The 277447-nt window shown below is 38.8% G+C and overlaps 14 protein-coding genes across 30 annotated transcripts; 5 read left to right on the forward strand and 9 right to left on the reverse strand.

Moving 5' to 3' along the window:
- The first annotated feature begins 23319 nt into the window (after positions 1-23319).
- LOC109043174 (nucleolus and neural progenitor protein) lies at positions 23320-27945 on the forward strand. Its single transcript, XM_019060284.2, has 6 exons — positions 23320-23565; positions 24110-24264; positions 25035-25294; positions 25715-25867; positions 26633-26748; positions 27397-27945. The coding sequence occupies exons 1-6, from the start codon at positions 23493-23495 to the stop codon at positions 27729-27731; spliced, it is 1092 nt and encodes a 363-aa protein (XP_018915829.2). The 5' UTR covers positions 23320-23492; the 3' UTR covers positions 27732-27945.
- Positions 27946-29336: 1391 nt separating this feature from the next.
- Positions 29337-45330, forward strand: LOC109043173 (centriole duplication and spindle assembly protein centrobin). 2 transcript variants are annotated; one of them, XM_072303483.1, is made up of 10 exons: positions 29337-29421; positions 31392-31479; positions 31968-32201; positions 32795-33049; positions 34592-34774; positions 35063-35289; positions 35884-36070; positions 41319-41459; positions 42065-42184; positions 43820-45330. In XM_072303483.1, the coding sequence occupies exons 1-10, from the start codon at positions 29390-29392 to the stop codon at positions 43871-43873; spliced, it is 1521 nt and encodes a 506-aa protein (XP_072159584.1). In that variant the 5' UTR covers positions 29337-29389; the 3' UTR covers positions 43874-45330. The 2 variants fall into 2 exon arrangements, with proteins under 2 accessions (XP_072159584.1, XP_018915828.2); XM_019060283.2 differs by lacking the exon at positions 29337-29421 and adding an exon at positions 29428-30962.
- Positions 45331-47927: 2597 nt separating this feature from the next.
- On the reverse strand, positions 47928-57440 carry LOC109043198 (transmembrane protein 181). Of its 2 annotated transcripts, none has more exons than XM_019060327.2 (13): positions 57005-57440; positions 56280-56439; positions 55894-55997; positions 55093-55263; positions 54195-54288; positions 53865-54018; positions 53211-53291; positions 52806-52905; positions 52172-52299; positions 51295-51444; positions 50602-50704; positions 49568-49792; positions 47928-49137 (listed from the first exon to the last, which is right to left on the reverse strand). In XM_019060327.2, the coding sequence occupies exons 2-13, from the start codon at positions 56426-56428 to the stop codon at positions 49007-49009; spliced, it is 1590 nt and encodes a 529-aa protein (XP_018915872.2). In that variant the 5' UTR covers positions 56429-56439; positions 57005-57440; the 3' UTR covers positions 47928-49006. The 2 variants fall into 2 exon arrangements, with proteins under 2 accessions (XP_018915872.2, XP_072159597.1); XM_072303496.1 differs by lacking the exon at positions 57005-57440 and adding an exon at positions 56816-56984.
- Positions 57441-59037: 1597 nt separating this feature from the next.
- LOC109043103 (pre-mRNA-processing factor 17) lies at positions 59038-67759 on the reverse strand. The gene is made up of 10 exons (XM_019060163.2): positions 67510-67759; positions 66383-66599; positions 65691-65917; positions 64559-64655; positions 63617-63831; positions 62635-62743; positions 61712-61866; positions 61036-61169; positions 60094-60315; positions 59038-59588 (listed from the first exon to the last, which is right to left on the reverse strand). Exons 1-10 carry the CDS (start codon positions 67666-67668, stop codon positions 59411-59413), a joined length of 1713 nt encoding a protein of 570 aa, XP_018915708.2. The 5' UTR covers positions 67669-67759; the 3' UTR covers positions 59038-59410.
- A 68-nt stretch (positions 67760-67827) lies between these two features.
- eIF4EHP (eukaryotic translation initiation factor 4E homologous protein) lies at positions 67828-78686 on the forward strand. Of its 2 annotated transcripts, XR_002010149.2 has the most exons (7): positions 67830-68020; positions 68878-68950; positions 69808-70050; positions 70563-70715; positions 71631-71767; positions 74764-74989; positions 76924-78686. XR_002010149.2 is itself a non-coding variant. In XM_019060164.2 (6 exons), exons 1-6 carry the CDS (start codon positions 68001-68003, stop codon positions 76976-76978), a joined length of 681 nt encoding a protein of 226 aa, XP_018915709.1. In that variant the 5' UTR covers positions 67828-68000; the 3' UTR covers positions 76979-78686. The 2 variants fall into 2 exon arrangements, 1 of the variants encoding a protein (XP_018915709.1); XM_019060164.2 differs by lacking the exon at positions 74764-74989 and having other exon boundaries at positions 67828-68020.
- A 112-nt stretch (positions 78687-78798) lies between these two features.
- LOC109043105 (motile sperm domain-containing protein 1) lies at positions 78799-87431 on the reverse strand. Of its 2 annotated transcripts, XR_002010150.2 has the most exons (7): positions 87183-87431; positions 85512-85670; positions 84438-84601; positions 83431-83569; positions 82583-82747; positions 80958-81075; positions 78799-79501 (listed from the first exon to the last, which is right to left on the reverse strand). XR_002010150.2 is itself a non-coding variant. In XM_019060165.2 (6 exons), exons 2-6 carry the CDS (start codon positions 85642-85644, stop codon positions 81041-81043), a joined length of 636 nt encoding a protein of 211 aa, XP_018915710.2. In that variant the 5' UTR covers positions 85645-85670; positions 87183-87431; the 3' UTR covers positions 78799-81040. The 2 variants fall into 2 exon arrangements, 1 of the variants encoding a protein (XP_018915710.2); XM_019060165.2 differs by having other exon boundaries at positions 78799-81075.
- Positions 87432-88997: 1566 nt separating this feature from the next.
- Ltn1 (E3 ubiquitin-protein ligase listerin) lies at positions 88998-103948 on the reverse strand. The gene is made up of 14 exons (XM_019060249.2): positions 103688-103948; positions 102079-102306; positions 101378-101644; positions 100672-100787; positions 99723-99909; positions 98750-98923; positions 97621-97814; positions 97286-97421; positions 96517-96795; positions 92547-95646; positions 91460-91680; positions 90419-90610; positions 89624-89791; positions 88998-89184 (listed from the first exon to the last, which is right to left on the reverse strand). Exons 1-14 carry the CDS (start codon positions 103733-103735, stop codon positions 89125-89127), a joined length of 5370 nt encoding a protein of 1789 aa, XP_018915794.2. The 5' UTR covers positions 103736-103948; the 3' UTR covers positions 88998-89124.
- A 3233-nt stretch (positions 103949-107181) lies between these two features.
- Positions 107182-115911, reverse strand: LOC109043180 (zinc transporter ZIP3). The gene is made up of 2 exons (XM_019060297.2): positions 114048-115911; positions 107182-108325 (listed from the first exon to the last, which is right to left on the reverse strand). Exons 1-2 carry the CDS (start codon positions 114485-114487, stop codon positions 107626-107628), a joined length of 1140 nt encoding a protein of 379 aa, XP_018915842.2. The 5' UTR covers positions 114488-115911; the 3' UTR covers positions 107182-107625.
- A 4614-nt stretch (positions 115912-120525) lies between these two features.
- LOC109043191 (trehalose transporter 1-like protein) lies at positions 120526-135073 on the reverse strand. Its single transcript, XM_019060312.2, has 8 exons — positions 134980-135073; positions 130516-130633; positions 129760-129901; positions 128278-128457; positions 125921-126126; positions 123475-123945; positions 122299-122576; positions 120526-120795 (listed from the first exon to the last, which is right to left on the reverse strand). Exons 2-8 carry the CDS (start codon positions 130594-130596, stop codon positions 120534-120536), a joined length of 1620 nt encoding a protein of 539 aa, XP_018915857.2. The 5' UTR covers positions 130597-130633; positions 134980-135073; the 3' UTR covers positions 120526-120533.
- A 3497-nt stretch (positions 135074-138570) lies between these two features.
- LOC109043187 (trehalose transporter 1-like protein) lies at positions 138571-153477 on the reverse strand. Of its 4 annotated transcripts, XM_019060306.2 has the most exons (8): positions 152507-153477; positions 151845-151953; positions 150103-150241; positions 145314-145493; positions 143949-144154; positions 142276-142746; positions 141395-141669; positions 138571-140384 (listed from the first exon to the last, which is right to left on the reverse strand). In XM_019060306.2, exons 2-8 carry the CDS (start codon positions 151926-151928, stop codon positions 140135-140137), a joined length of 1605 nt encoding a protein of 534 aa, XP_018915851.2. In that variant the 5' UTR covers positions 151929-151953; positions 152507-153477; the 3' UTR covers positions 138571-140134. The 4 variants fall into 4 exon arrangements, with proteins under 4 accessions (XP_018915851.2, XP_072159646.1, XP_072159634.1 ...); XM_072303545.1 differs by lacking the exons at positions 150103-150241; positions 151845-151953; positions 152507-153477 and adding an exon at positions 149355-150026; XM_072303533.1 differs by lacking the exons at positions 150103-150241; positions 151845-151953; positions 152507-153477 and adding an exon at positions 148131-148377.
- A 3889-nt stretch (positions 153478-157366) lies between these two features.
- On the reverse strand, positions 157367-168861 carry LOC109043164 (facilitated trehalose transporter Tret1). Of its 2 annotated transcripts, none has more exons than XM_072303576.1 (7): positions 168237-168861; positions 167475-167616; positions 166836-167015; positions 163224-163429; positions 160890-161243; positions 160283-160557; positions 157367-158481 (listed from the first exon to the last, which is right to left on the reverse strand). In XM_072303576.1, exons 1-7 carry the CDS (start codon positions 168312-168314, stop codon positions 158466-158468), a joined length of 1251 nt encoding a protein of 416 aa, XP_072159677.1. In that variant the 5' UTR covers positions 168315-168861; the 3' UTR covers positions 157367-158465. The 2 variants fall into 2 exon arrangements, with proteins under 2 accessions (XP_072159677.1, XP_018915815.2); XM_019060270.2 differs by having other exon boundaries at positions 157367-159659; positions 168237-168853.
- A 5698-nt stretch (positions 168862-174559) lies between these two features.
- LOC109043165 (facilitated trehalose transporter Tret1) lies at positions 174560-187080 on the reverse strand. Of its 5 annotated transcripts, none has more exons than XM_019060272.2 (9): positions 186889-187079; positions 185755-185896; positions 184506-184685; positions 184165-184370; positions 182820-183251; positions 181041-181315; positions 177483-180398; positions 175470-175682; positions 174560-175121 (listed from the first exon to the last, which is right to left on the reverse strand). In XM_019060272.2, the coding sequence occupies exons 1-7, from the start codon at positions 186976-186978 to the stop codon at positions 180131-180133; spliced, it is 1593 nt and encodes a 530-aa protein (XP_018915817.2). In that variant the 5' UTR covers positions 186979-187079; the 3' UTR covers positions 174560-175121; positions 175470-175682; positions 177483-180130. The 5 variants fall into 5 exon arrangements, with proteins under 5 accessions (XP_018915817.2, XP_072159658.1, XP_072159664.1 ...); XM_072303557.1 differs by lacking the exon at positions 186889-187079 and adding an exon at positions 186244-186442; XM_072303563.1 differs by lacking the exon at positions 184506-184685 and having other exon boundaries at positions 186889-187080.
- A 2515-nt stretch (positions 187081-189595) lies between these two features.
- Positions 189596-193723, forward strand: LOC109043167 (uncharacterized). Of its 4 annotated transcripts, none has more exons than XM_019060276.2 (3): positions 189596-190101; positions 192407-192523; positions 193436-193723. In XM_019060276.2, exons 1-3 carry the CDS (start codon positions 189972-189974, stop codon positions 193543-193545), a joined length of 357 nt encoding a protein of 118 aa, XP_018915821.2. In that variant the 5' UTR covers positions 189596-189971; the 3' UTR covers positions 193546-193723. The 4 variants fall into 4 exon arrangements, with proteins under 4 accessions (XP_018915821.2, XP_018915820.2, XP_072159706.1 ...); XM_019060275.2 differs by having other exon boundaries at positions 189645-190101; positions 192398-192523; XM_072303605.1 differs by lacking the exon at positions 189596-190101 and adding an exon at positions 191514-191766.
- Positions 193724-205309: 11586 nt separating this feature from the next.
- On the forward strand, positions 205310-241594 carry LOC109043199 (protein gooseberry). Of its 2 annotated transcripts, none has more exons than XM_019060329.2 (7): positions 205310-205664; positions 212528-212841; positions 214593-214716; positions 229195-229369; positions 229974-230158; positions 237252-237471; positions 240927-241594. In XM_019060329.2, the coding sequence occupies exons 1-7, from the start codon at positions 205607-205609 to the stop codon at positions 241078-241080; spliced, it is 1230 nt and encodes a 409-aa protein (XP_018915874.1). In that variant the 5' UTR covers positions 205310-205606; the 3' UTR covers positions 241081-241594. The 2 variants fall into 2 exon arrangements, with proteins under 2 accessions (XP_018915874.1, XP_018915875.1); XM_019060330.2 differs by having other exon boundaries at positions 214596-214716.
- The last annotated feature ends 35853 nt before the right edge of the window (positions 241595-277447 follow it).

Raw genomic sequence — 277447 nt, forward strand, 5'->3', positions numbered from 1 at the left:
AACATGCCAGCGGGGAAGGGGTGCATAAGACGCGTTTACTCGTGTTGAACACATTTTTTGGGAAAGCCCTGTCAACACTACTAGCAAAAGGTCACGGAACTTTGCGCGAAAGTTAAGTTCCGTAAACCTATCCCTGTGTGGATAAGGTCCTTGACATAACATAAATGTGGTTTAATAATTTTAACTTCCGCCGCTGCGCCGCGCCGCGCTGATCGCACTGTGTTTGGCGCAATGCGTGAAGTATTCCGACAGTCTTGTAGGCGCTATGCGTTTCACGCCAACCGCTCCTGACCGCACTGTCTTTGGCGCAATGCGTGAAGTATTCATGCGTTCTTGTAGGCGCTATCCGTTGCACGCTGACCACAATAACCGCACTGTGTTTGATGCAATGCGTGAAGTATTCGTGCAGTCTTGTAGGCGCTAATATGTGTTACATGCCGATTGCCGCGCCGATAGGGCTTCTGCTTTTCATTTAAGTCCTCGTCATCATTTCTCCCTAAGTCGCGCCGTTCCAGGCCAAATTGTGTGTTTGGTTTCTCTCTTAACTCGACTAATTAAAGGTGCTGTCTCTTGTATCACAGAAAGACGACAAAATTAGAAATTACTATACTCTCAGGAAATCAGAGATTTTGTAGCCTTTTCTCGTTTGTAATTTTTTTTTCTAAATCCGATTTTGTTTTTTATATCTACATTTAAAAAAATTACAAAATTTGCCGGCCCCTAGATTTGCCGCCATGGGCCGCGGCCCATATGGCCACCCCCTTAATCCGGCCCTGGTTGGAAGATTTCAAAATCCGATTTTCAGAGTTTCGTATTTTATGCAAACTAGCCCAAAATAAACTTGGATTTTAACATTAGCACCCTGTGTTTTTAGATGGTTCCCTCCGATGGTGATGCCCTCCACTCTGCAACACAGTATGGTGGTATTTTTGCTCGAGGATGTTCCAGGGTCCCTATAAGTTGATTTAATTCGATTTATTTATTCTTTTGCTTTTTGCACATTTGGCTTCACAAAAACGTCATTTTCAGAACAAAGATACTTATATAAACATATTTACATACAATTCGTCTTAGGGTAATTATTCAATGTTATTAATATTATTACAACTATATTCGCATACAATTCCTCTCATAATGAGAATTCACAATTTTTTACCTAAAAATTCATTGATTGAATAAGGGCATTTAAATGTCTTGTGGCCACCTTACAGAATGTTGGATTATATATGCTCTACGATATTTGGCAATCTATCCCGCCCGGCAAGCAGGGAGCAATGTGTACGTTGCCGCAACGTTGCAAGGCAACATTTTTGATGATATTGCTTTGTAAAGGTAAAGCAGCAACGTTTAAGCAATGTTTCAGCAATGTTGCCTGACATTATATTTTAGACAATATTTTCAAAACGTTTTTAGAAATGTTTCTGGAACATTATTAAAAAACGTTTCAATAAATAATTCTTAGATATATTGTGACAACGTTGTTAAACATTATTAGTCAGGGAGAAACACGATTTGACCCGGAACAAATTGCTTAACAAACTTTTCCTATGTAAACGTCATCAGTAGGTCCTCCTGAACAACATACTAAAAGTTTACCACGGTCCGACCCCGGAACACCCCCCAAAATGCCTAAATTTCAAAATGGCGGCCATAATAAGGCCTCTGGGATTTCGGTTTTTTAAAATGCGCATATAGTGTCATGTGAGATATCAATCCCTGTGTAGTAGGGCGGATAAGCATAACAATCGTGCATTTCTGGAAGAAAGCATGAAACTTTCAGGATATCATCTTTACCTATAGAAGGTTCAATTTCGCAAGTGAGCCCAAAATTCTGAGGCCATGGGGGCCGGGGGGGCAGGGGGCCCTGATTTCGCTATGTTTTGCCGAATTTTCGCGTTGGATCATCGTGAGAACGCCGTTAACAATGTAAAATGTGATCAAAACCTGTGTGAACGTCATTAATAGGTTTTCTCAAACAGTATCCTAAAATGCTAGCACTGTCCGATCCCGGAGCACCCCTCAAAATGCCTAAAATTCAAAATGGCGCCCATAATAAGGCCTCTGGAATATCGGTATTTTCACTTGTGCATATCCTGTCATGTGAGGTATCGTTTTCCATGTAATTTTGGTCGCAGATTTCATATTTGAAGTCAAAACAACCCCCCGGTCAAAATTGGTGCCCCCAATCCAAGATGGCGTCCAGATTTGAAAGGCAGGAGGGTGCATTTTTTAAACTTTTACGCGATAAGGCAAGTGATATGTCATTTCCTATGTAATTTTGGTCGTAGATTTCATTACTGAAGTCAAAACAGTCCTCCGGTCAAAATTGGTGCCTCAAATCCAAGATGGTGGCCAAATTTTAAAGGCAGGAGGGTGCATTTTTTCAAATTTTTACGTGATAAGGCAAGTGATATGTCATTTCCTATGTAATTTTGGTCGTACATTTCATTATTGAAGTCAAAAAAGCCCCCCCGGTCAAAATTGGTGCCCGAAGTCTAAGATGTCGGCCAAGTTTGAAAGGCAGGAGTGTGAATTTTTATGAGAAAAATAATCACGTGAGATGACAAGAGAGGTAGGTATCAATTCATACGCATTTTTAGTCAACAAAACGAATCTAAATGACATGTAAAAAAAATCTTTTACACAAAAATGATACGAGATAATTAAGAGGGTGATCAGTTTGGCTGACAAGTGAAAAATGATGAGCCACTAATAGTGAGGTGTCTTGCTGGTTACTGCACAAACACTCTGAACTCAATTTTCAGATGCCCTAGACTCAGAGGATGAACAATTAATAAGTACCGAAAATAATTTAGAAAACTTTCAGTCGGTTTCAGTTGGTGAGTCTCTACTCCATTGAGTGCGATTGAAGCATAGGCATACTTACGAATCCATTGCACAAACCTATGTTCCATCAAATTGATGAGCAGACACCAATGTTTCTTTGCGTTTTCAAAGTGATGTTAAACGCGCAAAATCCGAGATGATAACTGTTCTTGCATGCGTTTACTGGTTGCCATTCAACCCCTCACATCCATAAAATAGGAACAGCAACTTTATTCTGTACGCTTTTATGTGATCCTTACCTGCAAGAATCTAAAGAAAGGTTCTTGGAACCTAATCAAAACGAACGGATATAAAGAGCTGGAAAAGAGTAAATCGATGGTGAAACTGCTTACATACTATTTCGGTTTGCGGTGTTGCAGACTTCTTGTCATACGTCCGTTCCTTCATTAAAAAATACTGGAGTCATTTCTTGAAAACTTTGCTTGTTTTCACTCTCTATGTGAGAAATATTCTGTAAAAATGTCAAACCATGATGTTGGTTTGGTCCCCTTTCAAAAAATAAAATAGGAGCGAATATTTTGAAATCCTGCAACCAAGATACGCACTTTTGCTGTTTCACCGTCGAAATATTACTCCTCAATGGTAGCCAAAAAAATGTGACTTTCGAAGACCTCCGTCATCATATATCGAAGGAAAAATTTCCAGTTTTCAAAGTCTTCATTCAATTAGAGAAATTACCCTCGATATCATCAGCAATGAAGTAGGTAACATTAATTTAGGAGCTACTTTTATACTCAACTGTGGATGGGATGAAGTGATCTGGATGCTTGTCTTTGGAGATGGATGAATAAAAACAAGGAGCTTCATCCTATTTTAAGTGACTTGCCTCCAGCTTCCGGAATCCCCGCTTAAAATTATCCGGTGTAATTGTAAGAAAGGGAGTGACACCATGCTGTACCACCAAGAAAATAATATTTTCGTTCTTAGACTCATGCAGAAGTTCCGAAGACTCCAACTGTAAAAACTTACAGAACCGTAGGAGGAAGGTCCTGAAGAGCCTCACTGGGAATGTGAATCAGCATGTGTTGATTAGGATTTTCTCCCATACTGACTGGAGAGGGTACGGCAGGTGCGTCGCGTGAAATGTCCTTATCCTTATTGAGAAATTATATGGGCTTAAAAATAAATACAATAGCTCATTATAAATGCTCCTGTTAACATCATTCCTACCGTGGACGGCCAAACTGATCACCCTCTTAATTATCTCGTCTCATTTTTGTGTAAAATATTTTTTTTACATGTCATTTAGATTCGTTTTGTTGACTAAAAATGCGTATGAATTGATACCTACCTCTCTTGTCATCTCACGTGATTATTTTTCTCATAAAAATTCACACTCCTGCCTTTCAAACTTGGCCGACATCTTAGACTTCGGGCACCAATTTTGACCGGGGGGGCTTTTTTTGACTTCAATAATGAAATGTACGACCAAAATTACATAGGAAATGACATATCACTTGCCTTATCACGTAAAAATTTGAAAAAATGCACCCTCCTGCCTTTAAAATTTGGCCACCATCTTGGATTTGAGGCACCAATTTTGACCGGAGGACTGTTTTGACTTCAGTAATGAAATCTACGACCAAAATTACATAGGAAATGACATATCACTTGCCTTATCGCGTAAAAGTTTAAAAAATGCACCCTCCTGCCTTTCAAATCTGGACGCCATCTTGGATTGGGGGCACCAATTTTGACCGGGGGGTTGTTTTGACTTCAAATATGAAATCTGCGACCAAAATTACATGGAAAACGATACCTCACATGACAGGATATGCACAAGTGAAAATACCGATATTCCAGAGGCCTTATTATGGGCGCCATTTTGAATTTTAGGCATTTTGAGGGGTGCTCCGGGATCGGACAGTGCTAGCATTTTAGGATACTGTTTGAGAAAACCTATTAATGACGTTCACACAGGTTTTGATCACATTTTACATTGTTAACGGCGTTCTCACGATGATCCAACGCGAAAATTCGGCAAAACATAGCGAAATCAGGGCCCCCTGCCCCCCCGGCCCCCATGGCCTCAGAATTTTGGGCTCACTTGCGAAATTGAACCTTCTATAGGTAAAGATGATATCCTGAAAGTTTCATGCTTTCTTCCAGAAATGCACGATTCTGGGAACTTTTTCCCCTTATCCGCCCTACTAGTGTAATTTTGGTCGTAGAACTCAGATATGAGGTCAGGCAGATGCTGTGCTGCAAATCGGAGGGGACACTTTTACACTGTTTCAGGTGTTCTCCTTTCTGTTGTTTCTCAACAGATGATTTTCTCCAATCAATATAAGGGAATGCGCCCTCATACGATGTCGCAAAAATATGTATATGTATTTACAAAAATAAACAAAAATTAATTGATAGATAATTAAAAAAATAAAAAAATTAACAATAAAAATATACAAATGAAGATAAAATTAAAAAAAAATAAAAAAATAATTTAAAAATAAAAAATAAAATAATAAAAATAAATATAAATAATTAGAAAATAATTTAATACAAAATAAAAATACCAAATAATTATAATAATAAAAAATAATTATAATATAATACAATAAATAATTAAAATAATAATAATTTTATTTATATAAAATGACTATATTTATTCAATTCTTTTTTAATTTTTTTTTCATACTCCTTTTTTTTAAAAAACTTGATCTTCCTAATATTATGTTCAGTATCCTTCGTTGTAGAATTATGCACAGAAATGCAAGAATATCATTGCTTTCTATCATTGAACCAGATCTAGGGATATTTATTAATGCTAAATAACCAATCTCCCTCACGCGAGCGTCCGTAGCTGAGTGGCAGCGTCACACGGGCGACCACTGAAGTCCAGCAACGCTGGGCGTAGTTAGTACTTCGATGGGAGCCCGCTTGGGAACCCGGGCGGAGCGCGGCTACTGTCGGACTTATTGTTAGTGTGAATCTAGGGTGCCTATGAAACACTTCTTTGCGGTCCACATTGAATTCTAGGAGTAAAAATGCTGAGTACTCCTTAAATAAATCACCGAAATTTTTTCACCGTATTTTTGCAACATTCCCATTATGTTGCTAAAACGTATTTTTGCAACATTACCATTATGTTGCTAAAACACATTGCAGACACATTGCCAATTACGTTCATGCAAGCTGACAAAATTACACGTTGTGGTAACGTTACCACAACGTTGCCCGAATACGTAAACGGCGAAATTGCAACGTTTTGGCAACGTTGCCACAACGTAATTTTGCCGGGCGGGACAGAATTTCCATGCCTTTGTGAGGTATGCGTCGTTCTTTGATAAAATGCTTAATCGGTGATACCTTGTACCATACCTTGTTTTGATGGCGTATTACTTCCGTCGGTAGTTTCGTTATAAAGACAGGTTTTGGCGAATGGTTTTAGAGTTGGGTCACCCAGAGACCGCGGGTCCGCTCGACATTCGATTCCAGCCTGGCGAAGGAGGTCGGAGAAGCCAGTGATCAAACGCGTGAAAAACTGGCGATTGAAGTGTCTCATTTTGAGCTAAGGATAGAGGAGGGGGATGGGGTGTAAGGGCCTACGCGTAAAAAGTGAAGTAATTTGTGAGCAGGTATCGAACGGAGCGAGTTCAAGTCCTGACCTGAGTTGCCAACGAGAGCGTCAAAGTCTAAGGTAATGCCCCTAAATACCTAGGCAGAATGCGGAAGGCTCATACAAGAATTGGCAACACTGGTCGTGAACCGAGTGATATATGGCGTCGAAAGGGCCGCGCGCCCCGTCGTCCACAGCCTTTGCGGCCGTAAACTACAGACTCGGAGCCGCCAAATTCGCGTCCATCCCGCCTCACGCCAAGATTTTATGAAATTACGCTCACCTTATGGAGACAGAGTATGGCCACTGAGGGGCCCACGCTTGATTGGCTCAGCCATCTTGGGCTTTATGGAGCTCATAGGACCCCACCCCCCAAAATGCCGGATGTTGCATGCAGATGGTTTAATAGTGCAGTCACTGAGGTTTCATTATCCAAGTGTCACCATGAACTCTACTCAAACCACATTTTTTTACGTATTCGCTCAGGTTTGAAAAACAAGCATTACGATCTTGAAAAACAATTTTCAATTTGAACCTCTACAATACCAAAGTTGGTAACGGGTGCAGCAAGGCGATACACGTCAGAGTTTGGCAACAACCTCTTTTTACCTGCTTCCTGAAGAAGAGGAACAAGAAGAAGGAGAAGCAGGAGAAAGAGGAGAAGGAGTAGAAGGAGGAGAAGAAGTAGTAGGAGGAGAAGAAGTAGAAGGAGGAGAAGAAGTAGAAGGAGGAGAAAGAGGAGAAGGAGGAGAAGAAGGAGAAGGAGGAGAAGGAGGAGGAGGAGGAGATGGAGGAGGAGATGGAGGAGGAGATGGAGGAAAAAGAAGAACAAGGGAGAAGAGCTTAGTTTTCGATCATCTGAACTAACTGTTGAGTGAACTTGACCCAATTAACTTCCCCTCTGCGTTGAAAAAACTCACGAAAAATTGCCCGAATTAGCGTGAGTGTTACGTTGAGAGTTTGAAAGCTGTCTCTGATCAGACCAGAGAGGTTGAAACTCTGTTTCAGACTTAGCAGGTTTTTCAATTAAGTTTTCTTGCGGCAATGACTAAGACAAGAGAAGTTACGAAGGCAAATTGGGAAAGTTATTCAACTCTGCCTCTGCCCTTTTGATCTCCAACGCTGACAAAAACAGAGGGACGGAAAATAGCTTGACTTCATCTCTGGTGCCGTGCCGGTAATAATGAAAAACCTAGAAAGTAGTCAAATTTGAAATGCGATTTGAGCGTCTTTGGAACAGTAATAGTTGTTTGTACTAGTTTGAACATGTTCATTCAACTCCAATAAGCAAAGGACCTCACTTCATTCTTTTTGCATTATATATAGCGTATACATTATACTCTGACCAGTTCATTTCTTAAAATTTGATAGGCAATGTTCCCGTTTTGGGAATAGTAATAGTTGTTTGTGCCGGTTCGAGCTTGTTCATTCGGTTCTAGCAGGAGGATGACATGAAGTTACTTTATGCATAGTGCTTCCATACTGCCGTATTTACATGTTTAGCGTCCTGGTTGAAGCTTTGCTAGCTCTCTAAATATGGACCCTCTCGCGGGGGGGGGGGGGGGGGTGTCCAGGACCTGCACCTTCTTCTCCGCCCGAAAAAGGCGAATGTTAGTCAGGTAAGATGGCGGGGAAAACGTTTCAAGTCCACCTTCCCTGGTAAAAATTGGCAGTAGAATCTGTGTTCCAAAATACCATAGACCTACAACCGACTGTAAGATTTTCAATAGCTTCTATAGCCGGCAACACAATTTCTTATAGCCCTTTATAGCCGATGGCGATTAAGCAACTTCGTGAATTGGGGTTCCTCTGAGCAAGGGCAGTCGAATATTGATTCATCGACCATTATTTTTGTGCGGAGTATCGCACTGTCTCGGTTTGTGACGTTGCAGACTTCCTGTCATAATTTCCTTTTTAAATGCAGAAAACTACCCAAAGGCAAATTTTGAAAACTGCCGTAAAGTTTCTTCCCTGGGAGTGGGAAATTCGGGGAAACCTCAAGAAACGATGTCAATTTGTTCTCCTCATTTAAAAAAATAAAGAAGGAGCGAAGATTTTCAAACACCGCAAACGATACCCTGGTAAAACTTGGAAGTAGAATCTGTGTTCCAAAATACCATATACCTAAAGCCGGCTGTAAGATTTTCAATAGCTTCTACAGCCGGCTGCACAATTTCTTATAGCCTTTTATAGCCGATGGCGATTGAGCAACAGCCAGGCTATTAAGTGTATGCTAAACGTTACTAATTACGGATGCTAGGACTTGGTGAGTTTTTGGACTACCGCTCTCTTTTTGAGCCGTAGTATCTTGGTTTATTTTGCGAGGAAAACTCCGTACTTTTGAAGGATGCCTGTCATTCCTAATATGTTGGAGCGCCTTCAATTTTGTATGATACTCTGCAATACCTCTGGTGTGAAATAGTTGCTTCAAGCGCCGTGGTACGCTGCGGCGCGGCGCGGCGGGCGGGCAGCCAGCGCGTAACGCACATTGGCGCCTACAAACCTAACAGGGATACTTCACGCATTGCGCAATGCGTGAAGTATCCCTGTTAGGTTTGTAGGCGCCAGTGCGTCGCCGCTCCGCTTTGTGTTAGGCTCTAATGTTTAATCTCGTGGAGTCAGCGTTTTTCAACTCATGACTTTGAAATGTTTGCACACTCTATATGGATTATTCTCATTTTAATTGATGAAAAAAAAATATGTAGTAGAGGAGAATATAATGTGCGTTTTGTGAATATGAAGGTGATTCCGTGCAAACTTAAGGATTTACAAAGCACACGAATTGTTACACAATTTCTTATAGCCTTTTATAGCCGATGGCAAAAAAGCAACAGCCATGCAGGCGATGAGGTGTAAAGCCCGGCGATAGGAACTATAGCCCGGCTGTATAATTGCTTATCGCTTCGTGTAGCCCGGCCGTATGATTTTTTCCACTTTCTACAGCCAGCTTTATGATTTTCTATCGCCTTCTTCAGTCGGTCATAAGAACTCCCATGGTATTTTGAAACGCAGCTCCTATAGTCAATTTTTACTAGGGTTTAAAGAAACATGATTTTAAAGATTTGTGAGATACCAACTGTGAAAACACTGAGGCCGGAGTAAAGCTGGATTTGGAAAATAAAATGGGACAAAAAATACGAGGAGGAAATTTTTAATACACAGGCACTGACTTTTGGAATAACGTCTCAAAAGTTTGCGCCCATCATAATGTTGCGCCCTTTGGCTATAGCCTATGTAGCGTTGTAGCCTGATGGCAAATCCAGCACTGATTTTATCATGTGCTTTTGCCGAGTTTATAAGACATGTATGGTTGTGGCCAGTCCTAAAAACCAAAATGGTATGCTATCAGACATATTCAGGTTTAAAATTTAATCAGCCCTGCAATACAATACACGGCGAAAAAACACAAAAACGGGGTACAATCTGAAAAAATAACGATGACTGTACGGGACGTTTTGGGCTTTTCTTTTTTTCGGGATATACTCATATCGTGTATATACCATATTTAATACTTATTTTATACAGTATTAAATACTTGCATTTAAGTACAGCGGGTATTTGATATCTACCTGAAAAACAAATATACCTAATACTTGTAAGAAGTTCGTATTTTTTGTCTCTGAGGTGGGGTTTCTGTGTGTTCCACCAGGATTCTCTGCTGTGTCTCTTATTGTAGAAAATGAAAGTTAATGATTTTAACTCCTACAAGTGTATTAAGAAGACGTTTAAAAGGAATTTGCACATCTAAATAAAAGAGAGCATCGCGTTACCTCAGCGTTAAACATAGTTTTAAACGGAAACATTAAAACTACTATGGCAAAGCGGGATTCCGGAACAGTGCGAACCTCATTTAAGGAAAGCTTTTTGTAGAACCAAGCGATTGCTTAATGGCAAAGTTATGTTACCATCTGCTCAACCTTTTCTGAGGTGCCACTAAGATATGCAAGATTAAAAAGAACCTGCTGAACTAATACGAGGAGACTGAACCTTGAAAATTTCATGGTGAATGTCAGTGGTATACAAGTCAGCAATTGCGGGCATGATGGCGATGAAAGGTTAATTAATGAGATTTCCTTATTTCAGAAAATATACTAATAGGGTTCGAATAAAAAGTCATTTGGCGGTGAATGTGGGGTTGTATATATACCTGCTCAAGCTCATGCAGATTCATACTTGGTAGGTATACGCTATCTAAATACTATTAAATACGTACCCAGATACGCACCTGATACATAGTAAAAATATCAAGTTTATACAGTATTTAGACATGTATTTATGCGTAATTTTCAGTATTTTATACGTATTTTGGATACGCCTTTAGACACGTATTTTATTCGTACATTGATTCGTAGTATATATATGGTATGGTATTTTGGCTACTAGAAAGAAGGCAGAGTCAACGGAAGCTGAGAGGATTCAGTACGGAAAGTTGCAAAGCTTTTAAAAAAGGCTCATGAAAAATATCAGAAAGCGCAAAAAGTGGGTTGACCTAGAAAACACGGGAATGCAGGTTGAAGCGGCGACCTTGAGCCGCGACCGGCTCTCGGCTGAGCGGAGTTTACACAGGCGGCGGCGCGACCCGCTGCGCCCTCCCCCCCCCCCCCCCCCCGCACACCACCTCCCCCGAAACTCATGCACAATAAAACAACCTAAGAGATGTGTGCACTCGTGCCGCCGAAAAAGAGCTAAGGCCCGGTTTCTGGATCATTCCAAACACAAAATTCAAATTTCGGTCAAGACTCAAGATCGCCTTCATTTAGCAGGGTAGGCAAAACGAGTTCCCTCGAGTTCGAATAGTGGTATCAAGAAATGAATGCAACGAGGTGAAGGGGACTTGTGGGTCGTTTTGTTCCCTCTGAGCGGGAGCAGCCATTTCGAAAATTGCATGGGGGCTTCCATTCTTTAAAAACGTTTTCCTTCCATTTCCTTTTTGAGATTGCATATTATTTTACTCGTTTAATCTTCTACCGGAAAAGTTATTCGAGACTTTAAAAACTCTTCCTCGAGAAAAATAGAATTTAGAATGACCTATGTCCTAAGACACAGCCATGGAGGGATTTTATGGACAATTTTTTTACCAAAATGACTGCACGAGAGAAAAGAATGGAAGAGGAAGTGTGCTAGTTTGGGCGTTCCGCTGGAAGCTGGTGGTGTTGGTATATTTTGTACTCAATGCTTTTCTGATGATCGGGTGGTTGTAGCACAGGGTGAGAAGGATGCAAGATACATGACACGAAAATTAGTGGAAGAATATCGAGACTGAGGCCTGGGCATCAGGATCTCAAAAGCTAATTTTTTTTCTCTTTTTTTTTGTTATTTGTCACAAAGAATGACACAGTGTTCATCACTCCTTACGAAGAAAAGAGGTTAAGAATTAAATGTTAAAGACAATGAAAAAAAAAGGATGAGACAATCGTGATAAGACATGTACACTACCAATTCGGCCACCCTTTACACCAGCCCTATGTGACGTTTGCCTGAGACCACTAAACTCAAGTAACCTGCCCGGGAATCGAACCCGCGGTCTCCTGATCATAATACTAGCGCTACATCCACTGCAGCACAGTAGAACGACCGTTCCGTAGCGTTTTCTCCGTTTTATTTTATTCTGAACACCTGCAGCCGTTGTGTAAGATCTGATGCCTTCAGCTGTGTGATTTTATACCTATCCAAGATTTGGATGGATTTTACACCGGTGAGTTTTGAACAGCTCCATTCAGTGAAGCCTTTGATTTAACGTTTCAGCATTTTTGAATCAGTGCAATAGGCGAATTATCTGGTGAACTTTTCCACTCTTTTTTGTATAACTAGTTAAATTTCATTCTAAGTGATGCCTTTGCAAAGGGTCAGCTGCACGGATCGCAGAATCGTGTTTTGGTGCTTGATTTTTGTTGATCAGCTAAAAATAATAAGATCTGTTGAAACAACAACTTTCTACACTCAGTACTAACTGAGATATAGCCTTTTAAAAAATTCGGTCTATGACGTCATCCGCCGCGGGAGTGACACCCTTGGTTTCCTCCACCATGCTTTCATCGGAGTTTTACACTGAGTAACCGGTGCAAATGTGTGTCTCGCTGACCGATGAAAATAAGGTGGAAGAAACCAAGTGTGTCCCTACCGCGGTGGATGACGTCATAAACCGAATTTTCCAAACAGGGATATGTCCGTCTACGTTCAATATTAACCGAGATTTTCGCTCTTTGAAAAGTCGGGTTTTTGACGTCATCCACATCGATACTGACACCCTCGATTTCTTCCCTTTTGCTTTCACCTGAGTTTCACGTCGAGTGACCGACGCAAAGTGTCTTTCTGACTGATGAAAGCAAGGTGGAAGAAACCGAGGGTGTCACTATTGCGGTGGAAGACGTCAAAAACCCGACTTTCCACAGGGCGATATCACGGTTGATATTGAACGTAGAAAGTTGCTGTTTTAGCAGATCTTACTATTTTAGCTGAACTACAAGAACCAAGCATCAAAACACAATTCTGAGACCAGCGCGACTGACCCCTTGAGAAAGTGTGCTACCATATGTTGAAGCAGAGTGGCACCAAGTCCCGGAAGTGAACGACCGTAAAAAAGGGAAGCTAACAGTGGAGACACACGGATTTTGGGGGTAAAGCGATCCGTGGTAATGCGAGGCGGTGCGGGGAAAGGCTCAAGTGATGTTTGTACACAAGCTGAGGCTGGTACTGAGACATCGGGGGCTTCACCTCACTCCGTCAAGTGCAATCGATAAACCGTTTGGCACCGGACGGCGGGAGAGGGGTGGGGGCCGGGGGGCGGGTGCAAGGGGTGGGGGTGCGGCGGCTTGAGGGGGGTCTTAAATTGAAAATAAATAAGTAAAAGACTGCCGATACTCGATACCACCCCGCTGCACCCAGAATGCACCCCCTCCCCCTCCCCACTCCCCCCCACCTCACCCCCCACCGGGCATGTAATATTTGCTCGGCTCGGCTCCAACATGGAACGAGCCCACTATTTAGGGCAAACGACGGGGCTAGGTCAGGGGCAGGGAAATGAGAGACGACGCCTCTACGCAACTTGCGAGGGGGGGGGGCGAGGGAGCGCAAAGGGGGAGGGGGAAAAGGGGGCGCGGTCGAGTTGTAATGCCTTTTGAATCGATGCGCTTAGCAACCGAATGCCCGCGGATTATATTTTTCTGCATCGGGAGCGATTTGCCCCTAGTAAACCCTCGCTCCCGCTTTTGAGAACGTTAGACAATCTTAACGCAGAGACCATTTATGTCTGACTTTTTTAGAGTATTTTACTCCTCTGATGTCAGGCCCATAGACCATCATGTAATAAGCATTGACCATGGGTCGCAGATTACGAATATGCATGTTTCATGCTGTTCGGATTCATATTTATGTATGTCGGTTTATTCGTGTATGTATTTCTGACTCATCGTGGTCTCTCGATTCTTGCTGGGTTACATCTCCATTATTTTTAAAGTTTTCCGGGTGAAACATTTTGGGATGGGAAGAAAAAAAATGGGACGTCTTTTTTGCACCAAGTGCACAAAGCAACAAAAAAATATACGAAATATTAAAAATATTGAAATAATTTTGCACGTTTTTATCATAAAATGGCAATATTTTAAATCATTTGGTCAGTACATATCGACTTCAAGAGATAAAAAAGATGAGTTTTGAACGTGAAGAAGGTAGGTAGGCAATGGGCAATTTACAGTGCAGGAGCCCCTTCAATTAGTGAATAGACAACACACACAACACTTTCATACATGAGCAATAATTTTACCACCACGTGACCGCAATTTATTATACTTGTTGGAAACCGGCCAGAACATGTGTTAAAATCATCCTTTGAGAAGATTATTCACATTCCTTCATAACTTTAAAGGCCTATAGATACACACGGCGATTAATTGCCGCGAGTAAAAGACGGAAGCCAATGAAGAGCCTTGATTTCGATCCATTGACGTCGATATATCGAAATCAAGGCTCTCCATTGTCTTTCGTCTTTCACTCGCGGCGAATAATCGCCGTGTGTATCTAGGTCTTAAGTGCTACTCATTAATTGAGAAAAATTGAGGAAAACCCGGCCGACTTTGAGATAGGTACGCGTCATATCCTATTTTAGCGTCACATTTCATTTGATAATTAGGCACTTACGTGCAAGCACTGCAAGTTCGCGAACTATCGTTTTTTCCATTATTATTATTAAATGTATTTCAATGTACGTGGGCTTAAACTTTTTAACTCGCCGCTTAACGCTCGTGGTGTGAGCGCAAGTTTTGTACGCATTTTCAGAAAATAAAAAAAGAAAAGCTCTCGCCGACGTTATGTGGGTCATAGCGAATGAAATGTTAATGGACATTAGGTGTTTTGACGGTGTATAAAGGGAAATAAGCTGGACCGCCGGCGCCGAGGTCATCGGGAGCGCAAGCTACGGCTACCTTCATATGAACGTATTTATGCTAAAAGGAACTATGTGCATTAAGACATGAGCCCTGAGATCCATAAGAATATATGCATAACAGGGCTCACGTCATGATGCACATAGTTCCGTTTGGCAGAAATACGTCCATATGAACATATTTATGCTAAAAGGAACTATGTGCATAGGGTTTGTGTGCAACATAGGTCCTTTCAGCATAAATACGTCCATGTGCGTACAACTCTCTCTCCTCTCACTAGCTCCTGCGCTCACAGTGTCCCTCCAACGTAACCAATAAGTAATTTTATCACATTTTTTTGGGAAAAATCTTCTGATTTCCCTTCAAAGTCGCTATTCTAATACTGCCGTGCTAAGGAAAAACGCCGTAAGAGCCTTCAGACGTTGCCAAGTTTCTTCCGATAAAACCCGAACTTACTGGGAAAATTGTGAATATTAGTTTCCAAAATTTGCAGACAATTTTGTGCGCAATTTAATCTAAAATATCTGAAGATGTCAAGGAAAAATATGCATACATTTCGTCAAAAATACATGTTTCATTCGGAGAAATTTGGCAACTCTCCAATGTTCATACGGGGCGTTCTTCCTTAGCACGGCAGTATAGCCCGCCGTTGGCACCGCGTCACGCCGCTCAGCGGGAGATGGTGAGTGCCTGGAAGTCAAAACGCCTTCCTTTCCGTGCGTATGCAACACGGACATCCATCAAGCCCGAATAGTTGCATCAAGGCGCTATGATGGGATTCGGTCAGAATCCGTCGCATGCACTACTAACTGAAGCTATGATTGTCTCTTTTATGACGTGACTTTTTTCCAGCGTTGTCTATTGTGCCGATGAAGGAAATTATCACTAATTTTTATTGCGAAATTGTCAGTTTTCCGAACAATAATTTGATTGTTTCAATATATAACAACGTTGCCGTCCTGAAATGTGAGGCACGGCACCTACTCTTCCTAATCTATAAGAACGACGAAAGCGCCAGAGTCGTTTATTTATGGTCTTTTCAGTACATGAGAATTTACAATACAGCAGAATAAGACAGGTAACCGCCCCAGCAAGCATGAACAGCGGTTTCTCGGATTCCTCGTTCTTCCTCATCAAACTTTGAATTTTGCTGTTAGCTGATCAATTTTTAGAATTTCTTGCGTCGAATAATGCAGAATGTTAATTCTCTGTTGTTCTTTCATCTGCATGACCTATGAATAAGTAATCTCATTTCTCCTGCTCACTCTATGGCATATGCGTATTAATTTCTCCGCTGTTGACATTGAGTATTATTCCATTTAGGTCATAAATTATGACGGTGTGTCTGGAGCATCGCCAACTGAGACACAAGTTTTTGAAATTTCACCGCCGATTTCTGACCAGTGCCCTATCAAATTTTAAATATGTGTCCCGATTTAAATATCTTCCTTGCTCAATTCCAAAGATTTGTGATTAGAAAAGTCATAAAACACAGTAGCGTCGATGAAGTCTATGGACTGAAAGACAATTTCGCGAATACCAAGAGATGGTGAATGAAGAAGGAGGCAAGTACTGGGATATAGTCTGTTTTGCAAATGCATACTGTGTCCGGGTACAATGAAGAGTTCATGTCATCAGCCCTCTCCCCTTTTCGAAAATTTAACGTTTCACACTCTAAGAATTTCGTTCCATTTTTTTACCATTTTGTTCCAAAAGAAAAAAATACTCAGCTCCCTCTAAGGAACAGACTGTTAAAACGGGTGGAACGGAGAGAATGGTGGAGCCGCATGCTAACCTTCAAATGTTGGTAATCCATTTTATGCCATCATTTTACTCTTATTCTGCACAGTTTTGTTCCGGAAATAAAGAAAATTCACACCGGCCTGCATTTAAATATGTAAAACAATCCTTAGACTCTCTTCAGGGAGAGGGTTAAGGAAGGCAATTGAAACAATTAAGAACGATTACTAGGTATTGAATTGCCGTTGTTTCATACTTCGTCATGTGTAACCTCTTCCTCTCACCCGTGGGGCATTGGACTATCCGGAATATACTTTAATTTTGGTCGTACTATCGACGGCCGAAGTGCAAAATCACGTATCTCCGCCTGCATCTTTGCAGACTTCCTTTTCATAAGTTCTTTTTTCTTAGGAAAACTAGTCAACGTAATTTCTTGGAAAACTTCTTTCATTTTTCTTCTCTGCCCGCAGAATATTCTATATAAATTTCAAGCTATTGAGCTGGCTTGTTTCTTTTCGTAACAATGAAACAAGAGCGGAAATTTTGAAACGCCGCAATGGAGGTACGCGATTTTGCATTGTATCCATCGCTAATGTTTCGACAATTTTGCAACAACTGTTTCACGTCATGTGCATCATGCCCTGATTTTTGTACTAACGTTCCAAAGATAGGCAACGTTCCGGCCTGTATTAAAGAGGAGCATAAAATTTTAAGCTCACTATTACTTTGCAATAATAATTATCATACCGTCTACCATAGATAGGGGCGTTGGAGGACACGGAAGACACAGCTAGGCAAAAATACTGCCGGGCTAAGCAAGGACGTCGTATGGCCCTGGTAAAAATTGGCAGTAGAATCTGTGTTCCAAAATACCATAGACCTACGGCCGGCTGTAAGATTTCCAATAGCTTCAATAGCCGGCTAAAAAATTTCTTATAGCCTTTTATAGCCGATGGTGACTAAGCAACAGCCAGGCGATAAAGTGTATGCTAAACGCTACTAATTACGGATGCTAGGACTTAGTGAGTTTTTGGACTACTGCTCTCTTTTTGGACCATAGTATCTTGATTTATTTTACGAGGAAAGCTCCGTACTTTTGATGGATGCCTGCCATTCCTAATATATTAGAGAGCCTTCAGTTTCGTATGATACTATGCAATACCTCTGGTGTGAAATAGTTGCTTCAAGCGCCGTGGCACGCTGCGGCGCAGCAGGCGGGCAGCCAGCGCGAAACGCGCTTTGGCGCCTACAAACCTAACAGGAATACTTCACGCGTTGCGCAATGCGTGAAGTATCCCTGTTAGGTTTGTAGGCGCCAGTGCGTCGCCGCTCTGCTTTGTGTTAGGCTCTAATGTTTAATCTGGCGGAGTCAGCGTTATTCAACTCATGATTTTGAAATGTTTGCACATCCTGTATGGATTATTCTCATTTTAATTGATGAAAAAAAAATATGTACTAAGGGAAAATATAATGTGTGTTTTGTAAATATTAAGGTGGTTCCGTATCAAACTTAATGATTTCCAAGTACACGAATTTCTACACAATTTCTTATAGCCTTTTATAATCGATGGCGAAAAAGCAAAAGCCAGGCGATAAAGTGTGAAGCAAGGCGATAGGAACTATAGCCCGGCTGCATAATTTTGTATAGCTTCGTATAGCCCGGCCGTATGATCTTCACCGCATTCTACAGCCAGTTATATGATTTTCTGTAGCCTTCTTTAGCCGGCTATAAGAATTCCTATGGTATTTTGAAACGCAGCCCTAATCGCTAATTTTTACTAGGGGGGCCTTCAGATGTTTCCAAATTTCCTTTGACAACATACGAATTTTCAAAGAAATATTTAATATATATAATATATTTAATATATATAATATATTTAATATATATATAATATATTTAATATATTAAAATATTTAATATATTAATATATATTATATAAATATTTAAATATTCTCCCTCCAATTATTTCAGAGAATTTCACTCGCCATCAGATCTAAATAATCTGAAAATTTCAAGGGAAAATATTCGTTACTCCCCTGAAAATAATCATTTTGTAGGAGTAAATTTGGCAACTCTCAAATGTTCATACGGCGTTTTTCCTTAGCCCGGCAGAGTGAGGCGCAGGGCCGGAGAGAAATCATCATTTCAGGTAAATAATGTAAGATGTTGCAACGGAGGAAAAACTTATGAATTTTTCCGATATAATTGCTCAATCTCCGTTGGTTTCTCGACATAGATTGTGTTCACATCGGAGGAGAAACAGAATGTTATTCTTAAAAGTTGGGGTGGGATTCCCTCGAATTTCCGGAGAGACTAAAGTCCGTCCGTGTGAGTGACAGAGCGTCTAATTAACTGTGGATCAATAAGGATTTTGGCAGGAACTCGGGAGTCGGGGCGGAGGTTGAGAGGAGCCGGGAGCCCGTGGGAATTTTTCAATTACCCGAGGAATCCGTTGCCGCCCTGCGAGGGAGCGCTGCGCTGACTGCTCCCTTGCCGGGAGTGTCGGGACTTCGGGGGTGGATCGTTGTAATACGGGAGCAGCGCGAGGGAGGGGCGACTCGGGGGAGGGCGACGCGCGGCGGGCGGACGGGTGGACGGGTAAACGCTGGCGGAGGGAGGTTGGAGTACGGTGAGGGGCTGACATGAGTAGTACAATAGACAACTGCTCTACTTTGCAAACTGGGACGATGACCGTGGAAGGGTTGCGAGGGGTGAGGCGATGAAGGGAGGGGCGCGGGGATAATGGGAGGGGCGCGAGTCACCTGAGCGCGCGCACCTGCCCCGGTTCACTGCCCTTCCTCACTGTTTTTCCTTTCTGCTGAGAGACGAACCCCGCGGCCGGAGCCCGGGAGAAACCGCGTATCGACCCCACGGTTCCCGCCGGAGTTAGGGTGTTCCTGCGCGCCGCGCCCGCGCCGCAAGGTGGAGCCGAGGTCTAAGCAGCCGTCCCGTCAGTCACCTCCCGCTCGCCGCGCCCCAATCAATCAATTGAACGTATTCCTGTCAAATGGAACTATGTGCATTATGACGAGAGCCCTGTTATGCATATATTCTTATGGGTCTCAGGGCTCATGTCTTAAGGCACACAGTTCCGTTTGACAGAAATACGTCCAATTGAACAGGGTTCGAGCCGAATCAGTCTAGCTCCGTTTTGACATGGCCTTCGGCAATCATAATTCTCATCAAAATCAGAGCTCGTCTTCAAATTGAGATATATTTTCCTGGCTCCTTATCGTTGTTGTCGCATATAGATAGCTAAAGTAGGACACCAAATTCTCAAACAGATCAAAATAGGCCCTCAAAAAATAATCATGGTGGTACCATGTGAAGAATTTAAGATCATGTTGTTAGATTTGAACATCATCCTGGGAAACAATGGTAGCGCGATCTAATATATGATTCGGAGGGAGTAAACCGTTGTGAGTTAAGGTTTCTTTATAAAAATTTCGCAATGGACACCCGAAAAACGTTGGGGAAAAACTCGAAGTTCCGGGCTTCAGAAAACAACACGAAGAAAGGTAATAAAACGAGGAAATAACAAGAGAACATGGATTTTCCGACCAATTTCTACCGGCTGCATAGTTCCATTGTTGTTAACACGCTTTTAACTTTCTGGACCGAAAGGAGGGAAAAATCGATAGGCATCAAAATATCGTTAACAATAAACGCCGGCCGTGAGCGCAAGGAAGTGCAAAACGCCTTCAGTTTTTACGTAGGCAACATTGGTAGCTCCAAAACACGATTAGTTGTATGAAGGCGTTAAAGTCAAAGTGGTGATTGATATTGGAGCCTCACCTTGCGTAGCACTGTTTTTGTTCGTGAGTGGCGCGTTGTAAAAGCAAGAAGCGGGTTCAAATGCCTTTAGTTTATGCGTAAACAACATGGTCAGTGCCCCCTTAAGATTCTTGGGACGAAATGAATTAAAATTTGTAGGCACCAGAAAATCGTTGGAATAAAACTCAACCTCCCGGGCTCCAGAAAGTCACTCAAAGAAAATGGAAATTTGTCGCCTTCCCCAACCAATCGTAGCCTACGACACGTTTATAGCGCGTTTTTAATTCGCTTGGATTGACAAGAAAAAATCTGCATAGGGCGAAAAATTTAGTTTGATAAAAGAGAAAGAAAAAAAACCTAAAAATTCTGGGCTGCAGATGGTCACGGACATCAACATCGCGCCCTTTTTTTGAACGAATCCATAGGCTCTATTCTTGATATAGGTACAGTTAGTTCAAAGTTCTCAGATCCCGAGGAAAATAAATTTCATAGGCACCAAAACATCGTTGGAAAATAAACTCAAAGTCTCGCACTCCAGATGGTCAGCTATAGGGTGTTTAAAAAAAAAATCTGTTTTGGAAAACGTTCCCTCCGCTCTTAATTCCTACTGCTAACAGGCCTAGGTAATATGAATATACCTAGCAGTCCAAGTCAAATTAGCTCTAAAAAGGGCAATCTGGGAAAATCAATTTATAGAAGGTTTCTTTGCTCGAAAAGAGGCGGGCTGGGGGGGCCAAAATATGCCACCAGCGACCGGTTTTTCGCTTATATTTACCTCAAAAATAATCAATCCTAAGGAGAAAAAGTCAGTGGACCTTTCATGAGAAACACAGAATTTCACATGAAAAATGCTTTACCTTTATTAATTTGTGACTTCCAGTTTGTTAGATCGTGGTAGTTCTCTGCGGCTGGGAAAGTCGAATTTTGCGTGAAATCACGCTTTTCCGACGGAATCTACAATTAGCTTAAAAAAGGCGAATCTGAGGAAAAAATTGTTCCTGCTGAAATCGAAGAGCATAATTATACAATTTCCAATAGAACAGTGCTTATTATTTCACTTAGGGGTCCGCCCCTAGATCGCTATGCGGTCCAACCCAATGACGGCTGTTGTATACGAAGAGTCTCAGCTTGGCCGCGCTGCATCGCACCTCACCATGATTTTTGTTGATTCTTCGAGTAAGTTGAAGATTTAGGAAAATGAAATAATTTTCTTAGAGTATGCTTCGAATTAATTGTACTCTATAAATGATCAACAGGAAATCATGTAAAAAAGTACTAATGACGCATGACGTTGCCACGAATTTTATACATTTTTCAAGTATAATAGCAAATCTGAAATGTTTGCGGTTGATGAAAAATACAATTTAGAATTTGTTAGATAAATGATCTCGTTTTTCTTAAGCCTCTCCCCCTCCCCTCCTACTTACGGCGTTACTCGAGCTAATGACCACTGAGCAAAAAGGAAAGAGCGAAATAGGTTGACGCCATCTCCTTTTACGTCAAAGCACTGCTGATTTACATATTTAACTGAACTCCATAAAACAGTAACTCGCATTATTTGATTGCTTCTCGTACATTACTGACAGGTAAGGGGAAGATAATAATAATTCAGTGATCTCTCTCTGAACGATAGTCTATCAGAAAAACATGGCTTGAGAGCTTCGACATCGATGACTCAAAGATACCTTTCACGGGTGCAAAATCTCTACAATCCCTCGATCCTAGGATTGAGGGCTCGGGTGGGGTGCACACTGGTCGGAAAGGGTGTAGACCGCAGTAGGTCCAGCATCGCGATATTACGAATTTTCATCGATTTTAGCGCGCAGTGTAGTGAACAAGCAATGCGTGAGGTATTCCTGCAGTCTTGTAGGCGCTACGCGAACCGGCATCCGCACTGTGCGTTAGGCGCAATGCTTGAAGTATTCAGGCAATCTTGTAGGCGCTACGCGAACCGGCATCCGCACTGTGCGTTAGGCGCAATGCGTGAAGTATTCATGCAGTCTTGTAGGCGCTCATATGCGTTCCCCGCCGACCGACCGGCGCGCGCGACCGTGCTTGGTGTAGGAAACGATGATACAGCATTAGAATCGAAAGAAATAGTAGAAACAGAAGAACGACAAAAGAATTAAAAATCCGAAGTGGAAGGAAAAACTGGAAGTGGACAATGAAAATTATAACCGGAAATATGAGGTGAAGAACGGATAAGGGGAGTGAAAACTGGAACTGAAATTTTATAGGTATTACTTTTCTATGACTTCGCCGTATGAATATTTCACAAGTAACGAGAATTTAATAGAAATAGTACTGCATTAAATTACTCACTGTAAACAATAGGTCCAAGTTGCATCAAGACCAATAAAGGTGATACGTCAGTGAGCTCAAGTGACTTGGTCAAACTGGCATGCGATACATCTCGTCGATTAGGTAAAAAATCTCGGCAGCAGATTTCGAATTTTGAGCCCAAAAAAGGACGACAGCCCCTGCAAATGAGTCTACAGAATCATTTTAAACCAAAATATAAATGATTATAAAATATGTATGGATACAAATTCAGAGAAATGAAAGCAGAATAGGATTAGGGAAAAAACCTCGCATTCGATACATTTATCGATTTTGGTATCTAAAGTGAGGTTTTTCCCGAATACTAATCTGCTTTCATTTCTCTGAATTTTGCCTATTTTTTGGTTTAAAATAATTTTACAGACTCATGCGCAGGGGCTATAGTCCTTTTTTGGACTAAAATTCGAAATCTGCTGCCGAGATTTTTTACCTAATCGATACGATATATCGTATGCCAGTTCGACCGCGTGCCAGGGAGCTGGACGAATCACCGTAATATGGTGTGATTTGACTATCATGATTGTTTTACAAATTAACAACATGAATTTAAAAGGAAAAACACTGAAATGAGTGAAATGTCACTAATAGGTATTTGAGGTATTTGCGGAAACACAGCTTAGAATGCAACACAAGGTTTAGTTCAGCTCTGTGCCGACAGAGCTCGCACCGTCCCAGGTAAACAAACCGAGCACAAGGAAGTTTTAAGGTTATGAAATAAACTGTGGTAAACTGTGTGTAATGCCGTTAACTAATTCGAATTAATAATTTGAATCCAATCAAGTACTAACAATATGGAGCAGACATTACCTTCATAAGTAAGCCTTTTCCCATTTAAGTCAGTGCCTTCATAGAAATGGATGAATACCTCTGGAATCAGCTAGACGTTGAACCTCCTCCATCTATGTGTGTGCAACTGGAATGTTCAGGTGAGTGTTCAATTATCGATGTAAGTATCTTGGAAATGTTAAGCTTTCTCAGTTGTTCTTTGTATAGTCATGAACAATATTGTCTTACTTAAACCCTCCACAAAATATTTATGATGCTTCGTACTTTTCTGCGACACCTGAAGCTTATATTATTTTACTGCAGAAAGGAAAAAAGGTAACGTTTAGACTCTTGCCTCTTATCGCCTACTGGTGTCCATTAGATGTTGAAAGTCTTGAAGTATAGGCTGTCACTCATTGGCAAATGGTAACAGAAGAGAAGGAGACTTTTATCAGAAATTTCATACTGTTTAGCTATTATATAAATCTTCCAAACTTCTCAATCATAGTCTCATTAAGCAGAAATACAAATCGTCAGCATATTATCAAAGGGATCAAATGTCCAAAGCACCCATTGTGGGGGGTGTGTGCGTGTCCCAATGTGGGGAAGGGAGGAACCCTAATGTAAAATATTTATCTTTTTTCTCTCCTTCAATTTCTCATTAGGGTGCAAGCATAAGCTTTGTTCTCATCTTCTCTGTTCTAGGCAAACTGAGATCCAGTTTAGACAGTATGTGTAATGAAGCTAAGGAGCTTCTGCTTGGTAAATCATTCAGAATAGAGGCAACTTTCATATCAAGAATTCTACACCGTTACAAGAACCAATTCAGATTAATAAAAGCCTTCAAGTTTCTAAGAAAGGTAATATACTCTTTCAGTTAATATTTATTGATCCCATGGTAGCATCACATACAAAAATTCAGTGACAGTGAAATTACCAGACCACATATCTTGGTTTGCGACACCGTAGACTTTCTGTCATACTTTATTTTTCAGTGGAAAACCACTCAACGTCAATTCCTGAAAACTTCCGGTTTTTTTTTTTCTCAGTGCGAAGAAAAGACTGAAAATTTCAAGAAATGATATCGATTTGTTCTCCTTAAAAAAAATAAAATGAGAGCAGAGATTTAGAGATTTATAAACACCACAAACGAGATGCGTTGTCTGGTAGTTTCATTGATGACAGGTACTTTAGTATACAGCTGATCTTGGTCATGTTAGGAATTCAACTAGGTCCGGGTAAGAATCTGTTAGGTGGCACAGCCCCCCAGTATCAGTTAACATGATCCTCAGAAATTTTGACAATCAAACTAAATGAACGAGACAGATATTTTTTGTTCGCTTTTCATATTGGCTTTGAGTCAGTAAGTAGGTACCCCTTGAAATATTTGGATTCTTCGAAACCTTCTAAGTATCTCTCCAACGGCCTGTAGTTGCAAGTAAATGCATTATCAGACTTTTTATTGTTATTGAACTTTTTTTGTCCTTATTAATTTGTAGAACGAATTGGTCCTCAAAGTTTGTCATCACTTAGGTGGAACACTCTAAGTACATATTTTAAGCATTCTGTCTCGCAAAGGAGGAAACAGTCAAAACAAACTTCAATGTTGCATTTTTTGTTTCTTCCATAGATTAATCAAACTTTGTTGAGAGTACCAAAATTGAATCTGAAGGAAGTTTTTAGCGAGCTAGCATCCTGCATCTCTAGTGAATTCATGCCAAGCAATCAAATGGTGGAGTTCTCCATGCTTCGTCTTCAAAGCCTCAGTTTTCTCCTGGCCCGACTGATTTGCACATGTGAAGAGGTTTTTCTAATTCTTAAGTCCTACTTGGAAGCACCAGGACCATGGGACGTTTGGCTAACTTTCCAAGCCTCTATCAGTAGAATATGGTAAGTTAAAAAATTTCAGTTGTAGTTCAACAGTAACCTTGGCCCATCGATTCAAGTTAAAAATCTTTCACTCAGCTCAATACTTGGTGCTGCTCTGCCGTTCAATTTACAGAGAGGTGACAGTCTCATAGTAAATATGGAGTCATATTAATTGGACCTATCAAACTGAACTAAACAGGATTTTCAAAGCCCAACCTGTTTTGGGGAAGGCACCTTGATCCCTTGAACTTCCTTGAGGCTATCCTCTTATGTATTCGTATCAATTAAAATGTATTCTGTGTTTAAGACTTCTCCAAAGGCTTCAAAGTGGAATTCCTAACAAAAAATCAAACTCAATTTTCCTGTGGGCTTTGCATCTTTTAAAGAAAACCTTCCCTCTCTGTCAGTGTCCTTTAATTTATTTTTGCTTGATCTTTATAGGGTTTTATCTCACCATTTACTGCAAAAAACTGACAACTGGTACGAAGTTCTGAATCGTTACCGATCTAAATTGGATGTAACAGATCACTGGCTTCCAGAGTCTTATTCTTTACCTGAAAATCTTTTGTCTTGGGTAAATCAACAACTTATCAAGTAAGTTTCATGAAAATAAAACCAACCAAAAGATTTAGAATTGCTTAGGGACAGATAAATCTGAATGAGGTTGATGATAATCATTGCTGGGTAAAAAACCTTTTCAGCCCAGGAAAGCTTAATGGATCCGAGGACAAATTCTTCAGCTTTTATCTATTACTATAAACGTTGATGATAAAATAGTGAGTCTGTGAGAAGGAAAAAATTCGAAAAAAAAATTCAGCCCCAAGAGGAGAAACATTCTTAGAAAATTGAGCTGTGAATGCGGCTACTCAAGTCAGTTTCCATGGTGAAAATGGGCAGAGCGTGCAGATGTTTGGCAGTTGGGAGGTCTGCACTCATGCAATCCCAAGAGAAGCAACAGATTTCTCTTTTTGATGGTTATTTTTGGTGAGAGCAATCCGACGCACCAACTCAAGTCATCCTTATCCTATCAGATGCTTTGCTTGATCGATCAAACAGCGTTCATGTTTCCTTTTGTGTTTCAAAAATTAAATAATTGCTCACGAAAGCTTGAAAAGCGGGTGACAAGAGAAAACCCACTGCCCAGCTGTGAGGGGACACGTTATTTAGTCACAAGTTTTTTATCCCAAGACATTCCATGTGTTGAAGTATCCGCATTGCTCCCAAGGTATTAATGAATTTCATTTTTCTTTAAAATCTCACATTATTTTCCGATCCCATCTTTGTAGGTTGTCATTAAGAAAATTGAACTATGCCCCCAAAAAAGCTTTCAACCGAGAATTTTTATTATTATTTTTCCAGAAATGGACTTTCACCACTTGTCGTCGAAAACATTTACAAGGCAAAAACTCCAAATACAGTTAGTGCAGAATTCGATTCAAACAGAGAGCTTTCCCCCACGAAATCAAACACGAATGGTAAGTCAGTGCATGATCTATACAGAACCAATTCTTTACGGTCTTTCAGAAGCATCGTTTTAGTTGTTGGCAAAGAAAATACCCTCTCAATTTGACCGAATTTTAAGAATAATTATAACTGACAAGGGGAACTTCCCAAGCTGCTGCTACTGGAAACACTGCCTCCGTCAACGCGTGCTCAAACCGGACTTCTCGGAATTTTTTGGTGGTGTTTCTAGGGTGCATTGGAAAAAACAAAAAAACATGGTCCTGTTGGATTCATAAAAAGTGTTTGTGCGAATTTTTTCAGCCTGATGGGAGGAGGTAGCTTTAGAAGTACCCTTGTGAATCAGAAATATAAGTTACTGAACTTTTAATCCAGGAAAAAAAAACTAAAAAATGTGGTCTGAACTGTATGAAACATGGCGGTAAAATAGTGCTGGGGCCTCACTATTCTGAAGGTAAAGCAGGGCTAAAAAGTTCTACAAATTTTTTCAATTAGAGTAAAAAATTTGTGAACTTTTTGGCCTTGCCATTCCTGCAAAACAGTGTGGACCCTGCACTATTTTACCACCTTGTTGAACGTTTAATTAAAACACAATCGTGTAAGTCATTCAGGACATCTTTGTTTCATGCAAATAATATTTTTGTTCCCTCTCTCTTTTTCAGAGATGGATATAAAAGAGTTCGCAATGCCAAAAGCAATAAAAGGCAAAAGAAGAGGAAATAGAGGGCTGAAAGCAATCAAGAAGAAAAAGAAAACCAGTGAGACAACGGATATTCACTCTCTAGATCAGTTAAAGAAATTCCTGAATACTGAAGTAGACCTGCGAAGTAGATCAGATTCTAGGCAAAACTGTATTACGAAAAGTCTGGATCCTGTTGAATGGGATATTTTAAGAACTATCTTGTTAAAGTCCATCGAAAAAATTACAAAAAAACCGGAATCATCAGATAAAATTCTGGGAAAAGTCAGACAAACACTCCAAGTGGCAATTTCTTAGCCATTTAACTTTCTGATTTCCATTCAAATTTTTAATCTAGATTCTAGATCTAAGATTTCATAGAAGATACTCAGGTACATAATAAGAATATCTACAAATGAAGAACTCATCAGAGTATGACCTTGACCAACCACGAAGTATATCAAAAGAAAGTACCCTGCTTATTAATTCCATGGTACCTGTTTAGCTGAATAAATATGATTTTAATATTTTACTCTTTTGAAAATCATTAACTTATTTCTATTTTTATTTTTTAAGACATATCTTCTCCTTTTCACATCATTGATTTAGTTTAATCTGAAGACACAGCTAAAAAGTTCTGTTCATTTCCCAGACTTGCACATCTTGCAGTGCTTTATGAAATGAAGGGGAAAAGCACTGAATTGATAAAAAACCCAAAAGGATCATCCGATGAAAAAAGAGAGAACTGTACAGCAATTATGGAGATTAAGGTAAAGAACAAAACTATGTAACAACTCTGTGAAAGGACTGTGCTGTTAACTTAAGACTCTTGTTCAGGGTGTAATTTAATTTTTAAAATGCATATAAAGTCCTGACATCAAAGCACTCAAGTTTTTATTAGAGAAGAAACAGTCACTCTAATAAAAGGTGGGGTATAATCAATGGAGAACTAGGTGTAAAGTCAAGTCCAGCTGTAAAGTCATCAATTCCAAAATTTTCAGCAAAGTTTTGAAAAACTACTAAAACGTTGAGAACTACATTTTTTAGTTTTAGTGGATTACAAAAATTTGTGGCAATCCATAGGAAAAGGACCAAATCCCTCGTTGTTGGAACCAAAAGTTTTCAGTGCTTACAGAGCGGTTTTTTTGGGTCGGAAAAATTCCGAAATTTTGATAGAAATTCTGAAATTTGGATAGAAAAATCTCTGTCGTGTCCCAAAAGACAAATCGAGAGTTGTTTAGTTTATATTAATGTGCCAATTAAGAGCATGAATATTTCAGAGATTTTGTAGATACTCTGAAGTTTTGAGCACGGCAGATTAGAATTTTAAATGGCATTTTCTCAAAACTACCTTTCTTTAACTGCAAACTTTAAAGTGCCCCACCTCTGATTAGCTTAAAAATTTTTGCGCGTTTTTATCTGGAAATTTTGGTCATCTTGTACTCTACTTAGTATCAATGACTCGATTAAAGAATTTTTGTGGACTGACATTAAGATCCCTTATTTATCAGTGGCTGGTCACATTTTTTAAGTAAAATAACTTTGATCCAAAGTGCAAATGAATAGTTTTTAAATGTCTTTACTTGACAGAAATTCAATCCAGTGTAGCAAAAAAAGGGCGGTATTTCACTGAAACCTTAAGGTTGATTGAAATTAGCTTTGACTCAACTCTGAATAGTACCTATACATAAAAATTGTTCTCGTGTTTAAATCAAGTTCTAAATGTTTCTTCCCTTCTAAATTTATTTCTTTCTTTCTTTTTGTATCAATGTGGGAAAATCAAATAATTTCATCGCTCTTTTTTACTTAATAATAATTTTGGACGGACGTGGTATACATCGAAGATTTCATCAATCGGCAATCATTTAAACATGGCGCCAAACTATGGTTTTCTAGTTGGCCGCCAGAGCGTAGTAGTTACATATCAACAAAACTGTGTTTGTTTACTGTTGAAGTTTTAAATTTGAAACTTTCCAATGGCTCCAAAAGTTTCGTTTGAAGTTCCCAAGTATGTACGCATCCCTTTTTAATTTTTTTTTTATATTTCATATACTCAGTTCAACAGTACAAGTGCAATGTATTTGTCAATCGGACTAGTTACATACTCATTCTAATCGGTTGGATGTTCACATGACATAACCGTAACATGCCCATTCCCAAATTTTAAATCCTCCCTGCAACTGAAAGTTTTGCTGAAACTTTGCCGATTTCCAGATTTTGAGTGGGTGCCTCCTAAACGTTAGTTTTGCCATGTATCCATCGCTCTGTTTGCTTTTCGTAAGTAATGAGCAACTCCGATGACACCGATTTACTACTCGATATTCCACCAAATTTTTTCTCAGTCCCTTCTGATGATTCTGAGACCTCTGATCGTGAACTTTCCTTAAGTAAAAGTTTTAGATTCAAACCTAAACGTCAAGATAAGAAGAAGCTTGTCTCAGACTTGATGTGTAATGTCAGTGAGTTAGCAAATCGAATCTCAGTACTAGAAGACATCGAAGGATCAAGGTACTCCAGCTGTGGCGAAAGTCACTTGCCCCTCGGTAATTCCTCATTCCAAAATATGCATGTTTTCAAAGGCAGCACTGACAGTTTGTCACAACATTCATTCAAATCTAGCAGTCACCATCTTGGTGGATCGCCTCCTAAGTCAACACGACCACAGTCCTTACCTCCAACTCCGATTCTGAATCGATATTCTCATATTCTAGAAGAGTTTCCAAAAAGCCACTCGTTGAATACATCACCAGAAAAGAGCAAGTATTTGTCCAAGACAATTGATAGTCCTCTCTCCAGGATCAAGACTTCCTCAAATAATCAGAACAATCAGAATAATGTGTCCGAATCCTCTTGCAAGCGGAGGTTGTTTAGTGAGAGTGATTCCCATTCGATTACTTCAGCAGGGAATGTTTTGCCGAAAGTAGACTTTAAATCCTGTTTTACACAATCATACCTTGAGTCAAAGAATGCACCACATAAGAATTCCTTATGGTTTGATGCCAATCCAGTGAAACACCTAGATCTGCCAGAAGTTGACCGGTTATTAAAAGAAATGGAATTGACCGAAGAAGAAATGGAAAATAAATCAAATTCCAAAGATTGTCTCAGCAGTTTACCTGCCAGAGCAGAGACCAGCTGCTTTCTAAGAAGGAGTCATAATAATCCACTTTCAGACTTGAACAACGAAACCAGCCCGTCCAAGAATAAAACTCATCCAGAAATGTTGAACATGAAGCAGATCAGTAATGAGTTTGAAGGGAACCTATGTTCAAGAGAGACTAACTGTGATTTTAAAAAAACAGTCGTGCCACAAAATATGGCTGCAGACAATGACTTTTCTGATGACAGCATAAGAAAAAGTACCAGGCACTTTCTCAGTGGCACGAACTCTAATGATTACTCACATAGTACTGCTGGTGGCTTAACTCGTGGTCTTTACAATGTAGATAGTCAAAACTCTATCATTGAAGAGCTTAAAGAACTCGATAAGAAGACTCAAGAGATTGTAGCAAACTCCATGCCTCACAGTCAGATGAATGCAGGTCTTTGGTAAGCCCCTTTTTGTAGTACATTTTTGTCTTTCAAAGGGTTTTTTAATCTGTTATGATTGTGCTCTCTATGTAGCCAAAGCAGTTCTTTTGGATAGTTCTACCTATCATTCTTTTCTCATTAATTCTTCTAGATTTTAATTAATCAAGCCCAAAGACCCTATGAAAAACTTCCAAACTCTATCTATCAACTTAACTTCTAAATCTCAATGTATATGAGTATTTCCTTCGTTTTGCTGAAGTGGAGATTTTAATTATGAAGAGCAAAGTTTTGGCTGATTTTAATCAATTGACCTCCTCAAAAGCTCAAACAACATTATCTTACTCTCTTGTTGTAGGATTCCAAGGAATTTCCTCCTCTTTTCTGCAACACCCATCCTTTCATCACTTTCCTCATCACCTTTCTCATCTTTTTTCAATTTAATTTCAGTGAGCCTCATCTTTCCCGGACACTGCATAGCAGCGATTCACTAGAATTATTGAAACAGAAATTAGGAGAGGAATATCGACGCAGACAGGTAGCCACATACACTTTTTTAATTAGATTTAGCTTGAAGTGTTTCCTCTAACTTATTTATAACATAATGTAATCATAATTGAATTTTGATGATGAGACTACCAAGCCTTTTCAGAGAGTTTTCTTCTCATTGAGAGGAAAAATTACAGAAGTTTCAAGGGTTGATGTTGAGTAGTTTTCGTTCAAAAATGAAGTGTGAAAGGAAGTCTAATACATTGCAAACCGAGATATGTGGTCTGATAGTTTCACCGTTGACTTGTTTTTATCCAGGTTAGGCCTGCTTTCATAAATTTTATGTATCGAGAATCTGTATTAGCATCTTTGGTACGTATCTGAAGGTTTTTTGGATCGTAAGACTTCTTTCTCATTGATAACATAATATAAGGAGTAGTAAGTACTCCTATTTTTGTTTTTTTCTCCCTTTTTTGTAATTATTTTAGCATAATGTTTATCAAAAATTAATATGAAGAGTATATTCTGTAATTTCAGCACTGTGAGAATTTAATCATTGATCTTCAGCAAGAGGTGCTAGAATGGCGAGAAAGGCTTGCTGTAGCTGTTGCCATTGATGCAGAGAAAAACCGCGCTATTGGGAAACTTGAAACAACATGGAGGCGCACTGTAGAGCATTGGCGGCAGTTAGAAGATCAGCGTCATAATTTGGCTGTTGCCCTACAAACCTCAAAAGAGGAAAGAAGAGAAGAAATCTCTGAACTTAACAAGGTAAGATGAATTCATTTTTAAGTAATTTGTATTTTTCTCTATGTAAGATGTATCATTGTATTTCAGATTTGTGAAGATCCAATGTGCAATAATATAAACACACAGCTCTAATCCTACATTACCTGCCGGTTTAAATTTAGTTCCAAGTAAGTTGGGAGATGATATGTTCTTCAAGAACTCAATCTTTTTTTTTCTTTACACAATGTAAAAATCACAAAAGGTTTTGGGTGTGTGCCCATTTGATCACAGGTAGCTGATTAAAATGTTTCTGGCAATTTTGATACAAAGCCATGTAACTTACTTCACCAAGGAATCAATGTATCATGGAATTGAAAATAATTTTTCTGTTAAGCTCAACAGCTTTTTTGAAGATGAAGGAATTCTTTACAGACTTGGCCAGCTAAAAATTATATCTAGAAAAGCTGGAGGGAATTTTTCTAACATTCTTCCCTTTCATAAAAATCACTTTCATGTATATTACTTATTTACATTTTAATCACTCTCATATGTTGAATAATTTTTTGATGTATCCACTCGGTCAATAGTTTTCAATTTTGTGTAATTCAGAAATCCTGCCCTATTCTCTCTTCCAGAAAGTAAGGCGATATGAGCTAGAACTTTCTCAAGCTTTAGATTTAGCGGCAGGCTACAAACTGAAAGCTGATGTGGCAGAGAAAGAGCGAGCTTCAGTAATGGCTGTTGCAGATAAGAAAAATTTTGAATTAAGTGCCAAACTGAAGGACATAGAAGAGTCCAACAGGAATACTCAATCAAAATTGTTGGAAAGTGAGGACAAGATTCAACTGCTCCAAGACAAACTGTCATGGATGGAGCAAAACTTCTCTGAGGTAATTATTCAAAACCCATTTTCTCCAGAGCATTGCACTCTTTTTCTTTGAAAGCAGTTTCAAATAGCGGTATTTTATAATAGTGCATATTTTGCAGTCAAACATTGTAAAATGCTGCAAAACAACAAAAAATGAAATGGTGAATGGAAGAATCATGCCTCGGTTTTTGGTCATGAAATTACATTTCCTGATTTGACAAATGCTTTTTACTTAATGAGAGGATCAGGGTTTCAGCTTCCCATTGATGATGTTTCCCAGCAGGAGAAGCATTCATAGTTTGTTAGTTCAATATACCTTAGATGATTTATATCTAGAGATCTTATCAGTAACTTATTAGCGGAACTTGCTGCTTTTAAAGAATGGAAATTTTTTCTTGATCAACTTTTTCTTGAGCACTTCTGAAATTCACGTTTTGTGCAATTCTGAATGGTTTTCTGTGGAAGATTCATCCCATTGCGATTTTGTATTTTATTTAATGCATTTTGAGACTGATCGTTCATATTTTTGACAGCACCAAAGTTTTATCAATTTCATCATTGACAAAGAATCTGTACCCCATGGCTGCTTTGCACTTTATTTGTGTGATTTTGTGTCATGATTTGTTCGTGGTACTTTCATGTTTTGTTTAAAATATGAATGAAAAAAATATTGAAATTATGATGGGCCGTGAAGGGGGAATGAGCAAAAGTGAGGAAAATATCGACAGTTCCGAAATGAAGTCGGTGTATGAGTTCTTTAGGATGAGAAAAAGGTGTGCTGATAAAGTGCCTATGATGGGTAAAGAGGAGAATCGGTGACTTCAAGTAAGTGCCAGGAGGGGTGGCTGGAGGATGGCGTAAGGGCTGCGAAGTAGATAAGGTACCATAATCAGTCATGCTTAACAGAAGAAGCTCATGATTTTTTATCATAAAGTTAGGTATCTTTTTTCATTCCTTCTTATCTCAAGCTGTTTTCTGTATCATCAATTCCCTTTATTCATCTCTGAACCCTTCCTTTCCTTTCTCTCCATTTCAGGATTCCATTGAAGAACGTTTAGAATACTATTTAAAGTTCATGAAACAAGTTGTAAGTTTTGTGTTTCAAAAGTAATTTTTATGTAAGCTGTAGAAAGTCTCCGTAAAATCTGTGGGAGATGTTAAATTTCGAGTTGAGAAATAGAGTATTTTTACTCTATTAACTGATTGTGCAGTTACCTTGTATTTAGTAATACTATTATTGAATTCATTAGTTTCCAGACAGCATAATCCTGTAAACCTGCCAGTATTCACCCATAATTTTTATAAAGTGTCTCCTTCATTTGGGTTTTTTGTCTTCTGATGATTCGATTGATGTTTGTCATTCTGAAGAGAAAGAAATCGTGAGGAAATTCTTAGGGCCAAATATGGTTTTATTACCATATAAACTATGACTGTCAATCGATTAAGCTTAGCCAACAGTTCAAACAGTCCCTAGTCACATACCCTTATATTATGAATAAAGGTACTTTGCTTCTTTAACGTTTGTGATGTAAAAATAATCTAAATTAATCCCTCAATTTTTTAGGAGAATAAATTATTACAAGACAGTCAAGAACGGTTAGGCCAACTTGAAGCAGAATTGTCTTTGGCTGTTGCCGAAAAAGCCAAACTGCTCTCTAAGCTGAAGGAAGAAAATCAGTTGGTTGCAAATTTGAAGAACCAAATGGAGGATTTGACGGCAACTATTGAAGAAAAAAACAAAAAGGAGGTAAGTTGAAGACATAAGACATAGGACGTCTTGTTGATCCTCTGTTAAAAATATGGCACAAGAGAAGTGCACCAAATTAAATAATGCCCTATAATAAAATTTATATCCAGAAGTGATCATTATATTTACTTCATTTTTTGTTCAGTGCTAGCCTAAAGTCCTTTTTAAGCACAAGTAAATGAGGAAAAACCGTTGAAAAGAATGCTTGCTCCCTGTCTTTTCTTTTGTAGGTATTGTTAATAGTTTTTTTTTTTTTCCTCCCCTAATTTGTTTTTCTTTCATCTTCAGAAAAAAGCTCTGGAGGATTTGAAGACGTTGCAACAAAACCAGGACAAACTGAAGAAAGAGCTTCGAGTATTTTATCAAAAGCAGCTGGAAAGTGTTGTGCGGGACAAACTCAAAGAATTCCAGTCACAACTTGACGCAGCTGAAGCTGCTCTCAAGGTGGAGCTTCATACTCGAGAGAGAGCTCTTGCAGAACTGGCAGCTCGTCAAATGCAAATATTGACTGAAAAGTAAGGTTCCATTGCATTGTACCATCCGAGCTGGAATTCAAGCAAACCCAGAAAAATTTAGGAAATAATCATGATCATGTCAGGAAATTCATAAAATAGACTGGAATTGCTCAGTCCTTCTCTGCTCATGTGTTTTCACTACTGTCAAAACAAAGATTTTTGAAAAGCAGGTCCAGAACTTTGGGCTTAATTATTCAGCCAGAAGTTTTTGGTTAGATTTCAACCAACAAGTCTTCGGTCAATTATTTACTAAAACATCTCAATTTTTTCAAAATAAACAGTAGATTTTTATATCTTTCCTGATATCCTATTGGATGCAAGAACTCTAAAAATGCGGTTGACATTGAATCTCCAGGTAATATTATATCAGACGGAAAATAATTAGTATTTTATTCAGAAGATCAGTTGTAAAAACTTACGTATAAAAAAAAGGAGACAAATTGTGATTGTTGAAATGATTTTTCATACCATCTTTGTTGTTTTTGTCCCTTTGTATGCCTGACAACTTTTGTAAGAGTCACTTATTTGTTTGAAAACCCTAAAATTTCCATTATAATATCAGTGATGTGATATTGGTTGTTTCATCTTCTTTAGACATAAATCGGAGCTTGACAAATTAAAAGAAGAAACCAAGGAGCAGCAAAAAAGCTCTGAGGACACAATCTTAGAGCTGAAAGAATCATTAGAACTGGAGCGATCTCGGCGAGCCGAAATGGCCAGAGAACTTCATTCTGTCATGGAAACTCAGTGGAGACAGGCTATAAACATTATCACTTCACAGGTAAGGTTACTTCATAGGTGCTTAAGGTAAAAGTCTCTTGATGGTTTAATGAGCACATGGCCTAAGTGACCATACCAAATGTTCGACTATGATGAGAAAGATGAATTTAAATAATAGCAAAAATGTGAGTGGAATTTTTGTACAATTTTGAAAGTGAAGGACCAGGCCACCTGGAGGCGGTCGCTAAACAAGACTACATCGCTTACCAAATTTGAAACATTAAAGGAGATTTTGGAAAAAAACCCAGACCTTGTGAAGCCACATGCAGTGCGAGTCCGAATTTTGAAAAAAAAAGGGAAGAGCAATATATTTTCAATCTTGAATACTGAGTAGAAAAATTGAAATGAAATCGAATGAATAATTAATATTATGGAAATTAAAGGAAGAAGAAGCTTTATTTCTTTAACAAATAAATAGAAACAAACTCTTCGAAGAACTGCTTGCTCACCATTTTTGGCGTTTTCAAGGCACAACATTACTCAGCACTTGAACATCTTAAAGATTAATCTCATATCACATTATTCTCCATTGTGAAAGAACTGAATATTTACTGTTCACTTCAAACTGACCAGGGAGCCAATATCTAATGAGTTACTTATCCATTTGAAAATAAGATGATATAGCCCAGGCAATAGAGGATAGAATAGGGGTTTACCTTGCAAAATTTAGGTGAAATCAGGTTATGATCAATTCCTATGTAATTTTTTACGCTGAATCCGAATTTTTGGTTTCCCAACAAATTTTTCTTGTGCTAACTCCGGAAAATCGGAAAAACCGCGAAAAATCACGTTTTTCCGCGGTTTTCCCGAGATATCTCTTTTCCCGTGCGATATATCGAGAAAATGGTTATTTCCAAAAATAAAGCTGATAAAATTTCCTATAAAAATGATCTGAACGTTTTTCTCATACGTCCACTAGGGAGAGAGCTGGAGCCGTGGAAAGCTCTAAAAACTCGTAAAATCGCGATTTTCCACGGTTTTTCGCCATTTGTGCGCAATAAATTTGTTCTATCGCAAAATTTCAGGATAGTCTTAACTTAAAAATTAATGCTGCTTACTTCTAAGACAAAAATGACGCCAATTTTTTCTTTATAGGTCCATTTGAAGCGGTATTAAAGCCGTGGAAAGCCATGAAAAGCTCGAAAATCGCGATTTTCCTGCATATTTTCGTAACAAATCCGTTCCTGTCCAAAAAACTCATTTAAAGTGACTTCAAAATTCAATCTTATAAAATTGTCAACATACATACGTAGAATTTGCTCCCATGGCGCGCCCTCCGTGCTCCCCGCCCAACACGGAAATATTTTAAAAATATTGCTGAAATATTGTCAAAAACATTTTAACAATATTTTAACAATATCGAAATAATATTGCTGCAATAGTTTGTTGTCCGCCCCCCTGACAATATTGCAGCAATATTGTCAAGGTAATATTGATAATATATTTTAAAAATATTTACTTGCGATGAGGTTATCAGATTCCATATCCATGTGCGCGCACTCTAGGAGACGTCTTTGGTACTAATTTTCTTTCTAATGTACACATGCGTCCAGGTTGTGGATCGTAGAGTTGTTACTGACCTTAAAATCCGCGCCGTCCTAGTCGGGATTAGAACCCACGCCTCGGGGTGGAGTTGATATCCGAAGTCCAGTACTTTACCACCAGACCAGCCAGGCTTGATGTAGATGGGCCCGTAAATTCAATCTCTTAACTATCGCAGGCCTCTGAGTCCGTAATATGTTTGTTTATTGACGGATTCTTATAATATTTTACCAGAATTTATTATTTATTATTTATTTATTATTTTTTATTTCATCCTGTAATTTGTGTTTCAAATTCTTTATTAATTGTACTCAACATATTCCTATTCATGTATTACAAATTTTCGTTTTTTTTAACTCTCTCTCATTTTTTTCTTTACCAAATTACTGTTTTTTATAATTGCGTCTTTTTCCAGTTTTAATTATTTGAGCTTTTTCCTAGTTTGAATTTATGTCGATGTATTTATGTTATGTTTTTTATTTTTTTCCCTTCTTTTTGTCTTTTCTTCCCCCCCCCCCCTTTCTTTTTTCTAGCGATTGATTTTAGTAAGTTCCGCAAAATAATTGGTAAACAGAGCAAAACCATACGCTAATTTGGCAAACATTTTGAAAATCTAGCAAAAATTTTAGCCATAATAGCATAAACCAGTAATGTTAATTTCGCAAAAGTATAAAATATTACAAAAATATTTATAAAATATTTTTAACATAATATTAAACAAATATTTTTAAACTAATATTTCTAAAATAATTTTAAAATATTTTGTAAATATATTTTACAAACTGTTTTAAAAGTAATTACATAAATATATTTTGTAAATATATTTAAAACATTTTTATAAATATATTGTTACAATATTGTCATGAAATATTTTAGCAATATTGTCAACATATTTCTGCAGTGTATTTAAGGAAATATTTACATGACAATATTGTTTCAATATTGACAATATTGCTGCAATATTGCTGCAATATTTCGTGTTGGGCGGGTCTGCGACATCCAAACGCCAGGTGTGCTTATCTACGTAAGGGTTAGTAGACAACGAACGACGTAATAAAATAGTGCAATTTTCAACATACTTAAATTATGTTGAAATTTCCTTTTATATCTGAAGAAACAACGGATATGGATTTGTTAAAAGCGTAAATAATGCAAAAAGTTGAAAAGTTTGAAATTTAAAGAATGTATTGATACAATTTTTCAATTATGCGAAAACAACTATAATAGTATCGTAATAATTAGATAAGAACTATGATAGTAAATATGTTCAATGTCAAGACGTATAATTCAGATGCATGGTCAGGCACTCTGCTGACTGAATGTCCTGAGGATCTGAAATCAAAATGAAAAGCACGGGTATAATGGCATAACCTAACATATGATTTTCTATCGGTGAAAGAGCTACTAAGTTATAAAATTGGGTCATGGTTTAAAATGGCAAGAGGAACGTAATTGTTGAATTGTTATAGGTGTTATCGGTGTTTTTTTCTTTCTTTTCTGCTATTTGAGAATGTTAATTTGTGCCTACTATAATGTAAATTTTCTCTGCTCAATCAACTCATGGAAAATTTATTGTAAACTTGATGGGAAAATTCTCACCTGCGTTGTCATCATTGCCGTCTTTGCAGTATTTTACGACTTCAGCATGACATCGTCTAAATCGGAGAACAGGAACTTCTGGTATGGATTTATCTTAATTTGAATTGCTCGTTTGAGCTTTTGCAACATCGTTTACTAGAATAAGAGAAACGTATGCCTAGGAAAATCTTTTGGTATTAATCTGAGAGGAGAACAATGAGTAAAGCAACCTGCATTGATACGGTTCGCAGATACAATCGCGATTTTTCGCTTCCTTGGCATTTCAGGATCTTATTTTTGTTGTCAATGAGTATATTTATCCATTGATTGTTGGTTCATAATGACGCTACAATTATTTGGAAATAATGTGACATTTGTGCAATTAATAGAGTAATGTCATGATTGCTGAAATCAAGGATATTAATGTGATCTGCCATAAGGCTAAAATTCTACATCTATCGTACAAGCCTCCCAAAATTATGAGTAGTTCACGGGTGCGTGCCGTGATTACTCTCACTCTCGTTTTCTCAATTACCTAGAGTCGCTTCATTTACATCACTGATGAAACCGAAGTGGAAGAAACCGTGATTTGAATTTCTGCGGTACATGAAGTCAATGAGTACATTTTTTTAAGCATCACTGGCCATTTCTATCAATTCAAATAAAAAAAAAAAAAAAATTTGAGTGAAATTAATACCTACCTGCAAACGTCTCCGAACTTCTTTCATCTCTTCGGTCGTCTGCTGTTCTTTCTGTGAACGATTCAGGAGTATATTCCATAAATCATCAGGATCATCTACGATAAGTTCCGCGGATAAGTCCTCATCGAGTGCATTCTCACATGTACCATTAAAATTTCGACACATAATTGTGCAATTTAATCCACCGAAAACATCATCACATTGAATTTTAAATTTTTGAGGTATATTTTTAGCCCCATATTTTTACACAAGATGATTCATTTGTGGCTTAAAAGTGGAAAATCACAATTTGTCGCATTTTTTGAGCTACACATAATTCTCTATGCGGCACTTTTTGACACATGCTAAAAGCTTTTCACGTCATAAATGTGTTGACAATTTTATAAGATTAAATCTTGAAGTCTCCATTAGCTGAGTTTTTGGCACAAGAACGGATGTGTAACAGAAATATCCACAAATTTAGAAAAATCATTTCAGAAATTGTAGTAGTACATTCTTCAAATTTCAACTTTTTGCATTATTTACGATATGGATTTGTCGAAAGCGTAAATAATGCAGGATTGCACTATTACAACATCATTCCATCCATCCATATCCGTTGTTTCTTCAGATATAAAAGGAAATTTCAACATAATTTAAGTATGTTGAAAATTGCACTATTTTATTACGTCGTTCGTTGTCTACTAACCCTTACGTAGATAAGCACACCTGGCGTTTGGATGTCGCAGAGCACGAGGGCGCGCCATGGGAGCAAATTCTACGTATGTATGTTGACAATTTTATAAGATTGAATTTTGAAGTCACTTTAAATGAGTTTTTTGGACAGGAACGGATTTGTTACGAAAATATGCCGGAAAATCGCGATTTTCGAGCTTTTCATGGCTTTCCACGGCTTTAATACCGCTTCCAATGGACCTATAAAGAAAAAATTGGCGTCATTTTTGTCTTAGAAGTAAGCAGCATTAATTTTTAAGGTAAGACTATCCTGAAATTTTGCGAAAGAACAAATTTATTGCGCACAAATGGCGAAAAACCGTGGAAAATCGCGATTTTACGAGTTTTTAGAGCTTTCCACGGCTCCAGCTCTCTCCCTAGTGGACGTATGAGAAAAACGTTCAGATCATTTTTATAGGAAATTTTATCAGCTTTATTTTTGGAAATAACCATTTTCTCGATATATCGCACGGGAAAAGAGATATCTCGGGAAAACCGCGGAAAAACGTGATTTTTCGCGGTTTTTCCGATTTTCCGGAGTTAGCACAAGGAAAATTTGTTGGGAAACCAAAAATTCGGATTCAGCGTAAAAAATTACATAGGAATCGATCATAACCTGATTTCACCTAAATTTTGCAAGGTAAAATCCTTTATTGCCTGGACTAATAAGTTTTATGAGTTTTAAAATTTGACAAGATGTTTTTTCTTTTGTAGACAAACTTTCCAAGCAAGCAAGAACCAACTAATGAAAAAGGAGAAACAACTTCATCTGTTCACGCTCTTGAGCATGGTTATATGAATCAAAAAACTGAGAGCAAATCAATGCCTGATCAGCTTCAGAAATACTTTCAAATGGTAACTTATTCTTTTTCCTCTCCAGACAATAATGTTTCCTTGTTCTTTTCTACTGTTGAGAAAATGGAACTTCAAATATAAGCATTGTCATTTTTTTTTTATGACGTTATAAACATCAACTTATTTCTGCATTTAAAAAAGCTGACAAAAGTTGATTCAAAGAGGATTGGTATAGTTGGCCCATATCTTTGTATCTCTTTTGACTGTCGCATTTTTTTCTCTCTTTTATTTTTCATGTTACAACATGCATGGACTGAGATTATTTTATGCTCATTTACAGCATCAACATTAGATTTGAAAAACGCAAAGTGATAATTGATGTCATAACTTTGAAGAGACTAATTTTTTTTTGTCAAAAATAAGCAATAGCTCACTTTTTTTAGATGGAAAGTAGTTGTTTCCTGTTGTATTTACTGAAGTAAAAAATAAAAAATTAAAATACACCTCTGTTTGAATACATGCTTCAGACATTCAAAATTCCACCAATACCAAAGATGATGCTTGTTCATAAAAACATGACGCATTGATGGAAAATGAGGAACTTTGGTTGCTCTTAGGTCTTGTGAAATAATTACATTTATTTAAACTAACTTTATCTTTTTCAGTTATTAGAAAAAATGCCAGCCAATAAGGAGGATCTCAATAATTCCTGGCTCTACTCTTCATTTTTAAGCGACGATATTGCAACCTCTGCACACCAAGGTGAAGAGTTAAACCTAAATTCGGTGAGTGAGCTCAGGCGCCTGCATATGTACAAGATGAACACTTAAACTGTGAAAATGGCTCATTATTTACAATGGATATTTTACTCTCAAAAAAGTATTTTCATCATTTTAAAAGGGCATATTATTTTCACAAGTTTTTATCCAATGAATACGTTAAAATATTCTTTGTCTTAAAAGCATTCAGAAGGATAATTGGAAGTTTTATGGAATGGAATCTTTTAGAAATAATGTAGTGCCCAGCCAAGATGATATCACTACTTTCTTTGGGTACGAACTGTTTCCAATATCATCAACTCTGTGGCATATTTTTACATATTGACAAAGAAACTACCAGACGACGTCTCTCGGTTTGCAGCGTTGCAGACTTCCTATCATCAATTTTTTTTAATGGAAAACTACTAGGTGTCAATTCTTGATATCTTATGTGATTTTTCTTCTTTGTGCAAAGAAAATTCTTGTGAAAATATCAAGAAATGATATTGATTTGTTCTCCTTTTTAAAAATAAAAGAAAAACTCGCAAATGCGATGCGTGGTTTGGGAATTTCATCGTTGATATTAGTGTCCTCATGAGTATGGTCCCAACAAGTACGCGATATGAAAAGCTGCTGCGCTAAAAATTAACCCCTGTCAGCCTCAAAATTCATTTTTGAGAGGTTATCTCTGGAACCCTCCAGGATGTGAGGAGAGGAAACTTCTGGAAATTCAAATGGGTCAGTTGCGCTGGTCACAGAATTGTGTTTTGATGCTTGATTCTTGTAGATTGGCTAAAAAAATTTACCGCAACTTTCTACGCTCAATATTAACTGAGATATCGCCCTTTGAAGTGTCAGGTTTTTGACGTCATCCACCGCAGCAGTGACATCCTTGATTTCTTCCTCTTTTGTTCAATCAGTGATGCAGAGGGTGCAACGCGAAACTTCAACAACGTTAAACATTAACAAACTGAGGTGAACTGACTGACTACCTAATCTCTTCGCGGCTAATGCGTCATCTCCTGATAAGAAGATCTTTAAAGTGGGAATCTGTCAGTTTCTTGAGTTGGTTTACACCCAATGTCATTGAAGTCTCGTGTTGCACCCTTTGCATGACTGATTGAACAGAAGAGGAAGAAACCAAGGGTGTCCCTGCCGCGGTGGATAAGGTCAAAAACCTGACTTTTCATAGAGCGATATCTCTGTTAACGTAGAAAGTTGCGATTTGGACAGTTCTTATTATTTTTTGCTAATCTACAAGTATCAAGCACAAAACCATGATTCTGTGACCAGCGCAACAGACCCATTGCATGTATTGATTTTTATTTTGATCCTTAAAATTTTGGGCAAGTTTTGATACACAGTTAATAACCATTGAACAAACCATAACTCATTATTCTCATGGATAAATTTTCGGGGAAGGGCAAGAAACTTATTTTTCATGGGTTGAAAATTGAAGCTGAAAATGAGGCCATTGATGCATTTTCCAACTCTCTCTTTTAATAGAAGAGCAAATTCAAATCATTAATGACCTTAATTCCAGCTCCAATTTGCAGCATGTGAAATTAGCTAACATTTAGCAAAGTGCTTGCAGCTGCTCTCTAGTAAGTCAATGACTTTTTTTTTTCATATTGTCTCTTACAGTTCCATTTTTTCTTTCAGAATGCCAAGAGTGAGGGTAACCGCAATGCCAAATCAAAACCTCCATGGAAATGACATAATGCCAAAAGGAAACTGCCAAACATTGACTTTGGAAGAGATGCCAAAGGATAAAATGTAGCAGAGATTTAAGATTTTTCCTTGAATAGATATTACAATGTCTGCAGAGCTGTAAAAAAGGAAGAATCAAGAAAAATATTTAAAGTGAAAGTGAAAAGAAAGACAAAAAACTGTTAAAGATTTTTATCAAACGAATCAGCATTTTTCCCCTTTGACATGATTCTTCCCTATCTGCCAAATTTTCAAAACCATCACCAGGAATATTGTAGAAAATGGTAATTTTGTGAGAGAGAACTTACATTTTCTCGGTTACATAAGCAAAAGAAATTGCTTCTCTTTCATGCATGTTGAAATATTATCAATTGGAGCACATTTTGCAATCAATATATATTGCACTATTTTTGGCTCTTTCGCAAAAAAACTAATTTGCATATGGAAAGGAATGAAACATATGTTGTCTCTCAAATGAGTCAAGAATATTAGTTCCCTAGTAAAAATGTAATTCAATACAAAAAGTTATACAATTCGTGGGATCTCAGTCAGACAAAACCCAGGGGAGTCGGAGTTTTATTTTCATCACTTCCTCGAGGCTGCAGGCACCCTTGTCAGCCAAAATGAGCCTAGCAGAATAAAGTCTCACTGAGATGAATTGTTAGTAGATCGAAAAAAGTTTGACCCGAGCGGGATTTCGTTTGAGCTGCTTTTCCGCCTAACAGGAAATAAAGCATAATATTAAGCAAAGGGGGAACTTGACATACAGGGTGAGCGAAAAGTCCCCGACCCCCCCTCTAACTTTTGAACGAATTGAGCTAAGGAAATGAAACTTTGGGAATGTTCCTATCTCAAAGGGGACCATCTTTTGAGGGGGTCAAAATTTTGGTCCCCCCCTCAGGGGGGACAGGGGCCCCCCAACTTTTTTTTTTCAAATAGCAACCCCTATCTTGTGATACCTCATTCGAAAGAGCATAAAAAACTAAGAATTTTGGCGCAAACCGCAGATCAATATCTCAATTTTTGACCGAGTTATGATAGGTCAAATTTGACCTATTTTCAAAAAATCATAACTCCGGTTCAAATTATCGTAAAGAAAAAAATAAAACGGGAAAATTTACCAAATTGTGTTCGCTTTTACGTAAAAATTGCAGAAATCACTTCGATTTAATTTTAAGGGGGGGCTCGGACCCCCAAATACGTCAATTCAAAGGTCATTCAATTTTCCTGCGAAATAAGCCAATTTCCTCTGGATTTGCCTCCACATTATCTCAGTAAGGTCAAAATCAGTTCAACATTACGTTGGCAAGTCCCCAAATTTCGGGAAAAGTTAAAAAAACGAAATTTAAGGTGATTAAATTTGACCGTTTTGACCGTTTGACCTATCATAACTCGGTCAAAAATTGAGATATTGATCTGCGGTTTGCGCCAAAATTCTTAGTTTTTTATGCTCTTTCAAATGAGGTATCCCAAGATAGGGGTTGCTATTTGAAAAAAAAAGTTGGGGGCCCCTGTCCCCCCTGAGGGGGGACCAAAATTTTGACCCCCTCAAAAGATGGTCCCCTTTGAGATAGGAACATTCCCAAAGTTTCATTTCCTTAGCTCAATTCGTTCAAAAGTTAGAGGGGGGGTCGGGGACTTTTCGCTCACCCTGTATGTAATAAAGCAGAATGTCCAGAAATCTAAAAACCAGGAAAGTCCTGGAGAGACAACATGTAACTAAGAGTCGCAAATTCTTGTGCAAGATTGTGACTTATGCACAATTTTACAGCGTCTTGATTCTAAGCCCCACAACGCTTCCTCGTGGTCTGTTAGACTTAAGGTCAGTCGTGAGTTTTTCTTTATGGAATTAAAGCCCTCATTGATATGTACTGGTAATTTGCGCTGAGCCATGTTTATTTTTGCCATTCATAGATTTGGAGACATACGTATTTTAAACTGTTACCTAGTTTACTCGTTGACTTACCTATTTTAGAGATTGATTACTTACTGATCTGCATTCCACTATTTTTTATTTACTCTATCAGTATTAATACCTATTACTTGTTACCTTTTTTTTACTTTTTTTCAGTCTGTAGGTTGATTGTTTCAGTATTATTTTATTTGTATTTGTATAAACTCACATTTAATTGACGGATGAGCAATTTGGCTCCACCATTATTTTGACAATGCCAATGGTTTTTTAAAGGTAATTTGCAATGAAGTTACTATGATGAAGACTTTCTTACATATTACTCAAGCAAATATTGCGCAACAGCTCCTCCATTAAAAGCAGGTCAATCTGATTAGACTGACTCTGTTTTGTAAAACAGTTTATATCACTTTGAGCGCTTTGACATCACACCAACCATAATCACATAAGTCTGATATCAGAGTCACAATAGACTTACATCAAACTGATTCAGGCTGACTTCAAAAAGATTCATGTTCAAATCAGAGCAGTCTGTTTAGCCTGGCCTATTATTACCAAGGCTTCACTGAAAAACACATCTCGTATATACCTATTCTAAATCAATACAAAAGAAAAGAAAAACGGATTTGTTCATACAATCCACTGTATGGTCTCAATGTAAAGCAATTTAAAGTATGTTTGAGGAACAAAGTTAGAAAATTTTTAAAAAATCATTTCCTTATTTTAAAACCAATGTATCAGTACATTCCATTGATCGAGTCATTTTTATTTTGTAGCTGTAGATTTTTGTAAAAATGTTAGCTCCTACAAGATGCTGTTATCTCTTTTGAAATTGTTTTGTATAAAGTGTTTCGCCAACCCAAGTAGCGTTTCTCAACGCAAAAATCGCTATATACTGCAATTTTATCATCGCCGGGATCATCAACATCTGAGCGATGATCCTCGATCTTATCGCGATAAAATCGCTCTTTCATCGCCCGACAATTTATCGCGATATTTTCGAAATAAAAATCGCGATAAATGGCGATTTATTCTCGATTTTATCGACAAAAATTGATCACGATTTTATCAAACCAAAAATTGCGATTTAATCGCAATATATCGCGATTTGGGATAATATCTTGATATATTGCCACCGATATAATTGCGATAACCAACCGATAAAATCGTTATTTATCGCGATCACTGCTACTTGGGAAATATTAGTTTGCTGTGAATTCAAAGTATCAATCTTTTTCTCCAATCGCACCATTTCTTTTTCCAAGCTGATTCCTATACCATATGTACCTGAAAAGTGAACGAGGATTCTCTGAAAATTATCCATCATTTGTTTCTGGCACATGAGAATTCTCTGTGATAATGTGCTCCAGACTCTTTTGCCTACTCTCCTTTCCGTCCTAATCTTCCCTGAAGCGAGACTGTTTCTTTTCCACTAGAGCAATTTTTTACTGAATTTTTACTAAATTATTTTCATGTGTACATATAGTTAGCACTGTTTTGAATTCCAATATATTTTCTTGTCTCATAGATTTTTTAATCTTTTTCTTTCTCACCACCACATTTTTAATATGTTTATTGTAATAAGAGTAATTTTGCCTTACATTTTCTCCTCTTCTTTTTGTGAGTATCCGGTTCAGATTTTTTCAAGAGAATTGTCTTTAAACCTATAACCCAGTGTTACTTTGGTTGGAATGTGTTGAAGACATTACAAAAATAAAAAATTACAAGTATTACCAAACTTGAAAAAAGTATGGACATTTTGCATTTTAACGGTGAAACTTTCAAATCACGTACCTCGGTTAGGGACGTCACAGACTTCCTGACCTACTTCTTCTTTTAAATGACTGAAAAACTTTGAAATGAACTGAGTGACTTTTAAACAACTGAGTGTCAATTCTTTGAAACTTCCGTGATTTCTCTTCTCTGTACGGAGAAAATTCAGAGAAAATTTCAAGGAATAATGCTAATTTATTCTCCATAAAAAAATTCAAAGAGAGTGGAGATTTTCAAACTCCACAAAGAAGATACGCGGTTTGGGAGTTTCACACCATTGATTTTTAGTCTTAAAAGCCTCATTGAATTACGTTTTTCTTTCCATTTATGCATTAAGAAAATTTTGTATTGAGATCACTTAAAAACGAAGACAAGTTTGGCATAACAAAAATAATTTGATTTATTTAACAGAAAGATATTTTCATAAAAGACAAAGCTCATGACTTCGATGGACTGATATGAAGATTAGTCAGTGCATTTGTCGAAATCATGGCATGAGAAACAAGTATAATTGTAAGTATTCGACAGCTTCGTCAAATTTACAATATTTGCGATTTTCGGGTCATTTGTTATCAAAGTTGTATTTATAAGTAGGATCATAAGCTCCCTCTTGATTTGCATCTTGTTCTACACACAATCTGGCGTGTTTTCACCAACCCTTGAGGGTCAATAGACCACATTAGAGAAACACTAGTTATGACCAATCGAGAATGCAAATGCACTAGTAATGATAAAATACTATAAAAGTATGGCACGTAGAATAGTGCTGGGTCTACACTATTCCATGGGGAAACAGAGAACAATGGACCATGGAAAAGGACTTTTCGGACAATCTTTTTGTCGCTCAGTGGGTCATAGGAAGGATCCTGTTCGTAGTAGTTTGAACAAACTGTACCACACACAACAAGTCACGGCAAAGAAGCTTTTTGATAAACTGTACAGTCGGTTACAGGTGTAAAATTCAATGACACTCCCACTTTGGGAAATACATCGGTTTCCTGCACTGGATGTGCAGCTCACTTAAAAAAAAAAAAAAACAACTGAATCCTCATAGACCCTGAAGATACGTGCGCATCTAAGAGGGGGGGGATGGCCTTGGGAGGGTGAGACCCTCCCAAAAACCAGTGTTGAATACCATTCTTTCCTGCTCAGTTCAATCACTTTTGAACACAAAATAATGGGATGAAATTCCATTTAATGATACATTTTTACATATGTATCAACCTCAATTTTAGGATAAAAAAATTCAGAGGAGGAAAGATTTCTCAAACAAAAATTTTCAAGAAAATGAGCCCATTCTCTCTTGCGTCTTGAGGCATTAAGAGAATACTGCACATGTTCAACATTATTTTGTACCATGCGATGTTGCTCTCCCTTGTCTATCTAATCAGTCTATTGTTTGAGAAGATAAGCCTCTGAAGGTTTTGAGTTTTGGGAACGTTACGGTTGTTCACTTAGTCACTATCATCATCATTATGACTTTGGTTGAGGGGCTGCCGGCTTTCAAGATCAGATCCGTAAATCACATCTTCGTCTGAGTCATTTATCATGGAAAATGCAGGATTGTCCTTTGTGATGGCTGTTTCTGGAATCAAGATACAAACATTTCCCTTGCTATTAAGGCGTACATATCTCTTATAAGTATTTATGATGGATCAGGAAAAGAATAGGTTAGTCAAGGAAAATTTTTATCCTGCATACTAATTATTAGATCTTGTCTTTTGGCAATAGCTTGCCTTAATCCTTAAATAACAATCATCTAAATGAAAGCTACATGCTTGCTCAAAAATACCATTCCAGAAATTTCCCTGATGCGCACCCTATCAAGCAGAGGCGTTTAGAGCACCTGGAACGGCTCGTACATAAAGAGCTTTATTTTAAAGCAGAAAAAATCAATACTTTAAAATACAAATACAGCATCTGCAAATAAATATACTGCAAAGGGTGTGTTACGAGAAGAAAGCTGTCAGTTTAACTTGCTTCTCTTTTCCTTCAATGAATGATATTCAACTTACCAAAAATAGTATTTTCTGAAGGCGAATATACGAATGCCATCGTGAAGAGGTAAAAATTTAAGAGTCCGTAGAGTGCCATAAATTCTACGGAGCTTTCATATGTTGTAGATAAATCAGAAATAAAATTATCTTCGACAATATCCACACCAAACCTTGAGAAGGTTATTGAAATTCCAATCGCAATAACAATCAACATGAGCATGGTCAAGAACTTTAGCCGCATATCTGAAATTTATAAAAATAAATTTAGAGATTGATTTGAATATACAAGAGGACAAAAAAATTTAAATAAAATAACAGAAAAAGCAGATGCATCTAGACTTGGGATTAACAGAATGGATTGTGACACAAAAAAAAGGTCATGCTATGGCCAGACTGAAGAATATGTTGTGAGGGGGCATGAGCTCATGCAGGATGTTGAAAACTAAGATTGTTTGCTCAGCAAAGGATCATCATTTCTGGGTCGTGGGACATACTATGACTATCAGCCCTTATGCTGAGTACCTACTTTGGTGAAAGACCAAATTAAATGTCTTTACACTTGACATTTGAAAAATATATTTTTTCAGAGGAGAAGAAAGTGTAATTTGAATTTCAACATGTCTAACACCTTCGACATTTAATTAAAATTCATGCACTCAAAACAGGTTAACACCATGTAAAAGTGGAGTTAGGCTCAGTGATGCTCAGTTTTCTGCTTAAAAAATAAAACATTAAAGTAAATCTGGCAACATCTGATGTAGTTCGGCTGATTTGTGTTAAATCCGTCCAATCGAACTACATTTTGAAAATAGGAACTAGAATTTCTCCCTGATCCGTAAAAACACTCATACGCATCCGAAAACTAATGGTACATACATCGTTTCTAAACTGTGCAAGATATTGTGGTTCCAAATTGCAAAATACAGCCTGATTGTTTTTTGGACTAAGTACTTCTAAAATTCAAGCAAAGGAATGACATGTTGAAAACAAAGCTGGTTTAGTGAAAAATTCAAAACCTAAAGAAAATTATTTTCGAGAAACAGGTTTCTTACCAAAAAATGGCATTGATCTTAGCTCACTATAAGCAGTGAGGATAAGGCAAAGTAGGTAAAAAATGTAGAGACCCATGAAAATGTAGAAAAATGACTTTAAACTCTGAAAAAGAAACCACATACTTATTAAAAATCAAAATAAAAAAAAAGCTTATACAAGAAAAACTGAATTTTGCTAAAACAGAAAGAAATAAAGACTGAGATAATTTGTTCAGGATAGATTTTGTAAAATTGAATTTTTGTAATTTTGAGATGATTAAAAATGAAACTCCTGTTCTGGATAAATTACATACCTACTTATTTCTATTGATGCTTAACTTATCTGGGGGCTAAAAAGAGAACTGGATCCTATTGTCTAATAGAATGTGCGCTTACACGCTTTTTTCCCTTTTTACAGAGGTCACTTTGGAATCATGGAGTAATGCATACTGATTTATAATTTTTGCTACTGTGAATGAAATCAAATTTGAAGTTCCATCTTTAACCATTTAAACTAGATATTAAAAGCCATTACTTTTTGACTCATTATTTTATGAAAGTAACCTTTACAATTTGCTTGCATACACATTGATCAAAATAAAACTCCTGTTCTGGATGAATTATATACCTACTTTTTTCAACTGATGCTTAATTTATCTGGGGGCTAAAAATGAGAAGTAGTATAAATAGGCCAAACTTCACAAAAAAACAAACCTCAAAATTCTGAGTGTCAAATTTATGATCATATGTAGGATCTTTCATTGCATTGACTTTTTCCCATGTAGCAAGAATGACAGCAGAGGTCCAAATTGGAGCGACAATCAGTATTTTAGGGAGATAAAAAGTGAGTAGTTTCCTTTCATTCTGGAATAAAGGAAAGTAGCAGTATGTAAGTACACAAGAGTATGGTCTTCTATTTTCTTTGGCTAAAGCCAATATGAGACCATAATCATTACAGCATAATCAATTTTGAGTTTTACATTTACCTACTGATTTCTGTACGAAGAAAAACGTATTTCCAGTTAGAAAAATAAAAATGGCTGATGATAGCTCCATAGAATCAAAATCAAAGACTCAGATAGAATATGGCATCTTTAGTTAGTGAAATAAAGAATTCCCAAGTTTTATTAAGGCCTTAAATAATACATGTGAGAAAGGATTTTATTTTTTTGTTTATATTATTCTATGCTGCCTTTCACTCACAAACTACTCCAGAGTGTGGCTGATGCATCGGCGCCAAGATGCTAAATAATCAGTATGTCTACTCATTTAATCCATGCAAAATATCCCAACTTAACACCCAACCTGGAAACAATACGCTGATGCTTTTCAAAATTTTAACACATCTTAACAATCTACCACAAAAAAAGGACTGCTCCTTAAAATAGAAATTAGTGAACTACCAGAATTGTTAAAATTCAAGAATATTTTTGGTTTAATGGGGATTGTCTTCATATTAAAAGACATTAATCGAAGACTTGAAGATTATTATAAAAACAACAAGGATATTCAGAGATTTTTGAATAGGGAACAGATCCTAGATGAGATGGACTCAAGAATTTAGTCTGATCAAAATGCACACCTGCCTTACCTGTCTTAAACCATGGTAGACGCACAACCAAAATAAGAGGAGAGCACAAAGGAACGATGCCTGATAAAGTGCGTCAAACATTCCTGGCAACCATGAATGGAATAATAGCAGCATAGGGAAAAATGGATCTAGAAAACCAGAAAGATGTTTATAATTATGCAAGCATAATTGAAGATGTCATTGCTTGGCACTTACACTTTTAAAAAATTAAAGTAGGTATGAATTAAAAAAATTAGGCAGGAAAATTGTGGAGCTGGGGTCATTTTACTTTATGGATGCAAGCATACACAACATTTTCACATAAAAATTTTCTGGTGTGTAGTGTCATTAAAGAGGACTTTATTCTAAGTGGATTGATGCAAATGAATCAAGTTTTTTTTCTTTCTTTATTTTCATTTATCTCTACGTTCTTATGGGTATCTGAGACCATGTCAAGACTTATTGGTCATGTTATGTTGGTAGAGTCAGGGGCTTGAGTGTGTAGGCGAATCTGAAATTAGAGATTTTTGGGCTCTTTGGCCTAATTTCTTACACAACCCCCCAATCTCCAAATTCGAACATAAATGACCGGAAAAAATCTTTACACAATTGGTCAATGGCATCCTGTATTACTTAACATTTGATAAGTACTTACTGTTGTACAATAGTAGAAGCGGCAAAAGCACAGAAATCCATTTTTGTTCAAAAGACCAGTCATGAATGGTGAATTTCCGTAATGTATGCGCAAACCAAACCTAAATTTAAAAAAAAAAAAAAATGAAAACAAGAAATTAAACATTTTTAACAGGCAATACTTTCTATCAATGTATTAATCCTCAAGAACAGTGAAGCATTCGATTCATTGTAGCAGGGTTACCTGCACCGCAGTGTTAATTGAGATCATTTACGGCCATTCTCAAAGAAAAAAGGGAATTTTTCATATTTGGCCAGACCAGATTGACTAATGAGTGAGCAAATACCGTCTTTAACTGAAATATGGGCAGTATCTCATTGAGGGATTTAAATTTCAATGTGAAAAGAGAGTAAAGTAATTACTTACAGCACAACAAAAAGTTCCCAACAAGTAAAACAGTCGAAACCAGAGCTCAAGTTGAGTGAAACCAGGATTATACGTTTTGAACTGGAAAATAACAATAAGAAAAAAAAGGTATGTTTAGATAACCAATCTTTTTGTTTTGACAAAATAAAATTCATAGACATTTGAAAAACTTTTTGACCTGTCTATGAGATTTTTTGCAGATTCAACTTCACGATTTCATAACACTGAGTTCATCATTCTCTCTTTTGAGTGCTGTTTAAAATTGAGGCTTCTCAAGTACAGTTCAATGTATCTTTCTTTAATTTTGAGTCCAAAGTAACAAACTAAAGAATAATGTAAAAAAATTGCGCAAACTTTTGCTTGGGGGATAATATAATACAATGATTCCATTGATTCAGTCCTGTCAACAGCCCTGATTTCTTTTCCCACACCAAACCCTCCTCAACGGAGACACTCGAAAGAAAAGCAGCGCTTCACCAAAAAATCGTGAGATGGCTGCAAAAGTTAAGAATATTGATTCCTTTCTATGAATTTGGGTGTTTCCTTGGAAATTTTAAAACCACCTAGTGCGATGTACACAAAAAAAATAATAATGAATGTTTCGAATGAAGCAAAGAAAGTATTAATTTGTGATAACGTTGGTTTACTACTTACATAAAAAACAACATCTTTGATATTGTAGCGCTGGTGAAAGTTCTCCAGATCATAAAAGAAAACAGTGACCACATACGCAGCATAATCAATAAAACCAAGATGCAGAATCGTGACTTGCTCGCAGGTTTGTTTAGAGCATTTTAAATGCCTAGTCCTGTAGGAAGAGATAAAAATTGAATCTTACTTTTAATTGGCTTTGTATGAAAATCACTACTAAATTGCTTGACAAAACTTCTATTACTGTGTCAAAATGTGTTTCCACTTTAATAATTCATTATGGTAAAATTGGTGCAATAAAAGTAGCCTATATCAGCTGCATTAAACACATACCTGTTGTGAACTGAGTGCAGCATTGCAATTTCATGTTTGTTCTCTATGCCACTCAGCAAGACACCAACTTGGAAGACTTTGTCAAAACTTTCATCTGAAAAAATGAAGAGGAGCTGAATATAATTAGTTTAAAAATACAGGGAGATCCAAAAATACTAAATATTTTCAGGACATGATTTTTGGATCAAGTCATAAATGGATGTCTGAATTAAATACATACTGGTGTCAAAGCATCTTGAATAGTAGCCGCCTCTTTGTATTAATGCAATCAAATGTTAAAACAGCACTCTAATATTTTCAATATTTACGCCAGTTTCAACAAAAACTGTCTTAAAGATAATTGAATAGCTTACTAAAAAAGGTGCTCAACTTTGAAAGGGAAGGGGGTATGCCAAAAAAGTAGAAAAAACTGAATTCAGTCAATAAATTTTCGATGAATGAAAAATGTTTTAAAAGCATTATATTCAATTCCCAAAAAGAGTCCTTTACCCAAAAATTTGAAACTTTCTAGTCCTTCAACGGTTAAAAATGAATGTTTTCAAACCTTTCGGTTGGGCACTTTCTGAAACGAACAGAGTTGGCTTCTATCTTTTTGATGTAAAATCAGGAGGGAGGGGGAAACTGAAAAGAAATGCAGCAAGGAAAACTTTATAATGAAATATCCTTTTTCCATCTCAACTTTTGACTGAAAATCAATCTGGTAAGTAAAACATAAGATACATGAAAATGAAACATGGTAAGAAACAAACAACCTAAAGGGAAGTTTTTAATAAACTTGGTAATTAACCTACTTGTATTTTTGGTTTTGAAATCTCAATAATTCTGTCACCAACTACGTAGATCTGAAATGATTTTTTAGCTGCTGCTGAAAAATGAGAGTGTGAAGAGATAATCTTACCATCTGTATTATCCGTTTGAACAACTGCAATTACCCATAACTGCTGATGGTAGGTAGACAACGTAGGGGTATGAAGCGTAAATGGACCAGTTGCAAGCAAACTGCTACTTAAATTTTGTTGCTGTAAAATCTCAGATGCTTTTTGTTCTGTTGTGGATGTTATAGGCGGTCCTGAGAGCAAAAATAAATTGAAATTGAAACTTTAATGAAAGTGGAAAAGTAATTCTTAAAAATAAACCCACTCATCAAAGTGTGCTCTAGCTTACATAATCCTTCATGAAGCTTGTCCTAGAAAATTAATTCCAAAGAGTAGGTCCTGAATTTTGTCTAAAAATTTAGAGGCACCATGAATCACAGAAGGTAGGACATTTTAATACAACCTGCCACCGTTAGCCACCGTCAATTATTCGCCAAACAACATGTTTGTTTTTAGTGAGAAATAATGCAGATTTCGATTTCCACATCGTAAGTGATGAAGGAGACCAGATTTGAAATATTCTGTGACAGATCCGTCTCTGCCCAAAAGCGACCATTTTTAATGGGTTCATTCCAAAATAAGGTTTTTGCAAGTCTGTGAGGTGACTTCAAGATGTTTCAGTAATGTCATCGTTCTTTCCATTAAATTTGCCATTGTGATCAATTACCGAGTTGCGAATCCTCGCACTTTGCAGCAGACCCATTAAATTAAAAAAAAGAGAATTTGATTCTTACCAAACTTACATCGTTTGGCAAACTTTATATATCTGATCATTCCGACTGATTGTTAATTTTTATTGACAGAGATAAAACAAATTTTCTTACCTGCCAAACCGATGAAAATAGCAAGCCCAAGACTGATGAAAAAAGCAAGGAAAACCATGCAAAACTCCCTCTTGTGCATGGAATACAGGCGCATTTGAACAGACCTATAGATACAGATTAAACATATAAAATAAGTATTAATTTTATGATACTATTAAGTGTATATAGATTATATATGTGTTGATTATATATATGTTGATTATATTTGTTGTTTTACTAGAATTGTTTCGAAATTTTTACCAGTATTCATGCCTGAGGATAAAATAAAAATAATTTTCTGGTGAGGTTCTCTTTCCTGGCATGACCCATAATTAACTCATTTAAAGAAAACGTTAAGTCTTTATGGTAGCTTCACAATTAAAATAAAAAAAAAAGCATATGCAAACCTTTCACATCTATCATGGTGATAAGCAGGGGCGATGTATCGGTTGAATTCACTGAACAAATCACTAAATTGTGACAGGACGTTCCGGATTTTCATCATGCACCCACCTGTGGGCAACTGATACGCATAGCCAAGATTTGAGGAGTCCATGTTTTAAAAATCTATAAAAGTAACAAGACATGTGATCAGTGAATATGTTAATAGAAAAGTTTCCGGGCTAAGGATGGGCAAAACACTATAAAAATTTTGCTTAGTGATATCTTACAACAACAAAATTTTTATGCCAGGATCATAAAATCAAAAGAAACAATAGTAGAGAGGAAATGTAAATGAGTAAGAAATTATTAGACTCAAAAGTCAATTTCCAGTTTAATCGAACATCAAACCAATAAATGAAAACAGACAAGAGAGGGTAGATCACTGACAAGTCATTAGTAAAACATTGGATATTATTTTCAAGCATTTTATTTACTCAGATCTCAGAAGTTCGGGGAAAAGATAAAATAATGAACATCAAAATCGGGTGATAACACCTACTGAGGATTTGAAGGGTTTTATGAATTTTTTTTGGAGAACTGAGCATCAACATGTGTTGTCCAAGAAAGCTAAATAAAGAAAATTTAAAAAGAGAGGACTCATTGCGTTTACAGCTAAACTGATTCAGACATAAAATGAGCGACAAATCTCTGGTAAAAAATCACGAAATTGAATAACAGCACAATATACCTTGATTGTTTATAATCGTCCGACTCAAAAAGCCGTCCTCAAACGCTTAGATGGTTGATTGCAGTTAGGTGAGATGTTGGTTGCGTTGTCGGTGATTGCAGGCGCCGGGATACTGATGCGCTCTCGTTCTCTCGCGCGCGAATTATTGATTTTCCGCGGCCCGTGCGCAAGAGCGCGACGTGCCTCGACGCTTCACGAATCGATAAGCGATATTTCGATAGTTGCTTGTTGGACGTTGCTGCTAGTGATATCACACATCGATATGATATCGTGATGTGATATCGCTCATCGCGAAGTATGAGTATCACAGCGCGGCATCGCGCGCCGCAACCGGTGACGTTGTAAAGGAGGCCGCATGAGGTACGTTTACATCTCGGAACGCCAAATTGTGGCCAAAAACGGGAAAAGAGCAGAATGGCAAAGATTCTTGACACTACCCCCCCCCCCCCCGGTAATTCCAAGCAAGACATCAAATTTTATTTTATTTTTTATTTCTTTATTTTTTTTTTGGAGAAAAATGAGTTTATACATGTTCCTTCCAGTGAACTCAATTAAGTTCAAAAATAGATATTAAAAATAGGTGAACTTTATTTAATTTTTAATTTTTTATCTTTTTCTTCTGATAGGTTTTCATTTTTCCGTATTTATTATTTATTTATTTATTTTTTATGTTTATTTTCTTATTTAATTCCTATAATTTTACCTATGTTTATTTATTATTTATAAAATCATTAAAAAATGTAGAGGTCCTTTACAAATAAAAATTTTAATGTATAACATTAATTAAAAAAAAAAAAAAAGCTATAATATATTTCCATATTACCTAGAACTTCTAAAATGTACTTGTACTCATTTAACTTATTTTTAAGGGGTGCCTGATAGCCTTTGATGAAATTGTAAGAAATAATCAAATACAGAGTGTCGCAGAAGACCGTACCCCCCCCCCCCCTTCCCTTTAAAATACTTCCTAATTCAGCTTGTGAAACGAAACTTGGAAAATGTTTCTAGGTCAAAAAAGACAAATTTTGACGTATTTATACTTTTTGGGGGACTACACCCCTTAAGGGGGGGGGGGGGCACATAAACTTTTTTTTCTTAAATGGCAACTCCCCTCTCTCACTTGAAAGCAGATGAAAACAGACAATTTTTCGCGGAAGTTGCCATCTTCATTTTTTTAAAATGGCAGTCAAAAAACGGCGGGAAATTGACATGCCGTAGTCTATTTCCCGATGGATTTACTTGAAACTCGTAAGTTCCAAGGTTTCTGGAGGTTCCAGTGTTTCTTGGGGTGAGAAAAATGAATCTGGAAAATTTTTTTTCAAAACAGCCACTTTTTCTCAAAATAGCTGCTTTCACAATGAAGAAAAATAGGCATTTTGGATGTTTATCAGAGGCATTGCATCAAATTGGGTATACGATGGGATTTTGGCGTGAGAAAACGAATCTATTATTAAATACAGTTATAAAACACTTGGGCTTCTTCAAAATGGCAACAAAGAGTCTAAATACCCATTTTGAGTTAAAGCACTGATGAGTTTCTCATAGGATAAATAATTATTATACTTTGTCTCAGAGTAGTCTTTGACTTTATGTTAGTCTAAAACTATCAATAAAAACTTAGGAGGGACCAGAACTTTACTACTGTCTCAGTAAAAACATGAACAATCAAAAACATGAAATAAAAAGGTAATTCTTGTTTATGTACACTTTTATACACATTTACAAGAAAATAAGTATTCTGATATAAAATGACAAGTAAAATACAAAAGGAGGCTTGAGATCCAAATTGCTAGTTTTGATGAAGGGTAGAGGACAATTTGCACTTCTGAAAGAGTTTTCGACTTTGATATTGGTGATGAGAAAATAATTACTGAAAGTTTAAGCAAGATGAATATCAAGCAGCATCAAGCTCTACTCTTTCTTTTTCCCTATATTTTACAATGTTGATAGAACATTATAAAGGAGGAAGAAATAATTTTTCCATCATTTATCCCTAGGATGTGCCTGGAAATTAGATTTGAAGAAAACATCAATTTCTTGTTTTTTTTTTTTTTTTTTTTTTTTTTTTTTTTGTAGTCAGAGGGTGGCGAGAGGTTAAAGGGCATCAAGTTGAGATACAATCGCTGCATTCACAGACGAGAGAAAAAAAGCTGTAATCTAATTTTTTAGGCTCTTCGTAAGACCCTGCAAAGTAACGAAGAAACAATTTTACGGTCCTCCAAAACACATTTTGTAAGGCTAAAGTTCATCAGCTGAATAAACCTAAATTTAAAGAAAACTTATGTAATTTGTTTAAAAAAACTTTACGTTGTTTTTGAGTCTCACTTTGACTTTTCCTTGAGTCTTACGTTCTCTTACAGTTTAAATGAAGAAAACAAGAATAAAATAATTTAACAATACGACAGATTAGTCCCAGTATTTGAGAAGACCATCCCAGCCAGCCGTCACCACTTTGCTTGGCTCGTGTGGATGCCATAGAGCGGCAATACAGACAGCATCATGAGCCTTCCATTTTTTGAATAGTTTTGTTGTTTTCCAGTCCCAAACATAGCACTTTCCATCAGCATCTCCAGATACAATGTAACTGCAACAATAACAACATAAACTTAGATTAAAAGCAATGTTCAATACTGAATGGATTTAATTTTTCGCTCAGCAGGCCTTGGCAAGGCACATGCTGCTGGCATGTTGCACGATTTGTTGAATTTTTGTTGAACTGAACAGGGCTGGTTCCCTAATAATTCCGATGATTGAGCTTTCATTCGACTTACAAAGTCCTAGGATTTTAAAATTGATTATCTCAGTCTTGTGTTAACATTTCTACAAAACTTTTTTTTTGTTTTTTTTTTTGAATAGCAGCCTTTACATAAATGTATGTTTTAACTATAAATCCTTTTACTTAATGCTCTTTTCAGTGCCTGTCTGAGCATAGAAGCAAGTAAAAGTCTGTTTTTTTTCCTTCACAGGTTAGAAAAAAGGGGGAAAAAGAGCTGAGCCATTTCTGATCAAATTAATGGGTTCATTTTCCAACTGTACCCTTTGAAAACTGTTTCAAGAAAATTCTATGGTCACGATGAAAGAAAACAAACCTCATATCTGGTGAAAAGTCAAGGTTACAGGCATATCCAGCAACCATATGCCCGGTGAATGTTTTTTTCCGATTCAGCTTGAAGCGATTCAGAGCAGAGAAAATGACTATTTTGTTGTCCATACTTTGACACGCTAACCATTTTTGATTTGGAGATAAAGTCACAGCTGGCATAGAGTGCATACTGGGATCAGCAATGTATTTCATATCAACAGGAATGTCCCTGAAATCAAATAAAAGTTTATACGGTTGGTAAGGCAGAAACGCAGGAAGCTAATGACAATGCTGTTAAATTACAGAAGCTAATAAAATGGGGGGAAAAGTTGCTCTTTTAAAGATTGGATACATTAGAGGTGTCTTGAGGGGCATGCTAAGTTCAATCCACATTTTGGATGGAGGTCTCAGCCATTTGTTTTTCTTATTATTAACTGCATAGCATAATATTTAAATCAAATATCAAAGCTTCAATGCACAACATGAGGATGTAGCTATTTAAAATGAATGGTTAAAGCCTTCACTTCCCTTCAATGGTTAAACCCTTAATCTTCAAACATTTTGTGTGCAAAAAGAAATTATAATTTCTTAAGGGTGCCGAAATAAAAAAATAAAACAGGCTTTCTCTTTTACTGGCTGACTGAAAAGTAAAAATGAGCGGTTTTGGCATCAAATCTCCACAATTTAAAGTTGCTATCTAATATTGACTTGGGAAAAATTGAGTTCATATTTTAAGGCAAAAGTTCAGAGATATAATACTGAAGTGGAGTAAGTTGTGAAAAATCTGAATACAACAGAGAAGTTTACTTAGTTCGTCATTAACCTTCATCAAACATTGAACATTTTGACAAGTGTGTATTAGATTGCAAATTAAGTTGATTGACTTTTGCAATAAAGGATAAAACATTCTATTCAAGAAAGGTTGTGATGAGAGAAAATGAATCATTACCATTCCCAAACTCGCAAACTCTTGTCATCGGAGGTTGTTACAAATCTGCGATTTTCGTCAACAAAAGTGATGGAATTTACAGCTCCAAGGTGCCGGTCGTATTCTTGGACAATTTCACCACTACGAGTGTCCCACTGAATAGGATTGAAACACATTTTACAAATTAAAAGGGAAGAGAAAATTACAATAAAAAAATTGACATCAAATAACAATCTGCCCAAGTATAATATGTACTTAACAAGTAGACCGCTAAAAATATATATAGATGGTAGGGCTGTGCAAATGGTAAATTTGTCAAAGGAAGCAAATAGTGAATAATTTTGCCAATTATTCACGGATAATGAATAATTAAAGTCAATTATTTACAACTATGAATAGTAAAACAAATAATTTAAAATGACTTTTTTAAAAGCCAATAGATGGTGAAAAAATTTCAACTCTGTTGATACTTCATTGGAATTTTTTCACCAATTGTTTAAGTTGGTAATTGTTGGTAATATGTCGGATTTATTCTTGTGATTAATTTTGTAATTTTTAAACTATAATTTCGCAGTATATCTTTTTTGGAAGTTTTTCTTTTTTATATCACTACATAAATAAATGATGAAAAATTTAAAAAAAATTAATAAAAAAAATAAATTAATAAATTAATAAAAACAAAATAAATCTGACTTACACAAATAATCTTTTTATCTGATGTTCCTGCCACAAAAAGATCTTGCTTATCATCATCTGGGTTGAACTTCACACAGTAAGCAATCTTTCTACTTGTGAATCTGGATATACACTCTCCAGTTTCAGTGTCCCATAGTTTTATGTACCTATCATATCCTGAAATTAGAGCAAATTTTTCTACAGTGAGAGAGTACATTCATTACAAAGAGGTAGCGGCCAAGAAAAAGATATGCACATTCAGTACAAGCAAAATTATCAGTGGAACAGAATGAACATACTAGAAGGAACATACAAAGAACAATTTTCTGTCCGCAAAACTACCTGACATCTCACCAGTGGGCATAACGGGCACACTTGCAGAGTCTGCAATGGGCTGGAGACCTAGACCTGGGAGGCCCTCGACCACCAGGAAACCCTATCAAAAAAAACTCCATTCTTGAGTAATGATTGATTCACACCTACATATTTTTAATTCAGTTCTCTGCAGAGTTTTAAGGGAGTTTCCTAAGTACCTATTGAAAACAATTTAATAACAAATAATAAATGAACAATAATAAACAGTAGATATAGATGATCAGATAGATTATCAGATCATCTCTATCACCCATCATACACTACTTCTTGAGTAAGCCTACACTATAGTTTGATTGGGTACTTTTCCCCCACTTTTTTGTAATTTGTCTGTAATATTTACTTTTTCAATTTCCTGAAAATATTAGATGTTTTACAAAATTCCTTAGCAAATAAAATTAAATTTTCTCAATGGTTTGCAACATTAATATTATGGCCATTATTAAAGGCATGTTCACAAATATTTGAGCCATTCCTAAAACCTGAAACTTTCATAACAAATAATCTTCATAATTCAAATCCATTTCTTTGAGTTGATCTTTCCTGAATGTGCAATGAAGGATATGGACTTACCTGCAGATAAAAATTGTGTTCCTGGATTGTTGAAACATATATCTCGAACTGCTTGCCGATGCCCATAGTATGTTCGCACACAGCGACGTTCATTGTATACCTCCCATAACTAAAACCAAAGAAAAAGTACAAGATTAGATGCCAGTCATGGACATAAATTGGTCAGTTAAACTAATTCTTTTCCAGCATCATTTAAAAGGAGTGGGTGGAATAAGCTGATAGTATTTTCTTTTCAGCGATTGCGCTTTGGAGAATACCTCACTCAGAAGTGCAAAAAATTCAAGTGCGGTTAATTCTGTGCATGGAAACAGAAAATTCAAGTTGAATTAGATACATCTCAAAATCTGCAGGTCATTCCGAGATAAGTATAGTTTGGCAACAAAATTTGTGTCGGAATAATGTACAGAAGAGCATTGTTCATTGATACGAGATTTGAGGAAAGGTACCTTTAGCTCAGCATGAGCTCAATTAATCCATAGATTTACCTTGGTATTTGATAATATTTTTTATTCAAAGAGCTTTTTCTATCGTTTGTACGTTACTTATGTGCAGAACTTAGGCACAATTCATAGGATCACAAGGGCACAGTGCTAACTTAATTTACAATGTGATAACAGCAATCCAAATGGTAAAGAGGTAGTAGTATGAAGGTAGTCACTCTGTCATCCTGCTTACAGGCATGCCAGTCATGCAGGTGGATCTATTGATTTTGTTAAAGTGCCTTTCTGATGTTCCCCCAGTGAAGCAAACAGAATTCCTCTAGGGCAACTCATTATTAAGAGATTTGAACAAGCGCTTTGTTTCCTCATGGCAAAATAATGAGAAACAACTATATCAGGCTACTCTTTACTCGGCATAAGTGATTTATAAAATCAGCTAGGAGTACTGATTGATTTTTCGAAGTTATCAACAATGGAAGGATTTATTATCTTAATTCTCATGTTCTACTGCCTAAATACTTTTTGATAGAATTCAGAGTTACCTTGACTCTACAATCCATGCTACAAGAGAGCAGTAAGTGCGCAGATTTAGGAAACCATCGAATCGCAGAAATTCCTTTAGTATGACCCTGCCACGTGTGAATGTGAGCCTTCGGCAGAAAGCATCTGTCAGGCGGAGCATCTGATCTAAGGTTAACACCGACATCTTGCGGTGGGTGCAGAAATGACCTTCCTTGATAATCCGTTGAATCTTTGACTGAAAAAATACACAGGCAACGTTACAATTTTGAAACATAGAGATACAAATTAAAGATAGAATTCAACTTGAAACTTAGTCTTGAAGTGATTTGAGCTCCTCTGATGAGTAGTGTGAAAATGTTGTATCTTAGCTTTCCAGGAATTGGTCTTAGCTTCGTTTCAAGATATTTTCCCAAGATCACATCTATGGGGGAATTACAGCTAGAGTTGAGTGGTGTAACCTGGAATTTCAAACTAAGTTTCTGAGGTCATTACCAAATGTTTTTCAAGAAGTGGGGAATTGTAAGTGAATTTTTCTGTGAGGACTTTTTAATTGTGAGCATCTGAGACGAGGAAAAATCCGTTTTTGTGATGGCTCACAATGAAGTGATCAGCGTCAGTTTTTTAGTTCCAACTACGGCTGACCCAACAGAGGAAAGTTGCCTTGAGTAGGGGCTCAAAAAGTTAGCCCTTTCAGTGCATGAGATGTGTGAAAACCAGTCTAAGTCACAAATCTAGGTGCATGGGAATGAATCTCAGGCACTGATCTAGGCACATGAGAATACTTTTCTATATGTATAAATCTAGCATTAAGGGCATAAATCTCAGACTTTTCCTTTTTGAAGAATCTTCATTCCGTTTTATTTAAGTTTCTAATAATACCACTTATGATACTGTTTACTCCACAGTTAGAGTTAAAATCAAAATTTTAACTGGCAAATTATCCTTTGAAAGAAAAACCTTACTGTGCAAAATAGTTTTTTCTTCGATGGGTTTGTCATCCGTTTGTTTCCCTCTTTTCTGTTTTTTAGCCAAGTATTCTTCTAGCTCTTCTGCTTCCTCCTGCAATTAAAAAATTAGGTGATAATAAGACTTAAAATAGACTCAAAACTAAGAATAAGAGTATAGCCTTGCTGCAATGTTGATTGTAAAAATTTCTCTTGCACTGGTACATTCATTCCCCCCCCCCCCCCTCCTTAAATAAGAAGAGTGAAGATTCAATCAAAAAACGAGTCTTTGAAATCTTCAAAATAGTAATTGAGAGTCTCATTAAATGTTAAAAAGGGTCTTGTACCTCAGTTTGTGATGCTGTGAACCTTTTGTCAGGTTTCATGATAATAATAATAAAAAAAAACCAACTGGCTACTCACGAATCCTTAAATTTTGCAAATTTTTTTGTCTCTGTAACTAGGACGCTTTTTCTCAAAGATGCATTTCAGACTTTGCCAATGCGCTCATCATGATTTTTGAGACACTTTCGACGAGTAACAACTCTAATTTTTGCTATAAAAAAAGTGTGTAACAGGCCCATTACAGGAGATTTCTTTCTTATTTTTTCCTCCATTGATTGAGTCAGTTAAAATCAGACATTTTACAACACCACAAAGGAGATACAATATCGCTTTGTTTTAATATTGATGATAAATTGCTGTTGATGATAAATCTTAATATACTACATCAAACTTAGGTGATATAAATTGAGATTGCTTGACAAAAATATGAGAGAAAAAATTGGGTTTAGTCATTGGAATAAGTGTAGCAAATACGAAATTTCATGCTGAGCACATGTGAAGTTACCTTTGCGACCGAGTTTAATAAATAAGTTTTTTTAGTTTTTGCAACAAAAATTCTGGTTCCTTACGTTTTACATTACTTCTTCTTTCTTTTAGACTTAGACCACAGCCCTGATATAGCTCCTTAAGGAGTGTTGATCATACATAACCATTCTGTGAAAAACACGTGATAACAAGCTCTAATTTGGTAAACAAATCCTTAACTACAGAGAAAAATTATTGCTTCCCCTCGACACATTCTTTCCAATTTTACCACTGACACCTCACAATGAATCAAGAATGAATAATTAAAACTTAGGCATACCTCGTTGGGCTTCATAACTCGCTTTTCATCTTTAAAGCAAGCCCAAGGGCCTAAAAATCCATCAATGTCTGAGGGATCGTCATTCTTCTCTTTTTTCCTTTTGTCTAATGGTCTCTTTTTAGTATTTTCAAACACAGTCTTCGGCTCTGTCAGGATTGCTGTATTTTGTACCATTTGTTTCCCATCATCGTTGTCTCCAGCATCAACTGTGGGATTCAATGCAAATCCTGAAGGAAAGGAAAAAAAAAAGGAATAAGAAAAACAGTCTCTAGTCATAATTATCCCTAGGAATATGAGATAACTGGTCAAGGAAAGAAAACCGAAGAAAACCTGAAAAATATGCCTACATTAATTTTATTCTTGGGCAAAACAAGACCAAAAAAACTTATTATTAAAATATTTTTCAACAAACACTAGTTTATCAGGCCTGTAAAAAGTACAAAATCATGTTACCATGGAAGGTCGTGAATACAGTAAAAATTTGTGGACATCCTTCTTGTCTTTTTTCTACATTATCAAGTCTATTTTACAAAATTTGTGTCACTTGTAAAGCCCCTCTGGTAAAAAGATCATTGAATTTGAACACATCTTTGTAAAATGATTACAAATTGCAGAGACTATTTCTCAAAATAGGAGATTAGAAAATCTATTTTTCTCTCTGGTTATAAAGTAAATTGTGCATTTTAACTTACCATAACTTGTAAAAGTCCTTCTTTGATTTTCAAACTGAAAATCACTGATATGAGCTTGTTCAACATAACCTGACAGCATGTTCTTGGGGGCTCTTTGTTGCTGGGTCAGGAATGGGTTTTCTGGCCCAACTTCAGGCGCAAATAACTCTTCATACTTTAAGTTATAGGTCATCTCTTTAGTAGTGGGATCAATGTATCTGTAAGGCTCAATTGCTTTCTGAAAAAGAAGATTGGAATGATCGAGAGATTACCTATGTCATATTATCATTATGAGAATACACGCTGACTTTAAAAGAAACCCAAAGGAATAATTAAAGGTCAATACATAACTCAAAATGGAATCTGTTTTAAACTAATAAATATTACAGAAAATCCACTGTACCTTAAGGAAGCTGTTTCAAAATTTCAGACGGGGCCAAAGATGGCATCAAAAGTTACGGTGCAAAAAATGACAAAACTTTCAGTTTTGCGGAAGAAAGTGACAGTAAAATGTGGCTGCTCTAGACGTTTGATTCTTAGAGCCAACCGCCCAAGGCGGAACATAGGCAGCAAACAGTTGGCTGTCGCGTATCAGACTACATGTAGCACACTTGCGGATAATGGGGGGGGGGGGTTCCACATTTGTAAGTAAACAATGCTTCATAATCTTTAGAGGTTGTTTGGACTGAAGAGTTGTGTTCAGAGAACAAAATAACCAATGACATTGAATCACGTAGACCGTGCATCCTGTGTTACAGAAGGCTAAACAACTTTTAAAGATTCGCATGCCGATGAGTGGTGGCACTGACCCGCGTCGTTGAGTTCGCGTGTCCCAGCTGCGCACATCTGCTCAAGCGCAGAGGCGGCTCCAGTGAATTTTTGTCGGATTGTGATTGAAAATGAAACATTGCTGTTCGGTTGTAGTATTATATGTTCTAAAACTTTTCTTCACGGAATTTTGTCTGAAAATGGACTCTAAACAAGATATTCGTGAAAAACCGAGCGCAGGAAAGAGAACTGTGTTCGGTAGAGCCTGCTGTAGGTAACGGTGTACCAAAATGAAGTCCAAGAAGAGCAAATAGTGAAATGAATGTTGTGCGTAATAGATGAGAGAATTTAAATTTACAGGTAAAAATACTGTAACTAACCGTGGGTACAACTTCAGGAGCTGCACATAGCTGCATCGATGTTGATACTGGTTCTTTGAGATGAAGAGTGGCCTCCTCAAAAATGGTTTTCGCTTTTTCCTCGACCTTTTCGGTCGACTCCTCGTCACTGTCACTTCCATACTGCAAAATATTTAACATGTTTCATTAAACAATTCTTTGATGAGAAAAGAAAAAATTAGACACAAGTTATGTCTGAACGGTCACTGCTCAAACATAACCTAAACTTTCAACACAACAATTCAACGGTTTACTCTCAAAACCTAAACAATGTTGACAGGTGCAACTTGGAGGTAAAAGAACAAAAGCTTCCTTTGTCGATGTAAATAAAAGGATGAAATGAAAATAGATCCATCTGCGTTTGTCCATGAGTTTTAATTAATTTTGTTGACTGTGTTAATCGAGACTTTAACTTACGTTCGTTTTGCCTTTCATTTCTTTTCGCTAGGTCGTAGAAATTAATTTTGCTCATTATGTCCAACAAATTCGAAAAGTAAGTATCCTAACACCTCTGGTTCCTATCTCATTCTCCAGGTTCATCGCTGTTGAATTTCCTCATTTTCCTGTCTTTATTTGTTATCAAGTTTTTAATATTTCACCGATAATGGAAGATTAACTTGTTTCATGCTGGTAAAATTGTGCAATGAATTCTCGAGCGAAAGATTTCTGTCTACTCTACCTTTTCATTACTTGTTGGCAAGCAGGTCTCTGAATCGGATCAATGGGCCAAATCCTCTAATTCATCCTTTTTAACTAATCATTGGAGTATCTCACATTATTAACTGTGCCATTTGGACATTTGGAGACTTGTATCTTTTATCGGAAGTTCAAATGTTCCTCCTCAATTATTCCTTCTTGTATGCCACAATTCAGAACTTCATTACTTACGCTATTGTCCGACTGGCTGAGGGAGCAGAATCATTGTAAAAATTATGAGGAGCTCAATTTAGGATGAAAGCAAAAACTCGCTGTGGTTCAAAAAAATGTTCTATGTTTGGTTAGCATCCTAGTCTAGCGCAATTTTTTTTTAGAGCTCAATAGTTATAATTACTTGAGTACTCAGGTAGTTTACGTATAGTTACTACAAATCAGTTCTGCATGCAATGTCCATGAGTTTATCACCTTGATCTCTCATAGCTACAAATTTTCATTGCAATCTGAGACTAACGAGCAAAATCATTGCAATGGATACCATGCTAGTTTACTCGAATAATGCCAAGTAGTTCTGTAATGTTTTTGTGATCTCAAGACAAATTCAATTGTGTTACAAAGTTAATCCCGAGCCAAATTTTTCCCTCGCATTAAGATTTCAATTTCTCAAGGAACACTGTATTTTTCTTTACTTTTCAGCTCAAAGAATAACGATGATTCAAATGATGACCTGACTTGCACAGATTTGTTAAGTGCTGATAAGGTGTTGCTGGTGAGTATTTATTGGAGAAAATAGGAAATGTCTTGTTAAATGTCTTCTTTTTCATTTTTAATCTGTTTTGGAAAAGGTGCTAAAAGTGTTGTCGAAAATCATGTCTCTATTTTTCATGAGATGACATTGAAAATTTGTCATCACAGCTGCCTATTTCTGAACGCACATTAAGCAAAACCGGTATCCTTTTTGTATTTTTAAGGTGTGGAGCCCTTGGCTCTTGCATTGAGAGAAATTTTACTTTTTTCCTCAGATTGTGCTTTATAATTACTTAAAAATTCCATCATAGAAGATTCTAAGGGTAAAGAGTCTGGTAATTAAAGGACTAATTTGTTGTTACCAAGCTAACATAACAAGCAAGGGTACTCGCACCGAAAAGAATGGACTATCCATCTCTCCTAATTGTTTAAAAAAGAGTGTAGCAGACGCATTTCAAACTGGCAGCCCTTCATCAGTTGCACTGACGTTAAATTTCAAGTAATTGCTGATCTTAAAGGTTTTAAAAATCTATCAACTTCTCTAAAATGATCATAACTGCAAAATGTGTGCTAGGGGCTATTCTTTTTGTTTAGTTTTTGTTTTGTACTGACCTGGAGGTCGCTGTGGGTAGGAATGTAGATTCTGTGGGATAAGTAGCCTTTTTTCAAAATGTAGACGTGAGTCCTCAGTTCTTTTCACAAATTCAAAAAGGATATCAATAATTTAAATAATATCAACAGGTTCTATGATGCTATATTCTGTACGAGAAGATTCAACTGAGCACCAGAACAGTCAATGAAAATAGCCATTGCAAATGTTATAAATTGTCAATTAAATAGCTGTTGACGAAGCCTTATTTTATGTATTCTTTTTTTCAGATACCTTTCAAAATACCACCCGGCGACCATAAACTACAGTATCAGTATTGGCTATGGTTCAGCCGAAGAAATCCCGGTAGAACTCCTCAGGTGCAAAGTTATGACCAAAATTTAAAATTGATAGGAAGATTTGGTTCAGTGGAGCAGTTTTGGGCCATATACAGTCATTTAGTGCGACCTTCCGAGCTTCAGTGTCTCAGTGATTTCCATCTCTTCAAAGTTGGCATTAAACCTATGTGGGAGGTTAGTATTTTTTAAGGCAAATGAGATTAAAATCATTCTCATGAAAATCGTGCAGAAATGTGCATCACTTTCCGGCCCTCTTTAAACCTTTTCAACTTTTGCAGATACTTGGTTATCTTTAAGGAAACTAGCATATGTACTAAATTTTGACAGAGCATAAATTGATATACCTCAAACTTTAAGATATTGCTGGCTATAATCTTGTTTTAATTTTTAAAAGTATCCCTGTGCTATTTTATAATTTGTGTTCATAAGTCTGTTAAACGGTTAAACATTCTGTGCAATTGAAATTAAAAACTGCCTGATAGAAGTTTCTAAATTTTGATTCCTCTCAGACTAATTCATGTACACACTTGTCCAAGTGACTTCTAAATACTTTAAGTGTGAAATTTTACAACATCTCATACAATTTATATGTCAGATAACTGTATACTAAAAAGAGAATTATTTTTACCATTTAATGTTTGGAACTTTAACATCTTTGCCTAATTTAGTATTTTTGTATTCGCCAGGATGAAGCCAATGAAAGAGGCGGAAAGTGGATAGTAAGATTACGGAAAGGCTTAGCATCAAGGTGCTGGGAAAATTTAGTACTTGCAATGCTAGGGGAACAATTTATGGTCGGTGAAGAAATATGTGGAGCAGTTGTGTCAATACGGTTTCAGGTATGCAAATTTTATATATTTCATTCGCTGTAAAGTACCCTGATTACCCACATTGCTTTGGGTATGGCTTATTTGCATGTAAAAAAAAAAGAGTTAAAAAAGTTCAGCTCTGCAGTCTCCTATCAGTCCAAACAAAAATTCCTGAAGAATTTCAACTCCTTTTAACCTTTTTTAGAACTCCCACTAACAAGTTTTTCCCCGTTGCATGTGCTTTCCCCAAGTGCTTCCATTAGGATGTTCACTTTATCAGTGATATTTTTGAAAGCGGCAAAAAATCAATTTGCAAGAAAACTATCAATGGTCCAATCGAGCTGAAAACCTACAGGAATTATTTTTTATTATGTGACAAAGGATTTTCTCTTCAAGAATCTTAGAAGTTGGCAACTTCAGACTATTTATCAGGTAAACTTAAATTTGACATGGCGTTCTGAACATTTTGGAAAAGAAGAGCTCAAGTATAAGAAATTATGAATGAAAATGAGGGAAATCCAGAGGAGGGGGGGGGGGGGGCGAAAAATTTTGTGTTTGCATTAAACTTGTAAAAATGACCGTCACATATCTGAAAGTAGTCGAAAATGAAATGTTGAAAACTACGAACTGTTGAACTACGAGTTTCAAAATTGACCTCTAATAGCTTATATGTGGATCAGAGTTGGGAAAAAATTGTTCGGAAATGACCTCGAGGTCAATTAGCAACGTCCAATTAATCGTTGATTGGACGAATAATTTGACAATTGATCTATCTTATCAGGTAGAGAATTCGAAGGACCGAACGTCTAGTCAGAGTTGCCGCACTAATTTCAGTAATTGCCAAATTATTTTCACCCAACTCTGATGTGGATGTCTAGGACTTGTTTATTACAGCTAATACACTATGTTGCTCATCACCTGTTCTTTATGTATTTATCTCTGCAGGAAGACATAATCTCAGTATGGAATAAATCTGCCTCTGATCAGGCGACAACTAATAGAATACGCGATACCTTAAGGAGAGTCTTAAACCTGCCACCTAATACAATACTCGAGTACAAAACTCATAATGATAGCCTCAAGTGAGTAATCATTTTATATTTCAATTCCTCACAAATGTATATAACTTTTTCTCCTTTCAGGTACAATTGGTAAATTCAGGTCCACATTAAAGAAACCCATCTTGTGATGAACTAAAAAAAAAGATAGAAACATTGATCATTTACCTTAATTTATTTCTTTAGCAAATCATTGAACTATAGAATTGACAAATGTTAATCGCTAAAAATCGCGGTTTTTTTTAGAAAATGAATTTGTAACTTCCATCTCAAGGATGTAGCCACAATCATTCGAAATTAAACTTAAAGACATGAGGAGAAAAAGTAAAAATCACAACCATTCAAAACATGGTGTCCAAGACCTTAAAAATCACGGAAGTACTAGAGAATGAGCACGTTAAGAATTCTAGGCACTATGATTTAAAAACCTTGATTCAGAAATGCACCCTGGAGAGTTAAAATAAGATTAGTCTAGAATCAAGTCTTTTATAGGTGTGGTGGGACAAATATTAGTGCCATTCAGTGTTAATGATCGCTTTTGAATGGATCAAATGTTTTTCCCCATACTCATGAATGTTGCTTTCAACTGAAGAGTTGAGGCGTCTCTCAATACGATCCCTTGCCTGTAAAAGGTATCTATATTTTAAAATTATATAAAAAATTCTATCTAATATTTGAAGAATTTTCTTACAGTCTCAGTTTCGACAGCCTTTCTTATATGAAATAAGGGTGTTTCTATGGTTGAAAAGTTAGAATACCAAAAAAATTCAGGAAATTTTTTTTTTCTTGAATGTCAGTGCTCAGAAATTATGAAAACTTCTTTAATTATTTTTTGCACTCATTTTTTTTATCATGTTGGGATGTCTATGTATGTACTCTGATCTCAGAATGTGCCTTCAATGGGTGCATGGAAGCGCTAATGGGGTGTTCTATCTGTTGCTGCTTTAGTATGCTTTATCTGATGGATAGGGGAGTACTTATAGTATTTTGAACTGGCTCCATTAGCTTCCCTCTGGTGTTTAAAAATTGTTTCATGTACATTTGTTACATTACGCTATTAGGTATCCGGGGGTATTTCGGCACGAGAAGAACGAATCTTTCATTGGATATCTGAAATTCCGAAAAATTTCAAAATGGCGGCGAAAAAGTGGCGAGAAATCAGTTTTACGGCTGTTTACCGATGTATTTGCATGAAATGCGATATCCTGGTGGTTTTTGGCTGGATAAAAAGAAATCTTTCATTAATTCTTGAAATACTAAATAATCGATATCGCATTTCATGCAAATACATCGGTAAACAGCCGTAAAACTGATTTCTCGCCACTTTTTCGCCGCCATTTTGAAATTTTTCGGAATTTCAGATATCCAATGAAAGATTCGTTCTTCTCGTGCCGAAATACCCCCGGATACCAAGTTTCATGCAAATCCAACGATAAGCAGCCTAAATATCCACTTCTCGCTCTAGGCCGCCATTTTGACCGCCGCCATTTTGAAAAGGACTGACTTTTCTGGAAAACCGATGCCAGAATCGTCTTTCTCGTCCCAAAAAACCCTTAGATTCCGAGTTATACTGTACAAGTGTTAATTTCAAGAAGTGTTTCAATTATCTGGGCTCAAGATATATTCATTTTTTTTACATTTTTATCCAACGTTAAAATTTTACTTAAAATAATTAAACCCAGATGAAGTACACCTCTCTTTTTGGAGTAGTGTATCATCAGATTTTGAAGAGAAAGTACCGTAAAATACAAACAAAAGTGCAGGAGGAGTGATCTCATTGAGTGAGTCATTGAGCAGAGGTTTTTGTCTTTTGTAATTTTATCCTGGAAGTAGTATGTCCCTTCTGTTGAGCCATGTTGAGGTTAAATTAAGAATCTCTTGTCGTGTGGGCAACTGCCTGCGCAACCTATAAGTGGGAGGTTGAAACAATAGACCCCAACTTGGTGGGGGCATGACTGTACTCTACTCAAGATGCCCAGCAGCGTCGGTTACAGTCGTCTTTACTACCCACAGTTGTCATTTCTGATGACCACTGAGAATAGGTCAAAGTATCATTGAAAAGCTAAAATATAAGAAGCACAATCGAACAGTCCTCAACATACCTCTCCTTTACGAAGAGAGACCAGGCTCAGAAATAAGTGTAAGAGGGCTACCAATATCTCCATTCCTAATTTTAGGTACTTTGAATTCAAAATATGATGACATGTTTACTCCTCAGAAAATCGTATTTTTCTCTCAGATCTAATTTTTCAAGATACACAGCAGTATGCAAAATGGGGTTCAAGCCACATTTCTGTGAATCAAGGCAGTAGTTATTATAAATCAAAGAAATTAAATGATTCTGAGAACGGTTACGCCACTCAATGACCTACAGTAAGTAGGGCAACAGGTCCAACAAAAAATAAAAGTAACAAAAACATTTAGGTAAAAGGTGATAGCTCCCATATAGATTAATTTATTTGGGGGGAAAATGGCAGGTTAATGGCTGCCGGTTAAATAATTTTGGCACCCTCGATTTTGATAACATGGCAGCTTCAATGTCAAATCAAAGAATGCTGAGAAGACTCAGATATTTTTGGTTTTTGCTCCTCAGCCAGTTTTATTTTTGCCTCTATGTGATTCATCATTTTTCCTAAGTTCTCAAGGCATCGACATCAGCTACTCCTTCTCAAATGAAAGATATTTTCAGCATGAGTCACAGTGCCCTCAACAATTTCTTGGCTCCTTTCCTTTTTTCAAAATTGAAACGTATTTGTTTAAATTTTTATACGTTCAATTTTTTGGATAGTTTAATTTTCCTTTAACATCTTCCTTCATCCCCTCTTTTCATGTAATGGTAAATTTTGGGATCCAAGAAATTTTTGAAGGATAAGTATAAATTTAAAAATGTCAGTAGAACTTACTTTTTAGGGAAGTTTTCTGTTTGGGTACCATTGCATTTTTTATTCATTTCACTCAGCTATCATCACTTGCAGGTTTTTTTTTCCATTTATCTGACTTAATTGTTTTGACTTTTGAAGATTAAAACACACAACTCAAAATTCAACGCGTAAACCACTCGAAAGTTTGAAAACAATGAATCCTCGTTTACCATCGAGAATCATGTTCGTTCCACCCAATAACCGGATTTCATCTAGAGGCTCAATATCAGTAGACGGACCGCCACGATCGCTCATGGACCCGTAGCCATATTTGTAGAGGAGCGGAACAATGGGACAGACAGAATCAGAACATAATATCAAACAAGTACTGTTTTTTTATTGCTTTTGTAGAGGCATATTTTTCATCGATTCGTTACATCTTACTTTACTTCCTTCCCCTCAAACTTCTCTCCTCTATGTTTCTACTCCGCTTTCTGTCATCATAGAACCGGTTCAATCTACAAGTTTTTTTTAAAATCAGGATCAAATTCAGGATCTCACATCAGTTCCATATTCATTAAGACAGTTGTAACCAAGGGAGTGAGTGCTTTGCTTGTAACCTCTTTTATTTGCATTCTTCCTAGATATTTTTGAGATTGCAAGGACATAATTTCTTGATCCTGTATTTTGCAAAATATGATCGAAATTTAACTGAATATAGTAGACTTGAATCATGAAATTTGACTGAATGGACCATTAGACAAGGTACGAATTGAAGCATCCTGATACATGTTTCCCAAATAAGATTTCACATAAAATCAGATCTGCGCAATGAAAATCACTGAAATCAACTCCTAACTGAAAATGAGATATTAACGCATTTAGTTTACATTCGTTACAGGAATTTTCAATTCCCCACTAGGAAGAAAAAAAAAAGTCTACTCGATTAAAATTGTGCGCTACAATGGTCTTGGCAGGCTTCGTAATCAATCAGTGTTCCTTCCCGCCTTGTGTTGTCCAGAGTTTTAAAATCGTGCAACAGCTGAGCTAAAGCGCTGAGGTTGAGGCTGCCATATTTTTATACTGCAGAGATTGTTTCAGTAACGTTCAGTGCTCGATTCGACTCCCGCAGACTTCTGTTTTTTCCTGAGCGGGAGGTTTGAATTTATGCTTCAAAAACTGTCAAGTATTTTCATTAGGAGTATATTTCAGTTTTTTTTGTCACGTGAATCGTGTTCTGCGTAAAATTTTGATATGGGAACATGAATCAGAATGCTTGATTTCGCATCTTATCTAGTGGTCTATTATGTGGACTCAGATCACAATCAAAATTAAAAAATGTGGTAAAAAGGGAGGGAGGGGAAGAAACAACATGAAAAATTTACCCACTAATCTGCGGTTAGAAAAAAGGGGGAATTGGTCTAAGGAGCATTTTAAACAAGCTCTCAGTTATTCACACCAAATTCAATCCGACGCCACTTCTTTTCTCCGTTTTTACTCCAGCTTCTCTAACTCAATTATTTGCATTATTATCTATCAATCTAAGTGATTTTGAATATGTGTAAAGCTTTTGCATGATTGTGCTCTTCTTCTCGCCTTATTTGCTAAGTCTTATCAATAATTCATTAGATTTAGGCAAAATGAATAGGGCTTTTCATCGCAGTAATTTCTAGCTGTTATATTATAAGCGAGATTACGAGCTAATTCAAAATTTGGACAGGAATAATACTGAGGTATTTTCTCCCTCCCTTCTTTTCCTTAATTATTTCTTTTTGAGTCTGTTTTAAGGGAAAAAAAACTTTTTGTTTTAAATTCCATTTTAGTCTTTATTTCCTCATTTCAGAGTATTTTATTTTTAAAGCCGTTTAAATAAATGTGGTTTTGTGACAAGTTGTCTAATTTATTTTCTGGTCTTAAAATTATGAATTGAGAAAATTCTATGAACTGCTTTCCAGCATTTAAAAGCTCCTTTAAAGTCAATTTTATCATAATGAGGTAAAAATTTCACCTCATCTTCAATGTTCCTCTTGCTGACTGTATTAGTGTAACACAGTATTAAAATCAAGTATTGGACATTGTGTCTCATCTGTTGTAACAAATCACAAGAGAAGAAAGGAAAGCAGCAAAATTTTTTGGTACTTAGATGTTCATTCATGTTCGTTTCATTAGTCCATAAACAGTAGGTATCAATAAATGATAAAAATGTAATAATTTTCTAAAAATGTAGGTCTACAAGAATCACCTAAAAAGGGTGTGCAATATAATAAAATCAACCTCGAAAACATCCATAAATTTCTGTTTCCCTCTGTTCTGTTTCAGAGATAATTTCAGTTTCCGGAATGCTGACATCCTACCAGTATCAAGAATAAAATGACACTCTTCTCTTTGAGTTCATTTGAGGCAGTGTGTAACGAAGAAAATCAATCAGTGACTTAACCTCCATGTTTTACATTAATTTTTTAATCAAATTTATTTTTTGGTCATTTGATTTTGATTTTTTTGCCATCCAAGGTTTTTTTAACAGAGCTTTTTGTTTTAAAAAAGGAAATTTGTGATAACTGTTTTTACCAATGATGAATGTATTTACTTTTTATCAGTATATTTTTAAAGGATTGATTAGTTGATATTGGGGTAGCATGAAATTGATTCATTTCCAAAGGAATGTTAACACACTGTAGTTAGAACTGGCTGTTTGTTCATTGTTGTCGAACTGTTTCCTCAGGCAGTTATACCCAAATTATTCGGTTCATTATTTAGTTTGTTGCTTTCGGTTCTGATGATTTTAGACATTTTGCTCTCACTGATTTTAAAAACTGCAAGGTGCCAGGTACTCTTTCATCATGTTACCCATTGTCATCAGATTGCATCAATAAAATAGCTAATTTTGGCCATGACTCAATGTCAAATTTTCATAACTATAAGGACATGAATTGATTTTCAACTCTTTTATCAGATAAAAATAATTCAAATAAACTGGGTGAAGTCAGTTTCGGGAAAGTGTTTTAGCTTATTGAGTGAATTTAAATGATTTTGCTGAAATTTTATTTCAGTATTGCCTTCAACTACACCAGTTTAAGCAGAGTTGCAGAAAGTTTAGCCACTAAGAAGAGAGTTTGTTAACTGTCAGTTTTCAAAGTTACTTTAATTTTCTGAAGACTATAGTATAGTAGATAGCAAAATCTGGTTTAAAAAACTGAAGTAATTGATAAATCTTCCTTAAAATGTCAAGGAACTTCATGAAAAAAATATGAATTTCTTCGTTTTTTATTTTTCTCTGTATTCAGAATTTTTGCAAGTGTCAAAAATAATTGTTTGAAAAATGATTGCTCCAAAAAAGAGAATTGAGAATTAAGGTGACCGTTGTAAATCACACAGTAGACACGCCCTTTGTTTTAGGCATGTTACCACGATGATAAATGATTCATTTATTACATAAGTTGGAGGCTTTTTCAACATTTTGGTCAGAAAAAGCTTGGCAAATTCACGAAATTTTTCTCTTAAAGTCTGTCCACTTAAATTAACGAAGATTCTTTAATTGGCAAACAGCGTACTATCTAAGCTCACTCAGAATTTCTGATCATCAAACACCACAAAAGCCATCTCATTTCAATTGCTGCTAGCCACCCCTCCTGCGTAGGATAATTTCTTCGAATCTTCAACTTTCATTGCAGGCATTGAACCTAGTTTTATGTGCTATTACTTTTTTTCTGGAAGAAAGTTGAAAGTGATGTCAGATCCGTTTTAAATATTGATTCAGAGCATTTTGTCTTGTTATTTTGCATACATTGATTGTCGGTTGATAATTGACCTGCCAAACCTCTACTGCTCATTTTTAAAGCTGTTATATACATATAGAGAGAACAGCCCTATCACTGATTGTACCATAGGTCTTTAATTTTCTTGTTACTGTATAATTTAAATGATATTTGCACAAGCAAATATTTTAAAAGGTGCAAGTAATATGATCGAGAAATGCATATTTTTAATTTTGATAAAATAAAGCAAATTTGTAATTTGCAGGAACGAATTGCAACAAAAATTAAAGACAGAATTTTATGCAAATAAAGTGATTTTCATTAACACTTGGTAGCCTTTTATTTTTCTTTGATCCTGTTTGAATGTGGTAGAGTAATGATAAATCTGTTCCGACAACAAAGTAGTCAAAAAACAGAAAGAAGAAAACTCATCAAGACCTTAGGGCATCATAAACAATCTACTAAGAACAAACAAATATTTACAGCCATCAAAAACTGAATAAAAATAAAAACAAAAAATTAAAACCACATAGAAGTACTCCGATTTACATTTTTGCTGTAAAAAAAGAACAAAAAATGAAAAACTCTGTAGTAAAAAAATAAAAAAGAACAATGTAGGTATGTATGTATATACATAGAACTAAAAAAAAAAATAGTCACAAGTTAGTAAGTTCAGTTTTATAAGGGAGCATACAAAAAGAGAACATCCCACGGAGCAACAGATTAAACTTACATTACAAATGAGAATATTGAAAAATTCAACTTCAGTTTTGAGAATTGAAGTAATCACGGGTAAAAAAATACCAGAACAATTGAAAATGAAGCACTGGACAAGCTATGAACTAAGACCCTTTGTCATGTTTCCTCTTAAACATTTTTGGCAAAATATGATTCACATGGCAAGTTTGAAAATCGGGTGCTATGTCGAAGTAAACTTGTCCGATTCCGTTTGGTTCTTCCGTTTCCAAACGCAACCCAACAGTCCCATTGACCTCCTGAGATTGTTGAGCGTTTGGTAGAAACGATAGGCTTTCATATGTAATCGAACAAGCCATCAGGTAATTTTGACGGAGTCCAACAACGCCGACCGTTTTGAATCGGGTAATTCAAACAGTCTACTTCCACACCGCAGCTCTTCATTCCTTGAGAAGATAAAAGGATTTAAAAATTATGTACATTAGTTAAATGTTAAAAATACAAATGATGTCATTTGTATGATGAGTCACTTGGTTTAAAAAACTTGATGTATGGTGCCATCCATGGTACGTACCATGGTTGATTCCACCTTGATTGCATCCCCGTTTTCATTCCAACAACCAATGTAAATTTGAGAATCCTTCATTGATGAATTCAAGGTGGAAGAAACCATGGTAAATATTCTAGTGCAGCAGATGACGTAGCACACAGTGTTTTCAAAGAACAATATTTCCATTAATATTTGACTCGGAGACTAGATATTGAGTCTGATCTCATTGTTATTTTAATTCTGCGGCTGGCGCAACTGACCCATTAGTGTTCTATTTGATTAATGTTGAGTATATGTGTTGATACTTTGTTTCAGAGATAATTTAATTTCGTTGCATTACTTGCTTTCTACATTGAAGTTTAAAGAGGAGACAAGTACAAGATGCTTAGATTATAACTTATCTAATGGCCTATTGTTCTCAACTCCACTATCATGTACTGCCAAATTAAATATTACTCTGTCGTAAGGAACAAAGGCAAAGAGAGGGACTTTGCGTTGCAACATGTATTTTTAAGACCAGGAAAAACTATGAATCGTACAAATTTTATTTGAGAAACATTTCTTTGAAGCAACAGTAAGGAAGAAAAGTGAACTTATGAGCAGAACTGGAAGTGGAATAGGAGGGATGAGGGATGTCTCCTTACAAAAAAAGTTAAAAACAGAAGTAGTTCATGTTTCCCATCCAAGATGCAAAATGTAATAATCTACATTTTTCATGAAAGATAACCAGTCCTTTCATCAACTGCAGAGTCAGTTTGTACGTCACAAACAAGATTAGCTTTTATCGATAAAAATGAAGGGTGAAATGGATAAAAAATATAAGTAGGAGCAAGAATCCTTCAGAGGCATTTATCTTTTCATTTTAAAGAGAGAAAGAAGAAAATAAAATAAAAAGAAGAAGAAAATAACAACCACTCTGAAAAAAGAGTGAGAGAATGAGGAAAAGTGAGAAAATTGAGCCTGAAAAATCGATGTGAGACAATTGTCATGCTAAAAAGGTTTATACAGCAATCTTTCATCTTACGTTTTCCCTTTTTTCCTATCGTCTTATTACTAGAATCATAAAAACAAATTCAAGGGACTTTACTTTCCCAGATGTCAACAGATTGATACCTCTAACAAGGCTGAAGTTTGTGTTTGGCAAGTGGCAACGAGAGGATCAATATCCAAAAATGTACAAATCACCTCACATTGAGAGGCTTCAAAACTAAACTATCGATGAATTGACTTTCGTTTTCTATTGAGTACATAGAAGACGACCAGCTTTACACAGGCCTTGAATTACACACTATTTCGAAGGATGGGATTGCTGGGAAGATGGATTAAATCAATGGTAAAGTTTATATTTGCACCTCCAGGTTGAGAACCCTCCATGATTTGTCAGCACCAAGTTCTTTTCCAACAAACGCATTAACTGTCACCGCCCTGAAGAGGTTCAGTGAGGTCTAAGCACAACCATTGTCAACAACCCTAAAAGATAAAAATGAAAGATAATAATCAGATGTCACAATTGCCAATAGAGCACAGGATATTGGAAAATGAAAAAGAATGAGGTGAATATCAAAATCAAATACATTTCATTCTAGGCTAGCGACCTGCACTTTGCATTATATAAATTGGGCAAGTCCTAAAATTTCACGATAATGTATAGGATGCTTGCCAAGGATACAGTTGAGTGAAAAGACCTGTGTCCAGAAAAATCACTTGAAAAACTCGATAGGAACTTCAAAATAATCCGAAACCCCCTTTGAAGCATGCAATTTGCGTGCTTTGTAACATGCTTCTCAAAATTTTCCTCCTCAGTGGGCAGTTTATCATAGATGCTGGCAAACTCAGAGAGAGACATTAGAAAACCTCGCTAGATGAACAAAGAATCTTGCAAACTTCTTCTTGTTTATAATTTCAATCGTTGGTTCTCTTCTCATTCTCGGTTTCACAAAAACCAAAGCTTTAATTGAGTGAAATCATGCAAAAGAAGAGTTTGTAACATTTTACGAAATTGTTTGTTAATATAGATTTAATTATCTTGCGTCTGTCTTTGGGCAACTTTTCTTATGTACCCATTGTGATTTTCTTCAGATCTTACATGTAGCAAATCTATTCACTTGACTGTACCTCTTACATGCAACAGACCCATTGTGGATCTGTGTTATCTGTTGACGTCAGTATGGAATGTACTGTTAACCTACATTATAATTGTAATTTCCTTTGCAATATTCCATCTCCAAAACGACACCCGTTATAACGGAAATTACTATACTGGGTCTTACTTTGTTCATTGAGTGCCACTTGTCATGAAACAAATTTCTCTGAATGAAAAGTTTTCTGAGACAAAAAATGGTTCTGTCTCTTGCCAATTTGTTTTGGAGATATAGAGTACTGCAATATTTAAGAGGGAAAAAACAATGATGTGTAAAAGTTGCGGGAAATTTCATTTTGTTCGTTGCTCATGAAAATCCTCTGTGAGGCACGCGGCTGGATTTATTTTTTAGACGCCTGTCGGAGAGGTTTTGAGTCTGGGGCTCATAACAGTAATGAAATTTTCTAGATATGTATATAAAATGTGCAGAGAGAGGGTTTTGTTTGTACTGTGAGCATAACATCATAATCAGCCAAAGTCTAAGTCCGCCACTCTTGTATATTATTCAAATTGTTAAATTTATTACTTACTGCTGATCAATATGAAAGAAAAAGAAGCAGAAATTTATTTTGCAGGATGTGGCAAAAGCCCCCAAACAAGTAAATACACTTTAAAAAATTGCAGCCTGAGTGTTGGAATTAGAAGACCGTTTTTTGCAAAAAATCATCTCCGCAATCGTCAATTTTGGTTCTTTCACGGAGTTATTTCAATAACAGCATAATTACTTTACAACCTTTATAAGACTTTGGATGAAACGTTATTACCCAAAAGACCTCGGATCAACAATCGATTAGAAACCAAAAAAAGCTAAATGGAGTTTATCTCAATGACACTTACCAAGAACATAAGAACAAATTAATTTAAAATTAACAGAGATCTGAAGTTGGGGGAAGAAGCTAAGTCCTTCGGTAGGGAGAAGTAATATGATGATGCAAGCAATGGCGATAAGTATAACTTCAATATTAGGCGTTGAAGAGGAGTATTGTAAGGCCTGAGACTGTTCTGGAAACAATAGTAAAAAATATAATGAATCAATGGGTCATGGACACGTAATGTGTAAAAGTATTTGATGCTGAGATTTGAAAGGCTAAAAGGAAAAAAATTAAAATAAGAAAATCCCAAAAAATTAAATGTTTTACACAAAGAACCTGACAGTTCAAACCGACAACCACTAGGATTCTTGGAGCAAAATATGTGCATCATTTCATTTCAAGAGCACAGTTCAGAGCAAAAATTTTGATTTGGCTCAGAAGACCGGTTTTTTGTAGGTACTGAGGAAGTTACAGTTTCAATCAACATTACACTACATTTTGGTTTGCTTGACTTTTACATTTTTATTTAAAATCTACGTCCGAAAATTTAAGTAAGCTACGATGAGTGCTCGAAAAGATCAACTATTAAGTAAGATCTTGTAAGGCAATACATCTACCTGACAATTAAATTTTATCCTGTAAACGCATTTTTTTTAGATGTAACATTTATCCTTGGAGGCATAAGGCGACAAAATTGATCCTTTTTAGTTCAAACTGTGTTTGAAATGGGAAAGCTTTTGGTGTATTTCAAGAATTTTTCTTCTTCCTTGAAAGAAACAATAAAAATTACATTCACTCAAAGAAACAATAGGTCTCTCTTGCCACTGAATTTTCCTTTCCTGCCACTATTAAAAATGCACACATTGGAATTACCTGGCATACTTCGATAGCTGAAAGAGTCCCTGTGAGATACAGTGTGTAGAGGGATATTTTTGAAAATCTCTCCATTGTTGATTTGGTTACTTTGTTTTTCAGAAATCAATGTTGCAATCACATCTTTTTTACCGATTACCTGGAAAAAAAAATTGAGAAAAATTAAGAAAGAAACAACATGGTTAACATGGTTCTTATCAGAACACATGCAAAAAATTCTCTGAAAATTCTATAATTTTCCATGATCGCCTTACATGTAAAATTAGAAATCAAAATTTCGAGAACTGAATTCAATTCCATTATTTCATCTTTGATGCTTTTAAAAGCAATAATACGAAAATAAATTCTGATTTGTTCCTCACTTTTGACAGTTTTATAAATTTGGAAAAATCTATGAACTGCTTTTGAGTCTTTGAAAGCTTCTTTGAAGTCAATTTTATCATTATAGGGTAAAAATCCTCTCAGAGTTCGATCTATCATTCAACTCAAAAATCAAAAGTATTTTTTCGACACATCAGCTATTGATTGAATTTGACTTGTGCATGTGTCGTCAAATTTTTTTAATCAAATAATACCTGGTAAAAGAGGACCGATTCCACATTTATTGCACTGAGATATACAGTTACATAGCATTTTCATAATACAAATATAAAAGAAAATAATTACTCTATAAGATAATACCCACTGAAATACAATTAAGAGAGTTAAGATGTAAGAATCATCACCAAAATTGGATAGATTATATCTATGATCGTGATGGTACTTATGGAAAAGAGGTAGATTGTTGATTACCTTTCATGCTGGGTAAACATGAACAAATTTTAATTTTTGTGGAGATTTGCTCTTGATAAATTGTGGCAAATTATTGCATTTAAAAGTTAGCAAATACAAATAAATATTTGTAATTTTCATGATAGAAGCTGTCATTAAGATGCGAGTTCATTAAAACAGAATTTAACAGCAGAGTCAGACTGCAAAACACTGAGCAAATTGACTGATTTTTTTACCTGACGAGTAGTGGCATCTATCATCTGAATACGAAATTTGTCGATGACTCCACAATTGGCAATGGTTGGAGCATTGTGTCGAACAACTATGTCTATTCGGTTGAGCGATTTAATCAAGCCTTCTGAGTCGACGACCGAGTAGTTTTTGGATCTTGTGCATAGTACTGAAAAAGACAGGCGTTTCGTTTTTCATTTAGTAGGATTTAATTTGACAAAATGAAAATGTTGAGTGAACTTCATGAGGAGTAAAGCACAAGCTGCAAAAAAGAGGTTCATGTTAACTGCCTCCAATTGATTTGAGGCAAGAGCGAGGAAAGGGACAAATGTTCCCTGATTAACCTTGACTGATTACTGAAGAAAATTAAAGATCTTACTGGTAATTGGACCTGGATTTGGCTCCTGTAAATATTCTTGCTCATTCCCTTTGGCACAGAAATTTTGATTCTCTATGATGGGATTCCTGGTTATACTTCATAAAATAATTTTAGGCATTCAGATGAAAATTTGCACTTAAAAGTTAAAATGGAATTTATTTTCAACAAAAGAGTACCAACTTAGCTGAAAATTGATGGGAATTAAAATACGCATCAGATAAGTTGGCAGTTGTTTACTTTCCATTTGCAAGCAACTACAATGCTGTTCTCCCAGTACTACCTACCTAATGATGATGTCATTCAAAATTAAAATATGACAACATTCATCCACATAATGGTCATGATGAATTGTTATTGGTGGCTATTAATTCATTTGATTCCAACAACCAAATCAAATCAAACTTTTTACATAGTTAAATTGATTTTATTGTTACATTTTAGTAACCTTCATTTATATTTTATTTGATGATTTCCTACAATGTACATGTGTCGTGACACTTCTATTATCCACTCTGTCTTATTGGTTGATCCCTACATAAAGAGAGAATATGTGCTTATGCTAATATACTCAAGTATTTTATTTATATTATATGCAAAAACCCAGAGAAACAATTTCAGAAAGTTGTGAATAAAACTTTCTTTGGCCCCAAAGAAGACAAAAAGTTTTGATAAGTTCAGGAGTAATTTGATGAAAACCTACCTTTAAATCTGATAGGAAACTCATAGGGATTGTACAGTGTCAGGATTTGCTTGTGTGAGGTACGATCCTCCAGGTAAAATGTCAGGGAACTTGGAAAGACAAAAAAAGGCACTTTGCCATCCCTAGGCTGCATTCCATCCACCGTTTTGTTGCCTGTAGCTAAAAATAAAAAAATGCGTGAATAATAGTTTGATCACTGTGGCAATGTTTCCTTACCATATGTACTTATTTTCTCAAGACCAATCTACACAGGTCAATCATTCCCGAGGACGAGCTTTGGAACTCTACTGCGCAGTGACGTAGTAATGAGTGCCTGCGATGTATTTTTTAGGGAGCAGCCAATATAACATAGCATTGAGTGTGGCCGAGTTACGACGAGGCAGGGGAGTAGATTTTAGAAAGATACGCAATGACTGACTGCGTAGATAGATCTTGTTATGTTCTTGTCCTACCTACCTTCAGCGTCATGTTCGTGATTAGAAATCAAGGATGCTGTCACATAAGATCTTCTTTTCCCTCCTGGCATATTGATATGAGCTCTAATATTAACTTATAATAGATAAAAGCAATCAATGATTTTACATATTTTCGGAGCATCAGACGGGTTGGATGGTTTTGAGGAACTTCCTTTATAGAATTAAAAATGCATTTCTTTGCAGTAAAAGTTGACAGACCAGTAAGTAAGATTGAAAACATTAGGCTAGTATCCAAAGAGTTCCTTGACTTGCTACTGGCTGGAATGACATCAGACTAATACTTACTTTACTCAAATCAGATTGACATCATTCTCTTTTATTTCATTCTGTTGAAGTTGTCAACAAGTCAATGAGGTTACCCTGATCCTTTAGTGCTACAGAATAAAATTGGAGGGATGTAAGTTATAAAGAAGGTGGGTACAAAAAGACACATACTTTGTGAAGGCTCATGGCGTTGGAATTTCATTGTCTTTTCATATTCATGAAATGGTTTCATTTAAGACCTCCGCAATGCCAAAACGTACTGTGCTTGGAGTTAATTCCAACAGCATCTTTAGAAAACTTGTGCAAGCCAATAAAAATATACTGCAATGATCATTCAGTGTGCTTTTTACTCTTGGTTCCTTAGAGAATAAACAGTTCTTCGGAGTCAACTAGCAGGTACTTAGGTAACTCACTACAGTGAAATTTTAGAGAAACTTCGTCTTGTGGTAAACACATCAGAAATTGATCTATGCTCATCAAGATCATAAACATCAAAAACGTTAGTCATGAGAGTAGTGTTTTCGAATTAAGAGTGTCTAGATGAACGATGGATGCAAGAACTTTTAGTTGACTGCTCCTAGAAAGAACCGCAACAACTAATGCTCGAATTGGGCTACACTATGTTCAGGTTAATTTGGCACAAGAAGCTACATTAAATGACACTAATTGAAATTAGCACGGAGCATCTTTGAAGAGAATTGTGCTTTAGCAGTTGTAGCATGTTCTCATGTGTCAGGCTTTTGGGCTATCTCTGCCAAGATTGACTGAGTCTAGAAATCAAGAGGTATTAAGATTTGCTAAGGTTTCTTTGAACATGAACATTAAACATTGATCCTTAAACATAATTAACGATGAATGTGCTGCTGTTGATTCGATTATCACTCTCGAAGATCAAATCTGAACACAAAAAATAGATGATATTGGTAAGTACCTGAACAAAGCAAATGCTAAAACTGACGACACCATGAAAAGCAATTTTGGAAATTCCACAGGAATAATTCTGTCCGTACTAGATAGTTCAAAAATAATGCACGAATTGTAATAGAACGTACTGATTACAGTTAGACAAAATCCTAACTTGTCAGATAAATACCTGAAAACACAATGAAACGAAAAACTGATTCGTGAACTTGCTTATTGCAGTTTTTTTTTGTGTTTACGACAGAACTTTCGAATATGATAATAATGACGTCATGTTTGTGATTAGAAATCAGAGTTGCTATTACATAAAATCTTTCATTCCCTAGGTACTTTTGGAACATCTCAACTTTAACGAAATCATTAACCATGGTTTCAAAGCCTTTATTAAATTTAATTGAAATTTTTATTTAAAGCAGAAGTGAAAAAAAATTATCGAGAGTGTTCTGGAGTGCCCCTTGCTTTAGGAAAAATTTGAAATACCGAGGTCTTGGGACATTTGAAAAGAATTAATTGAAAGCATCACTGTAAGCAAACGATACCCGCCAAAATTTTGCTATTTCAAATAATGCATGTGTTTTCAGCCTCTCTTATTCTCTTTCAGAAAATTTTAATTCAGAAATACTGTCGAGAAAATGAGAATAAACCTAGGATACATTTTTCCTCAACTTTGGATTTTTAACAGCTGAAAATTTACAACTGATTGAAATCAAAACTGCTCCCGAACCAATTTTTCTCCAAAATGCGACCTGATGAGTTTCTATTGAACTCATTGTCAGTCCATTTTGCAGAAGGGTCCCACTGCTGACAGTGCTGGGTAGGATTACCTAACTTATGTACCATTAGTTTCCCTGTGTGGACAGGTTGCATTGTATACACAGACAGAACTTCTTGCTCGCCAAAAAAAAAAAAAAAAAAAAAAAAAAAAAAAAAAAAATCCACTTAGGTACTGATGATGTCAGATTATAGGGCACTGAATTAATTGCTAAATTGCTCTTGAAAGTTTGCGCATACTTAAGTAGTAGCTGCTGTGTATCAAATGAGGAGAAATCTCCACCGAAACCCAAACTTGACTCCAGTTATTTGCAAAACAAAGTTTTCAATGATAAGTTTGATCAACTTATGTGATTTTCTTTTCTTTTTGTCTTTATTTTCGGGGGGGGGGGGGGGGGAGTAGAAATTTAAATATACTAATTTCGAGATAAATATTTAAATTGAATATTTGTGCTGGAGAAAATTGTGTGAAAATTAATTGAATCAAATGGAAGTACGTTCATATTGTTTAAATTCTGCATAGGTATAGTTTTTTTTTCTTTTTATTTGCACATACTTCCTTTGAGCATGAATGTGTCCAATTATGCTTTGATTCTAGAAATACTCGACACATTTGATGCATTTTACATGCAGTTTTGATCAGAGAACAGGTCTTGTGATGCTTTAATTGGATTGCAACATGTAGAAAAAAAAAATTAGTATCAGCCTTTGTCAAATTTGATCAAATTTGTTGTTTTACAGGAAAACAATAATATGGATTCTTGTAAAAATTTCAGGGAATGTCCTTCTCTGAAATTATAAAAAGAATCTGTACAACTGTTCACCTTTGTAAAAAAATACATTAATGATGGAATCAAGCAATGGCTGACATCACTTGGTTTATTTCTGCTTACTGTAGTAATGCCCTTGTTGTTGTCCATTGTGGTATGTTGATTCCCGAAAGTGGGTACGGTAGCAACACATACAAAAAATTATCAGGCATAAATTAAAGTGGCTCCTGAATATGCAAAATGAGAAACTCAGTAATAAGATTCATGAGAAAAGACACCATGAATATGGAAACTAAAATACGTTTATTTATCATTTATACTTCTATTTACAATTCATCTATCTGTTTACAAATTTATACAAGACCAGACTTTTTCCAAGTAAAACTAATTTTCAAAACACAAGTAAAAACCTTAGAATAGATTTCTGCAAATGGGACAGGTTGATTTGTTGCTTGTCATAAACCATTTGTACTGAAAAAAAAAAGAAACAAAGAATACATTAGAATTAGGGCTGAAAAAAGAGTTAGACTTGGAATTAGAGAACAAAAGCAGTTTATTACGACTGAAATTTTTTATTTATCTTTCAATTTTATATTTACAGTAATTATCAGAGCTTATATTTTCTTGCTCTTTTTAGATGTACTGCTCAATCTTACTTGTTGGTACTTAAAACATATTTTCATTGGTAAAAAGTCATTTCCAAATTTAGATATTTAGATACCAGTGAAAAATTCTCCATCCAAATAGAGGAGCAAAAGTCATCTATGACACTCCAGTCTGAGGTTTTTTGGCTTCCTTGGAATTTTGGTTGGCCCTGTTACCAAAGCGCTCCTCAATTTACTCTTCTTTTTATCTAAAAACTGCCCAAACAGATTTTTGCTGATAGTATTTTTTCATTATTAGAACTTACCAGACATTGCAAGTGGAACTTTTTATGACAAGTACGGCAATTTTTGCGTGGAAGCTCATAACTGGTGACATGCAGAATTGAGAAACAGATGTAGCACTCTTCTACGCCTTCAAACCTCTTATCAATGTTGCTTTTCCATGACATAAGTCCATCCCAAATGGAGCCATTCTGGAAAAGAGGATTTAAAAATAAGTATCTTTCTTACGGCCTGTGAAAATTTTCCTCTAAAGAGAAGGACCATCATAAATAATTAAATAAATATTAAATAATTAAATAAATCTTTAATAATTTGAAGATTAATTAGGATATTTAGACTTAAAATTTTGCAGTATTTTAAGTGAAGGGAGAGGGAAAGATGAGAAAATGCATCTTAATATGAACTTAATCACGGTAAAAACATTTCTCCAAAAATATACGCAGAGCTAGTAATGAGATTCTCTTACCAAAAGCTGGAATTGTTTTTCACCAACAAATAAAAATTGCTTAGATTACCATGAAAAATATAGATAAAGCTAAAAAAGAGCAATCTATGAACCTTCATTATGAAAAAGACAAAAAATTTGACAGAAGTTCAAAGAGATTTTCAGAAACTGATAGCAAATAAATCACAACCTTTTTGGTTAAAATTCAACAGAGAAGTCGATTTCATTAGTATTTCACCAAAACTTACTGTGCATAGAAGTATTACAAAGCTAAAGTTTCAACTGCACCTTAAATCTGCAATGGCCTCATGATAAGAACTTAAAACATTTGTAATTTGGTTTTAAAGACACAATACAAAATGAATCAATTTACCTGATGGGTCAAGAAAATGGTGAGCTGTTTGAGCCAGTTATGCCAATGTTGTGATGACATTGCAGCTTTCGTGCTCTCAACTCTAACCATACCAAGAGGGTGATTTTGGGCCAATGTTATTGAGACTTCCATTGCGATTTCTTCCAGAGTGTAGGTTGCAATGACTTCACGCACACTTTCACGTACTTTAATCTGAGTGAAGGAACACAAAGAATAGTAGAGAAACATGAGAAAATAAACTTAATTTTTTTGTGCTGAAAATCTGAAACTTGTATTTTACTTGATCTCAAGAATTTCTATCCAGTTAATACGGCTTCAACCCATGAAATAAAAATGTTTAACCTTCTACATGAAATCACCAAAAAAATAATCAGTCGATGAGAGTTTCTGAACTGTTTCCCTAACTGACTCCGAAGACAAAAACTCACAGATTTTTCACATCAGTTATACAAAACAAGATAACAAAACCTGATTTTGAAGCATATGTTGGCACCACCTAAGAAAACGGGTAAAAATTGTCCACCAGATCTGTTGATAAAATTCCTTCCAAATGGGTGTTGACACTTTTTGTTGAGAGGCTGTGGACATTGGATGTTAGTGCCTTAACCTCCCACATCAGCATAAAGGACTGGTCATAAAATATGTGACCCTAAATTTTGGATATTTCAACTTCCCACCCTCTTTGTGACCCTTTAGAGACACAAGTCTCTATTCTTTAACACATTAAGACAAAATGTTGTAACTCTCTCCTTGATTCCCCTCGCTCTCTATTCCTAGAGCGTTGTAGATGGCTCTATATGGCCTCTATATATATCAAACCTAAGTAGACCAGGAGAGAGACACATGTATGAAGGATAATTTAATTCTTGGCCTTAACTACCCTTATATTGTGTTCTCAGATCTTCGTCACGTTTTGGGCTATTGCGTTATTTTCGTTTCTAGGAACAAAGTTTCTAGTGCACAAACAATAGATGTAATTCCCCAAGAGATTTTTAATATTCATTTATATGCAATGCAAAAATTAAAATTATAAGGAAATACCGTGAAGTTTTCAGTTGGTGTTTTATTGGCCTCTTTGATTGATTTGAGTTCCTCTTCACACAACATTGCTGAAGCATAGCGCGTCGTGATGTCTTCTACAACTCTCGCATCTTTGTATTCAATTTCTGTCCACCACTGTCGTATCAGTGCTGGTAATCTATGCAAAGCATTATAATAGGTCCAACACACTAAGTTCGAAAGTTTTTTGCTATCCCATTGCTCTGAAATTCATAAAGACAGGGGGGAAAAAATCAGAGAAAAAAAGAGAATAGATCTATAAAGAAAAGCTCCTGGAATTTTTTTTTTCCATTCATTAAGTTATGCAGAAAATACAGCCTACTCTCCTTATGACGCCTCTGAGAGGGATTGAAAAACGTTGATTTGAGAAACTGTTTGTGCAATTTATCCCAAGTGATGTTAAAAATGTTGCATAGTTTGAAAATCTATCAGAAAAAAAAAAAAAAATCGGAACATAATTTTTGAAAAGCGTTCCAAAACTATTTGGGTAAATCTGAGGGTACTTTCATGATGGAAAAGGTAAGGATTGATAGAAGTTTCCCGAAGCCTGCTCCATTTTGTACCAGTTGTCGAATTCAAGAATCTTCTCCCTTTCCCTTTCCCCCAAGATAGCCAATTGGTCACTTCAGCATGCTGAGTACTCAATGCTACATTTTCTTCTTCACAAAGGGCTATTTTCAAATGCTAAGATTAAAATATCACAAAGCAACATACAGTACTTTTTTAATAAGTTTGGCTGGGACCTGAAAAATAAAAATTCAAGCATTGTACCAGGATGAATATTATTTGTTGAAACATTTGAACAGGGATTGACTGTCAATTTGGGAAAATGACAAAATTAAGTTACGCAAAATAAAAATAAAACGAATAATATGAACTGAACTGTAGGGATTGCGAATGTAAATTCAGACTTTCAGCTTGCAGATCGATAAATAAAGCAATTTTTACTGTAAGAAAATATCAATTAAGAACTGCTTAACCTGTAAAAATATCTCGAAAGGGTTGAGACTATTAGTCAGGGCAGCAGAAGTTAATACTTATATTTTTACGAATGAAAGTCATAACATACCATCTGTTACTAAAGTTTGCTTGTCTGTAAAAGATTTCAGAATCTGCTTCCAATTGGTATCATGCATCTTTAAAAGAACAACAGATGAGGGAAGAAGCCGCATGAGGTTCAGAATAAGATTTGAAATCAGGTTTTCGTTCCTGATCCACAAAGTATAACGCGCACGGAGCTGTGAGTCTGCCTTTGCAACCATTTTGAATATAACAGACCATAAGCTGAGATATGCCAACGTATATGAGTAGCTATCAGTGAGTGGAGCTACCAAACACGTATCTCCCAGTTTGAAATCTGACAACAGGGCGCAAACAATTGACTGTGTGTGGTCCAAAGACTTCTTGAACCAATTGAATACAATTCGGGGATCCTTCTCAATTTCTTCATCAGTTTCTTCCTCGGACATAATCCTAGAGTCAAATTCTACATACATCGGGACCAATTTGATGAGGATAAAGTATGAAGTCAGTTGAACAAAGATATTAGAATTTTCCAAGTTGTTCAGTGCAAACTTGGACCATTTCTTTAGATCCTCACTATCCTTGACTATCAGAGAGAAATCAACTACATTTATCACAACATCTGATAATTTTTTCATAATTTGATACGTTTGCACACTTTTGGCTAGGTTGGTTGAGTTTAGAACCAAAGTTCTCCACGCGTTGGCACATAACATATGGACATCTGACATGAAAAGATCTTTCCACTCGGCTGCAAAACTATCTTCGCTGGGAAGTTTTGCAATTCCAGATGAGACGGTTTTAAAAAGGTTACAGATTGCATTGATAAAAATTGGGACACTTGAGTGGTACGATGGTTCCAGGGATATACACTCAACCGTCTTTGATAAACTTTGAATCCATGCAGTTAAGGAGATAAGTATGAAGTCTGTTTCTGCCTCTGAAAGGGAGGCAGTTGCATTTTCGAGCAAATCAGGGGTAGTGTCTTCACGGCCTGTATCGAATTTAAAACGCTCCAAAACTGTCTGGAAAAATTTACAAGCATTTAGGGATAACATGATACAAGCAGGTTTCAGATCCAACATATTGACTGAATAAGAAAATGTAATATGTTTCTTGTTAGCGATCAAAACTTTCATCTGAGTTAAGATTATTTCATCATTGGTTTTTGCTTCAGCTAGTAGTCCTCGTATGGCGTGTAGTGTATCAATATCTACAGACGTGATTTCAGAAACTTGGGGTGTGATACTGACCAGTGCTTTCATTCTAGCTAAAACTAATTCATCTTGAGTGATCACGTCATCCAAAGGTCCCTCAATAACACTTGCTGTACTAGCGTCAATAGATGTAGTGCTAGAAACTTGGGACATACTTCTTTCTATCGAAGAATCAGGCGTTTTGAATTTTTTATCAACTGTTACCATTCTTAAAGCAGAGTTGTAGAATAAAGAGTTGTTGCTGTCTCTGGCTGAAAAGATTTCAGAAAGTAATTCTTGCTTGGCATCTTTAGGAAGCTTCGAGATAATTGCCTCGAGGTTGAGTGATAAATACTTGAGGACTTTTTTCGGTAAAGAGTAACTAGCCACCGTATTGGAGAAATTGAATTTGAAGGATTCACAAACTTCTGCACTGGAGAGACAATATGAGACTGGTCCGACGATTTTGAATGGATTTGCCGGCACCGAGAATTCACTGATGTCTTGATCTTCAGCCGATGAATTTTCATTAAACGTAAAATCTGTCACTGGTGAAATATTCAAGAAACGAAGAATCAGGGAGACAATGTAGATATTAATGCTGGCATAATTTTTCACTTCGTAATGACTGATCAAATTGAACTGATTTTTTGACAGAGGTACACTGCTACTCGTGTGTGCAGTGCCATCGCCAGATTCAAGGTTAATTTGTTGAATTATTTTGTCTAGTTTGTTGTAGTTCACACTGGCATCGTCTTTACCATTGACCAATTCAGCGTAGAGGCTCAAGGTAATTATTTTCTCTTCAAGATGTTGTTTACTGAATGTAATTGCAGTTTCCAAGAATAAATTGCACAGATGGGCACAAAATGTTATGCTAGCAGCTTCTATCTCATCAGATTTGACAAAATTAACATTCGCAATGATGAAATCAACTGTCAACTGAGTAAGATTCACGACATTGTCAAGGTCTGATGCCATTAAGGCACTCACAATGCATTCTGCATGTTTTTTAGACAGATCAAAAATTTCAGATGTATTAGAATTGGGATAAAATTTAAAAACTAGGTCTAATCCACGATGCCAGCCTAACTTCAAAGAACTGAAAATTTGTTTTAGTTTTGTACTTTGCACACAGCACAACTTAAATAAGGCTAAGGTTATTTCTTGTACTACTTCAATGACTTTAAGATCAAAAGCCATGGTTTTATTTGAAAATGCTGCAACCAGCAACTCAATAACTTGTTTCAAGGCACCAACTTTCCGAGATGAAATTTTAGAACTTTCAAGACATCTTTGAAGAAAGTCATTCAAATTCATTAAAATCTTTACAAAAGTGTCAATACTGACAAATACACAGCCTTCCGTCTCTTTATAGGACAAAAATTTTGACAAAACTAAACAATTTTTTTCAACTTCATCTGAATCCTCATCTATGACTCTACTGATTGAAATCAGTGCTGATTGGAAACTTGTCTGTTTTGACCAAGCGATAATAGTGTCCGTTGAGTTAGTTTGAGCATCAATACATAAGCACCAGTGAAGAATATGAACGAATCTTGCCAGTCCAAACTCATCTATCAATTCACTTAAAATTTGGGATTTACTACTTTCATCTAAATGCTTCAACAAAACACACAGAAAATGTAGGATGAGATCCGAAGGAATTTGGTCATTTTTCAACCACGGTTTAACAAAGCCTTCCCAAAGCAAGATAAAGTCGTGATCATTTTCAGGACTGCTACACTTGAGCAGATATCCAAGTACTTGTTTTGAATCGAAAACAGTGAAAATTTTACACAGATACACTGTAGGCAGTTGGTTCTTAGTTACACTTTGAGCTTCAGAGTAGTACTGCTGAATTAAAGTAGCGATAAAAACTCCCAAATGTTTGTTGAAAAACTCTTCTGATATTACAGGAGTGCTTTTTTCCTCTGAAGATATTTCTACCTGTGGAAAAGAAGAGAAGAAAAAAGAAGATGAGTAATTTTATGGAATCCCTTTTGTAAATTTATAACCAGCAATGTTGAACTAACAATCAAAATTGTTAGAATTAAGAAGCCAGTGGGCGATAAAAATGACGCCTGTTTATACCAACTCAAACTCTTTCTTCTGGAAGCAAGAATGTCAATAGATTGAGATTAGGAAGATCATAAAAAAGGCGTCTAATCGATACCACACTATGCACTTTGATTGATTGCAAATTTTGATGGAAATAATTCACCGAAGAATGGTAAAATGTACCTTTGCTGAAATTCACATTGGCAACAATGATTGGGAATCATTACCTTTATTTACATATTGATTAATTTTCTGCAAAATGATGTAGGGCAACAAATAATTAATAATTATGAATGGTCTCCTGAAAAAAAAACAATAACGAACAAACAAAATACAACGGGACATTTGAATTAGCAGGCTAGGTAATAGCAGATGATCAGCATGAAAAGAGTGGATGAAATAAAGAGAACATCCAATATAGGATAGCTGATTTAAATATAGATGGTGAAACTACCAGACCCTAAATCTCGTTTAGCAACGTTGTAGACTTCTTGTCAAACTTTGTTTTTGAGATGGGAAACTACTCAACGTCAATTCATCAAGACTGCCGTGATTTTTTTTCTTCGTATGAAGAAAGGTCTGTGAAAACTTCGAGGAATGAATTTTGTTTGTTCTCCTATACAAAAATACCATGGGAGTGGAGATTTTTAAACATTACAAACGAGATATGTTGTCTGGTAGTTTCCCTAACGATATTAATTTGATTGATGTAATACACATTTTTAAAAAATGGTGTATTTATCAGATAAAAGCACTCACTTTTGTACTCTTGCACTCTTTGAAGAAGGACTGCTTTAGATGTTGAAGAAGTTTCAATTGATTCAATAGTTTCCACTCGTCCAAGATTGGAGAAACGAAAGGCTTCTTACAAACTTCTGTAAAATGTTTCCAACATTCCTCAACAATGACAGAATACAGTGAACTAGTGCTTTCCAAGGTCTGCCATCGATAGAGTAATGCACTAATTTGGGAGAAGACTACTTCATTGTTGTTTTTCATTGATTCGTCTAGCAAGGAAGATTCCAGAAGTTCAAAGATCTGTAAAATTTGGAAACGAACAACAATGAGTGAGCGAAATTTGTACATCAATACTGTGCATATCATTACCAACAGTTCTATCAAGAAGTTGCTGCACCACTTCTTTCATAATTTTGACTTTACTGTGTTGAAAATTAGCAGCCCTGATTTAGTGAAAAGAGATGGGATGGAGACGTTTTGATCATCCTGCTTTTGGTTATCAATGGCAACTCAGGAATTTTGGGTAAAATTGTTAAAAAAGAAGAAAAAAAAAAACTTCATGACTAAACATAAACTGAAATAAAACATTGAAGATGCAGAGCCCACTAACTGGGGAGGATGACCTGCACAGTTCTCTCAGCTAGTAGTGAACAAGTTGCAATGTTTAACATTAAATAAATGAAAATTTCACAAGTATCATGAGCAAATTTTTGTATCAAAAAGAGTAAATCTGTTAAGGAACTCCAAGAGAAAATTCCTCAAGTTTTGACAAAAATTAAAAAATTGTTACCTGGGCACGAAACAAACTTAAACAGAGATTTATGTTTCCCGCTTGAATTTTAAAAACATATTGTAGACATTCGAACAATGCATTTATGGCAGATCTGAATTCTACTGCGCTCTGTTGAACACTTCGCTCCTGCAACCTATAATGGAAAAAAAATTGATGAAATTAACACTGATTTGAAATAAACACCATGAACAAACATTGATTTTCAAAGCAGAGGTACACACTTAATCAAGCCTGACAAAAATTGCATGGCAGTTGGGTTAATGAAAACTTAAAACAATTTTTTATGAGTTTGTAATGTCACTGAGCTAGAAACTAACTGTGTGACTACTTACCCTAAAATTAAATTACTGAAAAACTTGATGTAGAAATCCTGGTACCAATCTTCATTATCTGGGACAGGAACTTTACTCAAAAAGGGCAGCAGTTTTGGAAAAATGCTGGCAGCATTGCCATAAGCACCTTTACTAAGTACGGACCATAATTTAGGGACGACAACTGAATTGAAATTTACATGTTTCCAGCAATCCTGAAATGAAAGAGAGATACAATATTAAATTGCTAAATTTCACAAAGCAAACAAAATTTTGGAGTGAGAACATGATCAATGGGTTCCTGCTGGCAAGCAAGACCAATCTACAAAGGTCAGTCACTGCGCATCTTTTTGAAATTCACTTGGTGACCAGCCTTCACATGACTGCAGTGACTGTTGGCGTAAGAAATTAATCCCAGACCCCGAACTATGGCTCACCAGGGAACGCGGCAAACCAAATTTCTTCATTACGCAAACCCTCACTGGTCACGGTGTCTTCAATAGTTTCTTACATTGTATTGATGCCTCCTCCTCTGACTCCTGCCCCTACTGTCCAGGGGAGTTTGACTCCCCTCAACGGTGCCACTCATATTTGGTGCCACTCATGTCTCCTGATCATCCTCTAAGACAGCACTGCACCACCTGAGTTTTTGACTTTCAGTTTTTTCTTAAGATTTCTTCTTATCGTTTCCTCTTCTATAATCGTTCCATTTTTATCTCTTGTAATTTACATTGTAATTTTTCTTAGTAGCAAATAAAAAAAAAAAAAAAAAAAAAAAAAAAAAAAAAAACTTGACTGCAGTCTGCATGATGTAAAACTAGCTTCTCCCATAAGAAATGTATTGAATTTAAACTTCCTGCTGACAAAGCGCAATGGGGTCTTGAAATTCGTCCACGAAATGACTGGCCTGAGTAAATTGGACGACTTTATGCTAAAAACAACTGTGTGCATACGGTTCCTGTGTAACATAGTTCCTTTTGGCATAAAAATGCCCAATCGTCCTTGTTTGGAAGGTTGTGAGATTTGCAATAATTGAATTCTGTACAGGATGATGTGCACTTAGGCAGACATTTGTGCTAAGAAAGCAGATGGAGAAGCAGATCTCTCTTATCATGCCCTTGCTCTTACATAATACAGAACTAGAACTTACATCAAATGCAACCATGAGCTCTAGAGCTGCATCCCAAATTGTAGGAAGGACAGTTGCATTTTTATCACTCAAATTGGCAAAAACAATTCCACACACTTGTTTTACATGATCTGATAACAGGTATGCAGCATGCTGACATAAAGATATAATAACGCCATACCACGCTTTCCGAATCTGAAAAATAAGACATGAAAGAAACTGAGAATTTGTAAGGGTAAAGAGATTGAAATGACTAAAATGATTTAATAAAATAACGATTATTTTAAGGAGACGTATGGTTAATTCTTTCTGGTTTTTGTTGAGGAAACGTCTCTTTAAAAATCTTGAGTTCAAAAAGAGAATCTGAACTTGCTCAACTTTCTCCACGGAAAAATACATTTGAGGGTTCATTCTTGAATATTGAAGGTTAGGAATTTTGGAGAAAACAAGGTAAGGAGATTATTTTTGGGCTCTTTTAATCCATGATACCCCATTTGACAAAGTATAGGCTATAGGGTGAAATAGAACCAATTGCACATAGAGTATGTTAGGGCAATGAACAGGTTTCAGACATTATCAAGGATGCCTGACGTTTTTGGGCAGCACTGCCCATGCCTGGCTGCAACTGAGCATCATTTTTTGAAATTGGAAACGGAAACACATTGCTTTGGCTTGGCCAACGGTGCCCGGACTACGTCACTCGTCCCTGCTGCCTCATGGACAATGTTCATCACGTTTCAACGTTTTGGTTACTGTATGAATAAATTGTTCAACCCCTCTGAGGCACAGTATTTCAAACAGCAAGTTTCCTGCAGCTCTTTTAGCCTTTACTTTCATTTTTTGACTGAGTTGATGAGCTTTGTACCTTCTTCTTGGCTAAGAAAGTATGAGTTGTCATTTCTTTTTGCTCTTAAAATAACAGAATTAATATAAAAATTAATAAGATTTGATTATCCGTGTGAAGTAACCCATGTGAAGAAAAAAGATTTGATACCTGAGGATTTTTGTGCTTAGAATAATTCCAGAAAGCTGATGATGAAACCAATTTTTCTTTATGTATGGCTTGGTTTTCTTTGAGGGCGTCAACGGGTAGTTTTTCCAGCAACTGACCATATGCGTTCAAAGAGGCAACCACCACACGCTCATACTTCATGACCATTTCATCCATGGGACACCCGGACCTTAAAAGAAGATTTTATTACAATTTTACTTTTTACCTTCCATGGAAGACTACATACCTGGAAGGAGCATGCCTGTGAGTGGGTCTAAAAGGATAACGCTGGCAGTCGCGTATACAACAAGCAATTCACGATTAGATTACAACATAGTCAAACAGTGAAAACTGACTAATTCCGGATAGACCTGTCCTTTCCTAACCTGCCATGTGCCACCTCTAATGGACAAGACAAGGTATTGAAGTGGCGTGGTCACCCACGACTACGATGACAGATGCTTGAGTGTGCTTAAAAACCCATCACTGCCAGGCATTGATCCCCCGTTCATCAAAATCAAAGATGGCTGAGACAATTTTTTTTTGTTGTTGATTTTATATAGAATGACCATAGATTGAGTTAGTGGGAAAACCATTAATTTTAAACTACATAATTTCACTTGCATAGTTTTGTAGTGATGTAGAAAGATACACCTACCTACTGACATATATTTCCTTGAATTTAGATTTCTGCTAAAGTAAAAAGGCTACCAGATTATTTTTTTTCCTTTGATGATACATAGAAAATGATGTGGTCTATCAAATCCAGAGCTTAAAAGTAAATACAGGTTTTTTTCTGCATCTATTTTTCTTAAAAGCTTAGTGAAAAAGTCGTCTTTCTATTGTCAAGGTAGGTAAAAAAACAATACGAAATGACAAAAGTTGAAGGGATGGCACAAAATAAATCTTGATTTAAAGGCTCAAAGCAAAAAGCTAAAAACAGGAGACTTACCCTGGATTAGTCAAAGTAGTAGGAGTGTGAATGATAACATTTTCTTCGATGAATGACAATATTTCTAAGTGGCAAAAGAGCAGAGCTTCTGTTCTTTTGTTAGGTACAAATGCTTCCTAAAAAAGATTACATAATATCAGTGGCTGACGTTCAAAGAGATTTGTCCCACTTACTTTTTACTACTGAAGTGGAAAACGATCCTAATTTCTTTCCCATCACCCACCGATTTTGGGGTAAAAAGGATTTTGAAAAAGCATACGCTATTTGGCATCAAAGTGGACCACTTTGATGCCAGGCGATGAAGTGGGGCAATGAAGGGTGACAAAAAATTTGAAGTAATTTTTGGCTTCGACAGTAAAAAGTAAAGGAGATTAATCCCATTGCGTTTCAAGATCTAAGACTTAAGGTAAGAGACACCTCACTGAAGAGTGTAGGACTTGCCTCTTTGATTTCTCTTGAGAGTTCATTATTCAGCTGCCTTGGATTAGGAAAATTCCTGCAGGGGCTGAAGACGGGTTGACCCCAAAATTTGGATTTTACGTCCAAAATACCATTAATATTGACGAGGGTTTTCACTTTCAAAACTTTGATGCCCACCCCATGACAGTTTTGGCTGCCAAATTGAATGTGACATGAAAGTACAAAGGTACACCTTTACAACTGACAAAAAAAAAATTATCATACATGATTTGATTGTTGACTTTACCTCAAAACTGAGTACAGCTTTCTGAGCAGCGAGCGGGAAGGAGTCAAATGCTGACAAAAACCATGGTCCGATTAGCTGCTTCAGAGATGGAGCAATGTTACGACCAGCTTTATTTACCATAATTCTGTGGGCTTCTTGACAAACTTCTCTCACTTTATGATCGATATCAAGTGCCAAAGTGGAGTATAAGCGGGACCAAATAGGGAGAATTATTTTGATTTCATCCGTATTTGACTTCTCAAGTAATTGTACAAATTCTTGTAAGGCCTAAAAAATGAAACCAGTGCAAAATAAATATATATATAAGCACTACATCTTGTAAAAACAAGTTGCCTATTTACGCAAGTCTGCAACTTTTTTTTTTTTTTTTTTTTTTTTTTTTTTTTTTTTTTTTTTAAGGACTGATGAGTACTTTCTGAAAAGTTTCCACAATAGTGCAGTACTTGATGAGAATTTAAAATGGAATATTGAAAATGATTATTTTCTTTTCATAACAATGCATCAGTAAGTAAGTAATGTATTGAGGTTTAGGATACGTTTTGGCGATCACAAGATGTGGGTAGCTCTAGTGACTGGAAAATTCACATTCATTTGACAGGCAAGTTGAAGTTTCTTCAAAATAATTGCACCATCTTTCGTACATCCAGAAAGGATATAAAATCATTCACACATACTTTTAATTCCTAGTGTGCGCTACTAACCTTGTGCCTGGTGACAGAATCTTTTTTCTTCATTTTTTTCACAACCAACTGATATTCTGGACTAATACCAGATTCAAAACTGGAGGAGGTCAAAGGACTCACACCAGGGAGACCAGGGAAAAGAAGCGACGGTAATGGTAAGACACTGCCATCACTCAGCTGGGAGGCCTCAAGAAATCCAGACGGAGCGCTAGTAAGGAGCTCCGCACTTCTTCCACTACTTGATGGCTGGAAAGAAAAAGGTACTTCAAGCACTGATTTGCAAGACATTTGAAGGAAGAGAATCACATGATGTCCTTGAAAGTTAACTAGTGACACTAAATATTATAAACAGCAATAAGATACATACAATAATAGATTTGCCGATGCTCACAGAAAAACTAGATTCACATTAAATAAATGTACCTTGAGTAGCCCTTTGAAGCATTACTTTAATGAAGCAGTACATAAAAAACTAATTTCAAAATGAAAAATACAGAAAAGAAATAAGGCTTGCAGTCCAGAAGTACCGGAAATATTTGATTTTGGAATACTTTGTGACAAGTGCCAAGATAAGAGTTCGCGTCAAGTAAGTTTACGTACTTTCTGAGAGAGACAGTTCAGAACCGCTATCTTGATTGATACATATTTTAAAGCTATAATGAAGACTAAAGATTGTCTGAAACACTCTGAAAGTGCAAAAACTTACTTGGCATAAATTCTAAATAGAGTTAGGGTTGATTATTATGACTACCTATGTGCGCTTCTTTCGCATCTGATTTCTTTACCACTATCAAATGGAATCAATTTAAAGAGAAACAATGATCAGATAATTTGGTAGTTAATTTGAACAGGGAGAGAACACATTGAGTTACATCAGGAGTTGCCCCAAGAAATGAAACCTGAAATGTCCAAAAATTCCTTACACATTAACTAAGTAAGTACCCCTATATGTTCAGTAGCTAGGTAAATAAAAGCAAAGTAAGTGCTTCTAGTTCGATCTTTTACATAATAAAATCTAAAACGTTTCTAGTTTGGTGTTTTTTAAGAGAAAAATTCAAAATAGTTCAATCTGTCTTTTATTAAGAAAACTGCTGTTGGGCCTCACTGCATTATTTCCTGCGGTCGTAAACAGTATCTCCTATTCCTTGATTAACGGTTGTTCATTGACCACACCAAAAGCTAGCAATACGAACAGATTAAATGTATTTCTCGTGAGATTTGACTCAATGGTGTCAGCCGCAAATTCCAGAGGCATTCATGCATTCAAATTGTTCTGGTCCAAATGGGACCTTGAGCACAACTCAGTTTGCACTTCAAGTTCTCATCGATGATGAGAACAAGATGATGATTGAAAAACAAGTAATGTAGATGGGAAAATGGAGGACTAATTCAGCTCATCCAAGAGCAAAAACAACACATCAAGGGGAGGTCATACAACAGAAGGAATCGCTATGCGTAGCAAGCCTGACATAACGTTTGCACACATTGCTATCACTTTTCAGAGTGAGACAGTACCTAATAGATCTACGACCAAAAGAAGGTTTTTTAAACGTTTACAATACTGTAGAGAGCTAAAACTAGAGTGGTTCGCGGGGAATTTAACAGGAATTTAAACATTAAAACTTACTCTGACATTATTCTTCGTTCTCTGGGCTGGTTTCCGTTTGCCTCCCATGATTGTAGATCAACTGGGTAACGTTAAAAATTATCTGAATCGGTCAGAATTTACAGTGAAGAAGACACATGACTGAAGAGAATTTTGCTCAAGCTGAGAAAACCTGCCTTGATGGAAAATTACGTGGAAAGCAATCTCAATAAACGTGCAATCGCTGTCTGCTTGGCTGTCCAAAACAAACTTCTAACCTCACATTATCCGTCAGCCAGCCGTCAGCTGATTGCGTCATTTGATTACGTACGGGGTAAACACGATTGGGAATTTCTGACCTGCGCAGTAATTCACAGCATGCCGGGAAATTTAAAATAGCGCTCTTTTCCCAGGGCGGCGGTGGGTTAGGTTACGTTACGTTACGTCAGGTAAGTTACCTTAGGTTGGGCTACTCAGGCTTGTGGATATTGGGTTTACGTAGGCGCCGCGTCAAATCATGGCGTATGTTCTTCTAAATAAGTTTAAATTAAGGAGCCCGAGTACCGAACTGCGTAGGTAGTACCGTTGATGGGTCTAAAAAGGAGCCCGAGTACCGAACTACACCTCGGCGGTGGCCACGCGCGCAGCACGGAACGCATAATAGCGCCTTACAAGACCGTATGATACTTCTTGCGTTGCGCATACAGCACGAAGCTCGCGAGGCATGGTAGCGCCTTACAAGTCTGCAGGATACTTCATACATTGCGCGTATTCCACGGTGCGCGATCAAGTCGTTGAAAAGTCGCATTTTGGTTCGCAGTCCTGGTGTTGAACCTATCCCGGTGTACACTATTTCACACACCGTGAGCTTGCAATCCTCACAGGATTATAGAGATTTTGCAAACCTTCATGTTTTCCGGTGAAAATATAATTTACCAGTGGAAATTTTTCAAGTTGGAATGTTGTTACGTTCTATCGTACGGAAAAAGTCAAACTGAGCTAACTTCCAGGGAGAGAAAATATATTCATCGGGCGGAAAAGAAAGAAAGTAAGTGATCATAGTTCCCGATAAAGAAAACAAAGAAGTAGAGAAAATATACATTTTTTTTTTTTCATTACAATTGTGGACAAATTTTCAGGGAGATATATTCTTGGCATCACAGTCATACAAAAATGAACTCTGGCAATCTAACCTAACTTCGGCAATTTTGGCAACATGACCTAGGTACGCATATGGCTAATAGCGACAAATTATTGGGGGAGGGGGGAGGCACCGCGGCACTGCGATGGGCCGGTCTGTTGGCGATTTCTCGGGCCGCCTCGAGGAACCAGTCCGCATCTGCATGGTTATGGCACAAAAGCGGCATAATATACCATTTTTGGATTGTAAGCGACGGACTAGAAGCAGTTTGAGTATTACGTAAGCCATTTTTGCCGACTTTTTGACCCTTCTCCCTCCCCGCTGTAAACCAACGTCTCGCGCTCTTCTTTTGAATTGTGTAAGCCTAATTTGACACCTCTTTCTCCCAAAAAAAGGAATAAAATGAAGTGAAATAACGCAGAAAACCTAAAAAATTTCTTAAAAAATCATTCTCATTGGTAGGCATTTTCTTCTCATTATGGAAGGCTTATAAGTAAGCCTGGGCCTGACCCCTCCCCCTTCCTCCATCGTGAGACCCCCCTCCCAAGTGGCTTACGTAATAATCAAACGGCCCCTTACTGATATCTGCACTAGCCTCTTGAGTCGGAAGCTTCAAGGAATCAGTGCAAAGAACGAGCCAGGCCCTCATCCAACGCTCCACTTCAGGAAATACTTACTGTTATGAGTAGGTTTTTTCAATGGAATTACTTACACAGTATGCCTCTTGAATTTCAAAGGTCAGCCGTGCGTGCGCAGGATTGCACAAGAAATATGTGTACTGCGGAGACCTATTGAAATTTGTCCAGACATTATATGGACCACATTTTGCAATAAGGAATCACTATTTCTGGCTCATTTTAGAAACAGCATATATGTTATTGGTTTCGCTATGCAGAAACGTGCTTTTATGGAAGAGCCACAGGTAGTGGTTCCTTATTGCAAAATGTGATATGTGATCCAAATGAAGTTTCCTCCCCCAAGATGCAATTTTTTTTTTTTTTTTTTTTTTTTTTTTTTTTTTTTTTTTTTTTTTTTTTTTTTAGTTATGAAGTTTTTAATCCATCTGAGGATTCTGCAACCTTAAATGGACGTATTTCTATCAAACGGAACTATGTGCATTATGACGTGAGCCCTGTTATGCACATATTCTTACGGGTCTCAGGGCTCATGTCTGAATGCACATAGTTCCGTTTGATAGATATACGTCCAAATGAGCATCGGGTTAGGGTTAGTACATACTGCATACTACACATACATGCTCCAGACCTTCAAATTTTTAGGAATTAAGGTCGAGCGGCATTTGCTTTTGCAGATCCTTACTCTAGTTCCTTGGAATTTATTTTGTCCCCACCGCCGGGATTCGAATCCGAGACCTATATTAGTCTAGGGCCAGACGCGCTGACCACTAGGGCAACCTGGCTGACTGTTTCGAACGTTTTCTCCACAGTTGAAACCTCCATTCTTTATTCGAAGATGCTTTTGACGCATACCTATCTGAGGTATGCGTCTTGAGGATGCGAAAAACCATCCCTATGCATAAATTAACTTCATTACTTTCCAATAAAATAGCTAAAACAGAGGATTTTTGGGAAGTTAGTAATAACGGCGGAGAGGAGTGAGGATTCAACATTACATCGTGTAGGAATTAATCGTTTCTTATGACTTTATACATGTATGAAAGGAAACTCAAACTTCGCCTTCATTTATTAGAGTAGGCAAAAGTATACACATGTACGCCCGATTAGTGGCATAAAAAAGCCATGTAAAGGTGTGTTGTATACATTATTTAATTTAAGGAACTTTTACGATTAGAGGAGCAGATTAAATCCATACGTAGCGTATTTTTTGCTGAATAGCTGCACACACGGTATAAAAATATGCCTAATTGGAAAATTTTTTTTCCTCCGATGAATACACTATGTGCGTCTTTAATCGGCTGGACTGTGAATAAACGGTAGACATAAAATTTTCGAAGTCATCCGCCTATCTTTTATTTGAGCTCTTCAGATATAACTTTTTTCCTCATATTACTAGATCTTAGAACTTAAGGGCTCCTTTTTGCACCTTTTCCTTGGTTAGGTAATTCAATTGTTGATCCTAAAAATCATAAAATATAGAGAGTGTACTATAGTAAGGGTGTGCAGTGTATACTAAACATATTCAAGCCCTTATTATATCAGGATCATGCCAAATTGTGTCTAGGAATTTGAGTACCTACATGAGAAAATAAGCGAATGTATATAGATTGCGCAGGTTGAGAGTAACTTGTTTCAACTGAATCATTTCGATGATCGTACTTATTTATTGCTTCATTGGAAGGGGGCTACAATCAAAATTCGGGGGTAAAATCATCAAAGAAAATTGTTTAACGCGGTAGAACGGAAAATGAAGAAAATTTCTTGTGTTGATAGTATGAAAGAATCTGCTTTATTTTCAAGAAATGAGTAGTCAAAAGTAGTTATGGTCCCTCTGCTTTCTGGGGAGATGATCTACAAATGCATCAATTTACAATGATGGAATGTTTAATAGGAAAAAAAACAAGATGAGTATTACATCAGCGCGCACCAGCGCGAAGAAAAGAAAATAAATCTAAGCAGCACTGAAAACCAATGTTTCCGTGCCATTTTTCAAAAATAGTGCAATCTGTTAAAGGCAGCTTATAAGGCACGTGCCAAACTTCCCGGAAACCATTTTTGCCCAAAACTTTGATTAGTACATTTATTGGCAGGATCCGGATCAAGGCAAGAGCGGGGGGGGGGGGGGGGTCGCAACGAGGAGTCTCCCCCCCCCCTCTCCCCTGATCCGGTACTCAATCCATTTATTTTAATCCTCCTTCTTTTTAATCATCTTCATCCTCATCGAGTAAGAGCTGCAAGCCGAGCATGGCCAGGAACCCCACGAGTATAGCGAACATCTTCATCAACCCGGTCTCGCTCTTGCTCATGGTCTTGGTGAGGACCTCGAAGAAGACGACATAGAGGAGCGTCCCGGTGGCGAGACCCTGGAGAAGCGCCGACGCGATTAGGTTCACCTCGCTCCCGCTGCTGGCGTCGTTGAGGATGAACATGCCGACGAGGATCCCGGCAGGGGACACGGCGGCGTAGGTGAAGATGTACGTGCAGGCCGAGGCGAACTTGATCCTTGTGGTGACCATCTCGACGCCGATGCAGAGGGCGATGACCAACTTGTGGCTGGCCACGGCGGCTTGGAGGTAGTAGACAGCGTTGACGCGGGACTCGAGGCCGATGGCGAGCCCCTCGAAGAACTCGTGGACGGAGAGGGCCAGGACGAAGAGGAAGCACCGCACCAGGGACACCTTCGAGACGATCAGGTGGTCCAGGTGGGTCACCGAATGACTGTGATCATGGTGGTGATGGTCGTGGTCGTGCGGTTTCGGCTCCGCAGTCCCGGGTTCGAGACCCCGGTTCCGCAGACCCTCCGCGCCATCACCGTTCGCGGCGGGCAGTTGGAGTTGCGTGTCCTGTACGGTGGAGATCTTCCGCAGGTGAGGCGACGGCGACGGCTTCGGATGGAAGTACCTGCAAAGAAATGAATCGTTTCTTAGGATCACAAGCGGCTTATGGAGGTGCAGGGATAGTCCGAGAGCCAGACGACTTTGAGTGACAAACTCGGGATACATGTTTTGACCCCCTAAATCGATAGCCTTGCATGCACTGAAACGGAAAATTTTTGTCTGCCGCCCTCTAGCCTGTGCCATCACCCTCATCTAGGCCCTCAAAGTGGTCCAAAAAACACCATCTGGTGACAAACTCCTGACGCTCGGCAGACAAGTCTATTATTAAAGATCATACCCAGGGTGACTAGAAAAACTTTGTCTGCCGCCTTCTAGCCTGTGCCATCACCCTCATCTAGGCCCTCAAAGTGGTCCAAAAAACACCATCTGGTGACAAACTCCTGACGCTCAGCAGACAAGTCTATTATTAAAGATCATACCCAGGGTGACTAGAAAAACTTTGTCTGCCGCCTTCTAGCCTGTGCCATCACCCTCATCTAGGCCCTCAAAGTGGTCCAAAAAACACCATCTGGTGACAAACTCCTGACGCCTAGTGTGGTTGCAGATGTACTCCTGTGAGCAGCTTGTGTAATAAAGTTTGAATGATACATCATTCTCTTCGTTTTTTCGTGTAGAATCCGATTTTCGATGTTGTCAAGTCCAAAAATGATGCTGGTGCCCCCAATTCAAGATGGCGCCCAAAATGGCCGCCCCGGGGGTCAAAATTCCAAAATTTGAGAATATTGTCGAGTTTGGTATCCATTTATATGTAATTTTGGTCGTAGAATTCATATCTGGTGTCAAAAAATAATTTCAACCCCTTAGGGTCCGTCAAATCCAAGATGGCGGCCAAAATTTCAACTTTAATGATAATTACCCAAGATGCACCTTTCACTGTCGAATGACGTGTCTTCATTTATGTTAATTAGGTCAGAAAACCTACAAGGGAGGTCTACAATGCCACTGCACCCTATGGAGGGCCAGGGTTCACCCCCTCCTACCCCCAATATGGCCGCCGCGGAGGGCATAAATAGTGACATTCTCTCAGAACGTCATAGTAGGTGTCCATTCCTATGTAATTTGAGGCGTAAATTCCAAATTTCAAGTCATAAATCGCAAATGTGAGACTTGCAATGGCTTATACCCTATATGGGGCCAGGGGAACCCCCTCAACCCCCTCTTCTTTCTAATATGGCTGCCATGGGGGGCATAAGTAGTGAAATTCTCTCAGGACGTCATGTGAGGTGTCGATTCATAACATTGGGACCATATACGTTTTCAGATCCCAGAAATCGTCCAGAATTAAGAAAACACATAACTTCCAAGGGAAATTATGAACTTGATTTATCGACTTTTTTCACCCTGAAATGTCCGCTATTCCAATATTCGCCCACATAGGAACAGTGAAATTCTCTCAAAGCGGCATAGTAGGTGTCGATTTGTTTTTAATCTGAGGCGTGGATTTCGAATCACAAGTCAAAACATGTAAATATCCCATAGTGACGAAAATACTTATATATGGCAACCGCTTTGGCCTACATTTTGGACTAAAAATGCTGCTTGGGTTCATTTTTGTCGAAAGAGCTGGAAATGAATTGGTGATTTTAATGGTAATTGACAAATTTCACGCGTATTCTTTTTCTATGTACGCAAAGGACTCAGATGGGCGTCTGTTTTTTTCATTTTTAAAAATTCCCAAAAAAATATAATTTTTTTGCCGACGAAGTATGTATCTGCATTCAGAGTTCCTATGTTATTGTTTATGAACGCACTCAGTTTAATTGCAATTAAAACAACTGGATAATTGAGTGCTTTTTGTAGCGCAGGGTTTCGTCTCCTAGTAGAAGCGACACCTACAGTTTCCTGCGTTATCTGCAACAAAACGCACGCTCCTGCTAGAAGAAAATCGATTACAAAAAGAACCATCTATTATCCAGTTATCTAATAATGAAAGAACCAGAAACCAATATGAATCCTCTGTGTACATTTGAAAAAGAACACCGGTGAAATATGTCAATCACCATTAAATTATCCGATTCATTTCCAGCTCTTTCGACATAACTGAACCCAACCCAAGATGCATTCTTTATTCCAAGATGAAGGCCAGAGCGATTGCCATGCTTAAGTGTTTTTGTCACTTTGAGATATTGACGATTTCTGACTTAAAATTCGGAATCTACGCCTCAACTTACATGAGAATCGACACCTCACATGCCGCTTTGAGAGAATTTCACTGCAACTATGTCCCCCCGGCGGCCGTTTTGAAGAGGGTACGGGGCTGCTCCTGGCCCCGCGTAGGGTGAAATGGCCTCAACTTACATGAGAATCGACACCTCACATGCCGCTTTGAGAGAATTTCACTGCAACTATGTCCCCCCGGCGGCCGTTTTGAAGAGGGTACGGGGTTGCTCCTGGCCCCCCGTAGGGGTAATGGCATTCCAGACCTCTAATTTGCGATTTCCGACTTGGAATTCCGAATCTACACCTCTATTTACATTAGAATCGACACCTCACATGCCGCTTTGAGAGAATTTCACTGCAACTATGCCCCCCCCCCCCGGCGACCGTTTTGAAGAGGGTAGGGGGCTGCTCCTGGCCCCGCGTAGGGTGAAATGGCATTCCAGACCTCTAATTTGCGATTTTCAACTTGGAATTCGGAATATAAGCCTCTACTTACATAAGAATCGACACCTCACATGACGTCCTGAGAGAATTTCACTACTTATGCCCCCCATGGCAGCCATATTAGAAAGAAGAGGGGGTTGAGGGGGTTCCCCTGGCCCCATATAGGGTATAAGCCATTGCAAGTCTCACATTTGCGATTTATGACTTGAAATTTGGAATTTACGCCTCAAATTACATAGGAATGGACACCTACTATGACGTTCTGAGAGAATGTCACTATTTATGCCCTCCGCGGCGGCCATATTGGGGGTAGGAGGGGGTGAACCCTGGCCCTCCATAGGGTGCAGTGGCATTGTAGACCTCCCTTGTAGGTTTTCTGACCTAATTAACATAAATGAAGACACGTCATTCGACAGTGAAAGGTGCATCTTGGGTAATTATCATTAAAGTTGAAATTTTGGCCGCCATCTTGGATTTGACGGACCCTAAGGGGTTGAAATTATTTTTTGACACCAGATATGAATTCTACGACCAAAATTACATATAAATGGATACCAAACTCGACAATATTCTCAAATTTTGGAATTTTGACCCCCGGGGCGGCCATTTTGGGCGCCATCTTGAATTGGGGGCACCAGCATCATTTTTGGACTTGACAACATCGAAAATCGGATTCTACACGAAAAAACGAAGAGAATGATGTATCATTCAAACTTTATTACACAAGCTGCTCACAGGAGTACATCTGCAACCACACTAGGCGTCAGGAGTTTGTCACCAGATGGTGTTTTTTGGACCACTTTGAGGGCCTAGATGAGGGTGATGGCACAGGCTAGAAGGCGGCAGACAAAGTTTTTCTAGTCACCCTGGGTATGATCTTTAATAATAGACTTGTCTGCTGAGCGTCAGGAGTTTGTCACCAGATGGTGTTTTTTGGACCACTTTGAGGGCCTAGATGAGGGTGATGGCACAGGCTAGAAGGCGGCAGACAAAGTTTTTCTAGTCACCCTGGGTATGATCTTTAATAATAGACTTGTCTGCCGAGCGTCAGGAGTTTGTCACCAGATGGTGTTTTTTGGACCACTTTGAGGGCCTAGATGAGGGTGATGGCACAGGCTAGAGGGCGGCAGACAAAAATTTTCCGTTTCAGTGCATGCAAGGCTATCGATTTAGGGGGTCAAAACATGTATCCCGAGTTTGTCACTCAAAGTCGTCTGGCTCTCGGACTAGGAGTGGTTTATGGTTATGCAGGTGCATTGGCGGATCCAGCAAATTGGCAACATTGTCCTCTCTCAATTTAAACCTATGGAAATGCATCGATTCTTGGAGGGGCCAGGTGCTCCGACAAGAATCGATTCAGCATAGGTTTAAATGGAGAGAATCCGGTGTTGCCGAATTTGCTGGATCCGCCTCTAGCGAGGGGCTTATTCAAATCGATAGACAAGACAAAAAAGTAGACAAAGAAGACAACGGGCAAATTAAGGAGTCTTACATAACGGGAAATTAATAAAATGTTCCTGGATAATCTTCATTCATTAAATAATATAGTGCCTGTTCAATGCGTTTCGCCCGGTGTAAGTTAAGATCTCTCCCTATTTGTGGTAGCTATCGCCTATATAAAGTTCGCCTACATTATTTCGCATACTTTAGTATGTTTTCATTATTCTTCCAGTAATATTTCAGTTCCGTTCAGTGCTTTCGCATGGGAAACAAATCTACAGAGAAGCGTGATTTTTAAGCTGTGTGGAAAACACTATGTGTGATTCTGTTGGTAGATATACCTAGTTTACGTGCGAGTCGCCTTCAATATCCCCGAATATGCAGCGAGCATACCTTTTGTTACCTATGAGGCGAAATTGAAGGCGACTCGCGTGATCCGCAAGGAAAAAATCCGTGAAAAGCGAGCGGGGCGACGGTGTGCTTGTATTTGAGTTTTTTCCAAATATATTTCGATATTAAAAGACATCACATGAGATTTTTTCTAAACTATATATCGAACAGTCATAACAAGGTTGCAAACTCTAATTTCAAAATGTTTTAAAAGTTTTCTTTGGTAGGAAGTGTTATTATAGATAAAGACCTGCAAACATACATGTTTTATAGATTTTTCAAATACTGTGCTATTCTATCGGAGACCATACTAAAAACTGAAGGATGGGGGTGATGAATGTACCCTGTCATAAATATCTATATTTGTTTGCAAGAAATTTGCAAGATCTGGAATGAAATTATAGTGTACGTGGCTCTCCCTCCTTGAAAGACATGCAGTATTGAATGCATTTTTTCAGAAAGTCAAAACCTAAACTAGCACTTAAACCCTCTTTCTTCGATGTGCCACCTTTATTCTTTCTATCTTAAATCCTCCTTGAAAGAGGTTTGTCTGGCAGCCCAAGACACCCTTCCCCTCCTAAGTGGCTGATTTTGCATTTAAAAAACCTTCCGATTCCTTTCACAGTAAAGCCAAAGTTTTTTGTCTGTCCCTTTCCCTCTTGCATAAATTTTGTCTCTCTCCTAGTCATTCCTAACTTCAGAAAATTGAAACATTTCGACAATCAGACGCATCATCTTCCTTTATGCTATCGCTTTATCGCTTGCATAAGGGAAAGGCTGATATAACACTAGGCTAATCTCAAAATCTCTCATCATCGCCAGACTCGAGAACCCTATTTACTGCAGGATCACAGCTCCTCCTTAGCGCACCACGAGTCGGTCTTTTAAAATTTCCATCACAGCCTTAGAAATGGTCAGAATCAAAAGTTTGCTACTGTTGTCTCTCGTAAAACAACGTCCCTTCATTTCACCTAAAAACAGCTCTCCCACTTTATAGTTATTTTGCCCTCTCTCCAGTTCTGAGTCTTATCCGTGACCTATCATCGATGTATTGCAGTTTGTAGTGACAGCTGACGTCATTTATGTGGCCCCCGGTAGGCGCTGAGCATCAACTTGTTAATTTGAGGAGCGTTTCTTCTCTTAATTTTGCACCACAAAATTTTTAATTTGCGGCACAAAATAGCACAAATTTGCACAAAATTAGTACAAAATTATGATATAATTTCTTTCTTGAAATTCAAAAGTGAGAAGGTTGTGGAAATGGAGTCTGTTTTCCGGTCCTGTGTACGCACCTGTGTAGGATAGAGTGCGTTATACCGTCCACGAAGAGCATGACGAAGAATCCGCAACAGGTGAGGAGCTCCGGAAGTGCGATGTGTATTTCCGGAAGAATCCCGAGTTTCGTGAGAGACTCCACGTTCTCGGTGACTTCGGGGAGGAGGTGGAGGAAAATGGTGCAGAGGAGCACCCCTCCGCCGAAGGGGAACATGAAGGAGAACTCCCCGTTGAAGAAGCGACTCGCGTAGGGCTTCCCGCTGGCCGAGCGCCGGTCCACGTAGGCCGCGAAGAGCAACGGCAAGAAGGCGATCACTGCCGCCACGACCCCCAGCACCACCATCGCCAGGACCTTTGCCTCCAGCATCCCGTCTGGAGTCACCATCGCCTTCAGCGGAAGGTGCTCCGACACATCGGCCACCGTGGCGACGACTGATGGTTCTTCGGGTAACATCATGGCTGCCAAGTTGAATTTCACCACGAAATAGTTGAGTCCTGCAACGCTAGTTGTATGCGCCACCTAAGGTAGTTTCTTACGTTTAGACCTACACTACTTATGCAACGGCAAAAGAAAAGATTTTTTCTGACAGTATTATTTTGGTTTAATGGATAGAAACTAGGGATTTTTCTTCGAATTAAAAAGAAACTTTCTCAGTTTTAATTATTTTGGTTCAATGGATAGAAACTATATGAAAGATTTTTCATCGAATTAAAAAGAAACTTTCTTAGTTTTATCACATTCACTTTTCACGCGTCAGATTTTTTTAAATCGAATAGTTTCATTAAACACTCAATCAATACTATCTCTCTGATAATAAGTTGAGCTGTTTTGGTGAAAGCTTGAACCTTATCCGTCTTATCGGAGACTCTTCTTGGAGATGGCAAGGAGCTTTAGCCTTTTTCCGTACTTTAGTCAAATATCCTTGCTTGGAATCTGTTTTAATTTGAAATAAATCGACCAAAGGTACAAAACACTTTTTCAGCACTTATTTCCTCAACATTTTGTTTCGTTTTTTTTTTAAAAAAAAAAAATTAAAAGCTTACTGTCAATTCGATATTTTCCCGCACTCTAAACGACGAAATTGGTAACGCACACACACACCGTAGTCCGCACGAGCCGAGTATTCCATTCGACACCACCGTCCGAAATGAGTGACCTCGAAACCGCGTGGAAAATTTGAGCTCAAATTTCAGCGAGAAAAAAGACGAGCTGAGAAGAAAGAAACCACCACGTGTTCTCGAGAGTGCGCGCGGCTTAACCGCAGAGATGCTGGAATTCCAATAGCGGAAATGGCATCTGCCAGAAGCGCCGATAATTGGGGAAGAGCGAAGAGCCAAGCATCAGCGGAAAAGCAGGAGTAGGCACGTAAATTCTGCGATTACTCGCTTAGACGGAAAACCGTGGGGCTGCAACGCCAGGGTAAAGATACGGCCACACTAAGGAGCGATAGAGCGGCGCACTTTGACACAGCCAAAAACTTTCACGAGTTGAGTGTTTTTTTAATCTTAAAATAGGCAAGAAATTAAGAGGCAGAAAAGCTCGCCAAGAATCCTAAAGTTTTCGAGCAAGGGAAAAGACACTAGGAAAGCGAGGGATCGGACACACTGTGCAGGCACACGTACAAATAAGTTTGGATGGTTCAGCAGAATTCTCACAAGTTGGGAATAATTTTAATAAAGATGAAAATTGCCGAGTAAAATCGTAGGAGTGGCGAACCGACAGGCGCGAATTGATTCGATTGGTCAGGATCTGGAAATTGGCGCGAGTTTTTTTTTTTTTTTTTTTCTGAGCCGAATTCTCGGCGAAAGATGCGGCCACGCCGAGGGTGTGGGTGAACTCCGGGGCACGACTGACGGTAGTTGGTCGGAATCCGGGAACCGGACCCGAGAGAAGTGTTTTTTGGCTTAATCTCCGATTCTCAAGTGCTCGGCTCGATAGAACACGCATCGACTGACATGAAGCCAAGTCGAACCTATACGGCAGACGAGGATAAAAATGAGAGAAAACAGATACTCAGCTACATGATAGTGTATAAGAGCAGCTTACACTCACATTTTTTATATTTTTTTGCAAATCCAGTTATTGATTTATCCTCTGAAAAATGCGTGCCTGTAAAAAAGTGGCCAGTAAAAGTTTGCGGTGGTTTCGAATGGATTAGGTGCGCTGTTCACAGAATCGTGTTTTGTTGCTTCATTCCTGATAATTAGCTAAAAATAAGAAGATCGGTCCAAACAGCAACTTTTTACGTTGAATATTAACCGAAATATCGTCCTTCGAAAAGTTGGGGTTTTGACGTCAGCCACCGCGGTATAGTGCATAACATGGTGTGAACTACCGCGGTGGATGACGTCATAAATCGAGTTTTTCAAGGCGCGATATTTCAATTAATATTCAACGTAGAAAGTTGCTGTTTGGTCATATCTGTTCATTATTAGTTGACATTTAAAAAAATAAAGAAGGAGCGGAGATTTTCAAACACCACAAACGATACCCTGGTAAAAATTGGAAGTAGAAACTGTGTTTCAAAATACCATATACCTAAAGCCGGCTGTAAGATTTTCAATAGCTTCTATAGCCGACTGCACAATATCTTATAGCCTTTAAGGCCGATGGCGATTGAGCAACAGCCAGGCGATAAAGTGTATGCTACATGTTACTAATTACGGATGCTAGGACTTAGTGAGTTCTTGGACTACCGCTCTATTTTTGGGCCGTAGTATCTTGATTTATTTTGCGCGGAAAGCTCCGTACTTTTGAAGGATGCCTGCCATTCCTAATATGTTGGAGCGCCTTCAATTTCGTATGATACTGTGCAATACCTCTGGTGTGAAATAGTTGCTTCAAGCGCCGTGGCACGCTGCGGCGCGGCGGGCGGGCAGCCAGCGCGAAAAGCGCCTTAGCGCCTACAAACCTAACAGGGATACTTCACGCATTGCGTCATGCGTGAAGTATCCCAGTTAGGTTTGTAGGCGCTGGTGCGCGCTTATCGGTGACAGCACGCCTCTCCGCTCTGTGCTATGCTCCAATATAATCTTGCGGAGTCAGCGTTTTTCAACTCATGCTTTTGAAATGTTTGCACATCCTGTATGGATTATTCTCATTTTAATTGATGAAAAAAATATGTATTAAAGGAAAATACAATGTGTGTTTTGTGAATATTATGGTGGCTCCGTATCAAACTTAATGATTTCCAAAGCACACACATTTCTACACAATTTCTTATAGCCTTTTATAGCCGATGGCGATAAAGTGTAAAGCCCGGCGATAGGAACTATAGCCCAGCTGCATAATTTTTTATCGCTTCGTATAGCCCGGCTATATGATATGCTCCGCTTTCTACAGCCAGCTATATGATTTTCTATTGCCTTCTTTAGGCGGCTATTAGAATTCCTATATGGTATTTTGAAACGCAGCTCCTATTGCCATTTTTTACCAGGGTATACATGGTTGCGGACTCACACCGTCGTCGGTGAATATACCATTGCGATGAGGGAAAGCTACGTTACAAGATGTCTCCTCGTTCGTTGAATGTATGGTTAATATCGTTGTTCATGGGTCATTGTTCCATGAAAATTGACAAATTTGCGATCAATTAATTATCCATCATGCGAATTTATGGAGGTCGACAATTTTTGGCCGTCGCGTCGTATCGGAGCTGGACGCTTGGGATGCGGGCATTACTATGCGTCTTATTGTTAGTGCCGGCGCTCAGTGAAGTTAGTCAATAGGAGAGCTCGCGAACATGAGTGATGAACCTTTTTAAATCTATATCTTCGTTAATGCTGGACGTGGAAGCTCCGTTGGATTTTTTTATACAATCCGAGACACCCCTTGGCATTATAAAGTGTCAAATTAAACCCTAAAATTTTCAGGTTTAGCGAAATTTTACATCCAGCCTCTCACGTTGATGCACTCCACTGTGCGGCGTCCGAAGTCAATGTGACGTCGCGACGCGTCAGCGCGCAGCTGAGCGTTATCATGATGAGCTGACGTAGTCATTGCTCATCACACAAAGCACGAGCAGTGGGATTCAATCGCATGAACAAATGACGCAAGTCACCTGAACTCAGCAAATTTTTATGAAAAAATTATTTCAGTTTTCTCTTTCTGTTTGAAAGAGGATAAATTGACTTTTTTTCAAAGACTCTTTTGTTTCTCAAGTCAAATTTGTTCGGCGATATTAAGTTAATAATGAGAATGCAATACGGATCGTGAGCATACAACCGTACTTACCAATGAAATAACTGGGATTTGCTATGAGGACAGGATACGATGGTTTCACCTCAAAACACCTTTATGTCATTTGATGATAGATGATTATGACGCTAAAACTGCAGGAACATATATAACTCGGTTTGCGACGTTGCGGACTCCCTGTCATTCATAATTCATTTTTTCAATGGAAAAATATACTTACTCAGCGTCGTTTCCTGAAAAATTTTCTGATTCTCCTCCCATGCACGTAAAGATTGGGTAATTTAAGAGAATTTCAAGAAACGTCCTCGGGTTTATCCTTTTTTTTTTAATAAAATGAGAGCGGAGATTTTGAAACAACGAGCTTTTTTCGGGGGAAAAAACCTCTTTGAATGTAGGTAGGTACCCATCCTTAAATGTATCTGTGCTCATTTTGAGATCGGGAAATGCACAGTTGGTTTTTTTCAATATTGTTAAAGTATGACACGATATCGATCAAAGTGCAAACCAGAATAATAATAATTCTGAATTTCTAATGGAAAGGTCTGCAAACCAACGAACAAGGAGATCGCTCATTTTGCAAAAAAGTTTATTCTTGTCTTGTTATGCGTCCTACTTGTCTACAATCAGCCTACAATGTTCAAGTCAAGAACAACGACAATCTCTAACTTTGAAATTAACTTTTAAGCTCAGTTCTTGAGAATTTAAGTGTGATGGTGACCTAATAAGCAGTGTCAGATTTCCTGAAAATTAACATTTCAAGATATGTAAGAATTTGAGCAACAGGGAAATGAGAGAATCCTAAACAAGACTTGTAAGTGAAGTGCGGTTAGCATACTCAATACTCTGAAGGCACCACATCCATGCTGGGATTACAAAAATATTGCTAACATTTTACTGGGTGTTTTGATCGTTCTCTTAATTTATTAAAAAGATTCCTCAGCATACAGCGGTAGGTATTCCATAAAAATTACGAGCTTTTCCTGGAGGCTAAGTTGAAGCGCAAGTCAATTGCGCTGAATTCTGAAGTTGATGAATTCAATTAAGTTTTTTACACAATATTTGTGACATGGCAACACTTTTTGCTCGAAGATAAGTGATAATAGGATTATCACGGCACCTAATCGATCGGGAAAATTGCTGTTTAAAGTGGGATTCGAACCCGAGGCTGTCTTTATTACCGGCTTCAAGTTGATTGACGTCGGAACGCCTCTCTACATTATCAGTGGCTCTTACTTTCCTGTTGAAGTTGAACAGCCGTATAGAAGACGGGCCATATACAGATTAGGTACATTACCTACAATGTCGCTATTCAACAGCTGACATTCCACGTGGTCAAAGTTGAGAAGATTTTCCGAGTAATAGTTGGTTTACATTTTGCAATTGGGAAAGACAATCTGTAGCTCACTTTAGAAACGTATGTACTTTTGATTCCCCAATGCATGTAATCGTTTTTACGGATGAGCCAGAAATAGCAGTTCCCAAAGTTGCAAAATGAAGTCAAGTTTTGGTTTCGAATATTATCTCAACATCACACTGAAAATTAACGGTGGATTCTGAAAGTATTTCGAATGCGCAAATTCTTCCAAATCCCTACGACCTGGGCTTTCTACTATCCTCATCAAACTGTATAATGGCATACGCGAAATTGCCCGTTTTGAACTAGGAACATGTTCCTATTCGACCGACTAGAGGCCTTGAGAGAAACCGCCAAGAGGTCCCGAGTAAAGGGATCCGTTAAAAAAATTATAAATAAATAAGTAAGAAGTTATGCATCAGACGAAAAAAATAAAACAATTGATCCCTCAGATTTTGCAGGTAATTAGATTCGGGTGTGGATTATTTTTTCATATAAAATAAAAATGAGACCAAGAACGAAGTGAGGCATTTCTGTGACTTAAATTTCTTAATTGTGTCTTTAGGCTCGTGAGTTTGTGTGGAAGTTAGGGGAGGGAAGAGGAGGAGGAGGAGAAGGAGGAGGGGAGATCAGTACGCTCTTTTGAATAATGAATGGAATTTAAAGATTGAATTCAGTGGAACAACCTGTATGATCCATCAGAGTAAAAATAGCGTAAATAATCTTTACTGAGAGACAAGCTGTACGCACCTCAAGTGGTACAGACTACGCGCATATTTAACTGCGATCGCATGTCATTGTATCAGAATGTTCTGTAAGCTGCCTATCCTCTAATTTAAAAGGCACTCACTTTCGAAATTTGTTGCAATAAAATTTAATAAAAGTGCAATTTTACTGCGTTAAAAGTTCTGTAGGGTGGTTAAGGTTTAAATAATAATGCGAATTTTTGGTTCATGCATTGACTGTATTTCCTTTATTTGATATGACTGTGATCTCGCGCTCAGCATCAGTTTCTATATCCGACAAGAACCGTCCCTCGGTCTCTGGAAGGATAAAATATGTGAAGAAAATTCCCGCGATACAAACAGCAGCATAGAGCAGGAACGTGCCTTGCAGTCCTAGCTCTCGCTCCATCGTAGAGAACATCTTGACGCCGAAGAAAATCACGATGTAGAAAATACTCGCTGCGATACCAGTGGCGATTCCTCGACCCCTGAAAAGTCCAAACAGGAAATTTAATTATAGAAGTCGATTGAAGCATAACTGTATAATTTTTTATACTTTTTGGAAAATTTGAGGTAATTTTAATTGAATCCTCACATTGTTTTTGCAAGTATTAAATTCAATAATTTTGGCCAAAAAAAGTGAAATTAACGTTGGATGCGGTTCTACCCACACAATGCATACCAAGACACTGAGTATTAATAGATTTACATCAGTATATGCCTCAATCTGAGCGATTATCATTCTTGATTTTTGAATTGCGGGATTTCAGCTAAAGATCATCAATTCTCAAGAAAATCATCGATGAACAGAAATAAAGAATCATTAAAACTCCAAAATGAAGCCAAAGGTACTCAGGGCCGGATTTACCTACTTGCCGCCCATGGGCCGCCTGTATTTTGCCGCCCCCATCTCATTCGTTTTGAAACATCAATAAAAACCGTCAAGTGAACGTGCCGGAGGGAGAGGGATGCATAAGACGCGTTTACTCGTGTTGAATACATTTTTTTCGGAAGCCCTGTCAACAATACTAGCAAAAATTCACGGAACTTGGTGCAAAAGCTAAGTTCCGTAAACCTGTCTCTGTGTGGAGAATGCTTTCCATTAATAAGAAATGAACGAAAAAATTATGAAAGAACAATCATAAATGTGATTTAATAATTTTAACTTCCACCACCGCGCCGTGCTGATCGGACTTAGTTTGGCGCAATGCGTGAAGTATTCCTACACTCTTGTAGGCGCTATGCCTTTCACGCCGACCGCTGCTGACCGCACTGTGTTTGACGCTATGCGTGAAGTATTCATGCAGTCTTGTAGGCGCTAATATGTGTTACATGCCGACCGCCGCGCCGAGGGCCTCTTCTTTTCATCTCAAGTCCTCGTCATCATTGCTCTCTGCGCTGCGCCGCTCCAGGCAAAATTGCGTGTTTGGTTTCTCTCTCAACTAGACTAATGAAAGGGCAGCCAACCCTCTGATACAAAAATGTCACTGACAAAATGCAGATTCCAATGTCAGACCAAAACGGCCAAGAATGTTCATAAATGAGCGTTCTGGCCAAATTGCGTGTTTGGTTTCTCTCATAACTCGACTAATTAAAGGTGCTGCCTTTTGTATCACCGCAAAACGACAAAATTAGAAATTACGATACTTACAGGAAATGCAAGATTTTGTCGCCTTTTTCCGTTTACAATTTTATTTTTATACCTACATTTAAAAAAATATTGCAAAATTTGCCGCCCCCTAAATTTGCCGCCATGGGCCGCGGCCCATGTGGCCACCCCCTTAATCCGGCCCTGAAGGTACTGCTGGTTTACTTTTTCGAGTTTTATCGAAATGAATGGAATGGATATCGTCAGGGAGTGACCATAAAGGGTCCATCCGTCCCGTACTCTTTGTCTATAGCTTTGTCTATTAATTTCAATAATCAGCCTGCTGGTATTCCTTCTACCCTCTTGTAAAAGATAAGCAGTCGTATCGCAGTGGTACACTCACTTATAGGGGAGTATCTCGCTAAGGTAAACCCACGGCAACGGCTGGAGACCCATGTTGAATGAGAAGAAGAGGACGAAGAATAGTATGAGAGGCCACCAGTTGGGGTTGGCGCGGTCCTGCATGGCTTCGGGCGTCGACTGCATGAGGAATATCGAGAGCAAAATCAAGCACACAGCAGAGGCTGCCGAAGAACAGATCACCAACGGCTTCTTCCCCACTCGATTTACAAGTGCCATGCAACCGATGTTACCCGCTATCCCGAGGAAAGTCACCAAAACCTGCAACAAAAATGGCATTTTGGATGAAAAAATAACTATGTACATACTGAAACAAAAAGAATCACAATCTCAACTATACTTCCAGCTGATTTTGGCGCCAGCTATAAGAGAAGTTGCACTGGCTCCAAGTGTACAGGCACCAGCCAGCCGTAAAGTTAATCCAACCGCACGCTTATGCTGACTGCGAGGGCGCCAGCTTGAGGTATGATTGATCCAATCACACTTTCAGCTGACTTAACCATACCTCTAGCTCGTGCGCAACTACTCTAATATCTGGCGCCAAATTCTGCCAGGAACATAGTTGGGATTGTGACACTTTTTTTTTTCCGCGTAATTTTGGGCAGGAGATCTATAATAGCCGAATTACACTGTAAGTAAGTATTTTTGGACTCTGCAGTCCGTAGTTAGGATAACCAGCAAAACGATTCTAAGATTCCGAGAACATTCTATTGATAGCATTTTCGGTAAGAACATACGGTAAGTTCACAACCATAGATCTTCCGTGCAAGTCAAGGAATCAATTTTTATGATTTCGAGTACCTATAGTTTCCTAGCAAAAAAGGATCAAGATCTGCGAAAATGCCATGTTCCAATGTTTAAAGTAAAGCAACAGCCCTTTTGTACTACACAACATGCCGTACAGTGGCGTGGCGTGAATTGCGATGTATCGATTGTTATGCCATTTAAACCTATGGTAAAGAATCGATTATTAAGGTGTTCGCTGCGAACACCCTGTTCAGCGATCCTTTTCCATAGGTTTAAATGGTATTACAATCGATATATCGCGAAGCACGCGACGCCACTGGAACGGGGGTGAACTTGACACCCCCACGACCCCTCCCCCTCGGATCCGCTTAGGATTGCGACCAATGTTTCTGAGGATGGTAGACGTACTCACTGAGGTCCAATTTGGTTGAATAGGAAGATTGAGCTGAGCGAAGATGGCGACCAAGTAAGGCCGGATGAGGGGCAGTCCGCTGAAGCAGGATAGCGTTATCAGAACGATACACTTTCCCAGCGGCACAGTCATTTCTTTGCACGTCAGGTCGCCCAACTTGTCGGCGAATCCCCGTTTTTCGAAGCCCACTTCCACCTGGAAGCTGACCGAGGGCTTGACGCTCATCTTCCCGCCACCGGAGACGCCGTCGACGCCGTTTTCCGCCGGGGTCTCCTTGACCTCGTCCTTGGTGTCGACGCTTTTCCCGTAGCCGTGCAGGGTTTTGCAGGACTTCTTCTTGGCGTAGTACTCCAGTTTGGCGAACTCGTCTTCCACCATGTCCGCGGTTGTCCAGCCGCGGAGCCACTGCAGCGACTCCAGGGCCTCCGCCGCCCGCCCTTTCGACATCAACCACATCGGTGTCTCAGGAATCTACGGTCACAAATGCAAAAAAAGTCACAAGTTGAAATCATCCGCTCAGCGTGCCGTGCTATGGGGTCGTCCATATATGGATTGCATTTTGTGAAAAGGAACCAAGAGTACCTATTCCAAAGTCGCTAAAATTGTGCGACTCCTCATACCGTGCAATTATAAACTGATTATTTAAACAAAGTTTTATCTTTACTTCCAATAAACTGTAAATTCAAACCAAAAATTACCTTTGTGAAATTTATTTTTTGCATGATTCCTGTAATTTATAGCAAATAATGTAAGTTGCACCATCCTAGCAACATTGGAATGCTCTTGGTTCCTTTTTGCAAAATGTAATCCATTTTATGTCACCCAAGTGGGGGGGGGGGGCTAGCGGTGGACGACGGCGTGTAAAGGGGAGGGAGGGGGACAAGCTAGGGATGACGTAAGCTTTCCTGAAGGCAAAAAGGAATGAATGAAAATCTCTCTTGATTTTTATCGATTTCCTGCGTTTTCCCTCAAAAAGGGAGGGACAAACACAACATATCGACGGTGCAAGTCGGCAATCGCATAACTCGTTTGCGGTGTCTGAAAATCTCCGCAACTATGTTATTTTTTTAAAGGAGAACAAATGGACATGATTCCTTGCAGTTTTTGCAGAATTTTCCTCGCACATAGAAGAAAAATCACGGCAGTTTTAAGGAATTACCGTTGAGTAGTTTTCCGTTTAAAGAATAAAGTATGACAGGAAGTCTGCGACGTCGCAAATTGAGTTAAGTGATTGCCGACTTTCACCGTCGATATATTTAATATTCAATAAAAGGAATTGATCATGTTATGAACGCTGCAGACTATATTTAGTTTAGACAGTGTTGGTGATCTTGCCAACGTGCTTCGAAATTTTGTATTAAACTGAAATTCTCTTTATATTAAAAGAGAAAAAGTTCATTCGAATGAAATTTGATTGCACACGATTTGAACACAAATTGTAAATCGAGCGCACGATTTGCTGGGAAGCAGGTAGTCGGGAGGCTACGCTGCGCCGATGATAGGTCAAATTAGAGCCGGAGCTTGTCTCCTCTGGCCTTCCTGATGGGTGGTAACTAGCGTTGCACTATTATAGACAGTATTTTTCTCTCTATAAAAGAAAACTGTGCCCGCGGATGAGTTTCTCACTGAGGGCAAACTGTGCTAGAATGAGCTTTTTACCTCCAGAATGACGATTTCAGTTTCATACTGAATCTTGACTTACGTAGCGGCAAAATCGCCAATGTTCTGTCTACTATACTCATCGACGGGGAAACTCCCAGATCCCTTACCTCGTTCGCAGTATTTCAGAATTTCCGTTCCCATTTCATTTTTTTAAATAAGAACAAATCAACATGATTCCTTGATGTTTTTACATAATTTTCTTCGCACACTGAAGACTGAAGGAATATCATGCAAGAAATGGATTGCATTTTGCAAAAAGGAACCAGAAGAATTGCAATGATGCTAAGATTGTGCATCTTCATCCTTCGCAATAAAATGACTGAAACCATGAAAAAATATGAAATTTACATGGGAATTTTGTCTTAGATTTACAGTTTTCAGGGAGTAAAATAGAAATTGTTAGTGGATAATCAGGTTTTTCTTCCAGGATAAAAGACGTTGCATAATCTGAGCAACATTGCAAAACTCCTGGTTCCTTTTTGCAAAATGCAATCCAAATAACGTTGAGTTGGTTTTCAATTTAAAAAATTAATGATGTCAGGAAGTCTGCAACATTCCAAACCGAGATACGTGATCTGAAAGTTTCACCGTCATCATGCATCTAATCACAATCTGTTCAAATTTCACTCGGAGAACATTTTATTTCGCTCTCATATGAATCAGCATGCCATACTGTTCCCGTTTAATGTGCGCAATTGCGCAAACTCCGGAATTTCGCCGATACTCGAAATCGTCTGGCGTGAGCCCATTGTTAAGATGTATCAAGAGCTTGTAAGTTGCGTACCTGGAACAAGATGATAATGCATATGACGGGCACTGCTGCGCTGATGAGGGCCACGTGCTGCCAATCGGTCAAGCTCCCGAGGGAGTAAACGGCCAAAAATCCCAGGGACGTGAACAGAACCGAGTAGGTCGTGAGGATCCCTCGCAGAGATGGGTGACTTATCTCGCTGATGTATCGAATCGTCGGGGCCTCCATCAGTCCTATCACTAAAAATTTTAAAGATGCGTAAGAATAATTTTTTCCACCCCTGGTAAAAATTGGCAGTAGAATCTGCCAATTTTGATTTTTTTGAAAACTGCCGTAAAGTTTCTTCCCTGGGAGAGGGAAATTCGGGGAAACCTCAAGAAACGATGTCAATTTGTTCTCCTCATTTAAAAAAATAAAGAAGGAGCGAAGATTTTCAAACACCGCAAACGATACCCTGGTAAAACTTGGAAGTAGAATCTGTGTTCCAAAATACCATAGACCTACAGCCGACTGTAAGATTTTCAATAGCTTCTACAGCCGGCTGCACAATTTCTTATAGCCTTTTATAGCCGATGGCGATTGAGCAACAGCCAGGCTATTAAGTGTATGCTACATGTTACTAATTACGGATGCTAGAACTTAGTGAGTTTTTGGACTACCGCTCTCTTTTTGGGCCGTAGTATCTCGATTTATTTTGCGAGGAAAGCTCCGTGCTTTTGAGGGATGCCTGCCATTCCTAATATGTTGGAGCGCCTTCAATTTCGTACGATACTGTGCAATACCTCTGGTGTGAAATAGTTCCTTCAAGCGCCGTGGTACGCTGCGGCGCGACGGGCGGTCAGAGAGCGCGAAACGCGCATTGGCGCCTACAAACCTAACAGGGATACTTCACGCATTGCGCAATGCGTGAAGTATCCCTGTTAGGTTTGTAGGCGCCAGTGCGCCGCCGCTCCGCTTTGTGTTAGGTTCTAATATTCAATCTCGTGGAGTCAGCGTTGTTCAACTCATGACTTTGAAATGTTTGCACACTCTGTATGGATTATTCTCATTTTAATTGATGAAAACAAATATGTAGTAAAGGAAAATTAATGTCTGTTTATGATTTTCTATCGCCTTCTTCAGTCGGCTATAAGAACTCCTATGGTATTTTGAAACGCAGCTCCTATCGCCAATTTTTACCAGGGACGGCAAACTAACTATAGGGTAAGCAGGGTTGCAATTTTTCATGAAAAATAAAATCTTGAAATTTCATGTGAAATATTATATAAATTTCAGAAAAATATGAAAAATATTGAAAAATATTTTTCGAAATTAAATGCAAAATTAAATGAAAGGCGACTGGTTTTTGCTTTTTGGGGTGTGTTCTGCATACCCATTACCCAGCCCCTGAAGATATGTTTCAATTTTTCACAATTTTGCGAGATATCATGAAATATTTCACGCGGAAATTTCCAATATTTCATATTTTTCATTTCATCCGTGCCCTGTTAATTGATTAAATATATTTGATGCTGGAACGATTGTTTGTTAAAACAGAAGATGCCTGCTCAAGCTAGCAACTGGCAGAATTGTGCATCGGCTTTAATAAAGCAGGTCGTCCTCCACTAAAAGCATACTTATTGGCAACAATTTTAGCCAACACTTTCCGTATCTGCTTTTATGGATTCTTTTTTGCAATAATTGTAAGGGAAAACGTATCGTATTTAAGGAAAACGCAATCATTTTACACTTATCGAAGGTGAAACTCTCAAACCTCGTTTGCGATGTTTAAAAATTTCCGCTCCCATTTTATTTTTTCGAAGACGAACAAATCAACATAATTCCTTTCAATTTTCACAGAACTTTCCTAGCATACAGAAGAAAAATTACGGAAGTTTAAAAGAATGGGCGTTGAGTGGTTTTTCCTTCAAAAAATAAAGTGCGACACGGAATCTGCAACGTCGCAAACTGAGATACGTGATTTGGGAGTTTCACCGTCGTTATCCAAGTTTTCGTTTACCATTTGGGACATTTTCCGAAAGACTTGGAGGGTACATGCCCCTGCTAAAAACAATTTGAATCATGAAAACTCGAAAAAAACGAAAAATTTTGCTGCCTATTTCACCTATGGCTCCTTATTATAAAAGTTGATCTACTGCCGTTAACGCACGTGACAGAAAATGAAATATTAAGACTGCGCAGCTGGCGAATTTACTGTTGGTTCATGTGTAGATATGGTTGCATCATGTGGCTCTGAAGGAAATTTCCTATCTTTTAGCTGCATTGGCGAGACGCAAGAGGTGCGGCGCTTCTGCGCTAGATGAGAGGTTCAGTGCAGCAGGTCAAAATGTGTCTCATTTTTGCAAAGAATGCCTTTCACATGTGTGGTCTGAGAACAACAGGACACTTACCTAATCCTACTAAGGCACTGGAAACGTATAAAACAAAGTTGGAGGTGGCAAAATAGATCATCAACCAACAGCCAATTTGAGGAACATTGATGAGTATCATGAGTTTTTTACATCCGAATGACTGGAGCAAAGCTCCTGATGCAATACTGCCCACCGGTTGAAAAATGTATGTCAGGGCTCCTGAAATCAGAACCAATAATTTACAGTAAGGATAAATAGTTAGACCATTGGTTAGAGCCTTTGGGAATGTAACTGGATGCTTTTAAAACCTTTATATCCGCTTTCTTCAACGGCTCTGTTTCTTTTAGCTATGTTTCGCTGTATAAAGCAATATAGCTGTATTATTTTGGCGATGAAAAATCGAGACATCTGATTAATGTGATGTTACACTAACAGTACCTGTCGTTTTCTCCAAATAAAAATAATGGAAATTAGAAAAATTCACAAAACTTGCTTGTTTTCTCTCCGGATGAGTTTCCAGAGGTATCATGAACTGCACGGCACGACAGCCCATTGCGAATTAATTTCTTGTCGCAGAACAAGAGAAAAAAAGAGTATATAAGCCAATAAAATATAATGTAAAAAGCCGTACACTTAAAATTGTACGCCATAAAATCGTCTGCGGTAGACTTGTCAACCTAGTTACTTTTCTGAGTTTTTGACTGCAGCAAAAAATCCACGGTAAGTATCGGATTTTATTTTTCGAAAGGAAAAAAGTGTGAGCTACAGAGACGCTATGTTCGAAGCGCTTGCTCTTAAGTATATCTTGTAACCAGTGGATACATCCGTAGGAAGAGGTGATACAACAACCGAGCAGAGATGGAAAATTTCATGAAATTTATTCGCGTAAAATATAGAGTGGTATAAAACATTTGGGGATACATTTTGAGGCTCAAGGACCGCCTAAAAATATAGGGATACCTTAATTCTGAAAGTGTTTGTCCCCGTTTCGGAGGTAAAAAAGCAAATCTGCGAGTATCGGTGAGGCAGTTAACGTAAGTCAGCATGTCTCACTGCCTCAGTTATTCATGCATCAGTCACCTAACCTGCATTTCGGCGGTTAGTACGAAGTGTTCTCTGGTGTCGCCAATTGTGCTTCATCGCAGCTTTTATCAAGAGAAGTTGACGTAACAATGGGTCATTGTATGTACGTGTCACAAGTTTGTGCTTTGATGTTTTGATTTTAGGCGAGAAATTGAAGGATCTGAATTAAAGATCTGTGTCCGAGCACTAAGTTTCAACGTTCAATTATGAACGCTCGCCTGGAACTACGTGATGCGTGTTGTCGTACAGCATACGCACCGTATGCTCTTCAAAAGGTAGTTTCTTCATTAAAATTGGACATGAAAACATAGCATCACAGCCGCTGTGTACACTATTTTAAGGCACATACATGATCAATGTCAGTAGACGGGTGACATTTTGAGCTGAAAGATTGATTAGGTAGAAAGCTAAAATGAAAGGTGGAGTGGCTTACCGTACCGTACCAGGACGCTTGATCCCTGTTGAAGTGCAAGTCACCTTTATAATCTTTGCTCGTCAGGACGGGAATGAGAACGGTTGGGAATCCGATCAACATTCCAATACTTAGCATGATCAAGCTTTTGCCAGTCGCTGCTAAAACCTGCGTAAAAAAATTTCACTTGAGTTCCAACTCATCACTTACACACATCTCATAACAACTTGCGACAGTAGTGATTTACATTTCCCTGAATTATCTGTTGATGAAATTGAATAAGCATAATACTTACAAAGAAAAGTGCTTTTTTTGCAAATATATGAGTGGACTTCCGCTAATTGCCAATGCTTCCAATGGACTCACAATTTTCCACTGGGACTAGTTTATACGTATACTTCTAAATGCCTATGACACTATTTGAATTGTTCACTTTTATTAGGTAACCGAGATTGAAAATAATGAGCATCATTTGGTCAGTGAAGATAATTACAGGCCTGGATAAGTATATATACCACACAGTCGGCCGCGGCACTCATTTCACCAATTTTTGTATTTTCAAGCCGGAACCCGGACTATACCGGCATCACTTACTAACTCTCTTTGGTCACGACTAGATCTTTCAGTTTCAATCATGTTGTGTTATTTTGGCTTATAATAGTTCTCAATATTATACCTCTTCAGATTGTCCCAAGACACAATATATTCTGAGATGTACTATGAGTAAGAGCTATAAATACATACTATATTTATTAGGGCTTTCAACTTGCCTCCTATCTTACCTGAGCTAAGGTTTGTCGCAGTGAACTGCTTTGACATTGCTGAGATTGGCCATCAGGACATGTATCTAGGTGCAATTCCATTTTGAACTTGGAGTCAGTTGATAATCTTTAACGGAAACTGCAAATAAATGCAGAGTGTCAGTCAACACTTGTTTCTTAAAAATAATATACTTTCGGAAAAATTAAAAAAAGAAAAAATATAACAAAAGATAACAGATTACGTCTATCCTATTTCCGGCTGTGTTGCTCACATAGCCCTTGAAGCACAACCACAAATAAGACAGATGGAACTAACATAATATGGAAATGGAATTAGAAATAGAGCGAGGGAAAAGATGAGCGTTGATGACGGCGCAGAGATACGACTATTCGTGCTTGATGGACGTCCGTGTTGCATCTGCAAAATTGAAGGCGTCTTGGCGCGAGGCGTAAACTTGTAACGCTCCGCTGGCATTACGACATGACCGTTTAGCGGTCAAATCCCCCGAAGCGGCTCGCGCCTTAGGAGCTATATTTGTTACGAGTTTCTCGTAAGATTTTATATTATTTAATATGACTTTCTGACTTAGGTAACTCTAGACAGTCAACTCCGTTCCCGCTAAAATGTCAAAAAGTGCATGGAAGAGTAGCCGGCGTGATAATTTCACACTTTAGACAGATAATATGCCTCATCTCAAGAAATATCGATCACATGCAACATCATTGCAGTCACGTTTGGCGAGAAAAATTGACAAATGTCAACTCCGTAAATTGACAGTTTTTTGTTCTCAATAGAGCCTTGTCACAAAAATTGGCCTCCCATAGATTGTGTTCCCTTGCCTCGAGCATTAACTGGACGTATTTGTGTGCTAAAAGGAACTATGTTGCATGTAAACTTTATGCACATAGTTCCTTTCAGCACAAATACGTTCAATTTAGCTAGTAGCTGACATAAAAAAGTATCAATGAATAGTTACTGCAATTTTTCTCTTAAACAAAGAAAAAACTTAAGTTTGGGAATTATATACCCAAGAGTAAAATGTCGAGAATTTTAAACAGAACCGACAACTATGAAATCTTCATTTGTGTATAATCTACAAACAATGCCGTCAATCCTTGTCATAGTTGTAGAAATTTATGTGCAGGCATCTTTAGTCAATAATGATTAATGGTGTGGCGTTTGCAACTACAACTGGAACATGAAACAAGTACACAATTTGAACATTACCCACTATGTCCGCTAGGTCTATCTATTACTCAAAGTTCACAAGTATAGCAAAAGGCTCGAAGTAAAAATTTTACATCGAAAAAGCGTGCCCTTGAACTTGTCACATTTTACATCACATTAAACGATATTCATCCATTTCGTGTCCTTTTCGTTTTCTTTGCATAAGCACCTCAAGAATCTACTTAAGATCTTTCCTCGCCCCTCCAAAAATATTCTATGATCTCATGCCAGAAAAAAATATTGTTGATATTTTCTTGAAAAATGGAGGGAAGAAAGGAAAAAGAGATTAATGTAACTCTGCAATCTCAATCATCACTAGGATACTTGCTTTTAACCACCACCGTTGGTTTTGTACCATCGACGCATGAAACTGAATACTGGCAGAAAAATGAAAGTAAATGAAATGAAAAGAAAGAAAGAAAAAGAATGATCCATATTATGTGGAACTGAATTGGAAATGAACACTGATTAACAGGCGAAAGCCTATAGGTCGCTCTTCAGTCTGGCGAAGTGCTTAATATATTAATCCTCCGCAACGTTATCGACCTTATCATCTGTAATAATCGAATGTAGCTTTGGCGCGCTGTGCCAAGAAATACCGAAATGGCGAATATTATTCATGATTGCAAATTGCAATACTTCAAACGCAGCATTCCGAGCCATATTGCATGCGGCAACATGACTGACTGAAACACTAAAGTCTCTCGAGAGGCTCATCCGTTTTTTCGAATTCTTTAAATAACTTCTTGCTTAAGATCTTCCTTAAACACCTCTCAAGTCTGCTCGTTCCATAGTCTGAATTTCTCATTTTCAAAATGTAGTTTCTGATATAATTTTGCCATGCTTAGAGGGAGTGACTCATACCTGCCGTAAATTTTTTTTTCTCTCCAACCTAAAAAGCACTCAAAATTCTTTAAGATGGTTTTTTATTTACATTTGGTATTAAAAGTGTCTCAGGAAAGGTAATTTTGAAAGTCGTGTGAGGCTTCAATCTCAGATACTCTGGGCCCCGAGCTATTTTATTGCCCGATTAAAACGCCGTTTCCTGCCTGTTGCTGGTAGATAAATATGATCTAAATTCTACGTACCTATACATCATTTGTTGGGAGAATTCAGTATGGATACAAGAGAGCCTAACATTTTTCCACGATGAAGGAACTATCATTACTTAGGTTTTACGTAGGTAAATTGCAATCGAAAACATTCTCATTAAAGATTTGTGTTCGGCATAACAAGGAGCTATGTATGTATTATGTGAAATTTATACGTCGTTGAGAAGTGAAGGCAACAATGGAGGTAATTGAAACTGAAGGCATCTAGCTCGAAATAGTTGTTTTGATAATTGGTGCGGATATGCCGTCGGCGATATTACTCAGGTTGACGCCGGCCACGGAGCTAGGTGTTCGAGGTAAGACAATAGCTCAACTCGAAAATAACCGTTTTCAATGTCATGACATTGTTTCAGTTTGTCAGTACTTCCATGGAACGTGGAACGATCGGTGCCGGCTTGAGTAAGTACTAAGGTGCAAACTGTATCAATTACCAGTTTCTCCGAAATGCGTAAGAACATAGAAGGTGACATCGCCTGAACAAATATGAGGCCAGAGCATATTGAAATGCTTGTACGAAGACATTTCAAACTTTCCTCTTCTCAATCGTTCGATCAATTTAAGAGGTATTGGAATATTTACCCACGTGCCACTTGAAGTGTATGAACATCACCTATTGTTAGATGCCGGTTAAATGCTTAAATGCCGACTTTTTTTTTTTTTTTTTTTTTTTTTTTGGACGAAAATATACATACTTTACGACTTTCTGAGCGTAATCTTTTGAACTGAAATTTGACGCAAGTTCAGTCACATGCCTCCAAGGTCTTGCAACGAATGAAGACTGGCATAAATCGTTGTATTTTTTTCGGGTATATACGTATATTCCAGTAAAAATACTAAAGATGTCATCATCATTCATGGACACAGAAATCTCATGCCTATTTTCGAAAAGCATACTCTTCTCAAATATGCATAATTATTTTTTCCTTTCTCACATGTGCATTTTTTATTCCTAAGTTTGCTACTAATTCTCGTTCGTTTCGTTTCTCCTTTGACCCGAACCCTGCTGCGCATTTGACCTCAAAAAGAGACTTGACTCACTTGCAATATGTGCGCACAATACATGTGTTAATACATGTGTTGACAAAACACGTGCATTCTAGATTCGTTTTACACTCTCCCTTAGGGACACGAAATAGATACTGGAATTGCCAAAGCTAGGTTCGCTGACAAAGTCAACACAGACGAGTAATAGGAAACACAGCTATGAGGACATTTTTTGCCATCAGACCTCACGTTTTTGAACAAAATCCCGTGTATCGCACCGCCAAAAAGTTTGTGTTAATCTTAGAACTCAAATATCATTTACCTGAGTACAAGGTCTGTGATTTATTTAAAGGGGGTAGGGATAGTTAAATGCGTTTTCGTTTATTCCCATTTTTTTCTTCTGCGCGAGAAATTTTACTTTTCTAATTGTAACGCATTCTGTCCCTTATAAGCCTCTCAACTTTTCTATATTTTTTCCAAAAACATAAACATAAACCTAGTGGCAAACCTAATAGCTACGCGACACGAAACAAATTAACATGACAGTATTTTTCTTACATCCACCGCTAAAGCAGCGCGAGCACTGACATTTGGACGTATTTATGCTAAAAAGAACTATGCGCTTAGGGTTTGCGTGAAACCTAGTTTCTTTTGGCACAAATACGTTCATTTTTCTCAAGGAGATGCGAAATTTAAAACCAAAACAAGACGGAGGGTCTAAGGGCCCCCATCCTTCACCAGGGGGGCTGAGTCTTTCTCCGGTATAATTTTGAACATTGGCCCACCCCTCCTTCGAACGAAATTTTTTGTCGTTTTCATGGAGTAAAATTTCACCCCAAAAAAAAAAAAAAAAAAAAAAAAAAAATTCTCGAAAAACTTGAGAGGTGGCCAGGCCTTCGTCCCTTGCATGCACCGCCACCGATCCGTGCTGAAAAATATGACGTCTGCGCCTTTTTCTTTCCATCGGAGACCCAAGATGGTGGTCATTTGGAGCATCAAAGGCACTAAATTTTAAGCTAACTTTAAAAGGTCGTTACAGCAGTTCTGTTTCGAATTCGTCTTCTTCCGGATGTAGTTCACGTGTGTTAGACTAGGCTGAAAAGAATTCTCAAACCGAGATCTCCTTGCAAGCTAATGATATAGATGGATAAACGAACTTACCAGGATTATCGTAGGTCAACGTCAGCTGAGAGGTTGTAACGACATCGACGGAGCCCGAAGTCGTCCATGCCAGGGTCGAAGTGGCACTGACGCCTGGGCCTCGGAGCGCCAGAGAAAGCGGACGGTGGGGGCCGCCAATTCGCCCATGGCCACCGCGAACCCCGATGGGAGGAACCTCCGCCGGTCGCAAGGTACATACGTACAGCTACGCGCTCGCAGGTTCAACTTTATTGCGTCACCGCATTGTTTGGCCATGTGACCGCAAGTCACGCGAGTTGCCGCATCGCATGGTCCATCTCAGCGCTCGCTCTCAAGTCTTGACTAAATACGCGCTCAAAGTCAGCAAATGGACCACTCTGCCTTGCTATAGAGTCCCTATATACTGAGAGTCAAGACAACACGGCTCATGGATATCACAGAAAAGAAAGATTACAGAAATTGGATGTTTTTCGTAATCTTTGATCGGCCCATTCTCAAATGCCCTTCTCCGTTCCTCCTATCATTCCGTTTGTTCCTTGCCGAACCCGTAATTCCCTGGTCCATTCCAGATTAAAATCTTTGCAATTGGCAAAAATGTAATCTTTATTCCCGTTTGTGACACTGTGGAGGCCTAAAATACGGGAACCAATCAGAAATGGATTCAAATTGTCTTGACTCTCAGTATAAAGGGACCCTACCTTGCTAAGGAAGAACGCCGTATGAACATTCGAGAGTTGCCAGAATTCCTTCGATAAAACTTTCATTTTTGAGGAAAGTTATGAATATTTTCCCTTGAAATTTCCAGGAACTGAGGGTGAAATTGCGAGCAAAATAATCTTAAAAGTTGGAAAGAAAATATTCATAAGTTTACCAGGGAATTCGTGTTTTATCGAAGGAAATTTGGCAACGCCTGGAGGTTCATACGACGTTTTTCCTTAGCACGGCAGCACTGGACAAGGTACGAAATTAAGCATTCTGATACATGTTTCCTAACCAAAATTTAACGTAAAACACAATTCGTGCGACAAAAATTACTGAAATTGACTCCTAACTAAGATACTTAATGTTTCTTGACGCGTGAATTCAAACCTCCCGCTCATGAAAACACAATGGTCTAAGTGAGTCTAAGCGCGCATTAAATGCTACTATGACATTCTCGGCGATGTGAAAATCTGGCGACCTCAATCTTGACGCTTTGACTCAGCTATAGCACAAGTTGTTTATAGTTTGAACAATTCAGGGTTGAGGATGTACATTGCTTGATTGAGAAGCCTACCGAAACCGTTGTAGCACGCGATTGAACTCACGTATATTGTGTTTCTTGTAACCGGGCAATTCAAGTTTCCTGTAACCAATGTAAAATAAAAACGGTGATTTTTTACTTAGGAGTTAATTTCAGTAATTTTTAATGCAAGAATCGTGTTCTACGTGAATTTTTGGTTAAGGTACGTGTATCAGAATGCTTAATTTCGTATCTTATCTAGCGGTCCATTACTTCATTTCCAGTTCTGCAGGATAAGGCGTAGGTTCTGTTTTCAGTGCCTAATTTTAGACTGAGAGTATTATAGAAACTGGAGGGTGCATTTCTCCAGAGTCGTTGCTGAACATACCGATGGGAAAATATAACGTGTACACGGGCGTGATTCTGGCAAGATACCGTATTGATGACTCAAGTGCGGAACTACACGAATTTCCACTCTTATTTTATTCCCTCGAAGAGAAACAAGCCAACTTCACAGCTTGAAATGTACACAGAATATTCTACCGACATGGAGGAAAAATCTAGATAGTTTTCAAGAGATTGCCGTTGACTTGTTTTCCAAGGAAAATTAAAGTATAACAGGAAGTCTGCGACGTCGCAAACAAAGATACATGGTTCCGCATATTGGTCATTAAGTTTCCGGCGAACTCGTCCTAAACTTTAGTCCACGCAATTGACTAGGTCTGTTCTCAAAAGATCGTGTTAACCGATTGAAAAATCGGAAGAGTGCAACTTTGTACTTCAAATGTTCAGAAGTACAAGAATACCCAAGAAAACTTCAAATTTCAACTCGGAAGGTTGACGACTGGCCCCTAAGCACTGCAGAAATTAAATCTAAAACTTTTTAATGAAAACGTTTCTGAACTTCTATCTTCATCTTACTTCCGGAGTAGTTTGATATTTTTTTTTTGGGGGGGGGGGGGGGTTTGTGTGCCGAAATACTCGTACATACTATAATTCTCCAAGTAAGAGCGTACAATAATCCGATATCCCTGGTAAAAATTGGCAATAGGAGCTGCGTTTTAAAATACCATAGGAGTTCTTATAGCCGACTAAAGAAGGCTGTAGAAAATCATATAGCTGGCTGTAGAAAGCGGAGCAAATCATATAGCCGGGCTATACGAAGCTATAAAAAAGTATACAGTCGGGCTATAGTTTCTATCGCCGGGCTTTACACTTGATCACCATTGGCTGTAAAAGGCTTTAAGAAATTGTGTAGAAATTCGTGTGCTTTGTGAATCATTAAGTTTTTTACGGAACTACCTTAATGTTTACAAAACACACTTTATATTTTCCTTTAAAACAATTTTTTTTTCATCAATTAAAATGAGAATAATCCATACAGAGTGTGCAAACATTTCAGAATCATGAGTTGAAAAACGCTGACTCTGCGAGATTAAATATCAGAGCCTAACACAAAGCGGAGCGGTGACGCACTGGCGCCTACAAACCTAACAGGGATACTTCACGCATCGCGCAATGCGTGCAGTATCCCTGTTAGGTTTGAAGGCGCCAATGCGCGTTTCGCGCTCTCTGCCCGCCCGCCGCGCCGCAGCGTGCCACGGCGTCTGAAGCAACTATTTCACACCAGAGGTATTGCACAGTATCGCACGAAATTGAAGGCACTCCAACATATTAAGAATGACAGGCATCCTTCAAAAATACGCAACATTCCTCGCAAAATAAATCAAGTTACTACGGCACAAAAAGAGAGCGGTGGTCCAAAAACTAACTAAGTCCTAGTATCCGTATTTAGTAACGTTTAGCATAAACTTTATCGTCTGGCTGTTGCCTAGTCGCCATCGGCTATGATAGGTTAAAACAAATTGTACAGCCGGCTACAGAAGCTATTGGAAATCTTACAGCCGGCTTTAGGTCTATGGTATTTTGGAACATAGATTCTACTGCCAATTTTTACCAGGGATTGCATTTTTCAGCTCTCAGGTTATTTTTTCCACGAACGGTTACCATGCGGAAGTGTCTAAGATAAACATACCTCAGGTATAACGACTGGTTACGATATAAAAGGAGAATCGTGATAATTCATGATTGGCTTTGCGAAGACAATATTTTTCAAGCGCACGTAACACGCAGCTACGCGGATAATCTGATTGTACTTAAAATTGTTCTTTTTGAGGAAGTTGTTCTACCTTCGGTATTTTTAGTAGAGATGTTTTATAAATTAGTTCAAAAAACAAGAAGTTCCGAGGATGTTTGATTTTTTCTACGATTTCCAACTTAAGGGCAGGAGACTTGCATGGGAGAAATTGATAAGAGGATAAAATGATGAGTTGTAGAATATGATCTTTAGATGGGAATAAGTTACACAGCGCGTAATGAAACTCGGTGAGTTGTACGAAAGTCTTCTTTTATTTACAAAACAGATCAAATAGAATGTTTTCAATTACGGAAAAGCCTGATGATTCTTTAAAACCTAATCATGGAAATGGATGTCATTTAGTAACAAAGAGCAAATTATTCATATTATTCAAAACTTGGTGCGAATAACAATATTTTTTGAGGATCATTAGGTGGTAAGGATCTGTCTAGGGACAAAGAGGCGAGATACAATTGAATTTGTTCTCAATTTAAGCCAAAAAATTAACACGAAGCGTCAAATTGCGTCGATTTGACTTCTGGTATGTACCCTTTTTACAAAGCATTTCTGAAGTATAACTTAATTTTCTAAACAGTTCTTATAAAAAGTACGTTTGATATATATACACACACATTATACGTTTCGCTGCACACACAGATATACACAGTGAGAATTATTAAAGGGCTTGGTTAGGAGTGGCAATTAGTAGCGTCCCCATTCAACGAATGTTATAAATATTAATACTGCAAATAAAAGAGAAATCAAGATAAATCTCTATTACAAAAGAATGTTAAATCGTCGGGAGTAAGTATTCCATACTGTGAATTTTAATTTGATTGAATTTAATTGAATTTTTAAAGAATAAAAGTAGGAGAGAGTTAAACGATGGAATCGGGCGATTTGCGGCTTCGTGCTTAACGTACTTTAGGGACGAGGAAGTTTGTGCGTGTGTCATGCAGGCCTTATTCGTTCTAATAACGCAATGAAATCTTGAGATTTTAGTTGTAAAATCTTTCAACCTTGGAGGGGCTGAAAAACTAGAATATTTTCTACGCTTACTACGAGGTACCTGAGGAATACATTTTATACGTAAAATACATGCGCTTATAGTATTTTTTGAGCATTTTTACGAAGGGTACCAGCCTCTTTTTTGGTCTTGCAAAAGTTTACAATACGCACACTGGCAGCTTTACAGAAGAAACAAAACTTTTTTGCTCTTGCAAAAGTTTTAATTAAGTACATTTATTTACATTGGACGCCAATAATCTGCATATGAATGTATTCGAACCTACTGAAACATTCAGCAGCGTACAAGTTGCTTCATTGATGAATAAGGTGAGATATTTCAATATTGTAACTAAAGTTGCATACAAGGCTTTTGTAGGCGTTTTGAAGACGTTAACATTAATTAGTAATATACCTTCACATTCTCTCAACACGTAGTAGTTGTTGCACGCACGCCAAAGGTATGAAAACTATAGATAGGCTGATCCTATTCTACACAAACGATGAGTTTCATACCTTCAGGGCTAAAGTTAGATTGGAATGAAGATCGTCGATCAGTTTTCGGACTTTTATCAAACTCGGGGGAAACTGCTCGAAAATCTGTGTCCAGATATAAAAATTAATCATTCTTGAGTGAGTTTACGATAAGAATTTCAACGTCAATTACTTATTGTAAAAACTTCAGCGAGAACCCATATTATTTAGATTAGGGCGAAAAAAGCTCCACCCTCGCCCGCCCATTGAACGACTGCTCCATATGGGGTACGCATTTTCATAGGCATTCAGCAGTATAAAGTCGTATCGTAAACAGATCAGATGTCCACCTTTTTGCCGTTGTGAGTGACTTGCGTTGTTTCGGTCTCTATTTCGCAGAGAAACTTTCCCTCCGTGCTAGGAAGCACAAGCCACGTGTAGAAAATGCCACCGATACTTACTGCAGCGTACACGTAGAAAATTCCGTCCAAGCCGATGTTTTCTAGCAACGTTGGATAGGATTTCACGCCGAAGAATATTCCCATGTAAAACAAGCTTGCCACAATTCCCGTCGCAACTCCTCGCCCCCTACAAGATGAAAAATGCGAAAAATCATGTAATAATAACTTAATTTCAAAAATACACATTAGAGTATAAGAGTTAAATGCCGTCCACAGGTTTAGACAAACAGGGATTATATACCAAGATTGAAGCGTCGGGTGAGGAAAGAGCAATTGTCAGTTGCAGTGTCTTAGAATCTTCAGTGCTAATTCATACTTCAGAGAGGAACTGTTGGGTAAATATTCTAAAATTTGACTTTTCCAGCATGGTAAAATCATAAAGAACACTCAGTAAAAGTTACAAGAAATTACATACATTTCCTTTCATCATGACATGACGGATGAAACATAAGCGGAGATTTTGAGACACCGTAACCGAGAAATGCTGTTTCTGCATCCAGCGCTTCAATTATACATGTGCACGTACTGCAAAAGGTTGAAAAGAGTTTAGCTTTATTGGTTGTTCACTAATTAATTGAGTTTACAATCAATGAAATAGTAATTTAAAGCAGTAATAGCGCACTATGATTTATTCGAGGCATAATACCAACTCAAAATGATGAAATTAACAGCAGTTTAAACTTTTCTTTTTTGATCTGGAAAAGGAGGAATATCGACGAGGGACGTTTTTGGGCCCACTCTAGCTGAATTTTCTCAACTCTATGATTTTCTGCTCACTGGAAGTACATATTTTACGAAATGCATTATGATTTGGTCAGTTTTATCTCCTTTCGAGTCAATTTACTAACCTACCCATGACTCTGAGGGCCAAATTTGCCAGAAATGCTGGTGTCTTTCGAATTTACCCGCATTTTTCGTTTAAATCGACATTCAAATACACATTTAGGTCAGTGTTGGACCTGGAGTGAGACCAAAAATAACTAAATTTTAATGCATCTTGTAAAATGGAGTCCTCCAGTAAGCAAAATAATCTTCGAGTAAAGAAAATTCAGTCAGGACGGTCGAAAAACGGCCCTTATCGATACCTCTCATTTAAAACGAATTCATTAGAGTTTTTCGTAAAGTGAGTATACTTACTTGTATGGTAGCAACTCGCTAAGATAAATCCAAGGTATTGGTTGCAATGCTAGATTGTAAAAGAAGAAGAGGCTCAAGAATAGAGAGAGGGGCCACCAATGATCGTCGTAGTTACCACCAAGATTTGGTGAGTAACCTCGTAGGTGAAGTGCCAAAAATACGAAGCATAGTGAAACTGCGCCGAAGGACGTAATAGCCAAGCGCTTCTTCCCGACTCGGTTTATCAAAAGCATACATCCAATATTGCCAAGTATGCCCAGCAGTGATACCAACACCTGCAAAATCCATCGGCAGGAAATGCAACGTTAATATATTTCGAATTCAATTCTCTTCCCACAAAGAATCTTAGGAATATACTTGCTCTCATATGTCTGGAAAGGGGTAATGCCTCAATGGAGTTTTTCTTTTTCATTTTTTTTTTTCAGGTTTTCAAGATATTCTCCAGGGTTTTTCTTTTTTTTCTCAGAACTCATTCCGAGATTTTATGAACAGATTTTAGTTCACATCAAATAATGATGAAGCTAAGAATCTGATCAGCTTAACTAGCTCTGCGTTTTTACGAGCAGGGATTCTCGGTCTGGCTCAAAAATTCTTGGAGTGCTGACACGTTTTCGGGGCCCCTCTTCTCAAAAGAGGCCCCTCCTAACTACCCATACGTCCTCCTTTAAGTGGGTTTTTCAAGTTTGGGGGCCCCTACATGAAGTCCTACCGGGCACCCTGAGCTACCCGTCCCGGTGCTGAAGCAGTCTATATAGCACCCCTGACCAGACCGCCCCTGAGAATGTGATCCGACTCTAATGAAATGATGATAAAATCGTCGCTTCTATCTTAGATTTTCCCACGTGACTTTTTAGTTAAAATAGCTACGTAACACTACATACCGAGCTCCAGTTTGCCTGGATCGGCAGTTCCATCTCAGAGAAAATTTTGACCAGAAAAGGGCGTAGAGGCAGCAACCCACTGAAAAGGGAGATGCAATGGAGGACTATGCACTTGCACAAAGGTATCACCATCTCTTTCCGTGTTAAATCGTGCCATTTCTCGGCCAGCCCTCTTTTCCCTCGAACGTCAAGATAACTTGAAGATTTGCAGTTGACGTTTCGGGCGACACCGTTGGCACAGCCATTTTCAAGACTGCCATTAGTGTTGGATGGGCACTTTTCATCCCTTGTGTCGACCTCTTTTTCGTAGCTGTGAAGAGTCTCGCGTGGCTTTTTACTGGAGTAGAATTCCAGTTTGACAAACTCGTCTTTGACCATCTCGGCCGTGGTCCAGCCGCGCAACCACTGAAGAGAGTGAAGAGCTTCCTCGGAGCGTCCTTTCGACATCAACCACATCGGAGTCTCTGGCACCTGTAATCCGAAATTAAGAGTAAAAAGTAGTATTACAAGATTAGAAAATTGATTGTGTTTTCAAATTTGCTGTTACGCTTTACCTACGTCAATAGTTTAAGAAGAGGCACTGTAACTACTTTTTTCCCGTTTCAAGATATGACTAAAAAACTCATTGGCTTACATGGAAAAAAAAAACAACTTTTGGCGCTAAGCCCTAACACTTCAGATAAAATAGCGTCACTTACACGGGGCGTCACAATCACGTCGGGGTCACCAAAACTGTAGGGAAAAGGGGGGAATGGGAAGGAAATAAGGACAAATCTAACGGGATCAGAAGAGCGTGTATGAACGTGAGAGAGGATCAGAAAGACAAAGTGCTGGTGCGTAACCATACATACATACAAGAGATAGATACATGATACAGTCAAAATCGTACAGGCAGTATTGCTATAATAAGCCTTACAGCTTCAGGTCCAGCCCTAAGGGAGGGGGGGGGGGGGTTGGCGCTATTTTACATTAAGTGTTATGGCTCAGCGTTAGGTTGTTTTTCCTTGTATATTACGTCACTTATGTTCGAAGTTAGCAATGTTTCAAATTTGGCATCTCGTGACTGGAAGATTTCTTCGGTTCATACAACCAATATTTTTATTCTCCGCGTGATATACTTAAGATATCGATTACTTAGCTCTTTAAATCTTGAGTATGTCAAATGTTTATTGTACGATTGGAACATATGACATAGGAATAGCGTGATAAAGCATCGGGGAAAAGGGTATAAGATTCTGGGGAATCAATTCCTTTTTGCCCCGAGTAGCACAGATATCGGAATGTTGTGCATGTTGCCTAGGCACTGATTGAAGGCAGACGGCTTATTGAAAGTTATTGCAATCAAAAAATAAGTTTCAATTTTTCATTGCACTACATATTGCCCACCTTTCTGACACATGGAACTCACTTTGAAGAATGTTTAGAATCAGCTTTTATTGAATAAATGATGTAAAAATATCACAGTTTCATGGTAAACAAATTTCAATTTTATTGCAACGATTCGTAATTTTTTTTCAATATTTTCGTTACGCTGTGCTACTTGGCTTTGTAAGTTTGACGAGATTCTTATTATAATGCTTTTTTCCTCCTGTATTCGGGATGTTCTGATTATCTCCTAATAGAGAAGGTTTTCCACAGAGATCATATTATACATATATCTATTTCGTGTATACCTGTGACAACGCTAAGACGCATATAATGGGAGCTAGAGAACTGTAGAGGGCTACATGACGCCAGTCTGTCAGGCTGCCTAGAAAGTAGACAACAAGAAACCCAATCGTGGTGTACATGGAGGAGTACGTCGTCAAAACACCTCTCAGTGAAGGGTGGCTGATTTCACCGATGTATCGAATCGTCGGTGCTTCCATCAGTCCTATCACTGTAAAAAAAGCACGAAGAGATCTTTGAGGAAATGGCCGAATTTATTATTTTTACTTTGCCAAGAAGGTCATCTGGACCGACTTTAACAGACGACACTGAGTTGTACCAAGTTTGAACTGAGAAAAATACGTTACAAATCGTTTTCCTCCGGAAGACTAAATGTCACCTACGGACTTTAAGGAATATTGTCACGCTCAAAATAATTGACCCCAAATTTTTATCAGGTAAAAATTTTGCCTTGTTGAATACAAAACTACTCCCAACCCTCTCCTCCGAAATTCGAATTCACGCGTTTCTCTTAAACTCGGATTTTGATCGCTCACGTTTCAATTGGACGTATTTGTGCCAAACGGAACTATGTGTATTAAGACATGAGCCCTGCAACGCATGTATTCTTATGGGTCTCGGGGCTCATGGCTTTATGCACATAGTTCCGTTTGACAGAAGTGCAGTGTAAGGACCATTCACTGTCTAAGCTGTCATGTTTGCACGACACTCGAATGCGAGGGCTATCTACTGGGTTTGACTGCAGTTAAAATCTAGAACATTATACGCTTTCGAGTGAGCTGCAACTGAAGGCGCACCAATATTGTAAGATTGCAGGTCACGATTTTATGATTATGACTCGTGAGGATTAACAATCTTTTCCGCAGTCCGTCGAAACTCCCATCGCATCGTTATATTTAGAACCCAGATTAAGTAACAATATGTTTTAACTGGGACCACTTCGGAAGAATAGACATGAAAAAAAAGAGTTAGGGGTTAAGTCCCAACTGCTGGACGATCTAGACATTTCCAATTAATTGTGGTAGTGCCCCAATTAATTTTGGTAGTGCACCTATCAATTAGGTTTCTAGCCCGAATGTTGCGAGTACCCTCGACTTGAGTCGCGGTGCTGCCAAAATTAATCGGAAATGTCCATATCATCCAACAAATTGAGGTAGTATCATAATTTTAAGGGCTAACCGCTAGCACTTTTTTCCGTGGACTAAATTATTTTAGGTACATTATATTGAAGACATTTAAACAACTCATAGGGTTTAGGGGCTGGATGAAACTGCAAGCAGTATTTTATGCTATACCAATCGAGTACGTTAATGAAAGTGCTTCGTGCAGCAGAACTCTAAAAAATTATAATTTTAAGGCAAAGAACTTACCAAACCCAACCATTGCACTAGAAATATAAAGGCTGATATTGGAGGAGGCATAGTAAAGCATCAACCAGCAGCCGAATTGGGGTATATTGATGAGCATCATGAGTTTTTTGCAACCGAAAGACTGAAGCATTGCTCCCGACAGGAGGCTACCCGCCGGCTGGAAAATATAGGTCAAGCTCCCTAGATAAAAAAGAAATTCGTGTTAAAATAGTTCTGGAAGATATAATCGGCAAGAGTACAAGCTCGTGTGAAAAGGATATCTATGATTGAACTCTGAAAATGTTTATCTTGAAATGTTACGTTGCGAATCTCCACTCGGGTTTTTAAGGAAAAATGACCTCTTTATTAATTTTAGGAATTTTTCCATTATTTTTTTACCATGTCATGATTATTCAGTCAACATTTTTAGCCATATTCCGGTATTCCCCATTAGTCACCGCTTGGCTGAACTATGAGTTCCGCACTTACAAGAGCCGCGCAAACTGAAACCAATAACCGCGCTAGCCTCATTACATACAGGGTTATCCAAAAGTCACTGACCACCCCTGTAACTTTTTTCCAAATTGAGATAGAAGTTTGAAACTTTGGGAATGTTCCTCGGTCTAAAGTAGCAACTTTTTAGTCCCCCCAAAATTTGGGGGGGCGGGGGCTAACTTTTTTTTTTCAAATGGCAACCCCCCCTTTGTGATACCTCATTCGAAAGATAATAAAAAAAGAAAATTTTTGGCGCAAACCGCAGGTCAAAATGGCGGTCGGTCAAAGTTCAAAATGGCGGAAATTTGGCATCTCCGTTCTTTATTGACGGATTGGTGTGAAACTCAGCATTCGAGGGTTTTTTGAGATGAGAAAAACGATTCTGGCATTGGTTTTCCAGAAAAGTCAGTCTTTTGCAAAATGGCGGCGGTTAAAATGGCGGCCTAGAGCGGGAAGTGGATATTTAGGCTGCATATCGTTGGATTTGCATGAAACTTGGTATCTGGGGGTATTTTGGCACGAGAAGAACGAATCTTTCATTGGATATCTGAAATTTTGACAAATTCCAAAATGGCGGCGGAAAAATTGCGGGAAATCAGTTTTACGGCTGTTTACCGATGGATTTGCATGAAATTCGATATCCTGGCGGTTTTTGGTTGGTTAAAAAGGAATCTTTCATTAGATTCTTGAAATATCAAATAATTTCATGCTAATCCATCGGTAAAGAGCCGTAAAACTGATTTCCCGCAATTTTTCCGCCGCCATTTTGGAATTTGTCAAAATTTCAGATATCCAATGAAAGATTCGTTCTTCTCGTGGCGAAATACCCCCGGATACCAAGTTTCATGCAAATCCAACGATATGCAGCCTAAATATCCACTTCCCGCTCTAGGCCGCCATTTTGACCGCCGCCATTTTGCAAAAGACTGACTTTTCTGGAAAACCAATGCCAGAATCGTTTTTCTCATCTCAAAAAACCCTAGAATTCTGAGTTTCACACCAATCCGTCAATAAAGAACGGAGATGCCAAATTTCCGCCATTTTGAACCTTGACCGGCCGCCATTTTGTCAAAAATGAACATTTTGACCTGCGGTTTGCGCCAAAAATTTTCTTTTTTTATTATCTTTCGAATGAGGTATCACAAAGGGGGGGTTGCCATTTGAAAAAAAAAAGTTATCCCCCGCCCCCCTTAAGGGGGGCCGCCCTTCAAAATTTTGGGGGGACCAAAAAGTTGCTACTTTAGACCGAGGAACATTCCCAAAGTTTCAAACTTCTATCTCAATTTGGAAAAAAGTTACAGGGGTGGTCAGTGACTTTTGGATAACCCTGTATATGAACAATTCAAATTAAGAAGCACATGCAGACCAAAATGTACCCATTAGCATTGGACCGCGTTAATCAGAAAGGAACCAAGCCACATCAGCTATTGCCAAATTTAATTGGGCAATTTAATTTTTACATGAAAACGGTTGTGCGGATTTTCCTGCAAATTTCAGTGAAAATTCTCCATGGTACGAAGCAAATTCGGTAAAATTTTCAAAGAAATCCGAACAAACGTTCTCTCGTAAGAAATTTAATTGCCCGGTTAAACTTTGCAATAGCTGATGTGGCTTAGTTTCTTTCTGTTAAACACGGTCCCATTGATATTCATCAACATCTACTAAAGGAATTTATAGCACTGCCAGAGAGAATGAAAAATATACGCTCGTGACAGTTACATTCTTTTAGTTGTTTGTTTTTTATGTTTTTTATTTATTTGTATGTTCTAGTGCTAAATAATGGCCGCTAAACAAATAGGTATCAACGACCCGCGCGGTAAGACCCTCAAGCATCTTGTAAGCACACTGAGGTTGAAAATGGTGAAGAAGAGGTGCGCACGAACTTTTTTACCTTCTAGAATATCTAAACGTTTCAATACGTAATGCTGCAAGTACTAATAATCTTCACTTACTGCCATTATAACTTCACGATTCAACATCATAAATCAAGCATGAGCATCACAATTCTAACAAACAACTTCCGTACTATGATAAATCCTTTTTGTTGTATACTATTAGTCATGAAAAATTGTCGAGATAAAATTGTGTCAATAATAAAACCTCTTCAAATCACCAGCAATTTGTATAGGAACTTATTATGTTGCCCTTATTCTATTCCATACCTCTACTTCAAGAAAATATAGGTGCTTCTTTTTGTCCTTAATGAGCATACTTATTAATGGGACATTCTAAGTGGTAGCTATTCCCCTCATAAAGAATATGCCGACCTTTGCCTTGCTTTGCATGTTATAATTGTTATAATCATATGTATACCACAATATAGACAGGACCGGATTTACTTACTTGCCGCCCATGGGCCGCTAGCATTTTGCCACCCCCTTCTCATTCGTTTTGAGACATCAATGAAAACTATCAAGTGAATGCACCAGTAGGGAAAAGATGCATAAGACGCGTTTACTGGTGTTGAACACATTTTTTGGGAAAGCCCTGTCAACACTACTAGCAAAAGTTCACGGAACTTTGCGCGAAAATTAAGTTTCGTAAACCTATCTCTGTGTGGACAAGGCCTTCCATTCATAAGAAATGAACGAAAAAATTATGAAAGAACTAACATAAATGTGGTTTAATGATTTAAACTTCCACCGCCGCGCCTCGAAGACCGCTCTGTGTTTTACTCAATGCGTGAAGTATTCACGCAGTCTTGTAGGCGCTATACGTCTCACGCTGATCACACTGTGTTTGCCGCAATGCGTGAGGTATTCATGCATTCTTGTAGGCGCTATCCGTTTTACGCTGTCCGCAATGACCGCACTGTGTTTGATGCAATGCGTGAAGTATTCGTGCAGTCTTGTAGGCGCTAATATGTGTTACATGCCGATTGCCGCGCCGAGGGCTTCTCCTTTTCATCTCAAGTCCTCGTCATCATTTCTCTCTAGGTAAGTCGCGCCGCGCCGTTCCAGGCCAAATTGCGTGTTTGGTTTCTCTCTTAACTCGGCTAATTAAAGGTTCTGTCTCTTGTAGCACTGAAAGACGACAAAAGTAGAAATTACTATACTCTCAGAAAATTAGAGATTTGGTCGCCTTTTCTCATTAGTAATTTTTTTTTTCTAAATCCGACTTTTTTTTATACCTACATTTAAAAAAATTGCAAAATTTGCCGCCCCCTACAGATTTGCCGCCATGGGCCGCGGCCCATGTGGCCACCCCCTTAATCCGGCCCTGATATTAATTTTTTAGATACCATATACATCCTTTCTGATAACAAAAGGCAAATCATAGATTTGAGCTTCGTCGATATATTCAGTTGGCAATGCTCTATCACCTTGAGTTTATCTTGGGATTTTTGTGCGCGGGAAAATTTCAACTATATATACCACGCGCTCATCCTTTCCATTGACAAAGAGCGTTGTGCAATCGTCTGAACTTGATAATAAAAAGCGTGCATCTATTGATGTAATTACTCTCCTCCGCTTATCTTGCCGCAAACAACCGTTTGATGCGTGTAAATTGTAGAGGTACTGATTTTATATTCCCTTCAACTTGAATCTGTTATAAGCTGTCAAATACCTGAGGTTTTATCAGTTTTTTCGATCCTTAAACTTTACATCCACAAACTTACCCACACTCATCTACACTGCACATACACACACACTACATCTTTAAGCTTAACATCTATCAGTCACGCGTATGTTCCAATTCGTCATCAACAAGTTTGCTCTACATGAATAATTGGAGAGCTCTCACTTGCATTCAAGAGGTCCAGGTCAAATCATGGTGTGGGATTGTGGGGAGATAACTATTGCAAATAATAGATTGCAGATAGCCAGAAATTAACAGAAAAATCTCGGAAAATACCCCGACTGCATACAAATTTCTCCACCAAAGGATATAATTCAAATGCGAGCGGTAAATGACGTTCCTTACTCTCTCTATCGGTGCACAGTGGATCGTTTCGACAAGAAATGTCAAACATGATATATTTCAGGCTAAAAACTGCAACTTTTAATATTTATTTCGTCACATTTCAAATTGTGAGGGGTGCTCTTTGAAGTTTCCACGAGGAAACCAATGAAACCTCAAATTTTTGTAAAAACGGAATTATATAAGCTTTTTGAGTTTCCACATTTTGTCCGACATTTCCAATTGACTCGATCCACTGTTTAGCGCTCGTATTTTTAGTTTGTTTCGCACTGGGGAATAAAAACTTTGGCTACGAACTGATCTTATAGACGAATGGAAGTTTTTAATTTAAAGGAGAGACTAGGGAGAAATTCCGGAAGTTATGAAGAGTGGGAGAGCCACCTGCTTACCGTACCATACCACGATGCTTCTTCCCCGCTAAAATGCAAGTCTCCATCCTTGTTCCTCATTAAAACAGGAATGAGCACCGTCGGAAAACCAATGAGCATCCCCACACATAACAGGAGGAAACTTTTTGCACTCGTTGCCAAGATCTGAAAATTGCAAAATCGGATTTAAAAAAAAAAAAAAAAAAAAAAAAAAAAAAAAAAAAAAAAAAAAAAAAAAAATAGGTACGATATTCATTTACAATCTAACTTAAAACTGATCACAGACAAGGCTCAGCTCTATGGCCGCATTCATCGAAAAAAAATTTTCCTTAAAAAAGCGAATAAAGCAATGGCGGCTCGTGCACGGGGCGGAGAAGCCGCGTTCCAAAATTTTCGTAGATTTTTCTTTTTCATTAGCGATATTTTACCTTGAAAACAACCAAAAATTGCGCTCTAGGAGTACCTAATTTTCAAAGTTTCGCGAGAGGACTCTAGCACCCTCCTCGCCTTGGTAGGAACTGCTCAGGACCCCAATCTCGTTTTTGAATTTTCGTTATACCCTCCTCATCTCGTTTTTCCAAATTGCCCCCTCCCCCTCCCAAGATCTAACCCATAAGCCGCACCAATGGAAAAAGACCCATTTTAGAGTACATAAAAATACTTCAATTGGCATTGATTTGTCAGCGTTAAAGGGTCATTAAAATTCGGATATGTTTTTTCTCAGAATCCTCGGCAGATTTTCCTGCTTAAATCTATGAAATTTTGTTCAACACTCAGCAGTTAAAGACACCAATAAAGGTAGCCTCCATGAAAACGTCAGGCCGTTAAAATTACACTTTGCCTTAAAATATGAATTGACTGATAAATTCTACTTTCATTTTTTCGGTGAAATGAATATTTTCAAGTTTTAAGGAAGACTCTCGGAGATAAAGTAGAGAAATGAGCAACATTGCCCTTGGCCTTGTCTGCGTGAGAATAGTGAATAATTTTATCGGTAAAGTCGGATTGAATCAATGCAACATTATCACGGGTTAAAATTGATTTGCGTGAACTTAACTTGTTGAAATCAAAAGGAACAATATCCATTCTTATCCAAGCCTCGAAACCCATAAGATTATGTGTATGACACGGCTCATGTTACAATTGGAAATATTTCCTCTTGATTTAAATGCGTCCGCTGCGGTTCTCCAACCTCGCCGTTCATTTTTTTTCGCTCATTCGAAAGTTGTCTCACAGATGAAAGCCTCGTTGTTCGGAGATGTAAAAAAATGTATCCTCGTGGATTTTGCATTGACGTTGAGAGTTCACGGAGACTGATTCCTATTTATAATCGGTTTAAAACAAAGGTCCGAGCTAATAGATCCAATTTTGCATCGTTTCCAAAAATGGGACCCTCTTCCTTAAATTTTAGGAACCGTTCCGCCGCAATTAAGAAAGAAAGAAAGAAGAAGAAAAAAAATTAAAAGCCGTTAATTGGACCCTCATTTTGCGTTTCGAAACTAGAATTTCTGACTCAGTTAAGGAACAACGCAGTATCATTAGTTTCCTTATGCAAAATTCGTGTTTTTACGTATAAGCCGTTAATTGTAGCTCCCAATTGAAGTCCAATTATTGTGAACTTCATTCAAACATTCAGCTCCCTAAGAAGTTCGCGAAATGACTCTCATACTACAGAAGAAATGCACTTTTAAATTATTGAAGTAACGGGCTGGTTTAGACACCAGTGAATCCGTGATTAATGCAATACTCTATAAATTTTAATGATCACCTGAGAGAGAGTTTCGCGCGCCCAGCTGACGGTGTGACACTCCGCATTGGCGAGTCCGTTTTTTTGCCCTGATTTATTAGTCATTTTCACTCAGGTTCGCTTTAAGTCACTGAAAAGAGGAAATAAGTTACAAGACTTAGTACTAGGTGAAAATAATTTGTATGTAAAGACTACATAGGATTTGATAGAATTAGAAGCGTAGCTTAAGAAGATCTTAAGAAACTTAAGAAGCGCAAATACTTAAAAGAAGGGAAATGGCGAGTTTTCAAGAATTGACGTTGATTGACGTTGAATGGCGTTGACGTTGACGTTGATTTCCATCTAATAAAATAAAGAGCGACAAGAAGTTAGCAATGTCTTAAATATAGTTCAGGGTTTTCTAGATCTCTCGTTGAAATATATTAAGCTCATAGTTGCATGCCTTTAAATCAGGTCTTATCCGAATGAATCACAACGTTTCGCTCGGTAACTGTCATATAGAACCCCAAATTTACGCAACATCAGTGCCCTTTTTTTTATAATGACGATTACCCTGCCACGAGGGTAAAATCAAATCTTTGTACGGGACAATTAAGGGGAAAAAATGTCGAGAGGAAGTCAAACGATTCAGATTAATTCAAAATTTCGGCCAAGTTTACGGAGAAAAAGTTTTAGGAACTCACCTACGATGGTGCGTTAGTGTGTTTTTGACGCACGAGGTGCCGCAAGTCACACTAGAACTACTTGAGACAGGTAATGACCATCGTCAATCGGCGCGTAAGACAAGAAAGCATCGTCGATGTTCGGTTGAACGAAATCCACGAGAGGAACATTGTCTATCCCCGCTATTACTTATCATCACGTGACTTGAAACAAATTCCCACGACTCACGATAAAGGTGTGTTTCATTGTAGAGGGAGGACGGAGAGGAGGGAAGGTAGAGGAAAAAGAAAAAGAAAAAAGAAATACGCATTTAGGATGAAACGGAAACGTAAATTTATTCATTTTTTTTACCAGGCTGAGACAATTTCTTATCCGTGTTCCAACGGAGTGCTATTTCAAATAATTGTCAAATTTTTAAGTGCAATTTGACCAATTTCCTTTCCGTCACTCGTCTTTCACCCTCATTCGCCATGAAAGTTCAAGCTCGCCAATCTGAAACGGCTAAACCGATTTTCCTCAAATTCTATACAAAACCAGTCCTAAAAGGGAGATACCGTCCATACAAATTCCAGCTCAAATTACTCACTTTAGCTCGAGCTATCGATTGGACATAAGATTTGGCCACCCCACATTCAAGCTTCCTTTCTCAAAATCTATTGCTTTTTTTAAAATTTTTTCTCGCCAAATAGTAGGTCTGGTGAGGTTTTAGAAATTGCCAAAAGTTTAATTAGAGCACCTTACAACCTGAAAGATACGACTCCTTAAAAATCAGAAAATCCTAACAGGCGGAAATACATAAATTTAAACACACCCATATGTATGGTTAATATATATTTGGGATTTATGATCTGATCACAAGGTCTCAAGTCCGGGTCTTACACTATGGGAAAATGCAATAGTGTACTTGTTTCGGAAAATACATGAAAAATTGTATGGGGCGGGATAACCTTGTAAGATGTTCCAAATAATATGATAAGTTATAGTTTTAAAAAAAAAGTATAGTTAGTTTTTTTAAGATGTCTGAAAACGGTGACAGTGAAGCGCTGATCTGAAAAGAAGACGATCGTGAACTTGAGACGATTGCGTGAAATTGCCCTCTCTAATAAACTCAGAGAGCGTGCCGCTTTTGATAATTGATACACACTGAAAAAAAAGGGTTTGGATTTTTGCCGGAATATCGGTGTACAACACCAACTCCGGATAGCTGATATGGCCCCAGCTAGTTATTTTGGATAGTAGGCAAACCCGATTTTGGGTTCTACGCTGACTCGGAAGTTTAGCTAATATCTAAACTAGTTCGGCAAAAATCTAAACCTGGTTTGGATCGCTAAATTGAAGCATCGGCAGCAAATTTTGGGGTTTGTAGCAGGGGACCGTTGAAAAGAGCCCCCCAAAATGGATTATTTACGGAAATAATGTCTAAAACCGCGAAAAATAAGGTCCACGAGATATTTGGAGTAACTTTTCTCGATATATACGTGTAGAATTTTTTTGGCCTACGTCGGGATTTGAACCGGGGACCTACCTAACCGAAGACGAGGATCCTACCTACTGAGCCATGCCGAGAACGTAATTACGGGGACGAAAAACCCGCATTTAGCTTCCAATTGAGAGGGCAGCCAGGATATCTCGACCAATTTACATAGCTTTTGTTCGATTTTTATTTTAATGCATTATTTTACTTCATTTTATTTTTTCACTTGATTATATTATTTTACGTCATTTGCTTTATTTAATTTTGTTTTTTTAGTTGATTTTCTTTAGACTTCAGGTATTTTATGTATTTACTTTATTTTATTAATTTCCTTTATTTTATTTATTTACTTAATATTATTAATTTACTTTACTTATATTATGAATTTACTTTAGGTATTTTATTTTTTACTTTATTGTATTTTTTTAGGTAGGTGCTTCGTTTTACTTGTTTTTATTCAACAGGGATGAAAGTAATTGTTCATCAAATTTTGTTATAATCAGCATTTCCTTACTCTCTCTAAAATAGGAAAAAATGATGAAGGTCTTAAATAAAAAAGATTAGCTACAAGGGAGGGAAAGTGGATAGAATGCCTAGTCAAATTCTGAACACACATTATTCCCTTATTATGCAGTTCCAAAAGGTCATACCAGAAAAAATATTTTGCTCAGTTTCAAGGTATTTTTTGGTAAATGATAACAATCCTGGCACGGAATAAGAACCCAGTGTATGTAGACAGCATCAAAATAATATCACTGAAATTATTGATTTCCGTTATGAATTCATTTAACAGACGGCAAACTCCTGGAGTCATAACAGGTTCCATGAAAATGAAACATATTATTAATATTGCAACTGAAAATGGGGCTAGATATGTAAAGTTGCTAGTAGGTGTATATGTACTTAAGTACTTACGAACTTCTCCTCCGGACGGACGAATCATTGTTGTTCAGTTATCTGCGAAGTAAGTTCTGCAGGTTGGAAGTGTGAGTACATTGAAGGATATTCTGCTAACTGTCAAATTATAGTTCCGCAATTTAATTGCAGTAAAGAGCTAGAAACTATAATGTTGAACTAAGCAGGTTTGATGGATCAATATTCTAGAGAAGATGGAGAAATGAGTTGAAATAAAATGATTTCAGGGCAGCCTTCGAAAGAATTCCTCCAGAACTAATCTCTGGTTGAGTCATATGAAGTGGTAAAACTTCGAACCTCTTTGCCTGAATTTGATTTTGATGCGACTTGGTACCTTCCTACAAAATACAGTTCATTTCATGGATATATTGGATCCGCAGTGACTGTTATGAAAAACCAAGGCGGATAAAGAATGAAAATATATTTTGAGGTTAGCTTTAATGAAAAATAAACACTTGTGTTCTGGCGCTGAGCGGAGATGTGAATTGATTTCTCAGTTGTTATACGAAGTTAAAAATATTACAGATGAGTTACCTGAGAAAAAATTGTCACCTTAAAATCTATGTGCCGCTGAAAGAAACCAAAATATTGAGCTTTGATACATACATGAGGTCCTGATTCTAATTAGGAGCGACTCGTAGATATGTACACACTGTTACTATCCCATGTATTCAAACAATAGCACCGATATCGAGCGATCAAACGATGATTTGGATAATGCTGATGTTTCTTGATTTAACAAACTGATGATAAGAATCACTGGCAGACTAAAGTCCTCCGGTTTCGAACGCGAATTCTTGTCACGCAGCACGCCGCTCGAACGAACAGATTAGTTAAACATCTACACTCTTGGACAAAGGAATACTGGTTTACTTGAAAGATTAATAGAACAGTAATGATGTTTTCGGATGTGTTTCGTTTAATGATTAAAGAATTAGGCCATTAGCATTTCAACTGAGACTGAAAAAGTAAAATGAGGTTTAGATAGTATATAAACTTGGTTATGCTAGGAGCTCAAAGATTTTGTTTACTACTTCAAACAGTTTGCCTATTAGCCTAATCGCCGCTACTCGGCTTTTGTTATCGCCGCGCTGCGCCGTATCATTATCAAACAAATTACAATTATTTTTTCCTATCTGAAATTTTGGTGGATTGTTAAAAGAAATGTGGATTAGTAGTGGTAAAGCCTCGAATAACTTTATGGCTCTCAACTTAAATACACGTGAGATCCAAATCCTGAGCCTGCTGAACTTTCACGAGCATTATGGTGATTGCGCTCCTCTTTTTTCTTTCAGCGTCTCTCTTCATTTTGTCTTTGAAGGTGTCTTCAGATTCAGTAGAATATATTTAATGCACAATTCACACTAAATATGATTTTTTATCAGCGATTCAGTATATAGATATTGAGTAGAGTACTACCTACGTAGAAAACGCAATTTCTAAAAAGTTGGTGGTTTCGCTCCTCTTTAAATAACCCGTTCAACTGCAACTGATGAAATACTCAAACTAATGCAAGCAACTATTACTGATCCGGAGCCGCTCACGTTGCCTACCAACTAATTGAAGGCGAACTAGTGAGATTGAGCGCAGAACATCGTGGATGGGTGGATTAATCGCCACTGGACTAGAACTGAAACTGATGAATGGATCAGTTGCGCTGCTCACAGAATGGAGATGTTGTATGTGTGAGGAATTTGCGATTTGACTACTGATTCTTATGTAAAAGTTCGCGAGAAACACGATGGTGCTGCTGGTTTTCTCTGAAATCAACTATTAAGCTCAAAAAACGCTCTCAACTTGAGGCCAAAATGTAGGGGATATCCCACGCCATCCTGAGAGTCCACCTCTGCATCAAGACAAATCTCCATGCAAAGATAGGGAGCAAATACATTGACAAGGCTGCCACTTTATTTGGGGACTCCAAAATTGAAAACACGGCAACCCTGCTAATGTCCCCCTGCTGATGAAACCAAGGGTGTCACCACCGCGGTAGATGACGTCATAAATCGAATTTTTAAACGTGCGATATCTCGGTTAATATTGAACGTTGAGGTTGAGAGTTGCCGTTTGGACAGTTTTTATTATTATTTATTTTCATTTTACATTATTATTTTTAGCTGATCTACAAGAATTAAGAATCAAAACACGATTCTGTGACCAGTACAACTGGCCCATTGATCAAAGCGCTGCAAGCAACTATTATCGGTCCTGAGCCGCTAACGTTGCCTACCCAGCTTTTTGAAGGCAAACTGGTGAGCACGAATGCAAACATTCCGTCATTCATGACCAGGCCCGCCACATCCCATCTCGGTCCCTGGTACCATTTTTAAGGTCCGTGCCCCATGATTGCCACGAACACCCCCCCCCCCTCCCTTAGGCCTTTTTTCAGAAATATATTCCACGCAGTTCGTCTGACAAATATACGTTCCACTGAAGGTAGTAGGTCGTCTTAAATGGGAAGTAATTCTCATTGAAGTAATAAAGCTTGGTATATTTGCGCAGTTTTTATTTTATTGTCATGTATCAGAGGTATTCAGTAATAAATAATGCAATTTTACAATCAGTCTTTAAGACGTTGTGTCGTTTAAAGCGACGATATCGTTGTTTTGTGCAACCTTGTCAATCTTGCAGAAAATATATCAGCTGTTATGAAGAGCAATCTACGAGTGATTTGCATGGCTGTGTCCAGTAGAAATGATGTACCTGTGTTGAGGTTAACGAACTGCACTTATCGTCGCTCCTCTGGCGTAAAGGCGTATTTCTAAACTTCTTCTGATTTCTAAACAAGCCCTGTTGTCACCATGCTTGTAAAGGAGTTAAAGGGGACATGAGATGAACGAAAAATCACGATATCTACACTGCCGTGCTAAGGAAAAATGTCGTGTGAACATTCGAGACTTGCCAAATTTCTTCCTGAAGAATGTTTATTTTTAAGGAGAGTTATGAATATTCTCTCTTGAAATTCTCGGTTAATTTCGATCCAATCGTGAACGAAATTCTTTGAAAAATTGGAGGAAAAATATTCATAGATTTTCCCGAAAATTTGTATTTTAATAAAGGGTATTTGGCAACGTCTGAAGATTCATATGGTGTTCTTCCTCAACTCGGCAGTGTGCGACACCTTAGAGGGGCAATTATTCCGAATATTGGGCACAAGGGACATCCAGAAATTCCAAAAAGTGACTGTTTGAGAACATTCCAAAATTAAAGACTATATATCGTTTTTAGGACTCCTGTCAATCTCCTGTTTACATATTGTAGTAGGAAGTGTTAAAATCACTGGCGTCACGTTTAAAGAGGACCAAATATTCTGATACCACTATTCAAACTCTTGAGAGCGCATATTGCCTACCCTCTCAAATGAGGGAAAACTGAATGTAGGAAGCTGCACAACAAACAAAATTTCTGGTCCGTTGTCCTAATACGTCGCACCCATCCTCAGTTCAACTAGGACATGTATGCGAATCACTGGCGGATCATTATGCCGACTAGAATCGATGATCGATAACTGACGCAACACGACCTGCTGCTCCACAACAGTATCCGGATCCAATTCGATGATATATCCATCGATAATTAATATATCTGGCTCACAATTGGCGTCCCCTGCAGCATGGATAAAGAGAATAAATATTCAATGGCAATGGATAAATAATAGATGGATAAATAATTAAAGAATAAATGTTTATTCACTTGGTCCATGCCTATAGGTCGAGAGGTTCAGAGAATCCGCGACACGGTCCAATCAGCGTCCACCAAGGACCGCAACCTGCCACCATTTTACCTGCTACTCTCTTCTGCTCTCCTAATATTCGTGCCATGAATTTCGAAATGCACGCAACTAACGCAACTTATCCGCACCGATGCTGTTCAAATTTTAGTTTGCCGAGGCCCTAGGAAAACCCTAATTACAAACCCATGCCCTATATTGCGGAAGCCGTGGGCAAATCTCAGATTTCGCCCGCAAAATTTAGCGTATGCAACCCAGCCCACCGCGGAGTTAAAATAGTTGCATGTTGGATCCGAACCCAACTTCGAATATTATTTCCACTGTTTTATGCGCCGCGCATTATTCAAATGCCGATTTCATCTTGCCGAGCGCCCTTACTTCAGAAGAGTTACGATTTGGCGCACAAGTCCGGCACCTAAAACAGGATCAATCTCGGCATAACGATCCGTTACGGGAAATCCATCGGTTTACTTCGACAATTGGACGTATTTCTGCCAAACGAAACTGTGTGAATTACGACATGAGCCCTGAGTCTCATGAGAATATATGCACAACAGGGTTCACGTCATTATGCACATAGTTTTGTTTGGGAGAATTACGTCCAATTTACTGTAGCACCTTAGGTCGTCAACTTGCATGTCTTAAGTGCCATACTTTAAGCTTCCTAGGGGCCACAAGTGGACCGTCTATGCATGGGACAAAGTTCCAGTCGGGACTGCCTCTCTTTAACCTGGTTGAAAATCTATCTCAGTAGTGTTCAGTAACATTTTGAATTTTCTATCAGACCCGTCAGCTTCCACATGGTGTTGCTTTTAAACCATCCTCATTCGTTTTTCCGCCACACGCGACCTCGATTTCAATGTCTGATAAATGCTTGCCCTCGGTCTCTGGTAAGAAGTAGGTGAACAAGATGCCACACAAGCAGACACCAGCGTACACCAGGAGAGCGCCTTCAAGTCCCAGCCACTGCGTTAAATTTGGGAAAGTCTTCACCGAGACGAATGTGAATAGATTGTGGGAGCACACGACAAAGCTGGTCGCAGGTCCACGGCCCCTGGAAGCAATGTATTCAGACTTAAATTTACTCACTTACGAGCTTTTTTCCCTCAATTGGGCATATTCTGTCAAACGGAACTATGTGCATTGAGACATGAGCCCTGAGGCCCATAAGAATATATACATAACAGGGCTCACGTCATAATGCACATAGTTTTGTTTGCCAGAAATATGTCAAATGGTGAGAATGCTCTGCGTATGAAGTGTATGACGTCATTATATGACCATATGATCAGTACCTTGTGCTTGTGCACTGGCAACTCTACCCGCACTTGTTCTTCGTGAAATTACTTTATTTTTGTATTATCCTCCAGGAATTTGAGATGGAAATACTCTTCGTTTCTCGTTGTCAGAGAGATCAAGCCAAAAAACCAAATGGTTCAAAGAAGAATCTCTAAGTCGCATGTTTTCAATTGTTCTGCTTTTAAAAATATTGAGTACTTTGTGCAAGTCGCGCGGGTAAAAAGTCGAATCAGGCATCAGGCATCTTGTTAAATGCCTCTGCAGATTGTGATTTATCGTCTCTTCCATTGAAATTATGAGGTCATTGCAAGCTTCTGACACAAAAATCATCTGAATATACATATATATAAAAATTGATGATTTGTCAATTTTATTTACCTATATGGCAGAATTTCGCCCAAAAAAGCCCAGGCAATAGGATGAATTCCCAAATTGTAGAAGAAAAAGAGTGCCACAATCATTATTAGAGGACACCAATGATGAAATGCTGAGTCAGCTATGACTCGCATGTATCCGAGCAGGAACATGGTCAGAAAAATGAGACACAGAGTGCAGCACAGCAGTGAAATTCTGAGCATTGGCTTTTTCTTTACTTTCTTTATGAAGAGCATGCATCCAACATTACCCAGTATTCCAAAGAGAGCCACCCATAACTGCAATGTAAAAGAATACAGACTCATAAAATCATGTTCGACCAAAATATAAAATTTTGTCGGGGTACAATGGGGAAGACTCGCGTGACGCCCCGTGGAAGAATAATATAAATGAAGAAGTTTAAATGGAAGGTGGGATCAACACATTTTGGAAGTAATGTTCATCCCATTCTACAAAATTGTCTCGTAAGAGTCTCATTATATACTGAACGTATAATTTCCACCCTGAATCTTACATCCATATTTCTTGCAAAAGCTCTCATTATTCACTATACTGTCGGACAGCTGACATAATAATATTTTTATGAATTCAAAGTTAAAAATATACTCACTGAACTCCACTTTGAGCTCACAGGCGAATGAAGATCTTGGAGAATTTTCACCAAGTAACTTCGGAATGATATCATTCCTCCGAAGTCAAAAATGGCAAAAAGTATACAGCATTTGGACAAAGGTTTCAGGAATGCGCTTGTCATGAAATAACTCAGCCCTCCACTCCCAGATCTCGAATCACAAGAATGATCAGTCTTGAGAAATTTCTGTGTCTTGTTTTTCGAATAGAATTTAATTCTTTGAAACTCCTCGTGAACCATCTGAGCAGATGTCCAGCCACGGAGCCACTGGAGTGATCTGAGTGCATCTTCCGATCGACCCTTTGACATCAACCACATCGGTGATTCCGGAATCTACATACAAGAGTATAAGGAAAATTGGATAATTTCAATCGCTAAACCAAATCTCCATGACGAGCGGATTACAGATCATCAGGTTTATCCTTAAAAGTTGTATTATGATGATTGTTCGTATGAAAAGTAGCCAGGTTTAATGAGATAGAGCAAAATGTTTAGGGTTTGCTTTGTCTTCATCTGATTTCTTGCAAGTCGGAAGTCAGTAGCATTTCTGTTACTTAATATCTTATCACACTCACATATTGACTCACATATGGAACTGCAAAAATGTGTATTTCGGTTGCGGTGTTTTGAAGTATTCGCTACTAATTTATTTTTTAAAAGGAGACTGGACTAATATCATAGCTTGAAGTTTTCGTAGAATATTCATCATAAAGAGAGGAAAAATCACTGGAATTTTAAAATAATGACATTCAGTAGTTTTTCGCGTAGGAAAGAAAGTATGACAGGCAGTCTTCAACTCCACAAACCGAGATTTGCAATTCTGAAGTTTCACCACCGATATGCTCAGCGAATGGTCCTCCCATTCTGAAGATTATGCTCTGAGAATAAGAATTGTTATTTTTCCCTCTGAATAATAAAATACGAGATAAACTTTTGAAACATTGCAATGATAGTAGTTCCTGTTTGCAAAATGTTGTTCAATTGAGAATTTTTTCAAGACGGTATATACAGCAAGAAATACTTCTTTGGAACTTAGAGCTTTGGCTTTGAACAATGCTAGTCACAAGAAAAAATTCTGAATTGAGAGAGTCATTTCAATATCAAGCAAGGGGTATTTATCTATTTTGAAAATAATTTTATACTAAAAAATTATGATATTTTACGAAAATATAATTTACTACACAATCAGATGCCGCGCTGATGCGAGCGTAGCGCTACTGCAGTGTCGTTTAGACAGGCCCGCCACATCCCATCTCGGGCCCTGGTACCAATTTTCTGGCCCGGGCCCCTAGCACGGGGGGGGGGGGTCCGGGGGGCCTCCCCCGGGAAATTTTGAAATTTTAAATCTATTTGGACGCATTATGAAGCTCTTATGATGGAGATTTTCCATCAATTTCTGCAGAATAATTACGCCTTTTTGTTTACTTTCAGCACCAAAAACTTTCGAATTGTTGCATTCAAAACATCTATAAATTTTTTTTTGAGGGGGCAGATGATAATTTTCAATTCTGTGGGGAGCCGGGCCCCCCTGGACTCCCCTTTCGTACGTCTATGGCAAGGGAGTTAAGCCATTGAAGTCGAGGATGCCCAGAAAGGAGCCTCTTAGCATCCGACAACGGAAGAAAATGAAACACAGTTACTAAAAATATCATTCTACATATACTCAAAATCTTGAAAATCTCTAAAAAAGTAAGAAAAATTTTATAGTGCCCTAGCGTGTTTTTGAAACTTTATTCACCTTTTGCGGAATTTTTAGGGTAATTGTTTCACTTTTCCCTACGAGACAAGGGTTACACATGAATTCGTAGTGGTTTGTCACCTGCGTCACGGGCCCCTCCACGGCCCGGGCCCCGGTACCAGGGACCCAGTATCCCCCCCCCCCCCCCTTGTGGCGGGCCTGCGTTTAGATGCATTTGAGTTTATTCTAAACCGGAACGCCTTCAATTTTTTGATTATGTAATTCGCCGTACACCTTTTCTCCGAATCTAGATTCGAAACGTCCTTCGCAGGTTGCATCACAACACCGTGATTTTGAGTGAGATTTGAACCAGTAACTTTACCAGTGTGAAAGAGAGGAATTGCCGAGATAAAATGGAAAAATTACCAGGACTAGATTATCATTATTAATGGTAATTTTGTTATACCGGATATGACAATAAAAAACATCGTTTTTATGTTAAACCTATCATTTTGTCCAGGTAATATAACCAGTTGTTGGTAAAAAAAAGTATTCTTATTTACTTCTTAAGTAAAATAAGTAAGCTTTCGAAGGATATATGAATCTGATAAAAACCAATAATCACATTTAATTACCAGGATTAATAAAATAATGCAAAGTAGCGGCAGAGACGCGCTAATGGCAGCCGCATTGCGCCAATCTGTGAGACTTCCGATGAAAATCATGATCAGGTATCCAACAGAGACAAAGAAAGACGTGGACGATATAATTATGCCTCTGACGGACGGTTCGCTGATCTCACTGACGTATCGGAGTCCCGGAACTTCAATCAATCCTAAAACTGTAACAAATTGAGACATGTATGTCACCATTTCTACGAATGAATTAAGGCAAGTGAATGATGCTCCAAAATCAATGAACTACGAGTGAGTACTTACTTAACTTCCATGAGAATGATACTAATCGACGGTGAAGGTCGGCAATCACATACTCGGTTTGCGACGTCGCAGACTCCTGTCATACCAAAAAAAGAAAAACAATTTAGTAATCACTGAGTGGACATTGGAAGGCAGGGGCCCTCCAGCAACTAAAAAGTTCGGAACAGTCCGAAAGAAGTATTACTTTATTTTTAAACGGAAAACTACTCAACGGAAATTCTTTAAAACTGCCGTGATTTTTCTTCTCTGTGCGAAGAAAATTCTGCAAAAACTTCAAGGAATGATGTCAATTTGCTCTCCTTTAAGAAACAACATAAAGGTGGAGACTCTCAGCGACACCGCAAGCGAGATATATGATCGCGGACCTACGTCATCGTAATCACGTTTTACGTAGCTACTCTGTATTTCTTAAAAATTAATTTACCCCGTAAACATAGGCGTATTAGACATTTGGAGCAGGGCGTGGGCGTGAGGAGGGCCCGAGGGGCTTCCCCGGAAAATTTTTAAAATTTTAAAGCATGCACTATGCAGTTTGAGTCAATTTTTTCATTTAGAGGTATCTAATATGAGCGACCAGGCGACCTTCCTTCTTCTCTCTTCCGTTTCTTTCCTTTTTTCTGTCTTTCCTTCTTCTCACCCCTTATTCAGGCGAACGTCCCCTCCTCTGGAATCCGCCTATGTCTCTAACACGAACATTTCACGAGAATAAGGAAAGTAAAAAAAGGTTAGCACCATGCTAGCCATGCTAATAAAGGACCGTAACAAGAATATCATGATAACTTGAAGTCATACACTAAATTAAAACCGTGTTACGTTATTTTTATAATTTTATTTGTGGCAGCGTCAATTACTTTGTTTTATTTGTAGGAGAGTTGAGATCTGACCATAGCATTAAAATATAATTCAACTACTTCAGATCACCGGCCAACAAAATATTTTATGCAACGATTGGCGGCAACATCAGAGAGTATTGCCTTGAGTAAGAAGCGCAACGACTCCGACAAATATAACAAGAGCAATAGCAAGATATTTATATTGCAGTTTTTAAGAAGGAAAATGCAGCTTTGAGCTGCTTTACAAGTTGCTGTTGTGCACTTAGTCCATTTATGGCGATCTCATGTTTATTTATCAGTAATTTGCAATTTTCCATCAACATTTAATTTTTGTAACTATAGTAAGTTCAAATTTCACGTTTGAGATGAAATAAATGTTTAACCGAGATCAAGATTTTATATTTTCGAGAAGGTTTTAGAATATGAAAGGTTCGTGCATTGATATGATGCCTGTTTATCTTTTCGTGAGGGAACTTCCACATTAGTTTTTCATCTTTATACATGATCAAAAGGCATAGCAGAAAGCAATTGATATCTTTGAGTCATGGGGGTTACATCAAAAAAAATGAAAGTCTGAAATGTTCCGCTCCCCAGGCGGCAATCGATGACGTTTGGTAAAAAAACATGTTTGCCAAAATTTGGGCCAATTTCAACCATTTTAAATGGTGCCAAAGGTCAATTTTGTGATGAAATTATGATATTTTGGTTTAGACCTCGATTTCGTACAAAAAACTCGATTTTACGCTGAAATCGTGCGTTTACGAGCAAAATGTCAAAGAACTCGACTTGTAGAGGATGAAATTTTACACTAGGAGGACGTCTTTGTAACCGATAAAAATCAAATTGAACTAGAAAAACTCAACTCTGTATTTATTTTTTTGGTCCTCAGAATTTCCGAGGTCCTACTAAATAGAGGTTTAAAAGACTCATTTTTCACGAAAATAAGTCGAAAGAGGGTATAAATGAACTGTAGGCAAGTGTTGAGGATGCAAATGTCATCAGAACCTCCTCAGTTTCAAAAAAAGTTCCAACTATTTTGCACAATCCTCCAAAAAGTGTACGGCTCGAGAAGCAGGATCGTGCTATAATAGTAGGGGGAAAGTGCGGTTTGACCGGGAAAAATTGCGTAACAAACTTTCCTTATGTAATCGTCATCAGTAGGTCCCCCTGATCAACTTCCCAAAAGTTAAAAATGGCCCGACCCCGGAATATCCCTCAAAAAAGTTAAAATTGAAAATGGCGGCCGTAATAAGAGGGTCCGGGAAATCGGTATTTTAAAATGCTCATTCTGTCTCATCATGTGAGGTAGCATTTCCTATGTAATTTTGGTCGTAGATTTCATAAATGAATTCCGCAAGGCCCTCCGGCCAAAGGGGGCGCTCCAAATCAAAGATGACGGCCAAATGAGAAAGGCAGAAGGTTGCATTTTTTTAATATTCACCGAAGGAACAAGGAAAGTGAAGTGCCTTTATTTTCATGTATTTATGGCCAAGAAACTTAAATTTGATGTTATAAATGTATTTAATAAAGGAAATTAAAGGAAACATACGACTACCGAGAGAAACGTAAGCTCAGAAGGGGCCTTGCGGAATTCATTTATGAAATCTACGACCAAAATTACATAGGAAATGCTACCTCACATGATGAGACAGAATGAGCATTTTAAAATACCGATTTCCCGGACCCTCTTATTACGGCCGCCATTTTCAATTTTAACTTTTTTGAGGGATATTCCGGGGTCGGGCCATTTTTAACTTTTAGGAAGTTGATCAGGGGGACCTACTGATGACGATTACATAAGGAAAGTTTGTTACGCAATTTTTCCCGGTCAAACCGCACTTTCCCCCTACTATTATAGCACGATCCTGCTTCTCGAGCCGTACACTTTTTGGAGGATTGTGCAAAATAGTTGGAACTTTTTTTGAAACTGAGGAGGTTCTGATGACATTTGCATCCTCAACACTTGCCTACAGTTCATTTATACCCTCTTTCGACTTATTTTCGTGAAAAATGAGTCTTTTAAACCTCTATTTAGTAGGACCTCGGAAATTCTGAGGACCAAAAAAATAAATACAGAGTTGAGTTTTTCTAGTTCAATTTGATTTTTATCGGTTACAAAGACGTCCTCCTAGTGTAAAATTTCATCCTCTACAAGTCGAGTTCTTTGACATTTTGCTCGTAAACGCACGATTTCAGCGTAAAATCGAGTTTTTTGTACGAAATCGAGGTCTAAACCAAAATATCATAATTTCATCACAAAATTGACCTTTGGCACCATTTAAAATGGTTGAAATTGGCCCAAATTTTGGCAAACATGTTTTTTTACCAAACGTCATCGATTGCCGCCTGGGGAGCGGAACATTTCAGACTTTCATTTTTTTTGACGCTTACATGCCTACATAATATAAGTATTAGCATCATATTTTATGAAATAAGTAGTCTAAAACTGAACCCATGGTGTTCACTATGGACTTACCACATCCGAAAAATGCTTGAGCGAAGCAAAGCGTATAAATCGAAGAGGCATAATACGTCATTAACCAACATACGATGTGCGGGATGTTTAAAAGTATCATCACGGCTTTGCAACCCAAAGATTGTAGACATAAACCTGTCATTATCCCACCCACTGGCTGAAAGATGAAGCTGAGGCTAGCTACAAAAGAAATATGAACGTAGAATTTACACATAATGTATATTGTAGCATGCGTGTTCGGTGATCTCCCCTACAATCAACAGACATGCAAACCCACTTACATGCGATGAACCCAATATTACTACCAAAATTCTTAAACTCTTCACCTCTCTTAATTTAAAAATCTATAAATTTTCATATATACTCCCATTTTCAAAATTCTAACTGTTAAAAAAAGACGTTGGAAAGTCATGTTGTAAAATCGCTCGGTAAAATGATGCTCTCACACTCAAGAATATTTAGTGTTCCGTCGAAAAATCGATTCCTGAGAATTTGGTGGTTACACCCTTCTCCAAATGACCCGTTCAAATATGCTTTATGTTCTAACTTTCCTATACTCAAAACTTATTTGAACTTTACATATGTAACTATACACATGGGATAAGCTCTAATATCTATTTAATTAGGAAAAATACCCACCACACCAAGATGCTTGGGCCATAGTAAGATGTAAGTTGTCCGCATTGTCGTCGTTAGTTACAGCAGGTATGAGTATGGCAGGAAAACCAATAACCATACCAAGGCTCAAATAAAGCAGAATTACAACGCTAGTTGCAGTGACCTGGAAGTAATCGAGCATACTCAGCTGTGACATCATAGTTCAAATTTGTTGTGTAACTCAAAAAATATTTTATTTTTCACTCTGAGCGTCCAATGAAATTTGAGAGAAATGATCTTACTCACTAAGATCAAGTGAAATAAATATACACTCAGCTGCTATATTTTCCAGTTGTGCAGTTCTTTCACTCTACCATATTTTTAAAATTATCCAGGCAAATAAAACAGGTGAGAAGAGAAATACATCAGCCTTAAGCTCGACAAAAACTTTTTTTGAGGGTATATTTTAGAATTCTTTAAATCTGTAATCTTTTTTCTTTCATTCTTTTCTACATAAATTTATAATTGTCTTAAACTATGTTGCCAAGCACAAATTTAATCCATAAACTTGCTTTAACAAGATTCTTGTGTAGTTTTAAAGAATACAAAAAATAACGTTTGTTGCAACGTGTTGTTGTTGTGTATTGCAAGTGCAACTTCCTTAGCTCTCCGTCGCAAAATTAGAGTAATTTGAGAATTGTTCATGCTAATTTTCTTTTAATTTTCAATTATCATTCGATTTAATTGTTTGGGGAGTTCATAAATATCGAATGGGCAAGGGATTAAAAAAAAGAATGAAATCACCTGAGATAGGATCCGTCGACATGCAGTAACTTTCGGAGTAATTTTGCTTGTATCCTGCGATGGTTTATTTTGATCCATTGTAAATATTTTTTAGAAGTAGATAAATAATACAACTTTCACCCATACACAATCTTACTCATTTGTTATAAAAAGTCACCAAATCATTAAATTGACTTAATCGGAAAAAATTGTCACGCTTTTTTTTTTTACCAACGCGCAAAGAACTCTCAAACCGAGTCGACTATTCTAAGCCGACCTTATCCAGCAATACTAAGGAGTCACTTTGAAGAGGCAATGTTAAAAACCACGCTTTTAGCATGCATCATACATCTGTCATGGTTTGTATTTCCAAACTAAAAGACCCTCGAGAAAATCTACCTATGATAAGGAAAGACCGGAGTTGTAATATTGTACTGATGCAGTATCATTGCAGTGTTTTCACATCATTAGGTTAGTCAGAATTCATGAATATGACATCATGGTGTCAGACGTTTTCACTTGACGATAATTTTAAAAGAAAGTTAAGTGGTTTTGTGCGTTATTAGAAAATGTAAAACATTTTTGCCTATAGGTCCGAATCTTTCGAGTATCTTGAGACAGAAGAAAAGTTCCATAGAGCGGTAAAGTCATTTCGTATTATTCGTGTTAATAAAAGGGCGACTCAATACATTATTATAATTTAAATTATTTAAATCAAATTCTTTTCAATCTTCTCATCTTCATTTTTGCTACATATTCCACATCTAAAAACTTATGTTTAAAGTAGTTCCTTATCGCGAAATGCAGCCCAATGTCATTCAATCGTTAGAGACGCGGCCACACTGAAAGGCACTGTAACATATAGGAGGCGTATCAAACGGACCTCAAGTGCATCGCTGCAACTTGCGACCACGATAACGAAAGTGGCCAGAGCGCCCTCGTTTTTGCGGTTATGCAACCTGAGCATCCAAGGAGTACGAATAGTTGTATCTACTTCATAAAGGATTAAGGTTGCATAGCGTTCGCTGATTCCCGTTCATAAACACGGAATAATATAGACTGTGAGCAGAACTCACACTGAAAATAGTTCTTTAGCATTCATTAATCACCATACTAAATTGCATTGATTCTTATATAAAAGGAGAAGAATAAAAAATTTAACTCACGTATTGAAAAGAAAACCATGCAAGAGAGGTGTTGAACTTACAATTTCTCCGGTCCCAAATTATCAGTGGGGAAATAATTAATTATTTCAAGAATATTCAGTTTCAGAAAAAGAAAATGCGTGTTCACGTGGAATCTACCAGCTAAGAGAAAACCCTGTTTGCCATCAGCATGTTGGTGGTCCATTCAGGATTTTAAAAGTAGGTACTAGCGAGATTAAATTGATGAGGGTTTCGGGAAATTCTTTTCGGAGTGAGTTTGGTGATTTTTTTATGCACATGCTATGAGCTTTAAATCGCACACCCATTGCATCTGTAAGAACGTGATTATTTCGCTCCAACGGATTCTTTTACAGCGATCCCAGAATGCATCTCACGGATAACCCATTTTTTATAGGTCGATCGCATCTCTGTTCAAAACGAAAATCCAAGGACTCTCCTTCGTTTTAAGTTACCCCAGAGAGGACTATACAGGGTTATCCAAAAGTCACTGACCACCCCTGTAACTTTTATCCAAATTGAGATAGAAGTTTGAAACTTTGGCAATGTTCTTCGGTCTGAAGTAGCAACTTTTTGGTCCCCCCAAAATTTTTGGGGGACCAAAAAGTTTCAAACTTCTATCTCAATTTGGAAAAAAGTTACAGGGGTGGTCAGTGACTTTTGGATAACCCTGTATAATATCGATGGCTAAAGTGCAAGACCACGTATCACCGTTTGCGACGTTGTAGACTTCCAGTCATACTTTATTTTTTCCTTGAAACAATTTTCGACCGAATTTCTTGAAAACTTTATTGATTTTTCTTCGCTCTGTTGTGGAATATCCTGTATAAAGTTCACGCTATAAAGGTGACTTGTTCCTCCTCCAAAAAATAGAATAGAAGTGGAGATTTTGTGACACCGCAATGAAGATACTTAGTGTCGCACTTTAGCCATCGATATATGCGCCAACATGGTGAATGGCGTCATGTTTTATGTATATTTTAGAAAACAATTTCTTTGCGCAGGACATGATAACTCGCGGTTTGCGCTTACGAACTGGTTTATTCGTCGCCCATCGCTGGGGCGGTTATCAACGCAACTGACAAAAACGATATTGAGGATTGAAGATTCACAAACAGGAAAAGTTACATAATCATTGAGGTCGATGCACGATATAGATTTAGATAAGTCAACATGCCTCCCTGATTTTTAGGAACTGAAAAATCAGATAATTATTTCATTACAAAATATATCAAGTACATCCTACATTAATCGATAATATTTATATACTACTTATATCTACACTACCCTCCCTGGCGCCAGGTTTATACCTACACATATAATATTACAGATCTGCAACATAAATAATAATTGGGGAAGTGGATTCTGAACCATATAAAAAAAAATTGCTCAAATCACGAATAAGTAAATAGAAAAGAGAAAATATACTTTTATTTTGACTTGCAAATTTTCCAACAAATGAGTGAGACACTGGCCAGGTGCCTCCCTGATTTGAGGAATTTAACATAATGACAACTTTTCTCTCAATTTTTCAAATTGAAATTTGCCCAGTGGTTTAGTCAAAATGTCCGCCGGGTTTTCCTTACCACTTATTTTCTTGATTTCGATTTCCTTTTTATTTACATAGTCTGTGACAAAATGAAATCGGATATCGATATGTTTTGATCGTTTCGTAAACCGTCCATTTAATGCTATGTCTTTTGCGCCCTTGTTGTCTTCCATAATTTGGACTGGGATCGGAAAAGCAATGTTTAATTCTTTTAAAAGACCCATAAGGGGTAAAACCTCTGTAACTGTTTCAGACAGGGCATAAAATTCAGCATGCGTGCTGGCTAATGAGACTACTTTTTGTTTGGTTGACTTCCATAAAATAGGCGTTTCATTAATGCATAAGAGTGAACCGGTTGTTGATTTTCGATCAATGATATCTGACCCATGGTCGGAGTCCGAAAAGGCTGAAAATACAATTCCTTTCGGATTATATTTATATGTGAGGCTTAAATGACGAGTATCATACACGTAACGTAAGACACGTAACGCATATTTGAAATGAGTCTCTGAACAACAATTTTGAAAGCGGGACAAGTAATTTACACAAAATGAGATATCTGGACGTGAGCCATTTGCAATATATAAGAGAGTTCCGATGATATTTCTGTAGTTTAAAGAAAAATTTGGTAATTCAGAAGGAATCACTTTTAGATTTTCCTCCATAGGAGTCCTGACCGGCTTACTATCTATGACATTAAATTTAATGGCAGACTTTTCAATGAAATTTCTTTGATTAATTGCAAGAGTTTTATTCCGCTTGTTCCTGAAAATTTGTAATCCTAGATAGATTTCGGGCTCTCCTAAATCAGTCATATCAAAATTATCCATCAGTAATTTCTTAACATTTTGGACACTTGTTAAATTTTCACTTAAAATTAACACGTCATCAACAAAGAACAGTACAAGCACCTTGGATTTATTTACCTTTAAATAATAAAGACAGCAGTCGTAATTTGACCTTATGAAAGCATTATTAGTCATAAAAGTGTTAACATGGTCGTACCAGTCTCGTGGCGATTCTCTGAGCCCATATAATGCCTTTTCTAGTTTTAATATTACATTTTGGTTTATTTCTGAACCCTTAGGGGGTTTAATGTATACATTTGATTTTACTTGACTATTCAGAAATGCGGATTTGAAATCTAGCTGATGAAGGTGCCAGTTAAATTGATTTGCTAAAGATAATAGTAGCTTAACAGTGCTCAATCTTGCAACTGGGGAATAAAGCTGCTCGTTATCATTGGAGCTTTGTTGAAATCCTCTCGCAACTAATCTCGCTTTGTAAGTTCCATCTGTTTTGATTCTGAATAGCCATTTCGTCTCAATAATATCAGTAATTTGAGACTGATTTTTCGCAATAGACCAAGTGTTGTTTTTCTTTAAATTTGTCAACTCCTCGTTAATTGCTACTTGCCATTTAAGTTTTTCGGGACTCGCAAGAGCTTGTTCAAAATTTTCAGGGATTATAACACTACACGTGTTAGCAAAAATGGGATCCTCAATTAATCTACGAGGAGCTGTAAGAGTCTGTCTATTTCTGAGGTTGGGAGGTTCAGGTGGATTAATTATTTGTTCCGGCGTGTGAAATTGTTCTTGCTGTAACATTTCATCATTATTGTGAATACTATCACCAACATTTATGAGAGGGTTTTCGGTATTAAAGGTTGCGTACTGGTCATTGAGTGTTAAATTTTCACTAGAGTGCTCGGTCTCTTTAATACATTTTTCAGGTTCTTCTATGAAGATTACGTTTCTAGAAACGATCACTTTGTTTGATTTAGAGATCTTTATAAAATATCCCATATCAGCATATCCTATTAATTGACCTGATTCTGCTTTATTACATAGTTTGTTCTGACGTTTTTCATCTGGAATTCTTACAAAAACTTTGGTTCCAAAGGGCTTTAAATTTGAAAAATTTGGCCTTTTATTCATAAAAATTTCGTACGGTGTTTTACACAATTTCGTATTAGCTAATGCCCTGTTATGTAAATACACTGCTGTTTTAACACAATATGGCCAAAAGTAATTTGATAAATTGGCTTCTAACAAAAGACATCTTACTTTATCCATAATAGTCCTATTAAACCTCTCTGCCACACCGTTTAATTGATGACAATACGGTGGGCAAGGTTGTAAATAAATTCCCTTACTTTTTACAAAATTCGAGAAGTTTTTATTAATATATTCTGTTCCGTTATCACAGCGAAGAACTTTGATGAATTTACCGGTTATATTTTCTACAAAATTAGTATATTCTATGAAGGTATTTATTACTTGATCTTTGCTAGGGATACAAAATGAAACAGCAAATTTTGAGAAATCATCAATAAAGCTAACAATATACTTGCCATTACTTACACCTGCTGGTAATGGTCCTATTAAGTCAGAATGCACAATTTCCAGGATATCATTGGCTCTAGATCTTGAATCTCGGTACTTGAGATTATTCATTTTAGCTTTAATGCAAGTTTCACATCTCGTGAAGGTCTTCTGGAGTTTCGGGAGTCCATTATTGTAGACATTTGGTCCTTGATTTTGATACCAGTCTCTTCTCCCTTGATTGCCGTTGCCTCTTGTGCGAAAATTTCCTCTCCATCTACTGCCTCTTCTGTTAGGCCTGCTTCCGTTTCGTCCTCTCCAGTTTGAATTTCCTCTCCAGTTTGAATTTCCTCTCCAGTTTGAATTTCCTCTCCAGTTTGAATTTCCTCTCCAGTTTGAATTTTGCCAATTTGAATTTGCCTGGCCACTGTGTTGTTTGAAGGGTCCTGCTCTTCCCCTCTGATTGTTTCCTCGGATGTAGAAAGAATTTAGTTGATGAGTCACTTCATCAACACTTGAACATTGCTCGTTCCTCAGAAATGCAGCTTGGATTTTCGTTTTAACGTATTCAGTGTTACGATTATCCTCGTCCACTGAATCAAGAAGATCATTGATATAGAAGAGAGATTTTGGCAAAGCCAATAGTAAATACTGTAGTTTATCCTCTTCATTTATGGTTTCACCGGTATCACTTAAGTTGTTAATTAATTTTTCAAATTTATTGAAAAATTCCTCCGGTTTATCAGTTTCTTTGAGTTTAAGTTCAATTAACTTTTGTTTTGTTAATAATCTTCTAGATTGGCCTTTTGCTACAAAAGTATGTTCTAATTTCTCTAACATATCTTTGGGCTCCGTTAAATTCATAATATGCTCCAACTGATGATTATCAATGGCTGATACAATGATATTCTTAGCTTTAATTTTCATGCTGGCCCAGTTTTGATCCGTTATTCCATCCGGTTTTTCATCACGTACAATACATTGGTTGCAGTTGTTCATTTCCAGTAAAAGTGTGATGCGAAATTTCCATTTTGAAAAATTCTTCCCACTAAATACGGGCACTTTTATTTTTGTGCCGTTATTGGCCATATTACGTTAGTTAAAAAAAAGAAGTTCAAAATAAGCACATATTTCACAGTTTGTACATTTTCGCGTCACGCACTTATTTCGCGCTGTATGCATTTCCACGCTACGCACATATTACGCAGTTTTTAGATCTCCACGTGAAGCACTTCAACTTATTCAACTTTTTAAACCACGCTACGCTACCATGTTGGAATATGAGGAAAAAGGAGACAAATTACGATCTGCTTACGAACTGGTTTATTCGTCGCCCATCGCTGGGGCGGTTATCAACGCAACTGACAAAAACGATATTGAGGATTGAAGATTCACAAACAGGAAAAGTTACATAATCATTGAGGTCGATGCACGATATAGATTTAGATAAGTCAACACGGATCCCATTTTGTTTTTATTCTTTTATTTCAAGCTGATCTGTATTTTTTCCAAATAAAAAAAACAATAATAATAAACATGAGATGTAACACTTAGGGTGAGTACCTAATACTACTAATTTTGTCATGGTGGATCAAAAATGACCTTGGACGGTTGAATAAACATCTGGGCAGTACTTGGAGGCAAAAATGCTGTAGGGCGAGTTTTGACTAGCGGGTGTATCTGAGCTCATGTGATTGTAGCCGTGCAAAGCGAGTCCCTTGCCGATTCTCGCCATCAGCTCTGGAACATGCTCTGCGTCCACGTTGAACAGTTGCTCCCAGTCCCGCCAGAACACGGTCAGGAACGGAGAGTTCGGAGGGGGCGGGTACACGGTGAGCCCCCCGCACCTCTCACGAGTCATGTTCCTAGTCTGAAAATGTCAAAACAGATGCCTCAGATAAAGTACGCCTCAATTATGCAATGGACCTGTCGCAAACTTTAGTTAGAGCAGAAAAAAAAAGTATTTCTCGTACAAAAAGGGCTCATAAATCACGATGAATGCATTGGAAAAGTCTGAAAGAAAATGCACTCTTATCTTCACAATCTGCATAAAAAATATGTGTTTTTTAAACCTCCTGCCTCAAAACAATATAACGGCACATGCGAAAATTTCGGAAGGGGAATCGTTCCATCTAACTCTTCGCTGAAAAAAAATTTCTTGAGATATTATTTTATCTTTATGTTATAAGTTAAAAAAAAACAATAGCAAAATACTCACATCAGATTCGTTGCATATTTTACTGATGACTTTGGTCATGAGAATAGGCCCGTTTCCACCCCAATTTTTCCCGGAAAATTAGATTGCAGATCTTTTAGTAATGCTTCGAGGATAGGTTTTCCTCGGTCGTTGAAGTTCAAAATACCATTTGCGATCGAATCATTAGCCAGCACAGCTTGGGCAGCTACAAAATTCTGAACCTCATTTACTGGTCTGCAATAAAATATAATATGTATTAAAAAACTATAAAGTGCATCAATCGCAGGCAAATAAAGTAAAATCATTCATTGAGCTACCGAGCCAAGTAAAAAACAAAAAACAAAAATACCAAGAATAAAGATAAATATTACCTCATTAATAGGTGTGCGATTCAGAATAAAATGTGGCACGACAAAATGTGCCTTAAAGTGGAAACTCAAACTATTCAGAAGAGCAAAAACCCGGTTTAGGGTCATAATTATCGATTTTCAGTTTTGGTTGTTGAACACTTTCTGATATGTACTCTTAAGAACATTGAGTCAAATTGGCAAGGCATGGATTGCTTTAGCAATGATGTTATGAGCGTTTGAAGTGGACTATTCTCAAAATTTGCAACAACTGGACTTCACTATTTCAGATTGCCCCTCTAGTTTCAAATTTCAAAAGAAAAATTACTGATTTGACCCGTCCAGTTTGATGAAATTTTGTTCGAATTGAGAAAAATGTTTCACAGTCCATCATATTGCAGATGCCTGATTATTTTCATATGTAGAGCCGATCGCCATACCCTAGGATCGTCAATTTTTCAACATAACCAAAAGATGTTTGTGTTAAAGGAGCCCGCAACAGTTATCTCTGAGCTTAAAAGCTGAAGGCGAAGATGATGAGTGTTTTACGTAAAAAGATTGGGCGACCGTATCTACACGAACGATTGCGTCGGGAAATGGTGTGTTTGTCATTCTCACTTGAATGATTGGTGGCCATGCCAATCATGTTAAATAAAGTTCAGTGTATGTACTCTCAGTAAGGAATTTCCTCAGCTGTAAATTCTACCAAAAACTAACCTATCCCATTCTCCCTCCTTATATATTCACAAAGAAAAAGTCTGTATTAAATTGATGAATTGATCGATTCAATTACAATAATCGATGAAGTTGAGACGCGTGTATCTCTTGAGTAGCTTTCAGAAATTTCCGATCATATTTTATTTATTTTTTTTCGAAGAAATCTAGATATAAGGGCATTCTTTATTGAAAGGAAAAAAATTCACAGAAAATTACAATTGAAATTATTAATTAATATGGGATACTTTTCATCTTCGTATGCATACTGAAACTCCTCTCCCCCACTTTAATAATTTCTAAATTGATTTTGTGCTCCCCGATCACCTTTAATCATTAATATTTATATATTCCAAATTTTCACGTGTGCCTTCAGCACCGTAACACTCTTTTCATTTATTTTCTTAATCTCTTACGTATTTTCCATGTGGTCATTAGTAGTGACTGAATTTCGTCCCTTTTCTCAAATGCAGTCTCGTTTTCGAGTCTATCATCCAGCCATCACCCATAAAAGTAATAATGAATAGACTTGCAACTGTTGGGTTCACTGATTATAGCTAGTCAATCACGCATAGGCTTGATGTCTCACCACCTGTGACATTTTAAGTGTGACAGTCTTTTGTAAAACTCGTGTTCCATGTACAACAATCTTTTCGACCCCTTCAAATTTTAGTTCTGATTTACTCTCTCACAATTTAGCTGTCCCGTCAAATAAATGTTTACTTACAATTATTTACTTCAAGTCCTTCTATGTGACACATATTATAGATAAGCGTTGAAGCGTTGGTGGCTAAAATTAATGCAAATTAAAATTGTGACCTTGCTCTGCGTGCTTTGATAGAAATGATTCAAATTTTCAGGTTTTATTTGCAAACTTGCAAGGACCAAAAAGTAGCTCAATCTTAACAGCGCTGCAATAGTACCTAGTAAAGCTCTATGCTGCAAATTAAATCAATTTAACCCTGGAACTAACTTGAATATGATAAAATCCGAATCCAGATATGTTCCGCCATATTTCCACAGCGTGACTAGACGTATGACATCGGCGGCATGAGCCTCGGGATAGTAGCTCTCGTCCAATTTCGAGAGGAAGTCAAAGTTTTTGAGAGGAGTCTTTTCGAGGTACTTGGAAACATTGACGCGCAACAATCGCAGGTTCCGGTTCTTGGTGAGTTCCGCGACCCAACGTGGGACCTCATTCCACGAAATCTGTGACGGGATGAGGACCAGTATTTCTGAATATGGGTGCGCTTTAGCCGCGGACTCGTAGGCACAAGCCTGCCTGGGTGTCAGACCTATCCGTGATCCGTGTCTGCATGAAGTTTCGATGAAAAAAATACTGTTCGGCTGCACCTTGTACTCGGAGATCTCCAGAGTGTTCGAATCGACTTGCGGCAGAGTGTAGCAAAACAAACGGGGCCCATAATAAGGGCGTAGTAATTGATTAATGTAGGAGACGGCGTCCAAGTACACAAGGAAACCTACCAGCGAGAAAACTACGAGAAGCAAGTAGCGGCTGTATAAAGTGTTCCGATTCATCCCCAGGACCCGGACGGTTCTCTAAGGTGAAAATATTTTACATCAAACGAGAGTTTCATAATCGTCACGAATTTAACCTTTTTTCGGAAGATGCCATGTCGGTAGTCAACACGCTTAACGCTGGAAAAGGATCCGTGGATTTCCGGTCGAAAAATCTTATTTTCCGATACGATGTAGCCGTTTTGCTATTTTTCGGGTACACTAATAGTCTAAGATTGACGGGAAGACTTGATGGGTAGTGCATGTCTGTTTACAGAATCGACTGCATTTTCCTAATGACAAATATTTTTAGGTTAGAAATGCCGACCGTTCGAAGAATGTGGAAAGTCAAAACACTCAAATATTTTATCAAAATGTATGTTCAAATTTTCTGAATGAATACCAGATTGATAGCAAATTTTATGGAATTGTTTAGCTACCTGGCTTTAATTAAAAGAATATTCAGGCGTTTCAAAATATATCACAACGTATGAACGAAAAGCATTCGTTTTCAACGAACTACCTTAATTGGTTTACACGATACGACTTTGTCGCAATACTGAGTCCGTAGCACGTCACACGAAAATCGACACACGACCGTACACTGTAACATTACACTTTATTGCTTTAAACCAGGTTATTTTTAAGCAAAGTCGAGTAAAATAAGCGTAATTAATTTGTAAAATAGTCTAATATGAGCATACAGTTAAACTGGGTGACGATGGTACTGAGTGACAGCGAGAACGCTGCACTTGACTGGTCCCTTTCGTCATGAACTGCGAAGGAGATAACACGGAGATATACTGCCGGCTGTCCTGAGTGTACACACCCGGTGGAAGGTAAATAACCGACGACGGGAAGTCTTAATTTGCTTTTTTAGGTATACCTGTATTTTCGGTTGCCAGATCGATATTCAGTCGTTAATGTGGGAGTAGAGCATTTAAGTGAGTCGGGATATCCTTCACTTTTATTTGGAATAGTATCATTTGCCCCCAACCCCCCCCCCCACAAGAAAAAAATCTGCCCAGTCGGAAATTCCTTTGGAGCGAGTAAATTTCCTTGTTAAATTGCATAAAGCGATAGGAACATGGAAAACATTTGAGATGTTCTTCGAGACTTGCTGGTAGGTGTAGTTATTTAGCACGCAACCTTTCGCTTGAAAATAGTCTTAAAATGCATCTGAAAGAGATCAGTCTTCCAGAGTTTTCTGAAAGAGACTTTTCAGAAGAATACGTGCGCAAGGTGATCAAGCCTTGCCAGCATATGTGCGCAAAGCGGATATAAGGAACATATTTTAATCTCTCTTTACCCGCTATCCCGAAATGCTGCGTATACGTTAATTTATAAGTGAAATTAAATGTTTAACATAAAAAAATAGGAATAAATGTGTCACTCAAAATAGATTGCACTAGCATTCCTACAAAAAGAAACCGGATAATCTCATACTTTGGGCTTGTAGTAGCTATATAAAAACAAAATCGTTCTTCGTCCTTTAAAGCACACGATTAATAAAAGAATATAATATTGTAAAAAACGCCTGCATTTTTTTCTTGCAAAATCACAAACGCCTTATGAAAGCTTGAGGTAATCTTCCGAATTTGCATGCCTATTTCCGCTTTGCGCATAGGTCTCTTCTTTAAGAAGGTGTAATTCTCCGTTGACCGCTCTGCGCACGATTTTTGTCACAGGTAGTTCAGCCCTACCCACACGGCAAACACCTCGGGGCTAGGTCACTGGCCCTTCTTATACCATGGATATCTTGAGGTTTTGACGCTGGTATTTCGGAGTCAACTGTCACTGTAAACTGTCACTGTCCCTCAATTTTAACGACAAAAGTATTGCCATGGCCCCTTTATATCTCCTGTATGTGCTTTATTCGCAAACTGGGTTAAACCCGCCTATGAAACAAATCTTCTGTAAATATTCACATTCAATAAAACGGTCGAATTTCAAATTTTAAGATCTTGCAAAAACCCAACCGAACAAACATTTTTGCTTTTGAAGATTAATTTTATACAACATGAATTCAAAGTATTCATAAAAACGTGTGTGTTAAAAAGCTTTGCGAAAGATGGATCAAATTCAGATCAGTTTCTTTTTCTCTCAGCATGAGCAGGCTTTGGAAGTTTCAGGTTTGCTTCCATTAATCGATACCCTCTGTGTAACTTCTGCCTCGATATCTTGCAAATGCTTGCCCTCCGTTTCGGGCAGTGACATCGAGAAAAACACGCCACCAACGCAGACTGCAGCAAAGATTAGCAGCGCTCCTTCGAGTCTCAATGCTTGCGTCAAGGCTGGAAACGTCTTCACGGAAATAACCATGAACCAGGAAAAGATACTGGTAAGCACACTGGCTGCAACCTCGCGGCCCCTAAACAAACAGAGGAGAAAAATTATTTTAATGTTCAAGCAGACCGCGGGTATCTTAGGAAAAATGACTGAAGCCGTAACAAGTTGAGAATAATATAAGGTGGTACAAGAGTATTGTAGTATAAAGAGTGTGTATACATCATTACTATAAGCTCTACTCTGGCCCCCAAAATTTTCATTTTCGTCACAGTCCGCTTTGCCGTTCTACTGGGCCGACTATTACATGATTTTTGCAGTTATCGACAGGCGATAGTCTCTAGATGAGCAGCCCCCTTTGTTCAGATTTTGGGAATTTGACCCTGGTCTTCTTACATCGCGTTATAAAATTGTGAATTTTCCAATTTAAACACTTCATTATTTGTTGTTGTTTTGTTCTTTCTACAGATCTAACTGATCGATTTTCATTATTTTTGCGGTTATCGATATGAGACAGTCTCTCATTAAGCCTGCTCTATTTAGATTAACTAGCGGGCCTTAGAGGGTGCGAGCGAAGCGCTCTCTCGTAGATGGGCCGCGTCGTGGCTAGGAGGTGTACATTTGTCAGAAATTGAGTTCATGAGGAAAAGGACAGTTTTTATTCTACAGAAAATTGCGCAGTCAATCGGCCAATAAATTGCGCCGAAAACGTATCTAAATAACACACCTGTGAGGAAGAATTTCTCCAAAGTATGCTCTAGATATCGGGAGCAATCCTAAGTTGGCGAAGAGGTAATACGCCGATATGAGTACCACGGAACTCCAGCGATAAGCTATTGAATCCCTGGATCCCGGCATGTGTCCCATGAGGAAGAGGGCAGCTTGAACAAGGCAAATTGCGCAACAAATCAATGAAAACTCTAGCATAGGCTTCTTGTTAACTCTATGTACAAGAAGCGCACAACCACAGTTTCCTACCAATGCACCACAAGTTACCAACATCTGCAACAAAAGAAGAAGCAGAAGAAGAACAGATACGTTTATAGATTTTTTATGAAAGCTGAGAGAGGTGTATCGACAGTAGATCACGTATCTCGGTTTGCGTCGTTGCAGACTTCCTGACATATCACATATATTTTTTTAAATAAAAAACTAGGTACTCGACGGCAATTCTTAAACATGTTCGTGATTTTTCTTTTCTATGCAAAGACGACTCTGTGGAAACCATAGCAACATCATGGCCGGCTTTAGGGGGTGGCCACATGGGCAGCCGCCCATGGCAGCAAAAGGGAGCGGCAAATGTAATTTTTTCAAAGGTAGGTATCAAGAAAAAAATCTGACTGAGAAAAAAATTACAAACGAGAGAAGGCGAAAAAATCTCTCATTTTCTGAGAGTTAAAGTATAGTAATTTCTAATTTGTTCTTCTTTTGATGATACAAGAGACAGCGCCTTTCATTAGTCTAGTTGAGAGAGAAACCGAACACGCAATTCGGCCTGGAGCAGCGCGGCGCAGAGAGCAATGATGACGAGGAATGGAGATGGAAAGGAGATATACTCGGCGCGCCGGTCAGCATGAAACACATATTAGCACCTACAAGACTGTGTGAATACTTCACACATTGCATCAAACACAGTGCGGTTATTGTGGTCAGCGTGAAACGGATAGCGCCTACAAGACTCCACGAATACTTCACGCATTGCGTCAAGCGTAGTGCGGTCAGCAGCGGTTGGCGTGAAACGCATAGCGCCTACAATGCTTTAGGGATACTTCACGCATTGCGCCAAACACAGTGCGGTTGGCGCGGTGGCGGAAATTAAAAGCATTAAAACACATTCGTGTTCATTCTTTCAAAATATTTTCGTCCTTTTCTTATAAATGAAAGTCCTCGTCCATGCCGAGATAGGTTTACGGAACTTAATTTCCGCGCAAAGTTCCATGAACTTTTGCAAGTGTTGACCAGGCTTTCACAAACAATGTGCACAACACGAGTAAACGCGTTTTATGCACCCCTCTCCCTCCGCCACGTTCACTTGATGGTTTGTATCGATGTTTCAAAACGAATGAGAAGGGGACGGCAAACATAGGCGGAGCATGGGCGGCAAGTAGGTAAATCCGGTCCTGACGACGTTGTCCGATGTCCGATTGAGCTCATAAATTGAATCTCTTAATTCGGAAACGAACCGACTTGGTTTTTTACTATGTTCATTTTTTACGTTGTAAAACTCCTTCTTTGGCTGTTGCTCAGTTGTTATAGTCTCCTGAAGAATTTCATTTTTCCAAGATGGGTCGTTTTCGAACTGAGGGATTCAATATTGGTCTCAAACGACGCAGAGCATTTTTTCACGCATAGCCCTTCGTTTTTCTTGCTCACCCCTCCATTTCCCGAAAAATGATTGACCGCATTTTTGAACTTTATAAAGGCAGCAACCCTGCTCTTTTTCCGATTGAGCCAATATTGATCTCAAACGACGCGTAATTATTTTACAAAAAGGACGAATACTTACAATGCTTTGATTGCTATTAATAGACAAATCGAGGTCTTGAAACATTTTCTTCATGTACGTCGTGAGACAAGGCAGACCACTGAAGGCCACGATGGCAAAGAGACTGAGGCATTTTAGAAACGGTCTGAGCATCTCCTCTCGAAACACATCCCGGTACAAATTTGCTGCTGATGAGAAGATTGCTTTCCGACTCCATTGTTTTTCGCTCGTGCCCAACCTCATCTTGTCAGTGGTTGGACACAGCTCGTACTCGTATTCGCCTACCATCTTACTCCGAAGAGATTGCTCAGTACTTTTTTTATAGTGAGCCTCCATTTTTTCAAATTCCTCCTGGACCAGTTCGGCGGATGTCCAACCTCGGAGCCACTGAAGAGATTTAAGAGCATGTGTTGGGCGGCCTTGGGACAATAACCATATGGGACTATCCGGAATCTGTGATTAAACAGAAAAACAAAGAAACTAAGTGTTGAAGAAAATGACAGAGGCGCAACACGGCACGCGCTTCTTAAAATTTTGCGAATATATCAATGTGTCTCAGCCATTTTAGGTGGGTCTTCACGAGGGCTAGTCAAAAAACATCTACTTTCGAATTTCAAAAATGTATAGAAGGGGAAAAGTTGCGCCTAGGCATCACACTAAAGTGTGCCAAAGCGTTCCTCGAAAAAAAAAATTTGCGGTGCCGCTTTTGCAATTTGTGTCAAAAAATCACGTCATTCAAGCCGTTTTCGTCGATTCCATCGCACTGTTTAAGCATGATAAAGATTGGCTAGAGCCCTGATTTTTGGAGTAATAACTCACTTCTAGTAGTCATTTAAGGTATGCTAATTTGTGAATTCTCGTATCAATAACAGCTCAAATACGTAAAAAAGAGTTAAAAAAGTATTTTTGACTTCTTGAGGGAATTTATTGAGAAACGAGTGGTGAATACCAACGTCGCAATCGGAGGGATACATTTTCTCATTGTTTTCTGCGCTAAATTCACCGCAAACTGTGCGAATATCAACACAAAATTGGTTGGTTTGTGTTTCACTTCCTATATTAACCAAAAGTAACACAAGAATACAAATACTTTTAATCAGTGTAGTGGGAGAACATCCATATCCCCGCCGACAAATATTTCCGCGAGCAAGTGTGAGGACACCAAAAGTTGTCGATCTAACAATAAGTCGTCAAGCTCCTCGAGGCAAAATTTTCCCGACGCTCCAAGGTTTTCTGCTCAATATGCACTTTGCAAAGGGCTGTGTTCATGACAACACCTCCTTGCACTCCTTAACAAAGTGTCTAAGTAAACCAAATGAGCATACTTATATGAATATCTTTTATTTTACCTGTATGGCATAGTTACCTGTGTTACTAAGACAATACATAGAAGAGGTAATGATACATTTATGGCTGCAATGTTTTGCCACTTTGTCACATAGTCGAGAGAAAACACGATGAAGTATCCCATAGTGACCGCTAAAGCGATTAAAGCCAGAAGAGTTCCTCTAACGGAGGGCTCACAGATTTCCGCCATGTATTGAGATGACAAAGATTCTATTAGTCCTGAAACTGAAAAAAAAATAATAATTATAAAATAAAATAAATTTTGAACGATGTAAGTCTGTATTTTTACTGTAGTGATAACACTGAAAAAAAAAACAGTTTCCATGTAATAATTATACATGATTATTAGATTTTACGTACCGATGCCCAATAACGATTGAGAAATAAATAGCGTGTGAGTTGACGGAGCAAGATAGATTAACAGCCAACATCCCGCCTGCAAAAGACTAGCGAGCATTATCAATTTCCGCCATCCCCAAGTTCGAGGGCCAATTCCTGCCACTAGACACCCGACTGATCGAAAAATGTAATTTGCACTGCCTGTTAAAGAGGAAGCAGAACCGAAACTTAAAATCGTTGAAAACTGTCTGAATTGCATAAAATATCTAATAGACTTTTTGAAATAGACTTATGACGAGCTTTCGCTTTCATGATAGTGAAACTAGGAATTTTCAATGAGGGAGAGATTACCTCCGAGGGTATGTAGAGGGGTGGACAATCCTAAAAAAAAATAAACGTCTCAGAAGCAATCTCTGGTCATTTTTACAAAAAATACTCTCAGATAGAACTTTGATACCTCATACGTCACTTAGTTATTTTTCAAAAATATCATGCGATGGCTTTAGAGTCAATGTATCCTAAGTGGACGAGGATGCCAGTCATGTAAAATGAATATACCTACAACGGAAATCTAAAACTAAATAAAATCGCTGGGCCAAGAGGAATTGTGAGGGAGCCTCTTAACTTCATATCTATGCTCATAATCGTTACATGTAAAAGCGGTCTACCCAGGCAATATACGAATTTAATCATTCTGATGTACGGTATCCTTTCAAAATCTCGGATCTGCAAGAATTAATTTTTCCGGGTTTTTCATGGACTGTTTGCTCAAAGAACGGATGTTCTGAAGCGGAAGACACAAATAAATACGTGCAACTGTATTTTAGGCGATGAAAATAAATGTTTCGAGGAATACCAATCAAATATAACTCCGCTTTAGGTTTTAGAATAAATTTTGAAAACAATAAAACATCACATTATACCTACAGAACAATAAAGCAAAACTTTCTTTTAAAGATTAGAAATTCGTGCATCAAAACGTGCATGCTTTGAGTTTTTTTGAAAACATAGGGGATACCGATATCATTTTTGGGTACGCAAAAACACTGGAACCTACAATTTATTCCACATACTTAGTTGCATCTCAAATGCTCTATGAGCGAGATTTGCATCTGATATGATGTGCGACGTTACGACGGAGAGTTCAGTACCCTGTGTCCGTGACTATACAGATTAATTCACATAGACACGATTTGTCAACCGTGAATGATCAAGAATTCATTAGAATTTGAAAGAGTATGTAAAGGAAATACATCGATTAAATACGTACCAAACCACGAGGCCTGGTCGATCGTTAAGTGAAGTACGCTTTCGGTGTTTTTAGCAGTCAAAGCTGGGATGAGAATAGTAGGAAAGGCGCCTGTAATTCCTACCGTTAAATACATCAGAATGGGAGCAGCAGCTGCGATGACCTGTTTTTATAATCAATGCAATGGGTCGTAGTTGCATGTATCTTAGAAAATGCTTTTACTCGATAGTTAAGGAGTCTTATAGAGTAGCAAAACAATTGTGAATATAGAGAAACACAGGCCTGTGCCTTGGTTTGTGATGTTACGAATTTCTTGATGCCTCAATTTATTTCATTACAGGGAAAGCAAAAATTTAAGTCTTGTATCTACGCATACATCTATAAATATATATATATTTTTTTTCAAACTTTGTACTCGTTCAAAAATGTTTGCGGTAATTCCATTGAATAATAATAATCATCAGTATCACAGGATAAAATTTACAGGAGCTTATTGAAGTAAAAAATTACCTGGTATTGTCAGGTTGTTTCTCAATTATTGATTGCTTTGCTTGTAAATATTACAAATCTTCAGGGTTTCGTTAATGATTGTTAATTTTAATTTTATTTCTTTCCCTAGATTTAGTTCACGTTGTTTTAAACAAAGTTTTTGATAAAGTCAGTTGTTCGCTGACATTGGACGATGACCCGTCAGTGATACTGACTGCCGTACATTATCAGAAGTACCTACTCCACCTCCTATATAGATATTTTTTTCCTTTTTCATACTTAAACGCAAGCGCACACGAGCAGCGCTTTATTGCTCATCAATCGTTTGTCTCCAATCTTTGCTCATAAGCAGATAAATTTTACTTTTTGACAAGATTAAGAAAAACGAAATTGGAAATGCGTCGAAACCTGATAGAGTTCAAATTTGAATAAACTATATAGAACTATTTCCTATTTTGGTCTTACTTACAACTGAATTATATTAAATTGGAGCTATGTGCATAGGAAGAGCGTGGTTCGTAGGTACTCAGGTCTGTACTTCCGATTTTACTCATCTGTACACCATTCCTTTTAGAATGCATACATTCATGTGAAAATCACATTAAGATCGATCAGTATAGAAATTAAAATAAGAAATATGTGTGAAGAGGCTTAATATAATCGCACCTGAGGTAGTATCCGACGAAAGCATTCAAATTTTGGGGTAACCGTGTGTGAGACCTCAGGTATGGAAAATTTCTCCGTCTGGGTTTTCATCTTTTAAAACTTTCACGTTTAATTAAAACCTTTTTAAAAATAAAAACTACGTCTAATGAAATACACAGTATCTGTGAAGTGTCTCTTGAGCAACTGCAAATAATTTTTTTTATGCCCTATGTGATAAGTAAAGAAATATCTGCTCACATAATCTTTTTAAACTGTAGCCAATTTGAAGTGGTCTTCAGCGTGTCCTAAAAATTGATGGTCCAATTGTAACTTGAATAACGTGTGCACACATCTGAATGAGCAGATAATACTCCTGGGGTAATGAATGAATATTCATTATACGTAGGGACAAAAATTCAACACTTTACACGTAAACCGAAAATAAAACGTCGATCAAACTCCTCATAAAAGTTCATATTTCAGTAAACCTAAAGCTGTATCAACAATATATATTTTTTCGCCTCAAAAATTATGCCCAGAATCATCACCCTTTTTCCCTCGATCAAATCGTTGCGCCCTCATGATGAACAGGTAGTTTTAATTTTTAAGGGGATATGATAAAACTACTGTTCATTAATTTTTTCCCATATTTTTCATCAAACAATATTTTTCAATTCATCACTTGATACCGACGGACAACGAGAAGCACAGCTTTGAAACATATGTTTCTCATCTTAATTTTACGCACACGTTTGACGCGTTTAAAAAATCTAATTTCAACATTGTAGTACGCATGGAATTAGTATCTATAGTTTCCCTAAGAAGCAGGAGATTTAAACTTCCTTCCAGCGAAAAAACCATGACCAATTTAGGTCAGTTTAGCCATGGGACATTTTTTGCGTTTGATTTTCGTAGTGTTTCGGTGGCCGATCGTTTACTGCCTGAGACTGTTCACTGTCTGTGACACATCTACTTTCGTGAAGAGACACTTGAAAAAAGTAGGTCTTGACTTTTTTTTATGTATAATCCATGTCTGTATCGTGAATTCAATTCAGTGCAAATTTTCAAGTACCAATCAAACAAATATCGCCAAAATTACGATACGTAACCAAAATCTCTATTTCACCCAAATAGCGTATACTGCATTGAAAAAAAAAACTCCGGCCGTGGAGGCCGTACTTACGGGGTATATAGACATACCGTCCGCGTTCTGAGCTCAGAAACCAAAAGTTCCGGGCATAACACCCGGAGCCATCGAACCTACGGCTCTACCACCCGGAACTTTCAGCCTCTGAACCCAGAACGGGCGGTATGTCTATATGGCGGGTAACTTTTTTTTCAGTGTGAGGAAAATAAGTGAGATGTTTTCGTATGCAGTTAAACGTGAGAGAAAAAAATCTGATCAAAAAGCTCGTGTGCGTTCCATGGGGACAAAAGGGTTTACCTAAACATCCGGAAAAAGTGACTTATTTTGTTTAAGGTCGGTCTTGCAGCTGAACGACAAAAATGATGTGATGCGGAGGTTGCTGATGACCTTGACTCATTTCTCAACAGTGTTTTCACTACGATCGACTGCCATTATTCAGAATTTGTCTACTCACCGATCATATGCGATTTACCGCCGATCGCGCGGTGGGGTGTCATTATCCTCCCATCTTCAGTATCACTTTCGACTTCACGGTCTGGGTTATGAGCTTTTGTGTCATCTGCTCTACTTCTGTCAAAAACTCGCCCATGAAGCCCAACATTTTTGTCAAATTCATTCTACATGGTGTTGGTCTCTACTGGCAATTTTGCAATTGGTTGTAAGCAGCTCTCACTTTTCCATGTTAGCCTACAAGCCTACATGATTTAAGTATTTAAAGTCAAAACCTAACTAGGGGGGCACGCCCCCTGTCCGTTACGTGGTCCGACCCCCGAGAACGCTTCGCGTCCTCTAAAGATCGAACCCCCCGTGGATTAACCTAAATAGAGTGAGTTCATCCAGGGACAAAAGCTATTTTAACAAGTTTTTTTTTTTTTTTTTTTTTTTTTTTTTTTTTTTTTTTTTACCACTTTAAGTAGCCCACAAGGGCTAATCCCGCGCTTTTAGTACTATCCCCGATCTGTCTCTTGTGCCTGTCTGCACCGGATACTCCAGAACATATACTTTTTTTGACTGTCCTTGATCTCGACTCTTCAGTAATCAATTAATTCAGAGATAATATGAATGATTAAATGCCGCATAAACAAAAAGACCATCTGAAACGCCCAAAAGCTTCAATTAATAATTCCGAATAAAATTAACAAATTTTATATTGTGAAATTTACTCGAGCTTTTTGAAATTTCACTTCTCATCTCTGATATTACGTAGAAATACTGAAACCCCAAATCTCTGATGTGAGCAAGAGCTGCATTGACCTATTTCCTCGTTTTCTACTCTAAATTGAAAATTTAAGACACACTCTGGCGACAGATTCTTCCGAGCATGGTGATCCTGCAGATATATGACCTGACGTCACCTCCCTTCTCCGCTCTCACCTGAAAATTCGCAGATTTCGCCAGCAGAAAGTGAGTGAGCGAACAATTCCTGACTAGACGCGTACTGCCGTGCTAAAGAGGAACGCCGCATGAACATTCGAGAGTTGCCAAATTTCCTTCGATAAAATGTTAATTTTGGAGGGAAAGTATAAATATGTTTCCTCGAAATTTTCAATCACTTCAGATCAAATTACGAACAAAATTATCTGAGAAATCGGCAGAAAAATGTTAAAACATTGCCTTAAAATTAGTGATTTGCCGGTGGAAATTTAGCAACGCCTAAAGACTTATACGGCGTTTTTCCTTAGCACGGCAGCGTATATCGCGAAGATGTCACACACATCTACACCCACACAAGCGTGGCGGGGCTTCTCTCCAGACGCATTAATTACAGCTCGATTGAGATAATCAGGCTCACTAATGGGTAGTCTCGCGGCCGATCTTGTTTCCCGCCATTAGATCGCAACTCTCGGGCAACTTTTTGGCGAAGTTCCCGGTTTTCATTTTTGATACGCCTCGATTTTCCTCGCGCGTTCGGGTTTCCGATTTTTCATGCCCCTGTCCGCTCCGTAGGTCGGTGACCATGACCCTGTTGAGCCTTCAGTGTTGTTCTGTCATCAGTGCAGTTATTTTGACTTATTCGGTTCTCGCATTCGCTGATCCTGATCCTGAACCGGAAGCCTTTGCCCCGATTGGAACAAGAATTTTAGAGGGTGAGTCCGTTTTGGACGAAGTTTAACAGAGATGCACCAAGTCACATTGTAGAGAACAATATGAGTTAGCAGTAATTTCAAATTTAACTAGTCGTGAATTTTCTTCCTTCAAAATCTAAAAGATATTGTGAAGACATGAAAAAAAGTCATTAAACTTTTTCCTTAACAATGAGTCGTAGGGAAGTGACAAAACTTCAAACTTTCTTTTCTCCTTTAAGCTTGATGTGGTTTGGTGCTTATCTGTTAAACTCTGTCATTTTGTTACCTTCTAGTATGATCTTCTGTAATGAGTAGACGTTAAAGTTAGGATAAATGTGACCGGACTTATGAAATGAGGAACACTACATCATTAAGTGTGAGTAGCAAGGACCTATCCACGTACAAGAGGAGTTTTCAATAGCACATGTAGACACTGCATGCACATGTGTTCGATTGCACTGCATTCTTCTTTTTTCTTTCTTTTCTTTTTTTTTTAAACTTTCCTTTGTATTCGGATCCATTCTGCTTAACGGTGTAAGATTATTTTTTTCCGCGGGTGATTCAAGCAGATGTAATTACTCTCTTGTTTCTATATAGTGACTAAAAGTTTGGCTGAATCTGAGGTTTATCTGAATAATGATCCCTCTGCCTCTCCTCCATAAATGCATTGAATGTTAGGTCTACTCTGTTAGGTCTATCGTAAAGTCTGTATTTTCTAGGTAATTGGCATCCAAGTTTTCAGATTAATCACTTAGTTAGTCACCACAAAAAATTCACTCATATTCTTGTATTTTTCTAGTCAGGGCCAGATTTAGGGGATGGCCACATGGGCCGCGGCCCATGGCGGCAAGTTTAGGGGGCGGCAAATTTTGCAATTTTTTTAAATGTAGGTATAAAGAAAAATCGGATTCAGTAAAAAAAATTACAAACGAGAAAAGGTGACAAAATCTCTAATTTCCTGAGAGTACATTGCTAATTTCGTCGTCTTTCTGTGATACAATAGACAGCACATTTAATTAGTCGAGTTAAGACTAAGAGAAAAACCGAGAACACGGAATTTGGCCTAGAACAGCGGGGCGCAGAGAGCAGTGATGACGAGGACCTGAGATGAAAAGGAGAAACCCTCGGCGCGGCGCGGCGGTCGGCATGTAACACATATTAGCGCCTACAAGACTGCATGAATACTTCACACATTGCGTCAAAGACAATGCGGTCAGCAGCGGGCGGCGTGAAACGCATAGCGCCTACAAGACTGCATGAATACTCCACGCATTGCGTCGAACACAGTTCGTGCAGCAGCGGTCGGCCGGCTTGAAACGCATAGCGCATACATAAGACTGTAGAATAAACACTTCACGCATTGCGCCAAACACAGTGCGGTCAGCGTCGCAGCGACGGAAGTTAAAATGATTAAATTCATAATTTTTTCGTTCATTTCATAAAAATGGAAGGCCTTGTCCACACAGAGATTGGTTTACGGAACTTGATTTTCGCGCCAAGTTCCGTGAACTTTTGCTAGTAGTGTTGACAGCAGGTTGACAGGGCTTTTGCAAAAAATGTGTCCAACACGAGTAAACGCGTCTTATGCACCCCTCTCCCTCCGGCACGTTCACTTGATGGTTTTTATTGATGTTTCAAAACTAATGAGAAGGGGGCGGCATAATACAGGCGGCCCATGGGCGGCAAGTAAGTAAATCCGGCCCTGTTTATGGTCTCTGAGTTCTCCCCCTTTAAGAGATCATTTTGGAACCTAGAGTGGACCAGTTTTAGATTTTTAGGGATCTAATTAAAGTGAAAGTTTCCGTATTTTTCAAGTTTGATGAAATTGAATCACAATTCAGTCGGGAACCCCAACTTTTAGGATTGAACTCCCCGGTCGGGGTGGTCTGAAACACCATATGTATGGGCATTGTGCAAGCATCAAGCATTCAAGCCGCCATGTCCAATATTAACGGAGCTATCGACCTTCTGAAAACACAGTGAATGACATCATTCACTATGGTGATAAATGCCGTAGTTTGTCCCACTGTGGTTTCATCCGCGTTTTAAGTGGAACAGCGACAGCTAGTATAATTGTCACTACTTCATTAATCCAAGGTGGAGAAAATCATACGCCATTTAATATTAAAACTTTCTTCCTGGTGCTTCATGTCTAAGTGTTACCAGGGAGCCTAGAAACCTGATACAATACTGTACATTTAATATTACTTGCGCAGATTCTTCACGGTTGCACCATTATTATGTAAGATCACTTTTCCTCAAATTGATATTTTCGGCCACATTGTAGCTATTTTTGTCATTTTAGATCTCATTTCAGCTGTTTCAGGTTTCTTGGGCTACGGGAATCGATATCAGAGTTGCAACACTCCTTGTCCTCCCTGGCGATGCGAAGATGACTCAGCCATAATTCACGGAACCTGCTGTGGCTGCTCTAATTGGCTCAGTACGTACACTACCTCATTATCATTACTATTTAAGTTTCATGTGCTCTATTGATTTAAAGTCACTTGAATGTTTTTTTAAAAAATTGAAGCATGAAAGTAAAAAGAGGTTTTTTTAATAATGTGCCATGGGACGGATATTGAACATCTATGCTTTTATGAAAGGCAATTGCATGTAACTTATTAGCCTCTTAGGAGAGCGTATATGTCGAAGCTGTATTGTTAACACATTGACAAAACATACTTCATTTCATGTCTTTATTTCCTTAGCAAGCATCTCCTTTTTTCCTTCCTCTTTTTTCGGCAAAATCTTGAGATATTTTGGCATATATTGATTAATAAAACAATTGTATAAAATCTAGGCAGCATAATTCTTTTACGGACCTCGGGCTCAGGGGTTATTGGAGACCCCCCTCAAAATGCACGCATGGGCGTAGCTAGGGGGGTCCTGGGGGGGCACGCCCCCCCAGAAATCTCGTGTCCCCCCCCCCAGAAAAACAGGATCCTCCATTTCTCACCCCCCCGCTCTCTTCACCACGAGAGGTGGTCCCATGCCCCCCCCCCCCAGAGAAATTTCCTAGCTACGCCCCTGAATGTACGAGGAAATGGTCCGCAAAAATTATTCTAAAAAAATAGAGAGTTAGTGATTCTCCATTTTAAATTTTTTTATCTTCCTAGTGGTAAATTTTGAGGTACCATTTATAATTTTTTGGAAATTTTTCACCCCAGCCGTAAACTTGGTTTAGTTTACCTCTTAAGAAGTCAAGGACTGTGATATGAGAAAAAAAAAGGAGAGAGCGTAATCGCTTTCTCTCTACGAGAGTAAATCTCTTAATGATTATATCAGTCATTTTATCCGCGTTTTCTCTGAGAAAAGACCGGCAAATACGTTTAATTCCTCTTTCTCTTTACAGATCCATACAGCTGGAGCATCTCGTGTGTTAATGATCTCCAATGTCCAAATCCCTACACTTCGCCCCTGTGTTCAGATTTTCAATGGATGCTTCGCTGCTGCTGTTCGTGAGGCTCACAATAAGTTTCAACCCAGTAAAGTTGCCATCAAGAAACTGCAACTGAAATAATTTCCACCCAAAGCCGTTTCCAATAAGTATTTTCGCTAGCTATCCAATGCCTTTGTAAACTTCATTTTCACAAACCATACACAAAAATACTGTAAAAATATAATAATATTTACCAACTTTCATTGGGGATTTTATTAAGTCCTTCCTCATGATAAGTGTAATGGCAAGGAATGAAATATACTTTCATGAGCGAAGAGCTGTCGGAAACAAGGAACCCGGAATAGAGCTAATGAACTGGTTAAGCAATTTTGATATGGAGCGCGTGTCTGCGTCCAATTTGCATGCGATGCTTCTAGATTGCACGGTACAGCTTGCGTATTGTACTTTTATTTGCATGACGCTTAAGTCGAAATAGGTGAATGTGACACGTAGGATCCTATAACGCTTGACTTGGCACGTTCCGTTGTTTTTGAAGACAAGATTCAGTTGAAAATTTCGAAGGTGAAAGTAAAATTGGCCGCTTTATGATAGTTAGAGGTGAGCACACTCATGTCAAACATAAAAAAGGAAGGTCGGTAAAAATCTCAAAGCGGAATGGCCTCTACTTTCTTAATGTTGTATGCTGCGGAGGCGTCAATCAACTTTCTTGAAGACCTGCATTTGAAATAAATTACAAACAGGCACATTGAATTGCGATAAATGATGATTGGTCCAATTTTTGTTTACGTCATAAATGGAGGTTTCATTAAACCTGATCATGTGAACCAAGAAAATATAGAAGGCATAAGTATGATTAGGTTCCCAATTTTAGATGAAAAAGGTAAACAAAAATATATACAAAGAATATTTCTTTAATAATATGATACAAAATTGTGAACTAGGTGAAGAATTGAAACACAAGATAAATAAAAATAAAGAAAATAATCAAAATAAAGGAAAAACCTGAACCAGCAGAAATGAAAATAAAATTAAAAAATGTTTTACCTACAATCTAAACGACGAAATGTATACCGTAAATCTTGCACGAATGTCCTTGGATTCTGATCTATCAATCTATACATACACATGAGTCGCTGTCACAGCGCTCTCTGGCGACGCTGACGTCTATCAATCTGCCATGAATAAATAACCTAATAATACTCATAAAACCATATAAAAACCTATCGAAAACTTTCAATCTTCATAGAGCAAGGCTTACATGGCAGCGTTCAATTCTATTTAATGATGCAGAGTTCATTAATTTGGGTATAATAATGTGTAACTCAGCTCTCAGAAAAGTACTTCAAAATGAGAATGAATTATCAACCTGTGATCGTCAGAATTTTTGTGCAGAGGGAAGCTCCTTCAAGATTGGACTATGCAATTGAAGTTACTTAGATGTGCCGCGTGTAGCTGGCGCTCAACGAATAAGTGAAGGCGATTGTTGCGAAGGATATATTAGGATCGTTCCGACCAAACACGAACTATACTAATGTCGTCGTGTCAATATTTTTAAGATGCGCGTCTTTATAAACAGCAGCTTAACTTGCGGCGAAATAAAACCCCTATTCCGCAATTCATCCCAAATTTTCTTCGTAATTTTCATAAATTTAAATTACACAAGTACACAAGTACACAAGTACAAAAATACACAAAAGAATCCTGTTGGACGCCTGTAGAGAAAAAAACAGAGCTGTATCATCTTATCGACGTTAACATGAGTATATGCTGTTTGGTCGGAAAGATCCTCATAAAATGTTGCCCCTCTGACGTAAGGGCGTATATCTCAATTTCCACGTGAACCCTAAATTTGAACAAATTAGAAAAAAGCGTCTGCAAAACGTTTTTCTTAAATACTTGTGATATACTTTTAATATATTTCGGAAGCAACAAAAAGAACAATTACAGTTGAAACAACCAAAATAAATTAAGTTACGTATTGTCAGAGTTATTCGTGCTATTCCAGTCTTGGTATGGGTTTATTCATTATTATCTGATAATCCCTATACAATTTATAGAATAATAAATGTATCATATTCCTCCAAATCATTTGGACATAGTCTCAAAGTCATATACTGAAAGGATACAATTTCCAAAGGAAAAAATTGCAAAATCTTTTCATGTTATTAAGTATATCACATTGAATTTTTTAAAAGCTAATCATAAATCTTCCAAAACTTCAGATCCGTTCCGCTTATAGTGATAGAGCTTTTCGATAACTTTTCCCTCTCGATTTCCTTTTCTCTCTAGGTATTGGAGTGATAACTGGAGAGTAGAGAAGAGAAAAGATTACCTTTTTTACAGGATTTCTGTCAAATTCATTTGAATCATTGAACTAACTCCATTTGGATGAGTCAAAATCGAATATGCTTGCATTTTCAAAATATTTTAAGAGCATTCCAAAGATATCATTTGAAAATGCAAACTGTGGTAGTGGTCTGAAAATATTAATCTCTCCTTCACCTCTGACGGAAATATTAAACTTGACATAGCCAAAACAGCTTACTCTAGCTATAACCTGATCAGATCTTAGATCCTCACACATTATTCATCATTCGTCCTGCAAAATATTACTGAATGAGATTGATACAAAACCTTGATGAACAGTTTTCCGCCGAGCGTCTGAAGTCGGTCAATGTTTGGGGCGCTAGGGCTGGACGTCTCAATTCATCTTATTTTGCATGAATGAAAAATGGGACACATCAATCCTAACCAGGAGTGCTCCTTAGGGACCGATCTAGGGACAGCCTGAATGCATAACAACCGTCTCAGACAGTCGACAGAAATACGATCGATAATCTTCATCCATGAATCATTTGTCGAAACCCTACCGGCGAATCTCAAAATATTTTAGGAGCAAGGTGCAGCGATCATCCAAATTCCGATAGGAAGTTCTCTCACTTTAGAAGACTTCATATCCCTTAAGATTTGTTATATCAGCGAAACTGGCTATTATTTTGAATTCTGAATTATGCTATTTCAAATATGCAATCTTTGAGTTCCTCATTTAAAAATTTGCTATACTCTCGGAAATAGCCATTCGATTTTAGGGTCTGGATTTTCCCATTCTGTTCTGTTTGGCTCGGCCATTTTCTCTGTAAAACAAAATTTGGTATCGTAGCAAGTGAATAAAATAGTCTATTTCATTTTATTTTTATCATGAGGTGTAGCAACTTGTTAGTTTTAAAGTGAAAAAAGTGTCATAACGGTGTTTAACGGGGTATCCAAAAACCGGTTTTTTGGTTCTATTGAGAAAACAACTGAATGAAATTCGAATTTCTCTCCGGATGTCGATAGAACAAATCAAGCAAGAATTATTTGCCCCAAAACACAATTTTTCTTCCAAATTAAACACAATTGGGAGTTTCTCGTTTAAGTTTAAAACCCCGGCTTTTGGCTCTGCGAGAGAACAGTTGGATGAATTTTGGAATATTTTTGCTTGGAAATCAACAGCATCGACCAACCTTCATATGTATATATCATGTGCGAAGCATTATTGTTTCATAGAAATCAGGTAACGCTGCGCTAATTTTGAACGAAAAGGTTACATAAAAATCGATGATTTGCTCTAGCTGGAGATAACCGCTTGACGGATTTAAGAATTTTCTGCGGTAATTGGTAGGAAATAGTATAATCTCCTTAGTCCCCAAGGCAAGATGTCTTGCCGTATATTTAAGTACATTGCCGTAGACCAGTTGGCATATCGATTCATCAATTTAAGTTCTAATTTGAGTTGCCAGAGCGCTGCATTAAATGACTTAGAGGTGAGTTGTAATGCTCTATTTTATGCTGCAAAAAGCGGATCAATTTTTTTTCTTTTTCCTTTTTCTCTCTTTTTTTACGATTTTTGACAGTGTGAAAAGTAAAAATTCGATAAGTTAAAATGGACTTGAGGCTGAGGCACTATAAAAATGTGAAATCTCCGGGTCTTAGGAAGATAGTCACCACATATTGGTCTTTCCTATACGACAAGAGGGATAGCGATAAAGACCGTTTTGGAACCCCCAATATTTTAAGGGCAGTTTATGGAGTCTCTCTAGGAAAATAACCATTTTTCGCGAGACGAATTTTGTAACGTACTAAAAGGTTGCCTAAACATAGGCTTGAAGGCGTATTTCAGTCACAATTGTTGTGTTTTTCATCATAGCAGGATGTTTTTACACCGAGCTGATCGTCTAACTAAAACGAGCTTTAGATACGTTACGCAGGAGGTTTCCAGTCACATTTTCTTTGTAGTCTCGTTTTAGCTAGATGATGCGCTCATAGTGAAAGAAAACCTCTTCTCAAAAATTGATTGTTTCGAGACATTTTAAAATTTAACTGTCGTGACTTTTGAACCGTGTGTGCCGTACGCAACTCGGTGGAAAGGGTCGGCAAGTCTCTACATTTTTGTCCATAAAACGGCATTTCTTATCTTGATCGCACCGAAAATACGAACTTTTCAACTCAGTGATACATTTGTCAACGATCACGAAAAATGCCACGTACCAAAATGCATAATTACCATTTATGGAATTGGTAATTTTACCAATTAATTTTACCAATACCAATTTTAGAAATCTCGATAAAATTATTGAACTTTCTCGGTGATATTACTGGACCTTGGTAAAAACGCCAATATTTTTTATCGACTGTGGTAGAATTACCGAGATAAAATGGCAAAGTTCCCGGGAATAAAAGTGGTATTTTTACCTGAAAAATCAGTAAAAATACCGGTTTTTAGGTTAGCTTACCAGTCTGTCTTGGTAAAATTACCAATAATTGGTAATAAAAGTGAGATGGTAAAGGTACCAACGGACCTTGGTAAAAACGCCGAGAATTTTTTTTCAGTGTATGAAACATAAACGTAAAGAACCTAGAAATGCATCTTGGAAAGCGGAAAGAAAGATGTGGAGTACGGGAAATGTTAAACTTTAAAAGCAGGGACCCGAGCGCATTCTTGGTGGGGGACGGAAAACAATGGAGGTGATGAAGGAGAGGAAGGCTCTCTCGATTGGTGGACAAGCGAGCTGCGCCGGTGGATGGAGGGGGTTGTCGCGTCGCCGTCGTTCGGAGCAGGGCACTTAGGTGCCCATTCATGAATAGGAGGAAAAGAGATGTTTTTGTAAACGAGCGATTTGCATTGTAAATGGGTGTTCGGGGCCCGGGCGGTCCCTGTGTGAGTGTAATGAGCGCAGGAGGCCGCGCGGTGACAAAGGCCACACAACGGCGCGGCTTCGACTTCAAAGTCAGGAAGGTGTGAGGCCCCTTTTTGTCGCCGTTCGCCACTTGTCTCCATTGTGCACTCTCCCCGGCCGCACAAAGCCCGTGGATCTGTTTATGTTGCCCGGGCCGCGAGCGGAGATCGCCCGCGCGCCGCGCCCGTCCGTTCCCGTTCACGTTGATCCCGTCATAAAGGGCGCCCTCTCCCGCCCCTGCCACCCAGGCCGTTTCTTCCCTGTCCCGAATCAGAAAGGTGAGAAAGTCACCGAGCTGTGGTCTGTGGGATACACTCATGTCATTCGCAGTTGTCAATTTGACAAGAACGCCAATCCTCGTCCATCTGCAGGTCTAGCCACTTTGAACAATCCACATCAATTGCCTGACTTTCCCTCCTATCATGCTGTCCTTACCTTCATAGGCGGATCCAGTGGGTCAATTATTGAAAGTGATAGACAAAGCTATAGACGAAGAAGACAAAGGGGATATGGAAGGATCCTATCGGTGGAAGCGGGTGGTTGCAATGGACGAAGGAGGTAGGTAATAGACTAACTAAGGGTACCCACGAGAGACCTGACAGTTAGTCCACCCGTTTCAACCACTAGGATCGCTCCTTACTCTCTATGTCTTCTTTTTCTATCGGTTTGTCTGTCAATTCCAATAATCAGCCCGCAGGCACTTTGAACAGGAGTGCGTAAGGGGGGTCCGAGGGGCTACCCCAGAAAATGTTCAAAATTTCAAAGCAACTAATATGCAGTTTGAGTTAATTTCGTTATGAATAATTACAAAAGCTAAGCGTCCCTCCTTTTTCTTTTATCCGTTCCTTCTGTCTTTCTTCGATTCCTTTTTATTCCTACTATTTTTTGGGCGAACAGGGGATCCGCGTATGCTTTCCTTCCTTCTTGAAAAAACGGAATGGGCGACAATCTCCACCACCTTAGATCCATCCATGATGCGATCTATATCTTCAAAAAAATCTTTCATACTATTCCCAGTAATGCCCCTTGAAAATGACTGCAAGAAAAAAACCTATACATCTCAGGATGTGGTGAGTCCTGAGGAAAAAAAGTAAGTATTATTGTACGCAATTAAATGATAACTGTTCGAGAATATTTTCTTTTTCTTCTTCTTTTATTCCTATCCCTTGTAATGTTGAAGTGAGAAAAAATATTGACTATTTTTCCAATAATACCTTATGTAATCTTTAAAAAATCTTTATATGGGAAGCATTTGCAGTTCAATTGAAACTTTCGTCGGGTCTTTTTTTATCATTTTTTTCTTTTAGAGAGAAAAAATTCTAAGAGTATGTGCATTCTTTTTTGATCGTCAACTTTAATAGTCAATGTAAATGTATCCTCCTCTGTTTAAAGCTTTTCGAACCTTCACCTCATTTCGTATCAAAGAGGTCTATATAAAATTTATTAAGGAAGGGAATATGTAAAAATACCACAAATTAGAAACTAGTGAGGAAAGGGTTTAGTTTTTCTAAACTTCAAATTAACGTTGATCTTAAGTTGTTTTAGTGTCATTTAACTCACTGAGGTAGAAGAAAAATAAATCGGGGAGAAAAAAGACGCACAGTTACATTTAATAATTTCCATGAAAGTTTTCCAGACTAAGTGCGAGGCAATATACTTCATGATTGTTTGAAAAGTGGTGGATTCTGCGCGGATATTAATGATACAAATATTTTAACTCTGGTGTGCGCGGTGAAGTATCGCGCGAAACTGAAGGCGTTTTCAACTGGTTACTATAGTTTGACTTGGGTCATAACAACGCGTGCCATGTTCAAAGATCGAAAGTCATTTTTTTGAAAACTCTAGTGAAGATATGGCATGAAACATTCACAAAAAATGCAAATGGTTTCAAGTGAGGTATTTCCCGACTAAACGCGAGATAAATTACTTCATGAATGTTGCATGTATTGTGGAGAAAAAAACTGTAGCCCTTTCTGCGAAAAGCCCCGAAAGTTTAAATGCTTATAGTCGCAACATGCTTACCTGAAAATTGACTTATTTCTCTTTAGGACTGACCCGCTTAGATGATGAGTGAGAATGGACGTATCCGAATATTCGTGGTTGCGACTCGCTTCCTAATTCATCATAAGGCCATTCAGCATTCAGCACCCACTCACTAACGGGGCTCATTCCTATATTCTTTCCGTTTTCACATACGTCCGGACTCTGGGGTCCCTTTTGGTCACACCGTATCGATAGCCTCAAGCATTCTTCTCCCTGGACACTATGCAGCGGCCCTTCCGGTAATCACAATGCGCAAGTGAAGATGGACAGTGACTCTCGCGTTTGTCTGATTTTCTAATTATCCATTTAACCAGGCTCGATTGGACGAGGGTCTACAGGACCCGAGTAAAGTATTTAGGTTTGTTAACAGTTAGGTCTTTACTTATATTTGTCTGAGAAAATCGGTAAGAAAGGAAAAAGCCCGTTCCAGACGCTCACGCTCAAACTGGAAGTTCAGTCTGGGGGCATCGCTGTGGGTATTGACTGTTGAACATTCACAAAAACAGTATGAAACGGCACAATTTTCATCACATAAATGAAAAAAACCCGAGGGAAGGCCGAATGTTTTGGTGATTGGCACACATTCTTCTTGGTCTCGATGATACTAAAAATAAGTTGAGTAACCTGCCACCACGCAACTCGATAAAGTGTCCAAACATTTCAAATTAAAAGTTTTGGTGATTGTTGTTTTCGGAGTTTTGGTTCAAAAGTCATCGGCCTGCGTACCCTTGCAGTTCAACAGTCAACACCCGCATCGATGCTCCCGGACTGAACCCTCAGTTAGAGCACCTGAAACCGGCTGAAAGTAGATTGATTAATGAAATCTCTGTTTCATCTTCGATTGAACTCGGCCAGTAATCGATTGATTGATTCCCTTTAAAACGTTATTTCTAAATGGACTGCATTTTGCAATTTGGAACTATAAATTTTGGCTCATCTGAAAAAACACTTGTGTGCATAGGGAAACTAATGGCACATACGTTGTTTTTAAACCGGGCTAGAATTTATAGTTCCTAATTGCAGTCCAAATCAAGTTTAATTTGAGAGGCTACACTCATCCAAATTAAACACTGATTTATGCCCCAAACCGGCGCGGCGCCAGCGTTTCCCCTCAGGTTACAATAATCAAAAGAACAGTTATATGGACCGAATAGTTCGGCCGATATGGAGTATCGCACTGCAATGTTCTTATGGTTAAACATTCTCTCTCGATGTACTCGTGCATGGTTACTTTTTGTCCAAATAGCAGATACACAATTACTTAGGATTTCAAATTTCCTATTATTTTTTGTTTGTTTTTTTCTTCAGCTGCAACGTCTGCCATTCCTGCAGGTATTTGTCACTCGGCCGCTACAGATCTCAGTGATAAAAGAACGAGTCAAATGAAAACATACAAGCTGCTGAGGCTTCCTCTTGTAAGGCTGAATGCATTTGAGGAGGAATGTAGAGATTGCGATGATCAGCCTTCTGGAGGAAATATAATAGCAACGCGGCAAAAGAAGCTCTTGTCAGGATTACCTCGAATATTTGTTGTTGTTGTTCGGGTAATCATGCTGCTGAAGTAGCACTCGAGGTTGACGGAGCGATTTTTGATTTGACTTTTCGAGCGATGAAGACGGGGCGCCTTGCGGTTGGATTTCTGAGGTCTTCGGGGAGAACGTGACAAAAGATGAGTGACCCATCCATCATGCTCTAACATCGGCTCCCTGGTGGCTACCGAACAAATGGCTCGCGGTCTTCGCTTGAAAGTCGAGAATTTCTTCGATCGGAGAAAGTTAGGATGGTCTTGGGTGCGCTATTCTTCGTAGAAAAATTTGCAAATTCAACAAACTAGGGGGCTCTGCCCCCTGGCCGCTACGCGGCCCATCCTCCGGGGCGCTGCGTATACCCCCAAAGAAATAATAGTTTTTAAAAAATTAAGTCCAATCTACCCCTCGTGCGACCTTCGAAATTCCTACAACGTGTTAAGGAAGAACGCCGTATGAACATTCGAGAGTTGCGGATTTTCCTCCGATTAAATGTTTATTTTTGAGGAAAGTCATGAATATTTTTCCTTGAAATTTTCAGACTCTTTAGAGCGAATTATAAACAAAATTATATCTAAGAAATTGAAAGAAAAATATTCACAAATTTTTCTGAGAATCAGTGATTTGTCAAAGGAAATTTTCCAACGGCTGAAGGCTCACACGACGTTTTCCCTCAGCACGACAGTACAGCAGCCTGGATTTGCATCCCCAAATTTTTTAACAGCAGATTTGGGAGGCACCACTCCAGTGGCCTAAACAAGGGGGGGGGGGGTCGGGTCTAGACCCCCCCCCTTTGCCTCGTTATTTGTACATTTTTTTACTTTTGAGGGCAGACATAAAATATTATCTAAACGTACACAAAATAATGTAAATTACCGTCACGGACTCCCCCCCCCCCCTTTAAAGACTTCTTAGCTACGCCACTAGCACTCTCTTGCTGTTTGGTCAAATTTTCCGCGTAAATCCTCGTCTTAAGTTTGATCTCGTAGGGATTAGAATATTTAACAGACAGTCTGGCATGAGCGGTGATGCATCACTGCTGAATAAGTCGGACGGTGGACTATAGCGATCAGCGCGTGTTTCCATCCGTCGAGCATAATCGACGGGCAAAGTGTAATGGATAGATTTTTGAGGGTCCGCTGGGAGCCACGGCGCCGTCACTCACTGCCCCTACGAGGGCCCAGCTTACAGCGGTGATCTGAGTGACCCGGGGCCCGGGGGCCCCCACCTCGATCTGCCTCCCATTCATCGGGCGGGATTGTCGAATCCAATGTCACGCCTTATGCGCGTCTACGGTGTGTATGAGCCTCCGATCATTAATAATCCCATAACCGCGCGTGTAATATTCACAGGCGACCAACATCCTGCTCCTTCCTGAACAAGTCCTCGAAAGCTGACAACACTCAGAGACCGCCCATGAATGTCGTCAGGCGCGCTTTTCCTGATTTTTCTACCCTTCCCTCCGCCTATCAGGTCCCCTCTTCTCAGCCCGCCTCTCTTTCAAGGGGAGTTTTTCGGGCAGCACTAAACCCTCCATCCCGATAAGTACACCTGACGCCATTTGTAGATGACTCCTTAGTCCTTATAACTGAAATTACTTCTTGAGCATTTTCTTATCCGTAACTCGATTTTGGAGTCTTCTGTTGTTCGATCACAGTTTTACGTACCTAAGCATTTCACTTTAAAAAACTAATAATTCCAAATACAATTGATTTTTTTATAACTTATTTCAGGTTTTCTCCGTTATTTTCTGAAAAATTTGTGAGAGGGCTCCCTACAAGAGCCCGTCAAAACGTCGCGGCTCAAAATGCATTTAGGTAATACGGCGACGGACCCTTCGTCTTAGTAGGTGCCTGAATTTTTTTCGTTTCCGTAATTCTTTGTTACTTGCTATTGTTAAAAAACTTAAGAAAGAAGTATAAACCAATTCAATTGAATTTATCGCCGTTTGCCGTAATTTTTAATAGATTCAAGGAGATTATTTCAATACAAATTTTCATAGCATTCGAAACAATTGTGTCGGGGCATCAAGAACGGCAAGCTGGCGTTCCAAACTCCGTCGGGGTTACAAAATAAATTGATTAATAGCACGGCGCCCTCCGGCGCATACGAACTTATTTTGGCCTAGGGTGAGGTTCGCATGTCGATCTCTGGAAGTTCAAAAAGATCGATTACGTGTGATACTTTAATAAACTAATAATTCCTAACTGAGAAGTTGGTTCAGTGCTATTCGACGTACCGAAGGAGGGCCGACGCAGCGCGGCACCGCCGAGATGACAGTAAAAACAACTGGTCAAAGTACAACTGTACATCCGAGTTACGTGGTTTTTCAATGATTCTCAGCTCTGCCGCGCCTTGGAAGAACGTCGTATGAGCATTCTGCTGTTGCCAAATTTCCCCCGACAAAGTACTTATTTTCTTTGAAAGTTATGCAGATTTATCCTCGAAGTTTTCGAATATTTTAGATAAAGTTGTGAACAAATTGTCCGAAAAATCGGAGGGAAAGTATTCGGATTTTTCCCAGTAAATTCGTTTTTTATCGGAGGAAATATGGCAACGCCTGAAAGCTCATGCGGCGTTCTACCTCCCCACGGCAAAGCTGCGGTAAGGCCACATGAAACACCGACATACCCACATGCGTGAGTGGGGCCCGTGACATGCTCACTATTTATTTATGCGCCTATAAAAAAATCAAGCCGACAATAAACATAATAAACAGAGCCCGCATCCACAATGAGCATCCATCGCGCGGCCACGTGATGGTGAATACTGTTTGTCGTTTATTAGACAGTAATTGAACGGGACGGCGCAAAGAGGAGCCAAGTACGTGGGGTTCGCTCTTCGGTGGAACTTTACATTGAATCTCCAAGGGGAGTTGAACTGACTGGGAGACCCCACGAACCGGGGTCCCTTCCTCTGCGATGCCATCCAATTGCTCAATGAGACGACGGACCGCCTCGCCGTGTCGCGGACCAATCAGCGTGGACCCGCGAGCTGCGGACCAAGGGGGCGGAGCTGGGGCTCGGACCCCGTGTCCGCATATCCGAGTTTCTTTAGTTCTTTATCACCCTCGGTTTGTGAACAGGTGCTTTCCTCTGGACTCCGTCCCACGCACGCGTTCTCACGAGTTTTTCAACACGCATCGCGTTTCCTACCGATTTTTCTGATTTTTCCCCCCCGCCCCTCTCTCTCGCGGTTTTCGCCTCTCGGTTCACGGATTTGGATTACTTGCGTGTGATGGTGAAGGTGCTTTAACGCGCGTGTGACTAAGAAAGTGCGTAAGTGTGTGTTTTGGACTGATATCTTGTTGGGCGCCGGTCAAGTGATAAGTTCGGTAAATGCCAGTTTCAACTTATAACATGACAACTTACTTCCCCACCTATCATCAATTTCAAGGTTGGTTTTCGCAGCTATTAAATTTGTCTTTAAATATTATATCGATATTGTTCCTTATCAATGTGTGATAAGGAAAATATTGTTTTTTGGACAGAAAGGATAAATGAAAGGGGGGCTCGCCGATGTTGAATAAAATGAAAAAATCGGTAATCAAAATATATTAAGTATTAATTAAATATATCCAAATTTTTCAGTTCCTTTTTTATTTCCCGTTGATTTGTGACGAAGATCCCGTGTAATATTATATATACATTTAAACGCAAACTTGAGAATTACGCAAGTAAATTTTGAGTCATTCCAGTAAATTTTTTACTGGCCGACTTTGAATCCAGTGCCCGTTCCATGTCCTCAAAAGTTCCGGGCTTGGAATTTTTTGTCCCGATTTCTCCCATTCCATGACCGTCAAAAGTTCCAGGATCCCTTTTGGATTTTTTCAAAAGTTCCTAGAAAGTTCCGGAAAATGCAAAAGATCCGGAACATTTCAAAAATTTCAAAAGTTCCGGGAAAAATTCAGGAAAAGCTCAAAAGTTCCGGAATTTGGTATTAGTTTCGGGAAATGTGAGCACTGTTTGAATCATAACATTCGATTTTCTGGCTATCATGGTACGTACTGAAGCGGTAAATATTGACATCCATCGTGGTGTATTCAGAGAACTTCGCGAGCTCCCCCTCCCCTCCCCGCCACCCCCAGACTGCATCAAAGTTTGGAGGTTGTGCCGCAAACCATAGCCTTCGGCGCTAATGTCTACAGCTTTCCGGTAATGAACGTTGAAGACTCTTAGGGGCGAAATGTCACGTGGTTCGGAGGATTTGCCACCGTCATTAATGCTGAGTTGTATCGCTAATTTACCACCCGCGCTATACAAGGGTGCCATTGATAGCAGACTTTCTTCAATAGAGTCAGTGGTTACTTACCTAAGAGAGAAATATTTTCAACGGACAATACGTAGATGATGTGTGCATACAATGCCTCCCTGTAAATGCCACCGAAGATAAAAAAATTTTGAGTAATATAACAAGTGACCCTAGGAAGGCTCACAAATCACAGGGCTAGTTTTCTCTCTGACTTAAAAGGGAGAGAGAAATATCATGAAACAAATTCTGCACAAATTTCACACCCGTTTAACATGCAACCAATGTAGAAGCTTTAAAATCGTACCAATGTGACGCGCATGAATGCCCCCTCTCACGATATAATTTATACTAAATTATTGGACACACATAACAGAATCATACAAAATCTTCCGCCCGCACATGGAAGTGAAAATCATCCCTACAGTATCATCTAACTGTTACTGACTGCATAAATTGTTCCATTTAACTGTTTTGTCTCTAATGTATGAATGGCATAAATTCACCCTAAATAATCTTTATATCATCCAAAAACCATAAATTAATTGACTTTTTTCTCATTCATCCTATTTTGTATTAAATCTATAATTAAAAGGTTACACGTGGATGATGCAGAAGCGGATATATTTATTTTATTTCCTTCTCAATCCGAGCTTACATATTGAATGGAATTACGATACTGACGATCGAGTTTATAAAGCAACAAGGCTCAGCAAGGATAGGATTTTTACACATGTATTCTTAAAAAAAAATCAGCATAAGAGGTGTTGGTCATGTCAAAGTTCTCTGGGTACGTCTTCAAACATTAAGAATTTCCCTCTTTACAGCCCTGTACGTGACATATGCAATGCGCTTGCAAAACCGAAAGTTGAATAATAAATCAAACTGCACAGAACATAAACATGTGACCTGCAACCTTTAATCTGCCGCTCCTCATGAAGAGGATACTCATTGTTCACGCAATCCGAATTGACAGTTTTATGCGTGGGTTTATTTACGTTTTGCAATCAATTGTTGTAAGACTTAAGAGTCGTTTGCAGCCGTTGCGGAAGTACATAACTTTTCCAAACGGCCTGCATCGAGATGTAAAGGGGCAGACGTATACTCATCGGGAACACCATGACATCATCGGTGATATGGCCTCGCAATATTTTGGGAATTTAGAAGGAGGGATTGATGATTTTCTCAAGACAGGTAAATTCATCAGATTCTCATCGCAATGCGTTAGATTTCGATCGTAGTGCTGTGTATCAACTCATTTAAACAGATTAAATACCTAACGTAAGTAGTGTTGGAAAAATGATTTATATAACAACTGCTGATCATCTAAAATTATGGGATTCACTCTCGTCCTCATGACAAAGAACACCAAAATTTTATTTTAGACGGATTTTTTTTCTTTCCTTTCTGTAGACTTCAAAGGAAAAGGAGAAAACACGGTTTAACGATCCCAGTTTCTTAAGAAAGAGATCCCTTCAAGTGAGAGAGAGGCGCATCATTTTACAAGCGTTTCAAAACGGGCAGCAGCTACTGACATCCACCTTTTAATGCAACAGAATCGCGCCCGCTTTTTCCGAGGAAAATTGTCGGTAGGAGTATCTGGCTCGAAATATCTCACGGGGACAATTGAGTTTGTTGTTGTTGGTCTGTTGTTCTCTTTACGGTATCATAAATTAGGCAAAAACAATGCCACGGGGAACAAACGGGCAATCAAACGTATTATCGATGAGACAATACGCGTGTCAGCACGAAAACGGTCCCAATAGATTGATGAATCGCCACGCTCTCGAGGCCGATTTTGGAGACTTCAACGCCAGGTCAGGAAAAAAGGCAAAGGAATGTATAGACAGTTAACGCTTCATTTCCATGGACCGCTCCTGTCTTTTGTTCTATTGAGATCGAGAGCACGTAAAAGCGATTATCCTCGTAAACAGTTGCATCGCTTGATTTCTCAATACGGTCAACATAGCCTCTGTTTAAGTGAAAGAAAAGATTGAATAAAAGGCTGCCGATAAAATGAGGTGATCAATCATTTGATAATCATTTAGTTTTCCCTCTAAATTTTACCATTATTTTAAATAGATTAGAAGAAATGCTTGCGCTTGGAATTTTGAGTCTCAATCTAACTTGCGTAATACTTTAATTGCCAATATTCAATAAAACACAATGATGTCATAATTTTCAATATTGGCTAATCAGTGAAATTACACAACACTCGTATTCACTTATAGATATGCACTTTTTTAAGTGACGCCTCTTTAATCAGTTTCCAAGGATATAAAGGACATTTAAATATTTTAGGATTCAGCTATTCGAGCCCCCGAAATATGCTTTATAACCACACCTAAAAATGATCCAAACGCCAAATATTGTCAACTTAAGAAACTGCTCTTCGGTGAACAAAATTAACAAGCATTTCTCATGAGTGTTGAAAGGAGATGAGAAATGAAAACTGTATTGACATTTCTTCATCTTTCATGGCAATATTGTCAAACTATTTTTAATTAAATGTTTCATTATACATCAGTTTTTCCATTAGATATACAATAAATTAAATATTCGTTATTTATAAGTAATACCTACATTCATTCAACTTATGCAAGTTTTAAAGCTACTTTTCTTATTAATCGGCGCAAGGACTAATCGTTTTTACAGCAATACATTATGATAAACTGTTGCACATGATAATCTAATTGGACGTATTTCTGCCAAACGGAACTATGTGCATTATGACGTGAGCTCTGTTAGGCATACATTCTAATGGGTCTCAGGGCTCATGTCTTAATACGCATAGTTCCGTCTGGCAGAAATACGTCCAACTATCCTCGGTCTCCGTTCTTTTTCCGGTTTTACTCACAAATTTCTTCCGTCTCTCACTTTGTTTGCAACGCAGAAAGAAAGTATGCGAATGAGATCTGAGAGTGTCTGTTGATGGATGGGCCCACCCACAAAGCTGCCACCGAGATGCAATCCAATAAAAATTAGACTTCATCAGCTATTCAGTCCTACGTAATCTCTTGTTGACATGCGCCATTGTGCCAACGAATGTGTTAAATGATGGATAAAAATCACACAAACCCAACACTCACCAGTTTCTAGCCATACCTCGTAGCACAAAACCTTTTACGCTCAAGTGGGCTCTGGTTGTGCCTGGAGGAGGATCAACTCCATTTGTAAGGTTAATTTCGTATAACGCTTCCGTGTCAGTGGACTTGAGCTGGTATTTTCATCCACTCCGTTGTGGGTCTTTGCACCCAAAAATCCCTCGTTTCGTCGTTTCCCCGACGAGGGAATGTTAACTTATTCTAAGGTTGCAAAATTAGCTCAAACAATTCAATTTTTTCCAAGAATAAACAAGTAAAATTTGTGTCCAAATTTCGTCTGATTTTGGCGCGATCAGAGAAAAATTAATGAAATTGTAACTCAGAAATGCCCAAGATTTTCCTGGTAAAAATGCAATTTGCAAGAGGAAATTTCGCAACATTGAAATGAAGTTACGGTTTTTCGTGAGGGAAACGTCGGTATTAGAGCAGCAATTTTATTTTAGAGGTTTTTATTCTCATAGTTCTTGCGTTTACTTAAAATTACTCTCTGAGGTTCAAGCACGTTACTTATACTGAAACCGATCTGTGTTTTGTTTCATCACAATTGAGTGGAACTGTCTGATAGCGATTTACACGACCTCCAAGGTTTAGAAAATATTTGATCCAGTTCCCATATTTACTTGGTTCGATTTTGTTCTAACAGTGATGAAGTCTTTAGAAAATGCTTATGAATGTAACAATCGTAAAATTAACAGATATTCCAGAATATTTCAGACTAATTGGGGGCTAGTACTAGGAATCTGGTGGTTCCAACCACTCATTTAGTCACGTGTCCTGGACGCATGATTACCATTATTACTCCAACAGCCGGGAATTCAGTAAATAATTCTACCATTTGTTCCATTTCTTTTTTCGTGTGGACATAGAAGAAGAGTCAATGAATTTTATGAAAATAGGTTTCTGTGAGTTTTCCGAAAAGCCTGAATTTTAAAATGTTTATTGAAACTTCATTGATTTCCTGTGTGTCCAACTGCACATTCGTAAGACTTTTCTTGAATGTTTCAAATATATCTGAAGTCACGGTTTAAAAATCTGATCTAAAATCTTACAATAAAGTCCTCTTGTTTGAATGCAATGCCTCTCTTAGTCGACTGGGCCAAAACTTGCAACCATCTCTTCATAACGACATGGAAAATAATGGAAAAATAGAGGTTACACTCTTGCACTTGACCGTTTCATCCAACCCACCGTTTGCTAAATTCCACCACGTGCGCATTTCGCCACGAAACAAAATTATCACACAAAAGTCTTGAAGGTGCATGTTCCTGAGATTCACGAGAGGGAACCCTCCTCTTGACACAAATTACAGGGATCGTGTGTGATGGGGTGTGTCTCGGTGGACGGCAGGTTATCATTGTAATTACCAGTAACTCACTGGGTCTCTCATTCACTGCTAATAAGTGGTCGTGCATGTTTCCAAAGGAGCAGAACACAATCCAGAGACTCTGCTATCTCCCCAGTATGTACCTACAGTAAAAGTAATTTTGGAAAGTCAACGCTCAGATTCGCAAAATGATAATTGGTAACCAAAATGTGTTTAGGAAAAAAGCTCTCGCATGTGTCAGCCTAGGGATTTGCGATTTAAGAACTAATTCTTATAAAAAACTTCGCGAACAACAAGATTGTGCCAGGTGCCACTGGTTTCCTCTTGAAACAAACTGAGAAAAGCTTTCAAATTTGACGCTATCCTGAGAGTCCACCTCTTTCTTTATCCAGTAGTCATACTCTCCATCCAAAGGATAGGGATGAAATGGGACGAAAGAGAGAAAATTCATTAACAGGGTTGCCACTGTATTTGGGGACTCAAAAACTGCAAACACGGCGATCAACAAAACATGGCCGATGAGATTCTCAGAATTTTCTTTTTACTAGCTAACAATACCCCCTTTAACGTTGATAAATATAAGTTAGCGGATGAAATAAATAACATTCCCAAAATTTTCTTTTCCGGGAAGTTTATTGTTATTTTATTATTATGTCCAAAATGTCCAGGAATCGAGTTCTTTTCATCCGAACTTTTTGCCACCGGTAATGACTTTTCCTGAACCTGTTAAAACTCGCCTCCTTATGACACAGCTGTTGCGTTACCGTTACCATTAGAAATGCAGCTTTTGAGCCGCGTCTTTTCCTTTCAATCCTGCCCTTGTGCTTTGTGTATCGTACTTGCTGAGCGCCTCTCTAATACTGCCGTGCTAAGGAAGAACGCCGTATGAACATGCGAGAGTTGCCAAATTTCCTTCGATAAAACGTTTATTTTGGAGGAAAATTATGAATATTTTTCCTTGAAATTTTCAGAAGTTTTAGATCAAATGGACGAATTTCTACCAAACAGACCTATGTGCAAGTGAGAAATATGGGGTGTGCTCGTTAGTTCTCTTTGCGTAAGAGTGAATGAAAATAATAAAGCGCCAGTGACGTCGGCGGCAGCGGAGCCGTACCAGGGAAAAACACCGTCCCCGCCGTCTCCGTTTAACTCATGAGCCCTGTCCACAGGCTCTCTTGCCATGCCCGGCTCATGAGTTCCGCATTCAGTTGGCACATAGGTCGTTGATAGAATGCAATATCCGTTTTCCAATTCTTCAAAGGAATCACGCACACTTTTACATTGCTTTTAGCAGCTTCCACAGCACACCCATATTTCTCACCTCCACATAGTCTATTGGTAGAAATACGTCCAAATTACAAACAAAATTATCTGAGAAACGGGTAGACAAAAATTCAGCAATTTACCTCAAAATTAGTGATTTGCCAGGGGAAATTTGGCAACGCCTGAGGGCCCATACGGCGTTTTTCCTTAGCACGGCAGAATAATGTGTGTTGGAGCTTTCCCACTTGTTTCTCTGTTGTTTCGTTAAAGTGAGAATATTGACGGCCTCGATTGAAATGATTATTTTCTTTTTGTTTCAGGGCAAGGCCGGGTGAACCAGCTCGGAGGGATTTTCATAAACGGGCGACCGCTGCCGTACCACATGCGACTCAAGATCGTGGCGATGGCCGGCGAGGGGGTCCGCCCGTGCGTGATCTCGCGGCAACTGCGCGTCTCCCACGGCTGCGTCTCCAAGATCCTCAACAGGTACCAAGAAACGGGGAGCATCCGCCCGGGGGTCATCGGGGGCAGCAAACCCCGGGTCGCCACCCCCGACGTCGAGAAGAGGATCGAGGAATACAAAAAGCAGAACCCGGGACTTTACAGCTGGGAGATCCGGGAAAAACTCATAAATGTGCGTATGTGTTCCTGCAAATCCTTGATCAATTTATTATGCCAGGAAACTGCACATTGACAGTGAGACTGCAGAGACGTGTATCTTGCCTCACGACGCACAATAATATCATGTAGTCAATTAGAGAGGTCGGACATAAAATTTCCGATTAAAACTGCGAACTTTGATATTGCAACTATCTCGTCGCATTTTAAATTTTAAGATGTGCCTCCGGTAGAAAATTTTACGAGGAAATCAATGAAACCACTTCTAGAACCTCAAAGTTTTATACAAACGGAGTTTAAATCGTTTAAAGTTTCCAAATTTTGTCCGACCTCTCCTATTGACTCAATCCACTGTGCGACGTTGCTGATTTCCTGACGTATTTTACTTTTTGTTAGTAAGGACAATTTTTAAGAATTTCGAGTAAAATTCAGCCGCATGACGGTGAAAATAAATCCTTTAGGAGGATTGAAATGATTGACCATAGAAAAAAACACAAACTACGAAGGAAATTAAAAACGAAATTATTTTAATATTTTAGTTACACCGTGCTACTCGGGAAACAAATAGGGGACGGGGAGAGGGGGGTTTCTCGTGGGAGTTGAAAGAAGAGAAAGATCGAATAGAAAAGACAAATTCCTTACCAAGTTCGCACTATGGTACCGGTCACGGTGTTTTTATGCTCTTATTGTCTATAATCGTGAGTAGAACTCTTCTACTTAAGCGTTTAAGTCTCCAAACATACGCAAAAGCGGTAGCGCTAAAAGATTATAATGACGCATGCTTACACGGAAAAAAATAGGGTAGTTGACATAACCATGCAGCTGCTGGTTGTGTACTACCCTATTTTTTCCGTGTATTCATGGAGTTTTAACGTATCACAGTGCGATGAAATTACGAATTTCTTACCTTCCTTTTCTTCATATTCTTCTCGGACGGGAAATAAATAAAAAACAGTTTCTTGAAAACAACGTAAGGTGAGCACTCACGTTCCTGGGACGGTTTATTGGTAAACGGTAAATGCGCTTGAACCCAAACTCGGCCTTTATTCGAGATTAGTCATAACTTTAACAACTTGAATAGATTGATGCGGATGAAAAAAATTTATCGAGTCTACAACCAATTGAGACCAGAGGCCGTCTCATTATTTTATGAGAGATGATACCACTATTCGACCACGTGGGAGCTCGTATTGCCAACACTAAATATTGAAGGCGAACTCTTACGGTGTTAATAGTAACCTCTTCAGGTATGATAAAAGACTGCTCTTTGAGTAAGTTTCCATCGAGCCTGCTATTTCACAACGATACCACTATTCGAACACATGGGAGCTCATATTGCCTAAATTAAAATTGAAGGCAAACTGACACGGCGTTACTGTAATCTTTTCCTGTTTGGTAAAAAACTTTCTTTCTCTACGTGATTTCTAAGTAACCGTATCATCATGCTACCACTATTCGGATTTCCTCTTATACCTTCTTTTTATTTTTCCTCTTCTTCTTAGAATCTTCTAATTTTCTATCCCTGAGTGCGTTATTTTTCTTCCTCTTGTCTGCTTTTTTCATCTTCTACCTCCTAAGTCTCTTTCCTTTGCCTCTTCTTTTACTTTGTAAAAGCTTACTATTACTAGGCGCACATTATGAGTCATACATTTCGAGGATTATACATATATTTTATTTAATGTGTATGTATAAGCCGCTTTAATTTTATTTAATTTAGCATAATTATGAAGGACCCTCGTTTAAGGTTGTTTATTTTTTTGCTCCCAGCAGGATGGAGTTTGCGACAAAACAACAGCACCTTCGGTAAGCTCCATTAGCAGGCTTATCCGAAGTGGTAGCAGGAAAGAAGATGGTGACCTAAGAAAAAACCACTCTATAGATGGAATTCTTGGTAAGTCAATGCTGCATTTCTTTTACACAATCTTATATAAACCGTTAATAAACTAACCCGCACCGATATTCGAATCGAAGCACAGAAATTCTCAACGCCTTTGAACATGATGAATTATAAGTGCGCGGAGCAACTTAATTCTTCCCAGTCGGCAAAATAAGTAAACCTCCCCCCCCCCCTTTCATAACGGGGAAGATGTGAGATTCTCACAAACCACAAACAGAGACACAAATCATAAAACAACATCAGAAATTGGTGCCCTCTAATCTGGGTTACATTAATGCCTATAACTAACTGGACTTGGGCCCGAGAGAAAGAAGACGGGAGCCGGGCACGGAAAGTAGGAGTTTGGAAAAAGAAACGAAGAAGTAGAATAAAAAGACGCGGAAGGCGCGAAACAATAATTATCGAGATGAAGACATTACGAGCGCTGCGGGCCTGGAGAAAAGCACAAGCCGTACAAACAGCGAACACCAAAGCGGAGGGGGCAGCTTTCTTCGCGTTCAAACGCGTGGAAAACGCGAAATCACTCGTGCAGGCAAATGGGGAAGCGAAGCGCCACGGAGACGAGGGGTGAGGGGGTTCCTGAGAAGAAAAGGAGGAACGAGCTTTGGAGGCCAAAGCTGGGCAATTCCCGTGTTGCCACCTCGCAGTTCTTTCAGGAATTTTAATTTTGACCAAGAGAGCAAGATACCAACCACATGTACAAATAAGAGGTCCCGTGTGCAGCTTCGTGGGTAAAATTGTTGTGATATGTCATTCTCTTCTTTAGGATGTCTAGAATCAGAATTTCGATGGTGTCAAGTTCAAAAATTGAACCGACGCCCAGAATTCAAGATGGCGTCCAAGATGGCCGCCGCCATGGTGAAAGTTTTAAATTTTGCGGATAGCGTCGAGTCAGATGTCGATTCCTATGTAAAATGACACGAGGAATCCGAATATCACATTTAAAAACACCCCCGACCCAAAGGAGGGCTCCAAATCCAAGATGGCGGCCAAAAATACCACTCAGGGGTACTAATTTGCCTATACGGGTCCAAGTGCATAGTGAGGTATCAATTATTAGGTTTTCGGGGTCGTAGAGTCCGAAAATGAGGTCCATTTTTCGCTGCGGCCCTCCAGAGACCCTAAAATCAAATATGGCGCCCAAAATGGCCGCCGGTTTTACGGCTGAAACACCAATTTAGCGCAGCTACGATAAGCAATACGTTCAAAATTTAGTTTTGTGGGGCAAGGAGTTCGAATAGGAGATCAAATGTTTATTCCTACAAAAAATTAAGCCTCCGAATCGAAAATGGCTACCGTTTTGGTTGCCAGTTAGAGGCGCAGGCCGGTAAATGACTATTGATATTAAGGGGATTTGCCGAAGGAGCTAGGGGTTTCGATAAGGGCCGTTTTTCGGCCCATACCCTGAAATTCTTCAATTTTACGATTTTTTTGCTTCTTGGGAGTCTAAATGTTACGGAATGTGTCATGCTTTTGTCATTTTCGGCCTATTTAGGGGTCTAATGCTGGCCTAAACATGAGTCTGACGGCTAATTTTTGCGGAAAATTCGGGTTTCTTGGCATTCGACGCGCTGCGCCCGCTGTTTCATAACGATCAAATATCATCGGAGGAGCAAATTTTCCTTCAAGTATGTTCATGAAGGGTGTAAGATATAGTCACTCTGGCCAACTTTCGTCGGTGGCAACCCTTGTGCTCAGTGTTCGAAACTCACAGGCGCCAACGCGCCAAATGCGCCTAAAACATCGGTCATTGCTCCTAAAAAAGAAGGCTCTGCGCCAACGTGGCCCTTAAAAATTGCCCCTTTAAAATCTGAATTTTCTTATTAGGTGATCATTCGAAATTTTCAGCATTACAATTAGTGTATAGGCAAAAAGTCAATCTGGCCCCTAAAAAATCTTCAATGGCGCCTAAAATTCAGGCTTGATGCGCCCCATGGCTCCTAAAACTCAAAGGTGAGTTTGGAACACTGCTTGCGCTCATAGTGAAAACGAAATTTTTAGACTTTACTTGTTTTTCATCATTATTTAGATGGCGTCTGATTAGATCACAAATCTTAGAAATGCGTAATCTTAATAGGCGCAGTTCGAGGCTTTCATAGCGCAAATTTATCATAAAATGCAGAAAAATTACGCTTTCGTACCTTTAACACAACATACTTTCGAATTGTTGCATTTAACAAATCTGAAATTTGTTTGAAATTTTAACTCTGTTTAGACGCATTTCGAGGCTACCGTAACACAGATCTTCATGAATTTCCGCAGAAAAACTTTTTTTTTACCTTAACACGAAATACTTTCGAATTGTTACAATCAACAAATCTGGAAATTGTTTGAAATTTAAACTGTATTTAGACGCATTTTTTGACGAAAATTTTATAAAATACTAATCAAATGAACACTGTGGTTTCATTTAAGACTCTACATCAAAAGAGATAAATATCTTCGAAGGCCTCAAACTTATTCTTTTCTCGTCTTTCCTCATCATCTTCTGTCTCCTCTTTCCTTCACTCTTTCCCCCTTTTTTTTGCTTTCGGCGGGGGGGGGGGGGTGGGGGGGGCTTGAGCCCCGTACCTGAAAGTGACATAGAACCCTGTGGGCATATCCGGGTGGTATTACCAACGGCAGGTTGACGGTAGAGTCGTGGGCTGCCCAGCGCATATTGCATCTGTCATCTAGTACCTCGCTCATTACAGATATGAAGCTGAACTAGAAAAACTAAGCGTTTGCTAGATGAATACGCGTCATTTCTCCAAAATTCTACAATGGTAGCTCCAAATGAGTTGTCTGATGGGAGGAACCTGATGAAGAGGCAACAGATGAGGAAGCGGTAAGGAGGCTAGGCAGGAGTAAACCAGGAAAACCAGAGTTTCCAATTATTTTTGGGAAGTAGAATTCTGATCGATCGCAGGCAATAAAAGTGACGGAGGGCAGGGCTTGTCAGGGTGGGTAAAAAATCAGCATTGAGAACTCGTGATTCTGACACATGGCTTACTTTTTATTCGGATCCCAGATCACGGTCAATGTTTCAAAGTTGCATCTTCGTGCGTAAATATCACGTCAAAAATTCGTAAGATAATGGGTCGCCTACAAGCTCAAGATCATAAAAAAAACTTTACCTGCAAAAAATATGATCTATTTGCATCCCTGAATACAGTAATTTGAGTTCTACGTATTTATTTAATGCGCATAATGCGAAATAATGGCTCAAATCTTGGGCCAACTCGGAATAATTTTCTCGATTTTTACCGATGATATGTGGCAATGCCGCGCCGCGATGGGGGTCTCTTTAGATAAATACATGTATTGAACAAAATAATAATAGATAAATGCATGTGCATATTCACTAGTCATGTGATCGTTACGTATGAAAAATCAAGGGTTTTGAACTTTGCTGAATGAGCTCGACGAAGAACAGCCTCCAAATACTGAAATAATCACAAATAGTTTCCTGTGATTTTAGGCAACAAAATATGGCAACACCGGCTTTTTCTTTGGAGGAGGGGGGGGGGCTTTTAATTCCATAAAGTTTTTTGGAGGGCTACGTACAATTTCCGCCAAGGAATCTATTTCTGGTTTAAGATGAGTAGCCCTTTTTTATGCCATTTTAATAATAATGATGAGAAACAAGAAAATTCTAAAAAGTTCGTTTTAACTATGAGCGCAAGGTTGCCATCGACGAAAGTTGGCCAGAGTGACTATATCTTACACCCTTCATGAACATACTTGAAGGAAAATTTGCTCCTCCGATGATATTTGATCGTTATGAAACAGCGGGCGCAGCGCGTCGAATGCCAAGAAACCCGAATTTTCCGCAAAAATTAGCCGTCAGACTCATGTTTAGGCCAGCATTAGACCCCTAAATAGGCCGAAAATGACAAAAGCATGACACATTCCGTAACATTTAGACTCCCAAGAAGCAAAAAAATCGTAAAATTGAAGAATTTCAGGGTATGGGCCGAAAAACGGCCCTTATCGAAACCCCTAGCTCCTTCGGCAAATCCCCTTAATATCAATAGTCATTTACCGGCCTGCGCCTCTAACTGGCAACCAAAACGGTAGCCATTTTCGATTCGGAGGCTTAATTTTTTGTAGGAATAAACATTTGATCTCCTATTCGAACTCCTTGCCCCACAAAACTAAATTTTGAACGTATTGCTTATCGTAGCTGCGCTAAATTGGTGTTTCAGCCGTAAAACCGGCGGCCATTTTGGGCGCCATATTTGATTTTAGGGTCTCTGGAGGGCCGCAGCGAAAAATGGACCTCATTTTCGGACTCTACGACCCCGAAAACCTAATAATTGATACCTCACTATGCACTTGGACCCGTATAGGCAAATTAGTACCCCTGAGTGGTATTTTTGGCCGCCATCTTGGATTTGGAGCCCTCCTTTGGGTCGGGGGTGTTTTTAAATGTGATATTCGGATTCCTCGTGTCATTTTACATAGGAATCGACATCTGACTCGACGCTATCCGCAAAATTTAAAACTTTCACCATGGCGGCGGCCATCTTGGACGCCATCTTGAATTCTGGGCGTCGGTTCAATTTTTGAACTTGACACCATCGAAATTCTGATTCTAGACATCCTAAAGAAGAGAATGACATATCACAACAATTTTACCCACGAAACTGCACACGGATGCACATGTGGTACTGGACATATTAGAAATTTACCCAAAATGGAATCATAATGGGAGTTCCATTGAGCTAAAGCTGAAAAATAAAAGAGATTAAAGACTCTCTTTTGACTTAATGTAAAAATAACATTAAATCCATATTCGGTTTACTGACACTTCTTTTTGCGGTATCTATTTTAATCCTACAGAAATTCCATAAACAGTACGCGAGTTGTTGACTCGAGCAAGGTATACATTCAATTACAGATACGAATTTTTAAGACTACAACTACTATGACATTCAATTACTATGTCACTCTAAGAGAAGCTTTCACGGTGATATGAGAATCATTTGCTATCTTCAGCACATAATCACTTTTTATAATGTTTAAGTAAGCATACTAATTACAAATTTGTAAAAAACTTATATCTCAACCAATTCGTATAATCATTAAGTCTCGTAAAAAATCCATAGAAAATTTTTTTTAAAAAAAAAACAACTCATCTCAAGAGTAAAATGAGGGACTCAAGTTCCATTTACTCTGTGTTCTTTTCAAGGTACAATGCAAGGTTACTCTTAGGAACACGACCTCAAAAATTATTCCCTGGTACCTAAGAGCTAAGCCTGGGGTATGAAAGTAAACCTTATAGAATGTACTTTCAAGCTGCATAGGTGCCACTTCCCTGGAAATTAATTTTACTCAGCTACAAAGGAGAGTTGATATTTTGGAAACAGTTTTTAAGGCTGAAAACATCAATAATTCACTTATCATGCTGCAGGAGATTTGATAGTAATCATCATGCAAATCGAAGCGTTGACTCCCTTGGAGTAATTTTCACGCTGTAAGGAAGATAACAGTGCGAGGTTTCTAAAATATATATATGTTTTGATAACGTTACGATGAATTCATTCGTAATTTAGCGTTAGGGATTCTAATTCGATTTTCTCGAAAAGTCGATTCTTCCAGTACAAATCGACTTAATTGCGACGATTTTATTCGGTTCGATTAATCGCGTAGATCGACTTTTTCTCTCACCGTCGAAAATTCCGATTTTCGCTACCCGAATGTATCAAATCGGCACGTGAGCTGACTTTTGAACAAAAATTTTAGCGAACCTCCTGGAAATTTTCATTCGATTCCTTCAAAGAGTTCGAATTTTAAGCCGTCGTGATTTCTCGATTTTTAAGTCGATTTTCCGGAAAATCGATTTCTTTTGTCAAGATTTAAATCGATGGGATTCTTGAAATAATCCCGAAGACTATCGTGTGAGCAACTGAGTTCAGAGGTTATAGCTGTGTCTACAGCCATAACCTCTTTTACAGGCTTTAACCTCTTTTACAGGCTTTAACCTCTTTAACAGGCTTTTAATCGGCTTTTAATTTAATAGGCTTTTAGCCCAAAAAAAAAAGAAAGAAAAAAAAAAGGAGAAGAAGTTTAGAGGTTAGGAAACTTGGCAAGGAGGGCGCGGAGCGGGCGGAGGGCGATCATTACGGCAAATAAATAGGGCGATCGCCGTATTGCAACGAGCACCAACGCCGAGCCGCGGCGGGCAACGGCAACGGCGTCGTCCGAAAAGACCACACACCTAGTCAGAGTTACATTAAGCGCCTCTGCCCTCACTAATACCTACAATTTGACTAATGTGGTACATTGCACCGCCGAGTGTCCCGTAAGTACCCGAGCCGCTCTTTCCTTTGCCACCCAAACGCGCTTCTTGCTAAAAATTCTTCCTCCCAACTTTCAAACTCCAAACTCTAACCAAAATGATGCTTCCAGTAACGCAAAGCACGTATATTTATTGAGTTGAATTTTTTAAAAATTTGATGCTACGTACAAAAATTCACTGAAAAAAGTTCGGCTCCAGGGGCCATAATTACGGGCTGTATAGCACTACCGTGCGTTGCGGGTGAGGGAACCGTAAGTCCTGCAATCAGGATCCAAAGCAACGGCCTCTAAACCTGTTGCAAAAAGAGCTCAGAAGCTGAGGCCGGTGCTCCTTAACGGCCCCTGAATGCGGGACTTACGGTTTTCTCACCCGCAACGCACGGTAGTGCTACATACCCAGCCTGTGTTTACGGCATCTGGAGCCGGAGATTTCTGTGGAGTGCGAAACGCGATAAGAAAACTCAATTTGTGGACTTAAAGTGCAATGACACATTGGTGACACTGTGAATAAGATAGGGTCGTTTTCTTCTTCTTTTTAAACAAATAAAAAGGGACGATCCCTTCTGGTATAAACGTTACGCCCCATTAGCGAAATTGCCCAGACCGCGGAATGAGCTAATTTTTTCTGCCCGGCGTCCGCGAACTAGCCATCCCCATTGCCCAGTTTGGGAACTGACCGATGTTTTTGCCCAATATCCGTGCATTTGATAGCAATTCTATCAAACTGAATCTTATTTGCTCAGTAGATCGCTGAAAATATCGCTCAAAATTTACAAAAAGTATGCTGGGCGCAAATGAATTTACTTTAGAAAATGTTCAACGGAAACTTTGGAAATCGTGACTTACGGTCATTTTAGGTCACTTGGCTACACTGTTCTAACAATGGGAGTCATCATTCGTTCAGACTTTGACGCTTCACTCGAAATGAGTAACTCGATTAAATGGAAAGAGAGGAAGTAGATAAAATGATTAAAGAAGCCAGGAAACAAGTCATTTGGGATCCTGCCAGATCAATTAGGAAAAAGGCATCCTCCCGTTCCTTCAAAGTTAATCAGCTTGAACTCTTGACAAAGTTGGCACCATTTGAATTCTTCAATGAGTAGAGAATAGCTACACTTATGACGTTTTTGCCTTGAATTTTATTCTCATTAAAGATCATCAGATATTTTGATTATCATCGTCATCCTCGAGGGACAATGTAATCGAAATAGGTTTTCGATTAAAGTATCGATGCAACATCAGGGTAGTAAGATGAAGTCAAAAGGAAATTCAAAGCTAACAGTTGCACCACCGCACAAACGCTATTCACATACGGGCTTAAAAATAATCCCCCGGAAGAAGCATTTAGTCGCAGCTTCTAATCATAAAAAAGAACTGGAGAGCTCCGAAGGGCGACACTGAAGAAAAGGAGCAAAAATATGGCGTTTTCTGGTCAACTCGACTGTGCGCCGCACTTGCTTGCCCTCTCCCCTCTCTCCCTCATCCACCAATGCTCACCATTCATCATGATTAGCGAGAAGCTGATGATTGTTGTTGCGCCGATGTTGGATGCTGGTGGTCTGATCTGAACCGAGGGTGGTCGCGATCCGGCGTTAGTGGCGGGCCCGACTAGCGACTCCCAGGCCACCCTTATCATTTGCACTCCTAGCACCATTCTCACAGGGAAATGATAAAATCATTAAAGCGGAAGATTTCAATCGTGAGAGAAAGAAAACTGAAAGGCAAAAGCGGATCCGGTAATTTGGCAACACCGGACTACCTTCATTTAAATCTATGTTAAATAATCGATTCTTGTCGGAGCACATGTCCCTCCCAAGAATCGATACATTTCCATGGGTTTAAATGGAGAAAAAAAGATGTTGCCAATTTGCTGGATCTGCCAGTGCTGAAAGGAAATCGAATTAACAAATCCGATGAGACTTTAAAGGCTGGGCGATTAAACTTGCGCTGAAAAAGGCAACTTTGTTGAACGCACTTTTTTTGTCATTTTCGCTGGATACTAAGTGTAAAATGCATAATGCATCCAAGCTTTCTTTGAGAAGATTAATACTACTTTTGACCTTTTTTTTAAAGATTCTGGGGTTTTAATGGGCAAGTTTTTTTGCATGAGATTCATGACCAAGAATGAAATTGTAATCGTTTCTGAGACAGTATGCTGGATTCAGTTTTCAGTCAAACGAGGTTGTGTGAATTCAAAAATATTCTGCCAGATAAGCTCAAAAGACGGTTAGATAAAAGAGGAATTCCAAAAAATGAACCAAAATCAATCGATGAACCATAGTCCAAAGTTACAACTTTCAATGAGTGCATAGTTTTTTATTAAAAAATGTGTTGATGCAGCTTTGAATGTCATCTAGGCAGTTTTAGGACAAGAAAAGCCAAGTTTCGTCCAGTTGTTTTATTTTTCTTTCTTCTATTCATATAGATCCAAAACAAGTAGGTTTGGATTTGTTTATGCCGCTAAATCTATCTTTAGTGGTTGTTCAGCCACGTAATGTCTATTAATTTTTAACCACTTTCAAAATTTTGTAATTTACTTTTCACAAAAAAATTACACGTATACAAAATTCAGCATAACGGTTAATTATGATAATCAGGGAATTTACGAGTTTTAACGCAGTACTATAATTCCCTCGAAAAATGCTCACAAACACGACCATGACCATCTGAAGCGAAATTTCAGACCATCCGTTTCACTTGACTCAAGAAGTGACAAGAAATATTAACGGTATCCCTCATCCCCACGAGAAAATCAACACTAACTCCTCCATTTATTATGGGGGTAGATACGATGGGCCTGATATCTTCATTAGGCGCACGCTCTATACTCCGTTTGTATAAATGAAACGTGGACGAGTATCATTAGGACGTATCTTTGCCAAACGGAACTATAAGCATTATGACGTGAGCCGTGTTATGCTTGTGTTTTCATGGGTCTCAGGGCTCATGTCATAATGCACTCAGTTTCGTTAGTAGAAATACGTCCATTATATCATTTAAGAACCGGAGCGGCGGACTCAAAACCCACCCCCGACCCCCGTTCACGGGGGCGATGAATAAAGAGCGAATTAGCCCCCTGGTAGCCTGATATGCAACAGTATTTGTTTTTTGGGTCACGGCCTTTCAAAGAAACTGAGGAAGCCCCATTCTACTCCTCTCTTTCAACTGCACTCTGGATTACAGGCGTGGAGGCACCTTTCGTCACGGGATAATGATAGGTTCGGCGGGATCTCAGGTGTGAGAAAAGTGTCGTTAAGAAAAAACCTTCGGGGTAATCATCGGTTTGTCCGGCAGCCCGGCGATATACTGCACCTTAAACTACAGGTCCTCGATTTGCTCGGCTTGTTTTTATCGTTGCCTTTTTAGTCACGTCTTCCGAGAAAGTCTCGTCCAAATGCGAACTGCCCATCTATATGAGACTGATCGTCTCAGTGCTCCGGTAGTCAGTCGCGTCAGTAAAAGATCGGAGGATTCTCATTTTTGAGAGGCTCTCGATTTCAAGAGCTTTGATTTATCAAGGCTCATAAAATTATTTGGGGTAATTGCTCTTTACATCCTTCGCTTAGTATGTTTTAGTAGAAAAAATAAGCATTAATAATAAGAAAAGTAAAGACAACAATAAAAAAACTATGGAGACTTTTTTACAACATCTATATTGAACGAAACATTTTAGGGTTTTTTCCACGTGCATGACTTTATTTCTAGGATTTTTACCATGACGCATTAATTATAATCGCACAAACACTATAATCGCCGTCCCTCGAGCATGAGGGCGTACCTCAATATCCTTTTGAACCCTATTTTACCTTTAAATCAATGCTTCCTTGATAAATATGTTTTTAAAAATATTTCTTTATTAAAAACTCGTTCGATAATTTGAAAAACTTGTGAAATTTTCTCGAGAATTTCTACTCATAAATAGATAAAACTTGACAATTGTTCAAAAATGATAATTCCTGAACGGCCCGCTTGGAGGAATTCTGGGGGTCTCTAGCAACTGAACGTTAAGTTCTCACGCCTGAAGTTTGAGCAACGAAACCCTTCAGTTCACCTACCCGAGGGATTTTTCTCCGTGTATTTCACCATTAAATCGATGCTTTCTTGATAAATATTTTTCTAAAATATTTCTTTATTAAATACTCGTTCGATAATTTGAAAAACTTGTGAAATTTTCTCGAGAATTTCTACTCATAAATAGATAAAACTTGACAATTGCTCAAAAATTATAATTCCTGAACGGTCCTCTTGGAGGAATTCTGGGAGTCTCTACAGCAACTGACACCCTTGTCCCATTCGCCCGGTTACGATTTATTGAGTTAACGATTCATCACGCAGTGGTTGCTAACCTTTCAAAGTAAGTCCTGGCGCGAGCCGAGTTCTATAAGTGATGAAACACATCGCGGGAGTCCTACTTTACAACAGCCACCTGTTGAGTAGCCTTTCCAGGCCTTTGATGAGCGCATCATCCAACGCTACGGGGCGAACAATCATCCAGCTCTAGAATAATTAGAACGGTGGAGGGCTTTTGTCTCCACCTTTCGCCACGAGGGACCAGGGATTGACCACCAATCGACTCGTTTGATCTTCCCATGAAATCTGGATTAGTTTTGTTGCCGGTGCCGGTGGGTTGTCAGCAGTGCAAACACATTGCCACGCAACCATTTGCTTCGCAGGATGTTGTCACCCCGTGGTACTTCCTGCTCCGCTCCTGCGGGCTGATTATTGAGATTGATAGACAAAGCAATAGACAAAGATGACAAACCGAAACTACAGCGATCGTATCGGTGGAAGTAGGTAGTTGCAATGACTAAGAATGTAAGTAAAAGCCTAACTAACGGAAACTAACGGAAACTTACGAAAACCCATAGCCCATGGCTAGTATGACGCCCGTAGCTAGTAAGCATCATTTTTCACCTTTGCAACCACTCGTTTCAACCAATAGGATCGCTCCTTGTTCCCTATGTCTTCTTTGTCTATAGGTATGTCTATCAATTTCAATAATCAGCCCGCTGGTGTGATCGCACCTGTTTAGTTCTTTAAAGATATTATGTCACGGTAGGACACAGTGCTTAAAGAAATGCAAAATAAATACGCACTGAATGGACCGCGTTCAGCAGAGAGGAACCAAGCGACCAAGCCACATCAGTTATTGCCAAAAATTGGGCAATTTAATTTTTGACGTGGAGATGGTTGTGCAGAATTTTGTGCAAATTTCAGTGAATTTTCTGCTGATTACGAAGCAAATCTCTTTAAACCTTCAAAAGAATCCGCACAAACGTTCTCTTGTAAAAAATTAAATAGTCCAGTTAAATTTTGCAATTGCAGATGTGGCTTGGATCCTTTCTGCTTAACACGGTCCAAATCTGAGCACACTTAAAAGTCTAATAATATTAATAACCTCGCCGTATTCAAAGGTCCACAATAGTTTGAGGAACTGAATACACAAACAACAGGCGAGAAATAAATACAAGCATTGATATTGAATAGGACTGAATAGCGTGCGATGATTCATAAAAAAAAGGCGAAACTTTACGCTCGCTTTCGACTCATGGTTTTTTTTTTTTTTTTTTTTTTTTTTTTTTTTTTTTGGTAGGGCGCTCCCTCGCTACCCGTTTTTACCCTCCCGTTCAGTGTTTCCCTCCCTCCTTAAAAAGCCCCCATATTGGACTCTGGATTCTTGTCAGATTAAGTTGGCAATACGCACCGGAATCAGAGTTGTCTGATAGTTGACTTTAATCATCCGTTTCTCTAACATGTTGATTAAATGGAAAAACTCGTTACAAAATCTCGCAACGCGCTGGGCGGCGTGTTCTTTTACTTCTCTCGTCAATTTTGTGAGGAGCACCGTGAGAGCTACTTACGTCAGATCAGAGAAGGCCTTTAAAACCAGGGGGAGATCAGAACAGAACTGCGTTGTTAGATGGTGGGAAGTTTACGGAATTATCTCTCGGTAGCACCGACTAATGTTTATAGGAGAACTGGCAGGCTTGATTCGGAAGAGAGGATCAAAATACTCTGTATTCAACGTGAGCATGAGATTAGACTCTCGTGTACCTGATTCTGAGACAAGTCTTCAAGTGCTTTACACTTACTTGTCGGGTGCGAGGTAATACGTGAAATTACTTAAAACCCTAAGAAAAAAAAATTAGAAATATTGAAAATACCTCTGAAAATTACTACTTCGAGTTTTTCAATTTTTAATCAGAAAAACTTGCACCTATACTTTTATCAACAATGCATTTCGTAAATACATTTAATTATTATTAAATTTTGTCCTCGTGGTACTGTATCCCAAAGCTGATAAAACTGGTCAAGAATTTTCTTTTTCTAAGATCTGCAAGAATTAACCAATAAATTGTCTAAGCAATTTTACTTAAAAAAGAGGGTCTTACTTTCTTACCCCTGCGTTCAAGTCTCTCGGTATACCATGTCATACCGAGACAGTCCTACATTGGTCAACACTCGGGTCGCTCTGTCAAACATCTGGCAATTGATTTGAGGTAGATTCATAGCGCTGATTCCAAGAGTAATCTTCGTTTTCTCGGATCAGTTCCATTTTCCTTGGAAAAATTGGAACATTCCCTACAATAACCGAGCTTTTCCAGAGATAATTCAATTTTTCGGAAAGTCTGTGCACGATGAAAAAAAAAAACTCAGATCATTTTCGGATTCAGCAGCCAATATCAAACGCAACATGTATTTGTATGTCTATTAATTTGTTTAAAATTGTTTATCCTATTTTCGAGATTTTTCCGATCAAATGCCCCTTTCCGCCCACCGCCATAGAAAGCTCGTTTGATTGTTTTGTTTGGGAAAGGAGGGATTTTTCTTTTTCTCCGGTATCCAATGGGATTGTTCCCACCCATGTTTTGCTGCCGAAGCCGAAAATGCCCCTCGTTTCATTCCAGTATCTAACAAATTTTCGAATCATCGGATTTCCAACCAAAAAATGCGTTTTTTAAGCCCCCTTTAAGTTTTGTGTTTATTCATTCAAACTTTCTAAGTTTATCAACATCTGCCTCCTAACTTCAGAACTTTCGTGAATTTTCGGATTTCCGAAGTGTCTAGCTAACTGATTTTGAAAAAATAGAAAACCATTTAAACAACATACAAAAGTTATCATATAACGTATATCTGATCCATGTCTGTTAAAGAGGATTGTGTGACCTTATGTCGTTAATCATACGATCGCTAAGGAGATGCTTTTCCTCCATCAAGAAGCAAAATTCAGGGTTGAGTCTCAGACCTTAAGGCCTGAGATGCTTGGGTCGGAATATGTTTTTGTCTCCATCGCGTCCGAAATCGTCAGCAAAAATCGTTGTTCCCGGCTGTCGATCCACAGTCACGGTCTACCTTTAATATTTGGTCTTGGCTACTTCTAATCGTAAACAACAAAGGCGTGAAACTGGGTAGCAATGAACGGGGCCAACACTTCAATAGAACAGAAAAAACTTGGTTTATTGTTTCAGAGTAACTGTTTTAAAACATAATGGGAGAGTTCTAGCGATTTCAGCCTTTCAAAAGTCCCGCCTCTCCCTTATTCCTCTCTCCCTTAGTTTCCTCTCAAAAAACGGAGAGAACATGAAGAAAATACTTTCTCCTTTTCTTGAGCTCGACCTGACAGACTTTGTTTTTGTTTTCGCTTTTGTTGGAACTGTTTCGGTGTTTCGCGCATTTATTAGGTACCTTACTATCGCCGCACAGCGGCGAATATGGGCGAATGACAGTCAGTATTTTAGAAATGCCACTGATTCTACTGATCCACTACCTTTAATGACTTCTGCTCCACCCGTAACTTTTGGCCTCTGCGAGTCCGCAACGGACGGTAGTGTTATATAGCCCGTAACTACGACTTCCACTTCTTCAGGTATTTTTTCAGTGTACGGGCTACATAGACATGCCATCCGCGTTCCGGGCTTACAGGCCGAAAGTTCCAGGTATAGCATCCGGAGTAGCGGAAGCTACGGCTCCAGTACCCGGAACTCTCGGCTTCTGATCCCGTAACTTTTTTTTCATTGTCGGAAGAAAACGCCACCGGTGACTTGCAGAATATCTACCGTCGTAAATTTGAAAACTGGTGCCTTGCAAGGCACCACCTTGAAAATTCTATGGAATTTTCAATGTTGTCTCACAATATGTCCCATTAAAATGACACAGCTCTTCATGAAATGAATGATTTTTTGTGTGCAGGTGCAAGCAGCGATGATGAATTTGACGACACGCAGTCAGAACCAGGGATCCCTTTGAAGAGGAAGCAGCGGAGAAGTCGAACAACGTTTACGGGAGAACAGTTGGAGGAGTTAGAAAGAGCTTTCCTTAGAACGCAATACCCGGACGTTTATACAAGAGAAGAACTTGCTCAAAAGTGAGTAAGAATTTCTCTCTGGGCTGACATTTTTTAAAAAAATCTCCGCTTCTGCTAACCATAATTACGAGATAAATATAGACGAACCTCCCTTTTTCAGATGCAGGGACCGTCAGTTTTGGGTGTGAAAAAGCGTTGCATTATACTGCCGTACTAAGGAAAAACGCCGTATGAGCAATCGAGAGTTGCAAAATTTCCCCGGATGAAATGTGTATTTTTGAGGAATGCTATGCATATTTACCCTTGAAATTCTCAGATGATTTAGATGAAATTGCGTACAAAATTGTCCAAAAATTTTGAGGAAAAATATTCACATACTCTGTAAAAAATCCCCCCCCCCCCACGCGCAATGTCAATTCTTAAAAACTTCCGTGATTTTTTTTCTGCGTGAACCAAATTTTAAGAAAATTACATGGGATGAATTTGATTTGTTCTCCTTAAAAAAAAAAAAAAAAAAAAAAAAAAAAAAAAAAAAAAAAAAAAACAGGAGCGGAGACTTTTAAACACCGCCAACGAGATGCGTGGCTTCGTAGTTTCACCGTCGTCATATACTGTGTAAATTCTTAAACCCTTTTGTAATAAATTTGCTTTTTATGTTCGGCAGGACTGGTCTCACGGAAGCCCGCGTTCAAGTTTGGTTTAGCAATCGAAGGGCTCGGCTGAGGAAGCAAGCTAACAGTCAGCAACGGAGTGGCTACAATGCGATGTCGTTACCCGCATTACCGTACCACAACCTTCCTGGCCAATATTCTAGTATAGTTGATCCCACCGGAAATTTCAACGCACAAGGTAAGCTTAATCTTGTTCCTTTTGTTGCGAAATCTATCTTTTGTATATTCTTGTAAAATTAGTGTGTTTGTAACTATTCACTTCGACAGTAACCGAATGTTGCTTAGGCCTCGGAAGGTCCATGGAAAAAGTTATAACGTGCCTCTTGGCAATCCCTCCACCAAAGAGCTCCCTATAGTTGCGATTCTTGAAAGTTGGCAACACTGTTTATCCAATTTGAATGTACGTAAAACAATAAATTCTTGAGGATGCAGCTCATCTCACCTAAAATAGATAGTTTTAAAGGATTTTAGTGGAAGTAAAACAGTGTTGCCAACCTTCAAAATTGCCACTAGCGCTCCCTATCCTCACTATATATAGGTGTTGCAGCCGTCGCGTCGCTCCGGCCACTGGACCCGGAGCAGTCGAAACTACGGCTCCAGCACCCGGAACTTTCGGCTTGTGAGCCCAGAACGGACAGTATGTCCACATTATATCCCGTGATTACGGTTTTTACAGCCGGGGCTTTATTTTCAGTGCGTGGAAGTATTTCTTGCTTGACGTGGATTTTCCGAACGACACGACGTTGCTCATCAATCATCGTTAGTCAAAACTTTAATTGATATCGCCGAAAAAGAACTTTTAAATGACAGGATATTGAAATCGTAGAGCTTCGTGGATCAGAAATTCTAAATGTGTGACTCTTCCTCGGTCGATCCTGCTCAGTTGGATGCGAGAGACAGCGCGCGGAGGAAGGGGGCGGGGCGCGATGGACGCCGGGACGCGGACGAGCGGTGATTGGCCGGCGTCGGCTACGCCCCGCGGCAGCTGTCATCACGGAATGATTTCGCAATACATCTGCGGGTGCTCCGTATATCGGTATCGGGGACGCCACGCTGCGCTGCCCTTTGCGCGATGGAAATGCGCGCCGCCGCACAGTGGATCGAGTCAATTGGAGAGGTCGGACATGAAATTTTTTACTAAAACTGCAAATTTTGATGTTTGCTTCGGCACAATTTAAATTTCAAGGGGTGCTTTCGGCAGGAAATTTAGCGGGGAAACCGATGGAGCCACTTTGAGAATCTCAACATTTTATATCAACGGAGTTATAAGCGTTTGAAGTTTCCAAATGTTGTCCGACCTCGCTTATTGACTCGATCCACTGTGCGCCGTCGCCCTGTTGGTCGCTCGGCTTGCTGGTCCGTGCGCTTGCTTGTGGTGTGTGGGCCATTAAAGCACCGCTGGCTCATTAGCATAACGGCGTCGTCGTCGTCGCCGGTTTGTGGTGCCGGAGAATGGTGAGCCCTTATCAGTTACTCAGCGTTGGATGTTGACAGCCGCTCTGGCTCTGCGTGCCTTGTTTGCTGTCGCATGAGGTGTGGGCTGAACACCTTTGCCACAAGGGCATCATCGCTCCGTCGCTTTTTTTAGCTGATTGTCTACGTTATCTCGTTCACTGAAAAAAAAAGTTACGGGCCATATAGACATACCGTCCGTTCCGGGCCCAGAGACGGAAGTTCTGGGTGCTGGAGCTTCGAATGCTCCGGGTGCTACGCCCGGAACTTTCGGCCTATGAGCCGGAACGCGGACAGTATCTCTATGTAGCTCGTAAGGACGGCTTCCGCACGGCCGGAGTTTTTTTTTCCGTGTTTCTACATGTTAAAGGATATAGGAACTTACGGCAAAAAATGTTAAGATCGGAGGATGAGAGGGAGGTTAAAAAATCCGAATTTCATCGTTACGTATTTTACAAAGGCTCCTAAAAAGAGAAACATTGAAACAAACACTTCAACACAAGAAATGTTTGAACAAATATTGGTTTCAATGTTTCTATTTTCGGAAGCCCCACGTAAAATACAGAACGCTGAATCTCGGATTTTCGTATCACCCCCCCCCCCTCACCTACTCCCATCTCGACCTTCTTTAGCGTAAGTTCCAGTACTTTAACGTGGAGAAACGAGATGTAACGCTCGCCTCGACCCCATCCCTGAAACTTACGTATTTCCGATGACATGACTCCTCCATTAAAAGTCACTATGTGCTAGTGAGCATTTCTCGATAAAATGTTTTAATAAAATCCCTTAGATTAATCCTAGTTTCAAGGAATGCAGGTCAAAACTATTTACATTAATTGATCAGACACGTCACTTGTATTAAAAAAAATCAATTTAAATTTTATTTCATGGAAAAAGAATACGGAAAATCCCTGCAATGGGATCTTGCAGCCTTTCTTGTAATCGTATACAGCGTTTATACATTACTCGTAATTACATTATACCTACACATCACGCGCACTGACGAGACAAATTTGGAACGATATTTTTCCAGTTAAAAAGAACGGGTCTTTATTCACGTAAACGCTGCGCATAAGTTTTCAGTACAAAACTGGGTATTTAAAAATGAGCGTTGCCGATCATTAAATGCATTTCACAGCTCCATGGCGGATATAGAAGAAAGAAGTTCATGCTTCAATCTCAACGAAGCATCATGACGCGTATTGGACATAAAATAGCGCGAGAAAAGCGCGTGCAAATTCGCGAGTGCACCATTCGGTCAGAGCCGAGCCTTAAAAATTAAATAATTAAGTGCTAAAAACGGCTGTCATATTTACGTTAACCGTCGGGCAGCTGAAAGCGCGGATCGGGGTGAAATCAATTCGAATTCGTTGATTAGGTAATCAATAACTTGTAAGTTACCCGCGGTAATTGCAGGTTATTAAAGCGAGGCGGCATTCCCCGACAAACCGACCGGATTTCATGTAAGCGACCATGTACTCCTCATGTAAAGTACATATTGCGGAGAAATGTGTGCATGTAGGCGCATAGTCCACGGGTCCGGGCGCAGCTTCTCAGAGCACAAATTAACTAACGTGTAGGTAGAGGCGAGTGAGGCGTGTAATTTTCGTGAGCCAGGTCCCCTCCCCCCAAGTCCCCCTCACCCTCGATATCCGTGATCCTTCCAGTACTCCCCCGCTTTGAGTTTACGTTGGCTATAGATTTCCTAATCCCTCCACTTTCAGTCTAGCTGCTGACCCTTGCGATTTTTGCTCCTGAAAACATTTCTTTTAGGTGGGATATGCCGAATCGGTCCCATGATTCTAAGCAGCTGTGTTCTGAAATAGTCTTTCTACTTGAAGATGGGCTAAATATAATAGCGATCGTCGTAAGTAGAATTGTTTGGATCATGATTTAGGTAAATGAGTGACTGCTTTTGAAAAATTTAAATCATACAATTCACTATCGACCCCGTGGCGCATCTCATGTCTTGGTCCAGTCAATTAAAGACGCATGCAGTCTAGCTGGTTGCTTCCCGAATCTAACCAACAGGCTAAAGGTGGAAAAAGTCCTGGCGCGCTTTAACGGAATGGATGGTCCTTTAGAAGAGAAAATGTTCAATTAAGAGGGAAAATTCAATTAAAACCCTTTTTTCAATATTTTAGGACCTTTAAAGAAACCGAAACGCGTTTTCCCTCCAATATAGTCCAAACTTGAATTTGCATCAAAACGCGGTCGAAGAAACAGATTATATTCCTGTGGGCTGATTGTTGAAATTGATAGACAAAGAAGATTAGAAAACATATAGGGAGTATGGAACGAACCTACTGGTTGAAATGGATGGTTCTATAGATAGACTAAGGGAGAAAATAACTGACTAACCATAGTAGTTCTCGTGGGTTTCCGTTAGGTAGTCTATTATCTACCTCTCCTCTCCATTGCAACCACCCACTTCCACCAGTAGGATCCCTCCAAATCCCTTTTGTCTTCTTTGTCTATAGCTTTGTCTATGAATTTCAACGATCAGCTCGCTGTTTCATTCAACAAATCGAAATTGGACTTTATTGTCGGTTTATTTATCAATTATCAAGAAACGGTCAATATTTCAAGCTATTTGATCAGCTCCCTTGGTGTGGAGTTCATTTGAGAGGAATAAGATGAATATTTGGCAATATTGGAAGAGGAGTGAGAGGTGAGTTGAGTTGTTGAGTTGGCGAGTGGCGAGGTTGGAGATGCTACCCGTCAACATAGCCGATAGCGCTCCTTCGATAACGGCCGCGGCCGACTCTCGCTCGATCCTTATCTATCCACGAATGCAGTTTATTCTACAAACGGAGTCGGCTATTAATTAGTCATTCGTTGCCCGTAATATGTATTATTAATGCTATAAAAATGAATAAAATTCATATATTCAACATCAATCGACTCGAGCATAAATGCATCGCCTTGCTTTGCCTTGGCTTTCGACACCCACCAGGGGAGTAGAAAGGGACCGCCTCCTTCGCACCCACCGGAGCCGCTCTGCACCCATCATTTGAGCCTCGACAAGACAGCACGGCGGCGCGGCGTCTTCGTCGGCGCGCGGCTCTATTCTCACAATCCGGACCAAGTTGAACCAAAACGCACCAAGACAAGTCAAATTTGAAACTTCACATTGTCCTCTTCTTCTTCTAGGTCCTCTTCTTCTCCTTCTTCTTCTTCTTCTTCTTCTTCTATGTCTTATTCATTTTCTTCCATGTCCTCTTCTTCTTCTATGTTTTCTTCTTCTTTGCTTTGTCTTATTCTTCCTCTTTTCTTTGTCTTATTCTTCTTGTCTTTCTTTTGTTTTCTTCCTCATCTATGTCTTCTTCTTCGAATTATTCCTATTCTTTGTCTTTTTTTTCTTCTTTTTCTTCCTCTTTTCTTTGTCTTATTCTTCTTCTTTTCTACGTCTTTTTCTTCGTTTTCTTCCTCTTCTATGGCTTCTTCTTCTTCTTCTTAATCTTTTTCTATTTCTCCTTCTTCACCTTCTTCTTCTAAGTCTTCTCTTACGAGCGACTAGGACATAGCTCTTTTTGTCAGGCCGTCTATCGGGCCTATTAAATCATACATATTATAAAAACAAAAAAATCGGTAAATATAAAGGACTCGCCAAATCAATTAAAACAGCAATTAAATACTCAATCATCCGTAAGAGAAGAAAGCCAGCGTACTGCCTATCTCTCAGGCGGTCAATCTTTTCCTAAGGATTCTCCGGTCATACAAATCGCTTATCTCTCTTAAACTCGTTCCACTCAATTTCTATAGTTTTTGGGTGTATAGCAGAAGATTGTATTGCGATTTCTTAACCATGTTTTACCTATCAGTAACTGAAGATAAAAAAGGCTGGAAATATTCTGTGTCGAGGGCTTAGAACGTCGATTTCCCTTATACTTGACATGCTGTACACATATGAATTAACGTGGGCTCTTAGCAGCAAGTCAAACGAGTCATTGGTTGGAAAACGCGATTCTCTAGAGAATCAGGAAGGAGATTGGCCAAGTTCAGGCGTCAGAAAACAAGCGTCGTATTTACGCCTCTTGGACGTATGCAAATTGGGACGTTTTGCCGCCCAAACAAAAGTCCTAGCTGCAGCTCGGTCGGACAATTCAAAGCACACAGCAACCGAGCGCGTCGGTGCTTTAAAGAATCATGTCGATTTCCAAATGAACTTTCGACTTCTTGTATTCTTGTTAGAATCGCGGCTCATCTACCAATGGATAAGAGCTTTTCGAGAGTAGCGAGCTCGAGAGAAATAACGCATCAGCCTCGGCGGTACGCACTCACAATCGCGCCGAGAACTCTAATTAGTAGTGCATTGTTGTCATTAATTATTCTTCTCCTCGTGTTTGTTCTTCTTCTGCCTCCTTTATGATTGATCAGCGCCCAGCTCGGCTTTCGCAATGTTCGAGTGTCTCTTGTGTTTCCATCTTTTGTATCCCTGACTCTCATTAGCTCCCGTGTGGCGGCGCGGCGCGGCGTCTTGTCCACATGGAAACGAAATTAAAGACACTATTTTGTCCGCGCTTCCCTGCTTTGAATATTCCTCTTTTGAGTTTTTTCCCCGCGTCCTTTGACTTTTTGGTGGACTCAACTTCGAAAACCCTCTGTTCCGAACACTGAGCACTTAAATAACCTTATTTTATTCGAGACAATCTTAAGATAACCCGAGTGAATTTTAAAATAAATGGGAAGTCATCATCCATCAAAGATGTAAGCTCCGAAATTATTTTTCATTAGAATGGACCACTGAACAAGGTGCGAGTTTTAGCATCATGATGTATGTTATCTCATCTAAATTTCGCCTAAACTGCGATTTGTGGAACAAAAATTAGCTGGCTCTATTTGATCTAAACAGTTAGGGCTCAGCACTAAGTTGTTTTTCCCGTCTTTACGCATACTTCTCGTATACGTGAAGTTTTGAAAAGAGTAATAAAAATGGTTAAGTTTGCACTATGTTTAATGGTCCATTGCATCTCTGCCCCGAGTGAGTAGTGGGCATGTATCATGACTGTAATGACAAACGTGCTTCGGAGACACGTCTTCCTATTACACCCACTACACGGCACCCGAGATAAGCTCGTCTCCAAAGATGACTCGACGCAAATCGAAATTGGAAAATGAATTTGAAGTTTTTTCTATTCGTTCAGGTCCATTCCGGCAGCGCCCTCGAGGAAAGATTTGCAGTAATTCGCAACACTGAAGTAGTATCCTTCCAATTACAGTAGATCTTCATTTTAATTTTTTTTCTTTCTTAAACTGAAGGTCCGAGATACCGACAGCAAGCTCTTCATAAATGCCATGCAAGAATTATGAATTTCGTTTTTAAACGGTTTGACGGTGGTCATGATGTTAGTTCAACTTTATGATGAACCTGAACACAAAATGAATACGATAAGGAGTAATTAAGTCATTATTAGTTGTAAGATCGTTGCTTGAGCAACAACCATACATGGAAAAAAAGATGGTAGAATGCATGAAAATCTCCCTCATGTCCCTCTGCAACGCCTAAAAGTAACAGCGTTCCTTACCATTCGTATGACTTCATTCACATTTGAGCTATTCAGATGTAATTAAATACCCCTCACAAAAAACTGCGGCAAAAAGCTTAAACAGGGTAAGGTTAAATTAGCAATTTTTTATTGTAAAATCTACGAAATCCTGAATCATGTCGGACATTTTTTTAGGTATAAAATCGTTAAATTAGCAATTTCATTTTTTCCGTGCAGAAAGTTTTTATCTCTTTTCTTTAACATGTGTTTTAACTTGCGTGTTTGTGTGTGTAAGGGTGTCCTAATGTGTGTCTTATATTTTATGTGCAGGTCATGGTGCTAGCTGGGCGGCACAACAAGCTGCCACGTACGGGATGTACAACTCCAGCTACTCTTGCAGTGCAACCGGTGGAAGTGCAGTGAGCGATCAGTACTCGACTTACCCCCAGACCGGAAGCACCCAACTCCCATCCGCCTGTTCTCAAACCTCCTGGCCAAATCGGCAGTCCACCAAATCTGAAGTGTCTTCGCCGTGGAGTGATAATTACAGGTATGTACACAAATCCAGACGCTGCATTAACGTCTAGTTTCATATAAATGTCGTTGGCAATCAGCGATCGCCGGCAATTTGCAAGCGGCTCGTTATTTTTATGAAACGCAATAATACACATCGGCATAGTGAAGGTTTGAATGTAAATGGTATACAAGAGCGCGATCTCGCCTCAAAACGCCTTCATTTGGCCGTGATAACTTCACGCTTTGACACAAAGTTAGATAAGTTGCTTGTTCGACCCGAAACCCACCGAAAGCCGCAAATTTCACTTCACTCTCTTACGTGGGTGCCTTCTGCTACCGTGCGTTTACGGATGGAGAGTGTCCATTCCAATAGAAAGCAAAATTATCAGTTCTCTAATCTTGTTCTGAATTTTATGCTCTTCTATTTATCACTAGTTGCTCGTTAATTCCTGGCGATTGCTGATTGCCTGAGACATAAATATGAACTTATACCAAATTGCACCGAAGTTGTGACCTACGCGAGTTTAAAAAAGACAAAAATAGCCTAGGTGCTATCAGTCATGAACATAAAAATATGAACCAACGAACAAAATAAAGGGAGTGTACGGTTTTGCCTGTATACTGCATATGTTTCTATGGTTACGCACCGTCACTTGGCTTCACTTGTCTCCTTGTTCTTCTCATCTTCATACATACGCTCCTCTGATCTATCCATCTTGTCGTTATTCTCATGCCTCCCCCCTTTTCCCTACAGTTTTTGGTGACCCCGACGTGATTTGAACACGCAACCTTCTTCCCCCCCCCCCTTTCCCTACAGGGAGTACATACACAAAAACATACCTCAGGCTCTCGGAAACAAACGGCAAACTTCGCGGAAGGCTCGTCTCGAATTAAAAGACAAAATATCCGGTATCATGTCAGCGATTCCGCATGCATGTGCATTCGCTAATTATACAGCCCCCCACTCCCCGTGGGTGGGACGAGGAATGCACGGAGGCGAGAAAGAGAGGAGAAAGGAGGCGGGAAAGAAAGCAAACAACCGGAGAGTAGCTAGCAAACAAACAAAGCGATGGAGGCTCCAGGACCGGCAACATTTCATCGGAGTGACACGTTCAATTATGGCAGGGGCAATTACTCCGGTGGCGAGAGGGCGGCTACCGGAGCTACGCGAGCCGGCTTTTGGGTCAGCCACGGCGGCCGCGCGGCGCACGGCCACGGTGCAACGGGCGCCAGACTCATGCTCGTCGGAAATGCAATAAGCTCGACCGCCCAGACGGAGAAATTTACTTCTCCAATTATCCGAATCGCTGACAGAGATAGTAATGGTCCTTCGGAGCATCGGAAGAGGCAAATTTCTACCCCCTCCCATCCCTAGCCCCCCACCATGGGGGCCTCATTTTTATGAAGGCTTCAACAGCAAATGTTCCGTTCCTCGGTGCAGGAATGTGAGGCTCAAGGAGGGTCTATTCGACCAAATCTTAGGGTGAGGTAAAAGTTTTTCGTGCGCATTAATGGTAGAATATTATGGACGTAATGATATAAGATCTCGCTAACGGCCAAGTTTTTAGGTTTTGTCGTAACAGAGCCGTGAAAGACAGAATGCATCAACCCTCTATGGTATAGCGTTACAAATTTGTAACAACGTATGTTTTGGGTTTTTAAAAATTGCATCAAATTGTTATTAGTTTTTTTTTGTTTTGTTTTTTTTTTTTTTGAATAACTGATTCCCTAAAGTTCAAAATTTTGAAGTACAATTTGGTACTCTATGTTTTTTCATGCAAGCTACAAAATAGATTATTGTCCCCCGGAATGTGCAATCCAAAATTAATTCATGCCATAGAGGGTTAATAGTCCATCTCACTGATGCCTGTCATAGTTTTCAACCGAAAAATTCACAAGCTCAAATAAGTTACCTTGAGCGATAAATGAAAACTTTATTTCAATCTGAGAAAAAAGAGCAAAGGTTAAAAAAAATCGTGTTACGTGCTAACATGGGCTACGTTGTGAAGACGATTTTTTTTTTAAAAAAAAAATATAGTCAAGAGCATTCTACCTGCTCAAAGTGTTCGGTTGTTTCTAAAGCACAACCTCGTAAAACCATTTGCGTGACACGTGGCGTGTGGCGCTATCGACCAAGTAGGAGACTTTAACGCAAGGGTAGGAAAATAAACGAATTAAAAATTTAATTCATTCGGAACATGCATGTTTCGAGATGCTCATGAGAAACATTTTTAATACATCAAACGGTTTCTCAAGGGTTATTTGACTCTGCTTTTAACTATTCTCTACATATTTTGCGGGGGAAAACAGGCTTTTAAGTGATAAGTCGAATAAAACAATTAGACCTGTATAAATGCAGAGTTTCATTTGTGCAGGGTTTCCAATGTCACAAGAGATGTCGTCATAAAAAAAGCATTAATCTTACCCAGTAGTGCGCATGTATCGCGGTTTCTTCTACTGTACTTTCAACAATTAGTCAATGGTTAAAAAATGATAGGCGGCCCCACGTGTATTATTTTTTATATCAATGCAGAAACCGCATATATACGCTGTAGCAACATAGGGTGAAAGGTATCATGCTCTATTTTATCCGAAGAAGTTCGGATTCCTATTGTTATTGGACATGGACATAAAGCCTGCTGTCGAATTACATCTTATTATAATTTTCGAATCTCAAAGACTACACCATGGAAAAAACATTCCATAAAACTGATTCACGAGCCATTGTAATTTAAACACGAGCTTCTTTGATCCTTCGCAAAAAGATAGGTAATGGAACTGGAAAGCAGGAGGGTTTTTCTATTGATTCAATTTGAAACGCAGCACCATGACTGAAGTGGGAGACTCGTAATATACGCTGGCCTCTCGTTGAAACAGTGGCTCCAACTGTCCGCCCTAACTCGCGTGCGACGTTAATTACCAGTGGCGTGGCGTGCTTTGCGATGTATCGAATGATCTGCCATTTAAACCTATGGAAAAGGATCGATAAATAGGGTGTTCGCAGCGGACACCTTAATAATCGATTCTTTACCATAGGTTTAAATGGCATAACAATCGATGAATCGCAATTCACGCCACGCCACTGTTAATTACTTGAAAAATTCTCGCGAACCAGTTGGGAGGCGGCTGCAGGCGACGTTCTCCTAATTGAAAACGGCTCCATTCTCGAATTCATCATCCTTCAATTTCCATCCCAGAACACTTGACACCCACAAACGGCTGATTTGTTTAACATTCATCACATTCATTTCATTTCATTCGCATTCCTCATAGCAGAGAGAGGGGGAAAGATTAATTCTTCAAATCTCAGCTAGGTCTGGTCGTAAGATTCTACTCTGCGTTAGCAACTTTAAAGTTCAACTGAGGATAGTCAGCTAGTCTATGAAAATAAGACTTCTTGCGTGTAAATTTGTCCAATTCTGAAACTTTGTGTGAATCCCTCTGTTTTGATCTACAATTTATATGTTTTCCTTTTTCTTTTGTTCACAGCAGTCTCTTCGCCTCTGAAACAAGTCAAGTATATTCAGCCTCGGCGGGAAATAATTTGACTCCAAATTCACCATCTGAAGCAAAATCTGGATATCCATATTACGGCCAACTGAGTGGCATCGAAGCTGGAATGGTGTGCGGTAGAGTTCACTAGCGATTGGTGTAAATTTTAAACCATAGTGAAACAATTTACTATTTTGTTTTTAAGCGTTTGAGCCGTATATTAAAATCTATCAAAACTTGTATAGAAATCAACTTGTAAACCTTATCATTTATCAATAAAACTCCATTACAAGAAGAAAAGGAGAACAAAATATTCGATGTGCAACATCATCTGCTGTTTCCAATCTAAAATAGTTTGATTCAATCGACAAGTCGAATTATTTATCATATGGCTCGATAGTTTGAAAATCATTGTATAGTCATAAATCGATGCTTATGTTTTTAGCAAATACACTTTTGTGATATATATCTGTTTAGGTCTGTATTTTTGAGGCGTGTCAAATTTTATTCTTGCTATCGTGATAGTTTCTTCCAATTTTACTGTTTACTTTTTAATGTATATTTATGTAAAATCAATGTAAATATCGTTTAAAATTGTGGATATTACCTATCTTTATGTTAAAAATTAGACTATGAGATAAATAAAATTTTATTTTTCTTTAAAATTTACGTTTTCTTTTCAATTGCAATCACGTTGATTCCAAGTGATCTAGAGTCAAGATGCACTAGGCACCACTACGCTGCACTTACACACGGTCTGTGTGTTTAAGGAGCAATGATTATTCTAATGCACAAATCAAATGTGCTTAGTAATGTAGCAGCTTTAATACTAATTAGGAGGACACCTAGGTAAAGACTCATTGAAAATGTATGTCGAAAACTACCATAACGGAGGTCGCTCATTGACTCGCTGTGTAAGGGAGAGAAGGCAGGAGGCGTTAAAATACCTCTCCATTACACCTCGAGCCAATGAGCGACGTCCCTTTGTGATAGTCTTCTATAGTTAGTTTGATGGTGCTTTAAAAATTTGACATCACAAACTACTCTGTATTAATCCTGATACACGTTGTGGATGAGTCTTCACATTAACTTGTAAATTACAATAATCATGGCTTCTCGAAGACACATAAAAAGACTAGCATTTGAAGAGGAATCTAAACTTACGCGCGTAGGTTCCTCGTAGGTTTCATCCTATTTTTAAAAGCCTTGACTAGATTACACGTTCAAGAACAATTTCCAACGTTTCATTGATGTATTTCGATAGATATATCACTATTTATAAATTTACTATCCCCTCCCCATCCCCCTGCTTTGCATCGCACCCACCAAATAATGACCTTGAATTGGCCTCAATTTTGAGTTTTTAAATATTAATCGTTAAACCCCACGACAATAACCAGATATAATGATCCGCACTAAGGTCACGTATTTGAAAAATTGTATTTGATTATCCACTTTTTTACTAAATAGGGGTAGATGCGAGGGCTCCCACATGCGGCTCTTAAGCAAACAAGATAAGAGTAACATACCTCCAATATACTCGTAGAGGAATCGTTCAAGATTTTACCCAGGAAATGATTTCCAAGATAAAAGGTCAAGGATAAACTTCCAATCGAAAAATTACAATTTTGTTTCAAATAAAAGTGAAGTCAACAGAAGGATCATCAATATTTCTTTTCTCTATACTTCAATTTTTCTCAAATATCTATACCGAACCCTTTGCTAATTGGCCAATAGACCCAAGAGCTGTATTTTATTTTGATTTAATAAGAATTGAAGGATCTGTTCGTGAGGTTAGCATCTCGACCTCAAAAGGCACAGTTTTTGCTCATCATTGCTCAGCATTTGTGTACACTAAAAAGCACTATGATCTTTTCCTTGGGTAGGTACGTACCTCAACTTCAAAGAAAACATTGCACACGAAATTTTAGAGAGGTCACCGACCCTAGTACTCTCAAGTTGCACGATTGAGCACAAATCGATCTTGAACGACGCAGAATTTGCGTGCCTTTGTTCAGCCCTTGGTTTTCGTTGCTCAAACCACAATTTTCCCTCAAGATAGTGGCGGTATTTTGATGCACCACAATAGACCTATCAACGTTGCAACGTTGAAATTCAGTTACATTCCTCCGTTTAGAAAATAACGTCATACCGTCTCGTCCATCCCTCTCTGTGTGCTTTATCGGCGCGGCTCAGAGGAGACACTTGCTGATTCCGAAGCGGAAACGAAGTATAAGCCAACAGAATAAGCGCATAAAAAGAGCTGTTCTGAGATTTTTTTTCTTTTTTGAAGTTGTTTATTCAATGTTATCTATTTAGACAGTAATAAAAACAATGTCATTACATTAAGACAATAAATGGTCTACAAAGATATGACGGAGAAATATCTTATTTCCTTGATCTAAGTTGGGAGAGGGAGAAATATTAGCCAACAGAGTAAGCGCACAAAAAGAGCTGTTCCGAGATGTGAATATAAATATAATGAAATGGTTATTTCTTGTTTAGCTACGAGGAGCGCTATCAAGGCAACAGGTGTCGGGGGCCGACACCGGTGACCTAACCTCTCCGTCAGCTATCATATTTTTACGGTCCCGCCCATCAAATCTGTAATTTCAGTTTGTTTTCGTTGTCGGCCCGCTTCTCCTTGGCTCGACGTTTCGTTTTATTTATTCGTGGACTCCCTCCCCCGGTCCCGCTGCGCGCCGGGCCGGGCATCCGATCCTGTCATCCTCGGCTACTTGCGCTCCGCGTCCGAGTTTGACAACAATTCTCGTCATTTGCTTTCATGCAATGGCGGCGACGCACAGTGGAACGAGCTTTTAGAAGAGCTCGGACATGAAGGTTTTGATTCAAATTTCAAATTTTGATGTTTACACTGAAACAAAACTCCGGCCGAGGGAGCCGCAATTACGGGCTATATAGACATACCGTCCGTTCCGGGCTCAAAGGCCGAAAATTCCGGCTGCTGGAGCCGTAGATTCGGTCTTTGAGCCCGGAGCGATCGAAGCTACGCCTCCAGCAGCCGGAATTTTCGGCCTTTGAGCCCGGAACGGGCGGTATGTCTATATAGCCCGTAATTGCGGCTCCGACGGCCGGAGTTTTTTTTTTTTTCAGTGTATTTCGTCACAAATTCAATTTCAAGAAGTGAAGCTGAAAGGAAATTTCACGGAAAAACCAATGACACTACTCTTGAACTTCTTTGTTTCGTATTCTCGAAAATATAAGCTCTCCCAGTTTCCGGATTTTGTCTAACTTCTCTTATTGATCCGATCCTGTGTGCGACGCTACGCGGTCTCCCACTGAAGGGCTCTTTCAAGTGACAGTATTCACAAAGCGGTTAAGGCAGAATGTGAAGTTTAATTCATAATGGAGCCCTCCACGCTCCCGCTCCGGAATCAGTGGGTCAGTTGCGCATGTCATGCAATCGTCTTTTGCTTGAGCTCCTCAGAATAGCAAAAATGTCGGGGCATTCCAAACGTCAAGAATTCATGTTCAATACTTATAGAAATACAAGTGTTCAAAAAACACGGTCCTAGACGACACCTTCACTGAAAAAAAAAATACTCCGGCCCTGGAAGCCTTACTCACGGGCTACATAGACGTTACCGTCCGAGTTCCGGGCTCGGAGGCCGGAAGTTCCGGGCTCGGAGGCCGGAAGTTCCGGGCGTAGCACCCGGAGCAATCGAAGCCACGGCTTCGACACCCGGAACTTTTGGCCTCCGAGCCCGGAACGGACGGTTTGTCTATATATACAGCCCGTAACTTTTTTTTCAATGTTCTACTCACTGTTTTGGTGTGAACCTTGGCCCCCTCCATTATGTATGTAGGGTAAGAAAATGCAAATTATTTTCGTGTCTCATGAAAGAGATGAAAGCAAGACAGGAAATGCATATTACGGTGGAAGAAATATTAAAACATATTTTTTTTTTTTTTTTAATTTTATGACAAAAAACAAGAGGGCAATCGGAGGAATAGATGTTTCGAGGTGTCCTCTTGACTATTAGTAATTCATTTTGTTGTTCAAAGGCAATGATTCATCCTATTGGACGAAAAAATGTGATGTTTCAAAAGATCTTGGGGCGTGCAGAAAATTCCATAACTTGTGTAGACGTTCCGTAACATGTCCGTAACATGAGCAGAACAAAAGCAGTTGAGAGCCGTCGAGATAATTAAGAGACTTTAACGCATGGATAGCAAAAGAAACGCAGGAATTTGAAGCAATCATCGAATCAAGATTTACAGGTTGAATTGAACATGAACATTCTATTTATGAAAAATTTGCAATCCCCAAATCTGTAAGCGAGAAATTACAGTGGAATAATTCAAGAAAGCATACCCGGTGAAAGGAAAATCAGTCACTAAGCAGATTTTTTTTCCTCGTGAAAAATGTGTTTTTGCGCAATATCTCGCTACAAGAAAATACACAGGTCTGCAAGACAAATTTTTTTTGGGTGTATTGGATCTTGTGTCAAACGTTTACGGCTGCACTTACATATATGCGTTGCTCCTAAAGCGTACTCCAGCGCTCTGCGACACCCGAACGCCACACGTGCCTATCCTCCCAAAGGTTCGGGCAGTGGATTGTAATACCTCTTCGTCGACGCACCGGCGCCAGCTCTTCATGGGAGTCATGCAACGTCCGCGTCGCCTTTTTTCACGGGGTACTCAATCCAAAATTTGTTTGGACAACCTTCTCCTCTGACATTCTTTGCACACGGCTCATACATTCATTTCGGGATCTTTTTTAAAATTATTTGAACGCAAAGTATGATATCTTGATCTCTATCTATTATTATTAGCTTTTTTTTCGGTTTGGTTTTTTTTTAGATGTAAGTGTTTTGTCGCACTTTTAGGGGACTTGTACCACAACGCGTGTTGTGGGTGAAAATCCCCACAAGATGTTGTTTGAAAGTGGCTACATTTCGCTGGTCACCACAACACCAGTGGTTTCGAACGAAGATTTATCCCCGTATGGAGTCAAAGGTCTCAGGGTCGGCGCGAATAGCGCTGTAACTCAAAACTAAAGCGGCAGGAACACGTAAAAATGGTTAGGATGAGCGAAGATCAGGGGTTAGGGCACGGTAAAGGTAGGCGCTACAGATCCAGATCGTTTTTCTGCGAACAAGTAACAGCCAACAGCTCAACAATCGCAACAGTCACCCGAGCGAAAGCAATCAGTTTTGCCAAATCGTGCAATGAAAACTGCCCTCTAGCTCTCTCGGCGGTCAAAAAAGGACTAATCAGTAACGCAATATATTATATTAGGAGGCTTTGGAGCTTATAGAATAGATTAATCAACGAAGAAAAGAATAATAGTACATTTATTGACTCAGTAAGTCTCTGTAGAATTATGTGTAGGTATTGCAATTAATTATAACTTAATGATCATAACCCAAGGTGAAGTTAATAATTCTAAGGACAAAAAACTTACCCCAATCAACATTTTTTACACCTGTTGCTAATTCGAAAACACATTGAGTGTGGAAGAGTACCTAAAAAACAATGATGGACTTAACCGTCTCGTTACCCGACATTGACATCAACAAGAAAATAAGGTAGAATCAAGTATCCATGATAAAGCCTAGCAATTTGTGTATGTTTGCGCCACCTAAAAATGGACTCACTGTAGCAGAAATGTGGTTAATGCTAATATATTTTTCATGTTCCGGCTGAAATCAGGTGATAAGATAGTTAAACCTAAGCTTGTCAGACAACATGAAATTTCCTTTTGCATGTCTGGACGCATCTTATTCACTTCACTGGAAGATAAGTCGCTTTGGATCTAGAGTCCAGACTCTTGAAGACATCGACAAGAGAGAATACTCCTGATTCAATCGGACTTTTTGCTTGAATCAATAGGAAATCCGCCTAAATTAAGAGGAAAAATCGGATCGAGTCGAGAGCATTTTTTCTTGTCAATGTTATTAAGAGTCTGGACTCTAGATCGAAGCGACTTTTTTTCCCAGTGTTTGAGCAAGAGACAAGAGTCTGGAACGTGCGTCATTTTCAAGAGCCTCTGCTAGAATTAAAGAACAATTCCATGCACAGTTTGACAGCGGCGAAAGCAATAACACGAAATGATATTTGAAAATTTTCTCTTTCATGTAGAGCCGACGGGTCGCCGGGGTCGCGGCGCGTAATTGGCACAAACACATCCGCACATGGATCCGCACACACGACAGACCAACACATTGTCGCGGCGCGGCGCGCACACACCCGCCTGTTTTAATTAAGCTTTTTCATAAAAGACACACACACAAAGTGTAATCATTTTTTATTGCCGCCTGCACTTGTTCGGCGGATGTTTATTAATCGCTTCGGATTGGTTGCCACTCGGCCGGACCCGGGCGGCCGATGTCTTTTGTCTTGTCTTTTGTCGGGACGATGCCACTTCAATCGCACGCAGTATTAACGCCATTTGCATACGCTAAATGCCGATGCTACTCTCCTTTGATTGCTTTGACTCCCCGATTGCTTTGCAGTTACCGGGCTCCAACTTTTCGGCCGCGCACAGTCAACGCCGCCCGCCCGAAATAGTATTTCCCCGCTCAAACTGTACTATAACCAGGGCTGGATTAGGGGGGTGGCTACATGGGCCGCGGCATATGGCTGCAAAACATAGGAGGCGGCAAATTTTGCAATTTTTTTAAATGTAGGTATAAAAAAAAATTTGGATTTAGAAAAAAAAATTACAAACGACAGAAAGCGACAGAATCCCTAATTTTCTGAGAGTATATTAATTTCTACTTTTGTCGTCTTTCAGTGATACAAGAGACAGCACCTTTAATAAGTAGAGTTAAGAGAGAAACCAAACACGCAATTTGGCCTGGAACGTCGTGACTTACCTAGAGAGAAATGATGACGAGGACTTGAGATAAAAAGGAGAAGCCCTCGGCGTGGCGATCGGCATGTAACACATATTAGCGCCTACAAGACTGCGTGAATACTTCACGCATAGCGTTAAACACAGTGCGGTCTGCGAGGCGCGGCGGCGGAAGTTAAAATCATTAATCCACATTTATGTTTGTTCTTTCATAATTTCTTCGTTCATTTCTTATGAATGGAAGGCCTTGTCCACACAGAGATAGGTTTACGAAACTTAACTTTCGCGCAAAGTTCCGTGAACTTTTGCTAGTAGTGTTGACAGGGCTTTCCCAAAAAATGTGTTCAACACCAGTAAACGCGTCTTATGCACCCCTCCCCCACTAGCACGTTCATTTGATGGTTTTCATTGATGTTTCAAAACAAATGAGAAGGGGGCGGCAAGTCGGTAAATCCGGCCCTGACTATAACGGCCCTTACAACTTGAGAGATGGAATTCTGGTCGTAGTTGGGCATTTAGAGTTTGAGCATCTTAAGAATTCTACTCCTTTAAAAAAAAAAATCCATGCATCTTGACCAAAAGAGGCAAAGGGTTCCAGTCTCCTGCGTTATGTCCTACGTTATGAGAGAACCCCTCGCTCCGTAGTAAAATTTTGGGAGCTCCCAGGGGCGCCATTTCAGGTTATAGCAGTTACTGCGGGGCCTGGCAAAAAAAGACGAGTTTTTTCACCATGGTAACGACAAACACAGTCTTCCAAACTCCTTTTAGCGATTTTCCCGTTTTATTGCCCTTTCCTGTCATGAGCCGATCGATTTGCCCGGCCCTGCGTTTTGGAAAAAACCGTCAGGGCAAATGCCCCCCCCCCCTCAAATGGCGTCCCTAAGAACTCCCTGCGAGTAGTCGGCTCAAATTCCAATTGATAATCTGCCATACTGGAAGAAACAATAAATTTCCGAGTGTTGAATATAATTTTACCGTTCTCAGTGCCGTATAGTACACGGAAAAAATTAAATTGCTGATGTAACAATTCCATTGCTAAAAAAGTGACTGCAATGTTTCAATGTAGTTTTTACATCCAAAAAATGCTACTTTAACCACCCCCGTGGTTAAATCAGCTTACAATAGTGGTTTAAGTAGCATTTTCTTGGTGAAACCTACGTTGAAATATTGCAGTCACTTTTTAGCGATGGAATTGTTAAATCAGCAATTTAATTTTTTCCGTGTATCCTGACAGATCATCTGATTCCGCTTCGATGACGATCGAGAAATGAAGAGGTCGAAAAATTGAGACGCGGAATGACGGGTGCAATGGTGCATCTCGGAGCGTCGCGTCGCGTCGTCGTCACCTCGCGTTGCAGTTCGGAGGGATGATGGAGGTCGGAGCCAATCCTGTCGATATTTCACGGGCGAGCCGCGGTCGGTTGGTCGTTCGGTTGGCTCGTAAACTAGAGTGCTACGTGGTGCGGAGCTGATACGGCCCGGCCGGCACTTCACGATATGCATGCTGGCTAAGTAGCCACGTCCGAATCACTATGCACGTGCACAAGTTGCAGTCGAAGTGAGCATTTAGTCCCCTGTTGCCATAAAGGATCACTATCACAGAAAAAAAAAACTTCGTGCGTGAATAGAGATGGAAATATTCTAATTTCTATGTATAGATGGTGAATGATTCAAAATAAAAAAGAGAGATGAAAAATTTTATGAAATTTATTTGCGTGAAATTTCGCACGTAAAATTTCATGACATTTTTTGAAACTTTGGGGGTATGCATAAAGGAAGCCAAAAAAGCTAAAAAGTTATTCTCGATTTTGACATTTTTAACCCTATAAGTCTTTAACATTCATGCATTACAAATGTTTTCGTTTGACTTGGAGGTTAGGTTGGGACTAAATTCCTCTCTATACTCCCCTTTGTGCCCCCTTCGAGTATGGCACCTCATGAGGGTGGCATGTGCTGCCGCATCAGAAGTAAGACCATCTGAAGCATTTTCCGGACTTCCAGAGGTTTAATCAATAATTCAGAAAAATATTAAGAAATTTCACATTTTGTGAAATTTATTCGAGCCTTTTGAAACTGCCGAAGTTCAGGTCACACATTTGAAGTTCTCAGTATACTTCAATAAAGTTACAACCGAAATAACGGAGGACTTCAGATGTGTTACCCGAACTTCGGCAACTGGGCCCCAAGTTTTCGGATGCACGACCTGAACACTTCAGAGATCCACATGGCCTGGATTTCAGGTCTTCTGAACGAAGTTTTTCTTCGTGGGGACAAGGCGACCAATTTCACGAAGAACACGATTGAGACAACGAAAATAACCGATATTAACTCCAAACCAAGATAATAATAACCCTTTTCTTCAACATTGGTAACAAAAAATTTGAATTTTTGCCCTCATGAGAGAAACGAGAGTCAACTTGAATCAAATCGCGCTCTACATCATGGACATTGGCAGGCCTCTCAATCAAGCATACATCCGTCTCCACCCTGTGTTGCTCAAAATGTAAACAACTTGTAATAGCTGAGCCGAAGCGCCGAAATGGAGTTTGTCATATGTTCATGCCGCAGAACCTTTCACGGTGAAGTTTGGTGTGCAATTTAACAAAAGTAGACCATTATTTTTCTGTTGGCGGGAAGTTTGAATTAGGCATCAAAAACGTTAATATCTTGATTAGGAGTTACTTTCAATAATACTCGATTTACTAATCGCGTCCAACGTGGAATTTTGATAAGGAAACATGTATTATAATGCTTTAATTCGCATCTTGTCTAGTGGTTCGATGCCTCAACAGGAGTGAAAGGTGGAAATCTCTGAAATCATTCTGTAAGTCTGCAATCAAATATTTGACGGCTGTGGCATGTGGTAGTGCAATTCATCTTTCATATCTTTTTGAGCCGCGTTGAGTATACGTTATCTGAAAAAGTGACTTGTGTCGTAATAATTCCTCATATCAGAGCAGTAGCTAATTTGCCCGTTAAATAGAGAAAAGTTAACCCAATCAACGAAGGAAAATTTTCAGTTTTTCAGACGAGACTCGCAAGTCTCGTGTCCAGCGCCAGTCAAGGGTCAACCTTTTGCACTCGCCAAGCGAATGAAAACGATAACATAAGAAGGATTTAATCTATAACATTCAGACGTTCGAAAACTGACCACTCTGTAAAATTTGCGAACCAGCCTGAAACCATCCTAAAATTTATCGGCAGATGTTTGAAGAGGCAACAGCGCAGAATCGCAAATCGCTAGGCAGAGCAGTTCCAAGGAAACCAATATTGTCTCGCAAGAAGCCCTAATGGCCACGCTGATGGCTCGCGGAAATTAATTTCGATAAATTAACATATAAATTACCCAAGACTTCCAGGAATCAATTCAATGGCAGTTGCAAGCACTGCACTCGGAGCTTTTTTATAGCTCCGTCGCTCCTTGGGATAGACTTTACGCAACGCACGCGCCTCGCTCCCATTGACAAATGACTGATGGCCGTTGACGTTGGATGGTGGATGTCACCGTCGTCGCTGAGCATCGACTCATCGGGGTTCATTTGATTCCCACCTCCCGGATCGGCGATGAGTCACACACACGATGACAACAGAGTGACCCCGTTGTTTTAACATCCATCGGACTACGCACAATAGTTAAAATACCAAGAACCATTTTAAACATTTTAGAGGGAATTGATGCTTTCTCGATGGCTTCTTACGTCAAGACGGCAAATTCTAATAAACTGCGTTGAATATTGTGTCAGAGTAGTCCAACTAAGGTGTTACGCCAATGGGTGTCATGCAACGCCCTGATTCCCTAATATGGAGAATCAAAGAATGAGACAAAGCATCTGAAGTACCTCGAAAATTGAAGCGCTGCATGCGAGAAAAGTACCCTTTGGTTCCGATGTTTTAGAATCTTTGTTACACATTTTAAAGAGAAAACTGATGGGTTATTCTCTCGGGATTTTTTTTTTTTTTTTTTTTTTTTTTTTTTTTTTTTTTTTTTTGTAAATTGAAAAATCATAAGGGATACTGCAGGAAGTTTCAAAGAATTACGGGGTAAAAGGGACCGAGTTTTAACAAAAACGTAAACAAAACAAGAAATAAAAACATAAGTTAGTATTGGTTTTGAATTTAACTGGACATACTTTCCTCCCGTCAAAAATCCCCAAAATATGCTTGTGTCCGAAGAAAGTATTAAAGAAAAAGATGTAGCAATCGTCGCAAAAAAAGAAGGGCAATTTTGTTAAGTAAGTCACTCAATTTTAATTGTGCATAGTATAAAAAGGTTAGACAATTTTTTTTTTTTTTTAATTTCATCGCTTCGGTCATGGTCACTATGTTCCATTGTTTTGTTCTGTTTCTCCTCTTGGAACGCCCCTGTGACTTAGGAGTATGTGATATACGGTCCAGTCACATCCCCACTGATAAAATGCGTTGCTTTTTCGATTAGTTTCAACTCCAAATATTTTGAAAATATTCAACGCAAACTCGACGACAAAAGGGCGGCATTCGGGCGTTTAAAAGGAGACACGGGAAATACTCAGAATTCACGCCTCCGGTCCGGTGAAAAAAAGACTGCTGATACACCTTGGAACCCCAGTTTTTTTCTCCTCCTTTGAAACTTTTTTGCCGACCACCGCGGCGCGCGGCGTGGGTGCTCTCCGAACGAGATCCCATCCCGAACGCACCAGACAACCTGTCGCTGCGCTGGGTCAATCCAGGTCAGCCGAAACGTGCTCTCGAATTCGACCCGATGCGATGCGGCCCCGTAATTTATTAATTTATACGATTTTCATCAGCCGAAAATATTAAAATAAAAGGGAGAAATGGCGGAAAAAATGAGGAGTCCGAAAAACAGGATGGAAGACAAAGCGTGCCAAGATGGAGCCGTCCGTGGATGATGGATTTATGAGCTCAGGGCTTCAAGAACACGGGTCGAGGGGGGTGGCGGGAATGATTGGGAAGAGGGGGCACCCCATCAGAGTGACGGACGGACAGCATCCAAGTCCTTGTTTCCAAACTATACTCCTAAAATATCCACTTTTTTACTTCGACGGAGGAGGGAACTTACGAGGCAGTGCAATTGCGAGCCTTGGAGGAAAAGGCGCATAAGTGCAGTCTTTGCTCGGGATATACGTGTTTGAACTTTTTGATTTGAATTACATGCACTGGTAAAAAAAAAACCTCTTGGTTCAAGAGTGCAGTTTCTTGTCGCCGGATTTAAGAGTCTGGACTCTTGTTTCAAGCGGATTTTGAATTGAATCAATGCAAAATCCGCTTGAAACAAGATACTTCAAAACTCTTAAATCCGGCGACAAGAAACTGCACTCTTAAGTCAATGCACCGCGGCATTGGTCCAATCGGTTTTTTTTTACCAGTGATTGATCTTAATGGCGGAAAGATGGTTCAAACTGATTTTTTGATGCTTAAAAAATTGGAATTTTAGAGCGAATATTTTACAGAATGTACATTCAGACTAGTTTTACTTGAAATCATCAGTATCTCATTTTTTTCAAAAACTGCACTTATGCGCCTTGTCCTCCAAGCCTGTAAAAAACACTGTATTCATTTCAATAGATTGACTGATCATCAAAGTATACATATATAGCTTATAATAAAGCTCGCTGAGTTTTTCCCGAATAGTATGTTCTCCTTTTTCGCTCACAAGTAACCAAATTCATGTGAAACAGGCCTATCTTACAAAATTAGTTTTCCTGTGCAAAAAGAGATGTGCACTACCTTCTTTCCGGGATCGGCGGATAAATTAATTCAAATCAGGCACACAGGATCGAAATATATCAGGATACAGGATATCTTCAATCAATTAAAGTCTCTAAAAAGCACGAAAACAGTCGCTTTAGTGTCATAATTCAACGTTGGGTTAAAATTTGAAGGCTTACTTTTACGAAGAGTTGTAAAAATTTTAGATCAAGAAGCTCCAAATTTTCGACAATTTAAAGAGGAAGACAAGAAAAAAACAGTTCTAAAGTTCAAAAATCAGATCTCGAAAATCAGCTGGCAGGCGGTGGATATTTCCGACGAAATTAGGCAACAGAGGGCACCCGACTTCTGATCAGAGGCAAGCACGGAGGCGAAAGCCGCCGCGTGGAGCGGCCGAAGAAAGTATTAATTGAATTTTGAATGATAAATAACGATATGGCTTATATATAGTCGCACATTTGTTAGGTGTCGAAAATCCTGCAAGAGTTAGGGGCCGCCCCGTAAATCAGTCAAATTTGACGTTGACGCGACGGCCGCTCCTGCTCGCCAGACGTTGCGTTCCTCCGTCAAGGATCATAATAGAAAAAGAGGAAACCCGAAAAATAAAGAAATAAATCGGGTTCATTATCAGAGTCCTTTGGTTTTGTCCTCCAGTGAATTTCTGATTAAATACGTGAGCCATGAGGGGCCCGAAATTCCTGCCGATCCAGGCCGCGCCACTGGCCTCAAGATAAAGTCAATTTTCACGCAAATCTTTCTAATTTCCTCCGTCAGCTAATTTGACACTTCACACCTCCGATGCTTGTGTGCTCAATGGGTGCTCATCGATCATCACCTCCTACATGTTGATGTTGCTTGAATGCAATTCGCTCTTGGAATGGCACGGCCGAACACTACAACGAAACGATTTATTCGACGATTCAATGCCGTTATAACAGCTTACATTCCCTGCATAAGGAAATAAATACAATACAACTAATAAAAAATATAGGGACATAACTTTCAAAACGTGTAATTAAGTAAATAACAACTTTAAGATAAGAAACATCCAATACATTCAAAATTGGACGTATGCATGCTAAATGGAACGATGTGGAAATTAAATATATCAAAAGGAAAAATGTGCATGGGGCTTACGTTTTTTATCATTTCTTTTAATTAAATTCATATGCAAATAATTTCTTTTAGCATAAAAATACGTTCAATTGAAGGAGTAAGAATATTTTGAAGTATTAGAAGGGAAAACGCCGTTTTACAAAGCGAAGAGTTTAAATTAGAGACTCCGGAATAAGTCATCGTTTTTTGCGACGTGAAAGTTTTTCTGCTTAAAGTTCAGGACCCTTTTCCAGAGCCCTGTTGGAGGTACACCGAGTTAAACCTTTGTTGCATGAGCTACTCGTTGATTTTGGAGGGAAGATCCACATTGTACAGTATTTTTTCGACATTAGAGTCGGTTAGAATCGATTTTTATGGGTTTTTTTATAAAATTAAGAGATCAGACTTCAAATGTTCCTCAAAACTCATTTCTTGCTTCGCTTCAATTTTTTTTCTCCAGCACAGAAATAAAGGTGAAAACCATTTGTTGCTTTCATGCAATGCTATGCAATAAAGGGTTAAGATATTAACCCAAAAAAATCAGTATTATAGCCTCAGAGACTCTTCACTCAGGCATGGAGACCCGAGACCCTCCCCTTCATTCGCTCGCGAACATGGGCATACCTAATGGTAACTGGATGGATCAAAGTTTTTACAACTCTCAAGAATTAAAAGATAAGCAGCGGATGAAAAAGTGCACAACGATGAAGGATCCAATTTCTTGAAAAACCGCCTCTGAATCTTGACTCAAAGATCTGTTACTCGTCAATCAACGGTGAGCTCATCTTCACTTTCACTGACTGGAATCGCCCAAAATTCTTAAGAGTCCAAGATGTGGTGTGGACGAGCTCAAAAGAAGGGAAATTGTCTCGTGCCATACTGACCCGATAGCCTTTGCAAAAAGAGCAGCCGTCTTTTGTTGAGTGGCTAAGTCTCTCCTCTCGCCCCGCTGGAGTGTCAAAACTGAAGATGATCTCACTTTTCGCATCAACGGCTTATCCCCGTATCGATGTCAACAAATGCCCGTCCTCTCTGCCAGAGAGTCAGAGTGTCGGTTTAACTACGTTGTCACACCAACAAACACGGGTGGCCGTTCTTTGGGTCAACTGTAGCACGAGGACTCTATTATTTTTAAGCAAACACGCCAAATTAAAAATGACACCCCACGGGCCAAGAGGCCAAGATTCCGGGAAATTGTGCAAGTCCTGGGTGGACTAGGTCGCTCATATTCAGCGCTCGGAGAATGCAAAAATATAATCAGTTCAGACGCTGTATTGTCATTTTTCCTTAGAAACAAAATGTTCAGCACTGAGCTAAACTTGACTACAAAACACCCTTACCAAATACTAAACAAAATTCATTTGAAAAAAAAAGAAAAAAAAAGAAAAAAAAAAAATTGAGCCTGAATAATAGTCAAACCCTCTTCTCTCTCCGATCAAAACTGCGGAGAGGGGCCATTCGTGTATCACGTAAAAAATGTTGACCCCTTCATCTGTAAGCAACCTGTCAGCCTCTCTCCCTTTTGAATTACGTAGGCCTAGCTTGCCTCTTCCCCAATTTTTTGCCAAAAAGTAACTCAGAATACCAAAGCAATTGCCGAAGAAATTATTTTTATTGGAAAATATTTTTTTCAAATGGAAGGATTACGAGCGCCTGGTACCCTTCTCTGGACCCCTCGTGAAACCCTGTGAGTCGAACACATATCCTATGCAAATGAACGTAGTTACGTTACTGCAGGCAACTATTATTGATCCCAAGTCGCTCACTTTGCCTACCTCAGTATTGAAGGCGAAATGGTCAGAATGAGCGCGCGAGGAGGATGCACTGTTGATAGTGATACACAAATACAGTGTCTAACCAGATTGAACGTGGTTACCTCGGTGGTAATCTTACCTTGCGTCCAAAATTTCCGTGTCTACTTATACCTATAGTACCTAATTCCTCCAGATGATACCCAAAAATCACCACAGCTGTCGCTTGTTTGTTACCTTTGATAAGAAATTCATCCCTGATATGACAACTTCTAGGCATAAGAGTGATGTTTCACTGGCGAATTTCTTTTTCTGGTACCGATTTTGGAAGTCATCCAGTAAAGTCACTTTAGCTGTGCTAAGTAGACATTCTGGTTAGGTAAACCATAACTATATGGAACCGACGAATAACGTTATCCACCAGAAACAACCGTAGATCTTTTTTCTGGCATCGCCCTTATATTTAAAGTACATTTACGACCCCAGGAAAAATAATGGAAATACAAAAGGAGCTCTGATCAACTAAGGCACTGAAGCATTCATCCTCTTCTTCGAATTTGATGGACGAAGGAAAATAAATTTTCACTACGCATGCGCGGGAAGGCTGTGAGAAAACAACTTTGGTCGCAAATCCAATTGGCAGCTCACCGATCATCAGACGTGATGAGTGGACGCGCTTGAGTAGGTCCACGCAAAAGACACCAAGAAAAAATGAGGAGTTATCGTTTGGTTAATATCTAATACGTGAGCCGCAGGGATGCAATCCACAGTTGCCAAATTATGCACGCAAACATCCGGATTTGAACATTTAAAATACATATGCTTCATGCCTAATTTCACAACCCTCATTTTTGCGCGTTTGCCGGTCAGCCGCGTTGAATAAATGTCATTTTCCCTCAGTGAAATATACTAAAATAACGTATGTATTTTTCTAAGATTTGGCATTTGTTGAAAATTTTTGAAAAAATTTACGCGGTAAAGGCAATGATGGAGAATAAGGTTATTCATACTTGTTCCTTAAACGTGGTGCGGCTCCAAAAGTTAGGAAACGAAACTAATTATTTCAACTTCCGTATCTTGAAAGCTCTTTTCAGTCTAATTTGACCTCGTGATAAAAAACGTTATCGCTTCGCGATAAAAAACGTTTGATAAAACTCGTTCTGGGGCAACAGTGATTTATCTAAACTATCATAATTGAGCAGGGCCGGATTTCCCTACTTGCCGCCCATGGACCGCCTGTATTTTGCCACCCCCTTCTCATTCATTTCGAAACATCAATAAAAACCATCAAATGAACGTGCCAGCAGGGAGGGGTGCATAAGACGCGTTTACTCGTGTTGAACACGTTTTTTGGGAAAGCCATGTCAACACCACTAGCAAAAGTTCACGGAACTTTGCGCGAAAGTTAAGTCTCGTAAACCTATATCTGTGTGGACAAGGCCTTCTATTCATAAGAAATGAACGAAAAATTATGAAAGAATAGACATGAATGTGGATTAATTATTTTAACTTCCACCGCCGCGCCGCACAGACCGCACCGTGCTTGGCGCAATGCGTGAAGTATTCTGACAGTCTTGTAGGCGCTATGCGTTTCACGCTGATCGCACTGTGTTTGCCGCAATGCGTGAAGTATTCATGCATCCTTGTAGGCGCTATCCGTTTCACGCTGACCGCAATGACCGCACTGTGTTTGATGCAATGCGTGAAGTATTCGTGCAGTCTTGTAGGCGCTAATATGTGTTACATGCCGATCGCCGCGCCGAGGGCTTCTCCTTTTCATCTCAAGTCCTCAGCATCATTTCTCTCTACGTCGCGCCGTTCCAGGCCAAATTGCGTGTTTGGTTTCCTTCTTAACGTGAGTAATTAAAGGTGCTCTCTTGTATCACTGAAAGACGACAAAATTAGAAATTACTATACGCTCAGGAAATGAGAGATTTTGTCGCCTTTTCTCGTTTGTCATTTTTTTTTTCTAAATCCGATTTTGTTTATGCCTACATTTAAAAAAATTGCAAATTTTTGCCGCCCCCAGATTTGCCGCCATGGGCCGCGGCCCATGAGGCCACCCCCTTAATCCGGCCCTGTAATTGAGGGGCCTGGATGACAAGGCGCATAAGTGCAGTTTTTGCTCCTTCGAGAAATACGTCTTTGAAGTTCCGAAATTACATGGATCCTTACGGCGGAAAGAAAGTTCAAACTAACCTTCTGATGCTTAAAAATTGGAATTAGGGAGCTATTTTTTTCACAGAATATGCATTAAGACTAGTTTTACTTAAAATCGTTGATGTCTTAATTTTTCCAGAAACTACACTTATTCGTCTTGTCCTCCAAGCCCCTCCATTTATTTACCCCTTCTCTCAACTTGCAATAAACAAATGAGAAGGATATTTTTAAGTACAGCACTTTTTAAGTAATCGCCATTGATCATTCAGGCAACAGCTAGGAAACTACATCATTTTATCATTATAAGATGTGTGAGTACACACTGACGCTCGTGCACTTAAAATGAGTCGCTCATGAAGTCTCTATTCATTATAGATTTTGTTCCAAAAAAATTAAGTCATGAACAAAAATTGGCTATTCTGCCGTGCAACGCAAAAACGCCGTAAACGCCATTTTAAATTTTTTGGAAACGAAACATCATAGCAGAAAAACTTGCGTTCCTTGCGACAGTATTTTTACAGAATTCTTTTTTAAATACGATGAAGAACTTAGCCTGAAAATTTGAGGTGCATGGGTAAAACTGTTTTTATTTTATAAAATGTTAAGTTTCTAAAAACGTGGGAATAATATCATGTAAAATCTTGATGAATTTTCAGCGTTCATGTGTAGCACGGCAGTATTAGTGCCTACCGATACCTCAAGTTTGCCCAGATTTTCGAAGGACGAACTCCAGTTCCGGTAATAATTGTGAGCTTGCAGCCAAAGCATTGCAACATCGGGCGCGAGACAGCGGCGGTCGCAACGACCTCACAGTAGAGCAATAATTTGTGCTCGCCGTTGGAGCCCACTGCCTCCACTACCGAACCTGTATCTTACCGGGCGGCGGCAAGCAAAGAGAACCACTTCACAGTTTAGCGTGAGCCATGGTTACTTTTTGATCTTATGAGATTCAGGGCTCATGTAGAGAATCAGATGAGCTCATTTTGTCTGAAGCGGTCTCACTGATCCTGCTCACCCACAAACACCGCCGAATCATCAATATCATACCCTCCCGTGCTGCGCTCGCCTCAACCTGCACTCTCCTGTCAACGTCAATACTTCGGTTTCAGAAAATATCGTCGCTCCTCTGAAGTTAGGGCAAATCTTTGTTTCGGTATGAGCCCCGAAGAGCTTAGAATTAGGCGGAGAACAGAGCTCACGTGGAAATTGAAATGCGCCCTTGCGTCAGAGGAGCGACGATATATGCGTAGACAAAGTATAACAATTACCTATAATAGAAATAAAACCTCACGGCTGGATGGACCCCTCTATAGCAGGGTCTGGCGATTTCGAGATGCCGGCCGGAGCAAGTGGACGGGGCTGTCTATTCGGCTAAGATATCCTCCTCGCCGTTCTAGGGAGTGGGTTCATTCCTGTAATAAACTGAAAATGCAATGGAGATGTTGCATGTGTGAGGGATTTGCGATTTGACCATTGACTCTTAAGTAAAAGTTCGTGAGAAACACGATGGTGCCACAGGTTTTCTCTGAAATCATCTCCCGAGCTCAAGAAAAGCTCTCAAAGTGAGGCCAAAATGGAGGGGATATCCCAACCTACCCTGAGATTCCACCTCTACATCAAGACAAACTCTCCATGCAAAGATAGGGAGCAAATACATTAGCAGGGTTGCCGTGTTTTCAGTTTTGGAGTCCCCAAATAAAGTGGCAGCACTGTCAATGTATTTGCTCCCTATCTTTGCATGGAGAGTTTGTCTTGGTGTAGAGGTGGACTCTCAGGGTAGGGTGGGATATCTCCTCCATTTTGGCCTCACTTTGAGAGCTTTTCTTGAGCTTGAGAGATGATTTCAGAGAAAACCAGTGGCACCATCGTGTTTCTCGCGAACATTTACATAAGAATCAATGGTCAAATCGCAAATCCCTCACACATGCAACATCTCCATCGCGATAATCTGTCAAATATATTGCATCTCTTAGGCAGTGGTATGCTTTCACGAACAACAAGAATGAGGAATTGACGAAGCCTCAGTCCTGCAGACCAGTGGGACGGTTGATAGAGTGAATACAAATAGTGCCAACTCTGTTGAAAAAGCTGACTAAGGATTTAAACACGGCCAAACACGAGGACCTAGAAGAAGGAATTAACGAGAAATATATGAAGATAGTTTGGCAACACAAAAATCCCAGGAAACCATCGAGCAGATCTGAAAGAAAATCGAGCATCCGTAAGGCCTCGTTGGAAAACCCGCTGAATACTCCAGCGAAACAAATAAACCGAAAAGTATACAATAGAGTATCGATGATTATGTAGAGATTATGTAATGTCATTTTGATATTATATACCAAGAAGTTTTAGGAAAACACAACATAACTGCCCTGCTGAATACCTACGGCCCTTTTTAAAAAAGGTATATGATACTTCGTTAGAAAAGCCTTATCGACAATGGAACTCCCAAACCACGTATCTCGGTTTGCGACGTTGCAGACTTCCTGTCACTTCGTATTTTTTGAGTTGAAAACTATTCAACGTCAATTCTGTAAAAAAAATTTGATTTTTCCTCTCTGCGCGGGGAAAATCCTTTGAAAACTGCAAGGGAGGATGGTGATCTGTTCCTCCTGAGCGCGGAGAATTCTAATTTCTAAATGTAAGCGGAGAATTCTAAACATCGAAACAAGATACGTGGTTTAGGAGTTTCGCCATCTTTATGTTGGTGTTTACCCTAGAGGTACAGACTACCCTCGGGACTACCCTCGACTGCAAGAAAATACTAAAAATACTTACCGCTTGCAGGCGTGGATTACAGAATAATAGAGCGTTTTAGTGTTTATTAGATGTTACCTTGGGATTGATACAGATTAGATCTTTCAAACACAATTTGACACCCGTGTGTGGCACGTGGACAATGACACCCCGGGTGGGCAGTAGCTAATAGTCATACGGCACCTTCATCCCTTAGCAACTCAATGCGAGAGCCTCGTCCTACCTCTGGAAGATCCTCCAACTCGGGGACATTTTCATTAACGCTCGGTTGACCACCCGTCAGCACTGGTCGGACCTGATCACACGAGATTAAGCTCGACATTTGAGGAGCTCAGCTGCCTTTGTTTTAGGTTGACAACTTCTTCTGCCTGACAGACTGGAGTGGGGCTAACCTCTGACCGAGGTAGATTTAAACAAATAAAGTGATACCATCCTGAGCAAGGTTACCAGTTCGCAAATATTTCTGGAAATGTTTGCATCAATTCCAATGGGAAAGAGGTGTAATTGGGTAGCCGAACTGGCTACGATGTTCCTCTGGAACTGTTCATCCCACATGTCTAGATTCTATTTTTAATTTAGGCAATATCATTGCGAACAACGGATTCTAATTTCGGCTTCTCGGAACAAATACTTTCTCTCTTAGTTTTACAATCAATGGTGAACTAACTGAGAATAACAGACAGGTGAGATTGACGGCAACACTGACAGAAAGGAGCAATACTATCTGACAGGAATAAAGGGTGAATGATTTTGTATCATAATCAGGAAAAACAACTTAATCGATCCGAATCGACAATACGCATACACAAAAAATACAAAACAAAAAATACATAAACATAAATACATCACAAATACTTATACTAAATAGGAAACAAAAAAATACATAAACATAAATACATCACAAATACTTATACTAAATAGGACTAGAACCGCAAAATAATATATGAAATAAAAAACTGGGTTCTCAGTCCTAACACCTGCATTTTCAACCAGAAATATTAAAAGAAAATGTTTAACAAAACACAAAATACTACGCCTCACCGCTGTTTTTTTACGCGACTGATATTGCAACCAAATCCAACGAACAAGTTGACGAGAAAACGTCTGAAAATGGAGGTGTGAGAACCGCCAAACGCCCCGGTTTTTATTTTATGTTTAATTTTGCAGCCTCAGTCCCATATTCAGTTGTTGATTTTGTATAATCATTTGAAGTGATAATTTTTTAATCAGAGACTTGCTAAGAATCGTTCTCACTCAGCTTTTATGATAAACCACTATCCTTTTGCAGCATCCTAGATGAAAATTATGGCACCAAAAACTACATTGGCTGACAAAGTATTTGAGTCACCCTTAAAGTTGTATTAGATTGAACATGAGCCACATAATTAAGGGACTCCATTGTTTGCTGACTATCTGCAGACTTTGGTTTTGAAACTACACCCCGGTAGGACTACTCCTCACAAATCCAATTCTTGGCTATGCATATAATTTTAAGTTTAGTCGAAGAAAAACTTTGAGCTTTTCAAATTTTTCCAAGTTATGAACGGGCAGTAGGTGGTAGTATTGAAAGGTTTAGATATCAAAAAGGAGGAGGGTTCTACCTGAAAATTATATTGTGAGTGTTGTTATTAGGACGGCGCTGTCATTTAAACGCACTGAAGCACACAACAATGTCTTTACGAGCCAGGCACCAACTAACATGTCGCTCTTAAAGCGCTTTTGTGCGCTCTGCGACACTCAACCGCAACTGATAGCGATCCTGCCGGAGCTCCTCTAGTAAATCGCATCACCTCATGTCCTGCCTTATTCCATCCATCCACGATTTGGGAGGGGGTGCTCTACGTCCTCTGCGAGGGGAGACCCAATCCAGAACCTTCTTAACCAACTTCGAGCCTGGCAACTTGGACTTTTTTCCTGCGACATATTTGTTCCCTCGATTTAAACCCCTTCCCTCCTCCCCCAAAGAATCCCCGTTTGCATTTTTTCACGCTCACACTTCTCTTCCTGATGCCCCTGTACGATCCCTCGAGGGCAGCGGGGCCGGGCGCAGTGCTCCAATTGATTCGTCGCGGTTGTGAAGGCGCGCGCTGAAAAGCGGACAATTAAGGGTAAGTGGTGGTATATGCGGCTGTGGAGAGCGGCGGCGCGGCGGACAGGCTGCGCATGCGCGGTGTCCTTGCAGCGCGGCGCGGCTGCGCGGTGCCCGGTGCGGCCGAAGAGGACTCGGGGGACAGCGGACACCGGAGCCGAGCGGCCGAAAGCGGGTGCCGAGCGCGCTCAAAGCTTCAAAGCTCGCCGAAGCTCCGCGTATGGGACATTGGAGCGTGATGTGGGCGGGTGGGCCGCCCGTAAGGAGAGGGGAGCTGTCGGCGAGGTGTATTACAGGGTAACCAACCTAATGCTGCGCCTCTCTAATCATACCTGGTCCCGATTCTCCCGTCCAGGCACGGTTGCCCGACTTCTCGAGTATTTTGCCGAGGGCTCTCCCAAAATTCAAGTCTTTCAGATTTCAAAATAATGGTTCCATAAGTCACGTATGTTCACGTTTCAATCTGCAAACGCATTTTACGTGTATTTACTTGCCTCAAGCTTTTCAATATTATTGATCAAGTATCACAGTTCAGGACATTATTCTAACAGTGCCAGAGAAAATGGACAGTTGTTTGAGATCCCGTGACCTTCAAATTCAGGTTTTTATCATATATTATGAAGCATGTTTGTAAATAGACCCTTCCATCTGAAATCCGTAAAAATGTCTTAAATATACTAATATTAGTTGGTCGTGTGGATCTAAAAATCTTTATTAGAATATGCTGATACCAGTGAACTAAACAAGAGCAAATTCTAAGGTAGTGCGGCCCCATGCCAAGTGTCCCCAGGAAATTGCCGAGTTCTGGTCTTTTCTGGATTCAAAATTTAAGAAGAAGCTCTTCATGCAAGCTGCATTTATTCCATGCTGAAATCGAGAAGGAACAGTGCAATATCAAAGAAATGGGGCAAACGACGCACCTTTCCGCAGGTACCACTTTACTCCGCACGGATCTAGTTCCAAGAGTCAAGCTTACTGGTTCTTCGCGAGTAGAAGTCATTTCGCTGAACATTCGGAAAAATAGTCGACTTGTTCTATTTGATCTTAAAACTCAAATGTCCCTTGCTTTTAGGTCTTAAATTGGGGAACAAATAAAACTCCTCTAGCACTGACTAAAAAGAACAAGAGGGGAAAAGAATAGACTTCTTTGCACATAATATGATCTCAAAATCTAGTCAAACTCATTCTTTCATCAGCCATTCAACAAGCTAAAGTACTTTCACGTGCATGAAATCGGTAATCTGGACCAACAGATTTAACTTGTATCACGCTGATACGCTACATTAATACTTTAACGTGTTAAAACACAGTCTTAGTCCTAGGATTTTGTTTCTGTCCTACTTTTCTACCTCTGCGTTAAAGTCTCCGAGAACACCGAGAAGACGCTGGTAAAATACGGGTCGCGTTAGAACACATTCTTCAACGGCGATCACCTGATAAAGTTTTGGGAGAGTGCGACTTATTTGCCGTGGAACTTCCGTTTCAACAGGTGTAGTAGAAGCATTCACGTCTCCATAAGTTCCCTTGCTTCGATCATGACCGTATTCTATCCGATAATTTTCCTTTATAGCTCGCTGGATTTAGTCCATGCTGGAACGGATTTTAAGACCAAAATAAACCAAGATACTCTATTAGAACCCTCCTGATTTTTATGATGCTGATAATCGTCGGTAGATCTGAGGAGCCGATAAATATTTTTGATATTTTTTTTAAATAATTCTTTTATGAATGCAATTCCACCTCGTTTGTAAAGTGCAATTCGTACTTAATGACTAAGGTATTGTGACAAAAGAGCGTTTTCTCTATGGATTCGCAGATCACAACTTTACTGATGGTATACGAGAGGAACAAAAAACAATTTCACGAGAAAAAGAAAAAATATTGTGTTTTTCCTTTATTGGCAACAACGGGAATAAGTGCTTTGAGGCCGGCCCTCGATGGCTATCTCTTAACCCGTCATCAGTACCTCCTCATTAATTAGCCGTTTTTCTACCCTTTCATACTCCAGCGGCCCTGTTTTTGTGTTCTTATTGCCGTTTTGTCAGGTTTACAGATTCACACGTTGACAACAGTATCGCTCTGTCACCCGCGCCTTGAATAATGTCACGCCGCATTATTTCCTCGCGCAAGACAGACCTGTTCATTCGGCAGTGTACCTTTTGCCTGTGGATTTCTGATAGATATACTAACCTTTGCTTGAGTTTTTTTTATCATAATTAGACGCAGTTGGCGAATTTTACACAGTCTTAGTCCTGGTATTTTGTTTCTGTCCTACTTTTCTACTTCTGCGTTAAAGTCTCCGAGAACACTGAGAAGACGCTGGATCCTCGGACCTATTCAACAATCATTTGTTACCCGAAATTATTTATATTTGTTAATTCAAAATTGCATTTATGATAAGACAGTAACACGTCTTATTAAAATATTCTTGTGGACACTACTTGATCCCGACAAATAAAGGATGGGTATTACTACTCGTATGGACCTTTAGCTGTAAATAAATTGATGAATTTTCCTCCAAGATAGAAGAAGATAAGCAGAATATTAAGTTAGAGTGTCTCTGCCGCTTCAAAAATCGCCGACTGTGAATTTGGAACTAAATAGTTTTTGTGGGTCAAAGGTCATGAAAATAGGGAATGCGTGGGTAATAATTATCTTGTTCAACCTCAAAGTACTATAATCCTTAAATATTAGATCAACGACTTCCGAAGTGTTAAATTTATATTGTTGGTTGTAAGGATTTCTACCTCCTATGCTTGTTGGTCCGATCTTCCGATCAAACTAACAGCTTCATTTGCAAAATTTTAAAGCGGCATCAAGCAGCGTAAAGCAAATACTGCAGATATTATATTTAGCAAAATGTTCTTTATATTATGATTAGATCATGATGGTTATTCAAATGTTTGGAGTTAATATCGCATTCATCTGCCATGACCAGTCAGGGACGAGGGCACAAAAAATCAAGAGTGGAATCAAAGGGTGGAAGAATCAAGGGTGGAAAGGGTGGAAAGGGGGGGCGTAGCTCATCAATTCGAAAGTTTTCATCGGAATCTTTCGATATTAATAATACCGCGCCGTTTGAGGAGTACAGAGTAATCCAACACAAAATCAATCCATCGATAGATAATACTGTTTTACGATTAGAGCGTTTGTACATCGGGTCGAACAAAGATGCAACAACGTGCCTACTTGATCGGCAGCTGATGCAGTCGTTTGAATCATTACTATCCTGCGTGAGATCGCGTTCAGAGCTCTGTACAGTGGGTAAAACGGAAAGAGTTTTTATTTTAATTTCATGTAAACTGTCGAAATCCGATTTATTTTTAAATTATAAATCGCTAATGCCCCAAAATACAAAGTGCCATAACGCAATGGGACGTTTTTGCGATTTTGCGATTCTACTGGGGTTTCGCAATGCTGCACGCTGAAGAATCGGGACGTAGTCGCTTTGCTTGTTTACTTAAGTAATTTGCAAAATCAGAGTTTTCTCAATCGTAGAATCAACGATCAAAGTGTAACAACCATAGATCCGTTTTCAATTTACATCACAAGACGATGTTGCACCCTAGCAAGTCGCATTGGTGGGACATTCTTTTCGATATATCGATTGATCTGCGATTTAAACCTACGGAAAAGGATCTATAAATGAGGTGTTTGCAACGTACACCGTAATCATTATTTACCATTGCTTCAAATGAGGAAAACTCGACAATCGATCATTCATGCATCGCCACTGGTAGGTCATACTTCCGCGCAGGAGCTTTTATGTGCTTGATTCATTTGGCTCGTATTAATCCTCTGAAATCGTTGACTTACAGAACATAAGGAGTGATTTTATCAGTTCGATATATAAATTACATTATTCCGCAAAATTATAATTGTAGTGATACTTATGTCGCAGGCAATTAGCAATCGCCGGCAATTTGCAAGCCAGTGGTAAATAAATGTAGAAAAGCATAAAATTCAAAAACAAAAAAATAAGATTAGAGTGCTGATTATGTTGCTTTTAATGTGAGTATACACTTTTCCTACCGTAAAAACATAGTAGAAATAGGCACTCTCAGAAGAGCGTGCAGTGAAATCCCGTAACATTGGGTTGAGATCGGACAGGCAACTAAACTAACTTCGTGACAAAGCGTAGAGTATCACAAAAAATGAAGGCGCTCCAAGGCGAGCTGATGCTTTTGAAGACAATAATTCTTAAAAATCATATCATGTCGATGCGCATTATTGCGAGTTATCGAAACAACATGTGAACTGCTTGCAAATTGACGGCGATTGCTAATTGCCTGCGTCACTTATAAACTGACTAATTTTAGTATTCTAGTATTTTTCAATTGAAGCTCTATCGAGCTTTTTATTAAGCGCTCAGCCGATAGGCAGCGCCTTTTGATTTCGACTTGCCTCTGAGTACTAGTATACTAGTGCTAATGCGTTTAAATGGCGCACCAGCTCATCGATGTGTAGGCTTTGGGGGGGGGGGGGGGAGTCCATTTTTAAAATAAATAAAGCTGTGAAAACTGTATTTTATGCTTTTAACGTAATGCGCAGGTAGTTTCGATCGTTTGTCTATAAGAAAATTTCTTAGCGGTAGAGTAATTCTTATCGAAATTGATCGTTGAACTCAAATGAAGCCTAAAGAAAACGCGCCTGATGAGCTCAACGGTGAGCTCATTTTCGGGAAACAAAAGTACGCGTTTACGGTTTCCTTGGTAACCCTTGTTTGCTATCAGCTGATGTTTTATTTCCATTTCCCAGCCAAGTCGACGGAGTTTATACTTCCTTTCTTCACTAAATACATTTACTAACACCTGAGCGCTTTTCTAATACGACAGTATTAGAACTTTCCCGCTTGTTTCCTTTTCTTTGGGTGTAGGATCTTTGATCTTTGGAAGCGGAATCGTGGTCCACCGCGCGGCCGCGACGCGTCGATGATGCAAGGCGCTTCTGGCGTCGGGCTGAGGCGTCGCACGTCCAAAGGCGACACCAGGTTGCGCCCGGCTAATACTATTGATTTATTTAATTACATTCATAAACAATGGATACTAAAAGAGGATCGCGTATTAACTATTGTCTGCTCTGCTGAGTCACGCTCGTGAAATATGGCAAGTACTAACTGCGCACCGTGGAGAAAGATATGAAAATATTGCATCGGGCTCGTTTTCCTTCCACGATTTTTCCCCTACTTCCCCTCTCGCCCTATCTCATTCCGATGGTTTTTTATCGACGTTGCTGCCAAGGTAACGAAATAAGTGATTTAGGAAAACAAAAATCAGCGGTTTTTCTACACAACTTGTTTATTACCGTCAGTGGCGCAGAGGCGGATCCAGCAATTTAGCAACGCCGGATTTCCATCATTTAAATCTATGCTAAATAATCGATTTATGTCGGAACACCGGACCCCTCCAAGAATCGATACATTTCCATAAGTTTAAATGGAGAAATGGCAATGTTGCCAATTTGCTAGATCCGCTAATGCAGTGGCGTGGCGTAATTTGCGATATATCGATTGATCTGCCATTTGAACCTATGGAAAAGGATCGATAAACATGGTGTTCGCAACTAACATCTTAGTAATCGATTCTTTACCATAGCTACAAATGAGGAGATATCGGTGATCGATTATTCGCGCTTCGCCGCACTGATGGACGTGCCGGTAATTTGTGTACCTACTGGTGTCGAAGTATGTCCGAATAACCAGTAAAACCACGTGTATCTGGTGTAAGTTTTTTTCTTAATATTCAATGCCTTAATTCTTAAATAATGTATAGTTTTATTTTCTCATATTTAAATTTTTGCGAATTAGGAATATCGTCTTTTTGTAAATAGTGATGTCGTGAGCTAAGGCATGAAATTTTTGTGATTTTATCATAAACTTGTGTTTTTCTCTGCATTTTCCCCCTGCTCTTCTTGTTCTTCTTAAATTGCGCCGTTGAAACACATACTTTTCAAAATTATTCCGACGCTCATAAATTCCATTTACTTATGAATTTGAGATTCAGATTTTTAGGCAGGAATTTGGATCCGCACCTATATATCAGTTATCTTTCAAAATGGCTCACCTTTTGGCTCACCAAACGCATTTTTACCTGAGCGATTGACTATCTCGATATCAGATATATAACCGAGAGACTTAAACGCCGGGGTAAGAAAGTAAGTCGTCATTGCTAATTGGTTGCAGGTGGGAAAATGACTCCGGTGATTACCAGCACTATTTTGAAGGCTATTGCCGCCATAGATAAGACAGTTCTTTAAGAATCGTACCATCGATTTGAGACCATCAAAATAAACAGTATCACAACAATGTCAACGCACAAGCCTTTTCTGCGAGCGGTGATAAATCTTAGGCCGCAGTTCGCGGCTAATCAATTACTTCTGAAGACCTATACGACCCAAGATAACCATTCAATTTGCCCAAGTACTCATCCATACACAGCTACGTAATGCAGAACCGCACTTGGAAGCTGAGTTTGCATGGGTTAGTGTGATTCTAGAGAGGTGCACCGCTGCACACATGTGTAGCACTCCGCATTGTCCGAGGAGGATTCTTACTCGTATTCGTTCCGGCATTGATCTGAGAGTTTGATTACCGATGATCGGTGCAAGAACCATGTGGCCGAACCGCAGAAATGATACGCTGTATAAGTTATGATGAAAACCGCATTTATCTACGCAGTCGTCAGATATTATTGTGGGTCGTTGGTAGACAGGAGGGAATCATATAAAATGGTGTATATAAAAGCACTTAAAAAATGTGTTATATTCCACTTCATCTGGCTGCATGATGGTAATATTCTAACAAATTATAGGCAAAGTAAAGAAAAAAATTTAAAAAACATGCCTGTTATCTAAGTTTTCAGCAGAGCTTAGAGGAAAAATTGAAAATTTCCAAAATCAACTCATGATCTTTGATCAAACTATCGGCTCATGCGGGTAAACAAATAAGGAATTTCGTCTTCCACTGAAATCGCTCTCTGACGTCGCAAAATGGGAGCTGAAAAGGGGTTCACTGATTCACTGTTGAGTGTTGTTACTGAAAATTGCGCGCAATTTTTAGTATCATCGATGCGGACATTTTCGATGACAATTCTCAACACTGCATCGGTGAACCCCTTTTCAGCTCCCATTTTGCGACGTGGGAAAACGGCCATTGTGTGAAAATAACATTCAGAAATATTAATAGGCACCAGGCCAGGGTCAGCGTGATTGTTTCGTCCGCAATTTTGGCCCCTTCAACCCTGGGTCAGGCTTCGCTCCCTAAAAATGTATACCTGGCAAGGCAACTCAGCCTGGCGCCCAAACGTCTGCTGAGTGATATGAGGATGCATGAAGATAGATTTCCTGCAGGTAGAAATTCAACACATTAAGATGATAAATCCACGTCTGCCTTAAGGGTTGAATTTCATTAATAAAGTATTTCATGGAAAAAAGCAAGTAATCAATCGTGAATTGTATTAGGGCATAGAAAATGGACCTAGTTTAACCAAAACGCACGGAGGCACATTTTGGGGAAAAAAGAAATTGGAGAGATCTTTGATTAAACTAATGGTAAATTGTCTCCTGTCAAAAATGCGAAGACGAGAAAAATATTTTCACTGTAAAATAGTCGTTAAACATTGTCTTCAACCATCATATGCAGTCAAGTCTTCACACGTGACAACTCAATCTTAACAAGTCTCATGAATGAATGACATTTCAAACCTCTTTTCCTCGCTTCAAACTTGGTTTGACTTGTTGCATTTCGTAATGTTTCTCACAAAAGGACGTAACTCCATTTCCATGTTGCCAAATTTCCCTGCGCTAATTGCACTTTCACCGGGAGACTTTAAGAATTTCTAATTCATTATATTTCACGGATTTTTTTTCTGATCTAAAAAAATCAAGCAAATTTTCAACAAAAATTGCATTGGTACATTCTTGTAAAAAATTGAATTGACCGTATCAAATTCGGAACCTTGGAATGGAATTACATGGACGTTCCTTTGTCTGGAAACTACGATTTCTGTTAAACTCGGACTATATGGACGTATTTATGCTAAAAGGAACTATGTGCATAGGGTTTGCGTGTAACATAGTCCTTTTTAGCATAAATACGTCTATATAATGTTGATATGATCGAAGATTAAGTCTCTTAACTGTCGTCGCGGAATTTGATCGAATCTCACCATTTTGATCCGACTCTTGAATAACAATCAGCAGACATAGGGAGTAAAAAGCGATCCTATTGGTTAAAAAGGGTGATTTCCATGGACTAAAAGAGAAAATCTAACTAGAGGGTCTCTCGTGGGTTGTCAGTCTATTACCTTTTGCCCTTGGCAACCACACGCTTGCACCAATAGGATCCCACCTTGTCTTCTTTGTCTATAGCTTTGTCTATCAAAACAATAATCGGCCCGCTGCGCTGACTATTTTATCGTCAATTTTAAGCGCACAAGTCCTCCGCGCAAGTCGGCGCAACTCTCCGTCAAAGGAATTTGATCGAATTTCCTTTGACAGATTGTTACGTCGCCTTGGGTCACCGACTTGCGGGCTTTAAGTGCTGTGCCTTCAGAAGATTGTGTCTGAATGTGTTCAAATTCAAATGGAGAGGCGGAGAAGCAATAAAAACTGATCTTGTTAGAAACGTCGAGGTGACGGACAATAAAAGAGCGAGTTAATTATACGATGTCATACGCGGCTTAAAGCTCATTCGTGTGACCGATCATAACGAATTTCGGGCTATGGCCACGGCCGCAGCCGTATACTCAGCTCTTAATACCCCGTAACAGAGTGAAAAGATGTCCATCAGTTGGGGTAGGTAAACTCCACTGTTGCCGCATACTCTCGCTCATATATCCTATCAGAAATGTGTAATTTAATGGTTGAGTTTCCCAATGCGTTGAGGTGGACCCAAGTGCGAGCTAAAGAGAAAATAAGAGCCTACATTGAGTAAGGAAAGTGAGTGACCGCTTGATCTTCCCGGGCTTGCTTTTTAGCCAATCAGACACCCGGCGACCACTTTTGAATTCCTCGTGGTAAACAACATTGAAAATCGAAACTAGATATTTTTTTCCAATTCAGCCGATTTTTCGAGAAAAAGATGATCATGGCTGACTTCACAGGGCTTTGACATTTCTATTGATACATAATCCATTCCATTTTCTCCAAATTTCCAATTTACAAATTCTCCATTCAGTCGTTTAGACACAGCATTAAGTGCATCAACTAAACTAAACTCCAAACTTAACTTATTTAACTTAACTTATTTAACGCCAAATTTTGAAAAAAGGAGGGAAAACAGAAATCCTTATGAACTATCTGAAATTGACTGTCAATGTTGCGCAAGGTAAAGAACTTAATGTTTCAAATATTTCGCTCAGGGATTAATTTGAGAAAAAAAATTTCGGAAAAGAATCTTGGCACATAAAATATGTGAGAAAAATCACTTTTTCAGGAAGTCTGAGTCATTCGTCGCGTGTTGAGATACGTGATCTCTGAGTTTAACACTCTGAGTGATGACACCTTGAAAACACGCCTCCAAAAGTTAATTCAAACCGATTGCTAAACACTATACATCCATAGGGCAACACGAGAAGAAGCTGTTCATTCATTTCGGTCTTTGCACTCGATGATGTGCAGTCAGAAGACCCAAAGAAATCTGAGCTCTAGTTACATGCCTTTTATTGCGGTAAAACACATGCACTCTGGAACTATCAGACTGCCCTGGGGCCATGTGTATGAAAGTCACAGGTGGATCGATATTATGAAATGTTAAATATTAGCTCTTTAATTTACGATCCCGTGGAGTCCCGCGACCCACCAGACATCGAGGCAGCTTCAACGGCCGTTTAGCCGAACTCCGTGTTGCCAAATGAAAAGAACGGTTCGAACACGAAAAACAATTTCAACAAATACGATTCATCGAGGGCGAAATATGTATAATTTAATTTTTACTATAATTATGAATTGCATGGTACAACATTGTGAAGCCAATTTTTAAATGATATACGTCTAAGTATTCCGTTTTTTGACCACAGTCAACTCGAACTTTTCCTCCCTTTTTTTTGCTTCAACATGACAACGTGACCAAAAGTAGCTGAGCTGCCAAATTATGGCTCAAAACCATCAACGATAATCTTAAAATAACATAAAATAACCAGCAGGCTCGATTATCCAAATCTCATTTGTATCTCTGTAGGTAATTGACATGTTTATGCATCGAACCTATATCAGCTCATAATAAATGATTTCATAGATAATAGAAATAAACTTAAAATCGGCATCGCTACGCAACAATGTCCCGACGCAACTGTCGAATGTATGTGCGTCACTTGCTCATAGGATTCTAATCCATTTTATGACCCACTCACACACAGCATACCTACATTGTCTCCAAACCGCGGTTCCAGGAAAACTAATCACAACTTTTCCACTCCTCGCGTCTCGTTATATATCCCCAGAGCATTTTTTCCTGGGATATCGTGTCTTGCATTGTCACACTAAACTATGACTTTGTATTACAATTTATAATACCCTGCAAAAAACTACGACACGAAATTGAACCGCGAAAGTGATCAGTCACATAAAATGTTACGTATAAAAGTAAATAAATAAATAAAGTATGAAATGAAATAGATAAAAATATTTCAAATGTTGGCAGTTTTTAATCTGATAAAATCCTTCGCAAAAAATATAATAGGAAATGAGTAAGTCAAGGGATAAATTTGTTTCCACGAGTTTGCACCGTGATAAAAACCATCGCTTTAGAATACATTTTTGCCTAAAAGTATACCGTTGTGGCAGCAAAATTACAACAAAATAATTTATACGATCTTATTTTGATACTGAAATCAGATTTGGAGGAAGTTATATTGTCTGAAAGTTAAGTTAATGTTTTCTGATTTATATAAGTTATCACTTTTTTTTGTATTCAAAATGTATGCAATCATAGTCTGTCATCAACATGTTAATGACATGTTGTGTCTTGTATTTTAATCTAATACAATGCACGTTTTACGAGGGACATTTTCTCTAAGAGCAATTTTTTACCGATGACATTTTTGTCAAACTTCGTCAAGAATTTTTCGTGGATTTAAGAGCAGTAAACAAACTTGGGAACAAAATTGGGAAACTTGGAGCCAGTCTTACAATGAGTTTAAGAAAAGTAAAAAATTGTACCAGTTTTCTCACCGACTGACGACGACGAGATATATACAGCAACTTCTCAGACAAATCTTGCAGCAAATCTCTTGTCTGAGGTCGTTCCACCAGAATACAAAGTGAATGTCTTTCAGATCCGACCATCGGCCGAAACCAAAAGACAACGATAAGGTGTAAGGGTAAGGGATAAAAAAAATGTCCGCAAACATTTTTCCATTTTCCGTTTCCAAGATTGGACGGCTGGGTATGTTATTACGATCAAACCGTATTAACCTGTCAATAGTAAATTTAAAACGTGTTACAAAAGTAACAAATTGATGCTCGAATCTCGCTTCGTGAAACAGCTGTAGATGAATAGAACGCGAAGTCGAGAATCCCCTCCCCCTCATGCTTTAAGATTTTATAGCCTGTTCTGAGATACTTTGCAGAATAAAATCTGATAAATTATGCTATAAGTTAGCAGGAAATCAGTTCGCTAGAGACCACTCCTATGTCGCGGAATATCAAGTCCACAGATGAGATGAGGCTTGACCCAAATCTAACTTCAGTAAAATTAGGGACCACAGACTAGTCTTGCGTTCAAATAAAATCTTTCTCCGATTGTCGGTGGTCAGGCGTTTAATTTTATTCTCGTTTTATGGTGTGAAAACATTGATCCTTTACATTGCGCTTACATTTGATCGCCGAGTCATTTTATTATGTGTCATTCATATCACGAAATGTTCGCACCGATTCAGTTTTCGATGTTAAGAGCCATTACTATGCATGAAGAAAAATTTTCGAACCTATTCCGCCCTCTAATCCTGATGAGAGACTGCATGAGCTTTATTTGAGGGGAATTTTACGAAGCGTGTCACGTAAGCGATTGAAAACTTCACACGCTTCACTACTGATTTTTTACTAAAAGCAGTACAGACTGATTACATCGAAACAGGACATATTGTTCCGCACTCGATACATAGACAGCGGTATAGTCTCATCAACACTATGAATTTAAATTTTGTTGTCTAGGTAGAGACTAAAGCAAATAATATTTGACAAACTTTTCTTAAGAGAATGAAACAAAATTGGAATTTTTATCAATCAATTTTGATTCTTTCAGCTGTAACGCGTCAACTAGGTTCTTAGTGCTGTATAACTGCTCTTCAATGCAAAAGAACCTACTTTACCTCATCAAAAAAACCAATGCAGAGAAGCTACCTGAGTTCAAGTTTAACAAAAAGAAAAAAAAAAGAAAAAAAATCAATCGTCCAATCACTAAAATTATATGTAAGAAATTCCTACCGAGGCTGCTGCAAAATGAAACAAAAATTCATTACACTCCTAATGAACTAAAAGGTTTACAACTGAGACATGATGAAGCACTGGAACCCGGAATAAATACAAGCACTCATTCAAAATCAGAATAATGAATGATGATTTCGACAATTAGTCACTAAACAGTTATTGGTAAACAATATTTTTAAATGCAAATTTGACATAGCTTATTCCCCCTAGGACATTTCCTCTACGTGCGCGCGTAGAGCGCAAGTACTTATGTATTCCAGTGTTGAAGCATAGTGTGAAGGTTGTAAGTAAATATTCAGGAGGATTGCCTGTTTAGATTCTCACCACCAATTTTTACTATTCATGGCAACACAATTTTTCTTTTCCCTTTTTGGATAGGACTTAAATGCGTATTTTTTCTGCTCTTAGACTGTAATATGCCCACTTCTCAGCAGTATTTTGAATTTTTACGTGGATTACTTAGGCTTTACCATGTTTTGTAGTTACGAAAATGAGAACTGTCTCGAGACGTGAAACCAGAAAAATTATTTCCACACAACTCGAACCAGGTTTTTCGAACTTCTGATCCTAGTTTTTACGGCATCTATTTATTTTAGAACATAAGGGAAAAAAGTTTCTTGGATCTGGAGTCCACACTCTAGACTAAGCCCAACTTGACGTTAAGCTAAAATTGGAGGGACCCTTTTATCGAAAATTTCGACCAAAAATGGCTCGGAACGCTGATTTTAGACGGTGCCCCAACGGGGCTCTCTTGATTTTCCTTGATGATTTTGGGAGCCGTCCATAATTTACGTAAGGCACCTCAAGAGGATCAAGAGGTGCCTTACGAGAGGAGGAGGACCTACTTTGGTGCAAAATGTTGCAATACGGTTGGCGGAATCTGAAAAATTCGGAGACGGAATGCATGAAGGATAAGAAGCGGGAAAGCGCAAGAACTCACCGAATTAACAGCGAAATAAATAAATCGTTTTTTGCAGGGCCGGATTCACCTACTTGCCGCCCGTGGGCCGCCTGTATTTTGTCGCCCCCTTCTTATTCGTTTTGAAACATCAATAAATACCATCAAATGAACGTGCCAGCGGGGGAGGGGTGCCTAAGACGCGTTCACTCGTGTTGGACACATTTTTTGCGAAAGCTCTGTCAACACTACTAGCTAAAGTTCACGGAACTTGGTGCGAGAGTTAAGTTTCGTAAACCTATCTCTGTGTGGACAAGGTCTTCCATTCATAGGAAATGAACGAAAAAACTACGAAAGAACAAACATAAATGTGGATCAATGATTTTAACTTCCGCCGCCGCGCCGCGCTGACCGCACCGTGTTTGGCGCAATGCGTGAAGTATTCCGACAGTCTTACAGGCGCTGTGAGTTTCACGCCGACCGCTGCTGAACGCACTGTGTTTGACGCAATGCAGGAGTATTCACGCAGTCTTGTAGGCGCTATCCGTTTTACGCTGACCGCAATGACCGCACTCTGTTTGATGCAATGCTTGGAGTATTCGTGCAGTCTTGTAGGCGCTAATATGTGTTACATGCCGATCGCCGCGCCGAGGGCTTCTCCTTTTCATCTCAAGTCCTCGTCATCATTTCTCTCTAAGTCGCGCCGTTCCGGGCCAAATTGCGTGTTTTAACTATTTGGTTTCTCTTTTAACTTGAATAATAAAAGGTGCTGTCTCTTTTATCTCTGAAAGACGACAAAATTAGAAATTATTA

The sequence above is a fragment of the Bemisia tabaci genome, chromosome 1, assembly GCF_918797505.1.
Source record: "Bemisia tabaci chromosome 1, PGI_BMITA_v3".
In the NCBI taxonomy this organism is placed as follows: domain Eukaryota; kingdom Metazoa; phylum Arthropoda; class Insecta; order Hemiptera; family Aleyrodidae; genus Bemisia; species Bemisia tabaci.

Excerpts from the sequence above, each read along its gene's own strand:
- LOC109043174 (XM_019060284.2), top strand. The coding sequence starts at position 23,493 with ATGGATGAATACCTCTGGAATCAGCTAGACGTTGAACCTCCTCCATCT. Across the intron at positions 25,295-25,714 it reads GCCTCTATCAGTAGAATATG|GGTTTTATCTCACCATTTAC; the intron begins GTAAGTTAAAAA and ends TGATCTTTATAG. Across the intron at positions 25,868-26,632 it reads GTAAATCAACAACTTATCAA|AAATGGACTTTCACCACTTG; the intron begins GTAAGTTTCATG and ends TTATTTTTCCAG.
- LOC109043173 (XM_019060283.2), top strand. The coding sequence starts at position 29,698 with ATGAGCAACTCCGATGACACCGATTTACTACTCGATATTCCACCAAAT. Across the intron at positions 33,050-34,591 it reads TGGAGCAAAACTTCTCTGAG|GAGAATAAATTATTACAAGA; the intron begins GTAATTATTCAA and ends TCAATTTTTTAG. Across the intron at positions 34,775-35,062 it reads AAGAAAAAAACAAAAAGGAG|AAAAAAGCTCTGGAGGATTT; the intron begins GTAAGTTGAAGA and ends TTTCATCTTCAG.
- LOC109043198 (XM_019060327.2), bottom strand. The coding sequence starts at position 56,428 with ATGGACTCCTCAAATCTTGGCTATGCGTATCAGTTGCCCACAGGTGGG. Across the intron at positions 54,289-55,092 it reads TCAAACGGATAATACAGATG|ATGAAAGTTTTGACAAAGTC; the intron begins GTAAGATTATCT and ends TCATTTTTTCAG. Across the intron at positions 53,292-53,864 it reads TCAAAGATGTTGTTTTTTAT|TTCAAAACGTATAATCCTGG; the intron begins GTAAGTAGTAAA and ends GTTATTTTCCAG.
- LOC109043103 (XM_019060163.2), bottom strand. The coding sequence starts at position 67,668 with ATGTTAAATATTTTGCAGTATGGAAGTGACAGTGACGAGGAGTCGACC. Across the intron at positions 66,600-67,509 it reads CTCCTGAAGTTGTACCCACG|AAAGCAATTGAGCCTTACAG; the intron begins GTTAGTTACAGT and ends CTTCTTTTTCAG. Across the intron at positions 61,170-61,711 it reads CAGATAAAAAGATTATTTGT|TGGGACACTCGTAGTGGTGA; the intron begins GTAAGTCAGATT and ends AATCCTATTCAG.
- eIF4EHP (XM_019060164.2), top strand. The coding sequence starts at position 68,001 with ATGTCCAACAAATTCGAAAA. Across the intron at positions 68,951-69,807 it reads GTGCTGATAAGGTGTTGCTG|ATACCTTTCAAAATACCACC; the intron begins GTGAGTATTTAT and ends TCTTTTTTTCAG. Across the intron at positions 70,051-70,562 it reads GCATTAAACCTATGTGGGAG|GATGAAGCCAATGAAAGAGG; the intron begins GTTAGTATTTTT and ends TGTATTCGCCAG.
- LOC109043105 (XM_019060165.2), bottom strand. The coding sequence starts at position 85,644 with ATGCAGCCTAGGGATGGCAAAGTGCCTTTTTTTGTCTTTCCAAGTTCC. Across the intron at positions 83,570-84,437 it reads TAGATGCCACTACTCGTCAG|GTAATCGGTAAAAAAGATGT; the intron begins GTAAAAAAATCA and ends TTTTTTTTCCAG. Across the intron at positions 82,748-83,430 it reads CAGCTATCGAAGTATGCCAG|AACAGTCTCAGGCCTTACAA; the intron begins GTAATTCCAATG and ends TATTGTTTCCAG.
- Ltn1 (XM_019060249.2), bottom strand. The coding sequence starts at position 103,735 with ATGGGAGGCAAACGGAAACCAGCCCAGAGAACGAAGAATAATGTCAGA. Across the intron at positions 91,681-92,546 it reads GCAAACTTTAGTAACAGATG|AGCAATGGGATAGCAAAAAA; the intron begins GTATGTTATGAC and ends TATGAATTTCAG. Across the intron at positions 90,611-91,459 it reads CACCAACTGAAAACTTCACG|ATTAAAGTACGTGAAAGTGT; the intron begins GTATTTCCTTAT and ends TCCTTCACTCAG.
- LOC109043180 (XM_019060297.2), bottom strand. The coding sequence starts at position 114,487 with ATGATGTTACCCGAAGAACCATCAGTCGTCGCCACGGTGGCCGATGTG. Across the intron at positions 108,326-114,047 it reads ACGCACTCTATCCTACACAG|GTACTTCCATCCGAAGCCGT; the intron begins GTGCGTACACAG and ends ATTTCTTTGCAG.
- LOC109043191 (XM_019060312.2), bottom strand. The coding sequence starts at position 130,596 with ATGGAATTGCACCTAGATACATGTCCTGATGGCCAATCTCAGCAATGT. Across the intron at positions 129,902-130,515 it reads TGCGACAAACCTTAGCTCAG|GTTTTAGCAGCGACTGGCAA; the intron begins GTAAGATAGGAG and ends TTTTTTACGCAG. Across the intron at positions 128,458-129,759 it reads GGATCAAGCGTCCTGGTACG|GAGCCCTGACATACATTTTT; the intron begins GTACGGTAAGCC and ends TTCTGATTTCAG.
- LOC109043187 (XM_072303533.1), bottom strand. The coding sequence starts at position 148,365 with ATGAATGGAAGGCCTTGTCCACACAGAGATAGGTTTACGAAACTTAAT. Across the intron at positions 144,155-145,313 it reads TAGTGCAATGGTTGGGTTTG|TGATAGGACTGATGGAAGCA; the intron begins GTAAGTTCTTTG and ends CTTTTTTTACAG. Across the intron at positions 140,385-141,394 it reads AGCGAGTTGCTACCATACAA|GGGGCGAGGAGTTGCGACGG; the intron begins GTAAGTATACTC and ends TTCATCTTGTAG.
- LOC109043164 (XM_019060270.2), bottom strand. The coding sequence starts at position 168,314 with ATGGATCAAAATAAACCATCGCAGGATACAAGCAAAATTACTCCGAAA. Across the intron at positions 167,617-168,236 it reads GTCGACGGATCCTATCTCAG|GTCACTGCAACTAGCGTTGT; the intron begins GTGATTTCATTC and ends GATTACTTCCAG. Across the intron at positions 160,558-160,889 it reads TGAGCTCAAAGTGGAGTTCA|TTATGGGTGGCTCTCTTTGG; the intron begins GTGAGTATATTT and ends TTTACATTGCAG.
- LOC109043165 (XM_019060272.2), bottom strand. The coding sequence starts at position 186,978 with ATGAAAACCCAGACGGAGAAATTTTCCATACCTGAGGTCTCACACACG. Across the intron at positions 184,686-185,754 it reads CGACCAGGCCTCGTGGTTTG|GCAGTGCAAATTACATTTTT; the intron begins GTACGTATTTAA and ends CCTCTTTAACAG. Across the intron at positions 181,316-182,819 it reads TTAATAGCAATCAAAGCATT|ATGTTGGTAACTTGTGGTGC; the intron begins GTAAGTATTCGT and ends CTTTTGTTGCAG.
- LOC109043167 (XM_019060275.2), top strand. The coding sequence starts at position 189,972 with ATGACCCTGTTGAGCCTTCAGTGTTGTTCTGTCATCAGTGCAGTTATT. Across the intron at positions 190,102-192,397 it reads TGGAACAAGAATTTTAGAGG|CTGTTTCAGGTTTCTTGGGC; the intron begins GTGAGTCCGTTT and ends ATCTCATTTCAG. Across the intron at positions 192,524-193,435 it reads TGGCTGCTCTAATTGGCTCA|ATCCATACAGCTGGAGCATC; the intron begins GTACGTACACTA and ends TTCTCTTTACAG.
- LOC109043199 (XM_019060329.2), top strand. The coding sequence starts at position 205,607 with ATGCCAGTTTCAACTTATAACATGACAACTTACTTCCCCACCTATCAT. Across the intron at positions 212,842-214,592 it reads TCCGGGAAAAACTCATAAAT|CAGGATGGAGTTTGCGACAA; the intron begins GTGCGTATGTGT and ends TTTTGCTCCCAG. Across the intron at positions 237,472-240,926 it reads CCGTGGAGTGATAATTACAG|CAGTCTCTTCGCCTCTGAAA; the intron begins GTATGTACACAA and ends TTTTGTTCACAG.